At 39.9% G+C, this 288,358-nt stretch overlaps 1 protein-coding gene across 1 annotated transcript; it reads left to right on the forward strand.

Annotated features, from left to right (window-relative positions):
* Positions 1 to 106,907: 106,907 nt before the first annotated feature.
* On the forward strand, positions 106,908 to 237,809 carry TACR1 (tachykinin receptor 1). The gene is made up of 5 exons (XM_081069733.1): positions 106,908 to 107,432; positions 172,836 to 173,030; positions 234,254 to 234,404; positions 236,124 to 236,320; positions 237,389 to 237,809. Exons 1-5 carry the CDS (start codon positions 107,044 to 107,046, stop codon positions 237,678 to 237,680), a joined length of 1,224 nt encoding a protein of 407 aa, XP_080925859.1. The 5' UTR covers positions 106,908 to 107,043; the 3' UTR covers positions 237,681 to 237,809.
* The last annotated feature ends 50,549 nt before the right edge of the window (positions 237,810 to 288,358 follow it).

The raw sequence follows: 288,358 nt of genomic DNA on the forward strand, positions 1-288,358 counted from the left end.
CATATCTGGTTCTCTTTCTGAGCACTGCATTTGATGATTCTTCTCAGTTCTCATTGTTCTTTAATGCCTTCAGTCTATCTGAACCATCTTAGAGTGCCATTTTATTCTAATCGATTTTGTCTCTCCTCTACAGTTTCATTAGCATTTTCCCCTCAGTTTCTAAAAGTTCTTAGATGAGTCATTTCATTTTTAGGCCTATTAAATTTTAAGCCTTGGTTTGATAAATCAATGCTTATAAACATATTTAATTCTGAAAAATCACCACACCCTGTTCTTCACTGTGTCACCCTTTCCAATGCTGAGTTTCAGGAGGCTGCATCATTATTGGCCGCAGGGATTCGATGAAACTATACTCAATTAAATGTTGAGGCAGTATACCAAGGCACTTTCTATATACAGATATTTATTCACATGTTTTAATGAAGATGAGAATAGATTACTTTACTACTAATAAAGATAGTATACCCCATTTTTATTTTTAAAATTAGGAATTTATTACATGTCATTTTTCAAACCAGACAACTCCTGGGTAAAACATATTAAGCCAGGTAAAATTTAAGCTAATATAGCTTATCACCTCTGTCCGGCACTCAGCCTTTTGTTATTATCACTTCATTTTAGAATTGTGGCTCACCTGACTGCAGGCTTCAGTGGTCTTGGAGCTAGTGGTCCATCCATGCATGGAACCATGCAGCTTATATACCTGCATTACAGAAATATATGGAAAAAAAATGAGAAGGTGCTGGTGAGGAACATTTTTCCCAACATTTCCATGAAGGTTGGTGGAGAGAGATTCCAATTTATATTTCACTACTTGGGAATTAATTGCAACTATTATTCAGATTTACATCAGTGATTTTTAAAAAACAGATATTACCTGTCAAAGTGTTGCTTAAGTGAATCAAGTGTTTTACTCAAAATATCAATTTTAATCAAGCACTCCACCAAAAACTATTAGTCTCATTAAGCCACCCACCTCTACCTCTACAAGCCCACTTTTGCTTGACTCCGATTAATTCTGAAGAGACCAGAAATCTTCAGCAATTAATTCCAACATCTTTTTCTTGTAGAAAGATCTCATGACAATATTTTAAAATTTCTCCACCTTTCCTTTCTGACTCCCCAAATCAACAACCCCCCAGTCATGACCCAAACATGCATCCATTGATTCCAAATAAAGCTGAAAGCTCTTGGAACGGTAAATACTTTTTTTCTTTAACCCAGAGAAGAATTAGAAGCTGCTGATTCTCCATCCATGTTAAATTGAAGACATAAACAATATAACTACCTTAGTGAGAGATAAACAACTTAGCAACCAGGCACTTCCCATTCCTGTACTTTTCCTGTATAAGCTACCCAGCCACTGGGTTTTATAAGTTAAAGAGAACAAAAGGAAAAGGAAAAAGAGATGGAGCTCATCATTGAAAAGGAGGCTATGAGTAGATGTTGTGAAGATGGTTGACATCTTTACTTTCTGATGACAGGTTGAACCAGGTTGAGTTCCCCTATGAAAATGATAACTGTAGATGGAGATGGAGGTTGACGTGGTCCTGCTCTTGGTGTGTGTTTCTTTGGGGAACATTTTGGTGCCTTTAGCAAGAACTACGTCCTGTGCTAACCTCTTGTTTACAAGTGATGCTGTAATGCCAAGGTTGCGAACTTGGTGGCTTGGGGTCTGTGTCTGACGCATCAGACTTGTTTGTTTAACATTTATAGTCTTAAAAAATAATTGAGCCAACATTGAAAGATCAGGTGATTTCATATTAAAGACTCTTATTGTTAGCTTTCTAGAGAAATTGGAATAAGATGAAATCAGATAAGACAATGGTCTGTACTTCCCACAAACTCTAATTGTCTAGAACTGAGTAGCAGTTGTCGACTCCCCACCCCCCGAGTCTGTCCATCATTCACAGCTCTTATCTTGACATTGAGTTTCACTTGTTACTTATCATCACGCTCAAGGGGTTCTTAGTAATAGCCAAATATCAGATCTTGAAAGTGGGAAAATAAAAGGCAGGCTAAGAACTGTTTCTTTTCCCCCAAGATAAAGGACAGACCATGTTTATTTGTGCAAGTCAAAAGAATATCCATATGTTTAATAAGCAAACAAGTTGGGTTTGTGTCAAAAGAAGACAACTTAAGGTATTCAGCCATGCTACTAACTTATGTTACCCTCGTGGCCCATGTAGGCTTTGGAGTTTCTAACCCCCGAATTATTACATTCTCTACATCAGTGGTTCTCAACAAAGGGCTGGAGAGGAATACCTGAATCTTCAGTTAGCATTTTCAAAGTACACAACTTCCACATGGACCATTCTGGGATGCCTGCCCTCTAGAGTCTTCATCTGATTGTAGAAGTTGTCTAGGAGATTCTAATATCATTATCTGGTGGAGAACCCCATATCTAGTCTTTAGATGAGATTCATTGAAAGGCATCCTGATGTCTTTATTCCAATATATCTCTCCCCTGTCCCACCCAAAATAAAATGTGCAACAACCCTACAATTCAGTCACCATCATGTCCACCACCCACAATATAGCTAAAGATGTGGTATAAATGGCGAGAAGCTGCTGAGAAGTTCCTTCTGACTGTGAAGTTCTTGTTTCAAGTGGTGTGTGGGGATCAGAGTTGGAATAAAAACTACCTGACTCCTTTGAAAATGTGTTAAGACAGTTAGCAAAAAGTCACAATATCTCTAGATGGGTGGTTTACAAATTTGAGAACCTGGGGAGCTTATTAAAACATTGATGTCCAGTCCTCATGCCATTGTTTCTATTTAGTAATTCTATGTAGTGGGTGTTGAGAGACTCAAACCAAGGAACTAACAATGGCTAGGGCCATGTATAAAAATAGAACTAGGACCCATGACCTCTACAGCAACCAATCCATGAAGCCAAACCACAACCTCTGTAGCAATCAGCCCAAAACAGCCAGGATTTGATCAATTAACTGCCAGCTTCCCTAATATTTCTCCATTTACAACTTAGCACTAACAAGAGAAAGCCAAATATGCTCACCTAACTAATCTCATAGCATGCCCCACTTCTGTTTAGATGGTCATCAGCTTCCCCATGCCAACAGGGCACACCAGAACCCTTTCCTTTTTCACTGCTTATAACATTTTACACGGCCCTGCCTGCCGTGTTTTTGGCAAAATGCAAGTGATGGTGTTTGACTCCCTTGCTATGCAAGTTCTGAATAAATAGCCTTTGCTTGTTCTCACTTGGGTGGTCTTTATTTTCACAGGTTCCGGGAATCAACAACAGGTTCTCAAGATAATTCTGATGCATACCAACATTTAAGAGCCACTGCTATAAACCACGTGTATGTTTCCCAAATTTTGCCTGAATGACTCATGTGTGTGTGTGTCAGGGGAGGGGACACAGATCCTCATGTCCCCCCCACCCCAAGCCCCAGTTGAACCTCTAGGAATTAATTAGGATCTCTAGGAAGTGACCTGGGAATTTTTAATTTTTTATTTTTAATAAGCCTCTTCCTCCAGGTGATTCTTATCATGAAGGGCATTTGGGAGCTATTGGAGTATTCTGCTGTCCATAAACTTGTGCCCCTTTGGTAGAATATAAAGCACCTAGACAGCTTATTATAAATAGGGATTTCCAGGCTCCACCCTTGGAGATTCTGATGTTATAAGTCTAGGCTCCCTCAGTGATTTGATGGTTAGCATGTTTTAGGAAGCAGTACTCTACCTATCTGAGTCTCAAACAGTAACATGAAAACAAGTCCTCAGGAGGTCTTGTAAAAATGAAGATTCTGAGTCCGTAGGTCTGCCTGCCCAGCAAGCTCCTGTATGACCTGCTGTTGCTGGTCTGCTAACTACACTTGTGTAGTCAAGGTTGTTGTACGATAAATCAAATGGGGGAAAAGACTCGGGTGAGACTCAGGCATCGGGAGATCTCAATGCACAGCTAAGACCGAAAATAATGGTTTATCTGCATAGTGCTTAGGCCCATGATTGGAGCAGTGTTTTCACAGGAATGGGGGGTGGCAAAGGCAATCTGATCAGAACTCTGATGAAATCGGCACTGACACGTCACTCACTCTTCCTCATGGCTTTGTGATTCTTGAAATTTCCAGTGGGCATGCGGATGCCTGGAAGTCCACTGCACATTGAGGAGGGGTTGTTCTGTGGAATTCCTGTTGAACACTTTTGTCTTCAGTGTTGAAGAGTTTCCTGCAGAGAGTGAGGTATAACTGTCGCCCGGAGTATTCCATGTGCCCAGCAGCTAGAAAACGAGGAGCTGAGACATACTGGTCTTTAATGACCGAGGAATTTTCCATAAGGTAAGCTTGTTTTTATCTCAGAGGTGAGGGTGACTGGGTGCTACCAACTTAAAAATAACAACAAAATACACACATCAAAAACCCCCACCCCTGGCAGTCAGATCTGTTTATTTTTCATCTTTCTTCTCTAGAGTTTCATGACTGATTATAAGGGTATGGGAGATGATAGCTTTGTTGTTGATGAGAAGGCAAATTTATATGGGTTATAATCACAATACACCCTTCACCAGATGGCTTCATCCTATTGCCAGGCATTTGATGAGCTATTTCACGCAGACTATTGTGAGGATGGGTTAATGTCTGAGAGCCTGTGGATTTGAATGGAGCAATGTGAAGGTGCTTAGCAGATTCTTGGATGCTTAGCTCATTTTTGCTTAGAAAATAAATAAACTGGTGCAGAATAGACTCTAAGAGAACTTTTCCAGAAGAAAACTACCTTATACCCAAAGATTATATGGGTTTCAAGCAAGCACATACAATAGCAGAATTGAGCAAATTTCTTATAACAGGCCTGGCATCATTTTATCATGAGTTCATAGACACAAGTTTTTAAAAATCATCTATCCAAAATGTATCATAATTGATCAATCGTAAAGGTCTCATGGCTGATAAACATCCCAATCTGTCTGTGCGCTGTAATTATCCAGAGCAAAACATCCTCTGTATAATGAATGGCCTTTGTTTTCAACCAGGTCTTAGTGTATAAACAAAAGGTATCATGAGGCTCTGAAGCCTGGGTCATGTTAGAGGAGACTATGGTGAGCCAGAGCCCTTTGTAATTACTGAGATGTGGTGCCTCATTCTCAGGCAGAAACTGGGAGATTAGCAGAGATAAACTCCAGACCAACCAAAGGAAACAAATTTTAAATTAAAGTCTTACATTATGACATGGTAGAAACTACTACTGCTTTCTTTGTCTTCTCTCATCATTATATCTTAATACCCAAGGAGATATATAACAAGGGGAAGAAACTAGCAAAGGCACTGAGTACGGAGATAAGAGAAACGTATATGACAGACTCTGGCAAATTTCTAATGACTCCCTACCTTATCAATGGATATTAGATTGAGAAGCACAATACTGAGACGTACATACCCTGCCTGACCTTATCCCCACCATCTGCCGCTTTGGATAGACACCCAGGGAGCCCACCATTGAGCACACACACGTAACGGGAACTTTCCTCAGAGTGTTGGGTACCTGTCATTCCCCTGCACCCACCACACAGCCCCATGTCTATTTCCATTCAGACCCAACTTTGAGAAAAGGGCACAGGTGAGAGAACTGGCTGTGCCACACTGTGTCCTGGGACATTTAGTCATCTCAGGAAAAGCCTGGGAATTGTGAAGCATCATGTACCACATAGACAAAAAGACAAGCCACACATTAGGCCTCACTTCCACTTCAGAGAATTGTGAGGCGGAAGGGGAAAAGGCCCATCTCAGTCCAGCAGGGCTCCTTTTGGAGATTTCTGACTAAGTCCAAGAACTTGGGCCACCAGCACTACTTGTCAAAGTTGCCTCTGAGTCCATGCTGAAAGAGGGGAGCTGCCAGCACCCAGGGCTCAGTACCTCTTAAACAACACCCCCTGAAATTCTGTGGATACTGGTAGGTATCAGGCCTGGATAGCACCTTCCTAAAGCAGTGGTTAACTAAAAAGTAACAACGTAATAAAGTTAGCAAACAAAGGCCATAAAGAAAAATTCAGATAAAGAGAATTATTTGAAGACTCAGAAACAGTAGATATTTGCAAATTAGTTGCTATAGGAAACAGAATAAAAAATAAAAGACATCTGTTTGGAGTGTTCACTGACAAACAGGAAGCTCCAGGAGTCACAAGTTGAACATGGTGTGCAGTCTCTTAACACCATATCGTTTAACACTCTGTGGGAACCCAGAGGCCCCCCGCTGGGCTCCTGTGAGTCCTATGGGTCTACCTGGAGGCTGGCAGAGAGCAGGCAACAGTCATTAGGGAAATCAGAGGCAGTGGCAGGAAGCTAGGGCGGCTAAACACAGAGGAAAGGAGGCAGAGGTATTTACCCAGGAAGCAATTTCTTTTCTTATCTCCTCACACTTATCATACTTTTGACACATTTTTATTGACCTTAAACTGCATAGAATATTAAACTTCCTGATTTTACTTTTGTATGGTTTCTTATCTGGAGATTCTTTATGCTACTACATGGGACTGTAGGGTAATATTTCCTCAATCCTTCTCGTCTTTTGCTTGAGCATAGATTTAAGAGTAAATTAGCACACAATCTTTCTGGCATTGAGGGTGAGACAACAGTATTGCTATTTCTTTATGATATATTAAGCATTGTACTAGGCTTTTAAAATAAGAATTCACATGGAATTCTCACAACAACTTGTAAGGTAGGTGTGGAAATCCCTCCCCGCTTTGTGGATTGGCTACTGGCTCCCAGGAAGGATATGTAACTTGCTCAAGGTCACATGGAGAAGGCAGGATTTGAACTCAGGTCTACTTTACTCCAAAGCTCCTTCGGCCTGAACCATATTCTCTTAGTACAACACACTCCCGGGAGATGGTTTTCTTTACAACTTTCCTATCTTCTGGGTAAATTGGTCTCTTAGGCAGAATTACAATCTTTAGTTATTGCCTTAATCCCTTAATCACTCCCTTCCCCAATTCCATGCCTATTTGAGCCGGACTCAGAAATTTACTTTTTCCTTGGCACACATTCTCTTTTTGGGCCAGTTACAATTATATGGTGATTGTTAGCCAATTATTAATCAATTATTATCAACTTGTTAGCAATTCACTAGGCAAAAAGAGGAAGAACCTTAGGCAATATTAAGGAGAGAATAATTTGTCCGACTTTCCAGTCTCTGTCACAAAAGAAACTTAAAAAAAAAGAAAATCATTACCTACACCGGTATTACTCACCTTGATAAGTTACCTCATTGACTAGATGTGATTTCAAATGATTTTCTAAGAGAATCAAATCTTCTTTCAAAGGGCAAAAATTTGGTATAATTCAGATATTCAAAAGAACGCAATATAGATTCTGAAACCAATTCAAATTTAGTCCAAAAATAAAGTCTGAGCGATGATGGTGTGGTTGAAATAAACAAAAAGTCTTTCAAAGTGACCACGTTAAAATGCAACATTCTTTTGAATACAAATTTTCTGGCATGTTATTAAAAACTTAGAGTCATTTTCTTGGTTTTCTACTCCCTGAGAACTAGTGTCTCCAATAAATAGTATTTCACGCCTGAATTGGACAGACTTGGCTTGTTACTCTTACAATTAAAAACACGAATTCATACAAAATTTTAAACTTAACGTGAGGTGTTCAAATCACAAACCTTAAAATATGACCTTAAATATAAAACTTGGCTTACTCGAGGTGAGGTGTGGAAAGAAGTATGTATGCACTGTAGTTCATTCTATTCTGACTGAGATCCATTTAATGTTCTACAAAAAAAAAAAAAAAAAAAAAAAAGACTAAACTGTTAACCATTGGCAGGAAATGTCAGATTATTAAAAATTATTGGCTACTTCTTGTGGTTTTCAGCAAAGGTGATATCCAAAATGGTTAACAACTGGTACATCCCTGGGTCCACCAATTAGAATGGATGCCGGTGTGGAGCTGGACCCTGCGGCTCTGCTGGGCCCCACACCAACACTTTTGCTATTGGTTGTGGTATCCTCTAGGAGGTCCTGGGGAGGGGCCAGGGCACCGGGAAAGGGTGGAGGGTACTGAAGGGACTGGAAAGAGGCTTAAGGCTATAGCTCTTTCAATGTTTTAACAGTTTGGGTCCTACAAATGAACTGGCTAAATATCACTTCTGGCCTCCAGGAAGATCCTGCAAGAAATAAGCTTTTTGTCCAAGTTGATCCATGTGATAGAAGCAGAAAGAGAGGAGAATACAGCTGACCTTTCTCCTGTGACTAGTAATCCAGGACCTGTGAGGGCGAGCGTTAAATTCTCTGTGCGAGTAAAAGCAGGCAACAATGGAAGCAGAGTGTCCCTGAGGTAGAGCACAGGATTGTCCTGGGAAGTGGAAGAGCCTGGTCCCTGGCCCCTCCCCCACCACTGTGGCACCTGCTGTGCCTTTTCTTTCTGATACTTGATGTAAGACAAGAATCTGGCTGCTGCAGAAATGACTGGACCTTGACCCCAACCTGCCAAACATTTCCTGCTGTGTATGGTAGGCCTATGAGAGGTGATAACTTCCCCACTGTTTAATACTCCCCATTGGGTTACATGCTAGGATGGGGAGGAGACTGGCTCTGCCTCCCTGCCAGCCTATTGTTTTAGGCCATGCCATGGCAGTAGCAGGTTGAAGTTTGGTCCAAGGGGCAGAATCCCAAGGCCTGTTGCTAAGAGCTGGAAACTGCAAGGGAATGGGTTACAGTCCCGAGTTAAGGATCATGATTTTTAAATTTATTGCTTTGGTTACTAGCTATATATTTTCCCAGGAATGGTATAGACTGGCAGCTTAGTAGGGTTTTAAGAATGTTACACTGACAAAGAAAATCCAGCTTAGAAAAAAGCCCATGATACTTGCCTCCTAAAAACAATTCCCAGCTTCCAAAATCAGCAGGAAGGCGACCGCTAAAGCAGCTCCCTGAAGAGGAATGATCTCTGCATGCTTCTTAGCCATAGTCCTGGAGGTCACCGGATACAGGAAATCTCACCAGGACCCGACTCAGAGAAGCCAGACTGGCCCAAAGCCAGACAGGCACAGACGAAGAGGGTACGCTATAGACCTGTCATCATGTCCCATGCATTTTCAGTTTCCTCCTTTATAGATTATTGTGGTTTTCCTGTTTTCCCTCCATTATTGAGTAATTAGTGTATTGGGGTTAGTTAATTGTATCAATTAGCTATAACTTGACAGACTAAAAGAAGCCGTAACAAACATATACAGCACCCAGGGGTCTTAGAGCTAGATGAGGTAATTGGATGTGATTTGGGTGATCTCCCTTTCAGGAGGTGGTTCTAAATGCATATGTGATTTCACCTGAGACCATTGTGTTACGCTGAGGATTCTGGAATTGTGAGTATGGGAATAAAGGTTAGTGTAAGCCCTGGGAAACCATGAAGTGAAATGTAACAGACTATGGTAGCTGCATGTATCTGCCTACCAAACTTTCTTTTCCCCTTCTTCCATTAAGAGCTTTTGCTCCCCTGGACATCAAAGTGGCCAGTGAAACCAGGCCTGGCCAATCGTGAGCCCACATCGCCCTGTGAAGTGATTTGTCCTGGCATGATCACATGATCCACGCAGACATGGGGAGAAATACTTTTTACCACTGATGGTGGCTTGGCAGCCATGGCCAGTAACGACAGCATGGAGAAGAGATAAGAACTGGACAATGACAAGGTTAATGGTGCTGCGACCCTAGTTCCTTGTTCCCATAGCTCTTCTAAAGTTTTGTGAGCTACCTCTGTATCTTTCATGTACATACATATATGTATGTATGTATATATCCACATATATATGTATATGAGTATACATATATATTTATATATTTATAAAAATAGTGTATGTATGTGTATATATCCACATATATATGTATACACATATATATATACTATTTTTATAAATATATAATTATAGATGTATTGCACATAGAATTCTACATATAATTATATGTAATTTTAATTATATACATAGACTCATATATGTAATATATATGTACATATATTTATTTTCCTTCACTTACAACCAAAAAAAGTACAATGTAATATAGCCCAAAGACTTCTGTAATTAGCAATAGAATGATCAAAATGACCCCCCAAAATGTACAGCCCTGCTATAACATGCATTAATTAAATAAATCTGCTATTATATTTAGGGGTTATACACAGAATGCCATGAGAGATTAAAAGCTGCTGTGATGCATGTGACATTACTATATGTAAAAAGCAGGACAATATTTTAGAACTTATTTAGCAATTTATTCAAATCACTTTCATACCTTACTTAATTTTCACCAAAAAAGAAACAATACACATCAGCTGGTGATGATAATACCAATCACTTATTAAGCACCTATAATAGTCCCCCCTAATTCATGGTTTTTCATTTACCCGCGGTCAACCATGATCTGAAAATATTAAATGGAAAATTCCAGAAATAAGTAATTCCTAACTTTTAAATTGTTTGCCATTCTGAGTAGTGTGATGAACTCCCACTCTGTCCCGTTTGGGATGTGAATCATCCCTTTGCCCACCGTCTCCACACTATATATACTCCCTACCTGTTAGTCACTTGGTAGCAGCTCATTTATCAGATTGGCCTCAGTGCTTGTGTTCAAGTAATCCTTATTTTACTTAATAATGGCCCCAAAGCCATTCACATAACTTTTATTACAGTATATTGTTATAATTGTTCTATTTTTTGGTTAATTACTGTTGGTAATCTCTTACTGTGCCAAATTTATAAATTAGACTTTATCATAGGTGTTTATGTACAGGAAGAAATATAGTACACATGGGGTTCAGCACCATCTAGAGCTTCAGACATCCACTGGGATCTTGGGACGTATTCCCCAGGTATAAAGGGGAAACTACTTTTACTAAGTGCCGCGTGTTAGTAAGCACTGTGCATGCTTTATCTCTAATTCAATGACCCTTCCTTGTAAGGATTTGTGTCCCAGTTTACAAATAGGGAACTGAAGTTCACAGAGGTTCAATAACTACCAAATTCCCAGGCAATGGCTGATAGGGCCTGGTCTGAAGTCCAAGATCGATACTTCCAAAATTTGCGTGGTTTAGCCCATACCACACATTTCCTCTCTACATAGTGGGCTCCTATCTTTCAAATAAGAAGCAAGGATGACCAGCTAATCCTGGTCTACTAGACCTGGCAATGTAGAAACAGAGAGCTCTGGAAAGAGAAGGGGGCTGAGATGGAGCGCAGGACAGTAGCCAGGATTGCATATTGTTAAGGAAAACGTTGTCGATCCCTACAGTGGTGCAGTTTTTCAATTTCCAAAGACCCTCTGTGCTGTCTCGGAACAAGGTCATCTGACAACTGATGGTAAAGAGCAGAGGGTTTTCTCTAGAAATCAAGAAAAAGTAAAACTAAAGAGTGCTGAGGGTCAGGGAGTAGGCAGTAGATAACACACACAACGAGCTATGAGCAGTGGGGTTCTTGGGGCCTAAGTGGCAGGAGAGCACGGCACAACCATCCTGGACAGGGGCCATCAAAAGCAAATGCCCCTCATTTTTAGCAAGGGCGCTGCACTGGTTAGTCTGCCAAGCTCACAGGGCCTGGAGGACCACCCGTGTGGCTTGCCCCAGGATGCTACTGATTATCTATCTGCTGAGTGGTCTTCCCAGCTGGATGCTGAGAAAAGAGGGCTGCAGAGACACTGAAGGAGGCAGGCAGCTCTCTCCTTCCATGCAGAGCAGGCACAGCAGCCCCTATCAACTAGAAATGCAAATGCCTTAGGCTTGGGCAAGCTGCAAATTCTCCTTTGCTGATTTCTTTACTCTGCTCTCTGTTCCTGCTCAAAGCTAATCTTAGAAGTAACATATCTGTGTATTTACCAGCCTGGTCACATGCCAAAGGCCAGGGAAATCAGGGTCTTTCCCCAAAACAGGCCTCCCTTTTCTTCTGGATTACATCCAGAGTATTATTAAGGCACTTGTTATCTCTTGCTTTTAGAAACAAGATGCACTTCAGATAATTATTTTTACCTAATGAAAAACGTCTGCTTGAACTAGGCTCATTTCCCCCAGGGGTTCTGGTCTTTCTAGGAAATAAAGGAAAAGCTTGACATTTTTCTCTTTACACAGGCTGAAGGCATATTTATTTTGCAGTTAGCATGACCCTTTATGACATTGTTGCTTGAGGACACATTTCCAGATTTAACCTTGCCATACCTTTTGGAGAATTAGTAACATGTAACTAGGAAAGGAATGAAAACACTGATTCAATTAGCTGAGCTCAGAAAATATGACTGCATCAGAAATAGGAGAAAATGTGTTGTTAGGCTCCTGACAAGATTAGGGAGAGAGACTGGTGAACCAGAGGGCAATCACCCTTTGTCAGATCCGACCAGGTAGCTATCTCATGTCTCCTTGGCAGCTTTTGATGTCAGGCCTGAGCCCCAAGAAATGAGTGGCTTTGATGAGTATTGGTGACTCAGTTCAGTTAAAAAAAATCCAGTGGCCTCAACCTCCAGTCCAAAATGGCAGTGCACAGCGGTCCCTCTATGGCTCTTGAATTTTGCATTAAAAGACTCAAGAAGGAATTTTGAAAAAATACACAACAGCAGAAAATCCAAAGCCACCGGCACGTCTTTCATACAGATCTATCCTAACCCATGTATTCACAGTGACATCCCACTGAAGGGAACCTTACTGTGCAACCTCTACCCCTGGAGCTTGACTTGATGATTGTGGAGGAAAACAACAGCACTCATGGAGTTGGATGAATGTTTGTAAGTCACTGATTCCAGAATTCCAACGCATACTTTTCTTTTTTTCCCTGTCACGGAACTAAGTTGAGCTGTCAAGATTGTATTTCCACTAATGGTTGAAAACATAATCTTGCCAATTCAAGGTTGCTCAGATACTTTTAGTTTCAAGCCAATTCAAGATTTTATCCTTCTTTTTATTTTTGTCCTCCTGAGCACAGACCCCTTTGGGACACAATCCTCTCAGAACTTCTGTAGCCTCTTTGGGTGCCTCAGCAACTCTAGGTAGGAAATTACAGATACATCCTGATTTTATGGGGCCTACAATTTATATATTTTGAGGAGTATCTTTTAAGGAAAAATACACAAAATTAGGAATAAAAATGAATTATCACTGAAAATGAGAAAAATCACAACAAATTGCATATTTGTGAAAGCTGATGTACCACAAACATCACAAAACCTAGAAAAATACTTTTAGTTAATTGTTTTTGCTCATAATACTTTTATCCTTTTCTTGGCATATTCTTTGATTGTCTTTTATATGACAACACTTTTAGAATATTATCTTTGAAATAGAATAGAAAAATAATTGAGTCTTTCCTTTAGTATGATCAATAAAACACATCGCTTCAACCACACACATTCTGTCTTCGTAGTGTTAATACAAGTTTTTGCCTTACCAACAAAGAAATTCTGCTAAATTCTATTTTGTATAATTTCCATTAAAACAAACAAACAAACACACAGAAAATTGAGTATGTTTCCAAGAGGAGGGAACTTCCATTTTGAAAAGATGGCAATGAGAACCCAATTCTCAGTTTACAATTTGACACATCTGTTGCTTAGAAGAATTTCCTACAAATTAGCTTCTGGTGGCATTCATTTCATTTATGGTTTTTTCTCTACTCCCTGCATTTTTCTAGTAGTTCTGGGCACCACATTACAATATGTCCTTTGACTCTACATCTTCTTATCATGATGCCAGAGGAGTTGGCACAGTTTAAGGTAATAAGATTATTCCTGGAAGCTATCCCTAAGGCAGGATGGCTATACGAGGAAGTGTCAGCAAGCCACATGAATATATCCAAACACCTGTGACTGGAAAGTCTCCTTAATGTAGCCTTCTTTTACACAGATTCCCAAATAGTCTACGACCACTCCACGTAAGGGAATTGAGACTGAGGGGCAGGAGGAGAAGAAAGAGACAGTGGTCTTAACTGATGGCAGCTAAGATACCTTACTTGTGAACACGTTGTTGGATTCCTCCCAGACTTTGGCACTGGGAGGCCCAGAACTTAACTTCTTAGATTCACAGGAACGCCTCTGCTGGGAAATGCTGATTGTGTGAGGCTGCCCTCAAACAGGTGTACCCCAACCCCTCCCTGGGACATCACTTCTCTGCCATTCATGAGCCATGTTGGGTGAGGCTTGCATCTCTGAGCTCTGCTCTGACAGGTGAGTCCCAAGGACACATCCTTTGCTCTCATATTGGCCCTAAAACTATGGCTTGGGTTCCCATCACATGTGTCGCACCTGAAACTTGAGGCAAAGGCCAGAGTCCATTCTTGGGGATCCTGACTGCATTCATTACACCCCTCCAGTTTTCCCTTCCTGCTGACTGAACTCTCACCTCATTTAGAGAAGAAAAACTTTATGACATTATACTTTTTTACAAACTCTGTTTTATGGCATAAACTCTATACTTTTAGTCATCCAGGCTTTGTCGTTGTTCCTTTTAAGCCAACCTGTTTTTTTTTTCTTTTTAGATTTCAAAATGAAAAGTATTTCCTTCTCGTGCACCCAGTTCTTATAAATCAATAGTACATTGGTTTTCAATACTATACTCTTAAACAAAGATTTGCAAGTCTATTTAAGAATCCAAAAGTCAAGAAAGTGGCTCTTCATTGTCTATGTGTTTGTTTCCTTTAGTGCTGTTTAAAAAGAAAGCTACCTCTGAAGCATGAAGTGGGGGAGGGTGGAATATGGGACAGAGAAAAGCAACCTGTTAATATCTCAGCATATGTTTCTGCTCTAGGAAGAACTGGTTTGAGTTTCCAGGCACTAGAAAGATTAGCTGGAATTATTGGTCAAATGGGAGAGCTGTGATATCAGTCAGGGTCTCATTGTACATAAATAGAAAAAAATATAGGATATTAGGTACTTCCGAATTTTTGGTAAGGTTAGAGAAGCGGGTTCTAGGTTGAGTCCCCAGGAATAAGTTTTGAAATAAAATTGAGTAAAAGAACTGCTACTTGTGTCATAATTAGAAAGTTGGCGGGTCAGGAAGCCACTGTACCCCTGCTGGCTTCAGGATCTCACCCCACTCTGGCTCTACCTGGGGATCAAGAAGCTGCCACCTCTCAGCCATAAAAAAAATATGAAATCTTACCATTTGTGACAACATGGATGGACCTAGTGGATATTATGCTAAGTAAAATAAGTCAGACAGAGAAAGACAGATACCATATGATCTCACTTACCTGTGGAATCTAAAGAGCAAAATAAAACAAAACAATTGTGTTTCTAATATAAGCTCTTTGAGGGCTGGGGTCACCTCTGACTTGGTTGTTGGTATGTAATCAAGGTTCAAAGCAGTGCTTGGTCCAGTAGATAATACAGAGTACTGATTCCGAGCATGAATTGTGAAGTAGAATTCTGGTTCTACTGCTTTTTGACAGTGTGGTCTTAAGTCATTTATCATCTCCGTGCCTTAGTTTCCTCCCTCTCTGTAAATGATAACATTTGTAATACCAGCTTCACAGGTTACTAATGGGAAGACGGCATGAATTAAAATGTATAAAACACTTAGAAGAGGGCTTCTCATGTTGTAGTTATGTGTTCATTATGAATGTTGTTTAAATAAATGTTTGTTGAATAAATATTATTTCTGCTAAATCTAAGTAAGGTCTTAAATTAGTATCCTTACATATATGTTTGATTAATCGTTTTTCATGGTCTTTAGTTCTTATTATTTTGGTTTTGTTCCTTTTCATTTCTATTTACTGCTGATGTGGGAATGCTAGTAATATTTGTGTATATATTTTATATGACTTTATTAAATTCACTAATGAGTTCCAAAAAAAAAGAAGAAGAAGAAGAAAAAGAAGCTGCCACCAGAGGAGTTGACAGCCAGTCACATGCTAGTTAGAACTACACCAGCAATTTGGGTGCCCTGCGTGCTGCCACCTCCCTGCCTGCAGAACTCGGTTCTAAATTCGGGTCTCACATGAGTGCAGGGAAGTCAGGGACATATAATTTTCAGCTTCCCAGCCTTTGTAGCAGAGGAAGGCACATCAGGAGGAAGTTGGAAAAGATGTTAGTACCCCAATCTGCCATCTCTCTGCTGGAGCTGTGTACAATAACCCACATTACCCACATCTGCCTCTGGAAACTTAAGTTCCTTCTCAGATCAGCTTTTGTTCCAGCAAGATGGCATGAAAAGAGCATCCATCACAGGCTTGAAGTTTAGTTCCTGAGCTGCCTACCTTAGCCATCAAATCTCATTGCTTCTGCCATCGACATTTTTGCTTCATCCCTGCCAATAGGCATATAATCCATTCCACCTGGGCCCTCCTCCCAGGTAAACGTATATCTTCTCACTCCTGCTGGAATTTCTGCAGATGCCCACACAGCTATGACTGTCCATCCTCATGAGATGTCCCTGAATGTAGGTGGCTTCTTCACTTCCATCCAATGTGTCTTAGCTGCTGGGATGTGATTTATTTACAACCAAATCTTGATGCTGGAAACAATCTAGTTTACTTTTTCAACAACAAGCTTGAAAGAAATCTCATTTTGGTACAACTTCATAAAACAGTGCTCTCCTAGAAGGGTCCTAACATCAATGATTGAAAGTCCAATTTCTTCAAGACACAACAGGAGAAATTCAGTCCTATTGGTGGTTCATACTGTGTGAATCTTACTTTTCTCAACAAACAGGCATCTTGGCTACAAAATATTGTGTGGGGTCATGACCCCATTAATTTATGTAAATGAAATTTCAGTTGGGTTTATTATATTATACTAAATGATGTCAGACCAAGATTAAATAAGCCTGTGGAAACAATCATCCTTTAATCACAGAGAAGTTGATAGCTACATTCTATTCATGACTGAGCATAAATAACGTGTTCAGACTTCGTTGTTTAGTAAAATTTGGTACGTAAATTAGCTCTTCCCCTAATTTTAGATTCATTCAAGCATGCCATTTTAATTCCTCTTAATTCACTCACTCATAGAATTAGTAAAGTATGAAAGACATCAATCTTAATTTCATAGCAATTTTAGCAAAGTTCCCTTTGAATTTACATGTCTAGGTAGTATTTTCCTTCCTTCCACTATGATACTAAATTAAACTCAGTGTGTTGGTTGGACATGTGGTGGGAGAAATAGACAAATATTATACTAATGAATGAGTCCCTGGGATCCTTCAACAGTGCCGTTAGATGTCCTTTCTGGGACATGATCCTATTTCTGTCACCCTCCACCACCTGGCCCCAACACTCAATGAGAGGGCTGTGCTCATACAAACACATTTCACATCTCCCTTCTGACTTCCCCACATTGGCCACACATCAGGAACTCTCATGGTTCTGCCTAGATACAGCATGCCACTACCTCCTGCACTCTTGCTATTGCCCAGATCACTCTAGCATTCTACCCCTGCTCCCTGATCCTTGAGAGTGCTTGGGTGGAGTGCACCTGAGAAACTGTAGCAGGGCTACAGGCACGAGGGAGCCCCACCTCAGTCTGGAGGATGACTCTTACCCAATTTCATCCCCTCTGGCTAGAACATGACAGAGTGCCCAATTTCCCATGGGGTTTCCCTCCTTTGCCTGCCCATGTCTACTTGTCACTTGCACATCCACAAGGACATAAAGCCAAGGTGTTACAGGGCAAGGGAATGCTAAAAGGATCTGTTTCCCATACCAGGAGTGAGGGGTGTCAATCAAATATTTATCCACTTCTGTACTTTGGAGGCTCTGTGCCCCTCTAAACCTCCAGCGTCCCCTGAACACACACACACACACACAGCCTGTGGAATGGTGGAGAATTCACAGAAGGACACACATAAACTATGAGAATAGATAATTTTGAGACCTCATACACCACCAACCCCAGAGCAGAGTTCCTGGGTGACAATGGGAGTTGCTGCCTCTGCAGGCAGGGTACAGATAACTTCAAATCTGCTATTTAAAAACAGTTTCCTGCTTCTAGCCAACCCATGCTGTTTATGGATGGCCTGACATTACTCTCTTGCTACATTACTGTTGTTTGGTTTTGTTTTAAAGCTTTGTTTTCATTTTACATGAAAAATAATTTTACAACACCAAAAAGGAACCTCTCCACACTTCTTAAATCTATCTCTTGAGCCCAAGATGACATAGTCCTATACATCTTATCTCTTCAGCCCAGCAGAAGAATACATATCTTTTTAAAAAAATATTATGGAATATTCCACACAGAGAGGTATAAAGAATGATATGGCAAACAGACAAGTACTTAACCATCTATCTGACTTAAGATGTAAAATATTATCAATACATTTGAAGAACCCTGTATCCTTCCTAACTAAATTTTTCTCTCCTCCGAAAGTAATTATTATTCTGATTTTAGTGACACATGTTTCTTAACTTTTCTTATGCTCCTTGATCTACTTCTATATAACTCAAAGTTAGGATTCTTCCCTTGGCCCTCTTTTGCCTCAGTGTTATCTGGTTTCAGTAGAGACCTGTACAATATCAGAGATTGAGGGAAGAAGTATGGTCTGGATTTACAACTAAGTACCTGGCTGCTAAGGTAGCTCACCTGATCCTCGCACCTGGTCACCTTCAATGATGGAGAATGCTGAGATGTCAATATCCCCAACCAGCCCCCGACAGTTTTCAGTGCGCCCTCTACTGGCCATGAGCCTCTTCAGACTCCCAGTCCAGCCTAGCTGAGCTAGAGAACGTCACTTGAGCATGCGCAAAACTCTGGGCGGCTGCTACACGGATTCAACGAAAGTTTTTCAAATTGTACTTTGCAGTTTCTTAACCTGGAGAAACATTTGCTTTGATAAAATTATATCAACGGCACTGATTTATTTAACTAGCCCCTGTTCTTGGCCATGTATATGCTTCAGTCTCCACTTTGTACATACAACTTGGTCCATAGTATACATTCCTAGGCACAAAATTTTAGGATTAAAGAAGATACACATTTCAAAGATTTTTGGTACATAATATCAAATTTCCCTGTGAAACAACTGTGACTATGCACCCCATCAATGTTTGAGAGCACCTAAGGATTATCTGTTTCAGGTTCTACACTTTTCTAGACATCTCTTGACTTCAACTTGTTGCATTATTAAAATTTTCTAACATTAAGTTTTGTCTACTCAGTTTACCAGATTGATTAGTGGTCTGTCAAAATATCTCACTATTATCTTTTGGCTTACATTTATATTACTAACATGTATGCTATTTGCATGGGGATATCTAATTGTTATATCTATGTGTGGCCTATACATATTATCAATATTAAATGACCCTATGTATTCCATTTAATGTGGTTTTTTTTAAGTTTATTGGGGTGACAATTGTTAGTAAAATTACATAGATTTCAGGTGTACAATTCTGTGTAACATTATCTATAAATCCCACTTTGTGTTCACCACCCAGAGTCAGTTCTTCCATCACCATATATTGGATCCCCCTTATCCTTATCTACCACCCTCTCCCCACTTACCCTCTGGTAACCACTAAACTATTGTCTGTGTCTATGAGTTTTTGTTTCTCATTTGTTTGTCTTGTTCTTTTGTTGTTTTTGGTTTATATGCCACATATCAGTGAAATCATGATTCTCTCCATTTAATGTGTTTTGTGCTTGAATTCCTGTTTGAGATAGATACCTATATACCTATATCTCTATATCTCTATCTCTATCTCTGTATTTATCTCTATAGTAGCTGTTGTAGGAAAGAGAGATAGTGCCTAACTGAGTCCTTGGCCTGAGATACATTTGAAATAAATCCTGCCTGCTTTTCAAGAACTGTTTCCATCATAAGACTGGGCTGTCTCCTTTCATAATTGACTCTTTGAAGATGGCCCTTATTTCAAATCTGATTTCTTAATCTTCATATAAATGGTTCCTCCTCCTTCATATTCTTTTCTTCCTATTCATAAGGCTTTTTCATATGATTCAAAGGAAGATATGAAGCTAACCTCCTCCTGGGTTTCCCAGCCTGAAATTTGAGGCCTTGGTGGCTGCTTAGAAAGCAGGAAGAAAAGCTCTGTAATGGTGGGTCTTATAATTTACTGTGTGAGAGAACAACCTGGGAAGCTTATTAACGTTCAGAGTCCTGGGCCTTTCCATTATAGAATCTAACTTGGTAGTTTGAGAGTTGGGCCCAAAAATCTGTATTTTAAAGCATCTTCAGGTGATTTCGATACAGGTGATCTTCAGATGACACTGCAAGGATCACTGTCCATTAGGGCCCAACTTTTCTCATTATTTGGGGATTTCAAGGCTACCAAAGCTTGGCAGTTCAGTGAAGGGTGACCTTTTCCTTTCACTGCTATCTCAGAAGGCTTATATTTATTAATTTACAAGGGAAACCTCAATCTGCAAAAATAAAATTAATTTCTGAACTGCTAATTAAAGCTGGACAAGGAATAAATGGTTGGGAGTGGCCAACCATCGAACTTGGCCTGGGATTGTCTGTACCTGCCTTCTGCCTAGCTGGACACTTTCTGTGTACTTGCCCTGGACCCAAGTTGGGTGGCTTCTCCTGCAATTGTGAGGATAGTAAATCAAGATTTTAAAATACTTTAAATTCTCTAGGATCAAGACTCTCTTTGTAACACTTATATCTTTATTTTGACTCATAAACATGTGCTTTTCAAATGTTTTCAGGGGCTACCATTTATGAAAGTGGGGATCAGCCTGTATCAAGTTATATGATCTGGTCACACACTTAGGCATAGTATAAACCCATGATCGTACCCATCTATGGGTTTTATTTTGTTCATGTTCTTAGATTTTTTTTATCAGTCTTAAAATTAACATGTGCTTGTTATGGAAAATATAAAAAATCCATCTAAGTATAAAGAGAAAAATAATCCATTATTCACCATATAGATAAACCCACTTTTACTGACTTTATAGACATATAATTTGTATCTTCTTTGATGTCATTCATAAAGGATGACATTAAAAATATTTAACAACTGAGAGAACACAGGCCCAGACCCAATAGGGATGACGGCAATGCTCGGCTGGCTGTGGGGGGAGAGCAGGGCCCGGGAGCCCCCTGCTCAGCCAGGCTTTTAGATGCTGCATTGTAGGGATGTTTGGGGGAGGAGTGGGAGGGCCTGGGGCAGGCAGGTGAGCAGAGGTGCACTGGGCTCTGGAGGGCAACTATTAACAAATATGTGAGAATTTCTGATGTGCACAGACTACGGACCGTGACCAATGTCTTTACAAATCTTTGTAAGCATTTAAATATACATAGAGATATGTTACAGTTATAGATGTATGTGTGTGATACAGGCATATAATTTTAAATGAAAAATTAAGTGCTACTAAATAGCTACAAGAAGCTACCATGCTTAATTTTTCTTTTCTTCTGATATTTGTCTCTATATTTCAAACACACACACCTCACCTGCAATAACAAAAAGTCAATAAATATCTAAATATGTATACAGAGGGTGCCAAAAAAATGTACGCACATTTTAAGAAAGGAAAAAATTGTATTAAAATTACGCTGATGGTAACCACTTTGAGCACCTCTTGTGATTGCAAAAGTTAAACGTGACTTGTATTCATCTTTTGTTATCGGTATATATTGAGTTCTACAATTTTAATAGTTTCTTCCATTCTTAAAATGTGTATATATTTTTTAGCACCGTGTGTGTGTGTGTGTGTGTGTGTGTGTGTGTGTGTGTGTGTGTGGAGAGAGAGAGAGAGAGAGAGAGAGACAGTCATATTTTGGTATCTTCAATTCCCTTATATAAAATGGTATAGTATTTACATATAGCCCATGTACACCCTCTCGTATATTTTGTCATCTCTATGACTTATAATACCTAATACAATGTAAATATTAAATAGTTCTTATACTGTATTGTTTAGAAAATAATGACAATAAAAATGTCTGTACATGTTTAGTATAGATACAACCATCATAGGCCCAACTACATAATACACAACATACCAACAATGCACTTTTTTTTCTGAATATTTTGTATCCAGGTTGGTTGAATTCACAGATACAGAACCCAGAGATATAAAGAGTTGGCTGTATACATATGTGTGTTTAGATATTATTTACTGATTTTCAATTATTGCAAGTGAAGTTGTTTATGTTTATTTGTTTTTACATTCCTATTTATTCCCACTCTCTCATCCTCTCAATATGGTTATATGACAGTTTGAGGGTCAATCTATATTCTGTGGGTTTATCATTTTGACTGCTGATATTGTTCACTGCTGAGTCAAACTGATTGCTATGATTACATCTCCTTTCTTAAAGAGGAGGTTTAGAGCTGGAAGGCCGAATTTGAATCCCACTCTTACACCTTAGGCAAATCATCCCTCTATTCTTCCCTCACTGTAGAGTGGAACTATCAAGAGTATCAACCTGCTAGGGTGGTTGTAAAGATTAAATTAGTTAATATGTGTGAAAAGGCTTAGAACATTATATGAACTATCAGGAATACTCACTAAAATTTAGCTATAATTATCACTCAACTTTTTCTTTATTTGGGAGTTATTACTGCCTCGTTTAAAATTTTGCTTAACTTTCTATGAATATCTAAGTCTTTCCACACCCTTCAATAGTTCTATAAAACACACATTCAAATCTATCAGGTAGCCTCTCTGGGTTAGGGGATTTATGAGAGTGGCAAGGATTTTGTAAACTGGAGGAGATACTCATCCAGAGGTCCTCTGTGCAACCGGTTTTATTAAGACAGGTTTCCTTTTTGACCTGCTACGCAGCTGTTCCCCGCAGCTTCCCTGACCTCATTTTTGGATTTCTCTGGCCTCTCACCTGTTTGAGACCCTCGTTTACTAAGCCCTATGCTTTTCTTTTTCTTGCTGTTAACTCCTTGCTTTGGAAGAAAACATTACCCTGTCGTTTCTTGAGAGGATTTGAGCAAGGATAAATGTAGGCATATTTTTTGAGATTTTTCTTGCCAAATATACTTTTATTCTATTCCTCTCCTGGATTCGTAGTTTGGCTGGATATAGCACTCTAGGTTGAAAATCATTTTCCTCCATATTTTTGAAGACATTTTTGTGTTCTACCCTTCGGTGCTGCTGTTGAGAAAGTCTGATGTCATTCTTATTCCAGTCTTTTGTCTGAGACCTCTCTAGAAGCATTCAGAATCTTCTCATTAGCTCTGAAGTGTTCTGAAATTTCATGATTATGTTGGAGTGGTTTTGGTTTTGGTTTTGTTTTTTTTTTCTTTCTATCCATTGTGTTGGGCACTCATTGGACGGCATAATCTAGAAACCAATATCTTTTAGTTCTGTAAAATGTCCTTGCATTTCTTTTCTTTTATCATTTTCTTTCTCCCTGTTTTACTTATTCTCCCTTTTGGAAACTCCTATTAATGTGATGTTGACCCTCCCAAATGGATTCCCTGATTTCCTTATCTTTCTCATCTTTCTTCTGTTTCCCCGGAAATAGTCTCATTTTTGTCTTCCAAACCTTTTACTGGATGTTTCTTAGCTATCAGGCTTTTAACTTCCAAGATGATAGCACTGGTAATTAGTAACACAATATTTCACGTTATGAGTAGAACCTAATTTATTTAAATCTTCTCCTAATATGGGAAACTTAAATTGCATACAATTTTTTAAATAAATTATATAAATATATATACCTGTGCATATATCTGAAACCACATATTTAACGAAGTCAATCCAGTTTTCCAAAGGTGGACTTACTAGGACAAATAATGTGAGTATTTTAAAGTTCTTAATATATAACATGTTACCAAATTGCTTTTCAGCAATTTTTATGGATCTGTATCACCACCACACAATAACATCATTTATTTTAATAGTTTCTAGTATGATGATGAAATTTAAACATTGATATTTTATTTCAATACATGTTACGATTAGTGAGATTAAACTGTTTCTTGACTTTATGTTTTTGTCCTTTTCACATCTGTTTATTGCATTTTTTAGATGTTTAATGTATTTAAGGTATTAAATGTTAAACATTAACATTTTGTTGGAAATAGTCAATGCAAATATTTTCTAGATTAATGTATTTTATTTTTATGCTATTTTATAATATGGAGAAAATTTAACTTTGTGTAATCAAATTTATCAATATTTTCATCTGCTATATAAAAATGGCTGACAAAACCAAAGAACATGATGAGGAAAGATGATGAGGAATAATTAGTTACCATAAAGACATACTCAATATCAATAAGTTATATTCTTAATGTCTAGAGAGTATGTTCAAATCGATAAGGGAAACTCAATTGGACATTGAGTAGCTTGAAAAATTCCCAACTTACAGAAAAGACAAGTAGTTAATAAGCATCTGAAATACATGTTCAATCTCATTAGTCATCTAAGAAAAGCAAATTAAAATACAACATCAATTTTTGCCCATGAAATTAGAAAACATTAAAAAAATAATAATAGTGGCTAAAAGTGAGTCGAGATTGGGATTTTGTGTTAATGAGCATGTAAATGAGTTTAATCTTCCTAAATTAATTTTAAAATGTGCGTCCAAAATCTTAAAAATTCCCACAGCTTTCTGCACAGTAATAACATTTTTATGATTCTATTCCAAGTAAATGATCAGAGGAGAGCACAGATAGGGCAAAGATACCATAAAATCATGTATGACAAACAGATCACCCATAAATTTCCAATATCTGAGAAATGGCTTAAAAAGTTATGGTATATCCATATAATAAAATATTGTTTCACCATTAAAATGATATTTACCAGTAAAAAGGGATGCAAAGCTATATTACAATAACATCTTAACCATCTACTATACAGATAGGATTGGTGGTGGTGGTGGTGGTGGTAGTGGTCTGTAGTGAAACAGAGATACCTAAAGAAAGACGCTATACCAAGTTATTGGATTATGGGTAATTTTTCTTTCTTTTTTTTTTCTTTTACCCTTTACATTTCAAATTTTCTGGAATGTGCATGTAAAATGTCTTAAAGGATTTAATGCATACCTTCCTATTTGTCTTATAATGATTCGAGTCACAGAGAATTTACAAGGCAAAGACAAATTATTCTCAGAAAGCTGACTCTTAGGGAGTTTCATGGGTTTTTTTTTTTTTTTTTTAATATTGAAGAAAAGCAGGTTTCCCTAAAGTTCCAAACCACAATTTCTGCTTCTTTGGGCCTTCAGAGTACACATTATATCTCTTCCAACAGACATTGTTAGCTATTATTACTCCTTTCTGGAATCTTATCCTCTTACAGTTAAGGATTTGTTTCCTACTGTAGTTCCAGAGCACATGACAGTGCCTGATGCAAACTAATTACACAGCAAATCTTCGTTGAATGAATTAAACATAACCCAGGTCTTGCATATTTTAGATGTGGTTTTCAGTATCTCTTTTGGCTAAACTCTTTCATTTCCATTTGTCAATATCCTTTAGTTGTGGCTTTTAAGAGACCAAGTATGGTCTGACTAATCTCCCTCTTTGGATAGTATATCATGAATACTATTTGAGATAGCATTAATTTCTTTGGAAGTCACATCACATCTCGGACAAATATTGATCTCTCTGAATTCTAAAACCTCAATGTCTTTCTATAGATACGTCTGCCCACTCCTGACTCTCCACATTTGCCTTTGTTCTTTTGGGACACAGGTGTAAGACCTTACATGAGCCTTCATTAAATTAATCTTGTTAGATACAAATGCAAATGGTTTGGGATCCTGATTTTATGTGTTTGTCTCTTTGCAGTTTTATGTAATACACAAATCCAATCACTTAAGCCCTTTATCTCAGCTATGGGAAGGTTTCTATAGTTATAAGAAACATCCCTCCAACCTAAGTTGAGCCATTTGCCATTTGGGGCAAATTCTCTCAATGAATTACAAATTCCTTTGTTATTACCCAATATGTTCTATTTTTATCCACTAGGTTATCACAAGAGATTATTGATGAGACAAGTAAAGAGTTAACAGGCGTGGGCTTGTGAACTGTCAGGGTGGGATGGGCAAGGAGTTAACAGGAGCAAGCTTGTGGGCTAAGAAGAATGAGCTAAACATTAGCTGCTTGGCTGTAAATCCCCTAGCTAGTACTACACCTGCAAGCTGACAAGCACCTTACATCCATCATAGGTAGGGACAGAACAGTTCCCAATCACAACAGCAACACCCTGCAAACTGACACCCATCATAGATGGGAACAGGACAGCTCCAAAGAGAAGACAATTGTTAACAGCAGCTCCCCTGCAAGCTGACAAGCACCCTACATCTTGCATGGAAAAATATAAAACCCTAGCACTCCTTCTCATTGGTTCAGCTATCTCCGTCAGACTGCCCTGGCAAAACTTCTGCCAGTTCCAAACAGAACTCTCTCTCTTTCTTTTTGACTTTCAATAAATCTTTTCTTACTCTTGTAGAGTCTCATAATTTTTTTTACATTCTGCGAACGACCAGCAGTTAATTCTACGCCAAGACAATTATGTCATATGTCTTACTGGGCCTTAAATGAACAATTGCTGTATAGCTATGGAGAATGTGATTCAATTTATCTCAGTATTCAGTCTCCCTCTCTTCAAGAATAAAATATAATGGGAAAAATCACATTCTAATTCCATTTTGAGGAAGAGAACTATTTTCCTAATTGTTCCACGATCTGCTCAGTGATCATGGTCTTTAGCCCTCTCTTTAGTGGAGGTGGCGCTGCATTATTGTTTCCTTTGGGCATCTGCTGCCCAATCAGCTCTCAAAGTGTTGGGGTTCTCTAGGCTCTTTGCAGAAGCTTGATTTCTTTTTCTTCTTCGTTCCTCAAATCTCACACAGCAGTAAGTCCCATTGGGACCTCCAAAATACATCACAAATATACCTCTTGAATACTGATACAGGTTAGCTAACATGTCCCTAGGTAGACAGGGAGGTCCCTAGTGGAATAAACAAAAGACAGCCATATCCTAAAACTTCAGGTTTTGAAATCACTCCTTCACTTCAGGACATAATGTAACAAGGCCCTGAGATTAGTCATAAAATTCCTTTGGGCCTGACAAAAGGAGCAGATCTGATAGATAAGAACAGGTTATTTTGCTAATTCCTTCAGGATGGGCAAGCAGAACAAACCCGGTAGACCAATTTCATTAGAAGGCACCAGTTCCCTTCTCCAAACAGCTCCCCTTCCCCAAACAGGCAAAGGGAAGGTATAAAAGTAGGAGCTTTTGCCTCAGTCATGGGCACCCCCATTTGGGACCCCCTCCTGCTCAGGAGCTGCAACGTCTTCTCCTGCCTCGAATAAACTATCCTCTTTTTAAAACGGTTTGCCTCTCCCTGGTCTGTGTTTCCATTCTTCAGCTTCACGAGACACAAGCCCGGCCTGCACTCAGACATTGCCGGCAGATCTAACATCACCAACATCACCTACATACCACTGCACTGCTGTGAGTCTGGCCCAAACCACCTCTTCTCCTACTGAACAAATGCACTAGCCTCCTAGCCAATCTTCTTGTTTCTGCTCTTAGTCTCCCATTTGCTCCTACCACGATGTTATCTGATATATACTGTAAGCACAGATGCAGTGTCTGGGGCTATTGTCTTATCTGGCATATTCTGATACCTGGCTAAAAGTTCTGGTCACCAATTCCAATGTGTGTTTGTGAGGGGCCAGGGGTCCCCACATCAACAAGGAATCCTCCAACACCAGGTGGGTGTCCTACAATTCAACTCAATTCTGACACTGTCTACATGGAGAGAGCATCAGATCCAACAGGTTAAGGGCTCAGTCCCACAAAACTGCTGCCCCCCCCCCCAACTTCAGATACCAGTCACAAGTCCCTAATCACCTGTCCTTCTGACCTATGGGCTATAGATTAAAGAGTCCCACAATCTCCTATCTGGGTTTGATTAATTTGCTAGAGTGGCTCACAGAACTCAGGAAATTCATTTACTTATGTTGATGCCAAAAAACCATCGAAACCTATAGAGAATTTTTATAAGAGTTTATTTGAGCCAAACTGATGACATATGCCAGGGAGCAAGATCGCAAATGCTTCAAAGAATAACAGTTTTGCAGCTTCTTATATGCATTTGTCATTAAGGAGAGAGCATAATGAAGCTTACATGAAGGTGGGAGAAAGCAAGGCAGTGATTGTGATATGAGATAGCTCCCTCACCACTAAAGTTTTAAGCCTCCCTCACTATAGATATTTTAAGTATCATTTTCTCTAGTTTCTTAGCTCCTTGGCCTCCGGCTTTGATTACTCTTCTAATCAGTTTCTGAATCCTAGACTAAAGATTGCTCCTAGCCTGAATCACAGAATGTCTCTCAGATAACTACTTAAAAGCCCGTGACTTCCCAACATCCCCCAAGTCATTCCGGACTCCCCCCACCCCCCCAGCCCTGTATACGTGCTGATTGTAATCATTGAAACCTAATGTTCTTTCCAACCCATTCTGGGCCCAGCTCCTGGACAGTTGATGCCACCTGAATGACTGATTGAATGGCAGGCTCTATAGAGCTAACGGATTTATTAATTAAAATCTTTTTTCCTCATTTAGGGACCTTGAGATTCAGAGCATGCCCCAGCAGGATTGCCAGGTGCGACCAAAGAAGCCAATGTGGTCTTCCAAATGGATCTTGAGACCCTTTCCTCTCATCTAAGATCAGATAGGGTAAGAGTTCCGTGAATCCCCCAATACATAGGGACAGCTCTACGCCCCTGCCCAGCAGGAAGTGCATACAAAAGAAAAGACCTCCTATCCCTCAACTTCCCATAGAGATTTTATGGGGATCCTGTCTCTCAAGGGGAAAACAAGGCAAGCAGTTAGAGATAGACATCAGATCTCTGCGTTACTGCCCAAAAGACCTCCCCTTTCTGTCCAAAACTTCCCCTTTTCATTGTAAACAAGTGGGTACCAGATACCCAACTAGATTAAACCGGTCACTCACACCTGTGCAGTTTAAAAAGATGGGGTAATAGCCTCTTGTCAATCACAGGTGTCAATCAAGTGGTCCCACACCCCAAAAGGAACAGCCCATTCTAGAGAAAAAGAGGATAAAAACTCCAGGTCCTTGCCAATCACGACCATTCTGGGCTGGGCCCTTGGCCCTTTGGGCCTTTGAGCTTCTTGAGCTTTACCTTTGCGTAGGGCCTGCTCCAAACCTTTGGGGTATCCTTTTTCTCCTAATAATGCCACCTTGGGGCCTTGAGCCATTCTCTACTGCCTATTTCTTTGGGCGTACTGTTTATTCTAATAAACCACTCTTTCACTACTTTATTTCTGTGTCTCATTCAATTCTTTGCTCCAGATGCTAAGAACCTGGACGCCATGCCAAGGAGTACCCACTCTCTGGTAACAATTGGTTACAAAATATTAATAGTTAAGGGGGCCTTTCAAAGGTCTGTTAACTACATGCACAGAATCAATGGACAAGGCTTGCTTAAGGCAAAGATAAGCCTTTTAGTAAATGAGTTATATGCCTGGGGTGTGACTACCCACCATGACCTGCCCAGTTAGGAACTTATGATCAGATCACCCTGTGAAGTTATTTTCCATGGAACCCCCATGTTTTATCCACACCTATGAAATTGAGGGTCCTTATGATTTTGATTAAATTTAGTTTTAAATCCTAGCTCTAGAAATAATATTCTCTCTCTCTCTCCCTCCCTATCTCTCTGAAGGAGAATATTATTTCTAGAACTAGGATATATATATATGATATATATATAGGACACATATATATATGTATGCCCTTCAAAGAGCTAGCCTTTTCCCCAGATAATCAGCAATGCCGGAGGCAGCAGAAGACAGTAGCCCAGATATGACTAATGGTCACATAGTCTGGACCTCTGTCAGGCTAAAGATAATATCTTAACATCTTGACCTAAGTTATGTTTCAGTTCCTGAGCCCTAAGGTGGACCAACTTCCTGGCTACTTTCCCATGAGACCTCAGAGCTGTCCTCAAGACCTGAAGAAATGATTTATTACCCTTACCTCATCTCCAACCAATCAGCTCCCAGGATGACCCCAAACCCCTAACCCAAAAAGCCAGGATTTTGCCCTATATAATCTTTAACCTACACACCATTTTTGGGGGCTTTTGAGCATTAGCTTCCCATTCACTTGAATGACACCGTTCATAACAAAATAGCCAATATTTCTCCACTGCAATTCTCTGCTAGCTCCAGGTGGACAAACTTTGCCTGTTCTATTACACTTACTTGATTACCTGTTTTTTATAAAAGAACATAACTCAGGATCAGCCAGATGAAAGAGATACACAGGACAAAGTATGTGGAAAAGGGCAAGGAGCTTCCAAGTCCTCTCAAGTGTGCCACATTCCCCACGCCTCCACCAGCCCAGAGCCCTCTGAACACTGTCTTTTTGGGTTTTATGGAGGCTTCATTACATAAGCAAGAGTGATTAAATCATTGGTCATTTGCAATTGATTTAACCTCCAGGCCCTCTCACCAACCCAGAGATTGAGCGATGGGACTGAAAGTTCCAACCTTCCAATCACAGTGCTGTTTCCCCTGGCAACAGGCAGTCCTTAGGTGACTTAAGGGCTTTCTAAAAGTCACCTCATGAATGCCTTATCTTTCTCACTATTCAGAAAATTCCAAGGGTTTTGGAAGCTCTGTGCTTCTAAATGGAACCAAGACCAAACATATATTTCTTATTATAAATCATAGTGTTACATTGGTCAATATCTTTCTTTTTATTTTAGAATTCTTAGGGTCCAAACTTGTGCACACACTTCGATTAAACAAGCATTATGAGAATGATTCATGGTAAAAAGATATATTTACGAATTTTAATTGTATATGTACTCACAGGAAAAAAAACACCAAAATAATACTTATTCCTAAATTTCTCTGTGATATTTTTTACCATTTTCCTAGAGCCCCCAGCAAGTTGTAGACAGAAGGTTCCACACATCAAGCGGCTAGCTATTGAAGAACAACTTCCTGATAGAGTTGGAAGAAAGATAGAAATGAACAGGAGGAGGAGAAACTGGGTCCCCTACCGTTACCCCAACTTTCGGTCACAAACATCCTGCTTATCAGGATATATATACATCCTGCTTACCTGGATCCTCAGGACCATGGGGATTTCCAGACCTCAGAGCATGCGCACAGACCTAGAACTAAATACTCTAATAACCCTAAACCATTATAATATCATCTGCATTGTAATTTTGCCCCCCGCCCCAGGTGGGCTTTTCAAGTAAATTATGGGAAAATGGTGGGCTCACACTTGTGCCCTAAACAACAGGACTGGAGGACGGGACAAATCAGCAGATAAAGGGGCAGGGACTAGAGAGGGAGGAGGTAATCCTACCCATAAGGATAAGAATCCTCACACGATGCAGGAAAGGCAGTTACCCACCCTCTGGTCAACCCATTCCATGCATGGAACGTACTTGCTTTGCAAATAAACTTTGCATTCTGCGGCTTGACTTACTGTCTCTTAACTTACTTGTTTCCTTCAAGAAGACAAGAACTGAGGAAAAAGGAAAAACGTCATTCCCAGCAACATTCCTAAAGTCCAATGTCTAGGGATGCTTCTGCTTGTGGGACTATCCTGCTTGCAAACCTGTGGTGTCTCTTCATCAGCTGCCTCCCTCTATTTTTCTTGTCTGGCTTCTTCTTCTTTTTCCCTCTTCTTCTACTCCCAGGCTGACCAAGTGTGATAGGCTAAATAATGATCCCCCCAAAGATGTTCCTGTCCTAATCTTCAGAGCCTGTAAATGTGTTACCATACAGAACAAGAGGGGCTTTGCAGACATTATTAAATTACAGATTTTGAGTTGAGATGAGATTATCCTGGATTGTCTGAGTGGGCCAAAGTAATCCTAAGGGTCTTTGTAAGAGGGAGGCAGTAGGCTCAAAGATAGAAGACATGTGATAATGGAGAGAGAGAGAGAGTGAGAAAGAGAGAGAGAGAGGCTACTGGCTCTGAAGATAGAGGAAGGGGCCACAAACTCCAGAAGGAATATAGCCTTGACAACACATTTTAAACTTCTGACATCAAGAACTGTAAGATAAGAAATCTATGTTATTTTCAGCCACTGAGCTTGTGATGATTTGTCAGAGCAGCAAGAGGAAACTAACACGCTGGATCTTGGGAGGCAGGATAGAGTGTCTTCATTCATGAGCTTTCCACCCTGCAGTTTGTGAAACACACATGCACACAAATAAACTTTCAATTTTTATGAGTTTCACTGCTAGTAATTAGAGAGAAACCAACCATATATAAAATTTTAGTATTCTTGTAGGTCTGAGGAGAAGAAGACGGACTCTGTTGGTGTTTCTCTGGACAATGCTCTCCATGTACGTATTACACTAGAGTAAAAATTACTGGGAATTACAGGATGTGCAAAAAGCAATGCCACTAGTGCTCTGTGTGTTAACTAAACACATAGTTAATAATCTACTAATTTTCTATTCTATTCATTTTTAGAGTACCTAATGACATAAATAAAGAAATAAAGACTTTTGGAAACTGCCAAATGTCAGACTTAAAATCTACACCAAAGGCAAACCCTGGAATACGTTATTCCCATCTAGTAAAAAGACTTACTGTAGGAAAAGGACGGGTTAGCCATCTATACGGAGGGTAAAGAAACAACCCTTACCCACTGATTTCTCCTTCAATAGAATATGTTATCCTTCAATAGAATATTCTCCTTCTAGAATATTTAGTTTCGATATTTAAATTCCAGAACTAGGGTTCAAGTATACTATTGAGAAGTCCAGGTAGTCTGAGAGAAAGAGTTGGTTTAGGAAAGGAAGAAGTGACAGCGACGTATGTAAAATAGCCAATCTGAAATTATCTAGTAATTCAAATAAGGTGCATTAATTTTTTCCAGAGGCTAACGGGATGCTTTGTCTAGATGGAGTGAGCTAAATGAAGCTGTGCTATAATTCATCACGGAAATCACTGCCTATCACTTCCATTTCTCGTGAGCCTAGCCATAAGTGAGCAGATTATGCTACTTGATACCCAGAGGATTGGTTTGTGCTTGTTTTATTTCTATATAGATGCAGAGCTGAATCCAAGTCTTGTGGTGATGTGGTTGCCAGGGTCCTCAGTGGAGATTTAATTCCTTGATACAGTGGAAAACATCTAGGTTGTCTTGGTGGTGCCGAGCACAGATGGATGTGAAAGGCGTGACCAATTAAGGAATGCATCAATCAGTTAATCAATTAATAACCACTAATTGAATAATTATAGAACACTGGATTAAGCATCATGGGGGATATAAATATGCATAAGAACTGGTCCCTGTCCTTAAATTATGTAGGAAATACTGAAAGGTCATTTTTCAGTCCTACTGATCCCATCTCCGTCTACCAATATGAAGCACTTACAGCTCTTTCAAGTTCGTGACAGGCATATTAGGCACTGCTATCCGTGAGAGGGATCTGGGAATCATTTGCTGTGGCCTTGCTAACCTGAGTGACAGCTACATGACTATATTAGCATGGAGACACAACTTCCCCTTCTACCACTGCTTGTGGACTTCATCCAATTGTCCTAAATTTTTATTTTGTTTGTTTATTCCTATGTTTATAATTAATGGATCCTAGCCCTGAACCCCAGCCCAGTCAGTGAGAGGGCTGATGCCCTTTCAGCCTCTTTTCCCTAGCACTAAAGCTAGGGTTTCTCCACCTTCACACTATCAACAATTAGGGCAGCGCAATTCTTTTTTTTTTTTTCTTCTTTTTTTTTAACTGTAATAAATTTTTTTAGTCTTTTTTTTTTTTTAAGATTGTTTTATTGGGGAAGGGGAACAGGACTTTACTGGGAACAGTGTGTACTTCCAGGCCTTTTTTCAAGTCATTTGTCCTTTCAGTCTTAGTTGTGGAGGGCACAGCTCAGCTCCAGGTCCAGTTGCCATTGCTAGTTGCAGGAGGCACAGCCCACCATCCCTTGCGGGAGCCGAACCAGCAACCTTGTGGTTGAGAGGACGCGTTCCAACCAACTGAGCCATCCGGGAGCTCAGTGGCAGTTCAACTCAAGGTACCGTGTTCAATCTTAGTTGCTGGGGGCAGAGCCCACCATCCTTTGCGGGAGTCAAGGAATCGAACTGGCAACCTTGTGGTTGAGAGCCCACTGGCCCATGTGGGAATCGAACCGGCAGCCTTGGGAGTTAGGAACACGGAGTTCCAACCATCTGAGCTACGAGGCCAGCCCCTGTAATAATTTTTTTTATTAGTTTCTGGTGCACAAAACAATGTAATAGTTAGACATTTATCATTTATATCCCTCACATTGTGTCAACCCCCCTCCTCCCATCCACTATCTCTCTGACATCGCACAGAGCCATTACATTTCCACTGTCTCTATTCCTAATGCTGTACTCCACTTCTTGTAACTATATACATAATATATATATATATACATATATACACACATAAATATACATATATACATACATATATATATATATATATATATATATATACATAAAATTGTAGTTGGCATTCATTATTGTTCAGCTTCAGGTGTACAGTGCAGTGATCGGGCATCTACATCATCTCTGAGGTGGTCTCCCTAACAAGACAAGTGCCCATCAGATACCTTACAAAATCTTTTCAACATTATTGATTACATTCCCCAAATTGACTTTCGTAACACCATGGCGATCTTGTGGTTACCAATTGTGCTTTCTAATCCCCTCACTTTCTCCCTTATCCCCACCCAGCCTCCCATCTAGCAACCCTCAATTTTTCCTCTATGTCTCTGAAACTGTTTCTGATTAGTTCATTCATTTATTCTTTTCTTTAGATTCCACATACAAGTGAGATCGTATGGTATTTGTCTTTCTCTGAGGGCAGGACAATTTTTTGTTGTGGGTGGCTGTCCTGTACATTGCTGGATGATCTAGCAGCATGCTGACCTTGACTCACTAGATGCCATTAGAACTCATCTCCTTCCCTCCCAGTTATAACAATAAAAAGTGCCTTTTTCAGGGGCAGCCAGATGGCTCAGTTGGTTAGAGCGTGAGCTCTTAACAGCAAGGTTGCCAGTTCAATTCCCACATGGGATGGTGGACTGCGCCCCCTGCAACTAAGATTGAAAATGGATGACTGGACTTGGAGCTGAGCTGCGCCCTCCACAACTAGACTGAAGGACAACGACTGATGGGTCCTGGAAAAACACACTCTTCTCCAGTATTCCCCAACAAAAATAAAAAAAATAAATAAATAAAAAAGAAAGTGCCTCTTTCAGACATTGGCAAATGTCCATGGAGGGGCAAAATCCTCAACCCTAAGTTGAGAACCCTTGCTCTAGGTGAGTCTATAACTCACATTGACTCAGAAAGACGTCCTCAAGCTGAGTCCATGACTGTAATCATGAACTTCTGACCCTTTACTTTTCTTTCTCTCACCACTAGAATAAACATTTGATATTTATTTTTGGAATTCCCAAGAGCCCAAATACCTTCATCCTTTAGTCAAGGACCCTAGAGATAGATGCTGGCTGGAATCAGACTCAGGTGGGCAGCACCCTTTAGAGGTGATCATTTGAGCAGCTAAGTGGCAGGTCACACCTTTTACGCAAGTTGGCCTATCCTTCCCAACTCTTCCACTCACACCCCATAGAATGGACTTGCACTCCCTTTGACAACTAAGAACTCTCAGTAAACTTTGAGATAGGGCCATGCTTTAAATGGCAAGCATAAAATCACAGGAAGGTCCCTAACATTATAAATTACAATAAATTCAAACTCAAAGATGGCTGCCATCAACTGGGATAATTATGGAGCATCTGTAACTGGAATTAGGCTTTAAAGAAAGGGATGATTTGAAGAAGAAAAAGTAGAGAGAGGGAAAGTTTAGTGCCAAATGTTTAATGTGGGAAATGTAATATGAGCAGTGCAGAAAGTTGGGGAAAGATACAGTACACTTTGGAAGGCCAATGTTATGAGGAAATGATCCAGAGAAGAAGGAATCAATGAAGATATTCAGGTATAAAAAAAAATACATAAGGCATGTTTCAGCAACAGTGTAAATATCTGCCTATCTGGAGTGACTATTATGTAAATAATAATGACAATAGTAATAATAGTAATAATAAATGTTGCTTAGAAGGTGCATCTCCTCTGGCAGAGAGATCCTGGGGAAAGTGTGCACTTGATCAAGAGTACACTATTCATTCAACAAAAAATGCCCTGGCAAAATTATCTTAAGTTCATAAGGAGAAATGAACAGGCAAGAATACCTATGAAGTTTTTGACAAAATGATGAATGCATGGCTTAACAGAGAAGGTTTGAAATCTGAAAGCCACATAATGGTTTTGTGATCTTCAGCAAATTCCTCAAATTTTGGCCTTAAAATAGGGAAAATGGTAATCTTGTGTGCTTGCTGTTAGGGTTTTTAAAGATAATACTTGATGCATAGTAAACCTTCATCAAATGGAAGCTACTTTTTGATATAGCAAACATTAAAACATTGCTTAAAGTTACATGCATATCACACAGTCTACTCCTGGCACATGAATATAGAGATAGATAATAGGACATAAATGAAAATCCATGAATAAGCCATTATGCTAATATATGTATCTGAGCTAGACTTAAGTAGGGTGTAAGCAGAAAGCTACTGTATTTTTTTCTCATTGTCCCTTGATAAAATGGCTCTCTCTGATCTTCCTTCTATGGCACTGGATGAAATCTCAGGCAAATTCCAGAATTTTTCATATATTCAAAAGTCCAAAACTTCAACGTTTCATCCATTTTTAGATGTCTCTTCTGTCTAAGCTGTGGTCTGACTCAGATTCTGAGATCGACGATAGGGAAAGGGACTCTGGAGCCTCCTTCATGACTTGTCTCCAATTGATCATCTATGCATCTTCCTTACTGACAGCGTTTGGCTCCTCCAGGGTTGCAGACCCCCCAAGTGGAGACCTCCAACTGCAGTTCCCTGTTATTCACAATGTCTCCTCTATTGGCAACTTATGACTCCCCCTCAGCCTCTGGCTTCCAGGATAACTTGGAGTCCTCATCTATGCCCCAGCAAACCCATGCTCTTCTCCAGAGGAAATCAGGAAGGCTCTCTCTCTTCTCTGTGCTATCAGGGCAGTTAGAGAATCTCTTGTCGTTAGAATTTTTGAAGAGCTCTCATCTTCTTCTTTGTGGGTGGTGGATACCTTAGCACACTGAACTCCTTTCCACCTCTTGTCAAATCCTTTGTTTGACAAGAGGGGATAAGACCTAATGGTGGCAGAATTCATTGTACTGCAAGTCCTGTAGAGATAGTCAAGTAACTTGCTTTGAGTGAGGAGGTAATTCATAGCTATTTTTCTCAGGTTTAAGATGTAAGTTAAGGCTCCAAACAAAGGAAAAGTCCAATTTTAACGTCCTATTACATGTATGCTTAATGATAGGTGAGGCACAAATAAAAACATAATCATGTGGTAACATTATTGATAGATTGTTTTCAATCACTGTACAAATGGTGACACAATATTAACTCACTAAATCCCACAACCTTGTGAGGCAAGAATTGTTACGAGGAAATTCTGACTCAGAGAAGTTATATGATTTAGTTAAGATCACACAGGTGGTAGTTGAAAAAGAAACAAGAATTCATAAATAATGCCAGGATCGTTATCTCATTGGAAAATTAATTCCAGGTCCTTATCATCCACTGAATGTCAAAACAAATCTCAGACCTTTAAACAGTCATATGTAAGTAAATAAAAAAGAAAACCCAAGATAAATAAATAAATAAGTATTTATTAATTTATTACATCTCAAGAGAGATATCTGATATGGAAGAAAGCACAAAAGAAAAAACAGATGTAAATACATCAAATGAAAAATGTCCATATGTCATTATACACAAAAAAGTTAAACCATTACCCACAAACTGAAGAAAATATTTTCAAAACATATAGGCAAGAGACTTCAGGTTAAGTGCAATAGATTGGCCACCCATATTTATCCCCTTTCCTTTTGGAAACCCTTTATAGTAGTATGTAAGATGGACATGTATGCCTTTTATAAACCCACAAAGAAAAGAGAACATGAGAGAAAATGATGACAGATGAGAAACTTCAACAAAATTTTGAAAAACAAAGGTATTAATAGATGGATGCATGACAATGTGAATGGGCTTAATGCCACAGAACTATACCCTTAAAAACAGTTAAAATGGTAAATTTTATGTTACATATATTTTGTCAAATGAAAAAAAAGTAAAATAATTTTGAAAAAGAAATGCAAAACAATATTGAGATACAATTTTTCACCCAAAATTGGGAGAAAAGTAAAAGACTCCAGCAATTATATTTATATAAGTATATACCCAAAACAACTGAAAGCAGAGACACAAACAGATATTTGCTTTTCATGTTCATTGTAGCATTGTTCACAATAGCCAAAAGGTGGAAACAACACAAATGTCCATTGATGGATGAAAGGATAAAGAATATGGGGGATATACATACAATAGAATATTATATTGCCATGAAATAGAAGGAAATTTGACATGTTACAATGTGAATGAAACTTAGACATTATGCTAAGTGAAATAAGCTGGTCACAGAAAGAAAATGTTCCTTTCAAAACTAAATTTGTTCCATCTTTGGCTCTAAGAGCCTTTTTTTAAAAAAAAAATTAAAGTTTATTGGGGTGACAATGGTTAATAAAGTTACATAGGTTTCAGGTGTACAATTCTGTAATATATCATCTATATATCACATTGTGTGTTCACCACCCAGAGTCAGTTCTCCTTCCATCACCATATATTTCATCTCCTTTACCCTCATCTACCACTCCTGCTAAGGGCCTTTTAAAATGACCTCCTGAGCCCTTTTGACATAATACCATTAGTCATTCACAGTTTTCCTCGCTGTCTGGATGACAATTGTTCCAGGTCAGGAATCAGCCATTTCTCTAAGTAACCCTGGTTGCTTTTAATGGAAAATGGTTTTACGAGACTATAATATAGCTGCTAGTAGGGATACTTATTGCTACTGGATTGGCCATTATTTCTGGACCTTTTCAGTAGGCAGAGCTAGGATTTTTTTAAAAAAGATAAAACACATGATTAATTTTAAATGAGCCTTTCAGTTCTAACTCAGGACAGGCTTTTATTTAATCTCTTTTATCTTGTCATTTCTCCCATGCTGAGAATCCTGATTTCAACAGCACTGAGGATGATAGAAGCAGAATTTCACATAATTATTTGTTTGTTTTATCCCACAACACATACACTACTGTCTTAGAACAATAATATCAATCTCTACAAACAATCTGATTACTGAAGACAGTTTAAACATGTTTTGGAGTAGTTTTTGTCTTTATACTATATCACTAGAATTGTATAGTGAAATCATTGCATTTAAGAGTCATTTGGAATAGTTTCTCTCCTAATTAGGTTTTTTTAAAATGCTTTATTCTTAAATAAGAAAAGACAGTGCAGAATCACCAGTTATTTTTTTAAAGCCTTCAAGATTTTAAAAATCCTATTAAAACAGACATTAATTAATTAATTAATTAATTAAAAAGACAGCCATACTTTTAAAAAGCAGTTGAAGTGTTTGAAGATAAAATTGAGAAAATATTTCAGAAAGTGATTTTTAAAAACCCTAAAAGATACAAAAGAGGAGAGAAAAGAAAGTTAGACGATCAATCCAGGAGACTCAGTTAGGTAGTAGGCATTCTAGAAATATCAGAGAAAATAAAGAAGGGAAAAATTATTAGAAAACTTTCCAGAACCAAAGGACGTATGTTTTTGGGTTGAAAGACTCATCAAAATGCCCAGAAAAATAAAAATTTTTAAAAAATTCATATCAAGATATGTCAACTGTAATTGAAAAATAAAAAATTATTTAAAAAAATATATATCATGGTAAATTTTTGTTACTTCAGGTATAAAGAGAAGACTCTAAAATCTTGAAGAGAAGAAAAGTAGGTCTATATAAAGAATCTGCAATCAGAATAATATCAGACTATTTAATAGTCACACAGGAAACTAGAAGACTATGGAATAATGCCTTCCAAATCCTGAAGAAAAAATTTTTTTCAACTATTATCCTATACCATTTAAATTATAAACAAATATAAGAGTAGAACAAAGATATGGTTAGACATGACTCAAATATTTATCCCTCCTGTACTCTTTTCTAGATACTGAAAAATATGTTTTAGAAAAATGAAGAAGTTAGTTAAGAATAAGTAAAACAGGAATCCAAAAAATAGGAAATTCAACACAGGAAAGAGGAAAAGAAAAGTCCTATATCAATCAAAACAAATTAGAGGAGTAGAATCAAGGACTGAAGGAGGAAGACACCCAGGAAAAACATATTTCACTGTTAGATTATCATATGTATTTAAGCATTTGGATAATAATATTGATAGGCATTTGTCATATTTATCAAACAGATTTACTGGATGATTTGGAAAACAGGGGATTTGAACCATTATTACATAAATCAACTTAAAATGAGGAAAGTATTGACTCCAGAAAAACATTTAAATGTTCTACTCCAAAGAAAATATAATATGGCATACTATTTGGCTAAACAGCAAATATATGTATATGATAATGTAAACACTGACTTTCTTTTTCATAAACTTTATTTTAAAGATTTCATTTTTGGTCTGGTGTCTCTGTCCCCCTTCTGTTCCCTTCCTAGCACACTCCGTCTCCAGCCTCTGGGACCTTGATTTCAGACAGTTCATTTTACTTTTTCATTCACCAAACAGTTATTTAATACCTGCTTGGTCCAATCCTTACATGGTGCCATATACTAGACAACTTGATGTAAAGCAGAAGAAAATCTCCTCAATCGCTGAGCTTTGAGCCTCCTGAGGAAACACAAGTATGAGGTCTGACAATTAAGTTCTCAAACTTGTTGCAATGATGTTGCTAACCTTTTTTGATATCAGAGGGATTATTCATTAAGAATTTGTACCAACTGGATAAACAGTTAACCAAGTTTACTATTTGGAAGTGCTGAAAAGGCTCCCTCAAAAAGTTAGATGACCTGAACTTTTCACCAACAATTTATGGCTTTTGCATCACAGCAATGCACCAGCTCACATGGCACTCACTGTCTGTGAGGGAGTCTTTAGCCTGTAAACAAATAATTGTATTGGAACACCCTCCCTACTCACCTGATCTGTTCCCCAAACGCTTCTTTCTTTACCCGAAGATAAAGGAAATACTGAAAGGAAGAAATTTTGATGACAGTCAGGACATCAAGGGCAATAAAATGACAGCTCTGATGGCTATTCCAGAAAAAGAGTTCTAAAATTGCTTTGAAGGGTGGACAAGGCACTGGTGTCGATACATAGCTTCCCAAGGGGAGTACTTTGAAGTTGACTGTAGTGATATTCAGCAATGAGGTATGTAGCACTTTTTCTAGGATGAGTTTGCAAACTTAATTGTCAGACCTCGTACATGCATAATCACAGCACAAGGTAATACTACTACAATGAACCACACGAAAACGCCAGTTTTGTAGGTCAAAAACAATGAACTAGAGAGAGATAGGGCAAGAGGCTTAGATATGGCAATAGTATTATTTTCGTAACAGGAAGCATCTTATGATGGAATTTGAAGTACTGGAACAGTGGCTAGGTGACACGAAATGATAAGATGCTGGTGAGAGGACCCTCTGATTCTCCCGGGATGTTTATTATTTGTGAGGGACCAACCACTGAGTTAGGTTGCTGGAGATTATAGTGAGCTTTCTTTGAGCCAGAGATGTGAGTCAGATATGAGTCATCTGGAGAAGTGTTAATGAAAACTATGAGAGTGGGTGTGTTTGGAAAGGGAGATGCCAAGAAGGAGAAGTGAATGTATTAGGTGATGGGTAGACAGAGCCAGGCAGAGGAAAGGGAGAAAAACACCAGAACGCTACAGGCCCTGCAGAATCAAAGGAGGAAAGAGCTTCAAAGACGCAGCACACTGTGTCACAGAGTGGATGGAGATGCTGACACTTAATGAAGACTATCGGATCTGTCCATAGGAGAGCCTCAATTGGGAAGAGCATGTTTTCTAGGGTGATCAGAGCATTGAAAAGAGCCAAAGTAGGAGTAGAGTAGTATGCACAGTGATTGACAGCCATGAGCCCTTGAGTCAGACAGCCAGATTTATTTCCTGGTTCTACTGCTAACTAGCTAGGTGACGCTAGGCATGTTACCTACATCTCTATGTTTCAGTATCCTCATTCACAAAACGAGTAAAATGACAGTAGTCCCTATTGTGACAGATTGCTCTGATGAACCCAATTCTTCCCCCCTTCCCGTTTGCCCTATAACCTTGCAGTACCCTCCCACTCTTACTCTGGGCTCAACCTTTTGACTTTCTTTGCCCAATAGAATGAAGTGGAAGGGACAGTGAGTCAGTTTTGACCTCAAGAAGCTTTGAGTGTTTACTTCTGCTTGCTTTCTGCTCCTCTGCTATCACCTGGAAAATATACTCAGACCAGTCTGCAGGAAGAAGAGAGAGAGATTGGAGTAAAGCTGAGTCTCCTTGGGAGACTTGATCAGCTGACCCATAAGCATGTGAGTGAGCCAGTTGTCATAAGCAGAGCCATCTAGCCTCCACTAAGCAGCTCCCCCATGACCCAGCTAACCTCCAGACAGTCTAGCAATACATGCTTATTGTTGGATGCACTGAGAGTTTTGGGTGCTTGTCAGGCAGCATCGTTGCGAAAACAGATAACTGATATATTCACCTTCAAGGGTTGTTGCAGGATTAAATGAAATTATTTCTGTAGACCACTTGGAACGTATCTAACATATAAGAACTATTTAAACAAGTGTTAGTGGTTATCATTATTAGAGACTGATTATTTTCCTGAGGCCACATAGAGAAAAGCTGAGACACAAGGGTAGGCTGGGCAGGCTAATAATTTGGGGCCTCTCCAGACTGATATTTTTTCTATATTTCTCATTGTTTATTTAGTGAGGGAGGAAAAAAACCCTGAATTTATTTTAATCATTATTATATATAAAACTGATTTATGTATTTGGCCATTTCTACTAACTGAAACAGAGCTGATGTTTTAAAGGGATAAAAATGCCAAAATATCTACCACATGTCTGTTCATTTTCTCTCTAGTGTTTTCTGTGGTTTCCAAACAACGAAACTTGTGAGGAAGTATATTGAAGGGTATAAAACTCAAACAAACAAACAAAACACAAAAGCCCTCTCTTGTTTCCAGTAAATGACACCATGCAATGCATTATTTGGTTTGAGAATTTCAGTTGAACCAGGCTTCTGACTGTTAGCTGACTGATTACATGCTGAGTCATAAAAATACTTGACATAAATAGGAAGCACTCACCAGGAGGGTTTTTTTTCCTTTTTGTTATTTCCACAAGAAATCAAGGCCTGCCTCTGCAGAAGCGATGGTAAGTAACGTGCCTCTTCTTCAGCTTATTGCAGTGGAGGTTTAATATCCCTTAGGTTAAACAAGTGTCCTGGACACCTTTACAGTGAACCGACTCCTTGCTTGGATTTTGGGGCATCTTACTGTTAGGACATGGCATAATTCAATGGACCTTTTGTAACAACATCTGCAGATGCTGGCATAGAATTCAGGTGGAGCCATATGGCATCTCCTGTCAGTGTCTTGCTTTACAGTTGTAAAATATTACCTGACCTGGAATGGTAGGTATAAAAACATTCTCTGTCAAACCAAAGGGTCAGAACCCTCTCAAATCCAGCCTCCACTCTCTGTCCCCATCTTTCCTTCTATTATTAATTGAAACAAAGCATAATGAGGTTATTAGCTATTCTTTGAGCAATGAATGTTAAATGCAAGCAGCAAATCACAGTTCAGGAATCTAAATCCCAACAGGTTCAAGCTAATTATCCAATAAGCTTCCTTCTCTTTCAACTGTCCTCACAAGTTTCAGGGCCCTACTGGCAAGGTCTCAGAAGTTGAAGTCCTTTGCCATTGTCCCAGTGTGGGGAGCAGACTGTCTCTCTTCAGTAAGTCTGTCATTCTGTTTCACTGAGTTCAAATCCCAGCTCTGCCACATTTTAGCTGTGTGACCTTAGGCAAGTTGCTTAACCTCTCTGTTTTTGTTTTCTCATCAATAAAATGAGAATGATAACACTTCATAATGATTTTATGAAAATTCAATTCAATATCCCTGTAAAGTGACCAGTGGTTAGGGTGACAGTACCTGCCACATAGTCAATACTCATTTATTTATTGAAAAAATATTTATTGAACCAAATATTCAACAAAACAGACCAAGAATGACACGAATCTTCACATTCTAGTGAGGGAGATAGCTAATAAACCATGAATAGACTAAGTGGGGAAATGTTAGAGTATGTTAGACAATGATAGGTGATGTAAAACAAGAAGAAAAGTAATGCAGAATGGGAGGACTGAGATGGAAATAGGGAATATTGCACTATTGAACAGGAATAGAGATGCCTCATCAAGATAGAATTGGAGCAAAGACTCAAAGGAGGTGATGGAGTGAGCTGAATGGATAGCTAGGGGGAGAATATTCCAAGCTCAAGCCAAAGCCCAAAGGCAAGGGGCCAGTGTAATCAGGAGTCAGGGGAGAGTGGTAGGAGGTGAAGTCAAAGCAGTAAGAGGGTCTGATCACTTGGGGCCTTGTAGGCCACTCTCAGAGCTTCAGCTTTTACTCTGAGCGACATGGAGAAGTACTGCAGGATTTGGGGTGAAGCAGTGACATGATGTCATTTACATTTTAAAGGAACCACTCTAGCTCTCTTCTGAGACTAGGTTATCAGTGAGAAAAGTAAAGTCAGAGAGACCTGTTGCTACTGCGATGTCTCAGGTGAGAGATGATGGAAGCTCAAGCTAGGGTTTGGGGTTTAGAGCAGGGGAGGGAAAGTAATGGGGGACTAGCCAGAGAGGTGGTGAAAAATGGTCAGATGTGGGATGTACTTTAAGGCCAAAGTTAATTGCATTCCCTAAAATATTAGATATGGAATATGAGAGCAATTCAGGTCATCCAGCCTGAGTAACTGGAAAGATGGAGTTGCCATTGACTGGAATGGTGAAGGTTCAAAAGAGAAGTTTTGTCTTTTTACTCAACGAAACTTAGCTATGTGCTGCCTCCTCATACTGCTGTAAATGCATGTATCTGTCTTATCTCTTTCCCCAGATGGCAATCTACTTGAGGCCAAGGACCGTACCATGTTCTTCTTTTAAATTGACTACAGTGCCACCTGGTTTAGCCGATATGGCTGTATTCCAAATTTGCAACACACACCAGCTATATTCCTGGTACTTATCAAATAAACAAAACAACTACTACCTATCCTTTAAGTCTGATCAGGACAAAAAGAAAAATCAATGGAGAATGACCTGAATGTATAGAGAACATTGCTTTACAGATTCATAAATACCACCACTAGGTTAAACTACGGTACTGGGAAGCTGGATCCCTAAATTGCAGCTCGCTGGAGCCACTAAATAACATTGATTAACAATATTTTGAAGTGTTGCCTTAGGCCAATATGGAAAAATGTTGTAAGAAAGCACCTTTGCTTTCTGTCAAGCCCCCGTTTCATTCAGAGTAAATGCCAAAGTCTGTACAATGCCTGACAAAGACCTGAATTATCTCATGTCCTGCCTGGTCTTATATCTTTTTATTTATTTATTTATTTATTTATTTATTTATTAATTATTTTGAGGGCGCAGCTCACAATGGCCCATGAGGGGATCAAACCAGCAACCTTGGTGTTCTTAGCACCATGCTCTAACCAACTGAGACAGGCAGTCCCCAGATATTCACAAGACCCTCTCTTTCACCCTTCAAGACTTTTCTCAAATGTCATCTTTTCATTGAGATCTACCCTTACCACCCTATTTAAGAAGTGTGGCCCCCTCACTTCCCAGAAGTTCCCGCCATCCTTAACCTGCTTTCTTCTTCCTGTAACATCTGTCTCCTTCAAATAATATGACCCTAGCATGTCAGGTCCAAAGGTCAGAGGTTTCATTTGTTTTGTCCACTGCTGTATCCCCAGTACCTAGAACTATGCCTGTTCATAATAAGCACTCTAAATATTTACTGAGCGAATGAGTGGTCTTAGGACTAGGGATAACTGTGCTCTTGAAAATGATTGATTTTGTGAACAATGTGAATTTTGTAACTGATCGTATTTTCTTCTTCACTTTGACTACTAGGAAACTTGGAACCAAATTTATAGCACTTGTGTGGGACTTCACGTGCATTTTGCGGCTTGTGGTAAATAAACTTAGTTCTGGAGCTGGGAGTCCTGGTTTTGAATCCCAGCCTCACCACTCAATAGATCTATAAATGTAGACAGGTTTACTTGACCTTTTTGTGCTTCAGTTTTCTCTTGTAAAAGGGGCGTGAAAATAGTAACTTATCTCCAAAAAAAAAAATAAAAATATTTCACTGGGATTTCCCTGGATGTAAGGTTTTCAATACAACAATCAGGACCGTACCAGGCACACCATTTCACCTTTTTTACACTGATATTGTCCTTTGTCTCTTTTTATTTCTTATTTTTATTTATTTTACCTTGCTGTACAGACTCTTGAAAGGTGCCTTGCATTCTTTATGAAACAAAGTATGAATAAATCACACATGTGTTCACATACAATGCTGTGCACATTATATGCCCCTAACAAACATTAACAAGACATATGCTTTTTAAAGGAAAAATGAACAACTTAATGAAGGCATAGTCATTTCTTCTCTAACCGGGTTTAAATTCACTCTTCTCAATACTGTCGTCAAAGCAAAGGCAGAAAAAGATGAGGCAGAGATGATAAAGCCTGCAAGACCTCATCATGAGCAAGTTTAGTATCATACAACAGTCATAAGATTATGTAAATGAAAAGACTAACACCCTTAAGTGCCACACAAATTGTTGGTTGATGTTATTACAACAATCTGGTCTTATGATACCCCAAGGCTTCTTGAATAAAAGAGAAGTGCTAATGAAATGAGACCACACATTGTAGAAATACAAGATAAAGTGTGTATCTGTAATCCTCCACAAATTCCCCATGTAATTAGCTTCTCTATGATTGCCTTTGTTGGCATTTTCCCCCTCCTATAACATTGGTGAAGATCTTAAATTTGTCACATATCAACATCTTATCAACATCTTTCTGAACACAAAGTTCCTAGAACACAAAGGATTCCTAGAATGGCAATGTGAGGAGATCTGCAGACTCTCTCCTCAGCAAAACAACTGGTGAAAACTATTTTAAAAATCTCTTTTAAGTCTCTGATAATTGTCCTAAAGGCATATGGCAGGTGGAGAAACATTTATTCAAGAAAATCTAGTATCTTGATAAGAAGATTGGGAGTCTTTGCTATTTGAGCCATGACTGCTCCCTCCTCTGTCCCCCAGCTTGACATGTTGGAAGGTCTACTATGGGCAGGTAAAACCATGAGCAGAAGGGTGCCTCTTTCCTAGCTCCCATTCTAGGGCTACGTATCAGCCTGGAAGGAGCAGGCCACCAGCACTTCTCATCCTTATCCCAAGCCCAGCCTTCCTCTTCCAGAAGTTCTATTCCAGGCAAGACCAGCTGGGAGAGCTGGGGCTCCCCATTCATAGAAAACTTCACTGTACAGCAGGAAGAGAATACTGGGCCCAATTACCCCCACCACAGCTTGATCATAGGGTGCAAGATTTATGCCAGGAGAGGCAAGCCAAGAAGACCAGAGACTACTACCCCCACCCAGCACCCCATACATAAAGCATGGGTGTCACTCCAAAAGTAGTGGACCCCTGTTCCCACCTCCAACTCTGTAGACAAAAACCATATGATCATCTCAATAGAATCAGAAAAAGTTTGCTAAAATCTAACAGTCTTTTATGATAAAAAAATCAACAAACAGGGAATAATGGGGAACTTGATCAATCTGAAAAGAGCATCTATGAAAAATACCTAGTAAATACACTAGTGATGAAAGACTGAATCCTTTTCCTCGAAATATCAGGAATAAGACAAGGATGTTCACTCTCACCACTTTTATTCAACTTTTTACTGGAGGTTCTAGCCAGGCCAATTAGGCACAAAAAAATCAATCAATCAATCAATAAAAGTCATCCAGGTTAGAAAGCAGGAAGTAAAACTATCTCTATTCACAGATAACATGTTCACATATATAGAAAATTTTAATAAATCCCCCATAAAATCATTAGAATTAGTTCACCAAGGTTGCAGGATGTAAGATATGTATAAATTAATTTTAGTTCTGTTCTATACACTAAGAATAAATAATCTAAAATGAAAGTAAGAAAGCAATTCCATTTAAAATAGTACCAAAAATAATGAAATACTTAGGAATAAATTTAATAAAAGGTGTAAAACTTGGACTATGAAAAGTACAAAATGTTACTGAAAGGAATTAAAGAACTCCTCAATAAATTAAAAGACATTCTATGTTCATTTATTGGGAGATGTAATTTTATTAAGATGGCAGTTTTCTCCAAAATGACCCACAGATTCAACACAATCTATCCTGGAGATTACATTTATATATATATATATATATATCTCCAAAGTAAATGAAACCTGGATCTTGAAATCAATTATAAATATATATGAACTCAACACTGGAGCACCAAAATATATTAAGCAAATACTAACAGATCTGAATAGAGTAATTGATAACAATACAATAACAGTAGGGGACTTCAATACTGCACTTTGAAAAAAGGAGACATTACAGTGACAGCATGGAAATAGAAAGGATCATAAGAGATTACTGTAAACAATTATATGCCAAAAAATTGGACAACCTAGAAGAAGTGGATAAATTCCTAGAAATAACCTAGTCTGAATTATGAATACAAAATCTGAACAGACCAATTATGAGTAAGGAACGACACAATAATCAAAAACTTCCTAACAAAGCAAAGCCCCAGGACAAGATGTCTTCACAGTTGAATGGTACCAAACATTTAAAGAAAAATTAATAGCAATCCTTCTCAAACTCTTACAAAAATTTGAAGAGAAGGAAACACTCTCAAATTCATTTTATGAGGCCAGCATTACTGTAACATCAAAGCCAGATAAGGATACTATAAGAAAAGTGCATGCCAATATCCCTGATAAATATAAATATTTAAAAATTCTCAACAAAATACTAGCAAACTGAATTCAACTGGCCCATTGAAAGGATAATACACCTTGATCAAGTGGGATTCATTCCTGGGATACAAGGATGGTTCAACTACACAAATCAATAAATGTGATACACAGATTAGTAGAACAAAAAATAAAATCATACGATCATCTCGATAGAGGCACAAAAAGCATTTGATAAAATTCAAAATCCTTTCATGGTAAAATAAAAAACTCTCAACAAATTGGTGTAGAAGTAACATACCTCAACATAATAAGAACCATACTCATATATGACAAACCCACAACTAACATCACATTCAACAGTAAAAGACTAAAAACTTTCCGCTAAGACCAGGAACAAGATAAGAGTGCTCACTCTCACCATTCTTATTCAATATAGTACTAGAAGTCCTAGCCAGATCAAGTAGGCAAGAGAAAAAAATAAAATTTATCCAAGTCAGGGAGAAGTAAAATTGTCTCTGAACTTACATATAGAAAATTCTAAAGATTACACACACACACACACACACACAGGGAGAGAGAGAGAGAGAGAGAAACTATTAGACCTAATAAATGAATTCAGTAAAATTTCAGGATACTAAATCAACATGCAAAAATCACTTGCATTTCTATACACTAACAACAAAATATCTGAAAAAGAAAGAAAACAATCTCATCTACAATAGTATCAAAAGAAATAAAATACTTGGAAATAAATTTAACCAAGGAAGTGAAAGAACTATACACCCAAAACTATAAAACAGAAATTGAAGACAAAAATAAGTGGAAAGATATCCCATGTTCATGTATCAGAAGAGTTAGTGTTGTTAAAATATCCATAGTACCCAAAGCCACCTATAGATTCAATGTAATCCCTATCAAAATTCCAATAGCTGTTTTCAGAGAAATAGAAAAAAAATACTAAAATTCATATGAAACCACAAAGAATCTGAATAACCAAAGTGATCTTCAGAAAACAAAACAAAGCTGGAGGCAACAAATTTCCTAATTTTAAACTATATTACAAAGCTATAGTGATCAAAACAATATGGTACTATCATAAAAATAGATACATAGACCAATGGGACAGAGACAAGAGCCCAGAAATAATCTCTTGCATATATGGTAAAGTAATATTTGACAAGAACAATCATTGAGGAAAGAATAGTCTCTTCAATAAATGACTTTAGGAAAACTGAATATCCACGTGTAAAAGAAAGAAACTGAACCCCTATCTTATGCCACTCACAAAAATTAACTTGAAATGGGGTAAGGACTTAAACATGAGACCTAATACTGTAGAACTCCTAAGAGAAAATATAGGGAAAAAGCTCCTTGACATTGGTTTTGGCAATGATTTTTTTAGATATGATGCCAAATGTACAATCAACAACAACAAAAAAAAATGAATAAGTAGGACTACATCAAACTAAAAAGCTTCTTCACAGCAAAAGATACAATCAACAAAATGAAAAAGTAACCTACAGAATATGACAAAATATTTGCAGACCATCTATCTGATAAGGGGTTAACATACAAAATATATAAGGAATTCATACAGCTCAATAGCAAAATAAATAATCCAATTTAAAAATGGGCAGAGGACTGAAATATATTTTTTTTCCCAGAGAAGACATACAAATGGCCAACATGAATACATGATCAACATCACTAATCATCAAGGAAATGCAAATCAAAACCACAATGACATATATCATCTCACAACTGTTAGAATGGCATTGTCAAAAAGACAAGAGATAACAAATGCTGGCCAGGATGCGGAGAAAAGGGAACGCTTGTGTACTATTGATGGGACTATAAATTGGTGCATCCACTATGGAGAACACTATGGAAGTTTCCCTCAAAATTAAAAATAGAACTACCATTTGATCCAGAAATCCCCCTTCTGGGTATATAACCGAAGGAGATGAAATCACTATCTTGAATCAATATCTAGACTCCCATGTTTATGGCAACATTATTCACAATAACCAAGACATTGAAACAACCTAAATGTCCATTGATGGATGAGTGGCTAAAAAAGACATTTACACACACACACACACACACACACACACACACACACACACACACAACACACATACACACATACACAGAGAATATTGTTGAGCCATAAAAAAGAAAGAAATCCTGCCATTTGCAATAACACAGATGGACCTTGAGGGCATTTTGCTAGGAGAAATAAGTCAGATAAAGACAAATACTATATGATCTCACTTATAAGTGGAATCTGAAAACATAAAACTCATAGAAGCAGAGAGTGGAATGGTTGCCGGGGGTGAGGGGTAGGGGAAATGAGGAGATGTCGGTCAAAGGTACCAACTTTTATAGTAGGAATAAGTTCTGGGAATCCAATGTACAGCATGGTGACTCTAGTTAACAATACTGTATTGTATACTTGGAAAGTTGCCATGAGGGTAGAGCTTCGATGTTCTCACCATAATGACAAGAACAACATGGTAATTATAGGAGGTGAAGGATGTTTTAACTAACCTTATTGTGGTAAGCATTTCACATTATATGTGTGTATCAAACCATCACACTGTATATCTTAAACTTACACAAAATGGTATGTAAATTATACTTCAATAAAGCTAGAAAAAAAATAGAAACAACGCAACTGTCCGTCAAATGTAAAATAGATAAACAAAATGAGGTACATCCATACAATGGGATATTATTTAGCTGTAATATGAATGAAGTACAGACATGCTACAACATGGGTGAACCTTGAAAACTTTATGGTAAGTTAAAGAAGCCGGTCACAAAAGAAATATCATCAAATTATATGATTCTATTTATATGAAATTCCAAGAATAGGCAAATCAATAGAAACAGAAGGCAAATAGTGGTTTCCAGGGGCTAAAGAAAAGAGGAAAATGGGAGTGACTGCTAATGAGCAAGGGGCTTCTTTTGGGGCTGGTGAAAATATTCTAAAATTGATTGTAGTGATAGTTGCTCAAGTCTGTGACTATATTAAAAGCCATTCAATTGCACACTTTGAGTGAATTTTATGGTATGTGAATTATATATCAATAAATCCATTTTAAAAGTTACTGGAAAATTATTTTAATTGATTAAGAATGTATAACAAAGTGTCATTTATTCAACAAATATTTATTAAGAGTTGTGCCTGAACTGTTTGAGGCACAGTGAATATAGTAGTTAACAAAATAGCCATAGATCTCTGTCCTCATAAAGCTGATATCCTAGTAATGGAGACAGACACTAAACATACAAGGAGAATGCATTTTTAAAATAAATTGCTGCAGATTTTGCAGTGAATAAGGTCCCTGCCCTCGTGGATTTTGTCATTATGCATTTTCATCTTTGTATCTCTGGTGCCTAGAGGTCCTTAGGAAAACAGGCTGAACGGAAAAGGACTTACAGATATTACAAGTTCCCATGCTACCCAAATCATTCATTTTGGAAGTCCTTCATCTCACATGCATGGTGACTAGAGGGAAAAAGAGATTTCCTCGTCTAGCGGTAGCCTCTCCTGTGTCTCTCACCTGTTCTTGGTTTTCAGGACTGAGTAAGCATTTTCAACCCCAGAACAACCTTAACCACGTGCTCAGCACCTTGGATGCCACTGAAATTTGCTACACCTTCATTTTTCTGGGTGAAAGGGAAAACATGCTCATCCTTTCTCTCTGGATTTTTGTAATTTATCTAATGCTGAAAACTTGTCATAATTTTGTGACTTCTGCTATTTTATCACTGGATGTACTATAATGTATTGGTAACTAATTTCCTACCGTGGAACATTTAATCCCTCTCCCCCCTCCCAGTTTTGGTCTATTTTAAATAATGTGAGGACACCTCTCACACACAGTTTTCATTTTTACCTTTGCGTATCAACAAGAGGCCTTTCAAGTGGTTTTCCCAGAGCTAAGGAATGATTTGCCCAAAGGTCTTCAGACTACATTCTTGTAAATCAGAGAATTACTGGAAGGTTTGAAAAAAAAATTTTTTTTCTGAGTTATAGACTCCCTGTGTCAGACAGAGTCCTGACAGAAAACAGAGGTCTAACTCAAACTGGGTAAATTGAGGAATGTTAAAAAAGTGGGGGAGACTCTTTACTAAGAACGAGCAGAGTTTAAGGAAACACATCAGAAGAATAGGACCATAACCTAAGGACAAAAACATAGAAGAGCTATTATTGGCCTTCCATTTTAAGGAGCAAGGAGAGGAAGAAGTTATTAGATTTAATTCATTCAAAAAATATTTACTGAACACATGCTATGTGCCAGGAGGAGTGTAGATACTAAAAGTGAGATGTTTAGCTGGGCACTGTTACATTGCTGTTACCACCATTTTTGTGATCAATGCAACACTAAAGATACACACATTATCTCCTTTAATCTTTCAAACTGCCCTTGAGGAAGATAATAGTAATATCATTCCCATTTTATGGATGAGTAAATCGAGGCTCAGAGTAGTTGAGTAACTTGCCTGAGTTTATAGAGCTTGTATTGCAAAGCTAAAATGTAAATCCAGGTGTGCCAGGCTCTAAAACTTTTAGCCTCTATGTATTAATATATTTCTTCTTTCACATGAACCACTGCTAAGAAATCAAGAGTGTGGTGATCTCTATCTTTGAACTAAATGTGGCCTTCGAAAGAGAAGGCCTGTTTGAAATGTTTATACTGTAATCAGATTAGTTGTACCTTATTTAACAGGTTGTGAAATTGGTTTTTAATCCTCTGATGGCAAGCCCACATGTACTCTTATTTAGTTGTAGCTGAATTTTTTTGATCTTCTCAACTGTTTATTTACTTAAAGATTGACCTGCCACAGGTAAATGTAGTCATCCCTGAACTCTTTTTCAAGTGTTGGAAATGCACAGGTAAAGGGCCCCCACTAAGTCCCTGTATGATTCAGCCACCCATCAAATTCCAGCATCCCTGAAACCAAACCCACTCATTAAGTAGCAATCCCCAAGATACCAGAGATTCCATGAAAACCACACAATTCCACAATTCTAAAATACGAATGAAAGGGGACTGGACTGGACACAGCCCGTTTAGCCATTAGCTTTCAATTTAATGCCAAATATTACAAATAGAACATTGTCTCTAGACAGTGATTCTCCTCAAATCCCAGCAAATTTTAAATAACTGTTCTTGAAACTATTTGCATAATCCCTTTCGGAAGTCAGCTAGGAATATTTCTGTGGCAAGATAGTATCTGTGTAAATCGAACATTTTCAATAGTATGCTGTTTTTACAGGGCTTTATGCTTTTTAAAATAACATGCAATCTAACTGACAAATTATAAAAGTCTGTTATGATCATTTTAACTGTATTTAATACAAGGAAAAAGATACGAATAGAAAATAAACAAATTACCCAAAGTAACACAGCTTAATATTAGGAAAGCTGGTAGAGTCTACCCCTTCTGAGCCTTAGAACAATCATCTTTCCAGTTCATTAACCTAAAAAGCAGACTGGGACCCATCCTGTGTTTTGCCTGAGGTTAATGAATCTCTTCCCAGAAAAGCCCTCAAAGATATATAAACTGATCAGGTGCATGATAGATGATAGAGATACAATCATAGAGAGAGGGCAAAGAAAAACCAAGCAATGGATTGATGAATTTGCCAATAAAAAAGCAAAAGGACTGAGCAAAAGGGTGTGAGCTCTATGTTGCGTTAACAATTGTCTTAAAATTTTTCTAAAGATTATTGTTTTAAGACAGTTTTGGTTCACAGTAAAATTGAAAGGAAAGTACAGAGATTTCCCATATGCCTCCTGTCCCCATAGATTACAGCCTCCACCTTCACCAATGTCCTCCACCAGAAGACAATTGATGAACCTACATTGACACATCATTATCACCCAAAGTCCAAAGATCATATTTTTTCTCCTCCTTTCCAATATTCAACTTTATTTCAGGTACATCATGGTTTATTAACCAGGGTTTCCAAAACAAAACTAAATAAAAATAACATTGGCTGCATTTTCAGTTTTTCTTGCTATGAATAAGTTTTTCTTTGGAAGTTATTTTCTGCACTTAATGCTTTAATCCATTTGGGATTCATTTTGCTTCAAAATATTAGGTAAAGATATAATTTGATTTTTCCCTAATTGTTAATCCATTATCCCAGATCCATTTATTAAATTATCGATCCCTTCCTCACTAATCTGTGATTCAATTTGTATTATTCTCACCTCTCATAGACAACAGAAATGATCAAGAAGCTGTCATCTTTACTGAACCCTCCCTACATTACCTCTTACCCACTGTGATAAAACTTTTTTCACAATGAACTAGAAAAAGAAGAACAAACTAAACCCAAAACTAGCAGGAGGAAGAAAATAACTATTAGGGCAGAAATAAATGTGGAGTTTCCTCAAAAAATTAAAAGTAGAATTAACATATGATCCAGTAATCCCACTTCTGGATATTTATCAAAAATAGTTGAAAAGAGAATCTTGAATAGATATCGGTACAATCACATTCACTGCAGCATTATTTGCAATAGCTAAGACATGGAAACAACCTAAACAGAGCTGTTCGTCAACTCTGGACAAAGAAATTGATAGAGAAAATGGGGAATATACATAAAATAGAATATTATTCCGCCTTAAAAAAGAAGAAAATCCTGTCACATAGTATAACATAGATAAACCGTCAGTATAGTATGCAAAGTGAAATAAGCTAGTCAGAAAAGGACAAAGACTGCATGATTCCTCTTATGAGATATCTAAAATAGTCAAACTCCTAGAAGCAGAAAGTAGAATAGTGGATGCCAGGGACTTGGGGGAGGATAGAAAGGAGAGTTATTCAATGGATATAAAATTTCCGGTTTGAAAGATGAAAAAGTTCTAGAGGTCTGTTGTGCACCAATGTACATATAGTTAGCACTGCTGTACTGTACACTTAAATAGCTAAGAATGGTGAATTTTACATTGTGTGTTTTTGACAGTAAAAAGATGTTATATCAATGCACATATATATAAAATGTTGTATATATATGTATATACATATCTATCTATGACAAGTTAACATAAAGGAGCAAGAAAAACATGAAACCTCTAGTAGAATACAAAGAAGTGACTTGAACTAGCACTTTATCCCACAGAATGGTCAAAAAACATATGGGAAATAATCTGTCCTGTAATCAATAATGAAAATTAAGATTATTTTAAAAATCAGAAATCCTGGAGTAATCTTAGACTATGTCTTCTCTTTTTACCATTCTACCCTGTGTGCAGTCATGGTGGATGAATATATATATGAGATGCCAAAAAATGTATGTAAATGACTTGTGTTCATTTTTTGTTATCGGTATAAATACATACCGACAACAATAAATATTATAATTTTAATAGTTTTTTCCTTTCTTAAAATACATATACATTTTTTTGGCACTTCGGTATGTATATATACAAGGTCCGACAATTAAGTTCATGAATTGATCCTAGAAAAAGTACTACATACTTCATTGTTGAATATCACTACAGTCACCTTCGAAGTGCTCCCCTTGGGAAACTATGCACCGCCACCAGCGTGTGGTCACCCTTCAAAGCAATTTTGGAACTCTTTTTCTGGAATGGCCATCAGAGCTGTCATTGTATTACCCTTGATGTCCTGAATATCATCAAAATGTCTTCCTTTCAGTATTTCCTTTATCTTCAAGTAAAGAAAGAAGTCATTGGGGGCCAGATCAGGTGAGTAGGGAGGGTGTTCCAATACAGTTATTTGTTTACTGTTTAAAAACTCTCTCACATAAAGTGCTGTGTGAGCTGGTGCATTGTTGTGAAGCAAGAGCCATGAATTGTTGGCGAGAAGTTCAGGTCGTCTTATTTTTTCATGCAGCCTTTTCAGTACTTCCAAATAGTAAACTTGGTTAACTGTTTGTCTAGTTGGTATAAATTCATGTGAATAATCCCTCTGATATCAAAAAAGGTTAGCAACATTGTTACCAGTTTGCAAACTTACTTGTCAGACCTTGTGTATATGTTAAAATTTGAAAATATCTCCTTCCAGAATTTCTTCAATTCACTTGATGTTTTTTACTACTGATACTATATATAATATCCATTTCTTCTTTTACTTTATCAAATAGGTAATCTGACCACCCATGAAATAATGAGAAGTTAGATAAAATTGTCTATAGATGATGTTAAGGTTGGTACCGTGTTTCCCCGAAAATAAGACCGGGTCATATATAACTTTTTGCTCCATTGGGGCTTATTTTCAGGGGATGTCTTATTTTTTCATGTACAGCAATCTACATTTATTCAAATACAGTCATGTCATCTTCTTCTGGAACATCGTCACAATGTACTAAATGCATCCGTCTGGCTGACAATTTTGACTGGGACTTATTTTCCAGGTAGGTCTAATTTTCGGGGAAACATGGTATGTAAAACAGTCTTACCACCGTGTGTGTGTGTGTGTGTGTGTGTGTGTGTGTGTGAAACATAAGGCAATTGTTTACATAAGCTTTTACTCCCTAGTGTTTACACATATAATACTTAAGTATATATAATGCAGATGTAATATGTGTGATGTATAAAACACAAAGCAAGAAGACTATTTTACATAATACACATATAAAATAAAAATTGTGAAAACATAAGCATATATCAAATTTTTAGTAAATACTTCTTAATTGACATTAAATAAGACTGCCTGGGTACTAGTAAATACAATGACTAGAAAATCAAGTTGGTAGTTCCAACAGGAAATGGATCAATTTCAGATAACCCTCTTGTTTGCAAGTATGGTGTTCATTTTCCCTTTGTATTATGTAAGTAAAAATAAACATAAATTTAAAAAAGAAAGTCTACAATATGTTGTTGTTAGTTTCCATATAAATGATAATTCATGGTAATTTTACCACATAGAAATTTTGATCTCCAGCTCATTACAAAAGAACTCTTTCTGTACCAGCATTTATTGGGAATAGTGGTTTTATAGTTGATATAGGTGATATAGTTCAGTTAAGCCACGGCAACATATCAACAAAACTTTCAGGACTGAACATCTGGGAAACAAACGACAGAACACTGCACTTAAAATAACCTAACTCTGTTCTAGTGCTGTATTCACTACTAATCTGTTTGCTTCCTACGGTCTCAGTTTTTCACAACATAAAAAGGTTATAGGCCACAATTCCTCCCAGCAATAAAAAAGCAAAGGCTGTAGGAATCACTGGGTCAAGGAATATCACCTTCACTTGAGTTTATTTTAGTTTAATGAAGAAATGATGCTTTGTCAGTCATTCACTACTGAGTTTCAATTCTCCAGGAAATTAGTTCAGACGCCACCTGTGCTCCCACCTTTATCCCTTACCGCTCTCCTACCCCAACCACAACATCTTGTAAACATATTTAAAAATACTCATGCTTATTCAGTGGAGGAAATATTTTATATGTGATAAGCAGTTTTTTTTCACTTTTGCTCTGTTCAGTAATTTAGGATTACATAGCTTCAGCCTGGAATCACTTTAGGGTGAAAAGCCAGATGTTTTTGAAAGGTTTAGCCTTATGTGGCTTACCACTAGCTGTAAATATTAATGTCAGTATGTCATGTCCTCAATGAACACGGTCAGGGCAGAGGACACTTCCATGAGGATACTGCCACTGAAAGAAATTCAAAAATATTCTCAGAGAGGAATTACAGTGGCAAGGTTGTGTGATTTAAGCACTACTAATTTCATGATAGTGTGTGTGACTAAGTGAGCTCCCCATTGTGCTGTCTCGTACCACCCCAGACTCTTCCTTCAAAGCAGTTACCAAGATTCATAATCATGAATCTATTTATGGGATCATTTGTTTAATGTCTGTCTTTCCCACTAGCTTCCTTGAAGGAGGGAATCATGCCTGTTGTGCTCAGCACCATGTTTCCATTTCCTAGCTGAGTCCCTGGAACATAGTAGGTTCTCAGTAAATATTTATTGAATAAATAAATGAAAATTCCACAAATAGAGAGATCTGACTATAATTGCCTTTCCCTCCCAATTTCCAACTCTAAGCTATTTGCCTCGCTTGAGCCAAAGGGCTTCTCAGACTGATGGGCTCTAAGACCCTTTTGGGCTCTCAGCAAAGAGAAATGCTGTGGGTCTTTTCTCTCATGAAAAGGACATGTGTCAAGAGAAGAGCATCACAGCCTAGCTATGAAAACCAGAAATCAGGGGATCTTGGGAAGAACTTGATGTTCAGAGATCTGGAGTAGAGAGAGAGATTTAACATTATCCTCAAGTGAGCATACAAGTTGCCTGACTCGGAAAAGGACAAGGGGGATCTGAATGGACTGAGTGTTTTTTTGCCTCAGAAACTTCAAGAGTTCATGGAGACCAGGGAGCAGGTAAGTTTCCTCAGTTTCCTCCATAGAGGATGGACAGTCAGTTTGACTCTACAGAATAGGCTTCCCACTAGCTTCAGGATACTTGCTCTGTATGTTATTCTGACAACCAGCTCTGAGCCCTTGTGAGCCAACAAAAAAAGTAATAATCAACTTAATGGGATAGAGGAACCAACAAGAAGGAAACAGAAGAAAAGAAAAAAGATATGTCCAGTGGAGTTTTCACATTCAACTACGGCAAAGTAAGAATACCACAAAGCAGGGATTGGCAAACTTTTCCCATAAAGGGTCTGATAGCAAATATTTTAGGTTTTGAGGGTCATGCATCTGTCTTGGGCAACTACTCAGTTCTGTAGTTGTAGCATAAAAGCAGCTAAATAAAATATGAGGGAAAAAACGAACAAACAATGGGCTGTTTCAATAAATTTTATTTATAAAACTATGTGGACCAGATTCATCCAGTTGGCCATATTTTGCTGATCCTTGCCCTAGAGTAAGAGACCAACTCTAAACCTGCCCTAATGACTTATAAAATCAAGAGAGTTTGGAGGTTGAGTCTCATCCAGTAATATGGGCTTGGAACCTTAGTTGTTCCGTCAGTCTGCCCTAACAAAGCATAAAACTAGGCCAGCACAAGTTAAAGATAATCAATCAATTGAATGGCCAGCTAGAACAAAAATAAACATTCTTCACAGGAAAATAACAGAACTCAGAGTCTCTACAACATATTTACCCATAACATCCAATATATAACAACAAATTACCAGACATGTAAAGAAACAAGAAAATGCCACCCAGAGTCAAGAAAGAAAAAAACGAAGAATAGAAACAGTCTCAAAGTGCCCCTGGTGTTGGATTTAAGAGACAAGGCTATTTTAAATATTTTGAAGGACTTACAGGAAAATATTGTCTTAATAAGTGAACAGACAGGGGATCTCAACAGAGATATGAAACCTATAAACGAAAGAACCAAATTAAAACTTTGAAACTGAAAAGCATAATAAATAAAGTGTAAAATTCAATAGCTGGGCTTAACAGCAGATTGAAAAGATCATAAGAAATGGTTCAGTGAACTTGAGGATTAATAGAAATTATCAAATCTGTGAGAGAAAAAGACAAAGGACTAGAGTCTGAAGAAACTATAAAACAATATCAAAATCTCACATAATTAAAATAGGAGTCTCAGAAACAGACAAACAAAATAAACAACAACAAACCAAACCCAGCATTGTAATGTGGGGTCTAAAATGAATGTCAAAGTAAAAGATATGACAACAAAAGCACAAAGGATGGGTGAACATAGATAAATATAATTATACTGTTATAATGCTATTACATTTGTGAAACGGAAGTGTCATTTAAAGTGTGAAGTAAGGTTCTGCAATATTAACTCCAAGTATACGCTGGTAAGTTGAAAATGTATGTTGTTAAGTCTTGGAGCAACCATTAAAAATAATTTTAAAAAAGAGTTATAGGAAGAAGTCGATAGATGAAATACAAATATTATAGCTTTTCAATTAACCCAAAAGAAGGCAGAAATGAGAAATAAAGATAAAAGAAGACATTCAAAAGAAATAAGAATATCTGGACGACACAGATTTAAAAAAAAAAAAAACTTGAATAAGCAAATTATAGTAAGTTACCCAAAGGAGTATGTATGTCCACATAAAAATTTGCACATAAATGTTTATAGCAACTTTATTCATAATTACCAAAATTTGGAAGTAACCAAGATGTTCTTCAGTAGGTGAGTGGATAAACTGTGGTACATTCAGACAGTGGAATATTTTTCAGTGTTCCAAAGAAGGGAGCTATCAAGCAATGAAAAGACATGGAGGAAACTTAAATGCATATTCCTAAGTGAAAGAGGCCAATCTGAAAAGACTATATAATGTATGATACCAACTATATGACATTCTGGAAAAGGCAAAACTATGGAGACAGTAAAAAGATCTGTAGTTGTCAGGGGTATATGAGAAAGGAAAGGATTAACAGGCAGAGCAGAGAGGCTTTTAAGGACACTAAACTGTATAACACTATAGCAGTAGACAAATGTCGTTATACATTTGTCCAAACCTGTAGAATGTGCAACACTGAGTGGACGCTAATGTAAACTATGGACTTTGGGTGATAATGATGTGTCAATGAAGGTTCATCTATTGTAGCAAATGTACCTTTCTGATGGGGATGTTGATAATGGGAAGCGTCTACACATGTCTCGCCACAGGAGGTATATGGGAAATCTTTTTATCTCTCAATTTTCCTGTAAACCCCAAACTGCTCTAGAAAAAGACACAGCCTTAAAATTCAAAAAGGGGGTATGAAAAGTATTCATAGAAAGAATACTTAAGGAAGTTCAAATGAAGCACAAAAAGAATTTCTGGAGGTAGAAACATAATTTTGAAATAAATAGTTCAGTGGATGAATTAAAAGAGAGGATGTTCTGTTGAGATCTAAATCAGTGAACTGCAAGAGCAAATGCAGGAGACAGCTTCAAACAAAATATAAAATAAAGGAGCAACAGTATAAAGACATGACAACCCTGAAAAAAAATAGATAATAAATCAAGGAGTTTTGATACGCAACGATAATGGTTCAGGAAATGAAAAAGAAACATTGGAAAGGAGGCAATAATTAAAGAAAAGCTAGTAAACTTCCCTGTGATCAGAACTCCTGAGTCTGCACACTGAAAGGGCTCACTAAGTTCCAGGCAGGTTTGAGGGGGGGAAATCCCATGCCTAGGCATGTGTTGGGAAATTTCTCAAACATTACGCTTTAGGAGAAAAATCTTACTAAGTTTTAGGCAGAAAGAATAAGTCATCCCTTCGACGAAAAACAAATGTTATTGGCACTGAACTTCTCATCTGTCACATGAGAAGCTGAAATATAGTGAACTAATATTGAGAGAAAATAAGTTTAATCTGAGAATCTTGTACCAGCCAAGGTATCATGGATCTTTTGGGGACAAGAAAGATATCCAAGACCTGCCATCGGAAAGGAAGGTATGCAAGAATTGAAAGAGTATATCATTACCATGTACCCCACATATGGACATTTTTGAGAAAAGACTCCAAACATGTAGAAAGTGAACAAGTGTGAAGACCCCAAGATGTAGTAAGAAAAACAAGAAAAGAAAGAATGATAGCCCATTAGTCACTCTCCATCCCTCTCCTTCTTTCCCTTCTTCACTCTCTCCTTCCATCTATTTCATCTCAACTCATCTGATCTATCAAAGGTAAGGGTGGACTTGTGTAATGTGAGTGCTAAATCAGGATTCTTAAATCAACAGGAAAATCTAAAAAATAAATATTAAAAGATATCTGCAAAATCTAAAAGTTGGGGTTGGTTGTAGAAAGAGTAGGAATAGCAAACGCATTCTAAATGATTCATCTAAGGAAAGGTCAAAAGTAAGACATGAGGGGAAGAAGTAAAATTATTTAAAATATTTCATGTTGTTTGAGTTATGTAGGAGATAGTGAACATCTTGATAGGAGAAACGGGCATTTGGGTGGGGGGATAATTGGTGTGCAGAGGAGTTAATTAACATAATAAGTCTGACTGCTATCTTTTGAAAGATACGCTTACAAAAATTGGCCCCTGGGTACATCTGGTAACTTGAATTGCAGAAGGGTTCACACTACCTTAACTAATAAGAGTGTCTCACTGTTCGTAAATTGTACAAATAATACAGTTTACGTTGACCACCTGCCTTTGTTCTGGGAATTTAGAATTTTGGTGTGTGCTAGGCAGAGTGTGCCCACATGACCAGTCCCCAGTAAAAACCTTGGGTGCAGAGTCTCTGAGCCTCTCTGGTAAACAATATTTCATATGTGTTGTCACAATTTTGGAGGGAATTAGGTACATCCTGTGTAACTCCACTGAAGGAAGACTCTAGAAGCTCGTGTGTGATTTCCTCCCCACTTCACTCCATGCAGCTTTTCCCTGTTCTGATTTTACTTTGTATCCTTTTGCTGTCATAAATTATAGCCATGAACACGACCACATGCTGAATCCTGTGAGTCCTCCTAGCAAATCATCAAATCTGGGAGTGGTCTTGGGAACCCCAACCCAGTTGATATCTCCTTTTCAGCTCTTCTAGGATGTATAAAGGATGGAAGACACTGACTTTCATGCTATGAGGACACCATACTTCTTTTTAAAATCTAATTTTAAAAACAGTGTCCCAAAGGGAAAACTTGACATTAAATGTAATTAATTAAATAAAATAATTAAAGAGCTCATTTCAAGGGTGACGAAGCCACCTGTAAACAGGAATTCACTTCTTTGTCATGAGAAAAACCAGGACCAAAGAACTATAAGCAGACTAGTTGACATTTTTATATTATGGAATAATATCTGCTCATGAGAGACAAAGTTTAAAGTACCAGGAAAAGATGAAGCATAAAAATGACCACCTGTATTCCGCCCCATAGAAGCAAGCAATGCTACCACTTTACATATATCTAGTTTCTTCCTGTTTTTCCTATCCATTTATTAAATAATTGAGAGTATACTTAGCACTTTTTAGTCTGATTTTTTAGCTCAATATTCTACAGATATTTTCCCAAATTGTTAAAAATGTTCCATAACACAATTTCATTGGCTATAGAGTGTGCTATAGTATTGGTATACCATAATTGATTTAGTAATTATCCTTCTATTTTAAATCTACTAATGGTTCCTTCTGATACTCATAAGCATACATTTCCCTAATTATCCACATAAAAATTTAACCAGTGTCTCTGTAAGTTGGAATTTAATAACAGAATTACTTTCTCTTCTCAAGACAAAAGAAGAAAACTTGGGCTAGCAAGTCTTATCCTTTGCCACACAAAAGGGAAAAAGAGTTTTGAACAAAAAATTTGTGACCCAATAACTTTTCACTCAGTCAAACTCTTAATAATGGATGAGAAAAAAAGTTTTAATTATCAGATATGAAATAAATCTGAGGTTATAAGTCTTCGCCATCTTTCTGTAAGACATTACTTTGATATATATTGGAATTACTTTCATTACATTGAGATGGAGCAAAATGAACAATGCAATAATGGTGTAGTATTATTAAGGAGCTAATGGTGACTGAAAACCAGTTAAGTAAATATATATAATAATTTTATACTTTGATAAAATGTAAATGTAAAATAAATTATTGAAATAATTAAATTTATTAGCATAAAATTAATAATAATTTGGGTTAATAATACAGACAACATAAATGAAAACTTTGTGAGATAAGGGAAAATGGAAAAAAAAGTATATTAAATTTTCCATATTTCATGAGAGAAAGATAATATATTTAATCTTTTTTATGTTGAAAATAAGATTAAATAAAGCTCATGATATTTTTAACTTCAAGGTATTCATTAATAAAATAACAATAGAAGGTGAATATTCCAAACTATTGAAAAAAAGACATAAATAGAAATAAATAAAATAGAGTCAATGTAAAAGAAAAGTCAGGGAAAAATATCATGAAATAAGATGACAGAGATAGTAGTATTGATAATAGCTAGCTTTATTGAAAATTTATTATATTCTAGAAACTAAAGTCTGTACATGTTAATTCATTTAATCCTCACAATAATTCTGTGAGTAACATACCATGTTGAGTGACTTAATATTAACTAAAAGCAAAAGAAATTATTAAAACATAAAAAGATAACAAATTATATTTTCCTATTTAAAATAAATCAATAACTCTTAAATATGTTTCAAAAAATAAATACTGTATAGGCCATATTCTCTGATCACAGGGCAACAAAACGAAGTTAATGTAACCAGATCCTACACACTGAAAAATATAAAGAGAAGGTCTGAAATAGCTGTTATAGGCCATCTAGGAAATTACAATGAGAACACTTTGTCATAAGCTGCAATGTGCAGCAAGAACTTCAATAAGTCAAAACTTTGAATGGTTTAATTAACATGAAAAATAAAATGATGTGAAATAAGCCTTCAAATCAACAAGTTGGAAAATAAACTCAAAATTAAAGAAAGATGAAAAATGGATTAATAAAAACAAAACCCAGAAATTAATTTATTAAAAAATAGTAAAACAGTTAAATTGACTAATTAATTAATTAATTAGTCAATTAAACTGGCTTCAGAATGTCACTTAAAAAAATTTTTGCAGGTCTAATCAATAAAAATAAAAGAGAGCAAAAAAGTCAATAAACAATAGTAATAATGGCCAGGGATAAAGTCTATAGAAAATATAAACGCTGCTCTGTAATATACCTTAAATCATTAATGTGCTTCTAGAACAAACATAGTTATCATAATTAGTTAATTAAGGGAGAAAACACCTAAATTGACTAATAAACATGGATTTGTTACATAAATATGTTTAAGCTGACAGAGAATTATCTCCAAAAAAGCTGCTGGATGAGAGTACTTTTTAAAAGGTGAGTTCAAAAGTCCAAGGATCAGAAAATTGCCTTTTTCCAAAAACTATTCCAAGAACATGGAAATATAATGGATAATTTCTTAATTATATTTATATAACCTTGGCACAAGTGTGACTAAAATAAAACAAAAAATAATTCCAAATATAGATAATAAAATCCAAAATAAATCAAAGCAAAGATTCTGAGTATTTATTCTAGTAGTCCATGAATAGCTTCAAATTTTAAAATATATTAAAATAACATTGTCATATAAACAGACCAATAAAAGATAATATTCCACACAATCTTGATAATAAAAGTTTAGTAAGCTAGGAATGATTTCCTTAGTATGTTAAAAAAAATTCCATATACTACATGAATTAATATACAATTATTTGAATATTCATAATATGTTATATATACATTCATATATATTTATATATGTGAAATATATTATTCACATTTGAATAATATTTTAATTAATATATGAAAAATTCATCTAATAATATGTAAAAATTCTGATACATTTTTCTTCCAATCTCCATTGTGATTAAAAGAAAAACACACCAATTTTTTTCCATTGAAAACAGGAATAATATCTAAAGTTATTTAACAGAATTGTGGAAGTTCAGATGAATGCACTAAGATATGACAGAAGTAAGTACAATAATTGGGAAGGAGACAAAAATATCATTATTAGATACTATGTAAATATATACCCAGAAAACACAAGAATAGCAACTTGAAAACCTCTTTGAATTGATGAGCATTCGGTAGGCCTATTATATTCTCTATAGCAGAGATCCACAAGCTTGTTCTGTAAAGGGCCAGATAGCAAATATCCCAAATTTGCTACCCAGACCATCTCTGCCACAACTTCTCAGCGCTGCTTTTGCAGTACAAACTTGGTCATAGACAATATGTAAACAAATGGGCATGGCTGTGTTTTATTTCTCTGTAAAAAATTTATCAAAAGTCATTTTAACATTGTTTGTCACCTTCTCATGGTTTATTTCATGATATGGAGCAAGCATCTTTTCTATACCTTTTGCTAACCTTTCATACTCTTTTCTAAGTTTGAATCAGTTTCCATTATCTTATCCTTTGCCCTTTTGATGTTGCAAAATATCTGAGAGCTCATTTAATGTAGTTTTGTTGCTGGCATCACTTCCTCTGGGACATCTTTATCTTTTTGTCGCAACCACTTTCCTCCTTTATGCCAGTAAATTGACATTCACTAAGTTCCTCTGGCTGCTTACCTGGAGTTTCTCCAATGATAGCAGTATCAACGTTCCCATGATATTTATTTCTTTTACAACTTTGTTATATTCAATTCAAATTCCACTTCCAGTGTTATCGTTTTTTATTTCTTTGTTGCACTTTGATCTTTGTTGGCTAATTTCCTCTTTGTCCAGTTTTATGAAATGTTACATTTGTTTATCATTCGAAAACCAAGAGGCAATATGACTACAGAATTTACTGTCTGTGCATGAGCTGAATAACAGATGCACAATGACCAGCCATAGATAGGCTTTAAGGAATGTGGTTGGTCAGTGATCATGATGCATCTCTGTTTTTACCCAGTAATTTACAGACTGAAGAACTAGCTTCAACTTTATGTAATAAGCCAGACATCATATACCGGTACCATGGTAGCTGGAATCTGAATCCTGTTGTTAGGGGATTGGTGTCATTTAACCAAACCAGAGTAACTAAAATCCATCAGAACTGTGCAAAGCAAGGACTTCAAGTGTGTGTGTCTGTGTGATCATCATAATTCAGGGTTGAAAGAAAAAGGAGAAAAATTATATAAGAGGTGCTGGGACAACTGATAACTTATTTGGAATAAAGCCATATTTATATCTGTCTCACTATACACCAAAATAAATTCCATGATGTTTGAAAAGTTAAAAATAAAATAATCAAGCTATAAGAAAATTATAAGTGAGGTTTAATATAGTTTGGAGATGATATGAACTGAGGTATAAAAAGCTCAGAATAATGTATTTGTGGTAGCTGAGCTCCAAATCAGTAAATTTTATTTATTTTAAAAAAGCTTATTCATATATCACCTCATTTTATCCTATCAATAATTTTGAAATATAGCAAGCAGAGGTAGCATGTGCGTGAGAATGTCTTTGTTCTTATGAGATACAAGTTGAAGTAATTAGGTGTGAAGTATCTTATGTCTGCACCCAACTTTCAGTCTAGCCAAAAAAGCTATATATCTATAGATAGATGATATATGGACAGACAGACAGACAGCAAATGGTGAAATAGTAATAGCTGATAAATCTAGGTTAAAAGTATATGGATGCTCCATTGTATACATAAATGTACCACAGTTTCTTAATCCAGTCGTCTGTCGATGGGCATTTCGGTTGTTTCCATGTCTTGGCTATTGTGTACATTTATACAGTGGAGTATTAGGCAGTCATAAAGAAGAAGGAAATCTTACCATTTGCAACAACATGGATGGACCTAGAGAACATTATGTTAAGTGAAATAAGTCAGAGAAAGACAAATACCATATGATCTCACTTATATGTGGACTCTAAAGAAAAGAATAAGTGAATGAACTAATCAGAAACAGTTTCGGAGACATAGAGGAAAAACTGAGGGTTGCTAGATGGGGGGGTGGGGATAAGGGGGAAGGTGAGGGGATTAGAAAGCAGTCAGTAACCGCAAGATGGCCACGGGGTTACGAAAGTTAATTTGGGGAATGTATCAATAATGTAAGGTTTTGTAGGGTATCCGATGGACACTTGTCTCATTAGGGAGACCACCTCAGGGATGATGTAGATGCCTGATCACTGCACTGTACACCTGAAGCTGAAACTGAACAATAATGAATGTCAACTACAAGTTTTATATATATATATATATATATATATATATATATATATATATATATATACATATGTATACATATATACGTATATATATATATATGTATGTATATACTTACAAGAAGCGGAGTACAGCATTAGGAATAGAGACAGTGGAAATGTAATGGCTCTGTGCGATGTCAGAGGGATAGTGGATGGGGGGAGGGGGGTTCACACAGTGTGAGGGATATAAATGATAAACGTCTAACTATTACTTCGTCTTGTGCACAAAAATGTATATGGATGTTTATTACACGATTTTCCCCCATTTTTCTATAAGTTTAAAACTTTTTGAAATGCAAAATTTGGGAAAACAAAGTAAAGCATCTACAGTGCACTTTTTAAATGGATACTTAACCAAAATTTTGTTTGTAAATTCTGGATTTTATTCATTGCTTTCTTTAATGAGATCCAAGGAAAAAATACATCAATGTGTACATTCATCTATTTTGTACTATTAGCATTAAATATTTATTTACTACAGTTCAGCCATCTTTTAGAGGGACAAATGCTTTTAAAGGTTTATGCTGACAACTCTTTTTCTTGGTTAAGAGCTGATGAAAATTGCTCTGGTCTTGAGAATGAGGATGCTCGGGAGTTTCAAGTAGCAGGGTGAGAGGTAAAACATCATTCTCCAGTTTATAGTCTCATACCAAAGAGAAAGTCTAATAATACCCCTATTAATTCACCTAACTTTCCCCAAATAGATCCTCAGCTAGTTTGTACTCTACCATCACTGGTTTCCTTCTTCACCATCTTGGACACAAGACGTAGATGTGACAGTTGACTCCTCAGTCCCCTTCAGGATTAGGAAGTGTGGTCTAGTGGGAAGCACACATTTTCCAACAGGATAAGGTTGGAGGCATGGGGGTGGGAGGGGGAGGAGGAGGGGAATCAACCCTAGTGCTTAAATAGTAACCAGGTTTCCGCAGCAACTCCTAGAGAGTCCCCATTTCTCCTACTCACCACGAAATAAATACAGCTTTTGTTTTTTTCTTTTAAAGCATGACCAATTCTACAGGCTATTGCTACCCTCTCAAGAAAGGCTTGACTCCTCTCATCTCTCTGATGGTCATTGCTACTTCTACTGAAAGCTGAGAGCTCTGAACAAGACCTATGTATTTGGGTAAGGCCTTCTTTAAAGAACCATAAGCATGGCAAAGAGCCAGCGGTATGCTGATACCATTCAGGACCTCAGTCTGTTCTGGCATTGAAACAATTTTAATGAAAATTCTGTTTTCAATCTCAAGATCTAATAATTCCATCAACTCACCCTCCTGTCTGACTAGTCCTGGTTACCCCCTTTTTGAAAATTAATTCTCTGCTCTTATCTGCCCTGCTCTGATTGCAAGGGAGGCTGAATCTATGGGTTGCATCAACTAGTGTCCCTTGCCCGGTCATTTCCAGTTGGGTTTGGACAGTGGAGACAGGGGACTGAAGAAGGGGAAAGAGATCAGGGTATTTCTTTCCCACGAGCTCTTCACTTGGAGTCCCATTTCCTGCAGTAGCCACATCCTTCTACAATTACAGCTGTCGACACCCCCTCTCCTATCTCCATGGCACCACCCACCTCATGGTCCTTTAAGCCCACAAGTGCAATGGCTGTATCTGTTGCTGGTTTCTGGGTGCCTTAACATTCTTTATTGGCCCCCATAATCCTGTCCACACCTCAGTAAGTGGTCCCTTCACTTAAGTCTTTCCAATTGAATGACAGGAGTCAGATTCTTTTGCCTGGCAGGACCCTGACTGATACACTGGTCACCTTTCATTTTCTTTACCATCAAACCATACCATGCTCAATTTCGTATACCTGATATTTTGCACTATTTACCTCACCCGGACATTTCCACTGTTCACTTTAGAGAACCATTGCAACGGTTAACAAACTTCTCTCCATCTTCACATTCATCACAGAATGCACCTTCCTCACCCACGCCCCCAACCGTAATTGAAAACAACACCTCCCCTGATGGTCCATCTTTCCCTATAGCCTCCTTGTGGGGAACAGCTCATTGCCTCACACCCAACATACTGTAGGTAAAAGGACAGGATCCCAATTATCTCTGTTTGCCACAGCTATTTGTAAACCAATATCCTACCATCCTCACATAAAAATCATTTTTACTTTGAGACTCATGGCACAGTCTTATAGTAATCTATTCTCCTTTTCCTCTTCATGTACCTACCCCTTCATTCTTTGAGAATATTACCATTTAGGTCAAAGTCACTGTCTCCTGTTATTATTCTAGATGATTTCAAAGTTTCTTTATCCAATCTTTATCATTCAAGTTCACCTCCATTTCACTCCAGCTAAACACACCGGTGGTAATTAGTTAAGATACAGGTTTGGAACAAATGTTCTAAAATGACAGTGACTTAAACAACTTCAAGCTGGTATGTTGGCTATGCCTTATGAAATCTTTAGAGGCCGAGACTCCTTCCACCTTGTTGCTCTGCCATCTATGTTATTGCTCTTGTCTTCAGGGGCATGTTAGCTCACCACCATGTCAACATTTCAGTCAGCACTAAGGGTGAAAAAGACAGTAGAGAACATGCCACTTCTTCCAGGGGCATGACCAGGATTGCACATATCACTTCTCATTTACTATTAATAGGTGTAAGTTTATCACATGGCCATGTGAAGCCATAAGGGAGATGAGAAACACACTCTTTATTTAAGGCATTCATGAATCTAGCGAAAAATTCTAATACTAAGGAAGAAAGGGTAGAATGTATACTGGGCTACTACTAGCAGTTTCTGCCACATATCGTATCCTAGAAGTTGACATCACCCAAAACTATCCACTATGAAATCTTTAATTCCAGTCCTCTAACAAACACTTCTTATCCACATGTCCCTCTCACTCACTAAGTCCAACTAAATTTACTTGTGGACAAAAATAAGATCCTTTATCCATTGTCCCCTTCCATAGTATTCTGAGTTTTCAGACAAATCCTGTAGCCAACTACGACTGCATTATGCATTTCTCTGCTTATTAATTCCTCTGCCACACTTAACATGGAAAAACACCAATTCTGGATGAGCCTAGTTTTCTACCTCTTCTTTTCCTGCACACAGGTGGCTAACCTCCCATAAAAACATGGGTTGGTCTCATGACACATTCAAGGTTGCCAAAGTTTGGTGGGCTTTGGTGTTGCCTGGAAATCCTTCTGAGTGTTCCTCACCAGCTCCCTCTTCAATTCTCCATGGTGAGTATTTCCCTTCCCTCAAGCCCCTTGCTGCACAGCTTTCTTATATCCAGGAGCTGACCGTATTAGTTGTTTACTGCTGCTGTAACAAGTTACCACAAATTTAGTGACTTACAACAATATGAATTTATTCCCTTCCAGTGGTGGAAGTCAGAAGTCTAAAGTCAAGGTATCAGCATGGCTGCGTTCCTTCTGGAAACTTCAGGAGAGAATCTGTTTCCTTGCTTTTTATGGCTTCTGGAAGCCTCCTGCATTCCTGTGCTCTTTCTCACAGCACTATAATCTTTGTTTCTGTTGTCACATCTCTAACTCTGACTTTGCTCCCCCTGCCTTCCTCTTACATAAGGCCCTTTGTGATTACACTAGGCCCACCTGCATAATCCAGGATTATCTCCCGATCTGAAGATGCTTAACTTAATCATATTTGCAAAGTCCTGTCAGCCACATAAGGTAACATATTCCCAGGTTCCCGGGACTTGGACATGGACACTTTGGGTGGCCATTACTATATTTAGCCTACCACAGTGATCTTTCCTCCTACTTCACAGGCAGAAGCTTCCAAACTGTCATTCCCACTTCCCTGGGGACACATATATTTATATTCAGACTCATCCTGACCTCTCTCCTTCTGGTTTCAGTGGATAAGGTGTTCTTCCCATCAGAGGCTGATCTCCCAATCTTTCTTTGAAGCACAAACTTCTTTATTAATGTTTTTCACCTTAAATTTTTCTTTGTCTGATATTACTATTGCTACCTCAGCTTCCTTTTGGTTTATGTTTTGCTAATATAGCTCTTTCTTTTAATATTAAGCTTTTTATACTGTTGTCTTACAGTGTTTAATTCTGTAAATACCTGGATATTTTAGAATAGAGTAAGTTCTGATATCAAATGACATACACATTCCTAAGAATCACCACACTGTGCAAAATTGGGCAGTAAAAATCACAGGGCTCATGAGAACAATGGACTTTAGAGGCACAATAGTCAAATACGCCATCAGTAGCAAATCTTTTAGAAATATAGAAAAACACAGTAGAGCAGTATTGTACAGAAAGACTGAAATGGGTTTGGCATTTTACCTTGAAAAAGACACCTGAAGTTTGCTTATGGAAGTATCTGTCAGAAGGGTTGCAGTTTTTGAGTTATTGTGAAGTGGAGGAAGAGGGTTGCCTGAAGTCAGAAGGAAAGTTGTAACCTCAGGTGTGGATAAGTGTGGCTCAGGAAACGTATGGTGAACAGAGAACAGAAGCTGATTGATGTTGGAAGCCTGTGTATTCTGTGTGCTTCTATGCAGCTTGGTCCAGCTGGGTGAAGTTTTCAGTATTCATCTAATGTTCCTCATAGACAAAATCACACAAAAACAAATGTGAAATATGTGTTATGCTCCAAATGCCCCCAATAGATCAATCACGTTGGAATAAATTCCCATTTCTAAAACAAGTATTATAGCAAAATTAACTATGCATACCTCTATATTCTAATAGGCAAAATTAAATTTACATTTCATGTGATTACTGGTATATTTAAGCTGATTTCCACGATTTTATTTTATGTTTTCTATAATGTAATTTTTCTTTCCCCCACTTGTCATCTGTTAAATTTGTTGAATTTCTTTCTTTCCCTTTTCCTTTTTTCTTTACTGTTTTGAAAAATTGTTTTGTTTATATTCTTCTTGATGCTATCCTTAAATTATAAAGTGCATACTCTACTCCAAAGTTAGTCAATATACCTATTCTCTTGCATGGGTAACTTAGAACATTTCAACAACCCAAGAAAACTTCCCCCATCTTCCATATTATTGTTTAAAATGTAATTTCACTTTGTTTTTAAATACTCAACATATTTTATGTTTTCTAATCAATCATTATCAGACTTACCACTGTATTTTACAAATATTTTTGTTCAACTATTACTTCTTGCCCCTCACTTCCTTTTTCTGAGTTGAATTTACTTCTTTCTAAAGTGCGTCCTACAGCAATTATTTCAGGGTGGGCCTGTGGGCAATCAACTTCATTATGAAAATATTTCAATTTAGCCCTTCCTCTTGAGTGATCATTTAACTTGACCTAGAGTTCTGGATTTTCTTTGTACTTGGAAGATGTTATTTCTTTGTCCCTGGCATCTGTCATTGATAAGAAATCTGCTGTCAGTCTGACTTCATTTTTTAATAGTCTGTTTTTTCTTCAGTATTTTTTAAGGTTTTCTCAATATTCATGATATCTTCAGTTTTATTACAAATTGTCTAAGTATAGATTTCTTTGACTTATTCTGATGAGGATTTGGTGTACTATTTCTCTCTATAGATTCAAAACCACATTTTAATATTGGATAATTCTTCACCATTTTTCCTTTCAACACTATCTCTCCCCCATCCTTTTTAGTCCTTCTTTAAATTCCGTTTAGATATATATTGAAGCTTCTCATTAGGTTCTTCATACCTCTTAATTTCTCTTTCATAGTTTCTATTTCTTTATCTCTCTGTGTTGCATTCTGGGTCATTTCTTCAGATGTTTCAGTTTACTAATTCTGTACATAGCTATCTAGTCTTACTCGTATGTTTAACCTATTTATTCAGGCTTTTTATTTCAATGAACTTTTTTCTATTCTTAATGTTTATTTTATTTACTTGTTCCTTATTCATAATGTTCTACACTAGCCTTAGGTAATTTATTTCTCTGTTTATTTCTTTAAAATTCTAAACAAATTGATTTTAAATTCTCCTTCAGAATGCTCTATTATCAGTGAATTCTGTTGTTTCTTGTCCCTTCTGACTCCATCATGATAGAAATTGCCAACCCTCACATGGTAGCCTTGCGTGCTTTGCTTTTCAGCAGGAATGTTTCCCACAGGACATCAGTCACAAGGAACCCTATGCAGCATTAGCATGAGGTTCTGATTTCCCAGGAATTGCTCTTTTCCAAGCATGGTTCAGAGCAGCAGTCCTGCTTCGTGCTCATTCAGAAATGTGGTACCCCTTCCTGATGTCCAACTTTATGTATGCAGGACTCTGTTTCAGCTTAGGAACTTGATTTTAGATATGACATAAAAATAGCCTCTAGAGGATTCTCTACTTCTCTCTTGGTCCTTTGGTATCCTTAGCTCAGCACAGTGGTTTAGAATTTTCTCTTCATTTCTGATCCCTGAAACTTTACCTTTCTTGTTTTAAAGCTTGACTATGTGTTTAAAATAAACTTATTTTAAATTATCTAGTATATATACAGATAGATAGATGATTGATAGATAGATGATAGATAGATAGATAGATAGACAGATTGATAGACAGACAGATAGATAGATAGAGGTCTTCCTGTGTCTGGTTTGTTTGTCATATTGACCAGAACTCTTTTCAAATACTATTTATCTCTATTTCCAACCCAGGTCTGATAACTGAGCTCCAGAACCATATCCCACCATCTACAAATCTCTACCTGCATATAGTATAATCACCTATTACTTTTTTATATTCCTCAGACCCCAACCCTGCAACTCTCCTCTCCATTTACCTGTCTTAATAAGTCGCTCCACCATTGGCCAAGGCACCCAACCTAAAACCTTAGAAGTCATCTTTGGCTTTTCCTTCTACCTGTCACTCTTCTTGCAGGGTTAATTTCACCAAGGATGACCAACCTCCCAGTTTTTCCAGGACCAAGGGGTTCCTAGTATTTTGGACTCTCAGGGCTAAAATCAGCAAGGTCCCAGGCAAACCTGGAAAAGCTGTTCACCTTCATTTCATCCCTTAGTATTTCTCAAAACCCTCCAATTCCCTCTGTTCCCACTGTTTTAACTCAGACAACAACAAACACCAGGGTTTATTCAATGGCTTCTCTTCTAGTCTCTCTGCCTCTAACCTGACCCTTTCCCATACATTCTTCATATTTTTGATAAAAATGTTTGATGAAACATTTTTACGTACATAAATCTGGTTAGTCTCAAATTAAGTCATCTCATAGACACAGACAAGAGTTTAGTGGTTACCAGAGCGTGAGGGGAAGAAGAGGGGTGGTAGAAGCAGGTAAAGGAGATAAAACATATAGTGATGGAAGGAGAATTGCCTTTGGGTGGTGAACACACAATACAATATATAGATGGTGTATTATAGAATTGTACACTTACAACCTATATAATTTTACTAACCAATGTCACCCCAATAAATTTAATTTAAAAAAATAAATAAAATAAAAAATTAAGTCATCCACTGACTCCCACTGTCTCAAGGATAATTTCTAACTTTTTAACATTACCCACGGCAAATCTCTCCAGAATGTGTCTCCTGCCTGCCTTTCCAGTCCCATTTCTTGATCTCCTTCCCTTTCTCACATACATACTCCAGTCATATTGAATCGCTCAGAATTCTTCAAATATGACACGGGATTGGATGTTTCCAAACAGGCTGCCCCCTCCAACATAGATCACTCTCCTTAGACTGTTTATCTGGTAACCACCTCATTTTCATTCAAAATTCAACCCCAAAGGCACCTCATCAGGAAAGCTATTTCTGACTCCCTTATCTACTCAAGCCTGAGTAAAATGTCACCTTTGCATGCCTCATAAATTCCTGGTGCTTGCAGTTACCAAAGCACTTATTTCATCATGTTGTAATTATTTATGTACTTCTCTATTAAACCACGGAATTACTGAAGAAAAGGGATGTGATTTCTTCTTTGTAATTCTACTGCTTAGTATATATCCAGTATGCGTTCTATGAATGAGCAAGGAACTGGGACTTCAAAGGTGTGAGAAACAGTCCTGGCTTTCCCTTAACAAGCCACTTAATTTCTCTGGCCTCAGTTTCCTACCCTCACTTTGCTTGGCTGCTCCTTCTCATCCTTTAGGTCTTAGCTCACACGGCATTGGCTCTAAGAAAGCTTCCCTGATCCACAAGGCAAAGTTAGGGGCTGCCCCTGTCTGTTTGTCTGTAAATCCCATTAGTGGAGGAATCACTCTTATTTATCTCTGTATCCCAGAATCTAGTATAGTGCCTGGTGCATAGCGGATGGTTAATAAATAACTGTTGGATTAATAAACTATAAACTACAGAGCATCAAACAGAAGAAGATGATCTTTAAGATACTTTCAGGCTCTAAGATACCTTCTGTCAAGCAGAGATAAAAGCTCTATATTTCTACAGTGACCAAGAGCATTAAATGATGTGTGCTGCTTTTGAAAACTGCTCTAAATGTCATGGTGTCAGCCACTTTGAGGCAAACACAGATTCTGTCATGTTTGGGCCAAAAGTGGGGGCATCATGAGGCAGAAACTTGAACAAACAGAAACTGGGTTGTGTAACAGTGAAGTTGGAGAGAAAAGGAACCCTAAGGCAAGTGAGGTGTTCCTCATGAGTGTAGGAGATGATATATCTAGAACTGCTGACAGTCCACAGCAGGCTACATGGAACCTTCTAGTACCTAAGTATGGGGAAGGCCAAGGATACTCTAGTCTGACCTTATCCCCTCTACCTACCCTGATACAAGTGACAGGGCAAGCCGACAAGTCAGCCCCCACAGGCAGAACAAGTTCTCTGTATGCTAAGCCCCTGCTTCTGCCATGGCTGACCTGGAAAATCGTACTCTCTCACTCCGTCCCCACCCCCACCCCAGCCTGAACCAAACCTCCCTGATGGTCTAGACTTCAATCTCTTCACTCACTTCTCACTTCCAGAAAGCACTATAGCTTGAGCGTCTTTAGCCTATTTTCCCTTTAACAGCATACTTTTCAATGTTGGCAAATAGAGAGAATTCAGTTATAATCACTGGTTGTGCCATCTTGGTTTTTCCTTTCTTATATTAATTTTATCCTTCCTCAGAGAATCACTTTCTGTCCTCACCAATTACCCTTTATCCTCCAGAAAACAGCACTGTGTTATAATAATTTTATATTGAAAGAGAATATGGGTGATTAAGACTTTGTCAAATCTTTTTCTCAAATTATTCACCAAGAACAATTCTCAAGCCAGAACTTAAACTTTCAAATAGGCAGATAAGATTAACACATTTCTTTTGGGAGGATTCCTTGCATCCTAGAGATTTTTCTGTTTTTTTTCTTCCTATTATGGCCATAGTCTTTCAATTGCCTCCATTTGTGAAAAAGCATCTCACTGTAGAACAAGTTTCACAGTAAAACATAAGTCTTGTATCAAAGGGCTGATTTTAGAATTTCTCGGTGTAGGTGAATGATGGAAATGAAGAAGGCATTGAGGAAAAAGAAAATCACTTCTGTGGAGGAGCATGTGTGAGTCCTAAAGAAAGAATTGCTACAAACAGAAATGGAAGAAGCTATTTCCATTGAAACACTGAGACATTGGGGTACAAAGAGGGTCACATAAAGGGAGGAACGGACAATGCCCCAATTTTGCTTAGACTGTCAGTCAATGTGGTATGTTAGAGTTAGGGACCTTTGAGGGTGGCTGGTCACTGGTGGCAGCAGAGATAGAAGACTATGGCAAGCCTCAATAAGGAGGGCTGGAGCAGCAGTAAAGAAACAGCAATCACTATGTGGTAGCTGACAGGACTTGTTAATAAGCACTCATGGAAGAGTCTCTGGAAATTTCTAGAAGTAATTAGAGGAGAGTTTGCAGGGACCAAAGGTGCCTTAAATAATGGATGGAGCCAAGAACCATTATAATAAGTTTTATTGTAGTTAATACGACCATGCATTCAAGTGTGGTCTCTGTAAACAGAGGTTATGTTTTGGAGGATCTTGTTCATGGTTGTTGATGAATTCTGATGTAATGCCCATCTGCACAACAAAATCATCATTATCCAGACAATAGAGCCAGGAAATCATCTGTATCATGACTGCCCAACCACAGGCAGAGTCATACCTCAAAATGTGTCAATTCTCAAGGGTTGGGCTCGTCCTACTCAAGGAAGAAAAATAATGTTGAAGCTAGTTAATGTCCTGAGAACAAACTCTGTTTATGGCTTGATATGGCCTACCTAGAATGGGACATTCACAAATTTGTGTGAATAGCTTTAGGTGAGAGAAGTGTCAAAGAGAGGTCCTAGAAGTTATGTGTAAGCCCGCACCAACAGAAACCAAATTTGTTAAATTACTTATCTTAATGGAGTCTTTCCTGGAGCTGAAAGAGGTACTACCCATGGTAGCAAATAAGTTTGGATTAATCCAAATCCCTTACTCCATCTCTCTGGGTAGAATCCCCTGGATGAGCCTCTGTGATAGGCAAGAGGGAAAGCAGTAAAGCCCAGAGGATAAGCTAATGGAATGCCAAATGTGTGCTTGGGGATTCTGTGGTGCCCAATTCATGCAGAAGAAGGTTTTCTAATTGAGTCTAAAACACACTACTGAGATGGTGCCCCAGTGGCAGATCCCTGAGGCAGAGAAGAAAAGAAAAACTATAGGAAATCAAGGTTTTCTGCACTAAAGGTCATACATAGTCTCAAGGCTACCAGAGCCTTTGTTGTGACTGTTAAAAGTCCTGTGAAGATTTAACATTGCACCAAAATGCAGGCAAAACCATCCACCAATTAGACCTATACCAAACGTACTAATCACAAAATCAGTGAAGAAAGGCCAGTAATTGGAGATTGGCCAAAGCAGGCCTGTTTGGAACCTGTGACAACAGAAGCTATAAATGGTGACTTGTTATTGCGGACATTCAGATTTGATTAAAATCTCAAGGCCTCTGAAGATCTTCACAGTCAATGTTAATTGGGAAGAGCAAATGAACGGACAGAAAAGTATAAGAACACAGAAGCCCTGCTTCAGGCTGTAGTGGTAGAAACTAAAGTGAATATGGCCCAGCAGTTTGAAGTCATGTTGGGATTTTTAGTCTTTTAGAGAATAGAACTGACCAAACCCCGTCCTTATTAATAGGAAAATCCCACCAAACACACACACACACACACACACACACACACACACACACACACACACAGTAGCAGGTTAGAGATCAAGAAAAGAAATGATTTTGCAGTTCAAAGTCCAAAGGCCGTCAGCTGCAGAATTCTCTATTGCTTTGGAGAAATTAGACTTTTATTTCATTCAAGCTTTCAGATGATTGGATGAGACTGACCCACATTATGGAGGACAATCTGCTTTACTCAAAGTGCACTGATTTAAATAAATCTTATCCCAAAACACCCTGACAGAAACATCCAATGTTTAACCACATATCTGGGCACCATGGCCCATTGAAGTTGACACACAAAACTAACCATCACAGTATATATTTAATTTTTGCAGGTAATACTAAGCTATTTTCCAAAGTGGTTATACTAACACAGGGTCATTATCAGTGGAGGCCTTTAGCTTCTCTTTAAGATAGAGCTGATATTGACAAGCAGCCTATTTTTTTCTCTATAGTGAAGAGCTCCTCACAACCCCCAGAGAAGTTAAATTAGACTGAAAGAAGGCCTTGTCTCCTGATGCTGTGACTAATGTAATTTTCAAGTCTTTCTTACAACATCAGGTCAGGTTTCTACTATAAAACATGAGAGGATGAGTCCCTGTGGCTGAGTGCTGGGGTTTCCACCTGTGTTTCCCATCAGTGAATGAGGCCACAGTCCACAGAGTTGCCTGATCAGAAACTTGGGTTTTATCCTTGACTCCTTCACCTGTTTACAGCTAATTGACCATCAATTCCTATTGACTCTGCCTCCTATGACTCTCTCAAACATATCCATGCCACTCTATCCTCTGAAACTACTCAAGTTCAGGCAATCCCTCGCCTGGACTATTGCAAGAATGTCCTAAGTAAACCCATGCCTCAGGTCTTACCCACTCCAATCCATTCTGGACTCTATGAAGCCAGAATAATGTTCTAATAAATATCTATGAAATTATCACCTCTCTGCTTAAAATCTCCACTTTGACATAGGATAAAGTCCTCCCTCCTGAATATAGTTAACAAGGTTAGCATGTTGACATCCCCTACCTGGTTTTTCTTTACTCTCTTCTACTACCTCCTTCTTCCCATATTGCCTTCATAAATGATCAACCACAGAACATTTCTGTCAATTCCTCAAATGATTTGAATTCTTTCTAGCCCCCAGTCTTTCAAACAGGTAATCCCCTCTGCCTGGAATACTCCTCCTTTTCCATCTCCTTCATCTAAGTGACTCCTTTTAGTCTTTCTAGTCCTTAGCTAAGCAGAGACAATACTTTATGTTCATCAAGTCAGTTTCATATTCCTTCTTGGGTACATGGAAAAGTACACTTTTCAGCCCTGGTGATATTAGGTGAAACAAAATTACTAGCTTTTACCAATCAAATGTGATCAGAATTGATAGGTGTCATTTCCAGTCTGAAACAGTGAAAATCCCTGCCCAATTCTCATGTCTCTTGGCTTTTCCTTTCCTGGCAAACTAAGAGACCTCATGTTGAGAAGGCAGACATATATATGAAGAAAAAGGATCTCTGGATGGCTACAAAGAAGAGAGTCACCCCAGCCTACAGCAGGCTTTGTGAGCAAAAAACAAGAGGCATTTTGTTAACCCACTAAGTTTTGGGGATGTTTGTTATTACATACCCCAATTGATATCCTCTGACTAGTATAGAAAATGGTATCAGAAGTTGGGTACTGATACCATTTTCTATATTAGGTTTTTGCCTAATATTACAAAAAAAAACTAATATATGTGGCATTGGCTTAGCAGATGAGTGGCAAAGGTAAGAAATTTAACATTCAAGGCTGGAAAATGTTAATCTATGTTATAAAGTGGAAAAATATTTAGTAAAATTACAGCCTGTGCTTCTTGGTAATAACTTCTCTAATGACGTTTTGGCTGTCATGGAAAATGTTGAAGAGGAGAAACTTAGTGATGTGTTTTATTTATTATTTGGCTTCATTTGGCAAAGAATTATAAGAGGAAATGAAATCAGGAAGGAATTAAGCAGAAATGAAAGAGAATAGATAAAAATTCATGGCCTTGAAGAACTGGAAAAGCATAATTCTTTTATACTCCCAACAGGAATAAATAATGTTAAGAAAATATTTGAGTGGCAAAAGCCCATTAAAATTCTTGTCAGAGATCAGATTAAGTATGTAGCCTTTTACAGAAGCTCAAGACAGTCTCCATTAAGAGATTACAGGAGACGATAAAGAAAAAGAACAGATATGAGAACTCTGTCTTGAAAATAACTGTGAGTATAGTTACAGACACAAGGAAATGATTAGAATCAAATAAATATGTTTTTGAAAGAGTTGAACTGTCAAATAAACCAATAATTGAGAAAAAAAGAAAATCATGAATGTTCATGACTTAAAATGACACGTGAGTGCCCATATTACAGGAGTGACAACTGTACAGTAATCAGAGAGCGCATGCTCTTCAATGCTCAGTTCAGATGTAGCCACAAAAGAAAATGGAAAAATAAATGAGAGCAAGAGAGAGACTCTAAGAATGTAGGAACTAGGAACCACAGACCGCAATGAAGCAGGGAGAGAGATCAGGGCTTAATCGAAGAATCCTCTATCCCCAGGTCAGGGTTTCTCAGCCTCGACACTATTGACCTCTTGGACTCTTAAGTTTTTTGTTATGAGGAGCTACCCTGTGTATTGTAGGATATTTAGCAGCATCCCTGACCTCTACTCATTCGATGCCAGTAGCATCTCTTCCCCAGTTGTAACAACCAAAAATGTCTCCAGATATTGGCAAATGGCCCCTGGGGGAAAATTGTCCCTGGTTGAGAATTACTACCCTAGGTTAAAGGAACTCCATGAGGTATACCCAGCAGTATCTCAAAATCACCATGAACTAGTGACTGCTGTGTGTTTCCTATTTTTGTCCTTTCCAAAAGAGAATTTTGTGATTGTGGCTCCTCCATCTTATGTTATGATTACAGATGTGTGTAGGGTGGAAGCATAGATAGCATAGATGTCTGCTTTTAGTTCATTTGTCTCCAGACCAAGGAAATCCACATTCACACTTGATTTATCCAGAGATCATGGACTCTTGAGTTTAATGCTGTAACTGGATGGGCTACTTAACTTACTACCTGGGGAGTGTATTCTGCATGTGGAAGGGAGAATAAAATGAATATCTGGTAACCAGAAGGATCAATTGTGGCAGAGAAAATGCTATGCATTCAAAAAGTCTGTTTCAGGATTTCTGGGCAAGATGGTGGACTAGGTAAATGCTGTGCTTGCCTCCTCTCATGACCACATCAAAAAAAACCTAAAATACAGAACAACCATTGAGAATCACCTGAGGTCTAGCTGAACAGAAGTCCTACAACTATAGGACATACAGAAGAAGCCATCTCAAGCTTGGTAGGAGAGACAAAGATGTAGAACAAGCTGGTCCCACACCTGTATGTGGTGGTTAAAATCAGAAGGGATTTCTCAGCTGTTGAGGTCCCCCCAGAGGAGCAAGAGGTCCCAGCCCCACACTAGACTCCCCAGCCCAGGGTTCCAATGCTGAGAAGAGAAGTCCCCACAATTTCTGACTGAAAACCAGCAGAGATTGTGGCTGAGTGAGATGGAGAGTGGCTGGAATCAAGGTACTCCTCTTAAAAAGCCCACACATGGACTTAGTTGCTGACAGACTCATTTGCTCTGAGCTCCAGTACCAAAAGACACCATGTGAAGAGGAACTGATTTGTCTGTATTCAGGGTGAGGGATGGAGGGTCAGCTTTCTCCCAGACAGAAGAATCCATTATTTCTTTGTTGAGCCCTCCCCTTTTCCAACATACAGACGTAGGCAGGCACAATATCTGAGTCTCCATCAACCTAGCTAACACTGTTCGCCTCGCCCTGGTGATTCCTTGAGACCTCACCCCTCCCAATTTGAGGACTCACCCAAGTCACTTCCAGTGATTTTTTCCAGATAAACAGCCTATCTTGGCTCATGCTGTGGACATTCCTAAATCTCTCAAAGGTTCACAAAACTTAAACAAGCAGCATCTACCTCAGCATGCCCTGTATCTTTTGTTGAGCAGCCCAGCCCTAATGGCAGCTAACCTCAGTTTGTAGCTTGGCCTCTTAAGGTACCTTCAAGCCCAGCACATATGGTGGCAATCTGCAGATTGCTTTGTGGATCATGTCAGGTGGCACCAGGAGGGTACAGGCTGCGATTGAAATTGGCCTCCAGCAGGGCCCATCCCAGGAGGTCCAGGGACTGGTACACTGGTGGCCAGCTTTAGACAAAGCTAGAGCATCACCCAGCCACCTCCAAGGATGACACACCCAAAGGGCAGACTGGGCAGACACCAGAGCCCTGCTAAAGTGAATCCTGCTCCATAGGGTAAGCCTCTGCACAGCAGCTCCTCCACTATAGTCATGGCCACTACTCATAACCAATCAGCCTGAGGATCAATCCCTCCCACTGATGTCCCAAGAGCAACCAAGTCTCAACTACAACAGGAGGGCACACACAACCCACACAAGGGACACGCCTGGAGCACCCAGCTCAGGTGACCATGGAGACTGCACCACTGAGCCCCACAATACACCTACTAAAATGGCGACTCTACTAAGACCGGGATGCATAGCAACCCTACCTAATACATAGAAACAAACACAGGGAAGCAGCCAAAATGGGGGGGAAAAAAAACGTGTCCTAAATAAAAGAACAGAACAAAGCTCCAGAAAAAGAACTAAACAAAATGGAGACAAGCAATCAACCAGATGCAGCGTTCAGAACACTGGTTATAAGGATGCTCAATGATCTCAGGGAGAACTTCAACAAAGAGATAGGAAACATAAAAAAAGTGGAGATAGAAAACATAAAAAAGAACCAGTCAGTAATAAAAAAAATATAACTGAAATGAAGAATACTTTAGAGGAAATCAACAGTAGATTAGCTGAAACAGAGGATGAAATCAGTGATTAAGAAGACAAGATAGCAAAAAACACGGAATCAGAACATCAAAAAGAAAAAAATAATTCAAAAATATGAATATAGTTTAAGAGACCTCTGGGACAACATCAAGCATAACAACATTCACATTGTAGGGGTATCAGAAAGAGAAGAGAGATAGCAAGGAATTGAAAACATATTTGAAGAAATAATGACAAAAAACTTCCCTAACCTGGTGAAGGAAACAGACCCAAGGAAACAAGCCCAAGAACTGCAGAGTCCCAAACAAGATGAACCCAAACAAGCCCACACACCAAGACACATTATAATTAAAATACCAAAGGTTAAAGACAAAGGAAGAGTTTTAAAAACAGCAATAGAAAAATAGATAGTTACCTACAAGGGAGCTCCCATAAAATTGTCAGCTGATTTCTCAACAGAAACTTTGCAGGCCAGAAGGGGTTGGCAGGAAATATTCAAAGTGATGAAAAGTAAGGACCTACAGCCAAGTTTACTCTACCCAGCAAAGCTGTCATTTAGAATTGAAGGACAGATAAAGAGCTTCCCAGACAAGAAAAAGCTAAAGGAGTTCATTACCGCCAAACCAATATTACAAAAAATGTTAGAGGGGCTTCTTGAAGAAGAAAGAGGAGGAGGAAAAGGAGAAGGAGAAATGGAAGGAAGAAAAGGAGGAGAAGGAGAAGATAAAAAAATATGAATAATGGCAATAACTACCTATCTATCAGTAATTACTTTAAATGTAAATGGTTAAATGCGCCAATCAAAAGATAAGGTTGCTGAATGGATAAGATAGCAAGACCCTTAACATACGTTGCCTACAAGAGATGCACTTCAGGTCAAGACACACAAAGACTGAAAGTAAAGGGATGGAAAAAGATATTTCATGAAATTGGAAATGAAACAATACTTATACCACAAACGTAGACTTTAAAACAAAGGCTATAACAGGAGACAAAGAAGGACCCAGTAAGCTCACTTCTGAATATTTATCTGAAGAAACCCAAAATGCTACTTCGAAGGGACACTTGCATCCATACATTCATTGCAGCATTATTTAGAATAGCCAAGATATGGTTGGCAGCCTGATACCCATCAATGGATGAATGGATAAAGAGGAGGTAGTACATATGTACAATGAAATATTACTCAGCCATAAAAAGCAAGGAAATCTTGCCACCTGCAGCAACATGGGTGGACCTAGAGGTTAGTGTGCTGAGTGGAACAAGTCAGACCGAGAAAGACAAAAGTCATATGATTTCACTTACACGTGGAATCTAAAGAACAAAATAAATGAACAAACAAAACAGAAACAAACTCATAGATACAGAGAATATTTTTGATGGTTGTGAGCTAGGAGGTGGGTTGGGGGCAGTGAAAAAGGAAAGGGATTAAGAAATACAAATTGGTAGTTACCAAATAGTCCTGGAGATGTAAAGTACAGCATAGGGAATATTGTCAATAATATTGTAATAACAATGTATGGTGTCAGATGGGTACTAAATTTATCTGGGCAATCACCTCATATGCATGCAATCACTATGCTGTATACCTGAAACTAATATAATATTGTATGTCAACTGTAATTGAAATATTTTTAATTTTTTTTTTTAAATTCTGTTTCATATTCCTCTTTCCTGGGCACATGGTAACTACCCTTCCCAGCTTCCTTGCAGCTCACTTGGGCCATATGATTAGCTTTAACCAACAAAATGTGTTAGAAATGCTTCTTGCAAAAGCTAGAAATAAATTTTCATTGGGTTAAGACACTGGGATATGAGGGCTGTTTTGTTATTGCAGCATGGCCTAGCTAGCTCAGATGTCATTCCCTTTGTGAAGTCTGCACTGACTCCCCAGCTCTAGGCCATGCCCCCTTTTTCTGTGTTCCATGTTTCCTCTCACATGACACTTATCATGCTGCATAGTACTTGCTTATTTATTTGTCTCTTTTATGGAGAACAAGAACCACACTTATCTTATTTATTATATGCATATTAGTATGGTTATAATCTTTAATTGGTGGGGTTGAAATTCACTGAACAGAATATAGAGAGGTAGATCCAGTTGTTTTAAATGTTCATATTCATGGAAATAGTCGGAATGAAAAAGCCTCAATTGGGGCAAACGCTTAACCCCTTTAAAGGTTGTGGCAAATGACAGATGTTTCATTATGTTCTCCATTAATCATAATAGTCTTCCTACCAGAACATGGAGACAAATAGGAAATAAAACAACACCTAAATTTCTTTCATCCCAAGCATGTTCTAAAAAATTCCACGAGCTATTCCCATAGATTTAACTTTCATAAACTTTCATTTTCTTAGACGTGAAGGAGAGATCAAAAGAAAGTACTTAAGGTTGGAGCAAAACAATTTTCTCCACAAGAATGTAATATGGGGTGTATTCCAGTCAACATGTACACCATAAAGCTAAATGACTCAAGAGCATTAAATGAAAGTGACAATTAATGACCTGAGAAAGCATATTAAAGAATTTAACTGAATCATTACCAAAACCCATAAACCACATGCTTTCCCAATTGTGGTTGTGAGAAAGAAGTCTAGAAACATTTTAATATGTGTGGAATACCATACTCTTAATTATCTGTTTAAATTGATGATTACACATCACCCATATACTAGATGTATTAGATTACTTGATAGGAAGCCAGCAGTTCTCTGTGTTAATATTTCAAAGTAGATATACCAGATGCACATACCTCTTGAAGATAAGAAAAAGATCATCTTTATTTACCTGGAAAGCTTTTATTCATTTAGCATGGTGTCTCAAAATTTCCATAGCCCTTCTTAATTTTAATGCTTAAGGGAGAAGGCGGAAGGTAAAAAGACTACTTGAAGACACTCATACACAGAAAGATACTAAATGAGCAAAAGTCCTAATTCACCTGGTTGAAATTTTCTTGAAATTATCCTTGACCAATACCAGTTTTATCTAGACTTTATAAAATCTGTTAGGTATATAGTAGTCCAGGTGAGAGTGGGAACTGGTCCAGAAAACATTTCTGCTCTTATCTTCTGACCATGGCATAGCTACTATTGAGAATTAAAGGTCTCTGAAAAGGTCTATGGGAGAATTAAAGGACTTGCTGGAATTTTAACTTTGTAAGGCAATATTTCAACATCACAAAATTCTTTTTAAATATTAAAAAAAACTGAATAAATAAATAAATTGACAGAGGTATCAGGTGTAGGCTGGGTCAATAGTTAGTTAGGAAATGCAGTCAGAAATATTCTGCCTCTATGAAGGTCGGTATGTAGAGGAACCTGAGGGCTTTCAATGCTTTGCTGGCCTGCAAGCTCGAAGCCACTGTTTTTGTGTGTCTTTTTTTCCTTACTACCAGTAAAACTGTACTAGGAATATAGAAGGAGTTAAAAGCTCATAGTTTTACCAGCAGGTGTCTGTCAAATAGTATGATTTCACATTTTGTCTATAGAAAAAATCTTGACTTTGAAGTGATCAATTCCCTTCATAGATATTCGCTGACAAAATATTCCATACCTATGTGCTTACTAGTGCCAGCTGATCACCTCAGAGAGCCAGGTAGAAGCCAAAGGTCATCAGGGTTGGAGCAGATCAAGACCATTAAACTTTAAGCTTCTCTGGGCTCATCTTCCATGCGATGTGGGGACTGGCAGTAAATTGGAGCAGTTATTTAGCCATTATGCACGGTTACGGCTAATAAAACTGGTACTAGTGGGAGGAAGTATATAAGTGCTTTTTGTACTTTATGCTTATTTTTAAAAATAAATCTAAAACATCTATGAAAAATAAAGTCTATCAATTTTAAAAAATTGAAACACGGCCATACTTATAAATAAATAGGCACTGGCCACTGCCCAATAGCTTTCTCCCAATCCAGCCAATGACCTTGATTGTTATCCCCTCAACGCCTTTGCCTTTTTTAAAGCAGTGGCTAAGAGACTGAGAAACTGAGCACAGGTTTCTATAGTTTCATGGGACTGAAAAGACAAAAAATGGAGTTCAGTGCCCACAAAGAAGAAAGGGTCCTTAGAAATGTCAAGGATTGAATTTGGACTCCTAAAGAACATTACTCTAGGAGTAATGCTGAACTGAAAATCGAGCAGCCCTCACAGAGACTAAACTGTCATTTCCCATTAGCTCAGGCACTGATTGGATTAATCCTAACCGCATGCCAAGAGCAGAAGGAACTCCTCCCTGGGGGAATATAACATCATCCAAGGCCTCAAATTAGCTCTGTAATTTTTCAAACACCTTTTTCTGTCATGCAATGAAGATAATTAAGCATGCAAAAAGATAAGAATTAACCAAACATCAAGGGAAAAACAGACAGTATTAACAAACCCACAAGATATTCAGATATTGAAATTATCAAGCATGAACATTAAAGAAACCATGATAATGTGTTTAAGAAATTAAGTAACAAGATGGAAAATTTCAGCAAAAAACTGAAAACTATGAAAGAAACAAATGAGGATTTTGGAACTAAAAAAAATGAAACATGCCCTGCAAACACTAACCAAAATAAAGCTGTAGTAGCAATATCAATAGCAGATAATGTAGACTTGAAGGCGACAATGTTACTGAAGATGAAGAGATGTATTTCACAAAGATAAAAGGGTAAAATAGTCATAAATATATACATATCTGTCATAAATCTATACATATCTAATAATATAGCCATGTCAAAATATATAAAGTAAAAACCTCACAGAATTCATTTTGTTTTTATTAATTCCAATAATTGTATACATAAAAATTCCAAAGGAATCTAAAATTAAACCATGAAAATTAATAACTGAATTTACCAAATTCACAAATACAAGGTAAAAATGCAAAGATGCTGTATATATTATATATCTATATATGGCAACATTTAGAAAGTAAAAATTGAATAATTACTAATTAATAATAGCATTAAAATGATCAAACACCTAGCAATATATTTAATGAAAGATGTAAAAATCATCCATACTGAAAATTATAAAACTTAATTAAGAAACCTTAAAAAGATCAAATTAAGTAGTGATATACCACACTCTTGGATTGGAACGTTCAATATTGTAAAGATGTAAATCCTTTCCAAATTAATCTATAGATTCAAAACAATTCCAATTTAAATTTCAGCAGAGCTGAGTTTTTGGTAAAAATTGATAAATTCTAAAATTTCTGTGGAAATACAAAGGGCCAAGAATAGCCAAGGCAACTTTGAAGAAAACTTTGAAGAAAAAAAAACTTTGAAAGAAAAACTTTGAAGAAAAAAGTTGGAGAAACTATACTGTCAGACTACAAGGCAGTTTACTATAGTGGCACTGGGTCAAGGATACCTAAAATGCCAATGAAACAGAATAGAGAATCCAAAAACAGACCTTCACATACAGAGATATTTGATTGATGGCAGAGGTGTCACTAAAGATAGTAGAGAAAGAACATTCTTTTAAGTAAACTGTCCTAAGGTAATTGAATATCAATAAAGACAAAAATGAATCTTATCTCCCTAGTTCATACCATTTATTTCTAAGTAGATTATAGATGTGTATGTAAAAGTTAAAACAATCAAGTTAATGGAAGATAACAGGAGAACATCTTCATGATCTTGGAGCAAGCAAAAATTTCTTAAAGCACAACAAGCATTGACTAAAAAAGGAAAAAAGCTAAAAATTGAGATGCATTAAAATTAGAAATGTCTGATCATCAAAAGACAAAGGCAAACCACAGATTATGAAAAAATAGTAATACATATAACTAACAAAGGACCTATTTCCATAACATATAAGGAACTCTTACAAATCAATAAGAAAAACAAGCCATTTTTTAAAAATTGAGCAAACAACTAGAACACTTTTCAAAAATTATATGAAAAAGTACTCCACCATATTATTTCATTCATCAGTGAAGCATGAAGTAAAATCACATGTGATACCCATTATGAATATCTCACTTGTCGGAATGGTAGACATTAACAAGACTAAAAATACCACTGTTAGCAAGGATGTGGAGCAGCTGGAAAATGCACGCATTGTGTGTTGCCATGGGAAGTAATTGTCAAAACAATTACATGTTTGTAAATATCTGCTAAAGCTGAGCATATGAAAGCCATGTTATATTCCTAGGCGTATATCCAACAAAAAAACATTAACAGTGTGATAAAAAGTAACACTTTTCTTATTGTCAAAAAAGGAAAACTAATCAAATATCCATCAACAGTAAATGAATAAACTAGTATTTTCAAACAGTGGAATATTATATGGCAATGAAAATGAACAAACTCCTGTTACAAAAACACAAATTTTTATCACAATTGTAATATGGGATGAAAGAAGCTAGAAGGTATAACCCATTACTTTAAAGTTCAAAAACATCCAAATGGAATCTATGGTTTTAGAAGCTAAGATAGTTACCTTTGGAGATGATTGAAAGACGGTTCAAGGGGGTCTCTGGCATTCTGGTAATACACTATTTTCCTAGGTTGTGTTTACACAGATATGTTTACTCTCCATGATTTATTCAGTTTTACACTTATGATGTGTGCCCTTTTCTGTCCAGATATTATACTTCAATGAAATTTTATTTAAAAAATACACATTTAACTTCAAATGTATCAGAGATGATCTTCTAATACATTCTCCAGTAATGGAACAAAAAATACTTAAATAGTTAAAACAACTTAAAAAGAATGAAAATATTTTCCAGTAACATAATATAATTGTTTTCTTTAATAAATGAGAGATAAACAAAAATCCTATGAAAATTTTGTGTCTGTAAAATCATAGAAGTCTATAAAAGATGGCAAATAGCATATGCAGTTTCTAGCATTTATTTTTAAAATAAAAGAACATACATATATGCCAAAGCTAAACTTCAAGTGTGAAGCCTATAGAAAACAGTCTTAAAAATGCAAAACTCTGCATGAGCACTTCCTGAAGAATCTACTACAGAGTCAGTTTCTTTCAACCAAAAGATCAATACAGAAAGTTCAGCAAAAGACCATTAAATATATTTTATCATAGATCTAAGACAAAAACAAATACATATGAAAGAATAATGATTAAATATTGAATATTTTGTCAAAATAGAAATAACACAACTTTAAAAATGGGAAAAGGCAAGGAAAGGGAAAAGCATTATCAGATTAAACCATATGAAATTGTTGATAATCAGCCATTTTGGACCTATAAAGACAACATCTTAGGATGGTTCGATTTAGTAGGAAAAGCTTATAGATTGATTGGTATCTGGGTAATAGGTGGGAGACTCAGGATATCATTTAAAGCCAGTAAACTAAATACAGTAAGTCCTCACTTAACATTATTGATAGGTTCTTGGAAACTGTGACTTTAAGCAAAACAACATAAAGGAAACCAATTTTACCATGGACTAATTGATAGAAACAAGAGTTAAGTTTCTATGGCATATTTCTGGTCATAAAAACATCACCAAACTTCTAAATAAAGACCCAAAACTTCTAATATTAAACATTGAAACAAATGTGAGCTATACATACATTTAAGAAAGATTAATAAAAACAAGTAAGATAATTCTTTTCCAACCACATATTCCAGTTCAGGGTTGAGAGGGGCTGGAGCTGATCTGAGAGCTCAGGGAATAAGGTGAGACCCACCCTGGACAGGACATGTTTCCATTGCAGGGCTACTCATACAAATACCCACACTCACTCCACTCACTCAGACTAGGACAACGTAGACACCCCAATTCACTTCACATGGGATACGGGAGAAAAATCCATGCAGACATGTGAAGAACATGCAGACTCCACACGGAGAGTGGTCTCAGCCAGACATTTATTTTTTTTTCCTCTCAGCAACATTGTAACAAAATGACATTAAACAAAATAACATTATTTGAGGACCTGCTAAAATAAAAGCCTATAGAATAAAAACAGATTAAGAGCACTATAAAAGGTACTAGTATAAAGGTAGCTACTACTAGAAAAAAATGCACAAATGTTTCTAAACAACCATATAATTTTTAAACAAACAGACTATAAAAATAACTCATTATGCATTTGCTCATATATGTAAAAAAAATACACTTGGTAACATAACATAAAATAATATGACAGACTTAAGACCAAACATATTAGTCATATCATTAAATATGAATAGGTTTAACTCACTTAAGAAATGATTAAATGAAAATGATTTTCATACTGACTCATAAAGAGAAACCCAATTCTATGCTATACACTAGAGGCACACAAAAAACAAAGTGATTCAGAAAGTTAACTTGAAAGGCATAGGCAAAGCTATTTCAGGTGAATACAAACAAGAAGAAAATAGGAACTGAGATCTTAATAGCAGGCAAGGCAGAATTCACATGAAAAAAAGCATTAAATGAGACAAAAAAGGATGTTTTACAATGTTAAAGGCAACAATTGACTATTGAAGACATAAGAGTTATAAATATCTGTGTACCAAAATAACGCAGCAACCATCCTCATAAACAGAAGAGAGGAGATACAAGGAGAAATAGAAGAACCACTTTGAGTTCAAGGCTGGAAAGTGGGCACAGAATAAGAAAGTATGTGGAAGACCTGAACAATACACTCAATTATGTAAAGCTTATGTATTTATACCAAAATACATACCTTAGTAGTGGAAAATATACCTTCTTCTCAAATGCACATAGAACATTCATTGAAAGGGCCATATATTAGATTATGTAGAATCCTCAATAAATTAGAAATAATTTTAAAATTTTTGATTAACTGCATAAATTATATAAATGCCTAACCATTATGCTGTACATCTGAAACTAATATAAAATAATATTGAATGTTAACTGTAACTGGAAAAAATAAATTTTTCAAAAATTATCTGATCATAGTGAAACATATTAGCAATTAATAATAAAATTTAAGAATTTCTTCCACCTGAAAACTATTCTTAAAACCTCTTTTTAAACAATTGCTGAGTGAAAGGGTACATGTAAATCAAATCACAGAATTTCTAAAATATAATGATAAATAAAACACTACCAGAAACTATTGGATATAATTAAAACAATGAACAGAGGAAAATCATAGAATTAAATACTTTAAAACAATTCTCTAAAAGTGAAAGGATGAAATAAATGGATTAAAATGCAAGAAGGGGAATAACAAAGTAAATCAAAATGAAGCAGAAAGAAATAACAATTAAACAACACATTCCTGAATAATAAATGGATCAAAGGGAACATCAAAAAATATCTTGAAACAAATGAAAATGAGAACAATATACTTCAAAATTTATGGGATGCTACAAAAGTAGTTCTAAGAAGAAAGTTCATAGCAATAAACAACTGCATTAAGAAAAAAGAGAATACCCATCAGAAGGAGATCCAACATGGCAGAGAAGATAAACACTGCGCCTGCTTCCTTCCATGAACAGGTTAAAATTACAGCTAAATTATAGAACAATCAACCTGGAGAAGTATCTGAATCTGGCTAAACAGAAGTTTTATAACTAAGGATGTAAAGAAGAAGCATGTCAAGATTGATAGGAGGGACAGAGACACAAACCGGTTAGCCCCAAACCTCCGTGTGGTGGTTGAAAATAAGGAGAGATACCTTGCCCTCAGAAGTTCTCCCTGGGGGAGTGAAAGACCCTAGGCCCACTTCAGGCACCCCAGCTAGAGTACTGGTGCCGGCAAAAGAAGCCCCCACAATATCTGGCTATGAAAAACCATGGGGATTCCAACCACCTGGGTGAGATGGAAGGCTGCGGGAAACCCAAATATCTTCTTAAACAGCCCGCACACAGACTCACTCACTTGCAGGCACACACCTTGGGCTCCAGCAGAGGGACGCAGGGGCTGTCAGAGGCATGGGGTAGGAGGAATGAAGTGTGCGGTATTGAGGCCAGGGCTGGAGGACAGTCGCCATTTTCCCTGTGCGGCATCTGCCTCCAGAGCAGCAGGGCAGGCAGCCACCATGTTTCCTGTGTTGAGCCCGACCCCTACGCTAGTGGCCAAATCTGAATCTGATTGGTCTGGTGAGCTCTGGAGCTCTTCCCTGCTGACTCACTGGGACCCCGCCCCACAGAACTTCTCCAACACCTGGGGCAGTTTTTCAATGAACAGCCAGCCTCTCCCACATTGCTCTTTCTAGGAAAACTATCAGAGTCCACAGGCCCCAGGTGGGTGACAGCTGGCCTCAGGGTGCTCTGAGACTTTTCCTGAGTAACTCCGGGCTCAGCACTGACACCAAACCAGAATCTACATTAACATGCTGAACAAAACTCTTCCCATTCTAGTGACTCCCTGAGACCATGCCTCACCCAACTCAAAAATAACACAAGGCTTTATCAGTAGATAAACTTTAAGGGAGCTAGCAGGTGGCAGCAGGCCTTAGGGTGCCCTGGTTTTTTGCAGAGCTACCCCAGGCCTGGTACTGGTGGCAGCCATCCTGGGTTTGCAGCATGGCCTTTCCTACATGCCTCCAGGTTTAGCAAAAGCAGTGAAAAACCGCAGATCACTTTGTAGCTTCCACCAAGTAGTCCCTGGCTGGTCGCAGGCAGTGGGTGACATGGGCCTACACTGGAGCCCCACCCAAGACGCCCCAGAACCAACATACCTGGAGGTTGGCTTCAGACCACAGCAGACCACCACCCAATTAGCACCACAATTGGAATACACAAAGGGTGGTATAAACAGACATCAGAGCCCACTGGGGCAAATCTCTAATAAATGACCTAACTTTACTCCTCAGGAATAGAAAAAGAACAAACTAATCCCTAAGTTAGCATAAAAAAAGGTAATAACAACGATCAGAGCAGAAATAAATGAAAAAAAGCAGAGAAATAGTAGAAAATATGAACAAAACCAAAAAATCTGGTTTTTGAACACATAAACAAAATTAACAAACCTTTCGCTAGACTAAAGAAAGAAAGACAGAAGACTCAAATAAATAAAAGTGAGATGAGACATTACAACTGACTCCACATAAATACGAAGGATCATAAGAGACTACTATAAACAATTATATACCAAGTAACTGGATAACGTAGAAGAAATGGATAGTTCCAAAAAATATACAACCTACCAAGACTAAATAATAAATAAAAAATCTGAACAGACCAATAACAAGGAAGAAGATTGGAAAGTAATCAAAAACCTCCCCAAGAAAGAAAAGCCCAGAACCAGATGGTTTCACTGATAAATTCTACCAAATATTTAAAGAATGAAAGACATACTTCCAAAATCTTCCAAAAAATTGAAGACGAGGGAACACTCCCAAAATCATTTTATGAGGCCAGCATTACCCTGATACCAAAGCCAGATAAAAATACTACAACAAAAGAAACCCCCGGTTTCTAATTCAATAGATGTCATGGGCTGAATTGTGCCTCGCACCCAATGCATATGTTGAAGTCTTAACCCTCTGTATGTCAGAATGTGACTGTATTTGGAGATAGGACCTTTACAGAGGTGATTAAGTTAAACTGAGGTTGGTAGGGTAGATTCTAATTTAATCTGACAGGTGATTTTATAAAAAGAGAAGATTAAGACAAAGACACACCAAGGATGTATGCACAGAGGAAAGACCACGAGAGGACACAGTAAGAAGGTGGCCATCTGCAAGCCAAGGAGAAAGGCCTTAGAAGAAACAAAACCTGCTGACACCTTGACCTTGGACTTCTAATCTCCAGAACAGTGAGAAATAAATTTCTATTTTTTAAGTCACCCGGTCTGTGGTATTTAGTTATGACAGCTCTAGCAAATTAACATGGTCTGGGGTGTGGCTCTAGAATTTGTATGAACTGCATCAAATATACTTTCATTAGGCTAGAGGAGCATATTTGGAGGAAAAAAGGGCAAACCCTAAGCAGCAACCAGCTGGAGAGCCACCCATAAGCAGTGCTGTTGGCAGGGTGATTTTTTTCCCCCTTCCATTCTCCTTTGCCGTATTTCTAATTTTTTTTAATTAACCTAAATTACTTAGAAATGGATAACATTTTTAAACTAAATATCCCTCCAGGTCATGTTATGGAGCCACAGGTGAACCTAATCACCATTCTTCCTAATCAAGAACTGTGCCCAGAATGAGTAGGTAGGTAAGTAGAGTCTTTTCACAATTGTTCCTGAGTGGGAGCTAATGCTTTCTGATGCATTTCAGTGTCTCTCCAGATCCCTGTGTGATGCCAGTACTGAGAGATGAGTGAGTTTCCCAGCAATGCCCTATAAATAGCTGCATACATAGAATTCGAGGAGATGGCAAAAACCCCAAAGAAGCAGCCATCCAGAAGAGTCTAGGTGACCTTCAGGACTGAGAAATCACTCTGCTGGGGAAGGCTGAGGAGATGACTCCATGTGTCAAAGTAAACCACTTCCCTGAGGCACCAGTTGGATAAAACAAGGAAAATAGCCATGATCTTCAGGTGGGCATGCCTGTAAGCACATTTGGAAGAGCCAAAAACACCAAATGAACAATTATCACAAATTTAAACCAATTTTGTACTGAAGGCTTGTTGGTTTGCCATCTTGGGAGTCCCCCAGGTAGACACGGAGACTGGCACCAATTGATGGAGGGCAAAAAGAGACCATGGAAAAAGGCAGATCACTCCAGACTGGTAGGGGGGCAGATTCAGTAAGCAAGGGAACTTACACATGAGGCTTGTCATGAGTGGGCCCAAGATAAGAGGATCTCCATACACCCACCCTCCGAAACCTTAAGTTTACACAGAAGCCTTCACTCGGTTCAGGCCCATATTTGGTTCAGATGGTCTTAACCAAACATTACTTTCTTAAGGCTACATCCTTGAAAAAGCTCCTACAGTCAGAATGCTGGGCAGAATGTATGTTCCAAGGACAGAGGTGAGGATAAGGATCTTCTGATTGCCTGGGGCCCGCATTTGAAGGTCGACCAGCTCTCATACCCTCTCAGAAACCTCCTCCGCCAAGGGTCTTGCAAAATGATAGTTTTGTCATTTTCCAGGAAAAGCTGGTTTTCAGAAGTTAAGGAAATCACTTCAGCCACATTGATTCTATAGTACAGGTCTCCAGAAAGTATCCCTGATTTTCCACTTTTAGAGAATTTCACTTCTCAATATGTGTTTTTAATTAGTATCAAAGGAAAATATATTTATCAAGGATATTTGGAAAATACTAAATAATAGAGAAAGAAAAAGTTAATCGTCTCTATGCTACTATTTTTGTAGCCTATTTTGATGGTTCACTTTCCAGTCTTTTTATATATAATGTATGCAATATTTTTTTATAGAATTAGCATCAAATTATAGATATTGGTATCTTGTTGTTTTCAAAAATCTATTATAAGCTCTTTCCCACATCATTAAAGGAAGGCTGAGAATTTGATTTTAATGGCTGGATCACATACGGATGTATCATGAATTATTTAACCAAACTTGAAGTATTGAACATTTAATTTGCTTTCATTATTGGCTGTTACATATAAAGTTGCAGTGAACCTTCCTAAACAAAAGTCCCCATGCACATCTCTGATGTTTCCTTTAGAATAAAAACTTAGAAGTAGTATCACTGGATCAAAAAGATAAATATTGTTTTAAGTCTTTCAAACCCTAATTCAAATTGTCCTCCAGAGAGATATCAATTTACACCTTTACCCAAAAGGATTTGCTGCCAAAGCCCTGGTAATAAAGAATGTTCAGTCCTGTGGGATGAAATAGAAGACTGATTCAGGATTTGAAGATCTTGGAAACCAGCCATCAATTTCTTTGTATCAGGAGACCAGATACAAGGAGACAAGATCAACAACAAAGGGTTTAAAATCTACCAGCATAAGATATACTTGGTATTACACAGTTTTATTATTTCAAAAATCTCTGAATGTACTATTGTTTATTGCAATTTTCATTTATTTCAAAGTTTTAATCAGAAGTTTTATTTTCGAAGTTTTCATTCTTTGTATAATTATATTTTTCAAAAGAACCATATTTGGTTCTACTGTCTGGGGAAGAAAGAATAATTTTTGAGTTAATAAAATATGATTTAATAACTTTTCTAATTGTGCCTATTTAATACCCTATGCTTTAGAAAGAGGGGGCAGCATACGAAAATGTTGATCAAGCCTGAGTTCTTTCTGTTAAATGTAATGTGTGTGAAACACAGATGACACATTTTTATATTTTCATAGCTCTCATCGAGAGAGGACAGAGCATAGAAGCCACAAATTCTGGGAAATAGAAGTTAAAAAAAAAGAACCATAATTTATATCCAGATGGTCTTCAACTTAGACAGTGGTTCACCTTAAGAATTTTTGACCTTATGGTGGTGCAAAAGTGAGCTACCTTCAATAGAAACTAGACTTGGAATTTTGCATTTTGGTCCTTTCCCAAGACAGCAATATGCAGTATTATACTGTCTGATGCTGGGCGTCAGAGGCGAGCGCCAGCCCCAGTCAGCCACAGGATCCTGAGGTTAAACAACCGGTACTCTACAGTGTAGTAGTAAATGCATTTTCAACCTGCATTTTCAGTTTACAATGGATTTATTGGGATGTAGTCGAGGAGCACCTGTATTTATTACTAATTGTTCTTCTACCCTGTATACGTTAGCTATACATTTAGTCTTTAAAGAGCAATGTCCATTTTTTATTTTATTCCTCCTTTCTTTTCTGTTTTGCAAACATTTAGACTCTCATAGTCAACCTGCATCTTCTTCAGCTGTTCATATATACTCTCCTTTAAAAGTTTTCCAGATAAATACACAAAAATACCATCAGTTCCTGCCCATGCTGATATTGGTTTCCATCTCAGGATCTCACAATAATCATATTGTTTCCATGGATTGCAGTGCACCAGGAGTGTCCTCCTTCTCTCTCTCTCTCTCTCTCTCTCTCTCTCTCTCTCTCTCTCTCTCTCTCTCTCTCTCCCTCCCTCCCTCTCTTCTTCCCTCCCTTTTTCTCCCTCCCTTCTCTCTTCCTCTCTGTCTCTCTTTCTTTGCCTCTCTCTGCCCCAATAAATGCAACCTTTTCCTTGCAAGTCTCATCTAAATCATCTAAATGACAACTCTCAACCATTTCAGCTAAAACAAAATAATTCGTTTCAAGGTTTTTCGTGATCCACTTCTTTCTCTAAAACAACCCCGAGGTCATTACCTCCCTAAAGGTGTGCTGATGTCGGTCTCCGTTGATGAAACAGTCTTTGCAGTGGAGCGACTTAGACCACAGCCTCTGTCCCTACTCTGGCTGAGGGACCACACTGTCCTTTCCCGTTCCCACTTCCCTCAGTTCAGTTCACACCAGTGTCACAGCTCAGTGAATGAAACCATAAGGAGCAAGGGCTGTGAAGAAACTGGCTGGATTGAGAGAAATATTTCACATTCACATGCAGTTATAATTGTAGTACCCACTTTGTTAGATGTGCTGACAAAAGGTCAAAGAGAATAACAGCACATAAAACACGTAGAACAATGCCCAACACATAGGAAGCACAGTTTAAGTGCCAGCTACCCTCCCTTTCCTCCCCCTGCTTCCTGTTATTATTAATGTTTATTGTCGTTTTGTGTTGGGAAGATTTACAGTTTGATGATTTCTGATCTGTTGCTGCCTCCTTAGCTCACACCACCTTTCTAAATTCGATCATTTTCAGGAAATTTAACCCAATTTAACACAGATGTATTAAATATCCACTCTGGGCAAAAACACTGTGTGGAAGGGAGGGCAGCCAATGATGAGTTGAATAACATGGTTCCTGCCCTCAGAGAACTAACAATCTCATTTGGAAAAGGTCTAATGTACACCAGACAGTTTGTCTTGTGAAAGGACTTGTGAGAAAGGGAGCCAGTGACCAAGAGTAACTCATCAACACTGGAGGGGAGAAAGGGATGCTTCCACACCAGTAGCTTCAGGGGACCCCAGTTTAGGGGGGTCTGAACGGAGCTGCCCTCCCTTTTTCAGCCAACTCCAATGTCCTCTCTCATCAGACAAGTGGCTTCAAGCCAGAACAGCAGGGGTACACAAGTGAGCCTGGGGCTCTGGTGGGGGTTGAGCTAAGAGAACCATAGGACTGGGCAGCTTCCACTGGCAGGATGGGCTTTGCTGGGAGACCAGGTGGGAACCCAGAGGGAGGACTAAAGCAGAAGAGGCTGGGTACTCAGAGATCAGAGAATGGGGACTGACGCCTGCCCCCCCCTTGGTGTGTGTGAGGTGGGGGGAGGGGCGGCGGGTCTCCCTACTGCACAAAAGGCCTAGAGGGAACAAAAAGGATGAACTAGGTATTCCTGCCCCTGAGGTGGGAAGAGGGCAGGGAGAATGGAAGGCAGGGAGGCTTCCTGGAAGTATCACAGCAGAACTCTGATGGCCTGTGTCAGTATGTGGGGGGAGGGGTGGCTAACCCTGCTACTCACTTCTTTCCTATCCTGGGGAATCCCTAAATGTCCACTGTTTGGGATACCCCAACTGCCATGCCCTAGCCCTGATAACCCAATAAAGAAACCAGCAACCTATGCAAGGGTACCTAGTAGCCAGAAAATATGAAGCTGGACAATCAGAAAATGAGCTCAGGTAAGAGCACAGCTGAAAAAGATAGATGAACACCTGAATAAAATAGTACAATAATAGTAAGTGTCCTTAAGGGGATTCAAGTACAGAAAAAGAAGATGATCTTCAGAAACTAAACAAAAATATTTTGGCTAAAATATTCAGTATCTGTATGAAAAGACTCAAAGGAATGCCTTAGAAGGTCAAATGCAAGAAATATCTCTGAGTACAAAGCAGAAATATAAAACAGATAACAACATGAGGAAATTTTTAAGAAGTTTATAGAATTGCTTTCGAACATTTTTTTTTTTTACTGCAATCCATGATAAAAAGGAAAAAAAAGATTTTACATCCTATTCATGCAGAGTTGTAATGGAAACAAATTTTCACAAAACAATACTTACCCTTGCTCTGTGTGTTATGCACCTTGACATTTTTCTATATTTTGTTATTTCATTTTTTAAAATACTAGTTACTACCAAGTGGTCAATAGTTTTTAAAACATTCAGAGGATGGATACAGGTGACCTAGCGTGTCAATAGTAAAAGTCCCAAAAGGAGAAAAAAGGACTGATAGAAAAGAAGTAATAATTTCAAAAAAAATACTAGAAGAAAATTTCTTTGAGGTGAAAAAAGGACTCATCTGGTTTCATGCCTGAATTAAAAATTTTAAGCCCACACATTTCCAAAACTTGCTTGAAGAGAAGACCATGGGTACATGGTAAAAACACAGATTACTGAGCCCCATCTCCAGCCTACAAAATCAGAATTTTCAGAGAAACATGACAGTAACTGATGTTTACATAACAAGTAACACAAGAGATTCTTGTCTTCTGAGAAACTGGAAAACACTAGACCAATTTTAAGCTCCTCCAATTTTAATGTGCATACAAATCACCTAGGGTCTTCTTTAAATGCAGATTATTATCGTTTAGTAGTTCTGTATTGGCCCAAGAATTTGCATTTTCAACTATCTGGTTCAGGGATCAGGACTCATATTTCTGGCCATAGTTAAGGATGAGATCCTTCCCAATTCATTTTTGATGCATAGCACTAATATTAAAACCTGATAAAGATAGAAAAGGGAAAAAAATCTATACATCAATCTCACTTAGAAAAACAGGGGCAAATATGTTAAAGAAAACATTAACAAGTAGAATCCAGCAATATATCAAAGGAATGATACAGCCTCTGGCCCAGCAGAATTTATCCCAGGAATGCTAGGATGGTCAATGTTTAGGCCAGTGTGAGGAAGTCTATCCACTTAATCCAGTAGAAGCAACAAATTAGTGAAAAAAATCACACACTCACATCAGCAAATCCTGTAAAAGGCATTTAAAAATAAAAGAAATTACAAGACATTCCTATTAAAACTTCAAGGCAAAATAAAGTAGAAGGGAACTATTTAAACATAAAAGACTCATTAGCAAATTTAACAACAATTATCCTAAATGGTAAAAACTAAAGCCATCTTAATTAAATTCAGAAACTATAAGAAAATACCTGCTGTCATCATTTTTAATTTAATATTGTCTTGGAAGTTAATGAAAATTCAGTGAGACAAGAAAATGCTAGTAAATGTGATTGAAAACTAAGGAAACTCAAATAAAAGGGATCAAATATATGGAGGTGGAAACAGAACTGACTCTAGGTGGTTACACAAAATGTGATATATAGATGATGTATTACAGAATTGTACACCTATGTAACTTTACTAACAATTGTCACTCCAATAAACTTTAGTTAAAAAAACAAAACAGAACAATAGAATGAATGAAAAGTGTAGTGAAATGGCTAGAACACACACATACTCACACAAATACATATACACAGAAGTAAATAGATTTTCTTTGATCTAGGATAAAAAAGGAAAAAATATTTCATTTACAATAGGAAAAAAAAACTACAAAATATGTAGAAATGAATTTAACCAAAAGACTGGATCTATTTTAACCAAAATTATAAAATCTTTGTGAAAGGCATAAAACAAGACTTGGAACAATAGAAAGGCATACCACGTTCTTGGATGAAAAAACCTAATATAAAAATGTCAATTTTGTGAAAATTAAATTAATTTCAGGCAGTTCCTTTTAGAGTGCTAATGCAGTTTGTTCAGGTTTTTAAAAACTGAGTTAAAGTTTAAATGTGATGCCCCAAAATAGATAAGAAAAGCATGAAATGAGCACTCAGGTGAACTTGCCTTACCAGATACCAGATTATTTTACTCTGTATTAGTCAGAATAAGCTGTATCACAGTAGGTAGCAAATGAAGCCCAAGCCCTAGTGCCTTAACACAACCAGAAATTTGTTTCTTGCTCGCACTACATGTATGCCCATAATGACTTAGCAGGGGCCTATATATCGTCATTTGGGAAATCACAGTGACCAAGACCTGTCATCCTGTAGCTGCATCATTTGGGACTAGGCAGGAGAGGATACATGAAGACTCTCTCTCTCTCTGTTGACTCTGAAGCATCCAGACAATATTTTAAGTGAGAAAAACAAAATTCAGACAATAATGAAAGTCCTATATTTGTATACACTTACATGTGTGGGTACTGTGTGTTTGTATTTCTTTTTTGTAGTATTAAAGAACCTAGACAAATAAGGAAGGATTTATCCTAGGCTGTCAACAGATTTGCTGTGAGACTGGTGTGTCTGTGTTGTGTGCCAAGGAGGGAGTTCAGTAGAAAGAGGAGTTAAAGAAAAAAGGATAAGAGAAAAAATAGCAACTCTTGGAGGAGAAAAGCATATCTATAATATGTTATCTATCTATACATTTGTGCAAAGTTTTCCTTATGTGGGGAAGAGTCCCTTTAGAAGGGACAATACTAGAGAAAGTCCCTCCACACAGCATGTGAACCAAGGATACTTTCTGCTACTGTATGGCTAAGGCCTTTTAAAAAATGTGAACCCATCATAAATATGCTTTGGGGGGTGTGTGTGTGTGTGTGTGTGTGTGTGTGTGTGTGTGTGAAAGAAATTAACTCCAGCAAGTCACATATATTTCTAGGACATGGCTACCTGCCAGGGAGAACCAGGAGCAGGAAAGAGTCACCAGGCTATCCTCATTCACAAGTCAGGGCAGGAAATGAAGACCCCTGAAGGTCAGAGTAAGGAATGTAGGTGTTCTTCTAAGTGAGCTGGGCTGTCCTTGGGGGCAGTTAAGCAAAGTGACATGGTTTAACATAAACTGTCTCTCTGGAATATTCTCTTCTATTTCACCCTCTGCTTCTCATCCTTAACATATTCTCCAGGCTTCTCCACTGATACGATTTTCTACCTTCCTCCCTGATTCCGCTCATTGTCAAGGTTAGGTACTCTCCCCCCCCACCCCATCTTCTCTTCTGCAGAGCCTAGTACCTCTGCTCATCATAATACTGCCAGTTTGTGTAATTGTCTTTTTCTCCCTCATTAGACTGTGTTTGCCCGGCTGTCTCTCCAGCACAGTACCTGGCTCAAGGCATGGAATTGCTCTACTAATGGAGGATAAATGGATAAATCCTTATTTTTTAGCTTAGTGTATTTTCCCCCTTAAGCATTGAGTCAAGTTCCTTTAGAGAATGTCAGCCTGTTGCCCCTGAACCGGAAGAAAGAGAGAAAGACAGTTTTATACAGCTAGAGAGGAAACATTAAAGGTGGACACGCATACGCACACACTCTCCCTCAGCTCTGCGAGATGGTGGAAGGAGCAATGAGAGGTCCAGGGTAGTAGAGAAGGCGATCCCTTCGCTGCTCCGCCCCCCTCTCCCAATAAGGGGGCGCTGTTCTCTTCAAGGCGTCGCTGGAGTTTTCTCGTCAGGGTTTAGGGGTGCCGGGAGGAACCGGCAGTGCAAAGTGCGGTTCATACAAACGCTGAAATTCCAGGCTTCAACAAAGACAGAGTGAGCTAGCAGATATCCCAGCTCCGAGAGAGGATCCGATTTTAGCCCGGCATAAATCGGTGCAATAAATTTCTAAGCCTTAAGGAGCTTCCCACGACATACTTTGCGCGCTCGTGGTCGAAGCGCGCAAGCAAGCAGGACTAGTGCGCAAACGCCGCCCCGGGGAGAGTGAGTGCTTGCGCCGACCCGAGTCCCCCGTGCCACGCATCCCGGTCGGCGTCCCACAGTTGCGAGTCCTCTCAGTGAAGCAGGGGAGGGTCGCGGGCAGAGGGGTAGGTGGCCCCCAGAAACAGCCTGCAGGTTCGAGTGCCCACGGAACCGCATCTCCTTGGCAGCCTGGCTGGAACGCGCTCCGAACCTCAGTCCATCTGGGCTTCTCCAAACACGGTTTGCAACGACTGGCGAGCCCTTCCCACCTCCTGCCAGTGCCCGGCACCAGCTCGGCCGTTTGATCTGGCCTTGGGCTGGGAGATCAGGCTTCGAAGCCCGCCAGGGAGGGGTGATAAGGATGGAGGGGAGAGAAAAGAGGGGCAGAACTGCCTTTTTCAGTCCCTATGCAAACCTGGGCGGAAGAGGCCCCAACGCCATCCAGGTCCCCGCTCAGGCCCGCAGGCCGGGAGGCGCGGAGGCAGAGGCTGCCAGGTTCCCGGGCGGCGAAGGCAGTGAATGCTGGCAGAGAGAGCCCAGAGCCGCGCATCTGGGCGACACACTGCTTAGGGGTGACTCCTGAGTTTACCAAGCTTCGAAGGGAACCCAGCCAGCCCTCACTGCCTGACGGGGGTCTCATCTGGAGAGATCAGCTGGAGCTTTTCATGGAGCCAAGGGCCAAGCCACCAGAGTGGCGGGGGATGTGTCCCCAAAGCTTAGAACCTATCCCAGCTTCCCAGGGAAATCGGCACGCCAGGAAAAGAAACTAGGTATTTTAGGGGTGTTAGCCTGAACACGACCTCGGCAAAGTTCCTTTCCGGACACCTGGAACCGGGCGCCGTCGCCTCTCGCTTCTCTGTAGCGGCCAGCACAAGCCCGAGGTGCACTCGAGCTGGCGCGCGGGCTAGAGTGCTGCCCGGAGAGCTGCGCTGGCATGCCGCCCCCTACACGTGCCCAACTCCCGCAACCGCAGGCTGGCGCCTCTGCAGAACTGTCGCAGCGCTCAGAGCTGCCCTCCCAGGGAGTTGAGTGCCCATCACCACAGCGATTTCGCAACCCCCTCCTTTCCCTTTGGTGCATCTGTGGTTCCAGCTGCAGACCCCAGCTGGCTCAATTACTCCGAGGCCACCGAGCGTCCCCTGGCGGAGTGCGTGGGACGCCCGGTTTGCGGACTCCCACAGCAGGTAGCTGCAAAAGGCGTGGTGGCTGCGACGCTGGAGTGAGACAGTTGCCCACAGCTGGGGCAGCTGCCGCGCTGCGCACCCGGACTGGCGAGTACGCAGCCCAGGTACTGCCCCTTCCCGGTGACGTCTCTGCAGCGGGTTATAAAAAACCTCGCTCTCAGCCTGCCGAGGTTCGGCTAACTCACCAGCCGTAGAGGACCCAAGCCAAGGGGCGGCTGAGAAGCTGCAAGCAGTGGCGGCGGCGGCGGTGGCAGCAGCCGCGGCGGCGGCGGCGGCGAAAGCAAAGGAAACATTTCCAGTTGGACACGGGGCCCCAGAATCTCGGCCTTAGACTCTGAACTTTTGCAGGTCGCGTTGTGACGAGCACCCCCTTGGCTCCCAAGTCCTCACGCAGCACAGAGCTCTGCCTTCCCAGCTGCGGGCAGGTGGGATTGGAGTTACAAGCAGCAGCAGGTGTAGAAAGGCGGGGGTCTCCTGCTTCCTGGAACCGTGACCCACGCGATTTCTTTCCCTTTTTCAGTCCAACGCAGGAGAGACGCTCTCTCCAGATTTCTGGACTCAAATGCTTCCTGAAGCTTGAAAGTGGGGGAATTCAGAGCCAAGAGGGGCAGACAGAGCATCAGAAGCATTAATCGTCCGAGCGCCAAGTCTCCTACTTGCAAGCAAAGAGTTCTGCCAAAACAAGCCTGCAGCCCTCCTGTCTTGGTTAAGCAAGACCCTGATCCCAGGCACTGGCCTGGGACCCTGCTGAAACGTAGGTGCCTGTACAGAGGGGACAGCTTAACCGCTTAGCTGAGGAATGGATAACGTCCTCCCAGTTGACTCAGACCTCTTCCCAAACATCTCCACCAATACCTCGGAGCCAAACCAGTTTGTGCAGCCAGCCTGGCAAATTGTCCTTTGGGCAGCTGCCTACACAGTCATCGTGGTGACCTCTGTGGTGGGCAACGTGGTGGTAATGTGGATCATCTTGGCCCACAAGAGAATGAGGACAGTCACCAACTATTTCCTGGTGAACTTGGCCTTCGCGGAGGCCTCCATGGCTGCATTCAACACAGTGGTAAACTTCACCTATGCTGTCCACAATGAGTGGTACTATGGCCTGTTCTACTGCAAGTTCCACAACTTCTTCCCCATCGCTGCGGTCTTTGCCAGTATCTACTCCATGACGGCTGTCGCCTTGGATAGGTGAGCTTGCCCTTCGTGGAAACTGAAGAAAGTGTCCACAGAGGACAATTGCTTTGCTATGGGGAAGCGGGGTTGGGTTCTGCCTGGTTCAAGTTGGAGGGTGGTTACCTGTACCCTGGGGTTTTTGCTGACAGCCAGTTGTTGATGGGGGACTTAGTCTTAATTACCATTTTCTATTCTATTTCTTCTTTCCTTTTCTCCCCTTTTTCACCCATCATCAGTCATCCTTCCTTTTTTCACATGCTCCCTTTTTTATTTCCATTAACCCTCTTTTCTTCATCCCTTCTCCACTCATCTCTCAGACACTTTCCTTTCAACTCCTACTTTGCTTCTTTCTGTATATTCCTTCTCTCCTTTGCCCTGAAAGCCTGAAGGGATACCCAAGGCTTGGCCAAGGGGCCGGCCCCTGTCTTGGGCTCTGTAAACCCCTGTATGCCTGCTTTTCTTCGGCAGCCTCTTGGTGCCTTCCAGTTTTAAGTATACCTGGCAACAATTTCTCATTTTTCATTTTTTCCTGAAGATGCAGGGACTTTCTGCTCCCACCTCAACTTTCCAATATTATTTGGATGTGAAGGGCATTTCATTAAAATCATAACTACTCAGAACTCTAATTCAGCTCCCTCTTCACTGCTAGGAATTCTCATTCAGGAATGAGAGGCAGCTATGCTATCCTTAAGGAACTCCACAGTTAGGGAGCTTATCCAGGAGTTTTTCTAAATGTCTCTTGTAATGTGAGGTCAATGTTTTTAGCCTGTATGTATCCACAGAAAAACATGCTTGGCAGAGGCAATTGAGAGCTGTTTCTTTCCTGCAACCAACAGGTTAGGGTTTCCAAGCCTGATTGAAAGTAAAAAGGTTGGCATTTTCAAATACTGAGGCTAGCGCTTTGGAATGAATGCACCCTTAGGTGGCGTGGTGGAAAATTGATTATTAGAGCACAGCTATATTTGTATTGATATTTTTGTGGATGGCCTAGGTCTGTCATGTGTATGTCTACATGGACATAAGTGTTAACTGTTTACCAGGGATGTGGAGATATGTTTGAAACACCTGCCACTGTGATTTAAAAGAGGGTTCTTTGATGGCCTTGCTGAGATAAATGCATGTGAGAAACCAAAGAAGGAGCTAGGCGAAAAACTTCAAAACAATTTTTCCCAAACTGCTAAATGCTTTTGCAGAAAGATTGTTTACGATTTGCAATTGATTTGAGGTCTTTTTCAGCTTCTTTAGTGAATGAACACTTGTAAGATCAGAGAAAGTTATGTTTCCCTTGCAGTGGTATCCACATGCTGAATTTTAAGTCCCATGTATGACTTCCCTTTATGCAGCTCTTATGTGCTTGATATGTTGTGTGTAAGACAAGTTCTGGTGAATCAATTATCTTTTAAGTGTAGAAGGCAAGCCAATTACTCAAATGGTAGTGAAATGACTTCTTTGTAAATGTATCATTTATGCTACTCTAGTTTGCAGATATTCAGTTTGCTGAGAGTGAGGTACAGTTGGAAATCTTTCTGCACTGACTTGCTTCTTTAACCTCACTGCAAACCCCTTAAACTCAGAAACCCCGTACTGTGATATATAACTGAATATAGGCACGATGAAAACGGGTGCCTTACATATGCTCTCTCGATGATCCCTAAATTACAGGGAAAATTGTTATTTGTACTTTGTTGGGGCCTTGTTGGAGCTCAGGAGTCCTGTCAATCAGCATGAGCCCCAGCGGATGGCCCTTTCACTTTGGCTTATACAGAAATGACATGTTCCACAGCCCTGCTCTTTCCCTTGAACTTAGAAGGTTAAGGACAAGAGTCAGGGTCAAAGTCTTCACATGGATTGGGCAGAAAACCAGATTTCAACTGCCTGGACTCTGGCATCTCAGGCTCCACTGTTTTTCTCTAGGCAAACCACAGACAGGACCCTGACCCAGTATGTCCTGCTCAGTGAGGTCAGAGGATCTCTGGTGCCAAAGCTGAGGGAAATGACAGCAGCGAGAAATGTCCCCATGTCTCTTATGTACAGAACAGCCCAGGGAGATTATCAACGACATGCTCAAGGTTAAAGTTCAGGTAGAGTTAGGAATCCAGTGTCGGTGATGGGGCTGTGTTTCCAAGGTCTCTCAGGGCTCCTTCTATTTTCCCTCGCTCACCTCATTGAGGACTCCATGAATTAACCCCCTCAGCCCCTCTGAGGAATGTAGCTCCCCCTGTATTTGTGGTCATCTGTTCTCTCCCAAGAATGTTTTCGTAAAGAAGCAGCCGCTCTCCCTATGAATGATCTCTCCTTTCTCCCCCATGACAATGCGGGCTTTGAAAAAAATGTTAAGCTTTCTTTTTGTATGTTCTTTGAATTTTTAACAGGTAGTCTTTGAATCAAGTCTTTAAAATGAAAGCAAGATGGTTTTCCAGATGATAACATTAAACCTTGTTCATTGTAGAAAATTTGGGAAGTATGGAGAGCGTAGACACAAAATTACAAATTCACCATTACTTCCCTATGCAAAAATAACACTTGTTAACATTTGAATTTCTCCCTTATGACTATTACACTACATAATGGAAGTCAGACTTTATATAATTTTGTAGCTTACTTTTTCCCATTGATATGAATGGAAAACATTAATAACATTTTCCTATGTTATTAAAAAGTCTTCAGTGACATAATGTTAATGTCTTCCTATTATTCCATTATATGAATGTGCTATTATTGCTTTAAGCATCCTTCTACTGGTGGGTATTTAGGTGGTTTCTAGACTTTTTTTGCTATTATGACTAATAAACTAATAAACATTTCTGTATGATAATTTTGTTTTGTGTTCTTGATTATTTTCTTAGGGTAGATTCCCAGAAGTGGAATTACTGGGTCAAATGAAATGAATTTTTAAAAAACATTTCCTCCTAATTTTTTTTTCATTTCCTCCTAAATTTAAAGGATTATAAACTCTGAGCAGAGCAAGGAACATGTCTGTTCTGTCTTGTTTACTTTATTTCCTCAGCACAAAGCTGAGTGCTTGGCATCTAACAATCACTACATGTTTATTGAATAAGTGAGTGAATGAATAAAATAATACATGTTCCTAGAAAAACATTTGGAAAATACATAAAATTGTAGAGAAAATGTAAAAATCATCTACAATCCCACTTTGGACAGTTAACCAGTTAAAATCCTGGAATGCTAGCTTGTACTTACATTTTTCTGTGTTATTTATGCCACATGCAGTCACTCATACTTTTAAGGACAAATTTTGGATCACGCTAAAAACAATGTCAATGGCTGCTTTTTTGGTTTTTATATTTTGTTTTGTTCCTTAATATCATGTCATGAGTATTTTCCATGTCATGAAGTATTGTCAAAATAGCACTTTTAATGGATGCATTATATTGCATGGCTATCATTACTTATTTAACCATTTATCTGTTTTTAGAGGTAAATTGTTTCCATTTATAATGATTAAAAGTAATTTTGAAATGAATATCTTGGACATAAATCTTTTAGAACATCCCTTGTTCCTTCTGTAGAAGAATCTCATTGAAGTGGAATTGCTGGGTCAAATCGTCTTGGTAAACTTTGCTCAATTTTCTTCTAGAACAAAAATGTATGCAGAGGAAAAAACTTGAGCAGCAGATTTTAGTACTAATTTAAATCTTTTCCATAGAATTGGGGTGGGGGAGAGAGAGAGAGAGAGATATCACCTTCAAAAGAATACTTATTAACTGTAGGCAATGATTACCTAGAATAAAAAATTGCTGAGACAAATACACCTAAATAAGACCAGGTCTACCTCTAATTAAACTCCAATGAACACCAGAGATTTTACTTTTTGAAACTCTATAATTTTCCCACTTAAAATAAAAGTTTTAATGATTTTCCTATTGTAAAACCCAAAAGGTATATGTGATGTTTCATGTGTGTGAAATTAGAAGTTGGAGAACACAGAGAGCCAACACCTCCATTTTCAGGGGCTGGTGATAATAGCCAGTTCTAGTGTTGTGGGGCAGCATCAAAGAAGGGAGGCGGTGAGGTAGGGGTGCAGTCCCTAAGCCCCATAAGAGATGCTATAGGGGCAAAAGGTAACCTGACCTGGAACCAAGCACACGGCAACAGGAGCAGTGGCCTGGTTACACTGTTTCTCTACCTGGTAGGGACACGTATAATTTTAGCAAGATGAAAGGGGAAGGTTGTTCATGACTCACTGGTTCTGGATGTGTTGTGTTTGAGTGAAAGGAAACATCCAAATAAGGACGGTCTCTGGACAATATGAAATATGGTCAGAACTGGACATATTGTTGCTCAGATAGGGGTAATGGTGAAGGCAAAAGATGGAATGAACTCTCTGAGAGAGTAAAAGAGGAACCAAGAGCAAAGAAATTTATAAATAACAAAACCTCTGCCAACGGATCACTTGTGTCCATCCCACTCTGTCCCAGGCATACGCAGCTACAAGTTTAAATAGCCTGCTTCCCCGGTCTCTGCTAGACTTGCAGTCTGTCCTTGAACATTACCTTGCTGGCTGGACGTGGATCTCATTGTATAACTCAAGGCAGTCCTTCCCCACCCAGAGGCTGGACTTAGATTCCAGGATCCTTTGCACGAATTTCAATGGACCTTACAACCCATGACCAAGTACCCCTGTAATGCTGAGAATGATCATTCACTAGAAGCTTGTCCACTACAACTGGCTCTGTCTTTTCAAATCAGGAACCTCGAATATCTGGGTGGACGTGGATCACACTTGAGTTTGTTACATCTCGGATGGGTCATGTAGACTGCTGGGCTTTTCCTGGAGAGCTTCAATGCCCATCTACTCCCTGGAGCTTGCCACACCCTCCTTGTACTCATGGGAGCCCTCAGTCTCCTGAATGGTCGAGGCCCTTCATTTTTACAAAAACTGGTAGAAACATAGGTTCAGTTGGGGGAAAATAAAGAGTAATTCTCAATGTAAAAGTACATAGGAGAAGCACAAGGCTTTGTTACTGTTATTGTTGTTGAATTAGCAAATGGTAGAATGAGGATCATGAGGGAGAAACATTCATTGTTAAACTGGGACAAAAGTCTTCAGTCCATCAAGGGATGATTCCACCATGTAAGATGAGGTTTTCTAATTCAGGGTCTCAAGTCTTTCTTCAAAGGGCTTATGCTACATACTGGGGGAAATAAGATCGATTGAGAGATAACCACTACATAATGTGTTAAGCAATATGTTTCATCTGGTTTGTACAGACAAATTCTACAAGAAAGAAGAGAAGGAGGTCATGTCCAGCAGTGATGATCAAGAAGTCCTCAAAAGGTGGCAATTGAGTTAGTTGGTCCTTGAAGATTAGATAAGATTTTTAGAGATTATGATAAAAAGAAATAAAAAAGGTGACATTCCAGGTAGAAGAAACTATATGACACAAGTATGGAGATAAGAAGTTGCAAAGTATTTGGGGAAAATGAAGGGGTGACTCAATTGAAGTGACTTCACAAGTGAATTAGGGAATGAATGGAAGAGTTGGTGGGAAGAAATTGAGTACAGTTGGATTTGATGTGAAAATATAATGATTGGTTGGAAATGCCCAACAAGCTACTTGAGAGGTGGGGCTAGAGAATGAAAAGCCAGGGATCAAAATGTAGATTTAGGAGAAGAGCTATTGGAGTTTGGAAAGTAGAGAACCTCACTTCCATCTATATACATGTTTCTAGAGAAGACGCTAAAGATTCACAGGAATGTCCTAGCAGTCACTAGGGGGGCAAAGAAGAAGAAACAGATAAAGATGTAGTGGAGAAATCAGGATATGTGGAGTGACAAAGGTTAAGAGAGGCAACTTGTGGTTGGTTATATTTATTTGTATCCTTAGAATCCAAGAATAATGAGGACATTGGATTTGGCAGTACGACCATTGGTGACCTGTGAGCGAGAGGGTTAGCAAAGTACAGAAAGGTGGAATAAAATTAGATGACAATGAAAGATAGGGCCTCTTCCTTACCCGTTCATCCATCAAACCATTACTGAGCACTTACTATGTGCTGGAGGCTAAGGCAGTAAAACACTGCCTTTGCCTTTGTACTTTGTCTCGGGAGATTGACAAACTCATGAATACCAGTGTAACCCAATGCAATTAATGCCACACTGAGGGAGTTTGAAGACAGAGCAAAGAACTACCCTTGGGAACATAGGAAAGATTTACTGGTAAAATAAAGAAAAGGAAGGAGAGGAGAAGGAGGAGGAGCAGAGGCGAGAAAAGAAATAGCCAAGTACAGAGGAAACCATATGGAATTTTGTGCGTGTGTGTTTTTTAAATTAACTTCAAGAATACTGGATTGGGAATGCTTGTGATGATTTATTAATGTTTGTCACTTGGAAACTAGAAAGGAGATTTCATGTTATTAGAATTGATAATGATACCTTATACTTGCATGCTCTCCAATCCATTGTCTCATCCAATCCTCAATACCAATGGAGATTCTGTTTCTACTTTGGAAAGACTATTAGACACAATTTCTTTCAGCATTGTCCTCCCACACTCCACTCTCTCATAACATGGAGCCCTGTGCAATTTGCTTTCATATACCTTAGACATCTGCCTACATGTCCTGCTTAAAGTGGCTTTTGGATGCCGTATCATCTAAGGAAAGCTGTCATTGAAGGCAGAAAAGTGATGTAAGTGTCCTACTGTGCAGAGTGGACATTAGAGACCCTTTTGACAATTTCTCACCCAAACCAAAATTCAACCCCACAATCATAACCTAGATAAGGCCATTGTAAGAAAGTCAAGTTTTGCTTAAATATTTTACTCAATTTGTTTCATTTGTTAAATTCACTCAATTTTGAGTCATCACAAAAGTGTTGTTTTTGTCGAACTAAAATCTCTGATTTTGGGTTGTTTCCACAGTATAAAGACCTCCATGTGGCAGTCTTTCTGATACATCCCTCCTGAAGTTTCTCCATCCCTGGTTAACTGTCCCTGGTTCCTTCATTTTTCCATCCTTGTTTGTCTCTACTGGCCATTTTCAATTGTTAATGGTCCTCTTAACTGAGAGATTAACTAATGGCCAGAACTGAGCATTACCCTAATACCTTTACCTTGTCCAGCTCCACCTACTGTAGGGCTGCCATCCTAGCTGGTGACTTTTTTGTCCTCCTAGACTTAGCTCAAGTGCCACCTCCACTAAGAAGCTGACCTTAACCTGCAAGTCTACATGAGGTATCCGTCTTATCTATTCCCACATCATTTACCCAATGAGGTTGTAACTACCTGTGACTTGCCAGTCTCTCCCACACCTCCGTGACCACTAGGTTGCAAGCACCGTGAAAACAGGGATGCTTTATTTGGTTTCCCGTTCCCAGAAGCTATCCAGTTGCCTGACACAGAATATGTACTCATTAAAATGGGTGTACAGTGGTTGAAATAATGTACCTCTCTCCTGTACACATGAACCAAAATCTTAAAACCAGAACCAATGCACCAAGTAGACTGTAAAGCACACCTATGATGCTATGCCTTGAAGCAAAAGAAAATTGGGCCAAATTTATGCCTACCATGGAGTTTTGCTACTATACAGAAAACTTTTCGTTAAGTAACCCCTGTTTGAGAAAAACTACATGTTCTAATTCACACTTGCCTCTTCACACTCACCTTGATAGGGCCCCACTAGATTCCTGACCCACATCCTTCCCCAACAGGTTTTGTACCCCAGGGAACACCTCTAATGGGGAAGTATTTATCATTCCCACCTTAGCTGCAGTCTACCCAGGCATATTAAAAACAGACCCTTCTGTGGCCCAACTCTTTTCAACCTCCTGGCTTTTTCTCCAACATCAAAAATGATGTCTACAAAGAGTTCAACTTAAAGTGCGTACAACAACAATATTAAGTGAGAGGCACTTTCTGTTTTACTCGTCCTTCCTGAGGCAGGACCAGCAGAAGCCTACCCTCTACCCAGCCCTCTAAATCCTGTATCCACAGTACTTGTCTGAGCACCTTGTCCATACCATATTAAAATATTGCAGACGCAAGAGAATCCTAGCAGAGTGGCCTGCGAAAGTCAGACCTGGAGAACAGCCTGGGGAACTGGCTGACATTGCCTAAACCTCACCTCTTGCCACATTGAGAGGCTGGGATTCCACCTCATTGGAAGGGGAAATATGAGGCTTTAAGGATGAGGAACTCTGGGGATGAACAGATGCTTTAATGATGTCCTTGAGACACAAATCTCGGCGTGAGAATTTACATAGCACAGGAACTACTCTAGGAAATTTGTCTAAGCAGCCTTGAGCCTGATTCCTTGCCCTTCTCTTTTATAATTCTCTGCTTGCTCTACTTTTCAATTCAGCTTTGCACTATGTTTAATATTTGGGACTCTCATTGGAGTGCCTTTCATGTCCTTTGTGTAAGAGTGTCCTTTAATAACCTTAAATCTAGTCCTTGACTATGGAGTTTAGTGTAGGAAAGAGCACAGGCAGTGGGTTCCAGCACTGGTTCTGTCACTTGCTAGCTGTGTGAACAAAGGCAAGGCACTTAACCTCTCTGGGCCTCAGTTTTCCCATGTGGCAAGAGGGATATAATAAAACTTACCTCGTAGGGCATTGTTTCAAGGAGAGAGGGACAGGACAGAGATGGAAAGGGATGGAAACTTTCTGATTCATTGCCTGACATCCAGTAAGAGCTCAATTAAAAGTAATATCATGATCTCTAATAAGCCCCGACACACCATTATCTCCATTACTCACACCCATTCCTGTGTCAGCATCCTCTTAGATTCTGGTATAACAGCAAAAAGGTGAAACATTTCTATCTTTCCACCTAACATTATAGTTTCAAATCCCCCTAATGGGGTCAGCCACCTTTGTGCTAAATGCTACCCAGCATCCGTCCCACCTTTGCAGATGTACGCATTCTACCAGAAGCCCATCATTTACATATATCACGGTCCAGAAAAATCAAATCATTTTCTTTACACCATCTCGAAAACCGCACATTCACTTCCCACATCCTATATGTCCCAAAGTCACCATCCTCACATGGAGCGTCATTTGCATAGTTAATGTCTGAGAGAGAACTTGGTCAAAGCAAAAAAGCTCTTAACAGCTGCATGTATTGTAGTTCATATTCAATTTGTTAAAGTTGTTTCTTTCACCTTTGAACACAAAAATCGTGGAAGATTTTTTATAAATATAGTTTATGAATGTTAAAATGTTACGCATTCACTTTCCTTTATCCTTTGACTAATGCTCAGATAGCTCTTAAACATGAGATAGAGTCCTTCTCCCTAAATATTTTAAGAACATTTCCAAACTTCATCAAACAATCTTACGTAAATAAATCTTAAAAATGTAAACAGTGCTTATAAACTTGATTAATTAAATTCCCCTAAACATTTCAAACTATAATCATAAAGTTAATACATCTGGTTTTCTTAACTTTCAAATTCCTAATAGGATGACTAATAAATAGGAAAAGAAAATCTTCCTCAGGACTTACATAGTTCTGATAAATCTAATAAATCAAAACCTCTAAATTTGACATATCAAATTCTCTTATTGCATTTCAACCTCCTAAGAATTAAACTTACAAATTCAATAAATAAGGTTCTTGTGAGCATTTAACCATTGACTACAAAATTAATTAGTTAAATCCTCCTAAGTATTTTAATTAAAATTACAAATCTGGTTAAGTCAAATTCTCTACTTTATCAGATTCTCATTTCCAACATGTTAAAAAGAAATCATATACAAAGTAACATATACTGATTATAAAACTCACTGCTGTACACATACTTCCTACATAGAAATACTACTGCATCATCGTCTATTTACTTTGAAAGGTTACAAGCAGAGGTGGCAGAATCATCGTCTCCATAAGGAGCCAATGAGATTCTATAATCAAAGTTAAATGTAAGCTCTGAATCCAGGTGTGCCTGTCAGGGGTCTTGCCCAGAGCTGCAGCCTGATGCCCTGAGCCCTTCTCTGCCTACTCAGTGCCCACAGGACCCACCCACACCTTACCAATGGAATTCAGTCATCCCAATGTACCCTGTATCTCTTTGGCTTCCTTCAAGTTTTACCCTTTTCCAATTTTCATCTTAGCATATCATCATTTGCATTACATAGATAGAATCATGCAGAGCCTTACCCCATCCCTAGTTTGCCTCCAACTGCTTTGCTGCCCAAGTACAATTAGCTCTTGTATTTTTACCTTCTTATCAACCTCCATCTCAGACTTGCTCATAGACATGGACAAAGTGACCCCCAAAATCATCATCTCTCCTAGGTCCTTCAGATTCTTTTCTGAGACTTTGAGGTCATGAAAAATATGTACCAGACTGTTTCTGGGTGTATTCTATTTCTTCACATGAATCACTAAAAATGGAGGGGTTTTTTCTTTCGCCTTTGAACACATCATATAAATCTTGGAAGTTTTCTTATAAATGTTATAGTGTTAAACATTGCTTATAAATAGTGCCTTTTGGTTTCGACAAACCCAGACTCTCAGCATGTTTCAGATGTTTGCCCAGAGATGCTGTGTGCCTCCTAGGTAAGAGGTCTGCACAGCAGCTTCCATCCCTCTTGGTGGGAAGTCTTCAGTGGCAGGGTGTTTCTTCTTGGAGCCTGGAAGCCACCTTGAATGTTCCAACTGGATCATGAGATGTTCTTTTTCAGATCAGCTGGGTTTCCTTTATGAGGACAGTCTCGTGGTCTTTTCCTAGCTCTAGGTGTGCTGAGTTACTTTACCTTCCCTCCCCTTCTCAGTGTCATAGATTTCAGATAAGAAAAAAAATAAGCGATGTTCTGTTCTCACATCTCAAACCAGTGCCCTAAGCCTTGTATGGACCGATGAGCCAGCGCCTTCCCAAATCACACAGCTGCCGGAGCTTGTGCAGGGAGATTGCTCAGCAGTCACGCTAACTTCCCCTCCACTCTGTATCAGAGAACATAATTGACATTAATTTTTCAATGTCTCATGTGCACATTTAGTGGCATTTGAGGAGATTAGGAACAGAGGCTTAAATACCCACCTTGTATGATTTATTAATTAATTTTATTTTCTGTGGAGAAAGGTCTTCTTGAATAATTAATATGTTTTTCTAAGAGGATTTGTCTGCCTCTGAAAGTGTTTAAACAAAAGAAAACCCCACAAACAGCTGAAATACTCTCCTAAATAGTCCCAGGGAACCAGAGGGGGCTTAAAAAATGCCCTAATTCGTGACAGGAATTAAAATGGAAGCAGTCATGAGGGTGAAATACAACTAGTTAGCTCAACAATTTAACTGGGCTCTTCAAAGAGGAGTTAGATAATAACCTAGAAAAACTTGTGGCTGAATCCTCACTGGGGGTATCATTTAATTTTGTTCCCAAAGTCTGACCGGTTCCTTTCTCTTCCCAGCTGGAATGATGGGGGGAGAGGGTCTGGAAATTATTATGTTAAAGACTCAGCTAGAATGAGCCAAACTGCAGCCATCGTAGGTTTTTAGTGGCCTAGTTAAGGCACGGCCAGCCTAAAACTAGGCAAAATGCAAAGAAGGCAGAGATATTATCCTCTTCCCTTTCTGGCAATTTCCCTCCAGCAATGCTCTCACCAGCTCCAGCCTGCATGCAGGTACACCCCAGTTTTGCCTCACAAATGTGTGATTTCAAATTACTGCTCCGTTCTCCTCGCAGCCCAATCCAATTTAGTAAATTGAGTTAAACCAAAAGAAGAGCCGCTGATTAAAATCACACTAAGGTGGGAATGCTATGGGCTTTTACCTCCTAAATACCATTTGTATCTTAAAATGGAAATGTGTCCATTCTAGATACCTATTCCTTGAGCAGGAAAGAGTGCAGAGAATCAAGACAAACTTAGCTAGGGACCTGGGATTTAGGTTCTATAGAAGTGTCCAGAGTTTAGCTTTTTTTTTTTTTTTTTTTTTTTTTTTTTGGAATTTTAAAAAGTTAATAGCCCATATTTATTAGAAAGGTCAATTTTGTTATCAAATATTTTCTCATAAAGAAAACTCCTAGCTTAGATGGTTTTACTGTGACTTTCAAAAGCACACAATGCCAATCTTACCAGAGCTCTTTAAAGAATTAGAAGAGGAGAGAACACTTCTAACTTCTGATTGCACCTCAGCCAATGAAAACTACATGTACAAAATCAAGAAGGAAATCACATACAACACAGCTGGTATGTGAGTTTTCAAGATTTGAAGAAATGGGTCATGTTGTATATGGATCACTGTTTGTAACACTTTGTATTTGGTTGGTATTTAATTTGGATACCATTTCCATCTGTAATTATATCTTTCAGATGATTGTTTTTAAAATTTGTTTTTTCTGATGAACTGATCACTCACTGCTATGAGACCCCAGTTACGTATGAAGGAAAGGGAAATAAAAGACCATCACATAATTCCTATAATAACTATACAGTTCCACATATTAGTTCTGCAGAGTTTAGCTTTTGCAACATAGCCCATGTATATACCAGGAAAACTGCTGGGAAGCATGAGGGGCTATCGTCACAAGTTGCCGCTAGAAGACCTACTCCTGCCATACACAGAATTATCTTAGTCCTGAGGTGCCAGTGAAATCTGCATTTGCATATGAGTAATGAAATAAAGTTGAATTTACTTCTGTTCTTCATACTTCTTTTTAAGTCACTAATTCTCTTTGATAAGTATGTAACACTTGTATAGCTTGGAAGGATATTGTCACCAATATCCTTTGGGGCACAGTCCCAGCCAGGCCTAAGGGTTGGGTAGGTTGGGGTTAAGGGTAGCACTGCAGTGCAGTCCCCTGTTTAGATGGCCAAGGCTGATTCTTCACATCTTTAGCATCTTCGTCAATGGATTTGTGCTGTTTACAAATCCTGGGGCCAGGTTTCCAAGAGCTGGGCTTTCTGCCAGGGTCTGTCTGGACCCATACTTCAACTAGAAGCTTGAATCCCTTTTTCTTCGTCTGTGTCTTTCCTTTCTCCCTTTCTCTCTACACCTGGATCAAAAATTTCTTGCTCCATTTTCTCCCAACTCCTCCTCAGCATTTTGAAAATAGCATGGCTTCAGTAATTGTCACTGACCGAAAAATGAAGTTGAAGCAGACAAAAACCAAAAGCTGTTGTGTATAAAACAATCCAAGAGTAGATTTACACAGCAATATTAAAAATGTAAACTACTATGATTCTGATTAAGCAGATGAGTTCAGAAGGATCCTGAAAAGTTTCATTAAGGCTCTTTATTTAAGTGTACGTGTAAATTTAAGCTACTTTAAAAGAAATGAATATATTTGACATACAGCATTGTGTAAATTGAAGGTGTAATACCACCTAAGCTACTTTTTAAAGAAAAATAACTTACTATTGAATATTATCTGCAAGCACAACTGCAAGTACTCTACTGATATCTTTTAATGTACATACTTTTAAAACTTTAAAATACTACATTTTCATTAAGGAGAATTAGGACCTTATCAAAAAAAAATAGTATGATGAAGAACAAAAGCAAAATCAACCCTCATCTCACTGCCCAAATTGTCACTATTGTCAATTGTTAGGAATCTTTTCGGTACAGGACTTTCCCCCTATGCATAGGATATTTTACGTAATTATAGTCCTATGGAATATATAAATTTTTTTCTTTTTTTTAAATTAATTGGGGTTACAATTGTTAGTAAAATTACATAGATTTCAGGTCTACAATTCTGTATTACATCATCTATAAATCCCATTGTGTGTTCACCACCCAGAGTCAGTTCTCCTTTCATCACCATATATTTGATCCCCCTTACCCTCATCTTCCACGCCCCCACCCAGAATATATAAATTTTTAATTTACCATAATAAAGTAAGAAACATTTCCTGTAATTAAATACTCTATACGATTATGCTTAACGGTTACAAATGATCATAATTTAATTAATCCCTCATCCTGAGACCTTGCAGGTGTTTCTAGCTTTTTTACAATGCATAATTGGTGATCAGTATGTTTTAGCTAAACTTGCACACATGCGTGATTATTAGGATAAATTCTTAGAAGAAAAGTCTATTTTAGAATTTAGAGTGATGGACTTTTTAAGGCTTTGGCTTTATTCTGCTAAATTGTTCTTCAGAAAGCTTTAGCGATTTAGCAGCATGAGTCAGAATGTATAGACCCATTGTATAGGACTGCTCGCCCCCCCATGTGCCCAATAATTGCAGAAACACCTTTTCCAATTTAAAAGATTTATGTTTTACTTAGTTATTTATGTTTGCATTTCTTACTAGTGAGATTGAATATTTTGTATATTTATTATTCCTTTATATTTCACTTTTTTGTGAATTACTTATTCATAACCTTAGGAGATTTTTTAATTAAACCTTCATTTTTAAGTGACATATTGAATTGCAGAAATTGTATACCAAGGATAAACCTTTCAACTGTCACATGCTGCAAATACTTTTCCATGTTTCTGGTTAAATTTTTAATTTCCTTTTCAGTGATTATCTTAAGTTTATTTTTTTTTTTTAGAGTTACATCCATTCACCTTTTCTTTTATGGTTTCTTCTTGGGTTTTATGCTTCACCTTTTTTTCTGCCACAATATGCAGTATCTCAGGAGATGCACATCCTCATGGGCAGGCACAGATTGTGACAAAATCCAGGAAAATGTAACCAGCAAGCAAAATACAGCAGCGCACTCTTTCAGCTTGGGTGTGCATGTTGTAAGAGTTTTAACAAGCTTCGGATTAATAAAGCTGTTTATTTAAAGATCTCAGTAATTAAGATTTTAGAGGGGGAAAAATAAGCATGGCAATTTTTAAAAACAAACATTGCAATTGTAAAAGATTAAAAATTTTACCTTTAAAACATTAAGTTTTAATTTTTCCAGACTCTCCTTTCCCATAAATGATATGAATAAGGTGAGCAAATAGGTACTATTAAAGAAGAAATATAAATAAATCTTACTTTGTGTTTTTAAAAAAAATCATTGTACATACAGGGTACTGGTTTCTAGCATGTTATTGTTAATACAAATTCAGGTTGGCACGTTTAATTTTCACCACCACTTTGCTTTTCAAGGGGGAATTGTTATGTTCTACTAACACTGAACCCCCTCGTGCTATGTAGATGTCGATATAAATTATTCATAGAGAGCGAATACCATACATACCTTGGTTCCAGAGATGCAGTAGCAAAAATCCAGCCTGATTTCTGCCCTCAAACAGATATTAATAAGATATTATTCCAATCAGCATATAATTATAAACGGTCTTAAAAGCTATTAAAGAATATTAATGTTATTAGAGTATATAGAAATTCAGTTTTTCTGAATGGTTTTGGGCAGAGATCTAAAGGATGAGTAAGAGTTAGGGTGAGCAGTGTGGCAGACACTGTGGACTGGCTACCCAAAAGCCATTTAGAGCCCCCCTTCTCCTGTGCCATCCTCCGCTAGAGACGCTATCAATGTCCCAGTCTTCCTTGATGGCAGCATTGGCCATGTGACAAAGTGTAAGGTGCAAGGGGAAGTAGGCACCTAGAAGTCTTCCTAGAGGAAGTCAAGCTTCTCTTCCTGAATAAAAAGGCAATGGCCACAAGAAAAATAGCTTTTTACTCTTTCCCTGCGTCCACTCTGGAACAAGGACAAGAGGCGTGGAAAGTAGCAGTACATTTTATCTATGAGAACAACCTCTACCCACTGAGGATTGTGGATCAGAAAGTTAGAAAGAGCCTGGGACCCTGAGTGTATCATTGACCCACATACCAGCCCTAAACTACCTTGCTTTGGCCTTCTTGTTATGAAAAACAATGAAACCTCTATTTCTTTAAGTCCCTGATAAACATTTTTGTTGTTGTTGTTGTTATTTGCAGACAAACATGATCCCAACTAAATAAGAGTGAGGTTGGGTGAAGTGGGAAGAGTTCTAGGCAAGTTAACTGCATGTATGATAACCCTGGGCAAAAGACAGTATGCTCCATTAGAGGAACCAACACTTACCATTTATACTTACCATTTATCACATTAAAAACTTATCCATTGATACAATGAAAAGAAAATGGCAAAAAGATAAAAATCATAATTCATAAGCACTATGGTAATTTGTTACCCTCTTATGACTGGAGCTTATTACCCTCTTATCACTGCATGCTGTGGGGTAGTCAAGATAGGCTGAGAGGTAGAAATCCTCACTCTGAGTCCACCCTTTATTTCAAACTCAGGAGAGCAAGTGAGTCAGTGACATGACCATAGGGATCATGTTAAATCCACTTTCATTTATTTTTAATAAACTTAATTTTTGATATTATATGTGGAATAATAATTATTCAGACAGGTAAGAACCAATTATGTTTCTTTTGGATTATGTTTGCTTTTGTTCTCGTTTTTTTTTTTTTTTTTTTTAATTTGCTCAGGTTGTATTTCTTTAAAAATATATTATTTCCTAGGTGTTTTAAAGGAATTTGCAAAAGAAGTTTTTCAAAGTGACCCCTCAATGTTTTATCTAACTGTAAATCCATATTTGTTTTTGAAGTTAATAAAATTAACAGAAGTGAGGAGGAGCTCTAGAGTAGGGAAGAAACCATTGGTAAGGATTTCAAATAAGAAGTTATTATAATATTGAGGTAAAACATCAGGGACACTAAAGGACTGGAAAAACCAGATTCCAGAAATCTTGAGGTAGAATTGTAGGATTTATCAGACCATTTGCTGTTTGGAAGAGAATAAGAGTTGGAGAAGACTGAAAGGAAGTTGTTGAAGCTTCTCCCAGTTTACTAACTTGGAAGAACGGGTGGATGGATGGTGAAATCAGGAACACTGCAGGGTAAAGAACATCTACCTACTCTAGAAATGGACATATCCACTCTAGACATTCCATAGCTATTTATCGAGCCCTGATTTCTCAGTTATCCACTGTCACAACAATGCTGTATGACAAGCTACCAGAAGATCTCAGTGGTATACAACAATAAACAACTGTTTAGTTCATTAGTCTGCAGTGGTCAGCTAATTTGGTCTGAATCATGGCTGGACTCATTCACACATCTGGGGCTACACAGCCACCATCTGAGATGACTGCAATGGTGAAAGGGAACAGCCAAGTTTCAGGCAGCAAAAAGGTAAAAGCTAAGCCTTTAAAGAAGAGGGTGAGGATTTTGTGGATGACATGCTATGTGCTCCATGGGGTTGGGAGGATGGGAAGGTGCATCAGCCTTGGGAAATGTTTGGAGCCATATTGGAGATAAGAGCCAGGGTGACTATTAATTGGAGAAGCTCAGACTTCTGGTGGTGGTTGGATGCACAGGGAAGTAAGGAGAGATGGGACTGATCCTGGCAGTCATTTAGAGGAAGGCCCATAATGTTCCTAAGTAGAGTTTCCATTTGGTACTGGACACTAAGATATCTTGTATTGATAAGGGTAGAGGTCTTTTCAGGAGCACTCAGACTCCATGGGAGTGCCTGAAGTCCTGCTGTGAGAACAAGTTTTGTCAAAGTCCTCCCCCAGAGATCTTCCTTGAAAGTTCATGATCTTAGAAGTGGAGTGTTTACCAGAACTGTAGACTATGTCATGCGGGCATTGTTTGATGCCCTTGGCAAGAACAGGTTCAGTGGGGTTTTGAAGGAGACTGAATGGAGTGAAATCCAATGCCTAGCTGGCCAGGAGAAAAGAGACTTCTTCAACTGAGAGTCATCTCAGATGAATTTGAGAAGTGTACATCAAACTCAATGCCTCACTTTTTATAATAAATATTTATTATACAGAAATAAAATTCATAGATATTTTAATCTACCTATATGCATGTTTTCAATAAAAGATATCAATATAATATCCTAACTGTATTATAAAAAAGAAATAAGAGAAAAGCAATTTATAATGAAATAAAAATGTATTTCCACATGCTTGGGCATAGAACATTAGGATACAGGATGAATGCTCTAGGCTTACACTTTTGTTTAGAGAATCTGACAGCAACAGATAGGAGGGACACAGTTACAGTAAGTAGTGGGCTTTCTTTTTTTTCTTTTGGCAACTCAAATACCATGAACCTTGCAGCAACCACTGGCATGATGTTAATGGAGATCAATTGTTGGTAATGAATAAAATACAGTCTTCCCTTATTTACATGGTAATTAGGTTCTTAGAGAATTCAGGACTTTTTTTAAAGTTCAAAAATACTCTTTATGTCATAGGCAGAATAATGGTCTCCCAAAGAACCCTTGGAACCTGTAATCCATAATTTTAATTTCGCAGGGAGGCATCTAATTGAAATCCCCAACCATTATAAAAATTCACAAGTGGGGAGAATTAATGCAATTAAAATGGAAAAAGAGGTGACTCTTATTTCAGTCTCCATTACTTTGAATTATGAGGAAAAGAAAAGAATCTTCTTTTATATAATACATCATCTTCCCTCACTCAGCAGCGATTGGCTACTGTCTGCAAAGGCGACATATTTCGCAACTGCTTTCAGAAGAGGAATATTGGAACACAATACATGATAGACCTCTGTGTTATTTACATCAATGCAAATAATGGAGAGTCCAGTAGGGGATTCTCAGTATAACATGGAGAGGAAAGGGCCACAGAATTCAGAGAGAGTAATATACAGATTGGGAACCAAGACATGGAAATCCTTGCGTTGGGAGTGCAGCACTGGAGTGGGTGAGGAGTTAGGCAGGAGAATGATTGCTTCGTTCCTGACTCCTGAGTTCCTGATGCACAGTGAGTAATTAGCCCTCACCAGGGAGACTAGCACCAGCATATTGTTTACCACATCAGGCATCTGTCCTCTGGGAAGGCCACGTGGCTCAGAAGAATGCAGCAGGATAAGACAGCTCATTACAGAACTGCTATCTGCATAAGAACTAGAAGGTCTAATTTCTGCCTTTCTCTCTGCTTAAGAATGTAGTCTGATCATTACCAAGTCAGAGGATGTTCTTTTCAGTGAGAGAAAGGTATGATAAATATTCTTGCAAGTTAAAAGAGTAGATAATTATTGTATAATTAGACAAAACTTCACCTTATGATTTGCTTGCTGCTCACCTCTATGGGAAGGTTAGGAAAGGAGTTGCCTTACTCCGTTTTTCTGTCTGGTTCATTATGGAGAAGTCAGCTGCTCCTTCTTTAGTTGTCCAGATTTATTTTGTCAAGAATATCAAGAGCCAACTTCCCGAGTAGAAAATGACGCCTAGTTATTATTCAGGATTCAATAAGTAACCCAAAAACAGTGTTAAAACAATTTGAACAATAAAGTATGGTAGAGGTACAACGGAACAGACTCGGGAAGCACTCATTTATCAATGAATACTCATGACTGGCACTTTGCAGTTAATCTGGCAATCATTAAATAACCCCTGACAGAGCCTCTTCAGGATTTTTTGCTTGCAATAGAACACTCAAAAAAGTAGATAGAATTATGGAAACCGGCAACAGCATTGGGTACTAAGGTTAACGGCTGGATGTATGCCAGTGTGTGGTGGGCAATTTTCACTGGCTTGCCAGTTTACCAAGAACTGTGTAACAGTAAGTGGTTATCTGTTGTTTAAGCCATCCAGCTTGTGGTCCTTTGTTCTGGCAGCCCTAGCAAACTAATGCAAGCATCTTTGGCTGCTAACATGAGGAAACGGGAGATGCAGCCTCCAGGACAAGTCATTATTTTCTGAAGTGACCAGAAGAGCATATTCACCCCAATTTTTACCCCCTTGAGAGCCTCTTGTCCTGGGAGGCTGCAACTCCCAGAATGCAGGGACAGGTAGAAGACAGGGAAGGGACAGGTATGGGCACCTGAGATGTGTGTTCAGGCACCTTAGGGAAAACATGGCAGGGAGTGAGCTCTGAAAGAAGTGTTCAAGAAGCTGTTGTGTCTCGTATTCCATTTTAGATCAAAGAACTGTGTGTTCATAGAGAAATGGGCATTTAGGACAAGAGGAAGTTCCACCTCAGTTCAACAAAACTACACAAGATTAATATTTGCTAGATTCAAAACTGGGGCAGGCCCTGTTCAACCTGCCTTCTAGATTTAGATTCTAAAGGAATTTCTACCTGCTCCCAAATGCTCAATGGGCGCTGTTTGTGTCAAATCCAGATTTGGTTGGCGCTCTCTAAGAAACCAATATGGGGTTTAGAAAAAGATTCTACAACGCAAGATGAGGAGAGTATTCTTTTGAAGAATTAAAGAAAATGATTATTTTAATAATTTTGCACAAAAAGGAGAAAAAATATCCACATCAGTTTCTCTGAATATACAAAAAAAAAAAAAAAATTCTCGAAATGGGGAACTCAGCTGAGAAAAAAAATCAAAAGTGTCAAGATAAAAAAGGATCTGGTTGAGAGAAGAGAAAGCCACAAGGAGACTAAAAATGCAATTTCAGAATTAAATTGCATTGGAAGTCATAAATAGCTGAACTGATACAGAAAAGTCAAATCAGTCACATAGAAGAAAAACACAAGGTCTTCTAGAACAAACGAAAAAAGAAGAGGAGGAAAAAAATTTGAGAGATAAGTTATTAGTTATGAAAAATACAAGCTAGAAATCCAACTTCATATACCAGGTGTCCTTGTAAAAGAAGCTAGCTTAGAATAACACTTTCCTGAGCAGAATCTATTTAAAATGGGCTCACATATTGAAAGTAACATAAACAGAAAAAAAAAATCTATGCTCATTAATATGACTTTCACTTTCTGGTAAGTTATTGAATTCTAAGTTACATGTTTGAAATCCCTTTATATACCCCAGCCAGAAAAATAAAAGATATCTAAAATGAAACAAAAGTTACTCTGACCTCAGTCTTCTGGTAGACAGCAATAAATATCACCACCTGAACAATGCCTACATAGAATTCTTAGGAGAAAATATTACAACACAATTATTATATATGTAGTTACACTGTAATTCATCTGTGAAAGACATTTTCAGATATGCAAAGACTTTGAAAAGAGGACAGTTGCAACCTTTTCCTGGATGAAAAATTAAATCAATGCACAAACCTATTACAACCAATGAAGAAATTAATCAAAGTTAAAAACTCAAAGGAGAAAGAACTGGTACAAAAAGAGTGATAATGAGAATTATCTGTCAAATATGACTTCTACTCAGTTGCTATGTAGTAATGAAATTGGAAGCTAAAGTTAAAATTGACAAAGATATGTCTTAAAAGAGATTTATATTTTATTAAAAACAGTAATACAATAATAATTTTTAGTAGCATAAGGCTAGGATTTAGGTAGGGTTGGGAAAGTAGAAGTAGATGTTTGCCATAAGACGGAAAGCCTTTGGAAATTAAGATTATTATTGTTGTTCTAATAATTAAAGAAATATAGCTTAAGTGTATTTTACCTAACACTTGTTTGTATTTTTTTCTAAGTACAAAGAAAATATATTTTAGAAAATCTAGAAAATAGAAAATCATGTAAGAAAAAAAAGTCTCTTATAATTTCAGCACCCAGAAATAACCATTGCTACTCTGTTTACATTTCATCATTGAAACTAGGCTGCCATACTTAGTTTTATAATCTGCTTTCTACTTTAACTAAATAAATTCTTAACCAGTATGATTTTTAATATCTTATACCAAAGTATTCCACTTGTATTAGTTTCCTATAGTTGCTAGAACAAATTATCACAAACTTAATGGCTTGAAAAAACACATATTTATTATTTTACAGTTCTATATGTTAGAAGTTTGACATGGACTTAAATCAAGCTGTTGGGAGGGTTGCATTCTTTTCCAGCATTCTGGAGGAGAATCTGTTTCCTGGCGTTTTCCAGCTTCTAGAAGCCAACTGCATTCCTTGGTTCATTGCCCCCTTCCTCCATCTTCAAAGCCAGTAACATTGAATCTCTCCATCTATTCTCCTGTTGTCATGCCTCCCTAAGACTAAAGCTGAGAAAGATTCTTCACTTGCAAGGACACATGTGATTAATTGGCCCCATCTGATAATCCAGGATAATCTCCCCATTGTAAGGCCCAAAAAGGGATCCAGAAGATCCCTTTGCCATGTAAGGAGACATATTCACAGGCTCCTGGGATTAGGACTTGGACATCTTGGGGGTAGAGGGGAGCACTATTCTGCCTACCACACTATTTATGGCCATAACTCATTTAACCAATTCCCTTTGGTTGGACATCTGTTCCAAGGTTTTTGAAATAATAAACAACAAATATTTTTCAGCGTTAAATCTGTGCAAACTAAGTATTTCCATAGGGCAAATTTCTAACATTGGAATTCCAAGTCAAGTATTATTTTTTTTAATGCCAAAGCTCTTGACATGTTGTTGAATTTACCTCCTGAAAGATCTAAACTCATCTCTCTCCAGTGGTGTATGCTCCTTGGCAACTGGGGACTATGTATCTATTTTTTTTACAGCTGACAAATTAGTGAGTGAAAAATGGTATCTCATGATTATAACAACTGCATTTCTTAGCTTACTAATGAACTGAAATTTTTTTTATTTCCATTGACCATTTATATTTCTTATGTTTGGAAGCTGGTTTAACTCCTTTGCCTATTTTCATATTATGGTTTATTTGCTTATTTCTTAAATTGGTTTGTAAGAGTTGCCTTTATATTAATGACATTAACTCTTTAATGTAACGTCCAAATATACTTCAAGTCTATTATTTACTTCTTAAATTTTTCTAAGATACCTTTGACATTTAGAAGTTTTACACAGTTCATCGCTTCTCGGCCTTTTGGCTAAGATCAAGTGTAGAAGTTTTACACAGTTCATATATTAAGCATATTTTTTTTTTTGCTATTGGTTTTAAGTTGAGAAAGTTCTCTGTTACCCCAAATCAGATATTTATCTATATTTTCTCTTAGTTTTTATATGTGGTGAAGTAATAAAATATTTTTTCCAGATGGTTTACCAATTGTGCCAGGAAGATTTCTTGGCAAAGCTTTCCTTTTTCCATAAATTTATAATGTCATAGGTATTTTATACTAAATTCTTATATGTAGTAGAGTATGTTTCTAGGCACTTTATTACAGTTATTTGATCTATTGTTCTATTCTCGTGTTACTACAATACTGTTTTAATAATTAAGACTTTAATAATTAGGACTAATATCTGGTTAGGTTAAAAGATGCCTCCCACCACCAAACATCCTGTATACCTAGCATGCTAATCTCTCCGTTTTTGACTTATTAGACTCTTTTGCCAGTTTATTCTCCCAGATGAACTTTAGAATCACTAAGTCATAGTGCAAGAAAAATATCCCTATAATTTTTGTTGGAATTGCATTAAAATATAAAATTACTAAGAAATAATTAAAATTCCCTTAACATGATTAACCTTCCATTTTTAAGTTTTGCATTTCACCTCTGAGCACCAAATGATTTCATCAAGCAAAACAAGCAACAAATGATTTCATCATACAAATATCCTACACATTTTAGATTGTTCCTGTAGTTTATTTTGTTGTTGTTGTTGCTATTGTGGAAAAAAAATTTTATCATATTTATTATTATTGTGAGTACACAAAAAATCCATTACTTGGTATCTACATTGTAAACAGCCACCTCCCTGCATTAGCTCAACTGAAACTAACACAAGCAAAAAACATGTGTTTTTGTAAGAATACAAAGGCATATCACATAACCCAAAGGCAGGACTGCAGCTCCATCTCAGTCAGAATGAACTAGAATTGGGCTTTCCTGTATCTTGGCTCTGGGCCTCTGTGTACTACATCTGTTCCATCCTTCATTCTCTTCCAGCAAATAGCCTACCTCAGATAACTTGAACCAAATAAAAAAGGATGTAACCTCTAATAACATCCAAATTTTACATTTTGAAACTCCAGCCACCCACAGTCTCTAGCCCACTCACTTGCTGTGCTCTCATTCTCTCACTCTTGCTCTCTCTTCTAACCTTGGCAAGAGACTACTAGCCAGACTGATTGCAGTTTCTACTTCTGGAAGAGTCCATGATGGCCCCAGAGGCCAAAGGCCAATAATAGCATATGAGGGGAGAGGGGAGATGAGGCTGCCAATTGCTTGGCCAATAGCCAAGTAAGTGTCCATTACAATCCTCTTGAATTTTCAAGTTGGATAATTATGTCATTGTATTGAATTGCTTAAAGCAATTATAATATTAAATATAGTAGTAGGTGTAGACATCCTAACTATAATAGGAATGCTTTTATAACTTTATCATTTCTACATGTTGTTTGTTGATTTTTGATGCTTTCTATCATGTAAAGGAAGGATCTGCCCTAGTTTCTAAAATTATATCAAGAATAGATATTGAATTTTATTGGATCTATTATTTCTGGTCTCTATCCAGATGGCCACATGTTTTTCTCTTATAACCTAATGATGTGGCATTTAATTATTAATGAATGTCCTAATATTAAATCATTCTTGTTTTAATAGAGCAGTGTGCCTATCTGTGTGTTTTCTATTGTCCCAGAGTCTCATTCTTCTGTAGTCCCTGTGGAGGGGAAAAGTGTCGCTTTAAGGAAGATTCATTTAGATGAGTCTTTAATTAAGGGATAAGGATGAAAGGGAGATTTGTGTGCTCCTTCATAGATGTTAATTGTTTTAATTGACTCATTAAAATATGAAGTTTTTTTCTTCTTAGAAAGTCAGTCTGAAAAGTGTGAGCTTGACGGGAGAGTTCACTGTGTAACAGAGGCACAGGGCGGCATGAGTTGGGCAGTAGTTCCCGACAGAACGTGGCTGTCTTCCTGCCTCCACTGCTGGTCTCTTGTAATATCAGAAGTGAAAGACTAAAGGACAGGGACCTAGAGCTAAAGGAGTTGCATGGTGAGCAGCAGAGTTAACCAGGACCTGCCCTGTGTCATAATTCACTCCCTAAGGGCAGAGAAGTCAAAGGCCCCTCCCGGGCTACTTGAGCTGCTGGTGTTCTGACCCAGAGAATGGGAGGTGGGACACCAGCCTCAAGTGAGCACCATCTCGTGACTATTTATAAAGAGATTATAGTGAGCGGATAGATCCTTCTTCCTCCTACTCTTTCATGATCTTTTACTCCAAAAGGGCCAGAAGTGGGAGTTGTGGCTCATTTATGCTGACATTTTAGCTTAGTTGTTTTTCCTTATGGAAATCCAATCTGAACCCTAGCCTAGCTTCTGACAAGTCAAGTACCTTTGGGAGGATAGTAAAACTAACATTGATGCTCATGCGATTCATCCAGTGTTCCTTCCATGCTGGGTTCAGGGCATCTACGCCTCCAAGTCAACACACCTACCCCAACAGAAAGAGCCATTACATTCCTTAGCAGGATTGGTGTTAGTTCAGTATCAGATTCTCATGGACCCAATCTCATGCCTTGGCTTTCCCCCATAGCATCCTATAACTAATTAGTTTTTAAATAAAGTGTTGATGGAGTTTGGGACTAAGAATTTTCAAGAGCCTCTGCAGAAGCCAAATCAAGGCTTGAGCTGGACCAATTGGGAATGAGTGTGGTGAACCAGGAGCTCAACAGAGAGGGTCCTCTTGCAAAGCTAGGAGCAAGATTAACTACCATCATGGATAATTCTACTTAGACTGTGATACGTTTTCTGCCATGATACTCATGAATTTGTATTGCACATATTTTATTTAGCTTTTTTGAATTGAAGGAAGGCTCCTGAGGGCAGATTAAGATTATGCTTCCTGAAATGAATTTGGAGGCTTTACCTCTTTCTCTGTGGGTTTATATATCATAGGAATCATATGATCTCTTTTTAAAAAGAAAAAAAGTTTACCTATTAAACTGCGTGGACCCAAAATCTTTCCACAGATATTTGTTTCATTTTCTTCTGAGATTATTGTCCTTTTTAGATTGCCAGTTTATGCTCCAACTGGTTTGGGTAATTTGTATTTTCCCAGAAAATTATCTATTTCATGTGCTGCATTCAATTTTTGTGATTGTTATATCTTTTTTAAAATAATCCTCACAAAATAATTCATTTAGTTATAATTGTTTTTTCTACTATTTTTATTTTATATAATGTTTATATGGTCACTCCTGCTTTTGTAGTTTGTGTTTTCCTGATTGGTTTTTGTACATTTATTTTTTTTATTTTTTTAAGGGCATTGTTTTTATTTTAAGACTAGGGTGACAATATTTATACCACTTCATGAGACACTCCAAGGAAATAAAACAATTATTTTGTACAAAATATAAACTGGTTAACCTATATGGAGAAGCTTAAGTGATTCATTTAAAATTCCACTGAATAGAATGAATAAAATCATGAAGAAGAAGAATGAAGTATTGGGATAAGAATCAATATTGCTCTCCCTCTCATCCCCTCCTGTTAAGACATTTACATTTGCTTTGTACTGAACAGACTACCTTCTTCAAAATAAATTATAAAATGCTTCAAATAAAAACAAAATTGAATGTTATATTTTTAATGTACCTGTGCACCAACTTTCTGAGCATAAGTCAGTAGGAAGTTCAGAGTTCAATGTTCTTATTTCAACTTGTTTCCTGTTTATCTGCTAAAGATTTAAGTTAAATAATAATAAACCTGGCAGCATTTGCTTTTGACCTACTAAGCAATCAATGTAGAATTACATTTAATAAAACACATGTATATGAAACACAAAATTAGTTATTAAGGCTTATATAACTGCCTGTATTATAGAGTTTGTACATTTTAGCTGCTATGAATTGATTCACATTTTTATTCAAGGCAAATATTTGTAGGTTCTAAGAAACTTGGCCTAAAAGAAAGCACAAAAGCCTGTGTTAGGGTAAGTAACCAACATCATGTGCAACCGACAAACCCTGAGTTCTCAGTAGTTTATTCAGCACAACAGTTTATTGCTTTTTCTCCCAAAGTCTGATGTGCATCTGAGAGGGGCTGCCCTCCATCTGGTGACTCAAGAATCAAATCCCCCTCCATCTTGTAATACTATTATTTCAACACATGATTTCTAAGGTTTCCATGACAGAATAAGGGGGAAAGTGGAGGTGATGTATCAGCTCGTAAGTATCTTAGCCTGGAAGTGATACCCATCACTTTCACTCACTCTTTGTTGAATAGACTTAGTCACACAACCTTGCCTAGTTGCAAAGAGACTAGGAATTGTAATCTTTCACAAGACCAGAACAAAGCAAATAACTGAACACGGGAGAGCACCAGTAGTCTTCCACAATTGATAAACACAGAGTAATTCACACTCAGTAGAGCAGACTGTAAATGGAATCTAGCATGGAATTTTAACAACCTTGAAGCATCAACAAAATTTCTCCTGAGTCATCTATCTTTAAAGAAAATGGTAACATAAAATTAATGTACAAAAAGAACTTAAGTAAAAAAAAGTCGGTGTCTTGAGTGTCACCCAGACATAAATAGTGCCCCCCAAATGCTAAAAATATAATCATATTGACCTTCAAAATTACAGGAAACTGGATCCCTAACCAAGAAGTCATGAAATATAATTAAGTATGTCTGAGATAAGACAGAGCTCAAATAAACCTATCAGTTTGATATATTTTTCACTTCTAGCTGAAGCTTCTCAATTTCCAAGGACATGTTTTATTGTCCTAGTGCTAAGATTTTCTTTCCTAAAATAAAATAACTAAATATTGCAGATTTTCCTATGCAGGCAACTGGCTTTCTTCTTGTATTATTTGGAGATCCAGAACCATTGACCATTGACTTAAATTAGGTATGGTATGCTACACTATGTGCCTCTATCACATTTTTAAAAAGAAATTTTGTCATTTTTCTTAAAGAAATATTAAGGTGGGGTCATGAAAACATGCAATATTTTGGGATGTCTTTGACCTTCATAACATTTTAGTGCTTGGCTGTCTTCTGAATTTATTGGCGTCACGAAGGAATAACATTTTATTCTAAAGTGCACTTTCAGAACATTCTTTGGCTCATATGCTGCAAATAGATTTCCAATATGCTCCTGAGTGATATTAATGGGATATTTTCCAACTTTATTATTTTTTTTTAGGGACAGTCTATACTTCAGTTTTGATATATTCATCTAATAATCACTCTGGATTAGTGATTACCTGATGCATTCACTTGCTCTTGACTCAACACTGCCCATGTTTTTCTCTACAGCTGCTGAGGAGATATGGTTCAATTCCATAAGCTGAATTTGTACACAGTGTGTCCATCTTTTTATGCAACTTTTCCTAGGTAATAGTCTTGTCTATTTAGTTGTTTATATGCACCTGATCTTTCAGGGTTATTTTCTTTTAGTAAAAGTCTTTTACCCATTAACATTTCTTGTCCTAATGAATATGCCTGGTCTGCGTCTGCTTCTGTTTTACATGATTTTTTGTTCCTATCTCTTTACTGTTTTCTATTTAAATCCCACTTACTACCTGGACTATGTGTTTTGTTTTTTACTTTATTTCCTCTGGTGATTTGAAAGTTATGTGCTCTGTTGTTATTTTTCTAGTGATTAATTTTACATTAAAAAATTACTTGAAACTATTCTCGTCACTGCCAATGCCAAGAATAAAACTATTTATTGGCTATCTCTATGAAAGATTAACATTTTAGCATGCATTTTTAATTCCCCTTTTCTTTCTCCCACTCTCCCAGGTTTTTTGTTTGTTTGTTTGTTTGTTTGTTTTTATTATTATTACATATGGAATTTTTTTCTGAGGTGAGACCATTTTATTAAGGAGCTTATTTGGGGGGTTGAAGGGCTGGGAGGACAATGAAATTCAAAGTTAGGATCTTCCTAGCCTTGCAGTAGCTGAAAGCGATGTATGGAATTTTAATTCATATTTTTATGCTGTATTTTATGCTGTCTATTTTCTTTTTCAAAAAATATTTTTAACATTTGTATCAAGCTTTTTAATAATATTACAACTATTATTAAACCTTAATTTTGTATCTCAGTGGTTGCAACGTGAGCCATAATCCTTTTAGTTAACAACTTTCCCTTTTTTGTACTATTTTGAGCTGATCCTCTCCAATGAATATATTTGAGTATTGTTTTGGGGTTTTTGTTGTTCTTCAGGGATGGTATTGCTGGTATACTTAATGAGCTCTTTTCCTGAGAAGTTCTTTCCGTAGCCTCAACACATGAATAACAACTAAGGCAGACAATTCTCAGACTATAAGATTTCTTCTTCCATAATTTTATAAATGTAGCTCCTTTATTTTCTAGTATTATAATAAAAGAGAGAATTGTGAAGCCAGCTTGATATTTTCTCCCTATAGGCAAAATGTTTATCATCTTGAATGGCGGATAGAATTCTTTTACTCTTGAAATAAGGAAAGATATATCAGAATATCTCTAGGTGCGTATCCCTTCCTACATGCATTGATTTTGTTTAGTATAAGCAGCCCCTGATCTTTATTCAATTCAGGAACATTTTTCTTCTATTATGTCTTAAATTATCATTTCTGTGCAAATTATTTAGTTCTACTGTTCAAGAATCCCAATTTCTTCACTATTTTTATCTTGTCATTCTTTTCCTTTTTATTCTGGAACAGATTTTACAGCTGGTTCTTTCGTTGTTAATTTGCTTTTCTGCAATTTACTTATTCTAATGCTGAATTTCATTCTGTAGCTGCATTTTTAACTCCTTCAAAATTATTTCTCATCTCAGTCAATTCCTTTTTCATTCCTGCCATTTTTTTTAGCTAGATCCTTTTTTTTTTTACTTCAGCTTTTATTCCTTTGATCTCATATTTGATCTGTTTCATAGAGTTCATGTTATTCTGAATAGTTTTTGAAGCCCAAAGCAACTGTGTTAGAAAATGTATTTCTGGAACCTGTAGTAAATTGTTTTTTCAAAACTATGTTCTTTGTCTGCCTTTTGACTGTTTTGTTCTCTTCCTTTTATAATATACACTTGTAATTCACTGGCTCATAGTTAATTTTTTCTTTCTGTTTACTCATCCTTTAATGTAGAGAGGTCTTCTCAGTCTAAGTTTTACTGTAAACATCATTTTTTCAAACTTGGTTCCCCTCACTGTCCACACAATTGCTGATAGAATTCTCATTTCAGATTTTATGATCAAGTGTTGTTTGATATTCATAGTTCCTAGCCATTTTTTTGCTGTTTTGAAGTCTTCTATTTAGTATGAATGTACTGCCAGGAGGTGACACCTAGTCTCACTGTCTATTTATCTTTACACAAGTGGCAATAATTCCTGCAGAGTCAGACATTCTTTATAGTTTTTTACTTACCTAACCGAGTGAATGGTAGATTTGCTTGGCACATAGTAAATGCTCCTCCAGTATTCGATAGAATTCTCAGAATGTACCACAACTCTGTCAGGCTTAGCTCCTTCCAGTTGCCAGCCTGACCTTCCTAGATATAAAGCACTCCCACTCACAAAGCATTGTGGGTAATTGTAGTCCCAAAATTGATCCAAGGAAACAGTAGATAATGACATGAAAGATGTAGTAAAAATGGCTCTAATTATTCTAGAAGTCAGTTCTAGGCTGGCTTCCCTTTCTCTGGTGTATGGACTCCATGTTTCTAAGGAAAGTATCTGTAGTAGACATAGCTTGATCAAATTCACTATTACTCCTTTCCTTTGCTCTTTCTTAAGCTTCCTTAAGACTCTGGCTAATAGAAACTCTGTTTCCTGGTATATCATTGAGGTATACTTAGAGGAGTTTCCAGTGTTATACAATTTTCTTTTTGTTGTTGTTGTTTCCTTCTACATTATTTCACAGTAAGTTTGGTGGAGAGGAAAATCACCATTTATTAGATGTTTTTAATAAAAAGAAAACACAATGAACAATTACTTAGGTTTAATTGAGTTCAGTATTTACCAGTTTACCTTTTATAACATACCTTTCCCATTTGAATTTTTTGCTTTGATTTGTGTCTCAGGTGGCCCAAGTACTTAATACTTTAAATGATGGGGCTTTAAAGCCTTGTGTTTGGGATACGCTTTTCAAATTCTTACAGATCTAGAATTAGTTGATAGCCATGGATTAGAAATCATGTCTTCTATTCCTTGGCCTTTCCTACCAAAATAGCTATTTTACTTATCCCTCTTAAAAAAAAAAAAAGGGAACCTATAAAAAGTTGTTTTATCAGCTCATGATTGTTGTAAGAATTACATGAGATCAGATATCTAAAGCATTTAGTACAACATCCTTAGAAGTTGGTGTAATTATTATCTCTGTTTTACAAAGGAGGAAACACATATCCAGAGACTGAGATAACTTGCTAGAAGCCACACAGCTGGTGGAGGCGGAGCCAGGGCTGGGACATCGGACCATCTGAGTTCAGAGGAGAAGTTTAGCAGTCACTAAATAGCCATAGAGCAAGACTCTCACTGTCCACAGATTCCTCTTTTCAATTCTACTTCCTCTGCTATCCTGGCTGAGTTAATTTGAGGAGTACTCAGCGTTTAGGGCCCAGCTGCCAAATTAGATTAAGCTACAAACAGTCAGCTGTCTCCCTGTGCTACACCACACACTCAGCAGGCATTTCAACAAAAATTAATTGATGAAAATAGATGGCATGCACCCAAAGCTGACAAAAACAACTTTTAACCCTGCTGTTAAAAACTAACAGAATCTAAGGTTAGAACTTTGCTTAAGGCCTGGACTAGAGACTCCCTCTTAGGATTATTTCCATTTTTGCTATTTACCTCTTAACTATGTATTTTATCTTGGAAAATTGTTGTCCTGTTGTCACTTCTTATAATAATGCCTTTTCTTAAGTCAGACCCTGGGAATACACAATATGCTTGTTCTGCCCAGGAAAAAAGCAGAGAGGAAAGGGGAGTTAGGAAGTCTTAAAAATCTCTTAATGTCTATTTTTGCCTGATTGAAATTATGCTGATTAGTATACAGGAATAATGCCTTTCCCATAAATACCCAGACTTTCGTCCACCTGAAGATCTCAGAGATATTATCTTGAAGTGAATTGGACCCCAAAGTAGTGAGAGGTGTTGGAAAACCATCTTGGGGCATAGTTAGAGCCTCGAATTCTCTCCTTCCTGAACTATCCCTGTGGTCTTAGATCAATTCTCAACATAGCTAGGCTCCATTTTCTCATATATAACCTAGGTCTAAACCTAATCCATGAGGTTATAGTGAGAATCGCACAAATTCATGTGTGTATACTCAAGTTCTTTCAGAAACAAGCTCTAAACTAAAGCTCATTTCCATGGGAACTTGGACTCAGAATGCTCTTATCTCCCTGTCTCTAGGTAGAAATGCTGTAAATTGTTTCAGTGTTGTGAATTCTCTCTCAGTAATGAGAAGGTATTCATTCAGGCTTCTTCCCACATCTTCCTGACAATGGCTAGTAGCCAGAACTGAAAGAACAACATGAAATGTTTAAATTGCTTAAGACCCACCTCTTCCTGAATATAATTTTTAAATTTATATTTATGTAAATATAATATACATTTATAATTTTTTTTGAGGGACAGTTTCACATGGGTGTAAGGGCAGTACATCCCTGTGCATGGCCTGTGCCCTTGGGTGGGGGTGGGGTTCCCACTGATGCCACTTGTCATGGTCCGGGCCCTGGGCTATTTGAGGGCTGCCCTTCTTTGGCGCATTGTACATGAACGAGTCGGGAACCAAGTGGATGCAATTCTCCATTTCCAACTCTTTCCAGTACCTTCTCTGATTCCACTAAGTCAAATCCTTGTCTTTGTAGGTTTTTACCTTGCGCGTGGTACGCGCAAGGTAAACGAGATGAATGGAGCATCCAACCCCCACTTTCACACACCCCCATGGGAGGGGGTGGGGTGTCAGCTTCACTGTGTCGACACATGCACACTTTCTCATTTTCTTATTCATCTTAATTTAATAGAAATGCAATGTATCTTTACATTGTACTACCTGTTTACCTCCTTTGGGAAAGAACTAAATTTGAATGAGCATAACAAAATACAATGTAGAAATACAAATTGGAACAGGGGTTGGAAAACTTTCTTGAAAAGGTAAGTTTATTAGTTTCTTAGGGATTTTGTAGCAAATTACCACAAACTGGGTGGCTTAAAACAATAGAACGTTCATTTTTCTAACAGTTCTGGAGGTCAGAATTCAAAAAATCAAAGTGTAAACAAGACCCTGTTCTCTCCAAAGGCTCTAGGAGAGAAGCCGTACTTACCTCTTCTAGCTTCTGAGGTTCCAGGTGTTCTTTGGCTTGTGGCAGCATAATTTCAATCCCTGCCTTTGTTGTCATTTGGACTTTCCATCTGTGTCTGTGTCTTCTTCTATTCTGTCTCTTTCATGAACACTTGTCATTGGATTTGGGGCCCGCCCCAATAATCCAGGATGATCTCATCTCAAGATCCTTAATTTCATCTGCAAAGACTCTTTCCAGATAAGGTAACGTGCACAGGGGCCAGGTATCAGACCAGGGACATATCTTCTCTAGGGGCCACCAATCAACCTGTTACAGCCAAGTTGTAAATATTTCAGGTTTTATGAGCCACAAATGTCACAACTACTTTATGTCCCAATTACTCGACTCTGCCATTGTAGCTAACATATGTAGCTAAAAGCTGCCATAGACAATACATAAATAAATAAGTGTGGCTATGTTTCAGGAAAATTTAATTTATGGACACTGAAACTTGAGTTTCATAGAATTTTCACACATTATGAAATATTACCCATCTTTTTATTTTTAATCAGCCATTTAGAAATGTGAAAACTGCTTTGCCTATAGGCCATATGAAAACCAAGCAGCATATGGTATTTGTCTTTCTCTGTCTGACTTATTTCACTTAGCACAAATACCATATGATCTCACTTACATGTGGAATCTAAAGAAAAGAATAAATGAATGAACTAATCAGAAGCAGTCTCAGAGACATAGAGGAAAAACTGAGGGTTACTAGATGGGAGGTGGGTGGGGATAAGGGAAAAGGTGAAGGGATTAGAAAGCACAGTCGGTAACCACGAGATTCCCACGAGGATAAAGATTTTGTAGGGTATCCGATGAACACTTGTCTCATTAGGGAGACCACCTCAGGGAAGATGTAGATGCCTGATCACTGCACTGTACACCTGAAGCTGAAGCTGAACAATAATGAATGTCAACTACAATGTTTTATATATATATATATATATATATATATATATATATATATATATATATGTATATATATATACACACACACATATATATATACATATACATATACACATACATATATACATATACATATATATACATATACACATATACATATATATATATATATTTACAAGAAGCGGAGTACAGCATTAGGAATAAAGACAGTGGTATGTAACGGCTGTGTGCGATGTCAAAGGGGTAGTAGATGGGGGAGGGGGATTATCACTGTGTGAGGGAACTGTTATATTATTTTGTACACCTGAAACTAATGAAAATAAATAATTTTTTTTAGAAAAGCAGCAGGCCACATTTGGCCCACGGGCTGTAATTTCCAGATCCTGGATTAGATTTACAGAATATATTTTAAGGTATCTTGATTTCTTTTTGACTGTCCCCAATAACCTTATGATGAGACCAACTATTTTTTCTCTGTCTTCATTATTCTAAAGGTTTCTGTGTCTTTTGACACACATTGTGACTGCTCTCCTTTTCAAAACTCTTCCTCCAGCCATGTGGATATAATAAAGTGTAAATGTGGCTTCACAGGAAATATAGTAAAGGAGGGTAATATGGTGTCCTCCACAGCAGGAAGGTTATGGTCTTGACCTTGTTTATGTGTCTCTGAGCTGTGTGACTTATAAGAACAAGATATAGTGACCTCTGTGGAAGGAAGAGAACCTTCCACAGATGAGCTGGGCCAGATGATGTGGGGGTGGGAGATGAATGGGGTGCTTGTGAGGAACTAATGATATTAGAGAAAGAGAGAGACTGAGAGAGGAGAGAAAGGGGGGAGAGGGAATGTAAGCAAAGAGAAGGGGAGACAGGAGAAAGAAGGGAGAGAAGAGACAGAAAGATAAAAAGAGGTTGCTTATGGCAAGAGAGGAAATTCAATCCAGATGCTGCTGAGTGAGCGTGAGGCTTATTAGGCCATACCAGGAGAGAGGGCAATTAGAGACATTTTAGAGCCCAGGAGAAGTAACGCAGGTTAGGAGCTGAAATCTCAAGAATGGAGAGAACATCCCTGAGGGCCAAAGGTGAGATGGGCAAGGATACTGGGACTTGGGAAGAGCTCCTAAATGTTTCAGGGTTTGTTTTTATTATTTTTTAAATGGGAGACCAGGTCAGCCCTATCTTTGTTATGGAGAGTTGGGGTTACAGAGGACCGTGCTCGGTGTGATTTGGGGCCAGCAAAGGCATGGGGAGAGCAGAGACTGCCAGGAAGAAGGAAAGCTTCCACATCCGGTGACTGAGGTGGGAAGTGGGCCAGACATGGCCTCTGAAGCCCGCAACACAGGGCGGGCCAGAAGAAGTGATGGGGACCTAATAGGAGCTGGGCAGTGCTTTGGAGAGTGCTTTAAGGGACTCCACTGACAGCAATGGGGATGCAGGGTGGGTGGACAGGGAGAGCTCAGGGCAAGAAGACCAAAGAACACAGGACAATTAGGAGCCTCTGGCCACCGTCCAGGCAGGATGCATGAGGGCCTGCCCCTGAGGTGATGAAAGGGAGGGGAGAGATGGGAAAACCTGTCAGAGAGTCACCATGGCTGGGCGGCTGACAGGCTGGCATTTCTCACTCAGCTCTGCTGGGTTTGGTCCTGAATCCCCAGTGCTTTTTGCTTGGCTGATTATCTCCCTGGGGCCAAACTTCCAATTAGAAATCTCCCAGAGCAAGCTCCCAGAGCAAGCAGCTTCAGCAGTGCAGTCCTCCCTTGTGACAGCTCTGTCTGGAGGGTCTAACTCCGTGGGCCCCTCAGGGTGTTGTTGTGTGGGGGTTTTCAGGAACAGGACGTTCATGCCTCAGCACCAATAGTGTGACCCTGATCATTTGGATCCGAGGGGAAGCCTGGGAGGGAGGCAGCATGGGACTCAGCCTTCCTGTGGGCCCAGAACTTTTTTGGACACTAGGAGGGGCATCCGAGGGAGCTTGTGTTCTGCACAGCAAGCCCCCCACCCCCGCCCTTCAATTAATCCCTTCACCAGCAGGCTCAGCTTTTACTGAAATCCTGTCACTGGGCCAGGGCCCTACCAAGGACGCTCTTATACAGCAGTCGTTTTCTTTCTACAACACCCTGGATAGAGCTGAATAATTCTGTCCAAAGTAAGCGACTTCAGGAAGAAAGTTTAATGAGTATGAGTATTTACATGATGCTGATGATCTGGAATTAGGACAAGCGTGAGAAGGAAGAGAGTACGTGCCGGGTATCAAATCTCACTTACAGGAGTTAAAACTGTCTCCTCCATTTTGCTTCTTGGGTTGTTCTGCCTGGATCTTGCACCCTGACAAGGGTTAGCAGGTCCATGGAAGGAAATGGAGAATGGGTTGGGTGAATTTCAGGAATCATCCTGTTGCTTCGCTCTCAGCGGCCCACAGCTACTCTATGAATTAAGAGATTTGTATTAATAGTTTTTGTTCTGACTCTGAAAATGAATCCTAGATCCTTAGATGTGGGACAGACCGCAGAGCCTAGCCAGCTACCATTGGTATTTGAGAAACGGGGTCAGGGACCCTCAAAAGGGAATGACTTGTCCTCAGTGAGTTGCCCCATTTCAGTGCCAGGACTATCTTCCTAGCAGCAGTCTTTCATACTGTCCCACTGAAGTATGGATGACTTCAGGAGATTCCTGTTGACTTCTGTTTCCATGCCGTACCACCGTGTCTTAGATGCAATCCAGGTGCTTGTGACCATGGTGCCATTCCTGGCCTGCTCGCCTGTTGAGCTTTAGCATAGAACAACTCTTACAAGATGAGGTCTTGGCCTCATCTTTTTTGGGATTAATAGTCATTGGTTCACCTGCTGAGGACGACAGCGTGTGGTGTGCAGTCCACTCCCCTCGGGAGTATCTGCCACTATCCCCTTCGAAATGAACTACCCTAATAGGAATAGAGTTCGGGTGATTAAGAGAGCTGTGATCCATGCCTATGTTTAGTGGAATTTATCGATGATTTATTAAGCATTAATTGAATACCAACTGCTAAGGTTGCAGTTTTCAGAGTTAGGAGTCAGACCTCTGACACTTCAACTCTTGGTCTTTTGACTGAACTGGCTGGATGCCCCTTTATAGGCTTCCCATAGCACGTTGAAAATACATTCATTAAAGTTATTACCTCACTGTATTGTGATTAAGTGCTACCATGCTTCTCTTTTCCATGAAACATCCAGCTCTTCAAGGGCAACTCAGTGTCATTAATCTCCATGAACCTTTTCCCGGCAAAGTGTCTGGCATTCCATAGATGCTTAACAAGTATACTTTGTAGGGATGGATAAAGGAAAGGATGAATGTCTGGCTAAGCCCATTGTGTTATGACCACTTGATAGTTGTCACTGAAATGTTCCCACTGAGGGGCTGGAGAAATGGCAGTCTTGTGGCCATTTGAGATCCCAACAACAAGGAGGGAAGGACAATTGAAATGTCAGCTAGTTTGGGCCATGTGCCAAGCATCTCAGGGTTATGTTTGGTGGGGTGCTTTCCAGCTAAGTGCTGGGAAGGAACATGGTGTTTATTTAAGTGCTGGCATCTACTTAGACAAACAGGAAAACATTCTGCCACCTAACTTGATTGGAACTGGAATTCTGCTCTCCATCTGATGACTGAAACAATGCAGGACATTGCAAAACATTTCAGATCAGTTGGCTTCTCTGGCAGCTGAGTTTGCGTCTGTGCAGAAACACACAGCAGATCATGTTTCTGTGTTAACAAGTCTGCAACACCTGCCTTGGGATGAAACACTGGGGCTACAGAGGAGTTGATGGGGAAATTTTTCAAGGCCATTATCTCAGTGTCATCCTCTTTCACACGTTGCATCTTAAAATAGTGCCTAGAAGATCTCCAGAGCTAAAAATAGCACCATCTGTTTATATGATGGTTTATAGTATATAAAACAGTTCACAGTCCTTATCACACTTTGTTTTAGCAACTGCAACTCCACTTTATAGATAAGAAAATTGAGACTCATTAGGGTTTGGTGACTTCACATAGTAACTAGTAGATTCTACGTGTACTGTCCCCTCCGTGGTTATTAGCATCATAAGAAATTCAACAATGCTCACCTCAAGTTTGCCCCCCCCCCCACACACACACACCCAATTCCACAAAAACTATTCTTGGTATTGTGACCAGCAATCTCCTAAAGCCAAATATCGTGGACTCTCTTCCATTTTTATTTTGCCTGACCCTTCTGTAACAAATGACCATATGGACTACTCCCTGCTCCTTAAGGCTGTCTTCTTTGGTTTCTAGGATCCTGTTCCTTCCTGGTTTTCCTCCTTTGTCTTAAACCACATCTTCTCAATCTCATTTACTGACACCTCTGTCCCCATGCCCTTGATGAATATTGGTGTTCTCCAGAATTGATCCCTAGCCCTTTTCTCTTTGCACGCCCCACTGTACTAGGGAATCCCATCCACATTCATGGCTACGACCCTTCACTCTACAGTGGGAACTCCCAAATCTGTTTCCAACCCACATCTCTCATCTGCATTCAAAATACATATCCTATCTGCATTCGGCATCTCTCCATGGATGTGCAATAAGAGCTTCAAACGCCCACATTAGATTGTTCTAACATTGCAGTCAGTATTGAATACGCCCATCCAGCAGGATATAATGTTTCTTCACTTATTCAAATTTCCCTATTTCTTTCAGTAAAGGAATATTTAGTCGTTTTCTTTATATAGCTCTTACATAATTCAGTAAGTGTTTATTTCTAAGTATTATGTACTTTCATAACCATTGAGCTAGGAATTGTTTCTACTATATTGTGCACATGGCTATGTTGTTATATCGAAGAGCTATTAATTTTCACACATTTGTTTTGAAACCATCTTCTGAAATCTCTAATTACTTTTACCTATTTTTCAGTTGATTCTCTTTGGTTTGGTAGGTAGGCTGTCATCTGCATATAATGATAGTTTCCTCTTACGTTAGACTATTTATGCTTTTTATTCCTTTTTTTTTTTTATCTTAACTGCATTGGCTAACATGCCTAGAACGATATTACCACTAGTAATAATGGTCATTAGACCACTTTTATTTTTCATCATTAAGTTTAAAATCCCTTCACCATTAAATTAAATATACTTTATTTTATTAATGGCATATCATTCTATTTTACGTTAGTAAAAGATGTTAAATTTTTATTAAGTATCTTTTAGGTATCCAAAGAAATGATTACAAGTTTTTTCTCCTTTGATCTAGTCATACAATAAAGGATATTTATAGAGTTCCTAATATTGAATTATCTTTACAGTAATTTTTTTTTCTAGAAAGGGCCTGTTTAATTGAAGACCTTAAAATTCTACTCAACTCAGAGGACTACATTCTAAATGTATTAATTTTTGCTTCTTCTAGAATTCCAGTTGTACTATATTTTATCTCCTAAATCTACCCCCCTCACATCTGTCAGATTTTTGTTTATTGTATCCATTTTTTCTTTTCCTCCGGGTTTTTGGAAAATTTCTCAAACTGAATTTTTGAGTCATTGTTATGATTTTCTATCCTATCTAATCTGTTATTTACTACTACCACTTGCAAATACAAATTTGAAATTTAAAATTTGAATTTACAAATTTATAAGATACAGTTATATTTAAGTTGTTTTAATGTTAAAGAACAATATTTCCTGATGTCAGGTTGTTGTTTGTAAATGGGGTAGTTGCCCAAATTTCAAGTTTTATTGAGACTATGAATCACTTTTGTTTTGTTTCTGGTTTTAGTCTTACTTTTTGGAGTAAATTTCCTCCAGAGGAGAACGTTTGCTGTCATTCTTCATGTGTTTCCTTCTTTCAAACTGTTGAATCATTTCATATATCTGGTGTATTTGCCCATCTTTCCTAAGAAAGTATGGTTTAGGGTTATGAGTCACAATGGTTTGCGTCAGAGAGCATGGGAATGCTTATTCAAATCTTAGTTCCAAGCAAAGAGAAAGGGAGAAGTCTGCAGCTTTAGTGTGTAGCAGTACAGTTGGCTGTGAGGATTGGGACAAGGCTACAACCAGAGACATCTACTCAAAAGAGAACCTCGTGCTGTGCTGCAGGATTCCCTCCAGGCCAAGTGAAGTCCACGGTTGTCTCAGAGCCCCACAGGCTGTGCCCACACTTTAATGATCACACCTCTCAAAGCCGGGTGGGCTCTCTCTCAGCTCCCACTGTGTTTCCTGAACACTTATGAAAGACCATGTCTTCTGTTCCATTAATGGTGCCATGGAGTCCTGGTGCTGGTCCTCAAAATTAAGAATATTGGTGCCAACTTGGAATTCTCCTTGACTGTGGAAACTAGGAAAGTAATTATGACCAAAGGCAGACCCGTGGCAGGGAGCGTCACTGCTAAGCAGACGGGGAATTATTCCTTGTCTCTCATTGCCATAGTAACAGCATTAGAACACTCCCTCTACTCCTGCTCATGGCCTCCCGTTTGAAGACCTTCCAAGCTTGCAAGTTAGGGGGATTGCACTATGTACCCCATCCATTCATCGCCTGGAATAACTTCTTCACATGCACAGAATTCAGGGCATTGGTCCATCAGTCAGTGTGGACCACTGACACCACATTTTTACAATATACTAGGCAGTACGATGATGCTGTGAGTAAGTGCTCGGTCTCTATAGCCAGACTCCTTGGATTCAAATACTAGCTCTACAACTAGCTGTGGGACAGGTGGGTTTAGTTAGTTTCTGGTTTTAGTCTTCCTTTTTGGAGTAAATTTCCTCCAGAGGAGAACATTTGCTATCATTCTTCATGTGTTTCCTTCTTTCAAACTGTTGAATCATTTCATATATCTGGTGTATGGTTTCTCTGTGCCATGGTTTCCCCATCTGTAATAGGGGATAATAATAGCCCATCAGTGTGGATAATGACAGGCACTTTCCCTGTGGAATACATGACACTCAGCATTCCAGACGATGCCTACAGACAGCTAGTCAGGGTTAACTGCTGCAAAAATTGTCAACATTTTTGGTTCAAGGAAGGCACCGTCCCCTGATTGTTCTCTTTTTCATATTTCTTTGCATATTTCCATGGAACTTTTAGAAAGAGAAGAGTTCAATGCGTAGGCTTAAATTTCCATCAGGTTCCAGAAATTCTAAGATAATCTTTCTGAAACAAAAGCCGATCATTTCACTTCCTGATTTAAACTTTTGAATGGTTGTTCATATCGAAGAGGGTAAAATTCACACTCGTTGGTGACATCAGCAAGGCCACCTGGGATTTAGCCCACCTTCTGGCTTTTTCACTAACTTGGTCCTCCCTGACACCCCAGGCACTGGCTCATTGTGATAGCCCACACCGCAAGACCTCTGCTTGTTGAGAGCTTTCTACCTGGAAGCCCTCCTCCCTTCCCATTCTCAGCACCCCTGTGCACCTTATTTGCTGTATTGCAATTTATTTCAGATATGACTTCCTCTAAGAAAGCCCAGACTTGTACCAGCAAACCCTTCCTTGGCATCCACACTGCACCCAGTAGGTTTTTCTATAATGTGCCTATGTTTCTTTAATCCCAATGCCATGATTGTTGGACTCAACTAGGGAGCTTATTAAAAAAATACAAATGATGGTTCTGGAAGATTCGAATGCATTAAGTTAGGAGTGGAATCCAGGAATCCATACATTTGTAAAACAACTGAAGTGATTCTGAGGACCAGCCAGGTTTGGGTTAATAATACATCTCTCTGGTTAACACGGGTCCTCTCTGGTTAGATCCTCCTTTCTGATTAACCTGCCCTCCCAGTGGTTACTGGTTAACCTGCCCTCCACTCTGGTTAGCATGTTCTCCTCTCTGGTTAATTCACCTTCTTCTCTGGTTAACTTGCCTTCTTCTCTTGTTAGCATGCCCTCCTCTTTCTAATACGAAGTCAGATAATTAAGTTCGCGAACTTGTTGTAATGATGTTGCTAACCTTTTTTGGATATCAGAGGGATTATTCATTATGAATTTGTACCAACCGGACAAACAGTTAACCAAGTTTACTATTTGGAAGTGCTGAAAAGGCTGCGTGAAAAAGTTAGATGACCTGAACTTTTCACCACCAATTCATGGCTCTTGCATCACGACAATGCACCAGCTCACATGGCACTGTCTGTAAGGGAGATTTAGCCAGTAAACAAGTAACTGTATTGGAACACCCTCCCTACTCACCTGATCTGGCCCCCAATGACTTATTTCTTTACCAGAAGATAAAGGAAATATTGAAAGGAAGACATTTTGATGACATTCAGGACATCAAGGGCAATACGATGATAGCTCTGATGGACATTCCAGAAAAAGAGTTCCAAAATTGCTTTGAAGGGTGGATTAGGCGCTGGCCCAATTGGCATAGCTGCCCAGGGGGACTACTTCAAAGGTAACCATAGCAATGAGGTATGTAGCACTTTTTCTAGGATGAGTTCATGAACTTAATTGTCAGACCTCATATAACATAAATTCCTTTCAAGCAGGTACCACATCTTATCTGTCTTATGTCCCCAGAAACTTACACAGTTCCAGGCACTCAAAAATGTGTTGCATGAATGAACTAATAATGATATCACCTCTTCTCTAAGTGCTTCAGCCTCCAGTGTTTTTGGTGTTTCTAGCCTTCATTTTTTTGTTGCTTTTGCCCACCCCCATTTGACTTTCGGAGACTTAATTGAGGAGCTTATAAGTGAGGCAGGAACCATTGTTTCTAGTTTGGCAACATACACCAGACTTGTTTACCAAACTTACTGTGACCCTTCTGTCTTCTTGAGAAAGGAAACCCAGAGGAGAAGAAGGCCTACTGGATAACAGCCTTCTCCTGAGACTTAACTAGTTGGCAACTTCAAGCTTGGCATGAAGATTGGCATGAGGAACAAAAAAACTGAACACCCAGAAAGCATGAGCCAGCACCTTAAATGGACTTAGTGGTATGCTAGACAGGATGTGGGAGCAAGGCTGGGGACTCTGGGATTGAGCCCATCTCCCTTCCACTAGCCTCCACTGGCTGAGTTACTTTAGGCAAGTTATTAACCACTCTGAACCTCAGTGTCCTCATTCATAGAAGACGGATAAAAACAGATTATCACAGGGTTATCACAGTATATGTGAGGATAATGCAAGAAATGTTTCCTCTCTCCTTTCTGTCATATCTTGGGCTGTGGCTTGGAAATGTGCAGCAGAACAGTAAAGAGCAGCCAGAGGCCTTGGGATGGACTTAAGTGGTGGGTTGGGGCAGACAGTAGGTTATGCAGCTGCAAGAAACCAGAGTCCAGCCTAACAAGCACACCACAGTTCCAGGAGGCATGAAAAATAGATCACTGAGATAGACGAAGGAAGCCGCCTTGTCAGGATATCCAAGAATCCTCATGGGGTTGCTGTAATGGGAGAAAGTATGACACATTTCCAGCACATATCAGTGCTCTTTGAGGACAGGCTCAGACCTCATTCATCTGTGTCCTCATGTCTAATAGAATGCCTGATAGAGGACCAATGATTATTTATAAATTGAACCGTGGGAGGACAAAAGCATAGCTTGACACTGTCTCTTCCTTGTTCTTTCCTAGTTCCTATGTCCTCCAGACTATGTGGGATGGGAACAAGTTGGTGAGAGGCCATTTGGTCCATGCCTCTGCCTCCACACCAGGAAGTGGCTAAGCCATCCCAGACAGAGCTCTGTCTCCTGTACTGTTCTTCAAGCTGTCCAGTCCACACAGCTTACCCCCTGCGTGATGACTATAAGCTCCCTGCTCTCAGATCAAGTCATCAGTGATGCAAAACATTTTTATTAAGGCAAGTTTCTTGTTGAAGAGGCAACAATTGAAGCAAGTTCTGTTTAATGAAGCAAGGAAAAGTTATCATTTACAGCTCAGACTATTTTCTAAGGAGGAATGGGTCCCCTGACGAATTGGCTCTGTTGTACTGAGACACTATAGGTATTGGATTTGCAAACTGGGAGAGCTGGAGAGTTCCACATTCTAAAGGAAGCATGATTTGGGGCTTCTGAGGCAGTCCAAGGAGAGAAGAGAGAGGAAGAGAGAGCCAACAAGATGATGTGAGTTGCCCAATGAGACCCTCTTGTAATCTCTAATTCCCCATCTACTATTAGATGCACCAATTTACATGAAAAGCAATAAAGAGTGACTTTTGCATCGAGGTGAATGAGGGGGAAAAACAGATAGTCTCTGCATTCAGGAACTAGTCACAATAGGAACCATGAAAAGAAAGACCATGAGAATTCCACATATCACGTATAGGACTTTGTACTTTACCAAGATTACAAAACTGACAACTTAAACCAAAGTAATCTGGAGCACTGAAGGGCAAAGCAGTCTCCCATGACACCTGCAGCCTCTGAAACTGACATCATTCTAGACACCACAAAGAATGAATAATTCACATGCAATCTGGTCCTTGTCCTCAAGGAGCTTACAGTCTCATTGTGCAGACAAGATATGGAGCCATTGGACAACGTGCTTTGAGGCTGCATTTTAGTATCAATAGAGTGGCAGAGGTGATTAGAGAAAGGCCTTGAGGAGGGCTTCTTGTGGGGTCATCCTGAGTTGAATCTCAGAAGGGAGATGACAGGATTTGGTTTGACAGATACCGGAACAGCCTTTTCAAGAGTCCCCTGTGAGAACCTCCTAAAACAGAGCAGCTGCGAAGTACCCAAGAAGACTAAAGTAGCTCTGCCCACTACTCATGTAAAGCACATGCCTCACATAATCTGCCTGTGTGAACTTCACAGCCAAATCTGGCTTCCTATTTCCTTAGAATGACTTTTAAAGTCATTTCTACAGATGGACATTTGCCTGTTTTCATTATTTTTCCAAAACAAACAAATAAACAAACAAACAAATAAAAACCCTTCCTGCCACTTCTAGCATCCCACCACCATTTTCATTTGCCTGTGGCCTTTCTGAGTTAACTTGAGTAGGAGGAAGCAGGTACATACCACCCACCCAGCCCCCTACTCCTAATAAATAGAGTGTCTACACACAGTTAAGAAAGTAGGCCACTCGTAGAAATCCAAAGTTGTAACTTTCAAAGGCTAATGGATGAAACCGATATTTCCATTTCCGTTGTGTCCAGGAAAGGTAGAGATAATCATACAGTATACATGAAATGACTGTTCCATATGATGAGACTTCCACTTCCATTTTAATGGAAACATGTTGATAAAAGGAATAAAAGCAGATTTCTGAGTGATATGTCTTCCCTCCCCATTAACAGCCTGGATGTGCACCTAGAATTAATGGGCTCCATTTTTATTCCCATTTTGCTGGTGGACATTGAGCGGGGCTGTTGCATTACTTGATGTCTAATGCTAGTGCTGCACTCTTCACCTCAGTGTTACCCTCTCCTGAAGGAGATGTTAGAATCTTGGCTGCTGTGTCTCAAAGAAATTTACACTTTAGGTTTTTATTTCTCCCCCAGTGGAGCCTCTCAAATCCCTTATCTTCATCTCAACAGGAAGGAGATTACTTTGTCACCAGACTATTGAACGCTGATGATTTACTTGTTTATATACAGGGGAAAGAAAGCTCTGAAATATTTGATTTCATATACAATTGTTTCTGTTCTCTATAGGAGGGACCCAGTGGCTGAAGTACGTAAAAAGATACTGCTTTACACACCTCACAGAGCCAGGGAAGGATACCAAAGCTCACGGGTCAGACAGAGCTCACCAGACCCATAGTTACACTTTGTCATCACAGCAAGGAAGCATGGAGACTGCTCTCATTTTAGTAGAAAAATTACAGACACGACACTGAAGTCAGATACCCAGATTAGAATCCTGGCAGACACCTAACTCCAGCCTAACAGACACCTAACTCCAGCCTAACAGACACCTCTTCTGCCCCAATTCCTCACTAGCAATGTAACCTTGGGCAGATAACTTCGTTACTTTTTGCCTCAGTTTCTTTATGGTAATATATGGATGATAATGCCTGTTTACAGGAAATAAAAGCCATGAAGAATACAGCATGATGCCTGGACAGCTCCATTTGCTAAATATCAGTACTAACTGCTTAAACAAATGTTAATTTCCTTTCCCTTCTCTTTAGAAGGCTAAATTAACACTTTATACAGTGCAGAGATGGGCAAACTATGACCGATGGCCCAAATCCATCCAGCCACTTGTTCCTATAAATGAAGTTTCACGGGGACACAGCCACCGACGTGCATTACATGTTGCTGTGGCTGCTTTTCCCTCTGCCACAGCAGAGTTGAGTAGTTGCAATAAAAATCATATGGCAACAAAATCAAAAACATATATTGTTTGGCCCTTTAAGGAGAAGTTTGACCACCCTTGGGTTAGCAGAAGGAGCTGAGTTTTAGAAACAGAGTCCAATCCTGGCTCCAGTGTTTATTAAGTGTGAAGCATTGAACGGGAAGTAAACTTTCTGAGCCTAAGTCTCCTCGTCTGTCAGATGACAATTATATTACCAGCTTCAAAGGGCTGGGCTGAGCATTAGGCAATCGGAAATGTATATAAAGAGTCTTAGTACTGTGTCTAGTTCTTCCTATTCCCATTGTAATTAATAAATGGAAGGAAAGATAAAAATCATTATTTTGGAGCAAAAAGAGGCTTTAAAAGTGATCTGCTTCAGTCTGGGAATTCTTCAAAAATACTGATTTCTGGGCCTCCTCCCAGAAATTCTGATTTGGTAGGTCTAGAGAGGGGAGATGGCACCTAACTTTTTTTCAACGGTTCCTTACATAACTGATGACCAGCCTGGTACAGGAAGCAGTGCTCTAGACCACTCCTAACATTTTAGAGGTAAGGAAGCCGGTCAGTGAGTACAGAGACATCGCAGCCTCCAAGGCCCCTGGTCCCTGGTCAAAGGCAGTCATCGTGGCCTGGAAAGTACAGACAGCCTTTCTTATGCTCGTCTCTCCCGTGGAGCAAGGAGACATAGTGAATGGACTTTTTAATGCCTACAGAGGCTTCATCCAGGCCCTTAGCCACCAGTCCCTTCTATAGTAGTTCTTGAGGCCCTGAGGACATTGGGTGCTGAGACTTCAGTTTTCTAAATGATCATCATTCTTACCTGCCCATAGCCACATGAGTACATGTCCCAGGACGTCATAAAGACTTAAGGCAGAGGGTCTAAGATGACCCCAACTCTGTCGTGCACAGAGCAGCATTCAAAGAGCCGGAGTGGACTCTTTAGGGTACAAAGCAGGCCACCCAGCGCCTTGCCTCAAGAACATGCAATGGCCTCCTCACCCTGCTCACTGCTGTGGAGCTAAGCTATCTGGAGATTCAAACTGTTTACTAGCCATATGACTTTTTATACATTATTTATTCTTTCTGTGGCTCAGTTTCCTCATATGTGAGATGTGAATCATCATCACATTTACCTCATTGAGTTGTTATGGAGACAAAATGAGTTCACGTATGCAAAGCCCTTAAACAGCACCTGGCACAGAATAAGCGCCCAATGGTATCAGCTATGACCATCATCTCACACTTTCTCCGTCTCGCTCCCTGTGCTCCAGTACCTTGAACGTGCTGCTCTCTCTCCCCCACAGGACTTTGAACATGTGGTTCCCTTTCCATCTCTAGAATTATTCCACCCCCAGGTCCAACTCATAGATCTCAGCTAAAATGTCACTTCCTTAAAGACTCTTTCCCTGACCACTACGGCTGTCCAGATCCCCTTGTTACATGCCCTTATGGCCCTTCTTCATAGCACTTACCACAACTATACTTGGTGTTTATTTGTAGGTTTAGTTGATTACCATCCATCACCCTCATAGGACCAGAATTCCCTGAGATTTACTATCTCTGCTTCTGCACCCCAGTACCTGCCATAGTGCCTGGCTCTGGTAGGCACTCAGTTAAGTATTAAAATGAAAGAATAAGTGGGTGAGTTTCCAAGCTGCCATCAGTGATAGGTCAGGACCACAGAAGTGGCCAATGGAGACACAGTTTAGGAGAGGCAGATTGCCCACCCTTTGACATGACTACAGCCCAGTGGAAGTTTGTTTGCCATGGTGTATAGTCGTGTGGTACAATCCAAGGCTTCATCAGAGCACAACCACATCAACTGGGTAACACTCCCCAACTGGCTGGGGTGAGCCTATTTACACACACCCTCAATTTTGAGTCAACAAAATGGAACACACCTTCACGGGCAAGGGACTATTCTAGCCCTGTAGCCTATCTCCACTCAAGTAACGACATACTTTCTTGGGAAGAAGGCAAAAATTCAAGCTAGGTAGCTTCAGCCATGGGTAGGAAGCAAAGACTTCAGTGAACTTATTCACTCATTGCCCTGCCCAGGGTGGAATTGTCTCACACACACAGCACCTGGCACATAAGAGGTGGTTCAAATAAATAAATGTCTGTGACTAGATCATTCTCAGTCCTGCCTTTCCAGAGGATCTCTGAACTGGGGAGGACTCCGCATACCCCTTCCAAACCATGGGTTTCAGACTCAGACATAACTGATGTGCAGGGTGCCATTTTTACCATTTAACTGCTGCATGTTCATGAGCCCCAGTTTTCTCACATGTTGTTGAGGGATTATGTGATGGTAAATATTAAAATGTTCATCTCCCAGTACACCTCTCTGCTGGGATTTGAAGTCAAAGCAATTTTATTTGAAGCTATTAAGTTGTCTTAGATGTGTGTATGTCCTGAGCAGCACTGGTGAAACCTACCATTGCATAGTTAATGCTCTGCAGGTGCCCTATCTCAAAGATCCTATCATGAGCCAACATATTAAAGATCTAGGCGTGTGGGACAAGAGGATACATCTAGAAAGGACAAAAACATCCTAACATCTCAAGCAGTAGAAGATCCTTTGAGCCAAAGTTCTCCATGTGCAGCTGGATCTCTGAGGAATACTTTTTTCTCTTAGACCTAGAGGAGGAAGGGAGCTGAAGGTAGTACCATGTGTGACCACTCTACCTACATAGCTAAGATTCTGTTTATAGAAACTCTATTTTATAAATACTAATGTTAAATAACTTGTAGGGGTGGACTAAAATCAGCTGTTGTCCCTATTGGAAAATTTGGCCTTGCTATTAAGCTCTGTAAAGCTCTGGGATGTGTTGTTTGACATCCTAAGGATGTCAGCGATATGCAAATGATGGGAAAGTCAGTGGCCACAGGGAGACCCAGTGTCCCCCAAAATACCAGTGTGGTTCATGGGATGGGTATCCAGGCTAAGACTTGAGCTCACCACTTTACCTCCTTCTTAGAGTGCACTGAACAAACACTACTTATAATTATTTCACTCAGACCTGAGACCAGTTGACGCTTTTCAACCCAGCAATGCTCCAAATAATAAGCCTCTCATAGCAAAGCTGTGTTTCCTCCCATTTCTGTGTGCAGCCTCTCTGGCTCTAGCCTGAGTTCGTTGCTCTTACAGGACTTTACAAAAACATCAAGAAAGGAACCTACACACCATTGGCCCTCATGCTTCAGGCTCTAGCAGCTTGAGATCTGGCTTCCAAGGTGCAGGCGGCCATGTATTGACCAAATTTGTGGCCACTGCATAATAAGAATCACCAAGTTTCCAACCTGCAATCACTGAGTCCTTAATACCTTCTTTCCCTTTCTCCAATAATCTAATGCCATATTTTAGATTCTATTACTTACAGTATCCACTTACAAGTGCTAAATTCTGTTGTCTAGGATTTATATCAGATGAGAGTACCTGAGACCTAACTGCTCTGTCTTAAACACATAAGAGTTTATTCTATTACATAAAACAATTCCAGAGAGAGGCAGATCAACATTTTAAGAATGCCAGAGTCATACAAATGTTAGGCTTATTGGAAAGCCAGTGGCCACAGAAGCACAGGTATTGTGGCCCTATGAAGCCATCAGACACCTGGGCTCCTTCTATCTTTCTCTTCCCCCACACGTGGCTTTCATTCTCAGACCACCTCATAGTCCCAAGTGATGGCTGAGGTTCCAGTCATTGCATCCAAATTCTAGGTAGCAAAAAGGATAAATGGAGAAGGGAGAAAGGAGCGCTCCCTCTTGGAATTCTTACACAATCTTCCACTTACATTTTTTTTGGTGAGAAATTACCTGACTGAAATAGGGCTTTGTAACAAAGAAAGAGGGGAAGAACAGAGGCTGTGGTGAGCCACAGCTCGCTCTGCTCCAGACAGTGATTGGGTGTCAGATCCCAGTGCGTGGTGAATTGGATAACTGATACAAAAGGCGCCATTCTCAGAGAATCTGAGGGGAACACTGCTTTTCCAGAGGAGTGGATGGTTCCTGACCCAATGGATACCCAGGAGTAAGCAATAGTAAATGGATGATGATGCTACTAAAAATCAAACCATTACTGTTCCAGGTGTTTTAATAGGTTCCTCCATTCCCTTTCCTGGACTCCAACCCATATCTTATCCCTCCATCATCGCCAACCCTTCCTTAAAGCTGAGCTTGAGAGTGGTAAGGATAATGAAGGGGCAAAGGCTTGGGGATGGACAAGTAATTTTCTGCATGTTACTTGATATCAGAAAACATTTCTACATGGAGAATCCACCATATTAAAAAAAAATAGCCATATCAAATCTGTTGGACCAAACTGTCCTGCTTCATTTCAGGTGGGGTGTCCAGCTTGGTGACAAGGCAGCAGTGAGATTCCAACAGCCACTTGGAATATAAACTATACAGATCCTTATAAGACAATAGCTCTGGAAGTGACCTGTGGCCGTCTTTGTCAGTTGGCCAGTCACCCCGGGGACTTGCAACCACTCAGAGTAAATAGTCAAAAAAATAAAGAAAGGAAAGACAGAGAACTATGAGAGGAGAGGCCTCAAAGCCAGCTGGGTAGCCATGAAACAAAAAAACAAAGACGTTGAAGCTGTTCAAACAAATGTCTTTAATCTGTTTGTGACACCTGTCGCCTAGGCACAGAAAAGTCCTTGGAAGGTCAGAGCCCTTCAACATACAGTGGGAGGGAGTCCTTTCCTGCCCTCAGGCCAGGCACTGCACAGCTGGGTGAAAATTGTCATCTTTTCTGTTTGCAGTTATTATTATCAGTAAAATCCCATTATAATGAATTCTGTCAGCCCTCCAAATTGCTTTTTAATAACAGTGGTTGGTACTAGTGAGTTTATTGCTAGAAATCACTTTTCTGATCTTCTAAATCTTGGCATGAGATGGAAGTGCAGGTGAACATCCATTGCCGACGCTGGACCTAACTCAGCTACTCACTATTGCTTCCCTGTGCCCCTGGTAAGGGTGGGGCTGGGGCTGCCCAATCCAGAGGGTGGGCTCAGTGCCGTGTGAACACCGAAGGACCTTCCCTCTTCCCCCTTCACCTAAAAATGTTCACATGACCACATCTAGTGGAGAAGAGGAGGAGACAGAGTGGGCAAAAGCTGTGTTGATACCAGAGGGTGACTTTAGTTGCCTCCCATCTGCATCAAGCTCTTCCCTCCTATTTTCTGATACAGGTAGTTGACACTTTCAATCTTACGTAAAGTCTTACACAAGAGCAGCTTCAAGACAGACTGCCAATATCCCCTCAACCTGAATTCTTCCCTTAGCCCTTCCAATATAGAAATTCCAGAGCCACCTCTGGCTTTAAGTGCAACTTGGCTTGAAACTTGACCTTGATTGTTCCTGTCACCTCTCTGGGCCACGGTGTCCTCGTGTGTTTAGGGAAGGGACTGGACTGAACAACCTCTAACCCCTCTCCCAACCTCGCAGCCTGCGTAGTCACTGAGGTCCCGTGTGCCATCAGCATGCAAGGAACACGGACACACTCACAGCCCAAGTTGCTTCGAGTATAGAGTTACAGTTGACCTAACAATTTCTCCTCAGGGATCATATAAATAGGTAGTTGGGACATCCTTATCCTTATCTGTTGAGGTCCCTGCCTAACTCAGATGTGGGCACCACAGGTTCCCCAGATAGCTGGCCAGCCATTCTGCTCTGCCAGCATCCACTCCATTTGTCTACAATCTTTCTAAAACTCTCAATGTGGCACAACACACCTTGATGAGTTGTCTTTCTTCCTGTCTTTCCTGGGCCTGAACGTCCATTTGGTGAGTCTTCCTATAACAATGCCTCATATAACAATTACAAGTCCTTAATTTTTGTCTTATTTGATCTTCACAATAATCACATGAGATGGAAAAATTCAAGTGCCTGTTATGAATTTGACCAATTTATGATGGGACGAAGGGGACTTTGAGAGACGCTGGCTGAGAGGTCCTGTAAGATGGGACTGGGATCAGAGAAGAGACAGGACTCCCTGGAGCTGGGAGAAGCAGCCCCGCTCCATCTTCAGGGCTGAAATGCACAGGAAAAGTTGTATTCAGGCCTTACAGAACGTCTGCAGAAACTATTCACCAATGAGGAAACCAAGACTCGGAGAGAGGATAATTTGCCAAAAGCTCATGCCAGTTGGTGGCAGAGAAAACTAAACACTAGAACTCAGTTCCTTCTGCCTCGTTGTCAGAGGAGTTTTCATCTTTTGTGGCTGCACTACTTCAGTAAGCACAAATGCGGTATGTCCTCTGCTCTGGGCTATTATACGAATGAAGAAGAGAGGACCTAGCCGTCAGGCCCACGTCTCTGGAGGGAGCAACCACCGTGCAGGGCAAGAAGGAAGGCCAGAGAGAAGGCTGCACAGAAAACCCTGGCAGCTTGAGGAGGCTGAGCTGTGCCCTGTCAGATAACATGCCTGACCCCTTCTCCACAAGGCCCAGGGCCCACCAACTGCAGCCCTCCCCACGCGCTTCCTTCCTTGTTGGGGAGATGTTCTTCTCCTGTACCGTCCCCACCTTCACAATCTGAGTGTTGGTCCTCTGACAACACCGCACCAGTTCCGGGTGTCACCACAGTTCTCTGGTGAACTTCTAACAACCATTCTCAGAAATGAGATTTATAAAAAAAAAGGCAGTGAAACAGGATACTGAATGGAGGGGGAGTCCTGGGGGAGGCAAAAGAGGGCAAATCAGGTTCCTCCTTCAGAGAAGCCTGGTCCTGGGGTCCCCTTGCAAGGAAGCAATTCACTCTAGCCAACCCTAGAGGAAGTTTGAGGTACAGTTGGCTGAATTTCAGTACCCCTTTCCCAGTCTGTGACACCAGGCTTTAGCCATTGTCATGCTTAAATGTCTCAGTGGAATTCACACATGGAGATGGTGGGGAGGCAAACTACTGCTCCAATTTATTTTTTCCCATGAAATAGTATTTAAGTTGTAAATTGAGTACTTCCACTCTTGACAGCAGCTATTAAGTTGACGCCACTGCCTTGTTGGCCTTTTGCTGTTTGAGTATCTTCGGGCGCCTGGCCTGGATCCAGCCGGTCAGGCTGACAATGTAAGCAGTATAGACGTCTGGTGCCCCGGGTTTAACCTGGGCACTGTGCCTCTGTGAAGACACTGTGGGGGCTCTGGGCATGAGGCATTCCAGAGATGCGAGCGGAGACTGACTATGTGTCCTGTGCCTACTGTGAATCAGAGGCTGTGTGTTGCACTCTCACGTGTTATCTCAGTTAGCCTTCACTACCCAGTAAACAGTACCTGCCATTATTTACAAGGAGAAAGCTGAGACTCTGAGAAATCACTTCAAAAGAGATTAAGTCGTCGCAAAGGCAATAAGAATGACGGGGAGAGAGAAAGAGGTATGTGCTGTGCTGGGAGCTTCACGGAAGGCGGACAGTCATAATTCAGACAGGAGGGGCTGCAGCCCTACGTCACCAGCAGGACAGGCCACAGCGTGGTCTGTAAACACAGGCATGTGTTTACTTTCTGGAAAGTGTGTTTCCCTCTCCTGGGCTCTTGTTCTGTTTGGCAGCCCTGATCCTAGCGTCCTTCATATGTTGCCCTGGAGACTAACATTTTCTCTGGTCACTTTTACGAGCAAATACCACAAAACTATGTCCTTCCTCACTCAACCCTCTATCCTTTTTTCCCATCAACATCTGGAGGGAGCAAACTCAGAGGCCATCTGCTTGCTTAATAGAGGGAGCCATTGCATCAATTATCGTGCCATCACTAAGGGCCGTTGTGCTTGCTCAGGTACCACGGGGATGCAAAAGGATGGAATATGCAGTATTTGCTCCATCCTGATAAGCATCTAATAAAATGTTAGATGTGATCATAAACAAGCCATTTCTTTTCAGGTCCCCAGAACTTTGTATATGCTGTTGCCTTCTCTTAGAAAGCATGTGGGATACCGCTCTCCATAGATGTACATACCAATTCATCCTTCAAGGTTAAATTCAAATAACACCTCCACTGAGAAACTTCCTTGCCCTCCCTGCCCAGGCTGAAATTGACTCCTGTCTGCTCCATGCTTCCCACACACCGTAACTCTCCTGAAGCACACAGCACGTTGTATCTTCATTATCAAGGAAGTATGTGCAGCGCCCTCTAGACAGACTGCTTCTTCAAAACATGAATGTACTGAGCTCTGACCTACATACATAGAAGAGGATCAAATAATGCATATTGAATCAATGAATAATAAAAAAGCAATGCAGGAAAAGTATAAATATAGAGGTTTGTATGTACAGAAAAAGGAAGGTTGTATCCATTGTCGACAGTAGTTGTGACAATCCTGGATAGTACCATGATTAGAAGTAAAGCAAAGATGGGGGAAAAAAAAACACAAGGTAAAGACTCTGAAGCCAGATTGTCAAGTTCAAACCCAGCCACACCACTTGGTGGATGAGTTACTTAATTACTCTGAGCCTCAATTTCCTCATCTGGAAAATGGGGGTTATAATAGTAGCTGGACTGAAAGTGTTGATGAAAATCAAATGAGTTAATACACAGAAAGCACACAGAATGGAGCCTGGCACTTCCCAAGTGCTCAACATGTTAGCTATGTTTTTCTCATAGGGACTAGAGGTGAGAGAGAAGCTTTCCCTTTATCTCCTCCTATATTGTTTGAATTTTTATTCCAAATAAGTAGACAATAAAATGAAAAATGAAAAATAAGACAGCAGAACAGCAAAATAACAGACTAGATATCCTAATCGATGGTCTTGAAATTAACGACAAATTTCTGGATAACACACACACAACTTGTTAAATGAATTACCTTGCAAGAAAGGGAGGACTACTCTTGTCAAAATTTAAATGAAAACTGGATTTCTAAGTACTGGACAGAGCAGTGAAGCTAGGTTTTGTCTTGAGGACAGTTGCCTTGACTTTGACTGAGAGGGTATAGGGACAGACACAAAGCCTAGGACCTGCGCAATGTGGTTGTTTAATGGGATACCTTCTCTTACACTTGAGAAGCAAAGGGCTACAGTTTCAATGTGAAAAAGAACTAGAAATAAATGTCTACCTTACCAGGGACTGCAAGGAAAATTGCCCAACTCCAACCTTGGTGCTGAGTCAACAGGAAAAAGGAAAAAACAACTCTCCTGAAAGTTTGCAGCAGAAAAGGAGTCCTCACGTGGGTATGCAGGCCAGAATCATATCAGTTAGTTGGTCTGAAAAAACCTCACTCTAAAATCTAGTTCACCGTTGTCCCATCCCGGGAGCCCTCCCACATTATTAGCAGAACCTATTACATATCTTCTCTGAAGGAGAAAATATGCTACCCAGTCATCAATGAATTCTCACAGATAAAGTTCCAAAGAAAATAAGGAGGATGAAGTCAAAATGAAACAGATAATGAAACAAATCATAGTGAGAATATGCAGAAACCAACCCACAGAGACTCAGCTATTAGAGTTAACAGAGACACAGAATATAAACTATGTTCATTATGTATAAAGAAATTAAAAAGAAGTTTGAAAACATGAGGAGCCAGTGAAAAACATTTAAAAATGGCCAATCACGTTAGAAAATAAAATTAAAAAATAATAAGAGTTGAAATGTAAGTCAAAATGCTGAAGCAAGAATCACTGAACCAGAAGACTGATCAAAAAATGTATCCAGAATGCAGCACAAAGCCACACAAAAAATACATTTAAGAGACAAAATTAAGTTGTCTAAGTTGATAAATAACTTGTCTCAATGTTTCTTTTTAATGTTTTACTAAATTTATTTTCTGTAAAATTATAGTTCTACCCAATTTCACACCAGTCCATTTTGATACAGAATATAAATTATTTACTAAAAGAAACTGGAGATCTATCAAACAGTTCTTCCCACAAGTTACAATATTCCTAAAAGCAGTTTAAAAATTTCAAAATTAATTTGTGTACACCATAAAGCTTTCATTGTTTACCTTGTACAGCTCCTCTCTTGCTTTTATAAGGTTAAAAATCAATATCTTTTTGTTTGCCAGATTTGTATTCGAAAATTACGATTTTCTAAAAGCTTCCAAAGCTAAAATTTTGGGAAACTTTATTGAAAACATTTTCATTAAAGATTTTTCAACTAATTTAAAACAAGATGCTTCTAAAACTTAGAGTACTCAGTTATCAACATTTAGCATCATTACTTAGGGGAATTTACAACACAGTTTGTGAAAGGCGCAAACACTTGTAAAATCTTATTGAAGTATACTTTTGTATTTATCATCAGCTGTATCACCTAAAAAGAAAATTTAGGTCAATTACTCTGCACATACAAAATAATTGTACATTTCAACAACTATACCTTCTATTCCAGTTGGTAAAATATCACAACGTGTTTGGATACAGTGGCAAATTGTAGGTATCACAACCTATTCTAAGAACATTTCTATTCCATCGTTTTCTTAACTTAGTGAGAATATTATTTTTACCATATTGTATTCATATTAGTACCAAAAAAATGTATCTTTACTATCGGAGTTTAAAATGAGTTTCTGATAACATTCTCAGCAATGTGGGTTGTTCCACCGTCCCAAACTTTGAGTCATGAATTGGAATAAAAAAGAATTGAGCCATTATTGGAATTAACTGCTTTCCTGTTTGAAAAATCTGATGACACTGATATAAAATTAGAATCGTTTAGCTATTTGCCAAATTCTTCTACCAACTGAGCCAACATATTAATAGCTATCACTTGAACTTTTGTCCGTGCATAAGAAAAATTGGAACTGAAAAAGAGTGAAATTAATTTAGAACAGTCATTTAATCTAAATGAAAAGTCATGCTTCACAGAATGATGGGCAAGACACCATTTGCACTGCATATGTTAAATCGACCTCTTCGGGCCCAGTCATAAAATAACTACTAACTTTTTGGCACAGGTGTTGCTACTTCTTCAGCAGAGTTGTGTCTTCTGGCTTACACGGGTTCAGTGATAACACTTGAACCCCAGAGAAGGTAAATGTCTAAAATCTCTTTGTGCAGGTTTCACATTCATCATTAACTTTCATAAGAAGTAGAAATCTAGCCTTTACTTTTTTATTAAATAATGCACTCTTGTTTATTTATAACTTATTGCTTTCAAAAGATTTTTTAACTAAGAAAGCACTACCAATCAATCAATCAATCAATCAATCAATCAATCAAGGATATCGTTGTGGATTTGCACTATACATGAAAAGGCAAAATCACTGTAGCAAGGGTGCCCAGATTACTCTCCAGAGCAGGATTGCTCTGCCTCCATCCTGCGCATGTGAGCGATCATTTGCCAGGCTTCCCACCAACCCCGCCCGCCATGGTCTGGTGATCCGGGGCATTATAAAACTGCAGGCAGAGGATACAGAATCACTAACTTGTCATCAGATGATTGACAAGGCCAGCATCATCCAACAATAGTTCCACCATTACCTGAGTCCAAGTACACCTCATTTTATAAGTGACTGTCCCCCTGGTGTACTTGAATGGGAGATGTGACCAAGGCCAGGACTAAGGTGAAGCGAGTGAGGCACTTGCCTGAAGTGCAAAATTGAAGAGGGTACAAAAAAAAAAAATTCAGCAATCAAAACAAATAATATTTTTAATACAATATTTTAAAATATCACAATTAGTTCAAAAAAATCTATGGTGAAGAAAATATCAAAATTTTCAACAAAAACAGAATCCAATGCTGCACTTGTACAACCCTGACAGTGAATGCCTCACTCCCCGCACCCCAATCCCAGCCCACGGATAGACCCTGCGTTTGTGGGGTGAATGAATGAGATCTGTGGGAGAAGATCGGCTGCCTTGAGGAGGAGAAGGTGGGAACACACCACTGTCTGAAATCCCCACCCTTTTGTCTCAGGTGCCCTGCTTTACATTTTCTGCTATGGAGATTAAAAGTCAAGGCTATGGTCATCCGAAAACATACGTGTCACTCTGGGGAAGGGGACGGCAGAGAATAAAGAAAACCCTAAACACACCTCTTTGTGATCGTGGCGATCTCTGGAGAGCCCACTAAAATGGGTGTGTCAGCCATACAAGAAATGCATCTTTGATGTCGCTCACAAAAACTTCAAAACTGGTCAGAAGAAAACATTAAATATGAAATAACTAATATTGAATGCCAACTATAATTGAAAAATAATAAGAATAATAAAATAAAACATTAATTAACTTAGTATCAAGGCCACGCTGCAGGATAAGATGAAAATTCAACCCCATCTCAGATTATGGCCGACTACATTTTCCTACCTAGGTGACCAGAGAGGGTTATTTAATACTCCAGAGACAGGGAGACAAAAAACACAGTGTCGACAAAGCCCAAAATGTAATTTCCTCTCATTATTAAGTTGCCACTAAAACCATAAAGTTCAATCAATACAATTCTTTTTTTTTCCTGGTTAGTAATTAAAATCTCGAAGTTACATTCCAAACTTCTCTCTTTGCTTTTGACTCTGCCACTGGAGCTAATGTGGCCCCATTAGCACTTCCCAAATCAAATTTTTGTAAACTTGAGTTTCTCATGTGTCACTTTGGGTTTAGTCCCAAATGCCAAAAGTGGGAGTGTCACCAATGACTCAAGTCTGACAGTGGCATTATCCTGTGGCCCAGAGGATGAGTGGGATAAAGGCTCAGGACTGATGACTCCAACGCAAGTCTGAAGGCCCTTTACAGGAAGAAAGCCATGGTTAGAGGTCTGCCAAGCCAGGAATTGACTTAGTGACTTCAGTCAATCCTTGGTGAGAGCCTTCAAGTAGGGCAGGGAGGAGAACGTGTATTACTTCTCTTATCCTCCATCTTTCTGTGGACTTGTTGTCATTTCTCTCTCAGTTGGAAAAGACGCAGCCCTGTCCTGCTCCACCCCAGCTGCCTCCACGCCCCATCCAACCACGGAGGGGCTGGATGTCTGTTATGATTTGTAGACTCCCCATGATCAGCTGATTGAACTCCTGGTGTTGCTCCTTCCCAATGGTAACCATCTGCTCACAAAAATCTGGCCCACCTCTCCTGGCAGAAACACTCAGGTTGAACAGGACTTGGTTTGGCCTCCCACATCTAAGATTCGTTGGATGGCAGATCTGTCACATCAACCATCTTTAACCATGTCTAGATGATGTTCAGAATGGCTGCAAGCTTTTCCTTGATAATGGTCATAGGGACTGAATCATAGACTTTTCTTACACCTCAGCTGACAGACAAGGCAGGGATACACTTTTCTGTTTTAAAGGCTGAGACATCGGGGTTCAGGTGTTTTTATGTATAATTTACACACAGTGAAATGCACGGTACCTCCACATAAGTTCAATGAGATTTCATGGAGGCAGACCACCCAAGTTATGCCCCTACAGTACAGAACATTTCTATCATCCCAAGAATTGCCCTCATGCCCTCTCCTAGTCAATCTCTGCCCCACCCTAGGCAACAGGTTTCTGATTTCTATCACCATAAATTAGGTTTGCCTGTTCTAAAACTTCATGGAAGAGGAATCATGAATATATACTATTTTCTTGTCTGGCTTTTTCCCTCAGCATAACTTTCTTTGATATTTATTCGTGGTGTGTGTGTGTGTGTCCATAGTTCATTCTTTTTGAGAATGAATGAACTATGGTTGAGCTCTATGCCATAATATGAATGTGCCACATTTTTGTTTATCCATTCACCTGTTGGTGGGCATTTGGATTGTTTGCAGATCTTAGAAATTATAAACAAAGCAGCCATGAACATTCCTGACTGGAGACTCTGTATCTGAATCATCTTTAAACCACACGAATCTTCCTTTGATCATGTCGGGCAGGACAGCTTAGACAATTGTCAGCTACATCCCCTCCTTCAGTTCATTCTAAATTGTCACATTTGGTTCCATCTGTCTTTCATCCATTTCTTATGATCTTATTGACTATGCCCATGCTGTGAGCTGGCACTTTTTTAAATGAGGCGACTGACAGGGCTGTGAATCTGCATTGGGCTTAGAGACCAAAAACTCGTGCTTTATAGAATTGTGGATAACATAGCAGTGAAGAAGTGAGGGGCTCTGCCATTACTAAAAATGCTTTGGTAGTGTGTGAACATTAGGTCATCTCTGTTGGATGCTCAAAGGCCCCTTTGGTTATAGTTTTGTGAGCTTGAGCTTAGTTGAATAGACAAAGTTGCTGGTCAAGTGATCTGGCCAAATGAGGTCCTTGGATTTTGAAAATTAGAGAAATGTCCTAGAAGAAAACCCCAACTGATGGATGTTAGTGATCTCAGGTATAAAGACTGTGTGCTCCCTGACAATGAAGGGAGTGGGGAGTAAGAAGGGAAAGGATGGAGCAATTCAGTCTTTCTGGTATCACCCTGTAGTTCAGAGGAAGAGCTACAAGGTGATACCAGAAAGACTGAATTCTGCACAGTTTCCAACGTACTGGTCAATGCAGAAGTTAGTCGATTGATGCTCACTGAGAATTTATTTAAGGATTTAATGTCAAGAAACAGGAAATTCTGAGAACCCAGGTCCAGTGAGGTCCCTTCAGGAGGATCCTGGATGTCTGTACAACAGAAAACACTGAGCAATAATTACTCTCACACAATAATCTCACATATGTTCAGACTGAAAGGAATAAAGTTATAATACATATGTATTTCTCCCGCTGCATTTATTTTCAAACAATAACCATTTATGGAGCCCCTGCGATGTGCCAAAAATTTGCATATTCATTTACTCAATTAAGCTTGCATAGAGTGTTTACTACATTCCAGGCTGAGGGAGACCAAGGATACCAACGTGAGTAAGTCACAGCAACCTCCTTCCCCAATGTATGGAGAGGGTGAAGAGAGAAGAGATAGATATACATGCAAATAGACAAAGTGTGGTCCCCACAAGATTAGAGATCGTCACAGCAGTAAGGCAGGGCACCTAACCCAGCCATGGGACATGATGACTAAGCCAAGCCATGAAAATAAGTAGGAGCCAGCCAGGAGGAGATGGAAAAAACCATCCCAGGTTGAGTGACCACTGTATTCAGACAGGAGGCGGGATTTTGGGTTATGACTGTGACTGATCACCTTACAGACCGCCTGTGGGCTATAAGATTTATCCACCCCGTGAGTTTCAGTCTTAGAGTCCTCAGTGTGTCAAAGGTAATGAGTATTGCTGAAGAGTACACCATGTTCTCCTATGGTTCTCATTCCTCCAGCTCTTACTTCCCATAAAGTAGACCCAGGGTCAGCAAACTATGACCCAGTCTGGCCCAGCCCCTGTTCTTGAAAATAAAACTTTATCGGCATGTAGTCATGCCCAATAGTTGCCTTGTTCTATGGCTGCTTTCACACCACAGAGGCAGAGTTGAGTTGTTACGACAGAAACTGTATGGGCCACAAAGCTTAAAAGATTCACTTTCTGGCTCTTTACAGAAAAATTTTGTCAATCCTTGAACTAAACTGTAGCAGCCATGCTCTCAGCTGTCACCACTCCTGTCATTTGAACCCAGGAAGATATGGTCCCTTAAAGGAAACTTGTACCAACCCAAAAAGAACTGAGTGGGAATAAGGGAGGGTGGGGACTAGAATTGGAGGGGAAAGTCTATAGAGGGGAGTAGTAGGACCGATAGGAAAAATGTCCTCTCTACCAGAAGGGCTGGTATAGGAGGAAGTTATGAGGATATGGAACTTGTCAGAAATATGGGATTCTTTTTCACAGTAAGCTTGTTTCAATCTTCCTTTTTTAAAACTGTACAGACTTACATGTTGCCAGATTTAAGGCACTACATGGAGAGTTCTTTTTACAAAGCAAACTCATGCAAGAGGAAGACAGCACCTTAGGTTTTTCTGCTGGGAGGCCACATACAATTTAAATCAGAGCCAATGGCCCTCTAGGGGACTGGAACAACCTGAAATGGAAAATATAATCCACATCTCATGCAGCCTCTGGAACCCTGTCTCTGGCAGCCTGATTAATGTGTAAACTAGAAAGACGTTTCATTGACTGCCTTCTAGTCTCGTGAGCACAATGCAGTTGATAAATATTTATGGAATCTATTTTCCCAGGGCTTGCAGCACTTGCTCAGTGATAACTTATAATCTAATAAGCAAGAATTGTTCAGGGTGGTTACAAATAAATATAAAAATCTATGTTCATGGAACCCAAGCCAGGAATGGGCAGAAAATATGCTTCCATTTGCAGACAAGATATCCAAATGGTACTAGCTTTGGGGTAAATAAGAAAGAAGCATGTCACACAAGGCCCAGCAGTGAGGATTACAAGAGATAGAAAGAAGAAAGGAAAAGATAAAGAAAGGAGGAAGATTTATACGTGGCTGTATTTTGAACAAATAAAAATATATACATTTTTAAAGCAAATCTTTTTTATTCTCTCTGACTTTATGTGGGTAATACTTTCATCTGTCACTGAAACGGCTCCTACACGCAAGTAACGGCAGAGAGTTAACTGAAATGGACTCCCAAATTGCAGTTTTTGCAATAGAGATAAAATACGGCTTTCTGCCACCTATTTGGAGCTGCAGCTACCAACATACTGATGCAATCCCCCTTAAGCCCCAGTCATATTAGATTCCAAATGGTGTATCACCAACTTGGGCATGGGGATGGGTGTTAGGGTACGTTTATTTAAGATTGATCATTCATCCTGAGTTCAAAGCAAATTAAAAATATTGCATTTGAGATATTTTAAAAGGGGCAATGTAGTTACAACATTCTCCCCCATGTGTCCTCTTTAATTTCCCAAGAATGCACAGCTGCAGTGAGAGCAAGAGCCTGGGCGGTGCTAGAAAGGAAAGGCATCTTCATAGCTGCATGTCCAGCTTTGTACGGGAAAGATCTTGCCTCTGGGAAATGATCCAATAAGGAATCCTACAAATTTAATGCAAACACTCAGAGGCTCTGGCCATGACCATCCACTCCCAGCCCTTTGCCGAACTGGAAAGAAGACAAAGATTGCACAAGTCCACCTCTGCTGGCTCTAATTTTGAGGTTCCCCCATCCACCATAACCCCATGACTGACGAGTAAATCAATGCTCTATTGCTGTTAGACAGCAAGAAAGAGGCAGATCCAGGAGGGAAATCAAGACCTCCCAGGGTTCTTTTCAGGAGACCACCCCAGGGATGGAAGGTCATCAAGATGATAGTATACCGGACCTCACTTGGAAGTACCTGTGGCCCCTTGGGGGTAACCTGAAAAAGACAGACAATGCTTGATTCACAGCATCTTAAGAGTTGTTTTTGCCCTTTTGATGTTCTGTGGGTGGCAGTTGAGTCATAGGCAAATAGCCACCAACTCAACCAGGGAAACTTGCCCAGAGAGTTATAAATTACTACTTACCCCCACCACAATCTTTTTCAAGTCTCTTCCTAATTCCACTCTCTCTTGACTTCAAGACCACCTACCCACTTTCCAAAAGAGGCAGAAGGAAAAGATCCTGGGGTTTCCTTCTTGGAGGTTGTCATCACATCTCATACTATATGTAAAGGCTGACCGGAAGTATCCTACTATCTGGCCTCCATATTGAACACTTCAGTGGCATCGCTCTTACAGACCAGAGAAGGGAAGCCTGAGTCCCTAGCAAGAAAATGTGGGAAAGGTATTCTCAAGTTTAGGATTCTAAAAGGACACTCAGGAAAGCCTTCCTGAAACCTGAGCCATCGAGCTTCCCAGATAGGAAGTCAGAGCTAATCATAACACAGAGAAGGGAGGGAGGCTCTGAACACTTCCTGCCCTCCAAGCCAGATACTCAGCAGGCTCAGCCCAAGTCCAACTAAGTGTACCTCCTTACTCTCCTGCAATAACCCACCTGCCCTTCCAAGGCTTGATTACCTCTGCAGCTTCCCTAAGGCTCTAAGGTGCTTTATCAGATTACCACTGGAGGTCACACATCTTACGGTCATGTTGTGGCTGCCTATTTATGCACCTTTTCTCCCTGGAGAAATTAGAAGCTCAGAGCCCAGAGGGAAATGCTGTGTTCTACATGCAGCAGGTGCCCAGTGTGAATTGGTTGAATGCATACTGAGTGAAATGGCTTTACTTGTAACCTGGACCCCAGTTCTGGCCTAGAGATTCTAGGAGTCCAAAGAGTATAGAGAAAGAATTATGTGGAGTTATGTGGAGGCAGCTGACGGCTGTGCTGCTATCTGCTCATTTTTGAAGTCCCCACTGACCATTCTGTTCCATGGAAGCCAGAAACATCTGCGTGTCAGAGAATGAAATGTGTGATTCTGAAGTTTTTTCCAGATAATATCTAAATCCCAAAAGTGGTTTAAGACATACTTGCTACTCTGAAAAAAAATGCATATTTAAGGGATGGATCTATAACTTTGTAAGAAAAATACACAGAGGGATATGCCTTTTTTAAGGGAGGAGGCAGGATTGCTGTGATTATAACTGACAGGAAATGCTGATTTAAATATTTATTATTCCTTAACATTCTGCTGCACCTCAGAGGCTGTACACATTCCTTCAGAGGACACCATTAAGTGCCTGGTCCCAGGTGGGAGGAGATGGAGGCAGGGCTCCAGGCCCTAAGACCTCATTCACTTTGCTTCCCCTCCCCCTTCCTGCAAGGAGGTTTCATGTACTTTGGCCTTTGATACACTTCAGTGAGTCTGTCTGAGCAGGTAGAGACTCTTTCTCCTCAGGAAGCATGTGTTGTTAGCTACACACTGACTGCTAGACTTTCAAAGAATTGATGAGGATTTCTCCAAGAGCTGTTGTTTTTTTCTGTTGGCTTTAGGCCACTGCTTTCTCACACATACACATTCACCTCCCTTCAAATGTTATGGGCCTATGTAGGACTGCTAGCATTTTAAATTATCACATGAGGACTTTAAAAACTGTGATTTCTATTACCATTCTTCCTTAATCAGTAAGGATAAAGATAATCTTCATATTGAATAAACTTACAACATTTTTTTTTCTAATTTCACTCTACACCACTGGCTTATACCTGGATATCGCGTCTCTAACATAAGCATTCCTATGATTAAAAACTTCTCCTGGAATGTTGCTAGATGGGTTCTGAAATATTTAAAAATCTGGCTGATTATTTCTTATGAATTTTAGCATTTTATGTCAAGCTTAAGGATAGCCTATGAAAAAGGTATCAAATATTTAAAAATCTGGCTGATTATTTCTTATGGATTTTCGCATTTTATGTCAAGCTTAAGGATAGCATATGAAAAAGGTATCAGAAAATAGTTGTAAAAATCACCAGGAGTCAAGAGCTTCTGGGAATTTTTCCTTGGCAGGAACAATGCATAATCATTAGTGTAGATTATGGTGAATAAATCAGAACTTGTTTTTTTCTCCTCTGTTCCAGGTACATGGCCATCATCCATCCCCTCCAGCCCCGGCTATCAGCCACAGCCACCAAGGTCGTCATATGTGTCATCTGGGTCCTGGCTCTCCTGCTCTCCTTCCCCCAGGGCTACTACTCAACCACGGAGACCATGCCCAACAGAGTGGTATGCATGATCAAATGGCCGGAACATCCCAACAAAATTTATGAGAAAGTGTGAGTAGAGATAACTCCTTGGTACCTTCCTTGCTCTTTCTTATTCCTTCTTTCTTTCCACATTCTTATGTGGGTTAGGATTTAGTGTATATCCATCAGCATTTTCAATACCACTCTGATATCAGGTTGATCTGTCCATAGTTACCAGGGGACTGTTATGTCCCAAATGCTATTCTGGGCTTTGACAGAAAATTATGTATATAAAACCTGGATCTTGTTAGAGCAGACCCTTTGGATGCCTTTCTGTGTCCCTCCTTCCTTTTACCCGTGACTTTGCCTTGCGGTATCTGCATGCCTTTGCCTCTTCCTAATCTACAGAATACCACTCCTCCCTCTTGCACAGTGTGCTGGAGAGTGGAGGAATTACCCCCATTCCTAGCAGCTCTCAAAAAAAGACTAATGAGAGTTGAGTTGGTCTCTGAGGTGTGTGTTTTACACCATGTCCAGGGTTTCCTCTGGGGATTAAGCTCCAGGTGCCTGGTAACAACTGGCTCAATGATGTACTCTTCGTTGGCCACTTTCCATTCCCTGTACCACCACCCCACTCCCCACTAGTGTTTCTCTCTCCTCCCAAATAAGTCATGTGCACTTGAATCTTTTTGTCAGGATCTGCCTCAGGGGAAAACCAAATCAAAATGTTTACCTTCCAGGATGTTACAGTTGGAGAAATAAGACATACACGTGTAAAATGCATGGGAAGGCAAGGCCATGCATTGAGACCTTATGAGTTACAGGTCCCCTACAGGGCAGGCCTGCTTATCTACCAGGGGCCTGACTGATGACATTTAGGGTTTGTAAAAGCTCTCCTGGCAATTTGCTCTAAGAGGCAACATTGAAATGGCTTATTCTTTGTTTTGTTCTGCTCAAGTGAGCAGCAACATGACATTTATGTTACCATCAATTTTCTGGACTCAGAGCACTTTGATAATGTGAGTCCTTTTGAAAGTCCTCTAGAATTCTGCAATCTTGGGTCTATTATGTGAGTTGTAAAAGAACACTTGTGTTAGAATCAGAAGATCTGTTTTAATGACAAGATTGCCCGTTACTAGCCACGGCTGGGCAAAGATCACAGTCTCTCCTGATTGTTAAAATGGCAGCCAATAAAGCACTGCTTCCCATAAATAATTGCTGTGAATAGCAAACAAAATAATGTATCCTCACCTTGTAAACTACTAAATGCCATACAAAAGGTAAGATACTGTTATTGAACCAAATTCATCAGATAACGATATAATCATTATAGGCCTTTAAACTGATTAGAAGGTCAAACGAGACACTGTACCTGTCTGCCCCCAAGAATTGAGGGTCCGAAAGCCTGTTGTAAACAGTTATATTGCTGCATCTGTTCCATGGAGCAAGGAATGTGGCTTGCCAGAAGGCAATACATAAAGATCAGACTTTGCCTTCCAGACAAAAACAGTGGGATTTAATCGATCAAGCAGCAGGGGGATTAATGCTCAGCCTAGAAAGAGTCATTGAAAATTATTCTTTTAAATGAAACTGCAAACCTGAACAGGGTCTCAGCGGGACAAAGAACATAGCTTTACAACCCATACAGGACCCATGAACATGTTCAAGCCAGAAGGCTCCCTCAAAAAGGTGGGGGGGAGGGGCGAGGAACCCAATCCTATGAATTAAAGTTTATCATACGAACTACTTCAGAAACTGCCATCGACTTCATGGACTGTAGCTCACTCTTAGTTGTCATGATCCTTTCAAAGTCTGATCTCCTTTCCAGAAATTTTGTTTCAAATACACATAGTTCTTTTATCTTCCAACAAACTCGAAGTTTAACTTGGAAATAAACATTTATTTTCCCACAGATTTCTAGGGTCTTGTCCAAGAAATTAGTGTTTTACTCTTAAACATTTTTCTGTCTTATGCTTATTAATGACCAGAAAACCCCTTTGAAATTCAACACAGCATGTTGGATTGCTTTGAGAATTTAGGGTAGCTGCTCTTTGCTTTGAGAGTTTAGGGTAGCTGCTGCTGGATGCATGGTTAGGTGTGCCATCATTGTTTATTTCATGATTTTATCCTAAAAAATTGAGTCTGGATTAAGAGTACCTGATTCTATCTATTCAAAATGCATAAAATGCTTATGGATGAATTAATAAGTTGAAAGAGTCCATATTTGCCATTCACATATTGGCTGTGATGCAAACGTAAGCCAAGTGTATAGAAAGCTTCAGGTAAACCTATTTTCCATTTGTCAGTATCCTTCGTAATCATTATGACGTGTTTTTAGGGGGTGCAAATTTTACCAGTTCTAAACTAAGCACCTAATTATATTCTCTTCTGCTAGAACTGGTTGCCATTTCCACAGTACACGTCAATCCCAAATTTGAAACCAGAGGAAAGTTTGTTTGGAGGCAGGATAATAATTAGCATAAGAGCATGGGCTCTGTAGTTAGCTGAGGGATCAACTTCCAGCCACATCACTCTCTAGTTGAGTCAAAATGGTTGTTTAAGCCTCACACCTAATACTACATTCCACATAGAAGTATTGAGAGAAGTAAATGAGATAAATCCATGCTTAGCCGAGCACCATGCACAGAGTCTGGCAAACGTTAACTATTGTTGTCAGTATCATTCATTGATCTGTGTGCATGGGTAGACGACTAGCAGCAGACAGTGTGGTAAGGCAATGCTTAGGCCCAATATGCCTGAGGAATAATTTGTGCCAGCTAATTATGTGAAGATGTTTTCTGAAAACTCTCAAATTGCTGCATTTGCCCTCTGGCTGCATGGTGAACCTCCAACCCTGATTATTCATCATTTAGACTCTTTATTAATACATGGATTAAATTAAGTGTTATTAAAGAAAGGCAATCCAATAAAGAATAGGCAAAAGTTTTGAACATGCGCTTCACAAAAGGAAATAGCCAAATGACCAATTAATATATGAGGAGGCCCACAACTTCATTTGTCACCAGTGAAATGCAAATTAAAACCATAATGAATCTTACGACAGACCCATTAGATAAGCCAATGTTAAGAGTCTGACTACACTAATCATTTAGAAATTTTGGTGACAATGAGGAACAATGAGAACCTTTGTAGACTGCTAGAAGAAGTGTACATCGATAAAACCACATTGGAAAACATTTTGTAGTATCTAGAAAAAAAATGCTATTTATAACCTATAGCCTCCCAGTTTCACTCAGGGGTAAGTACCCTAGAAAACTTCATGCATGTATGCACCCAAATACATCTAGGACGTTGTTCATATTATCAGCATTGTCTTAATGCCCCACATTGGAAATATTCCAGATGTTCATAACCAGCAGGATGGATAAAATATTGTGGCATAGTTAATAGAATGAACAAAATGTAGCTCTGTGCAAGGAGGATGGCATTAGAAACAAAGTGTTAAAACAAGCAAAATGAAAGTAGATCTTTAAGAGTGTATAAGAAGGTGGTAAAACTGTAAATGCAAGCAAAGGAGTCACCATGAAAATCAGGACCACGATTATCTCTCATGGGAGGGAAAGTGATGTGACCAAGAAGGGACCTTCGTGGTGCTTCTGAGGGGATGGCATTATATTTCTTGAGCCAGTGGTAGTAGCATGAGTGCTTGCCTGAAAATGACTCATTATACCAGATAATTTCATTTATTCACTTTTTCTGGAATGTATGTTTCATATTTTTTAACTTAAAATTAAATGCTATTTAAAGAATTTTGTTTTCACAAGCTCTCAAGAAACTGTTTTCATTGGGATAAGCCCCAAGGTTTCCCCATGAGAAATTATTTTCCGAGGTATGGGGCTTTGTCTGGAAATATGTTCTTCATAAGTACTTACCTCTGAATAAGACCAAGTGTGGATGGGCCCCACCCATTCTCATGTTTACTTGACCTCTTGCATTTTGCCTTGCTGATTCCTATCTTTAACCCCACCTGGAATTTTCCTGACTATTCTAAGGGGGTATAAGACAAATGTTTGTCCCTGAAGGGATGTGACAAATGTTAACCAGAGAATACAGTCCAGCCAGACAATCTCCATGGAATCTCCAATTCCTCCCTTGTTGCTATATTCATAAGCATGTATCTCTGGGCTACAAAATGCTACAGATAAACTTAGTTCATCTTCCTGCAAAACCATTTAAAACATTATTTTACATTTAAAACCATGAAGTAATTATGAAGTATAGTGAAAATTCCTATAATTTCTTTAATCACCCATAAATTAAACCCATAGATTCCCATTATTCACGAAAGTTTCTAACATTTTGATGAATATCCTTCCAGTTTTTGATTCCATCTCTGGGGAAATATTGTTTTTAGTTTCTTTTGAAGTGGCTTATATATATATAAATATATAAGTCAACACTAACATAGATTGTTTCCCTCCTTGGAACACAAAAGATAGCGTATTATGCACACTGTTCCATACCCTGCCTTTTTTTTAAACATAATACAGCTTGGAGATCGTTCTCTATCAGTTCATGAAGAGCTTCTCTATTCTGTTTTTTAGCTTCACAATACTCCATGTTATAAACATATAGTATTATTTAACCAGTCAGTTTGGGTGAACTTTGGATTGTCTCCAGCCTTTTGCTGTTACAGAGTACTGCCATGAATAAGCTCTACATATATCATGCAAGGCTATCTGTAGCATAAAACTTCCAAAAACGGAACTGCTGAGTCAAAGATATATACCACTTTAATTTTGATATTTGCCCATTGTATGGGGTTGTACTAGTTTACATTCCCACCAGTAATGCGGGAATGTGTGAGAGTCCCTATTTCTCCACAGCCTCATCAACAGAGTATATTGTCAAACTTTTAGATTTTGTCCCTCTATAGTTAAAATTTGCATTTCTCTTATTAGGAGTGGGGTTGAACATCCTTTCATAACTTGAGTCATTTGTATATACCTTTTATAAACTGCTTATTTCACTTACCATACTATAAACAATTTCCTATGTCATAAAATATGTTTCTACAACTTGATGTGAATATATACACATATGTATATATGTGTGTGTGTGTTTATAGATAATAATTTTATTAACTAATTCCCTCCTTTGAAAAATGATTACTCTCATGGTTTGTCTTAGCTGACTAGTAAGATAAAACACCAAACTTCAAAGTGGGCTCCTTGTAGCTATATCCCTAGATTCCTGAGGGGACTGGTTCAGTGTCCTCTGCCATCCCCTGTTTATGTTTACAATCCGCAGTTATAGAAAATTATACTAACATTACACAATTTGTGAAAGTGGAAACTAAGGCCCATAATTAATACAATGTTATCGTATTTTGTAATTGAGTCCTGCAACAATTAGCAACCTGGCAGCTTAGCCAAGGCTGCTATTACAAAACTGTGGCACTACCCAAGAAGTCCTATAATGGTGGAGTTGATTGACTAGTGAGGAAGAAAGAGTTCATGGGTACCCAAGAGTGACTCTTGCTGTAAACAAAAAAGCACAGTGAAAGAAAACTGAAAGTATAAAGAAGAAACAGCCTTGCACAATGCATCAACCTCACTGTTCTATTAAAACTAGAAGCGGGGAGTAGCTTTCAAAGTTATTCATAGTCAAGCCGACTCTTGGGATGCTGTACAGGCTATGAGGTCACAGTGGTCCCAGAAAGTTCCAGGGCAACGCCCCTGAGGACAAGAAAGATGAACAAGTCAACATTTATTTATCAGAGGGCTCACCACCAAGGCCAAGAAAAAAGTCTGTAATGAGGATGAAAAATGAGAAAGATATCCAAAAGAATGAGATTTAAACAGCCTAGGGAAATTCAGCTTTCTGAATCATTTATTAGTATTGGTCATCTGTCATTTTCTGGTAATTAAACTATGTACATAACTTTGTGGTAGATTTTAGCATGAAGTAAGACATGCGTATGCTGAATTCCAAATATTACCAACACACGGGGAAAGGGGGCTATGTCAGAAAATAGCATCACTCATGACTAATTACCTGGAGATTTTGTGGAAGCGTACGTGAATGTAGCTATATTAACCCTAATATCATTCTCCATAGTGCCAGTTGTAGCAGAAGACTATAAAAATATGCCATTGTCATTATTTACAGCATTTTTGCCTTTTGTATATTATGACCCACTATCAGAAATTCGCTGAACTTTTTATTTATACATATTCTTTACTCTCATTAATAATAATGAAAATTAGAAATCAACTAACTGACAGAGAGTAAGGGGGGGAAGGAAATATTAGAAAACGTATCTGTAGTGTTACTTCTCAGATTTTCCGTGTTCTTGATGAAATGAAAAAGGAAAAGAAGTGTGGATCCTTTGCCAAGCTGCTCTAGGCCTTGGCCAAAGGGGTGTCGGTATGTTTGTGTTATCAGGATTGATTGTTTATGCTAGCTGTTGTAATTAATCTTCTCCTGACATTCACTGCATTTATAGATACAGCCCAGGGCCCCTAGTATTGTCATCACTGTTGATGAAAAACAGTTAAACCAAGAATGTAAAGTGCTGTTGACACTTCTGGGAAAGATGGTAGCATAAAACAAGCCCTTAACCCTTGCTCCCAGAAAGAAATTAAAGAGAACATAGTAAAAAAAAAAAGAATGAGGAGGAGGAGGAGAAAAAGAAAGAGGAGGAGGAGGAGGAGGAAGGAAGGAAGGAAGGAAGGAAGGAAGGAAGGAAGGAAGGAAGGAAGGAAGGAAGGAAGGAAGGAAGGGAGGGAGAAGCCTATGCAGAAGGCTTCCTAGTTTTAATGCAGAAACTAGGAAGATTGCCATACAAATGCCTAAAATTCACTCTGTTTCTGGTAGCTATTGTGTAGACAGAGCCGAAGAGGAGGCAGTAGCATGAGGCAGCACCAATGGCTTCAAGAGCAATACTTACCAATGGCCCCTAATTAGGAGGTGAAAGCATAAGCCTGAGAAAGATGAGGACACCCAATTTCGGATTCCTCTGAGCTGCCATGATCAATTTCCAGAGGCGGCTACTCTTGGACTTAGAGAAAGAAAAAACACAACCAGGCCGAGAGTGTAATTGACAGTAAAATGAAATGGATGATTTTCCAACAAAGCTGTAAACAACCAATTGATGCAGTTTGAGGAAGGAGGAATGAAAATACTGTTCAAGAACTACATTTATAAAAGGCACTGGGATCAAAATTTGTGCAGAGAAATTCTCTCAAATACCCTATAATCTCTTCAAGAGTTTAGAAACATGTGGAGAACTTGGTAATCTATTACACACGTTAAGCAAGACCTAAGTGGAAAGCTGACAAAGAGAGCTCCCAACACAAACCTCAGTCCAATTCTGTTTACAAATATAGATGCAAACATCCTAAGTAACAGATTCATCAAAAATAATTCAAAATTACATTAAAATAGCATTACTTTGTTTTTGAGCATGACTTCTTCTGGCAAATAAGTTTAGTAAGTTATCAGGAAATCTGTTATTATATTTCATCAAATTAATGGGTCAAAGGGAAGCATAATATACTCATCTCAATAAATGCCAAAAATACATTTGTTAAAATGTAATATCTATTAAAGAAAAGAGTAGATAATATCAGCAGTAATCCTTAAGAAAATCAAATGAATAACAGATCTCCTTTACAACAGAAACAAACAAAAAGTAAACCACTTAAAATAATTAAGAAATAGTCAGGAATTATATGAAAAAAATGAAAAATATTTTGCTATTTTAGACTTCACTGAATAGCAAAGGAGAATATTTGTGAAATATATTTCAGATGATTTAAAACCTGGAAAGTATCTAGGGGTATAAACAGTCTCCTTTCTCTCTTTATAGAATTCCATAAAGCTCTCAGTTCTTCTCAAACTGTTCCCATAAATATGTTTAGGTGGTTGATAAAGAAAATCATTTGAAAGAATAAGTAGATTAAAATAGCTCAATAAAAGATTGAGCAAGAAGAATTAATTTTGGTATCAGCCAAATAATGAAAAAGAATGGTGAAGAAGTGACTTGCTCTTCCAGATATTAAAATACTCAGTCCTGGTGGTAGACTTGGTCAATAAAAAACAGAATAAAAATCACAGAGAGAGAAAGAGAAGCCCAAGACTATAAATTTCTATATTTAGTATATGCTACAGATAACATGTTAAATCTATAAGGATTATTCCATAATTTTTTTAGAAATCTGATAACCCACAATTCTGTAGGATTCTGTACTCAAATAAGTTTATAGGTTATTGCATAACCAACCACTACCCCAACTTAGAGAGTCACAACATACATTAGTATATTGAAGCCTCTAAGACACTTTCCACTTAAAGAAAAATACTTTTATTTGCTTTTGTAGGTAATATATTTAATGGTTTACAAACCAGAAAATGTGAAAGGGTAATCAGGAAAATGTTTCTCCCTCTAACCACTGTTCTTAGTTTCTTGTGAGCCTTCTAAAGTTCCATTATGCTTATTTTTAAAAGTTTGAATATATAAACTTATTGTCTCCTTTTTTAACACAAAATATATAATACACACTATTCTTGTTTCTGTCATTAACAATTTATCTCAGATAGCCTTTCCTATCAATATAGAACAAGCATTCTCCTTTCTTTTTTTACAGCTGCATAGTATTCCTTTGTATGGGAAAAAAGTAATTTATTTCTCTGGCATGATATTGGTGTATATTTGGACTGCTCCTAGTGTTTAGCTATTTCGAATTATGTTGTAATGAATAGGTTCCACTCTGACATATTTTGCAGTAAAGAAACTGGACAATTTTTCTTAAACCTTGTGTTTCCCAAACTTATTTGATTATAGAATCCTTCTTTTGATTAATCCCTGGTAAGATCCCACAGAAATATTGTCCATAAAACATATTCTGGGGAAACTCTGGCTTAATCATTAAAACCAATATAAATCCAAATAAATTGAGGTGGAGTAGAGGCTTTCTGTGCATAACACCTAAGGCAAAACCAAAATAAAAGAGATAGCTGGTTTTGAATACAGACACAAATATAGACATTTTTGTTACATTCTGTGTGTCAGGAAACTTGGCAAATGACAAACAGAGAAAAAAAAGGCAATGGATGAGACATATCATTAAATAATTAACATAGAGGGGCTGTAACTCATCAATGAAAATAAGGCAAGAATCAAAAAGCTAACAACTCATAAAAGAATATGAATATTCCAACAATGGATACAATTTTTTCTGTTTGACCAGTGCAGGTAAAAATATATATGCTAAGTACCAACAAGGTTATGGGGAAGGTGGGCGCTGTTTCAGGAGGATAGTTTGACTATATCTATCACGGTTTTTAACCATACACTTGATTTGGATCAGCAATTATACTCTTAGAAAGTCTTAAGGGAAAAAATGTATATGTAAGACACTAATGTCAGCATTGCTTATAAGGTTATAGAATTAGAAACAAATGTCCAATCATAGAAAACCGAAGAAATCAATGGGGTTCATCCACACAAAGAAAAACTATGCAGTCGTTAGAAATAACATTTGCACAAGCATGTTAATTACCATGAAAACATATTCATGATATTCTGCTCATTAAGTAAAATAAGCTTAAAAGTAATATGTATAGAATAGTACGATTTGTGTGTTTCATGAACTGTATATATGTAGTTATAGGATATAGGGGGAAAGTCTGGAAAGATGTGTAACAAACTTTAGTGCTCAGTATTCTTATTGTCTTGGAAGTTGGAATATAGGTCATTTGAATTTTTTATTTTTGCTTATCTATAATTTAAGTTTCTTCTAACTGAATGTAAATTATTACCTGCACTGCATTCTTAAATTCAGTAATGTGAAACTTTTAAGGCATTCAATTCTAGATAATAAAAATATTATCACTTGAAAAAATTCATTAGAAAAAAAAGATGAAATAAAAATGAATATTTTAGCACCTGAAAAATAGTTTGGCTAATTGTATAGTTATTAGACCAGAATCATTTTCTCTCTAAATTATTTAGACAATGTTCTATGTTCTTCTGGCGTTTAGTTTTGTGGAGAAATCTGATGTCATCTGACGTTTTTCCATTTAGATAATTTGTGATTTCTGCCTACCTGCATAAAAGATTTTTCTTTATCTTTATATTTTTTTTAAAAACACCATAATATGTGGATATTCAGAGGTTTGTTTTCTGTTTTTATATCATTGCTGAAACCTTCCAATCTAAAGTCAGACCTCTAGTTCAGGGAAATTTTCTTTAAAACCATTTTTTTTTAATTGCCTTCCTTCTGTTCTGCTTTCCTTTCAAAGTTAATGCTAAGTAAAAATTACTTTCCTCAAGTCTGCTCTCCATGTTCCTTATTGTTTTTACTAATCTCGGTCATTTCTTTCATCTTTTTTTCTGGTTTCTGGGTGAGTTCTCAAGCACTTCTGATGAAATTGTGAGATCAGGACATGACCTGCTCTTCATTGTTTCCGTTGCATTTTTATTTCTGTAATCATGTTTTCTGTTGAAAGCAGTGTTTCCTGCCCTTTTCATAGGCACAGCAGCCTCTCAAATCTTGTTTTAGCAACAAATAAAGAATTACTTCCAGTTTCCACCTGTTTCTTGAAGCAAGATCTTTCACAAAGAGACATTTTTATTTCTTCCCAAGATTGGTTCCCATTGTCGGTTCTGCCAAATACTGAGTTATTTTCTCTTTTTTGCTCATCCTTCTAAAGTGCAGTGTAGTGTGAGGAGTTAGGATGCATTTGGAGCTAGCTATAGGTGTCTTTCCTCCATGCTTTCAATGGCAGATGAAAGAAGGAAGGATGGATTTGCTGTGGTTTTCCTCTTCCCTGCTGCCTCTCCATTGTGGGGGTGCAACACAGAGATATTCAGAGCCCTGGCCCCTTCTATACCCAGCTGTTCAAACCAATGAAAATCTGGCCACTGGTCCCTGAGCTGGTAGTTTCTTCCCCTCATGCCTACTCCACACTCCAAAACTGAAGCAGGTTGGAGGTCTAGCTTCACCCGTTCCCTCATTCCCTTGCTCAGCGTCACCCCGAAGCCTTGTGCAATGGGGCCGCTTCCCTACCCTTGTTTTTCCCAAGTGGGTTGTTCTTTCTCCAGCTGGCTGGGCCCTCCCTCTGACAGGTCTTATCTAAGTTGCTCAGTAATCTGAAGAAATTTGCTCTGGCCAGTGGGTGATACCCTGCACTCGTTTCCAGAGCTGAAATGGATTTTTACATTTCTTTGACAATTTCAGGAACTATTCCAGAGGGAGAAGAAATTAATGACATTGGGCTTAAAATGGAGTATTACACCCAAAGTTTGAAATGATTCCTTTTATATTTTTCAACTAGTAACATAGCAAAGTAATTTATTTTTATGAGTTTATCTTTTATCTAGCCAGTTTATTGATTCTTATAGTGTTCAAGGCTGAATTTTTTTTCTGGGAACACAATCATATCATATATGAATAATAATTTTTGTCTTCATCTTTCTAGTGGTTTTACCTCTTGTTCTGCTTCATTTTGTATTGCAATGACCAGAGCTTTCACAACATTAAATAATAATAATTTTGTTAAGTGTCTTACTTTTTTGAGAATGCCTCCAGAACTTTACCATTAAGTAGGTTTCTGGTCATTGATTTCACAATTCAGTTTAATTTTAGGAACTCTATATTAAGACAGTTTTTCAGTATTCATACATTTTATTACTTGAAGAAATATTCTCTTTCTAGTTTGGTAAAGAATTTTATCAAACTATATCAGCATCTGTTGAGAAGAGCATCTTTTAATGTACCCTACTGATGCAAATCATTATAATTCTATCTCTGTATCTCTTATGTAAATCTTAGTTGGTCATGCTATATCGTGCTTTTAATATACTGACTAATTATGTTAAAAGAAGACTTTTATATCAATATTTAAAAGTAATATTTGTCATTTTTATGCTGTTTTTTCAGGTTTGGGTATTAAAGTTAGGGATGTTGTTGAAAACTGTGCTTGTTTTCTGCAATAGCATTGGAATTAGCAAAGAAACTTGCCCGGAAAACCAGCTAGCCCTGGAGTCCGTTATTGGAGAATTCTATGATACGGATTTTAATTCCATTAATGCTACTTTTAGTATTTCTGCTTTTTCAATTTTTTAATGTAATTTTTAAGAAAAAATATCTGTTTCATAGTGAGTTTCAATTTAATAATATACAATTATACATCATCTTTACGTTTGTTTTTACTTCCTCTATTTTTATTCCAAAGTGCTTGCCAAATGCGTTATCTATTCTGTTTTTCATTCATTAACTTTGCTCCTATTTTTATTTTCTTCCTCTACTTTTTTCAAGTTTATTTAAAATAAGATAAATACCTTTTTTATTTTATTCTATAAATAGTAATCAAACTTTTTTAAAACTTTTTACTATTTTTAGCTATTGACATTTCATCATGTCATTTGATGTTATATTGACATGATGTTAATAACAATCCATTTTTTACTTCCATATATAGGAATAAGAAACTTGTCAATTTCTATCTTCATCTGCCCTTCCCATCTTTTTTCTTAATAATCTGGGGCTTATAACCTGTGCTTTTTGTAATATAGATCAGTCATTTTCAAAAGTGTGATCAAGAAACTCCTGGAGTTCCATGAGGTCAAAATTATTTATATGGAAATATGTAGGTGTTATTTGCCTTCTCACTCACATCCTCTCATGAGTATCCAGTGGAGTTTTCCAGAGGCTCCGTAACATGTGATATCATAGCATATTGAATGCAGAAGCAGATATGAGAACTCAACTGTCTTCTATTAACCCAGACATTAAAGGGATTTGTAAAAATGCAAAACAATGCCACTCCCTTTACTAACTTTTTTCAAATACAGATATTTTCATAAATACATCATTTATGTTAACTTTTAATGAGTTTATTATGCCTATTTTAAATAAAGTTTTTATTTTAGAACAGTTTTAGATTTACAAAAAAGTTGCAAAGATAGTACAAGAGTTCCCAAATATCCTACCCTGTCCTTTATTATTAACAGCTTATTAGTATGGTACATTTAGCACAATTAATGAGTTTACTGTTGACATATTATTAACTGAAATTCATACCTCATTCAGATTGCCTCACCTTTTCCCTAATGCCCTTTTCCTGTTCTCAGAATCCCACCCAGGATGCCACATTACATTTAGTCATTGACTCTCCTCAGGCCCCTCTTAGATATGACAGTTTCTTAGACTTTTGGAAACAAGGAAAACAAGTTTCCTTGTTTTTGATGACCTTGACAGTTTAGAGGCATACTGGTCAGGTATTTCCTAGAGTATCCCTCGATTGGGATGTGTCTTGTGTTTTTCTCATGATTAGACTGGGAATGTAGATTTGGGGGAGTAAGACTACAGAAGTAAAGTGTCATTCTCATCGCCTTATATCAAAGGTACATGCTATTAACATGGCTTATCACTGGTAACAATCACCTGACTGGAGGTAGTGTTTGTCAAGTTTCTCCACTGTAAAGTTACTCTTTTACCCCCTATCGCATGCTGTAATCTTGGGAAGGAACTCACTATGTGCATACCACACTCAAGGAGTGGGGAGTTATGCTTCCCCTCCTTGAGAGCAGAGGATCTGCACAAATTATTTAGAACTCTTCTGCGCTAGAGAGTTGTCTCTTCTCCCTCATTTGTTTGTTTATTTAATCATTTATCCATATCAGTATGGATCCATGGATATTTATTTTGTACTTAGGTTTTTGTACTTGGGGTATTTTATTTTGTCACTCAGATTATTCCAGCTTTGGCCATTGGGAGCTCTTTCAATTGCCTTCTATGTCCCTTGGAGATATCCCATTGTGACGCTTCCAGTATATTATTGTGACTTGGGATTTTCTTCATTTTGTTTTGTTTTTTTGTTTTTGTTTTTGTTGTATTGTGTCTTGTTTTGAACACCTTCATACTTTCTGGTACTATAAGATGTTCTGGGCTCACCTTATTTATCTCCTGTCCCATTCCTACAATCAGTTATTTCTCTAAGGAGCATTCGTTTCTTTTATTAGAGAATAGCATTAGAAACCAAGATCTGAGCTCTAGATGTATTATTGTTATTTGTAAATGACTTAACAAACACTAAAATTTTCTCAGTTCTTGTTTCTAATGTTGTAACTATTGACAGGTAGAACTCACATGAACAAAAGCTCTTTGGGGCCCTCAGTAATTCTGATGAGTGTTAATAGGTCCCAAGACCAGAGAGGTTGAGAACAACTGATACCGATCTGCCCTCTTAAAAGTGTTTTCTATTTAATTGTATAATTATGGTTTGTAAACAATGATCTACTTTCATCTCTATATACTTTTGTTTTACTAATCATCACCAGTTTATTAGCTCTATGGCTTCCTGATTTTGAATTCTCATTTTGATTCATCTTTCACTGTCCTGGTGCATGTTTTTTAGTAGTTTTTTGTTTGTTTGTTTGTTTTTTCAGAAAAGAGTACTTTCTTTTATATATGAGAATCTTTTTCTCTTGCATACATATACAATGGAGCTTCATTGGGTGCAGCTTGTCGGATATCATGTTTTCTTTCTTTTTTTTTTTAAGGAGGGCGCACAGCTCACTGTAGCCCATGTGGGGATCGAACCAGCAACCTTGGTGTTATCAGCACCGTGCTCTAACCAACGGAGCTAACTGGCCACCCCTCATGTTTTCTTTTAAGCTCTGCAAAAGCTCTATTGTTGTTTGAAGTCAAATGATTTCTTCTTTTGTGGATAGCCTGAAATGTACTGTAAGATACTTACAGGGTTATACATAAATCTAGGAAATCCAAACAGGATTGAAATATTACATCTTCCCATAGTCGAATCGTCACTGTCCATTTTTAGGCTAAGACATATTTCAGATATGAAAAAATTTTTATTCTATTATAGTTAGTATTCTTTTGATTGCAAGTAATAGCAACTGACATTAGAGAATGTATCAGTTAGCTCCTGCTGAGTAACAAACCACTCCAAAATTTAGTGATTTAAAGTAACAACTATTCATTTAGGCCATGATTTTATAAGTCATTTGGCTCATCTGGTTTGTGTCAATCCTGTGGACTCTCTCTTATGTCTTCAGTCAGCTGTGGGTCATCTAGCTGCTAGATAACCATATCTGGCACTTGGAAGATTGCCAACCAGGGTGACAGAGGTGACTGAACCATATGTGTCTCATCATCTTGTAGGAGTGCTCAGGCTTCTTCACATGGTGGCTAGATTCCAAAAGCAGCAAGAGAGGACAAGCCTCATTGCTCTAGTTCTTTTCACGTCTCTGCCTGCCCCACATATGCTAATATGCCATTAGCCAAACAAACCATATACCAGAAAATATATATATGGCTTTACCTTCATTTGCTGAAGTGAAACTGACATTTATTTCTCAGGTATAATTCCAGAATTATGATGATGATTTGCCCAACATAGATCATTCTCAAAGTTACCCACTGTAGGGCCACCATTCACCAGCAATGTGACTTTGGGAAAGGCACATTTTTCTGGGCCTCATTTTTCACATCTGAGAATTGGGGATAATAATAGTATCTACATCATGAGTTATTGTGAAGATTAGATGAAACAGTGCATGTAAAGCCCTTAGCAGTGTCTGGTACACAGTAATCATTCAATAAATGCTGATGGCCACTAATTATTAAGTTGTTTTATTTAATTAGTATAAGAAATATGGTAGATCCCAGCACCACCACTGGGAAAACTTATTTAAAAAAAATTTTTTTAAAAGATACAGCATCTTCATTTATCACTATCATTCTGATCTCTTTCAAAAAAATTGTTTTGTTAGTAGCTAGGATCTCTGAGACTCTCATTTCTATTTCCTAATACTTCTTATCTTTATTTTCAACTTGTTTTCCTTTGTCTAAATTATTCTCAGAGAATAATCAAGTTGTCCTCTGCCTGACTACAGTAGTCCTCCCTTATTCATAGGGACAATGTTCCAAGACTCCCACTACATGCCTGAAACCACAGAGAGAACCAAACCCTATAAATATTATGTTTTTTCCAACACACACACACACTTTCCGGCTTCTCTTTGACATATCCAAATGGCCAACTCTTGTGCTTTGGGGCCATTATGAAGTAAAATAAGGGTTACTTGAACACAAACACTGTGATTCTGCGACAGTGGATCTGACGACGGAGACGACGACTCAGTGACTGACAGGCAGGTAGGGTACACAGCATGGATACATTGTAAAAGGGATGATTCTTGTCCAAGGCGGGTTGGAGTGGGATAGTCAGAGATTCCATCACCATACTCAGAGCAGGGTGGAATTTAAAGCTTATGAATTGTTTATTTCTGGAATTTTCCATTTAATATTTTCAAACTACAGTTGACTGCAGGTAACTGAAAGCCGGAAAGTGCAACCATGAATAAGGAGGGACTACTGTAATCGGTGTTCTGTGTTGCCCACTATGTTATTTACTGTTTTTGTTTTTCTCGTTTTGTTTTAGTTCAGCAACCATGACTTTCATCATGGTTGGCAGGATTTAGATGTTGGAACTCATTTAATGGAAGCTTCCTTTTGTTTCTTAAGGACAGCATCTTACTGAGTATTTCTAAGAACATAAATTAGCTATTTCAACAGTATTCGTTTTTTTTTTTTTCTTGTAGTAATCTATTTTAGGGAACGCTTACTCATATCACCAATGATGTTTAGTGGATTGGGGGTTGCATTCCTCTGAATCACAAAATTACTTCACAGTTCCCATGAACTTTTTTTTTTTTTTTACTTATTCTTCTTAAGAGGGGAGAGCTATGGTTGTGTGGTGTCATTTATCATTTCATTCATTCACTTAGCTAACATTTATGGACACTTACTTTACGGCAGGTACTATGCTGGAGATACAATAATGGCCAAGATGCATTCCCCACCCTCAATGCTTTTAGAGTTACTGGGCAATCATAGAGTAAAGAGGCATGGAAGTACAGTGGTGTGTGCTACAAGGATAAAACGTCCACAGTGCTAGGGGAGCGCCAAGAAGAGGTGTCCTTAACCTGGGGTCATGAAATGTTCGGCAGACCAAGTTTGTAATCAGCTGAGTCCTGGAGGTTAAGTCTGAGTTAGTCAGACAGCATGTGGGTGGGGGAAGCAAAGTGATATGCAGTGGAAGAAAGAATTCTAGATCAAGGCAACAGCACGCTCTGAAAGAGATTATATGTTATGCTTAAGAAACTGAATTTTAAAAAGATAATCACCAACATTCATTAAGTACCTACATTGTTCCAGGCACTGTGCCAAGAACTTTCTATGCCTCGTTTTGTTTCATCTTCACAGTAGCTCAGTAAGGTAGGTAAGTTGTCCAAGATTCTTTAGCCAATAAGTGGCATCAGCAGAAATGGAATCAAGGAAGTCTGACTTTGGATGTCCCTCATCAGCCACGACCTCACCCTGCCTCTCTGAAGAAATTCAGTGTGGTTGAGTAGAGTATGTGTACGTGTGTATGTGTGTGTGGGGGGGGGGAAGGTGTGTATGAGGCATGGTCTGGTGGTATGTGTGTGTGTGGAGTCCCAGAAGCATGGAAGCAAATGGCCCAGGAATCGAAAGTCAAATCCACCTGGCTCTGTGAACGTCTCCCAGTGCTCGGACCTGGGGAAGCAGCAGACAAGGACGTGGGTGGTGGGTTCATCTTGGGCTGAGATGCTATCAGGTGACTGTCATAGAGGGTGCAAAGGGTAAGGGAATGGAGGCTGGATAGGAGTGATTATATCTATGGACGAGGAGGGAAGTAAAACCTGGAGAGGCTGGAGGATAGGAAGACAGTGGCAGGCTCAGTCACTTTGAGTTCTCATTGAGACAGAGAACTGTGACAGCGGAGCTTTTGGGCAAGTGAGCAAGGAGGATAGAAATGGTATTTATAGAGAGGAGGCTTGAAATCAGCATCTCAAAAGTGGAGCACAGTCTAGGTGTGACCAGGGAGGCAGAGGAGAGAGGAAGGTCACTAGAGATGGGGCGTCTAAGAGCTGAGATGCCAGAATGTGTGGCAGTCTTTCCTAGGAAGATGAAGTCACTACCATGAGATGGAGACTGGATGGAGAGGAAAGCTTCCAGCCAGAGATAAAGTCCTTAGTCATTAGGGAAGAGTTACCTGAAGGGTGAAGGGTGACAGTAATGAGGGAGAGAGGTGATGTGTCCGGATACATGCTCCTAAAGGGAAGGCATTTGACAGGACAAAAGAGGAAAGTGGTCTGGAAGTGGCAATGAGCAGAGAACCCCCACCTACCTCTTGGTTCTCAGGGGAGTAAATGTGAGAACAAGAAGGAAGACAATGGCCTTAACTTGCAAAGTGTACAGGAAACAGATGTTCTTAGAGGCCAGCCAGGGTGCTAGTAAGGCTAGAAGCAGAAGGAACATTCCTAAAACTTCGAGGATAGATGGAGTACTTGACACAAAGGACGAGTTTAAAGACAGAGTTTGAAAGGAAAATGGGAAAGCCTAGATCAGCTAATGGGATAAACCCAAGAATAAGGAGATGAGAATCAGCTCCTAGACTGACGTGGAAGTGGTTGGTGAGCAAGGCTGATGGGTCCACGGGGTTCAGGGACGGAGGCCTGGAAGCCTCTTAGCGGATAAGAGTCACTCAGTTCAGGCTCAGGGATCCCCGAGACTTCGCCAATATTGAGATATTGAGGCAACTGTTCCCAGAGGTTTCCCTTCATCTTTCTCATGGGATAGCTGCTCCCTCGGTTTTCTCAAAAGTATTTCTGGGAGGCCTGAGGGTGTTTACTAAGGTAAACAAAATCATTTTTGATCAAAAATCAGAAACAATCTCAATGTACCATGAAATAGACTGGTTTGCTCCTGCATTAGAATATTATGCAGCTGTAAAAATGTTTAGGATAAATTTGTAATAACCTGGGGAAAGGCTTATGTTATGTTGGGGTACAAAAAGGAAACATAACCAAAGTATGATGGTGACAACTGGAAAAACTAAACACTAAAAGCAATCTATGCATAGAATTTCTATTTTTTATTTTTTTGAAAATGGAATATATCCCCTTTACCTTCATCTAGGGAATCAAATATATGGTGATGGAAGGAGAACTCACTCTGGGTGGTGAACACACAATGTGATATATAGGTGATGTAATACAGAATTGTACACCTGACATCTATGTAACTTTGCTAACAATAATCACCCCAATAAACTTTAAAAAAAAAAGAAAATGGAATATATCAATTTATTGAGTCTTTTTTTTTCTTTTTTTTGGATGATGAAGCTCCTAGTGTGTTTCTTCTCCGTATTCTGGCCTGCATTTCTATGATTTTCCTGTTTCCTGTGTATTTGTCCTACTTTGTTAACAGAACGTGTGGTGTGTACGCCTGTGTGCTGGAGCCAGCTTGTAAAAGCCAGTTGCAAGTGTTTCTTCCTAATTCCATGTTAAGTGACATCATATTGCAGTTTGAAATTGGCTGTGACAAAAGTATTTACACTGCAGACTAGTCAGGGATTTTTCTTTTTGGAGAGCCAGGTGTTATTAACATACCACCTGCTTTGCACCACCACCAGGTCCCCTGATGAATATTTGGGTACACCCAGGAGCAGGCAAAGATTTTGAGAGACTGAATGCCCCATTTGTCATTATCTTGATGCAGATCCCTAGAGAGGAGAGAAACAACTTGTTCATGTCTCAGCTGAGCAATAATAGGAAGAAAGGAAACCTCCCTTTCAGATTTAAAGAGGAAATAATAGCTGCCTCCATTTTGGGTGGCCCTCCAGGCATAGACAGTGGGCAGCTGCTCATCCCAGACTGGGGGTGAGAAGGGTACTTGAGATGAGCATAGCCTCCTCCCCGCCACAGTCTTCACTCTTGCCCCCAGTGTGATGATCTGTCACTGTCATTGCTTTTCACATGTTGAGTTCCGTGGTTTTTGTCATTTATTTTAAAAGATCCAGGTTGGCTCAAATCCTGAATGTGCTGTTTATTAAGTGAGAGGATGTTTAGCTCAAGTCTCCAAACACACTTCACAAAACAGAAATACTTTCATCACCTATATTAAAAGAATTTTTTTTAATCACTGAAGCAGTGGCATTGCTTACCCAGGGTAAGAAAAGATTAAAGAAAAGTTACTGAATTATTTCATCTAGCTCCCTTGTTGTAAAACTTTTTGGTTTGGTTTTGCTTTCTGTTTTTTTTATTATTATTATTTGTTACTGTGTACCAAAGAAGAAAGACGCTGAAAAACCACCTTCCTTCCTTGCCCACATTCATCACACCCATGAAAAGTTAACTGGCTGTAGAGTCACCCTCAGAAAGTACCACCTTCCATTCTTTCCACTCCAAATGAACATGGAAGTAGAAGTAGAAAACGTGGGCTATTCCTTCAGAAATATATGTGGTAAAGAGGAGAGAAAGCTAAGATTTAACCTGCTGAGACAGTATGCTAGGAGAATTTGTTTTCAGGATGCAAGAGACTTGAATCCATTATCTGACTGAGAGGATAGAGATGCTGGAAGGTATGAGATAGGGGTGGACCGATGGAGCAAAGTTTTGAAGCAAGTGTGATAGAATGGGATTATCCAAGAGGAGAGTTTGGCCCTGGAGCAGAACGCCATCTTCCCCTGAAACAGGGGGGATGGGTGAGAGGGTGTAAAATGTATAAAGAACAGATGAGCTATCCATATTAGAAGTTCTTGATATTCTCAGTGAGGTGGGAGGCAAGGTCATCTACAGAAAGAAGTGAGAAGGTTCTGGGCTGTACACCAATCCAGGCCATGTGACAGGAAGCAAGGGGGCCCCCACTGAGACAGCTCTGCAGCTGGGCACCCATGATAATGAATAAACCACACACGTGTGCAGAGTCCTGTGTGGTTCGCAAAGCATCATTCACACATTTTATCTCCCTTTATTTGCACAATAGTCTTGTACAGTAGGAAGTGCAACTATTATATCCAATTTTGCATAGAGAATACAGCCCAGAGAGATTAAGAAATTACCCACCTTCACACAATTAGTAACTGGTGGAGCCAGGAGTCAAATCCAAATCTTCCAAATCCAAATCCTGTGCCCTTTCCTGCTACCAAGGTATTTTCAAACTGGATAGAGTTGCACAGGGAATTCTGAAGAGCCTCCATTGGCTGGCTGATGTTTAAGGAAGAACTAAAGGGTCTTGCCTCTTAATCTGCTTCCACTAGAGTTTCACCCTTTATTTCAAGTATCTCACTCTTCATGTCAACCCAGCTGTTCCAAGATATTGAAAGAGCAGCACAGGCCAAAGGATGGTGCCCCGTGAAAAGGAGAGGCATTCATGGATTTCATAATCAGCCGTTCTCAAGACCCAGTGTCCAGAACACCGTGCCATCGGATTGCACATGAGAGGCAGAAGAATATTCAGCCTTGTACATATCCTCCCACCACCACCCTCCAACTCCCACCGTTCCTCTCCTCGACCCCAGCCTTACAAACTGTAAACATAGTTGTGCTAAAAAATTAACCCCAAATCTTAGACCCTTATCACAATGAAATGTTACTTCTCACACAGTATAAGTTGTAGGTCCTACTTTTCCCCATCAGGAACTTGGGTATGAAGGTTCTGCCATCTTGTAGCTGCACTTGCTGGAGCATTTCCAAGGGCACCACAGAAGGGGCAGAGGGAGATGCCCGGGGCTCCGTGACCAGGAATGATGTGTCACTTCTGCTCACATTCCTGTTTGCCAGATCTCACTCACAGGGCCCCAACTGACTGCAAGGGAGACCAAGATATGACGGAAAACACAGGGGTACAAAATGAGTAGCAATTGTCCTGACTTAGAAACCTCTGCCCCAAGAGTAAAACCAGCATTTTTACATAAGGATTCAAGGCCTCCCCTAGTCTGGCTGGAGTGAGTCTATCCAACAGCCCCCACATGCCTTCACTTCGCAAAATTGATCCACTCATTCCAATGCCTAAACTTCAGCCCCTCCGTTCTTCTCTCCTGAAACACCTTCCCTCTCTGCTTATCTAACCCTTATCCTTCCTCAAGACTCAGGTCAAATATCACTTCTTCCAGAAGATTATCTCAGACTTCCCACCCTTTGGTCAGTTCCCTCCTCTAAGGGGGTTGGAGAAGGAGTAATATGTAATGCTATCATCCTCAATCAATGACTTGAAGCCTGACCAAACTATGGGCTGGGTTACAGCCATGGAAATTAGGTCTGTGTGTGGATGTGCCATTGCTTAAATGTGCACTCTTTGGGAGAATGAAAAATAGGAAAAAAAAAAAAAATCCAGCCACTTGGTCACCTCTTTAGCCAGGGTGACTCAAAGCAATTAAACAGATCCCAAACATTTTCGGGCACCTACCACATACTAGGCACAGTGCCAGACACTATGGAAAAGCCAAGTGACATAATACACTGCCATGCCCTCAAAGAGCTGGTCACTGCACAGAGCATGAGCCTCCCTGGAACCCCACACCCAGTCAGTTTTCCAGTTCTGTTGATCCACAAGTGACTCTCGTATCTCCTTTCAAATCTCTATCCTAAGGACTACTGCCCTGAGTGAGTTCCTCATCATTTTTTGTTCGAATGATTCTGATCATCTAGCTGTTCTCCTTGCTGTTGTAGGCAAATAACTGTTCAAAATTCCTGTCCTAGTATACAAGGCTTCACCAGATGACCCCAAATGTACCTTTCTGAGGTTATCTTTTACACTGTACCACACACCGGTCACCCCACATTCCAGCCAATCAGAGAAGTTGACTGACCTCAGCTAAGCTGCTTCCTCAGCTTGGAATTTCCACATCTGCACATATCTGCCTGTTGGAAATCCTAACTGTCCTTGAAAGCTGAGTGCAAATGCCAATCGTTCTTCACTACCACTACCACCACCTCTCCCTCTTACTCCATCACCGCCATCACTATGACCACAAATACCGCCATCATCACTGCCACCATCATTTCCATCACCACCACTACTATCATCATTGCCACTACCACCAACACAACCACTACCATAATCACCACCAGCACCACCAGTGCCATCACGGACACCCTTACCACAGAAATCTTTAGACGTCACCAGCTATGTAGACCTGACATACTACAAATGTTTACGTGAAGAAACCAGCCATCACTAGTGGAGACATCAGAGATCACTGTGGTTTCTGATCATTAGTGAATAACCTTCCGGGTGATGGGCAATTTCACATGGAACAGAAAAATTAAGGAAATGGAAGCTTTGGCTCAGTTTTCTTAATATTTTACCCAAATAAATTTCATAGCTTACTTCTTCTTATTTTAATTCAAAGAGTATATATGGAATACTTAGTTTGGACCCAGAACAATGTTTTAACTCTCTTCCTTTTCAATTTTATTTCTTCCATTTAGAACACTGGCGTTTTTGTTTTCCCCATAGCACCCTATAATCAAATCAACAATAACAGCATTGTCATTATCATTCACAAATATGCTTTAAGGAACTATTTGCTATATGGTGATGGAAGGAGAACTGACTCTGAGTGGTGAACACACAATGGGATTTATAGATGATGTAATACAGAATGTACACCTGAAATCTATGTAACTTCACTAACCATTGTCACCCCAATAAATTTTTTTTAAAAAAGGAACTATTTGCATGCAGTGCTATCTGCACATGGGGCGTATCTTAGACATAGCCATAAAAATAGTGTCAGGAGAAAGAGCACTGCTCCTATGAGTTGGAAGACCTGGGTTCTAACCCTCGCTTTGCCTCTAAAATACTGTATAACCTGAGTAAGTCTCTGACTTCCTGTGGATTTATTCGTCATCTGCAGAAAGAGAGAGCTTTGAACTGGATCATTGCTAATGTCTCAGCATTCTAAGGCAAACACCTCTTAGCCCTCGTTTTGTTATTCCACAGGTAAATTCAGTTATTAAAGGGGAGAGTCATGAAAATTTTCCAATTAAAATGCCAAACAACATTGATTTTAAACTCTGATTCATAAATTACTTTCTGCCAAATAGCCCATATGCTAGGTTGCTGAGGTGTTACAAAGCAAAGAGAAAGCATCAGTCATAACTCCATAAAGACTTAGAATTATTTTCCCACCAAATACAAGGCACAGACAGATTTAGCAGATGCTACAGATGGACAGACTAAGTGGCCTCAGACTCCTGTCTGTATTTCACAGATGTTAAGGCCTTTGCTCTCTGATGCCAACCCCATCACCCTTTTTTCGATGCTGCTAACCGGCACAGTCTTGAATTTGCTGCGAATTCCACAGGGGGATTAACAGTAGATCAGATGCATTCTGCTCCAAATTTCCTAATGGAGAAAATCTAGCTTAGAGCAAAACTGACAGCTGTCATTGAAAGCCTTCCAGTCCTTTCCGTTGCCCAACCTCTAACTCTTCCTGAGATCTGTGAGATCTTGTCTACATAGATACTATGCAAAGATGGTAAATTAACATTTTTAATATTCAGGGAAATCCTTTATCTGCTCTGTAGAAAGTCATGCAGGGGGAAATGGAGGATTAAATGTGAAGAAGAGAATCAGGATTAAACATCCCTTGGTTGTTGTAAACTGTAAATATGAAACTCATCTTTTCTTCCATCCCTTCCTCCTTTGCCTCTTGAAAGGCCCCGCATCCAGATACACGGTCTAGGCCTTCTCTTGCATGACTCCTATCGGTGCTGTGATTTATTGCTCACTAAGGTATTAAAAATGAATTCAGCTTACCACATACAAAACAACTTTGCCTATAGGTGACAAGGAGTTATTGAAGACTCTTGATCAGAAATTTTGATAGTTTAAGTTCCACTTGTGCACTCCTCAACAATTCCAGGTGGCTTCCCTGCTTCTCACTTCCAGATAAATTTGATTTCCACTTAATTCTCAGAAAGAAGCCTTCAGACAAAGGTAATCACACTGACAAGGTAGGTTCAAGCAAACAGTCTGTGATAGGGAGGTTTGACCAGTGAGCTGGTCTCATGTACTGGATTATGGAGGACCCCACACATCAGCCCAGGGAGTGGGGTTCTGAAACTCTAGATCAGGCAGCTCTGAGTGGTCGTTGGAGACCCCTTCACCCCCACCCAGGAGCTGTCACAGATGGGGTAGGTATTGGAATTGTGTGGGGCTCTGGATCTCCAGTCTGCACTCAACCAGCTTGGGGTGACAGATGAGTTTCGGTTGCTGGAGATAGTTGGTTCAATTGTTCTGAGCACAGGAGGCTGAGTTCCAGAGCCACTTTACCCAGCACTGGATTCTCTTGATCCACTATCACTTTTTAGAAAATTAGATTAAAAAGTCTCCATGTCCCAATTTCTAGCACCTCTCCCTTTCTTCATCATTCTTTTAAGTGACCAACAGAAGTTTTTGATGATGAAGATGACGATAATGATCAAGGATAATGAACAAGGAAAATACTCTTTATTATTTATAGCTGCAATAACTGCCCAAAGAGAGTGAGTTCTGCTAACGAGCACGGACTTTGTTTTCTGCGCCCCATGGAATCATGAGTTTAGAGATCAAAGCTGGTGGTCTCACCCTGCAAGATCATCAGGGAGGTCTTGCTATTCACTAGTGCGTGTGTGTGTGTGTGTGTGTGTGTGTGTGTGTGTTTTCTTTTGAGAGAACTGAAATGTATACTGAGTTCTGCATGCAGGTTGAGTTGGAACAAAAATAAACACCATGTATACAGTTTCAGTTTTGCAAGATGAAAAGAGTTCTTGAGTTGGACGGTGGTGCTAATTGCATAACAAAATGAATGTATTTAATATTATTGAACTGTACACTTAAAATAGTTAAGAGGGTAAATAGTATGTTATGTGTATTTTACAATTAAATTTTAAAAAACCACACACTGATGCTATACTTATTTCCTCATTTAAATTTCTCCTAACAAATCTAGGAGGTAGGTGTTATTGCCCTTATTTAATGGAAGAAAATAATTGTAAACTGGTATGTAAACTGGTAGAATGTATGTAACCTGTCCACAGTTATAATTAGTGAGTAGAAGAATGACTTCTTCCCCATGTGGTTGCCTTCTGCCCAAATGCCAGTATCAAGGAGCCCCCCAAGAGGGTACAGCCCAGACCACAAAGTATTCAGGTGTCAGAGCCAAGCAAGAAAATGCAATTGGACTCCTCTTCTTGAGTTTTGGAATATAATTCAATGATCACCTCAGATCTGTCAATCATGGCCAAGAGTAATATAAAAGAAATGTAAGACAAGAGACAGTTGAGAAGGCTGACCTGGACACAGGCTTTGAAGTTCGACAGACTCGGGAGAGTCCCAGCCCTGTCTCACTGGAGCCCCAGCCCTGAGTCACTTAAGCAAGTGTTTTTTGTACAGTTTGAGTATTAGTTTCCTCAACTGTAAAATGAGTATAATAGAATATATGAGTATATATAGAATAATAGAATTCTATAATATTTATAGAATTATAAGAGGCTGGAAATGACGTAGTTGAAGGGGCTAGCAGACAGTTGTGAATGGGAACTCTCATTGTTCTTATTAGATGTGGACCCAGCCTATCAAGCTGCTTATGATCTCGTAGAAGGCAAAATCTGAGGAGGACTTAAATATCATCTAATTCAGCACCTTATTGTAAAATTTAAAAGAAAAAGAGGAACAGGGTGGTTGAGTTATTTCTTCTGGCAGAGTGAGGAGTGGAAACCCAGTGGGAAATTACTTTTCCACCTCTGAGCACAGAAGAAATGGAAGATTACAGAAAGAATTCTATCAAGAACCGTAATGTGTGGGATGAAACAATGTACTCCGTGGGCTATCAGGAGGAGGCAGAATCAATGCAAACCCGAGCCAAGAAAGAAGGTTGGGACTTGACTGGGACTTGAAAGAAGAGTAGAATGCTAATGGGCAGAGGGGATGCTACATTCTAGCAGAGGGGGACAAACAATAAACAACAGATAAACAATAAATAAGTAAATTATATAGCATGTTAGAAGGTGAAAAGTACTCTGGGGGGAAATAGGACAAGCTGAGTAGAGTGAGGGAGGGGTCGGGGCAGGGAGAGGAGTGGGTTGCACTCTGAAGTAGGATGGTAATGTCATTGACAAATGAACTTTGAGCAGACCTGAAGGAGGTGGGGAATACGTTTCTTGCAGCAAATACCTATGATAAGTTCTCACACTCTCCTTATTGGATGAAACAATGCAATATAAATACTTAGATTAATGGAGGTGATGATTTTGATGAAGGTGAGGATGGTGATGAGCAGCCATATTTGGTGCATTCTCCACCAGGAAGTACGCTGTGCTTTGCAGAAATTTCTTTCTTTTAGTATTCGTAAAACCCTTGGAATGTTCTATGGGGGGAAGGGGAACATGGAGTGGTGGTGGTGACAAAGCCAAGGCCTCTTCCACATTAAGAATTTAGCCTCTCTTGGCTTCGCTTTCCTAATCTGTCAGCTAAAGCAGTGACAGCCTCTATCCCCAGCAATGGGTTCATGTGGTCAACATTTCATTTCTCTAAAATGGCCGAAGTAAAGATTTTCTACATAGGGTTTCATTTGACGAAAAGGCTGCGCTTCTATTTTTAAAGTTTGAAACCACTGCCCTAGCGTCTGTGGTCTCTTCTAAGTCATCAGATGCTCTCAGGCAGGAGCAATGATTCTTTAAAGAGGGTTGGACCTGGCCAGTGTTTTGCTGTAATCTCAGTGGTGCACCTGTCTGTTTTCAGAGAGGAAAGCCAGGGAGAGCCAAGGGGAAGGTTAGGGCAAACACACAGAGTCCACACGTGGATAAGACCACGTGAGGAGCTTCAGGAGGAGATGAGGGCAAGCTGTGTGCACGCAGCAGGGATGGCATCCCAGGTAGAGGGAAGAGCAAATGCCAAGTACAGAAGCAAGAACATCCTTGGCACATTCAAGGAACCATGAGGAAGTCAGCGTTGCCTGAGTGGAATGAGCAAAAGGAGAGTAATAAGAAACAAGGTTGGGAGATGGGAGGAGGGTTGGAAGGATGGGTAAAAAAGGGGAAGGGATTAAGAAGCACAAATTGCCAGTTATACAAACAGTCACAGAGATGTAAAGTACAGCATAGGGAACGTAGCCAATAATGTTGCCAAAATGATGTATGGTGTCACTAGACTTATCAGGGGATCACTTCATAAGGTATATAAATGTCTAATAACCATTACGTTGTATACCCGAAGCTAATATAATATTGTATGTCAACTGTAATTGAAAAATAAAATTTTTAAAAGAAGGTATTAGAACCAAATTGACAATTTGCTGTGTAAGAATTAGTAGAGAAGAGGAAATCTACTTCTAACTTACTTGAATGCTTGTATTTTTCCTCTTAATTAATAAGATATCCAAACTCTTTAATTAAACTCCTTAATTAACAACAAAAAAGAAACAAGGTTGGGGAGAGCAACTGCAAGGACTTCACCTTCACTCTTTTTTTTTCTTCCAATTATATTGAGATATAATTGACATATAACATTGTATTAGTTTTAGGTATACAATGTAATGATCAGATATATGTATATATTGCAAGATGATTACCATATAAATTTAGTCAACATCTATCACCTCACATAGTTACAAATTTTTTCTTGTGATGAGAACTTTTAAGATTGACTCTCTTAGCAACTTTCACATTTGCTGGCAACATTCAAATACACAATACAGAATGTAAACTATAGTTACCACGTTGTACATTACATCTCCATGACTTATTTATTTTATAACTGGAAGTTGTACCTTTTGACCATCTTCACCCACTTCCCTGACCCTCCCACCCCACCACCCTCCCACCTCTGGCAACCAGCAGTCTGTACTCTGTTTCTATGAGTTCAGTTTTTTAAAGATTTCACATATAAGTAAGACCATACAGCATTTGTCTTTCTGTGTCTGACTTATTTCACTGAGCACAATGTCCTCAAGGTCCATTCATGTTGTCCCACATGGCAAGATTTCCTTCCATTGGAGGATCTTAAGCAGAGAAATGGCATGCCTGAGCTACGTTTCAGTAAGATCACTAAGGACACAGTGTTGAAATAAGGAAGCAAAGGCACAGCAGGGTGACCGTGGCAGTAATTCTGGGGAAAGATGGCGGTGGCTTGGGCCAAGGTGTTGCCAGTGGAGGTGGTGAGAAGTGGTCTGATTCTTGACATGTCTTTGAAAGGAGAGGTAACAGATTTTACTGATGAAAATTCTTGCATTTACATAAAAGGCACGTCGTGGCGTACCTGCTGCATAAAATCGTGGCAAACATGATCTCTGAGACACAAAGACCTCTCTAACCAGTGGCCTCACTTGAAATTCTGTCCCTGGCCCCCAGCCCTGCATGCTAGGCCAGAGTGGAGCAGGTAGTGAGCCTCCCTGCTAGCTAATTGAGCCTGCGCTGGCTTACGTGGCTGTGTTAAAACTAGAAACCGCTATAATCAGATAGGAAAATGTCTCCCCATGCCTCAAGAGCTTGAAGTTCTCCATAGGAAACTGCCAGACTAGCAGGAGGATGAGGGCAGCACATGGAAAGGTAGGGAAGGATCCACAAGAGACTGAAACAGAAGAGCTTTGGGAAAGAGGGAGGAGGTTTGAAATCCATAGAGAAGGAAATCTCAGGAGCGAGAAGTATCTCAAGCCAAGGGAATGAAGAAGGGAGGAGTGAGCAGAGGTTTGGGGGTCAGGGGGATGCAATAAGTCATATCTTTTCTGTGTGCCTGACTTATCACTGGCCCACCTAACTCACCATCACCTAACATGTGGACAGCAGTCCCAAGCAGTCTGCAGGAGGAGCAGAAGAAACACATTTATGAATTCGTTCAGCAAATATTTACTTACTGAGTCTCTAGTCCTGGAGATATAACAGTAAACAAAACAAAGATTATCCCCACCCTCCACGTGCTTAAAATCAAGTGACAAAGGCAGACACCAAACAGTCACACAGCACCATAAACCATATATCAGCAGCTGTAATGAGCACTTTGAAAGACAAGGCCAGGCTACCATGAGAGCAAATTAAAAAGTTGGAGGTTTCAAGCAAAATTCCCAGAGGAGCTAAGCTTTGAGGATGAGTGTGAAGAGGGAGAAAAGGGATATTTATTCCAAGCTGCTGCAAGGAAAGTCCCCAAAACTGGAGGCAGTAGGACCTGATCAACGACAAGAACCCAGGCCAGCCAGCGTGGCTGGAGCAGGGTGCAGGGGAGAGCGGCCTAGGAAGTGGCTGCAGAAAGGGGCAGGAGCAAGTCAGACAAAGCATTGCTGGCCACATTGCCTGTTGGGTCTTTGTCCAGCTGTCATCAAAGGGTAAGGGTGAGCTTCAGGCTGCAGGACCAAACCATGAGGCAGAGATCAGCTAGAAAAGCAAGGACCCAGGTGGGACCAGACTGCAGGCAAAGAAAGTTCATTCCACCCCAAAGGACAGCTTCCCTTGGCAGGATTCCAAAATCAATCCCTGGGGGCCAAGTTCTTTATCAGTGAGGAGCAATCTTTGTAACTCCATGTACCATTTTGCTATGTGAAAATACTACAAATAACAACTAAGCAATTAGAATCCTGAACCTGTTGGAACTGCAGCAAATGTTTAAGTAATGGTATCAAAAATGTTTCATTTCCTTCCAGTGCACAGACTAAGTTACTTCAAGGACCCTGCCCCAGTGGGGAAGAGCGATTAAAAATGACAAGGAGCTGAGAAGTCCAGTTATTCACTGTTTAAAATGACAAAACATGGGGGAGTTGGGGACAACCGGGAGACATAGCTGGGGAAGTGTTGACCAGCACAAAAAGGAGTTTAATCACAAATCTCTGCTTGTGGGCACAGAGCCAGGAGTACATTTTCCAGGCTCTCGCCCTCACGTGGAAAGGTGCTCACTCAGGTAGTAAATGGCCATCAACTGTGATTGGATGGCCATCAGCTGTGGCTAGTTGGCTGTCAGCTGTAACCAGTGACCCATTGGCCACTGATATAACTGCCGTGGCTACGCTAGCAGAAAATGGGGGCTAGCAAGAAGATGGTGGCTGAGCTAGCAAGCGCGGATTGCAGTTAGCAAGTGAGGTTGGTTGGCAGAGAAGCGGACAACGGGTTGCAGATCATGTGACTCCTGCTTCCTTTGTCTCCAACCCAGCCTCCAGTGAGACTATAGTGATATGACTCCCCTATCTATGGCTCTGTAGGTGTTCCTTTTTGGCCTCACCATGTCCTGCGTTCTTATATGGGGAGCGGGACCAGAGACCCCGCATGACACCCTGCATGACACTGCTTCAAATTGTTTGGGACTGATAGAAATTTTTTTAGGCAAGGGTTTTAATTAGTTTCAATTAAGAATTTATCCTTCTACAGCTTTTCTCAACAGCAAACCTGTCAAATATGTGTGGTGAATAATTGTACTTCTCAACTATCTATTAACAAAGTCTTCCAAATACACCAGAGAGATAAACATTGTTTTGCAAAGGGAGTTTGCAAAGCTTTGTCCTTGTTAGTCCTTAGGGAAAAGCTACCAGGATCTCTTTTTCCTGGATCTTTAACCAAGTCATCTTACTTCATGAGTCAGACCAGCACTGCCTGATAGAAATAGAACATGAATTACAAGTACAAAACACATACGTCATTTAGAATTTTTTAGTAGCCACATTTTTTAAACAGAAATTAATTTTAATAATACATGGTATTAAACCTAATAGATCCATAATATTATCATTTCAACATGAAATCAATATAAAAATTATTAGTGAGATAGTTTATATTTTCAGGGTGTGGGTGTGGGTGTGCGTGTGTGCTGTCTTCAGAAGACAGTGTGTATTTTATACTTACAAGACAACTCAATTCTCATTAGCCACATTTCAAGGCTCATCAACCACATGTGGCCAGTGGTTACCGTATTGGACGGGCTGGGTCTAGACAGTGATGGTTTCTTCTGTCAGACTAAGCTTTGTCATATTTTGCAGTAGGTTACACTGACAATGACTCTGCCTATTGCATATCGCATGTTGAATTGACAATTTTCTGGGAAAGATGACCCAAGAGCCTCAATCTGCCACTGTCATCATAAACGCCCATGCCAGCTGAATTAAACATTCTCTCCCTTCTGAAACTTCCCCATTTCTGATTATCTTCCTTCCCTTTGGCCCCCAATTGCAATCAGTGTCTTAGTCTCATTCATTCTTCCTTTGAAACATCTCTCATATCTGTCCCTTCCCTATACTGCCAACACTCTGACCAGGCCCTCTCCCTCACACATGGGCCATGGAAATAGAGATCTCATCCCCAGGTGCAGTGAGGCAGGCATGCTTTCTCCTGGGAAGATAGTGCAATTGACTGGGTATATGGGATTCCCTAACATGGTTCATTCATTCATTCATTCATTCATTCATTCATTCATTCATTCAACAAATATTCATTGAATGTCCACGATGAGCCAAGTGCTGTGCTTGGCCCTGCAGAGAATCCACACCTTATAAAATTGGCCTGATAAATCTTCCAAGAGAGTCAGTTTCACTCAGTGATAAATAATTTAAAACTTTACTTTAATAGATATAAAAAATGTATCATGGAGTCAAATTTAAAATCTAAATATGTTTTAAGATAAAACAAGAAGCTTCACATAAATATCTGGGCCTGACATCCCCAGCTTAGGGCTATGCTCTCAGATTCCCTGGAGGGTGCATGTCCCCAGTTCCTCTGCTGCAGGAGGTGACTTTCATCAAAAAATCTGCAAAGAAGGGGCGGTTGGATGGCTCAGTTGGTTAGAGCGCAAGCTCTGAACAACAGGGTTGCTGGTTCAATTCCCACATGGGCCAGTGAGCTGTGCCCTCCACAACTGTGAATGTCTTAGTTAGAGCAGGAGCTCTCAACAACAAGTTTGTGGGTTCAATTCCCACATGGGATGGTGGGCTGCGCCCCCTGCAACTAAGATTGAAAATGGCAACTGGACTTGGAGCTGAGCCGCACCCTCAACAACCAGATTGAAGGACAACAACTTGGAACTGACGGGGCCTGGAGAAACACATTGTTCCCCAATATTCCCCAATAAAAATTTTTTTAAAAATCTGAAAAGACCAATAATTGCTCCCCCTTCTCTGTTTTCTCTCCCCAACCCAAACAACACAGAACTGTCAGACCTTGTCACAGCCCAATTTCATAGTCACTCTGTGTTTAACTGAAGGGCTCTTGATCTCCAGGAAGTTCTAGTTTTAGGGAGACAAAACTAACCCTCCAAAACTTAGTTCGTGATTAAATTCTAGACTGCGTAATGCCAACTAGTAGGTTCTCTTTTTAAAAAATATGCTGTGTCTGCTGATGGTGTAGATAAAGAATTACAGAGGTGATCAGGAAAGGGAGGTGATTTTAGGGAATGAGGAAACCCGAGAAGGCTCCGTGGAGGAAGCAGGGCTTCAAGAAGATGTGAAGAAAAGGTCAGGAATTTAGCCACACGGGGGAGTAGAGAGAGAGGGGTTGGGGCTGGAAGGAATCAGCAATGACTGACTCCAGCCAGGTCACCCTCTGATCTCCAGAACTTCACTCCGTCATTGATGTGCCTTGGAATTCTTTCCCAACCTGGACAGATACTTCAAGGCAAAATTCATATCCCACCTCCTAGCAGAAGTACTCCCTGATGCTTGCAGTTAATTTCAGTAAGAATTAGCTTCCTCCCAATCTTAATATCCTGAAGCATAAGTAATAGACATAGAGCAATCTTCTGCAAGATTGGAGAATAACGACTTCCTCCAGTGCTGTGATCTGGGGGCACATCAGCTGAATTACTTCCAAACCAGCTTCCGACAACCTTCTCTGCATCGTGGTTGCAGCAACGCGTCTATGATGCAGCTGCTTTGGAACTGTTGTCTCTCCCTTATGCAAATTACTGTCTCACTCAGGCCTTCTAACATACACAGGCAAGAGTACAACCTGTATATCATATCTAAATACTCAAAAGTTGTAAATCAAGCTCACAAACCATTAATTAAAATATTTATCCTCTTGTTGTGAAAAAAATATACCTAATATTGACCTGAAGGCCAGGTTTGAACCTCTTTTTCCTGGGAATTCTTTGTGGAAATATGGCCTTGCAGGACAACCCAGCCCCTAGCTCTCCCTGGCTCACTTTCCTTCCCATTCCTGCCCCCTCCCCAAAGAGGGGTCTCTACATCCCAGTTCTTTCTACATCTGGTCCCCATCAGCAGCTGCCCCTAGGTCATCCCACAGGCAAACAGGCAGCATTGTCCACCCTGGGGCAGACTAGCACAAAGGAAGAGGCCCTAGAAGTGGCTCTAGAAAATTCCAGGGTCCCGAATACAGCAACATGACGAGGGTGAAGCAGTCACCTGTGGGTATGTCTTCTCAGCCCCAAAGAGTGAGGCCATGGACTCCTCACTCTATGGGGGTGCTCCTAGCCATGGAAGGGTCTAAGTGGGTTCCCTAAAGCACAGAACACAGTATTGGCCACCTCATCATGGGTGCAAGGGTGGGGCTGGCACCACTAACGTGCTTGCTTTCTCTTTACACAATTGCATATCATTTATTACACAGTCTTATTCTGTTTCCTCAGTTTACACCTCCGAGGACTGACTTCACTCTTTTGTATTCCTCCTAGTACCTGTGGTGTGATGGATTGAGGGACCAATGCATTGGTTAACATACCTTTGTTCTCTCAAGCGATATGCCACGTGGTCTAGAATGATGACAACCTCCCACCTGGCTTTGTGAAGATAATCCTTCCCCGATTCCCCACTGATTCATCCATCCTCATGCCATCTCCCTGTTTTCATATTTGGTCCCTGCCCATGGCTTCCCTCCTCCCAACTTTCTCCATGCAGGTATTATGGCTAATCCATCAGCTGATAATGGTTACATCAACAAAATAAGAACCTAGGTGTGTCATTCTTTTTCCCTTTCCTACATACTTTCACATCAGTTATTTCTACATATCCTCACAACAATCCTAAGGGCTAGAGAAGGCTCCTGTTAGCCCTGTCTGGAAGTATGAGAGGATAACACAGGATTGGTGACTAGAAGAGCCAGAATTGAAGCTCTGGTCTTTTATCCTCTAGACTTAAGTGTTGTCTTCCCTAAACTAAGTGATGGTTCAAGACACCACATTAGCTTCCTGAGCCAGCTAATAATGCTCTTGTATGGTGGGTAATTCAATATATTTCCAAAGGTCTGAGGTAAAAAGACTATAAAATGTAGCTATAACTGGCTCAATGGACCAGTGTTGTGTGACTATTAAAAGTCCAGATAAATAGCTATATCTGAACAGGCCAATGGTGATAGGTGCTCAAGGGAAGGGATGATGGTTGCATATGTATGCATATGTTTTTATGTATGCATTGTGTGTGCAGCCTTTTGGAGATTTAACCTATCTCCCCGGTGGAGTACCTGTGCACTGCATTTTTTTTCCCTGAGCACATTCAAAGAGACATTCGGTGTTCCAGCCATTTGAAATGTGTATCATACACTCATAAATATTTATACCAACTTAATTGGAAAGTTCTAATTGCATTTTGATTTCTAATTTCAGTAAGAATTACCTTTGTCCCAATCTTAATATCCTGAAGTATAAGTAATAGACATGTAACAATCTTTTGCAAGATTAGAGAGTAACGACTTCCTCCCGTGCTGTGATCGGTAGGCAGATCGGCTTAATTACTTCAAAATCAGCTTCCGACAACCGTCTCTACACTTCATGAGGCACTAACTTGCCCAAAGTGACACAGCTGCTTGGGAAATGCAGCAGTTTCTCCACTTTCTTTTTTCCTCTAGAGAACTCCAAAGACTACCATGGGATCAATCTTCCAGAAGTTGAGCCATCTTCCTAAAGAATAATCTCTCAGAAGATGGATGGGAATGACATACTCCAGAGTGAGACCAAAAAAAAAAAAAAATGTGTTAGTTCTAGAAGCACAGTATGGACTTTTCCCAAGATGTAAATGAATCTCAGAGGATGAGGTGGAGGAACCTTCCAGAGAAAGAATAGCATGGAACAAGTAAAAACAAAGAGGCAGAAAATCACAAGGTATTCTTGGAAACAACTTGTCCAGTGACTAGAGATATTTCCCGTACCACTGAGAAAATGCAGTGAGAGCTGAGGAAGGAAACATAGGTTGGGCAGTTCAGGACAAGCAGTGGAGAGCAGGGAGGACAGGGCAGGTGGCAGTTCTAGTTCAAGTATCACATTTAACATCTGTACTTCAGCCAGTAGAAAGCAACCCGGTTTGAGGAGGAGAAATCTGGCAAGCATGATGAGGATCGGTTGGAAGGGAGAGAATAGACACAGAGACTTACAATAGCCCTTTCAGCCATGATGGACAACAGCTGCGGTCACATGGTGAGACAGAAAGGAATGTATATGACAGAGGGCATAGAAAGCTGTCACATGAAAGAGGTGTGGGATTTACTTTGGGTGGCTCCAGAGAACAAAATTGGGACTAATGAATGGAAGTGACATGAAGACATATCATGTGGCTTCCATGTAAAAACTTCAGAAATAATGACTACTGAGCAGTAATGGTGGTGAGCCCTCTGCCGTTGGTGGGGCCTCAGGCACAGACAGGATTTTGATTCTTTTATACGTTTGTCAGAGAGCTTGTGGGTGCATGATTCAACATCTATATTCACTGTACATGAACTTTAGAATATTTTGTCACATTTTCCTGTTTATAATTCTGAGAATCTCCAGGATTTGATACTAAATAGATAAACAGATGGTGGGTAGAGGCAGGAAACTAGGCATGATGAGCTCTCGTTTACCCAGAACCGCCATGGTGCTGAGCTCTGCACACAGCATGTTACCAGAAAAGGAACAAATGGAACCAGGAACATTCATGGTTTGAAAACCACTTAGAATTACTGTTTGCTTTTCTGATGCCCAAGGAAGATCCTTAGTCCCCCTAACTATACCCCTACCAGGGCCCTTGTTGCAACATGTTCCATGACGTTGGAAGTGGCATGGATGATGAGTGGAATAGCCTGGGGTGGAACAAGGGAAAGCAAACCAAGATGCCATTGGACATTTTGTCTATAAGAGGATTTTCATAGAAAGGAGAAATAATAAAATGGAGGTAAGGAAAAAAAAACAGAAATGAAACGCTCACTGTTTTGAATAATATTAAGTTTTTATCAAGCTCTTACATGAGCCAGGTACTGTGCTATCCTGTTTCTCTGAAAATAAGACCTAGCCAGACAATCAGCTCTAATGCATCTTTTGGAGCAAAAATTAATATAAGATCCAGTATTATATTATATTAAATTATATTATATTATATTATATTATATCTGGTCTTATAGTAAAATAAGACCCGCTGTTATGTTATGTTATGTTATGTTATGTTATGTTATGTTATGTTATGTTATGTTATGTTATGTTATGTTATGTTATGTTATATTATACCTGGCTTTATATTATAGTAAAATAAAACTTGGTCTTATATTCATTTTTGCTCCAAAAGATGCATTAGAGCTGATTGTCTGGCTAGGTCTTATTTTCGGGGAAACATGGTAGGCACGTTAAATGAATAATTCCACTTGCTCCTCACAACCTGCTGTAAGGAGGACTATCACATAATCTCCACATTACAGATACACAAACTGAGAGTCAGAGAGTTTAGAAAATCACCAAAGGTCATGCAACTTGCAATATCCATTACTCCCAATTCAACTAAGAAAACCAAAGAGAACCAAAATGGAATCAGGGATACTGAATTTAGCCCTGACTCCTACTTCAGTGATGGAGGACTGTATTCATGATCATCACAGTTTGACAGCTCTGGGCCACTCTTCTTCCCTCCGTGATGGTGGTCAGATGCCTTACCTGGGTAACCTAGGGAACTCTCCTTTTTTCTAACCTGAGCATTGCCCTGCTCCAATAATAGCAGTCATACTAGTAGAAAAGTGGTTCATTTGATATCAGGGTTCAGGTTAAAATGTGTAGGGGGCGGATGCCTGTAAGGCACCATCACATAACTGAGAAGCATGAGATAGAGGAAGATACTTTAGGTAACACCCACATTTCTGTAGGGGTGTCCCAATGGCTTAGCCTGCAGCAACCCTTCTTATGTTAATGCCCCTCCACCCAGCAAAAGAATGTATATAACCCCTGATTGAGCTGCAATAAAGAGAGACTTGATCAGAACTCCTGTCTTGTCTCCCGTCTTTGTGTCTCCCATTTTCCTCCCTTCTAGGTGCTTCGGGGTCCCTCGTGTAGTGTCCCGCGGGTCGGGACAAAAATGCAGATTCTCCAGTAAAGGTAAAGCAATTGATAGGAATGAACTTTCCAACCTGAGTTAGTGAATTCCGGTTTGATTATCCAAAGAGAGAGATGAGCACAGAGCTGGGACTGAGTAAATGGGGAGAATGAAGGAGAAGAAGAGAAGATCATTAATGGGTTATGTTCCTGGGAGGCTTCCCTGAACCCTTTTTTCTGGGGAGGGACCCACCCCCTGCTCCCAGGATGACACGTACTTCCCCATCTCAGCACCTTCACACCATATTGCAATGCATTATCCACTGACTGAATTCTCAGTAGATGAGTTACTGAGACTTCAGCAGGAGAAATAAAGGGAGGAGAGACTGGGTCTGTGTTGCTCCTTGCCGTACCCTCAGCATCTCAGGCCTGTCCCACAATAAACGCTCAGAAATTATTTGATGAATGGTGCAGGAATGAATGAATTCAGATGCTGACCTGTTGATTGCAGGGCTCTGCCTCAGGATGTCCTGTTAAGCATCTCTTGCCAGGATGTTTGTGTATTGGTGCTGGTCCCAAGTCAGTTGTCAGATTTTTGTAGTGCCTGCATCAGCCATTAACCAGCAACCTCTTCTTTCTTCTAACCCCTCTGGAGAAGTTCCACCTTACAGGAAGAAAAATTCCCAGTAGAACCATTGTAGTAGGGATGTCCTAGCCACTGTAGGCTGGTTATAGTAGAAAAAGCACAGTCTCTGGTATCCAAAGACCTGAATTTGAATCCTGTTAATAGTATTGTCTGAACTATTCCCTCTCTGAGCCTCAGTTTTCATCAGTAAATTAAGATAATAGAGTGTGGTGAGGATTATATGTGATTACTTGTCTAAAGCATCTGGAACCTGGTAGGCACCTGGTAATTCCCTCCCGTCTTCCTACTGAGTAAAAACGTTAATCAACAAAAGAATTATTTCACCAAAACTTGGAGCTCTCAATCTCCACCAGAGCTGGGAAGGTCTCGGAGGTTAGAAACCAGTCCCATCACATTGTAGATGAGGAAGAGATGCAGCCACAAGCAGCAGTTAGCCCTACGTTGCCCCCGTGATTGCCAAGGCCAGCAAACCCAGCTCCTCTTACCACACCCGTGCTGCCTAGTTTGTCACTTTATGCTACAATTGGAATTGCCACTTAGGGAAGCTGCACTCCCAGCTTTCACAGATGGCCCCTTCCGTGTTTCCAGGGACATTTGCCCTGTGTTAATGCCAGCCTCCCAACAGAGTCAGCTTGGACCGCCTTCCTCACTCTGTCACCTCCTAATTAATTTAGAGAGGCAAACGAGGCATGCAGTTCCTAGAAGCTACACTTTGCTCTGTTAGTCCTTCAGCTAACAAAGAGGTTTATAGGCCTCTGTGTAAAGCTGCCTGGGATGGGAAGGGGTGGTTTGTGAAGTTACATTGTCAGGGAAATCAGCAGGTGATAGATTCTCCTAGGCACGTGCTGAGTAAAGAGAACCAGCTGCCCCTGGGCTCAGAAGCATCCATCATGTGACAAAGTCTTTTCTCAGACACTGCCTGGCATGGAGGGTATTTCATGGACTCCTTACCTATCTGAAAGACCCTTCTTTTCAGATATGAGAAACTGAGATCTAACAAGAGGAAGAGACTTGCTCAAGGTCGCATAGGAAGTTGAGGAACAGAATAGCAGAGGCAGAATTAAGCCCAAACCTGCATCTACCACTCACTTGCTATGTTAAAATCTCCCACCCACCATGGTTGTGAATTTATCCATTTGTCCTAGTAATTCTGTTGGATTTTGCTTTATACCTAGTGAAGCCATATTAAGCAGATTCAAATAAGTTATAACTCTATGGTGATTTTATAAAGATTCTCTTAATTCCTAATGTTGGACATAGGATATTAGACATTCTTAATTTTGCCTTAATGTCTATTTATTTGACATTAACATAGTTACTTCTTGCTTGAAATATCTCCTCTCTTTTTACTTTCAATTTTTCTGTGCCTTTATGTTTTATGGGTGTCTTTTATAATAAGCATTTAGCTGGATTTGTTGTTTTTAAAATATAATCTATCATCCCTGCCTTTTAATCAATGAACTTAGTCTGTCTTCATTTATTGTGCTCATTAACATATTTTGATTTATTTCTACCTTATTTTCCTAAAACATTTATTATATATTTTTTTGGTTTTACAAATGAATATATGTAACATATATGGAAGTAATAGGGCATAGGAATAATTTGAAACGTGTGAATCTAACACTCATCTTTTGGACTAGAGCATTATTAAGCCATAGAAAACATCTCTGCTGGATTAAGAAACTTGGTACATTTATACAATGGAGTATTACGCAGCCATAAAGAAGAAAGAAATCTTACCATTTGCAACAACATAGATGAATCTAGAGAACATTTTGTTAAGTGAAATAAGTCAGACAGAGAAAGACAAATACCATATGATCTCACTTATATGTGGAATCTAAAGAAAAGAATAAGTGAAAGAACTAATCAAAAACAGTTTCAGAGACACAGAGGAAAAACTGAGGGTTGCTAGATGGGAGGGGGGGAGGGGGGGATAGGGGAGAAGGTGAGGGGATTAAGAAGCAGTCAGTAACCACAAGATTGCCACGGGGTTACGAAAGTTAATTTGGGGAATGTAATCAATAATGTTGTAAAGATTTTGTAGGGTATCCGATGGACACTTGTCTCATTAGGGAGACCCCCTCAGGGATGATGTAGATGCCTGATCACTGCACTGTACACCTGAAGCTGAAGTTGAACAATAATGAATGTCAACTACAAGTTTATATATACACACTTACAAGAAGCGGAGTACAGCATTAGGAATAGAGACAGTGGAAATGTAACGGCTCTGTGCGATGTCAGAGGGATAGTGGATGGGGGGAGGGGGGTTCACACAGTGTGAGGGATATAAATGATAAACGTCTAAGTATTACTTTGTTTTGTGCACATGAAACTAATAAAAAATTTAAAAATTTAAAAAATAAAGTACAAAAAAAAAAAAAAGAACCACTCAGGGCATCTAGAGACTTCCCACATTTCTTACCACATGGCTGGCCCTCTCCATCTTCGAATTAGCAATGGTGTATCCTTCTCATCTTTAAAATCTTGGACTTCTTCTATCTCTGACATCTAGATCAGAATTAAAGGGCTCTTATGGTCAGGTCTGGTCATGGGAGTAAAACCCACCCTAGTCACAGTCCTAGAGGTTATGTAGAGTATGTACACCAGAGGGTGGGGATGTTGGGCGCCATCTTAGAATTCTACTTACCACACATAAGACATGCCTGGGTGCTGTATGCAGTTCCTATGCTGTTGAAAGGTAAAATGAAGAGGGAGATCTCCATTTCCACACAAATTTGCAGTGGATACATATTTGGAACTCAAACCATACAAACAGTAATGTTTTTTAGACTTCTATGTAATTATTGGGTTGGTGCACAAATAATTGCAGTTTTTGCAATTGTTTTTAACCTTTTAAACTGCAATTACTTCTGCACCAACCTAATACAAAGGAAATTTTTATAATTAAAAGTCCACTTAACTGTGCAATTGAGAAGCTTCCACAGAACTTTCAAGTGGAAGTGATTAATCTGCAATGTAATAACGTGCTAAAAGGAACATAGCAAAAGAAGAATGTAATAGAATTCTATAGATAGCTTCCAAGCAATGAATATGCTCAATTAAAAACAAAACAAAAAAAGAAAAAAAAAAGAAAAGATCTCTGCTTCCTTTCCAGAGGTGGTCTGCATGTATTCCTAAACAATAGATGGTTTAGTTTTACTTTATTTTGACCTTTATACAAATTGTGTCATACTGCATGTAGTTTTTATACTTAACATTTCAGTTCAACATTTTGTGGCTGGGATTCATCCATGTTATTGTAGGTAGCTATGGTTCATTAGTTTTTACTGCTGCATTTTATTTCTTGTGTGTGTACTCCATAATTTATTTATCCATTCTCTACCTTGTCATCACTTGGGTGGTTTCCAATTTTTGCTGTTATGAACTTCCTTGTGTATGGTTCCTAAGACTCAAGTAGAAGTGTTTCTCTGGGGCATATATCTTAAAGTGCAATTAACTTGAGTTTGCATATATTCAACTTTCTAAGATAATGTGTATCAGATAATTGTTTTCCAAAGTAGGTATACCAATTCACACACCCACCAGCAATAAATAAGAGTTTTTATTGTTCTATGTTCTTGTCAACTCTTGGTGCTGTCAGACTTCTTTTTTGCCTATCTAATAAATGTAAGATGTTATCTTGTATGGTCTTAATTTGCATTTCCCTGATAAAGGAGACAGTTATTTTGAGCAAAAAGTGATCAGCTGCGTAGAAAAACTGCTTCCAGCTGTAATGACTTAATGGGTCACTCTTCTCCAATGTATCTGCATTTTAATATGGGACAATGTCTTGACTCAAAGGAATGAACCTTGAATAGTGTATAATCAGCCCTTTCACAAGCCAGTCAAAGAGGGATGGCTGGGAGGAGGAGCAGACTCACAGCAACCCACAATCAAAGTGACCGACCAACCTAGTTTGCCCGGAACTGAGGAGTTCCCCTGGATGCAGGACTTCTCATTTGCAAACTAGGAAAATCCCAGGCAAACCCAGACAAGTTGGTCACCTCTCCACACTGCACACATAGATCCTCCCCTACCCTGTCAGTCCTAAAACATTTTATTACATGCAAGGAGTCTAATCCTCATGCAGGCCTGGCATGTATAGGGCAGATGGCATTTTATAGGCTGCCATCTGAAGCCACATTATCACCTGAAAATACTGCCCCAAGAGACCATCCCTGCTCTTAGTCAATAAGGTAAGGAAAAGAATTTCATTTCTCACTTTTAAAGAAAAATCTGGATGACGTTGTATTTTATTTTATGTCAGTGCATTCTTCAGTAGCTGCTTTTCCAAAAGTTCCTGTCCCCAGGCTGAGGAAATGTGATGTCTCAAAAAGACATCTCAAAGAACTCAGGCTCCAGGGTCAGTCTGCTGGGAGAATCAGCCACATGCTATAGTGCCACATTCTGTGGACCTGAAGTCTGAGCTCTGCCTCCCCCTCAAGACCCCAGTACGCCTAGGAGCTCCCAAGGGAATGCCTGCGTCTAAAAGCGGACTTCACAGAGCTCTTGCTAGAGGTGGAGTTTCAGGGAATGAAAACAACAGGAACCTCCATTGTCAATTTTTCTCCTTTGCAACTAGTTCCAGAAGCACCAGCCAACACTTCTGTTAGCGGTTTCCCACCTTGCAAATAAGTTTGGTGCTACTGGTGAGCTGGGCTGGCATCAGCAGGACCACATGGGTACAGCGGCACTGGTTGTGAACATATTTTGATGCTTCCCTCCATTTGGTAAATAGTATAACACAATAAGTGGTATACAAAATCTAATAATAATAATAACATATTAGTAATATAAATTCTAGTATGTGTCATTTATCTCAGACACTGTACATGCCCTATAATTCCAAGATGCATTTGGGGTTTGAGCAGAGCACAGGATAGGAGAGCTTGTGATGCTGCCTTCAGGTAAAAAGCTCTCGGATAGGAAAGGGCCTGGAAGCTGAGCTGAGGGGAACCTATTCTGTAAATGCCTCCCTGTGCCCAGCAGAAACACTCCTTCGGGTGGGTCTGGGAGCTTTGCTTCATTTGGCCACACATCTCTTGGGGAGACTGTAGAAAAGGAATCTGCCCAGAATCCCATTAAATGGCCAGAGTGAGTGTCTCAGAAAGTGGCAGGAGGATGCTTGTCTCTTTCCCTCTACGTCCACAACTGGTCCCCAGAGAGAGGAGCCTTGTGTCAGCCCAACTTCTCCAGGTCAACTGCTCCCTCTTGCCCAACCAGCCTGAATGGGTGCCCACCCACCTCTAGGCAGGGAAAGCCCTCACCTGTGAGCCACCACCATGCCCTCATCTTTTATTCCCTCCTGCCTCTTTCTCTCGTTGGCTTTTGTCCCAATTAGAAACTGGGCTCAAACCAGTTGCTGCGTTACCTGCCAATGCCCCCTTGTCACACACACTCCCTCAGAGGGGAGGTCAGATGGCTGAGGCAGACCCCAAACCCTGGAGACCAGCATCAGCCAGTCATCAACCTCTCACCCCTCATTCTCCTCCTCTTTTTGGAATGAAGTTGCCCTCTGAGGCTTGCACTGGGAGCTTCCACATAGAGGATGCAGGAGCTGCCTTACCTCAGGAGCTGGTCTGTGGAAGTGAGACTGCCGAGTTAGGGAGCACCTGATCACCCCAATCAGAGCAATCAGGGAGGGCGGGCTACACTGTGATTGTAAGTGAGTAGGTGGAAAGGAAATCAATGAAATTGAAGCTCTTCTGGAGGGCAGCTCCAGGGAAGCCACAGAATGATTGCTCTTGAACAATGGCCCCGATCCTCCCGAGTTTCCAAACAGTCTGTGTGCCTGTGGCTAGTGAGGTTTTCTCTTTTACTGTAGCTGGGTTTTTTTCATTGAAAGGTCTGCCTTTTACGGTGAAATTATGCCCTTGTTTTTTTTCTGTTGTTAAAATATACTTGACTGAATGGAGTGGTGAGGACAGTAGTCAGTAGCTTAGCTTAGTTGAGGTTAGCTTTGCTTAGATTCGTTTTTAGTGTTTTTACTTGGCACAATGAGAGACTGGGGGGAGGAAGGGATCCTACATCAGTCTCCAAATTTTGTTTAAAAATTTTCATGACATGCAAAAGTCTGGCAACCATAGATCATGCGGATTTAGGCGAAAGAGTCCTGGCCTCACCCCACTAAAGCCGTGTTCAGGACACCAATGTATGCCAGGCACTGTGCAAAGACGGGGGTGTCCCCCTGAGGGCAGGCGTGGCCATCCCCCTGACAGGTAGGTCCTCACTGTAAAGCAGGGTGCACCAGCCTTTCAGGCTCTCAGCGTCTGGTGTCTGGAGGCCCTGGATTCAGCCAGACAGCCTCTTGGTGCCAAATCTGATTACGTGATTTGCATGCAGCCTATTGATTCCGCCAACATCAGCATCCAATCTGCTCAGCAGTCGTAATTCTCCCTTACAATGGTTTACAAATCTCATTCCTGAAAACATGGTTAGTATGCTCATGCCTCGGAGGTGGTGCCTGTTAACAAATAGGGTTCTGAAGCTCAGAGACTGGGGCAGCCCCTGCACTGGAGAAAACTTATCAAAGTAAATGCCCTTTGGGGGGGTGTCTCCTTGGGGTCCCAACCAGCCCTTTGGAGTCCTACTCATCCAGCTGTCTCTGGAGACACCTTTGTGTACTACAGACACCCATGTTCTTTCAAACTACAGCAAGGTGCACTGGTGACTCTGTCCCTGAGGAGGCATTTGGATGACAGCCCTGAACTGAGGCCATTAGAACTTACACTGTTTGAAGCTGGTGAATTTGGGTTCCCTCTCAGAGTACTGTTTTCTTCACACATAGGAAGGGTCACCTGCCTCAGAATCACTGCTGCACTTGTTAAAATTCATGTTCTCAGGCTCTCCATCCGAATATCTGGGGTAGGGCCCAGGAATTAGTATTTTAAAAGGGGAGGGGGCAGGACATGGGTAGAAAAGGTGAAGGGAAATAAGAGACACAAATTTATAGTTATAAAGTAAATAAGTCACAGGGATGTAATGCACAGCACAGGGAATATAATCAATATTACTGTAATAACTTTGTATGGTGGCAGATGGTTACTAGACTTATCGTGATGATTACATTGCAAGGTAGATGTTGAATCACTATGTTATACACCTGAAACTAATACAATATTGTATATCAATTATACTTTAATTTTAAAAATCATCATGCCGATAGTGATTTTTTTTTTTTTGACACATTCTATTTGAGAGCAACTGCCACGGAGATAGAAGACTGCAAGTAGGTTTTCATCTGGTGGGAGAAAATCTCTTGTTTTTCTCCTTCTAGATTCAGGAAGCTGCCTTCTTTCTTATCTTTAAAAACATTTTTTGTTGTTATTGTCAAGTTGACACTAAAACAGGTTTTCACCAGAGGATTGTACTCAGAGTCTGGAATCAACCTGGGTTGTCTTAGTTAATTTGGACTGCTGTAACGAAATACCACAGACTGGGTGGCTTGAAGAAAAACATTAATTTCTCACAGTTTTGGAGGCTGGAAAGTCCAAGATTAAGGTGCCAACCGATTCAGTTCCTGGTGAGAACCCTTTTCCTGACTTGCAGATGGCTACCTTCTTGCTGTGCCCTCACAAGACAGAGAGAAGAGAGAGAGAGAGACAGAGACAGAGACAGAGACAGAGACAGAGACAGAGACAGAGAGAAATCATCAAATCATCAAATCTCTGTCTCTGTCTCTTCTTATAAGGGCACTAATCTCTCATGTGGACCCCACCCTCATGACCTAACTATCCCTCCTTGTACCATCCCATTGAGGGCTGGAGTTTTAACATACAAATTTGGGGGGACACAAACATTCAATCTGTAGCAGGGGTCTTTCTGGAGGTCATAGTGAAGAGCAAAGCGTTCTTGAGATTGGACCCTCACTGGTCCCCTTCCCACTCCTGATATTCTGGGACTGGAAAGAGGGGAAAGCAAATAGTGGCCCGCTCCATCCATCTACCAAGTGGACATGGTATCTTCAGGCCTCTACTTTACACAAATTCGGCAGAGCACACGCACCACCCATGTGACTGTGTATCACTAATTGTGACAAATGTACCATACTAATAAGATGTTAATCATAGGGGAAACTGGCTGTGTTATTTGTGTAACTTTTCCTTAAATAAAACTGTTCTAAAATAAAATGGTTATTTTTAAAGCTCTATATTAATAAATATGTATATATTTACAATTAAAAACATACATATACCATACATCTGGCATCACTTCCCATATAGATTTACAATCTCTTCCACCTAAGACAATGCTAATCTCTACAGCATGGAGTTCTTGGGTCAATTACTTAGTGTTCTGTCAGGGTGAACTGCAATGTACAACTCCAGAGGATTTTATTGAGTCAATAGTTTCTGTGAATGGTGTCCTGGAGTCGCACTGCGTGCCATGGTGCACGATTGCTTTGCAATCTTTGTGCCTGAGTTTTATCACCTACAAAACAAAGAGTGCTGTTGGGAGACATAAATGAGTCAATACATGTAAATAAAGCATTTGGAATGGTGCCTGGCATATATCAAACACTATATTAGTGTTAGCTATTTATAAGGTCGTGGTGGTGGTGGTGATAATGATGATGATTTAGAGGCCCATCATTGTAGGCATTCATCTAGCCCAGTTAAGTACCATAACAGGGGCTATTTAGTTACATAGGCACACATTCACTCCTTACACTATATTTAGCCTGCTCCCCCTTTAACCACGATTATCACCACTCTGGATTACCATTTTAACCAAGATGCCATCTCCTCTAAGCCGCTTCCTAACTACAGTGATTGTGTTGGGGGCAGAAGAGCTTACAAAGGGAAGGGCAGTGGGACTGGGTCTGAGGCTGTGGCCGGGGACATCCCTCACCTTCAAAACCACTTCCATCTGCACCTTCTGCCTATTCTGTCTCCAAATCATACCCTGAATTTTCCCAGGTGTCTCCAACCAAGCTGTGCCTGGTGATGGTTAACTTTCTGTGTCAGCTTGGCTGGGCTACTAGTCAAACACTAGTTCAGATGTGGCTATGAGGGTATTTTGTAGATGTGGTTAGCATTTATGAGTTGACTTTAAGTAAAGCAGATAACCCTCCAAAGTGTGGGTGAACCTCACCCAATCAGTTAAAAGCCTTCAGAGCAAATGCTGAGGTTTTCTGAAGAAGAAGGGATTTTGCCTCAAGACTATAACATCAACACTTACTTGAGTTTCCAGTCTGCCCCCTGCCCTAGACTCACCAGTCGCCACAATTGTGGAAGCCAACTCCTTACAATAAATCTGTCTGTCTTCCTATCTGTCTACACACACACACACACACACACACACACACACACACACACACACTGTCTCTGTGGAGAGCCCCGACCAAGGCAGCCATCTAGTCCCAGCCTATCTTGCCCAGATGAAAGTGCAGCCTCTCACCTGGGACCAGGCTTGCATGTCCACAACCAGCCCCCTCTCAAAGCTGGATTATGTCCCATCCTGCTTATCCCCTGCGATGAGTTACCTAGGTACTTCAAGTGAAGGCCCAGGTCCAAGAGCATGGCCCAAAGGACCCTATACACCGTGGCCCTTGCCCATACCTCACAGCCCTCAATTCCTACACTCCAACTCCAAAAGCCTTCTCTTGGCTCCTCCAATGTGCCCAGCTCATTCAGACCTCAGGACCTTGTGTCTGCTCTTGCCTCTGCACAGGCCGCCCACCCCACACTCTTCACATGGCTGCCTTGCCCTGCAGGTCACCTCATCAGATAGTCCTAGAGTGTGATCCCCAGTATTCCCTACCACCACCTCCATTTGGTTCTTTTATGTACATAATACATTTATGATTTTATATTTATTTGCTGGTCCTCTCCACTACACTTTAAGCTTCTCAAAGGCAAAGATCTTGTCTTGTTTATTCACCACTATATCCCCAGAATCTAGCCCAAAGTTAGGAGTTCATGAACAATTCGGTGGCTGAATGAATGCGGCCCAGTGGCAACTGTACGGCTCCTTCTTTCCTCAGTTCCTCACCCATAGCTGAAGGTGCTACCTCAACATAGAGTTGGCTTCCAACTTGAAGGAGTGACTTTGATAACAAGATACATGCAACCGTATAAAGCTGAAATCTATGTGATTCAGGAGCTAAGCAAAGTCAAGTTCAGGAAGCCTAGTTTAACAGGCAAAAGCAACAAAATGCAAACTTCATTAATAAGGGTAAGGGGAGAGGGAGGTTGGTAGAAGAGGGCAAAACGGGGTCAAATATATGGTGATAGAAGAAGTACTAACTCTGGGTGGTGAACACACAATGCAATATATAGATAATGTATCATAGAAATGTACACTTGAAACCTATTTCATTTTACTAACCAATGTCACCTCCATAAATTTAATAAAAATTTTGAAAAGAAAAAAATACCCAAAACAATTGTCTACAGCATAACTACAAAAAATCCTCTGCCTCTGCTGATCTCCTACTCTTATAACCAACGCACTGCTTCTCCCCCTTGTACCCCACCCCCAACCAAAACTTCCTTTTCACATCCAGTCTACACAGACTGTCTGTCTCTATTGTATACATCAGCTTAGCTTTTTTGCCAGCAATAAAGACCCCTTTTTTTGTAAAAGGAGAAGATTGTATAAAAGACGAGCCAGAAATTACTAGATTCTCTTTGGCCAGCTTGGGAAGGTACAAAAATCTGTCAACATTCCCACATTAAAAACGCTTGTCCTCTTGCATACAACTCACAGCAAACTTCAAATTGATTAATGGAGTCTCTGTGAGACATAAATTGCATTGCTCAATTTGTTAATGGAAACTGTAGACTGAGCACCTGTGTGGCTCATGGAGTTAAGCTCTATTATCCATGCTGAGAAATTTGGGGCTGAGGAAGAGAAAGTGGCGTGTTTGACTTTCCCACATATTTCAGTCAACTGCGGGTCTCTTTGGGCTCAGGGTTCAAGGCAGGAAAAGACAGGGGAAAAACAAGGATGAATACAAACGTAAACTGGAATCCAAGACTGGGCCACATTCCAAATTACCCATGTAGACAGAATTGAATACTGGGTCTGATGTTTTAAGCTACGCTGTTTTTCAAGAAATTATCTGCTATTATTAAATATTGTGGACAATTTTTGTGCTTGATGTATGTGTTCATTTTCAAGAAACTGTGGTTTTCCCTGCTCCAAGTGACATTTATGCATTATTCTTCTGAGCTCATCTGAGCAGAAAGAGAAAGAAATGCAAAGGGTTGAAATGAGAACAGCACAGATCTGTTTTCTATTCCCATTTCAACCCTGAGTGACTTCAACAAGGCAATTACCTTCCCTGTACCTTAATTTTTCAATTTAAAATGGGGTTAGCAATACATGCCTCTTACCCCAAGTCCCAGAGGTGATGGGAGGAAGTTGAATCCTCTTTCCAGAAACACTTTTACAATGAAACTGCTGCACATAGAAAGGTGAAATTTCTCCATCTTCTACAAGCTAGTGGCGGTTTACATTATACTGCACTTGGTAGTAGATTTCATCAGAAGATTTCATCAAAAAAAAAAAGGTGACTAGCTAGCCATTTGTTAGTGGGCGTTGTGCTAAGATATGCCTTGTACGGTTCAGAGCACAGCAAGGAATTGGGCACTCAGCACGAGAGCCTTAATCCTGAGTACTTGGTCCAGACTGGGGGACCTGGATGGTTATTAGTCACAGGCTCTTGTGACTACGATTCATTTGGTTATTTTATGTTTTTCAAACCCCAGGAGTGTAAAACCAACCCACACTCACATTTATGGTACAACTTATTTCAGGAAATGCTTCCTGATACTAGTTGGCACCAATCGAAGCAGTTTTTAAACAATGCCCCACCAAAAATAACCTTATTTTAAATGCTCATCAGAATGACAAAGTACGAGCCTCAGTTCTGCTGTGTGTGTCCGAGCTCTCATTGGCTCAGCGTTCATCACAGGCTGCAGCAACCAGGACAGAAGCTCATCCCACATCTGTCCCTGGCTGCTCATCCAGCAAGAAGAATTCCACTGCAGTGATAGTCAGCTCCCCTCACCCCAGGCAAAGCCTAACACAATAGAGTTAAGAACTCTTTGGAGGGGTTGAGGGTGGGTGCGTTATATCAGCAAAACGTTTACCAGTGCCCACTGAGACTCAGGAAAACATGTCACAGAGAAAATTCAGTCTTGTTCTCAGTGAGGTTTGCAAAGCTCATGCTATGATGGTAAGGACTGGGCCAAAGTACGCATCGGAAAACTGCATCATGACACTGTAAGGGATTGGAGGTAGGGTGTGCAGTGTACGATGACTACAAGCACATAAAATGAATGCTGTTTTATTGCTGGGGTACTGGTGTGTCAGTAACCTAAATGAAGTACATCCTGCTGGGGCCCTGTGCCAGCTGCAGCTTGGCGCCACCTGGTGGTGGTTGTCTGTTCACACTTCAGTGTCGGCGCGCTGCAGCTGGTGGGGGATTTATCATAGGGGATCACAGGATTTCAAGTCATCTGCCAGATCGGAAAGATAGACCAGGGAGCAGGGTACAGATTCAGGGATTCTCTCACTGTCTCCCTGCTTCTTGAAACAGGGTCCTCCTCTTCACCACACCCCCTACCTTACCCAAGGTAAGAACCGTAACTCACGGTGGAACATCCTGGCCACCACTATCTCTGGCCAGCCCACTTGGCTCCACTCAGGAAACCAGTCCTTCACCTTTATTTTCTCAAAGTCCCACTGACATGGAGTTGTTGGGTGAGGTATACCTTACAGAAGATTTGGGAAGTTATTAGAGAAATCAGAATTACAGCATAGGACAGGATTGTACTGTCTTTGAACTTACTCTCAGGTACCACTGTTTCTTACAGTATATTGAGCAGTCCTCACCACCGGAAATTTCTTTTTGGCTGTGTCCTTTCGTAAGTCCCTGCTGTAAACCTGCTGGGCTCAGGGCTCTCTTTCAATCTCTCTCTCTCTCTCTCTCTCTCTCTCTCTCTCTCTCTCTCTCTCTCTCATCTTTCTCTCTCTTTATTGTTACCTGTACTCTTAATATTTTTTCCCTTCACAGAGACCAATTTGACATTTTTTTCACTCCATCCCAAATTAAGCTTCTAGCTTATCTTCTCTTATCCGAAAACACAAAAAAGTCCTCAGCCACACCAACGCTCTAATTTGTTCTCCTTTCTCAACAATACAAAGCCTTCTATAGGCAAAATTCAGAGTTTGTTTGCTCTTTAACATATCCACCAAATAAAAATTTCAGGCAGGAGTATTAGCCCCCTGCCTCTCCTACCATCCCCACCCTGCCCCTGAGTAGACCAGAGGGAGGAAGGGTGTGGGGGAGGGATCTGAGTATTTTTCTGCTGGAGTCCAGGGTTTAAATACCTCTTGTTAGAGCATTACCAAACTCTGCAGCTATTGCTGGCAACACATATTCTTCAGAACCTTTTTCTTTGCCTGAGAAAGCTGATCAAGAAAGAATATGAAACAAGGACATAAGGAGCTGGGCAGATCAATAGCACCCACTACTGAACTTCAGCCTGAGAGGCGATGGGCCAGTGAATTTACCATCTGATTAATATCTTCCGGGAAGCTGTAAGCCTGGCTGCAAATAACTGAAACCATCCCCTGATCCTGTTATTAAGAAATATGCAGCTCTGGAGATATTTTTTTTTGAACTGAGTAAAATAATAAAAGATTTGTACTGCCAATGATAAAAGATGTACTACAAAGCCACAAAAACTGAGATGGGCAGAGATGGCACTAGAAAGAAGGGATAGATCAAGGAAACAGAACAAAGGCCCAGAAACAGAGCCAAGTATACGTGTGAGTGTACACCATACAAGTGCAACTTCAAAACAGCAAGAAAAGGATGATGTATCCAACAGCAGTGCTGAGAAAATTGTGAACAATTATCGGAGCAAAAACTGTGCAGCCTTTTCTCATAAGAGTCACTAAAATAAATCCTTGGTAGACTGAATAGTTAAGCGCAAATAATCAAATAAATAAACCGGGAGGAAGTCTAGGCAAATGTTTTCATGACGTTGGTATGGAAGAGGCCGTTCTAAGTATAATATGATCAAAGCCACGAAGAGTTCTTACAAATTGGTAAGGACAATATGAACACCCCCAATGTAAATTGAGTAAATTATACCAGCAGGCAATTCACAAAAGAAGAAATGACAATGACTAAAGAGCATAATTATAAAATTTCAATTTACAATGAATCAAGAATATTAAATGTAAAGTAGTGAACCATGTATAAACTATGATGTTACCAAAGACTAAAAGACATATTAATGCCCAGAGCAGCCAGGTGGAGGAAAGGAAAATGTCACCGAGTGCAGCTGGTTATATAAATGGGCACGTTTTCTGAAAAGTGACAATTTATATGACAATGTATATCAACCCTTAAAAACACTTTAACTTAGATCCTTTTGTAGTTCATAAGTGTGATGATTGGGGGTTCACGCTCTTTTGTGAGACGTGCCTCTCTCAAACCTTGTTACAACATCAGCATATTACCTGTCTAATGTGAAAAAAATGAAAAACACTTTAACTTAATTCTGACGGATTTATCCTGGGCAAATAAGAATGAGAGCAAAGACACATATTTCAATATTATAGTTAAAACAATTAAATATCAAAGCATTGTAAATAACTCAAATGTCCAAATTGAAAGACTGGCTAAATAACCACAGACTTCCGTAAAATAGAATATCATTACAGTCATTCAAAATTTTGTTACGAAAATATATTTGTTGACATAAAAAAGATGTTGTGACATCGTGTTAAATTTTCAAAGTATTCTAAAGTATGCTTATTTATGTACAAATGGGAGTGTGTGTGCGTAAAGATATGGGAAGATATTAATCGATTTTATTATAATTTATTTCTAAGTAATGCAATTATAGGACATTTTGAAGGTTTTCTTTTAATGCCTGACTGTATTTGCAAATCCACAATAAATAGATAGTACTTGTGTTGAGAAACGATTGATTAAAAAATGAAGAGGTAAGAAATGCTCAGGCTTCCAGCCTCTCTGCCCACACAGACCTACACTCAAGCACACGCTGGCCCACTCCTGTGGGGGTGGCCATCAGGAGGGCTTCTTCCGGGTGGGGGATGAGCCAGCGAGCATTCTAATGTCCTTCAAAGCCTGAGATGATATCTTTCGATGAAGTATTTCCTTGGTGCCAGTTCTGTGAAGGGGATTAAAGAGGAGCAGCACAGTGCTCTGCCTCCAAATAAGCAAATAAGCGCAAATAATCAAATAAATAAATCGGGAGGAAGTCTAGGCAAATGTTTTCATGACGTTGGTATGGAAGAGGCCGTTCTAAGTATAATATGATCAAAGCCACGAAGAGTTCTTACAAATTGGTCCAATCAAGGAGATAACATCCAATCAAGGAGATAACATACAAAAAGGAGCCTGGAGAAAGACACAGCCAAATTCTGACTTGTGTGGTTTGGACAATGACTGCAGAAAGGATGTGCTTTATTTCCTGTCTTGTTCACCTGAAGGAGCTGAGTGACCACTGAGTGACCACTGCCAGGAGACAGTACCATGTGGGAGTGGGGATTTGGTGAACCCCGTTTTTCCATGAATTAAATAGATGTGTTTGAGCATTTGCCTTAATTGGTTGGTCACCCATGCTGAGAAAGGCCGACTCGGGGGCATTTCTGCCCAGAGTTTATGGCGGGGGGAAGGTGGCAGAGGTGTGATCCTGGCCCTTCTGCAAAGAATAGGGAGGACATGTACTCACATCACTGTAACCCAGGGTAGACTGGGGGACAAGCGGGAGAGAGCTCAGAGGGCTTCATTATCCCATTTTTTGGCTACTGCCCTCCCTCTTCCTTTCATAGCCCAGCATTTTAAGAATGGAGTTTGCATTCACTTCCTCACTCCCCTCCCGTCAGCCCACCTGCTTTAGTGTCTGATACCCACTAAAACTGAACCTACCAGTTCTAGTCCTCACCCTCCGTCCCTTCAGCCAGAGTGCACAGCCCTGGATTCCCCCTTCCTCCAGCCCCCACCATGGCCAGCCCTCCCCCCCACTCCCCCCCCCACTCTAGGCTTAGCCCCCATGTAGACTTCCCCTGTCAGTCCTCACCCTCCTCTCTCAGGACCATCCCCTTGCCTTCTCATGCTTTGGGGACACCCAAGGGCTCTAAATCTAATCTCCAGGCCAAGCCTTTTGTCCCAGCTCCAGCCAGACCCAGACATCCAACTTCCTGCTCCCAAGGTCAGCGTGTTTAAAAGTCAACTACCAACTTCCCCCAACAAGCCCGCTCCTCCTCCTGGGTCCACATACCAGCAGCAGTTAGCTTCACTCTCCGCCATGCCCATAGGCCAGAAATCCAGGTAAATTGTCCCAGCAGCTGCCAAGCCCACCAGCTCTTCCTCCCAGCCATAGCACCCCTTGAGGCCTTATCCTCCTCCCGGTCCCGGCCCGTGGCCCCAGCTCAGGTCATTGTCACTTCCTGCCTGGGTCCCTGCACAATATCCTAACGGCTGGCTGCCTCTAGCCTTGCCTGCCTCCATCTCTGCCTCACCATGGCCGGAGCGCAAGTATTTGATCAGGTGACTCCCCTGTTTAAAACCATGTCATGGTTTCCATCAGCCTTAGAATAAATTACAAACTCTCCAGCCTGTCATAAAATGCCCTTCATGTTTGGCTTCTGTCTACCTTTCCGGCCAAGTCTCCTGCAACTTCCTCGAACAGCCATGTTCCACTCAGTCTGCATCACAGCACAGCACCCTCAGGAGGCCAACATCCTCCTTCAGTGATGTTGCACTTGCTGTTTTCCCTGCCTGGATCACCAACGTCCTGCTTATGTAGCTGGGTCTAGCCAAGCAGCGCCTCCTCCAGGAAGCTTCCCTGATACGCTTGGCTGAGACGTTCCTTCTGCATTCCCCCTTACTCTCCATGCACTTAGTAACAAAACACCTATTGTATTCAGGGTAACTTAAAATTTTTATATATTTTTATACATTATATATACTTGTGTTTATAGAGGCCCCTGACATACCTCTTCAATGTCTCCACACCACTGTCTGTCAATCATGTCCCATGTCCCTTTGGCACTTCTCTGTCCCCACTAACTAAACTCCTGGAAAGAGACCACAGGCTGGGACTCTTCTTCATGCCCCCAGCTCCAAGCACAGGACCAAGTATATAACAGGTGCTGAATGAACACTTGCTGAATTTATTCATTAGTAGGTCTCAATTTTCACCTGCCTCCAAGAGGACTGCCAGGGCTTTGAAACTGGGCTCTAATGTCTGGAAATAAATGTAAACCAAGAAATATATATCTTTTGCTTTCCTTTACTACAAAGAAAGCACATTTACCTGCAAAGAAGACAATTTTCTGCAGGAAGTAAAAAGTCAGTACAGTGCTCTAAGCAACAGCCTGAGGGCTGCTGGGTCAGGGGGTTGAGTCTGCTCTGCACATGTCAAACGAGGGCTGGCCCGAGAGGTCCGAGCTGCAAAGAGGGCTGTGGGAAAGGCGCTCCCAGGACCTCCCAGTGCGCAGAATCAGCTTGTTGCGAGTCACCCAGAATTAAGTAGTGAAAGCTACAGGGCCACGGGTTTTCACTCAGTTTAAGGAGGAAATGTGTCAGTTGCAGCTGCCAGCAGGACACGCAATGACAAGGACTCTCAGCTCTGGATGCACAGGAGAATTACCTGGGGAGCTTCTAAAACGCTGAGGCCCAGGCTGTGCTGCAGACCACTTTTAAATCAGAAGCTCTATGGTGGGATCCGTGCATTGGAATATTCCAGTGCTCCCCAGGTGATCTCAATGTGAAGTCAAGATTGAGAGCGTGTGCTTCGCACTTGAACTGGCACATGAATCACCAGGTTGTTAGAATGCATACTCTGATTTGGTCCATCAGGGTGGGGCCTGAGAGTCCGCCTCTCTAACAAAATGCAGGGTATCTCTAATAGAGCTGGTTTTATAGCTACTGAGCAGCATGTCACAGGGGGTATTCAAGAAAAAGATGGACAATGATGAGATATGGGTATTGCAGAGATAGTTTATACACTGAATGGGGACTGGGATTACATCAGTGCTCTTCAGCCTCTCTGTAACAGCTGAAATCTTCCACCACCACCAAACAAAATCATCCACAGAAAGGAAATATATAAACCCAGCGAAACAGAGCTGTCTCACAGAGTGAAGGTGGGGAGCCCAGAGCCCTGCCTTCCGGGCCTCCTCCTTCCCCCACCCCACAGTACTAGAGCCTCTGTGCAGTTTATTAGAAGACCCCCTAAGTACTATTTACTAAACCTATCCATCTTCACTTCAAATGCTGAGGATTTTTTAAACTGGAACTGTTGATGCTTGGATGAGTTCACTCCTGCCAGTGAGCCCTAATTGAACCTGGATTAGAGAGCATTACAGTATTAAGGCATTAAGGACGGGGAATGGGCAGGATTTGGGGCTACACTGTATTCAGCAAGTTTATCCTATCAAATGTGTCAAGCCCCATTCACTGCTTAGAGGAGTGAAATGGAGGGAACAAAGACATGAAACTGTTCCTCGCACCTTCCTTCTGAAAGTATTGAGAAGTCCGTTGGCAGGATTTAATGAATAAATGCATGTCTCATCAAGTGGGAACCAGTGCTCCCTTCTGTCACCCTCTCTTGCAGTCACTGCTGACACTTTCTCTGGCTCACTTTTTGCATACCCCTGACCCCTGATCTCTTGTCCCAAGGCAGATATTAATTCTTAGAATTGATAAAATCCTACCTGGCAGGAACCTAGGGAATATCAGATTCAAAAGCCAAAAAAAGCACAGAGATGCACAAAATAACATTACACTAAGTTCATCGACCAGCTCTCTAAAATAATGATTTTGGCACAAAATGAAAGAACAGTGACCTCCAATTAACTACAAGAATATGGTAAAATTTCTCCCAAAAGATGTCAAGGTAGAAGAAATGCATTCATTTTCATATTTTTTAGTGATGGAATTTCACTCATTTGACCTGCAATTATTTGGAACAACTTGGACATTGTTTGGATAGAGTGTTGGCAACTTCTTTGTAAAAGGGGTTTATCTGAGCAACATTTAAGAGGATGTATTTAACCTTTGATCCTCTCCAAGAATCAAATCTGCGCGGCTGTTTTTGTTTGTTTGGTTTTGCTTATTTGTTTATTATTTTGGAGGAGGAGGTTGTTGAGCAGTGCCTGGAAGGAGCAGAAGACTACAAATCAGGAGACCCAGCTCAGCTAAAATGCTATTCTTTATTAAATTTTTTATTGTGATAAATATACATAATATAAAATTTACCATTTTACCTTTACAATATTGTGCAGCCATCACCACTATCCATTTCCAGAACTTTTTCATCATCCCAGATTCTGTACCTATTAAACAATAACTCCCACCCACTCCCTCCAGTCCCTGGTGACCTCTAATCTACTTTCTGTCTCTGTGAATTTGCTGTTCTAGGTACCTCATGTAAATGGAATCGTACAACATTTGTCCTTTGTGTTTGGCTTATTCACTTGGCATAACATTTGCAAGGTTCATCCATGTTGCAGTATGTATCAGAACTTCATTCTTTTTAAGGCTGAATAATATTCCTTTGCATGTATGTACCACATTTTGTTTATGCATTCATTTATTGAGGGACAGACATTGTTTCCACCTTTTGCTTATTGTGAATAGTGCTGCTATGGGTGTTGGATTGGTTCATTTGGGTATGAAAGACACACTTGCAGGAGTTATCTCTAGAAAAGAGCTAGCCTGGGGAGTTGTGAAAGCATCAGAAACAGAAACTAGAAAACAAAGGTAATACCCTTGTTAGTGAAGTAATAAAAATTTAGGCAGTAGAGTCCGAACAGGCTTATGGACCTTGGAGATGAAACAGCAGTTCTCAACGCTAGCTGTATATCAGAATAACTTGGGGAATTTTCTTTTTTAAAAATATTTTTATTAAAAATATAGCTGACATACAATATTATATTAGTTTCAGGGGTACACAATAGTTATTCAACATTTATATACCTAAAGAAGTGACCGTCATGACAAGTCCAGCCACCATCTGACATCGTACCACACTATCACATTAGTGACTATATTACCCATGCTGTGCATTACATCACCTTGACTTAATTTGTTTTATACCTAGAAATTTGAACCTCTTATTCCCCTTAACTTCCCCCCTTCTTTAAATTTTTTAACTGTAGGTGACCTTCAGTATTATTTTATATTATTTTCAGGAGTACAGCATAGTGATTAGACATCTATATAATTTAAGAAGCGATCCCCCTGACTAGTCTAACACCCACCTGGCATTATGCATAGTTATTACCATATTATTGACTACATTCTCTATGTTTTACTTTACATCCCTATGATTATATTGTTACTACAAATTTGTACTTCTTAATCCCTTCCCCTTTTTCACCCATCTTCCAACACCCTGCCCCATCACTTGGGGAATTTTCTAAAATATGGTTTCCTCTTCCCATTCTCAGGCCAATTGAATGAGTATCTCTGGGCACTGAATATTTTAAAAATTCCCCCTGTGACTCTCATGGGATTCTGGGGCTGAGTAGGACAGTGTTTCCCAAAGTCTGAACCTGGACCAGCAGCAGGGGCATCACCTGGGAACTGGCTATAAATGCAGATTCTCAGGCCCCACCCCAGACCTGCTAAGTCAGAAACTCTGGGCGTGGTCCAGCATTTTGTGTTTGTACAAGCCCACCAGGTGATTCTGAAGCTGTCAAGTTCTAGGCTCACTGGTCCAGGGGAAGGAGCACAGGTGGTTTCCCTACAGAATCCCCTCACCACATCCTGACACCAACATGGGCGCCCAGTGCTCTGAGGTAGTGATCCTGCTAAGCTTAGCTAATATGTTTTAGCACTAAACCAGTATCAGTCCGTATAAGGTGGGGCTCTTCTTATAGGTAGAAGAAGTAGGTGCAGCCTGGAGGTTTTCAGGAAGGGGGCTGAGATCACGTGGAAGAAAAAAAAACACCACCACCACCATTTGCAGTCACTGCTGTTCTGCTCCAGTTTCACTAGGCTTTCAGGGTTCCCTTGTATTGTCATCTCCCAGAGGCTCCCAGGAGAGATGGCAATCCAAGGGAACCTTGAAAGCCTAGTGAGACTGGAGCAGAACAGATGCGTTCAGTTCCCTGCTTTGCTGAATCTGTGGTTCGTTACCTAAACACTCTTGAAGTATGTTCAAGTTGCAAATCTAAATATTCAGAGGTTGCTTTGAATATTAAATGGTGAGGAATATTAAATTTGCAAAGAAGTGGTTGAAAACAAACGAAGTATCGAGAAAGGAGAAGTTGAGTGAATAAGTGGGTTTTCCTTATCGGAAAAAAAAATCACTGTGGGGAGTAAGCATAAACAGAGTGGAAGAATATATCATTGGGTGACGTGTCTCCAGTGACTAGAAGCTGGTCTCTATTCTCAGCCCAGCTCCCCTTTTAACCAGCTGTGAACTTAGGCAAGTTAATTAAATCCTAAACTTTGGTTTTCTCCTCTACAAAATGGAATCCTGATAGTACCTGCTCAATCATTTGTTTATAACATCAGGATTAAATGAGATCATGCTAGCAAAGTGCTCGGTGTGGTGCTGGTCACTCAGTGAGCTCTAACTCCCACTGCTGCTACGAATACCATCACTGACATTATTATCAGCACAGTGACCTAGCGTAAGCTCCCCAAAGTATTAGCTGTTCTCATTACTGTTCTGATTACTATTGAAACTGCTGAGCCTTTCCATTAAACTCACATCAGGGGAAAGGGCTATAACTAGCCAGACGTGCCAAGGATTTCCCTGAGGAAATGATTCTTTCTCAACATTCAAAACTTTTTTGGAATGTCCTACCCTGAAGGAGCCTTGGCTTAAACAGAACAGGATAAATAATGCTGTTGTAGCAAAGCTCAAAAATCTCAGTGGTTTAACACTGCAGAGGGTTGTTTCTTGCTCATGTCCCAGTCAAACTCGATTCAGTTGGTGTCTGAAACTCAGGCAGATTCCATCTGGAGGTATGTGTTTAAGAATCAGACCTGTAAGTGGCTTACATTTTCAGTAGCTTTCTCCTACTGATGGTAGACTAGGATAAGTCTTATCTTTCTCATCCAAGGTAATTATTCTTATATCTCTGAATTCGTTTGTCATATAGAATGGGTTAGGGCTCATCAACCATTGTGGCAGTTCTCATCTGAACGTAGTAGTTGGTCTATATCCCAGCACCAAAATCGAGCCTAGGTGGAATCCGAAAGGTATGAGCTGAGTGATACAATCACCTCCTTCATTCTAGAGACTATACTTCTATTAATGAAGCTTGATTGAATTCTTTTTTATTTTCGGAGGGAGAGTGCCAGCAATATTGAAGTTAACATCAAATAAAATTGCCATAGGTATACAATGGATTCAGTTCCCTCTCACCAATGTTTATTCTTCTCTTTTCAATCCAAACAGGAATCTCCATTATGGAAAAAGTCCACAAGAAAAACATAAATTGAAGAGATTTGCTTCTCTAGTTTACCCATTAATATACTCCCTGGCAGGCCTCCTCGGGACGTGTCTTATCATCCAAGCTAATTAATGGCAAATGCTGAGAAAGGTAGCTGCCAAACCTTGACCACCCTGTTATTTCTGAGACTGACCCCTCCCATCCACCCGTTGCAGGTACCACATTTGCGTGACTGTGCTGATCTACTTCCTCCCCCTGCTGGTGATTGGCTATGCGTACACCGTGGTGGGAATCACGCTGTGGGCCAGCGAGATCCCTGGGGACTCCTCTGATCGTTACCATGAGCAAGTCTCTGCCAAGCGCAAGGTGAGCAAAGGACAGGCAGCACCTAATCCACCCTGGCACAGGTGACAGGCTGGCAAGCATATGGGCCCCAGAGCCTCATGGTACTCAGAGGCAGTGGCCACAAAACACACCTAGGGGACCGCGGAGGGAGCGGGAGGGGACTTGTAACCTAGGCCTGCCGTTGTAGGTATAAGCCACCTTGGTCGCACCTTAAGAGTAATTGCAACCTGTCAAGCTATTAAGACACACACACACACACACACACACACACACACACACACAGTATTTAACTACGAAAGCACTGAAGAGTTATTCAGTCCTCTTTTTATTATTTATTTAAAGTGTGCCAAAATAATACATTCAAACATCAAAAAATATTAAAAGGAACCACATTATAGCGGTGGAGAAAAGATCACCACTGTTTGCTTTTTTGCGGGGGTGGGAGGAAGGGTCTGCCTAGAAAGGAACAGCATGAGTTTCTCTGTGGGGACGGAGCAGTTCTGTATCTTGATTGTGGTAGTGTTTTCACTCATCTGTACAGGTGATAAAATTTCATAGAACTATACACCCCCCAGAAGGAGCATGTGTAAAAACTGGCAAAATCAAAATAGAGCCCGAAGGTCAGTTACTAGCACTGCACTAATGCTGGGTCCTGCTTTTGATCACGTGGGTCAGTTATGTAAGATGAGACCATTGGAGGAATCTGCAAACCCTCCGTGCTATTTTTGCAACTTCCTGGGAGGCTTCAATTATTTCAAAGTGAAAAGTTAAAAAAAAGATATATAAAGAGTCTTACTAAGAAAAGGCTCCCTCCATCTACCCAGCTCCCAAAAGCATGTGCACATTTTCTGCGGTAACCACTGTTACTAATCCTTCCAAATATTGTAATGCATTTGTACGCTGATTAAACATAAATCTTCTTTCTTCTTTTTCACACAAATAGTAAATACACACTTTCTGCCCTTCACTTTTTCACTTACTATCTATAAGACCTTCAAACATCAATATATAAAGAGCTTTCTAATTCTTTTTTTTTCTTTTGATAACTCTTTGCATTGTATTTCATTATGTGGACATGAGGTAGTTCTTCACTGATTTATTAGGGATAAGAGGGAAGAGGTTACAAGGTTCGTAAAACCTTGTAAGTCCTCTTTAAACATCAGATACTCCCTTGCTGCAGCTGTCCAAATCCTGCCCCTTCTCCTTCCCTTCTCCTGAGACTCCAAGCACGAAGCCTGCTCTAGCTCCCTGCCTTTCCCCATCTGGTGCTTCCCCCCTGCCTGGGTCTTTCCCTTCTGAATGCCCGTTCCCCTTGTCTCATTAATCTGGTCTCCCTTGGCTTCTCCAGTCATTGTCCAGAAGGATGATATAACACAGTGGTTCTCAAACATGAGTGCACATGAAAATCATTGGAAGGGCTTGTCAAATGTAGCATTCTGGGTCCCATCCTCAGAGTTTCTGATTCAGTAAGTCTGGGAGGGGACCAAGAATTTGCATTTCTGACAAAGTCCCAAGTGATGGTGATAATGCTGGTCCTGGGGCCACACTCTGAGAACGAGCGACATAACCCAAGGCATTCGGTACCACATATCCAAGGTCCTTCTTCCTTCTCAAAAGGGCTTATTATAAATACTTCCCATCCCATAGTGCACTGGTGCAGTGAGGGGGCAGGAGAAGAGAGAAAGTAACCATGAGAAGAAGGACATGGTGGTGATCTCCCCTGTCACAACTTCTTGCCAGGTGGTCAAGATGATGATTGTCGTGGTGTGCACTTTTGCCATCTGCTGGCTGCCCTTCCACATCTTCTTCCTTCTGCCCTACATCAACCCGGATCTCTACCTGGAGAAGTTCATTCAGCAGGTCTACCTGGCCATCATGTGGCTGGCCATGAGCTCCACCATGTATAACCCTATCATCTACTGCTGCCTCAATGACAGGTGAGGACCCCATCCTTCATACTCTCCGGGAGCCCCAAGACCACCTGTCTATATCAGGGGTGTCCAAACTGCAGCCCGTGATCCATTTTTTATTGGCCCGCAGCAAATTCCAAAAATATATTTACTTTACTTAAATAAACCAGGTGAGGCAATACGTACTTCACCTCGAGTGAGTGGCCCAGCTGTTTGTGTATTTTACCGCATATGGCCCTTGGTGAAAAAAAAGTTTGGACACCCCTGGTCTATATAGTCACCGAGCAGCCAACCTAAATGAGCAAAGCTGGCTGTGAGACAGGAGAGAGTGGTGGGGACTGCAGCAAACTAATCACATTTCTCAACCCCTGCTGATTATCACCATGCAGGAATATAAGCCCAGGTTAGACATATGTTTTTTCTTTTCCAAGAGGAACCAGAAATCCACATTTTTGAGTGATATCTTCTGACTTTTAAACACTGCCTACTAAGTCAGTGGGGGTAAGGTGCAGATAACAATACCCCTGTGATTGATGTCTATGAAGCAAATTCACTAGCTGGAGCTGGTTTGCAGCCTGTGAGTTTGTTCCCTCTGCCCTGTGGATCCAGGGCTCAGGGGGCTGTGCGTGGAGACAGAGTCAGTGTGAGAGTCAGATCGAGAGAGGCACACTGAAGGAACATGACTGGCAGAAAGTCATCCTTCAGGCATTGAGCTACTGGAAGAACAGGACTCTTGGCCTATGTTTTTCTCACCCAGTGACTAGCACAATATCACGCACATGGTAAACCTTAGTGAACATTTTTGTTGATGTTGAATTGACCCAAAGTCAGCTGACCCTGCACCAGTGGAAGCAGCATAGTTCAGTGTCTGCCCTCAGTCTAGACGTGTTTCACCTGAATCTAGGTTCTAGTCTTGGATTTGTCCTTAGTATCTGATCTTTAAATCTTTTTGGTCCTAGTGTCTCCATTTCTCAATTTTAAAAATAATAACACAGAGTCACACTTGGGTGTGTGAAAGAGCTGGTGCCATGGTGGGAACACGCTCTGAAAGCAGGCTGTCCCCCAGGGTCACCTCTCCATCTGCTCTCTCTCCAGGTTCCGGCTGGGCTTCAAGCACGCCTTCCGGTGCTGCCCTTTCATCAGTGCCGGCGACTACGAGGGGCTCGAAATGAAATCCACCCGGTACCTCCAGACCCAGGGCAGTGTGTATAAGGTCAGCCGCCTGGAGACCACTGTCTCCACAGTGCTGGGGAACCAGGAGGAGGAGCTGGAGGATGGCCCCAAGGCCACTCCCTCGTCCCTGGACCTGACCTCCAATGGTTCCTCTCGCAGCAACTCCAAGACCATGACAGAGAGCTACAGCTTCTACTCCAACATGCTCTCCTAGACTCCGGGGCCTTCAGCAAGGGCAGCCACCATCATTTTTGTCTTGCTTCACTTCATGCATTCCTTGATCTGGAAACCATCAGAAACATCCTAACACCGAGGCTGGTGAAAAGGGACAGAATGGTTTAGGGAAAACATTCCATCCCAGAGTCAAAAAATCTGCATTCTTCCATGTTTCTGCCACCCCCCACACTGTGTGACCCAAGGCAAATCATCAAACTTCCCGATCCTATAAAATGGGAAAGTTGGACTCAATTTTCTCTCTTTACAATCCATGCCATGATTCTAGAATGAACTTTGGTTGCATTGAGCACTCATTTCAGGAAGAACCCTGCAAGCCAACAACAGATCCAGCTGATCTGTTTGCCTGGAGCCTCTGTCTTACTTCAGTGAAGTCATTCTCAGTCATGCCCAAATTCCCCTCCTTTCGCTGGTGGACACCTTCCCTTGATAGGGTGAACAAAAGAAGGAACCACATAAAATCTGAATGAAAGATTTAACCCCGTCTTCCAAGTGCCCATGAGAAGAGAAAGTCTGCCCCTTTTTGGCATCTCAATACTTTAGGGCATTTAAACATCATGGGATTGAGAGCCACCGATTCATGTGTCACATCCCCAGTGACCATCCTGAGCAACGGAGGCAGGCAGAATCAGTCCACTGATACCAGCTAACGTCGGCCATGGACCAAGAGTCAGGAGAGCTGCACCATACTTAATCTGTCTGAGCCTCTTTCCTTATTTGTAAAACTGTGGGGCTGAACTGGAGCACCTAAGTGTCCCTTCCAATTTTGACATTCAATGGCTTGATGATTGTAGGATTTTCGTTTGTTTGTTTCACCAACATATGGTGGTCTCACAAAGAACAGGAATAGAGAGTCTAGTGACTTGCTACCCAGTTCCTGGGGAAGTAGCAACTGCTGAGACCAAGCGTCAATACCCCTATCAGACATTCTCTGATTTATCCTAAAATGTGAGTAGTGTTTTTCTCCTGGAAGGTTTTGGCCTTTGACAGAGTTGAAGACTTGGTGTCAAAGCCTGCATCTGTCCATCCGGCCAAGCCTGCAGCTAGAAATGCCATGAGGAAAACAAACTTGCGGGCTCCCTGCTCTGGCCTTTTAGGTATCTTAGGACAGGGGCACCAACCCAGAGTCATAGTGTTGCACTAGCATCAGGCATGGGCTCAGATGCCCAGTGAGTGAAGGGGCTGCACACTGCAGCAGCAACTCTGGGAAGAGGCTACCTGGCAACTTTGCTTCCAACTCTCTGCATCTCCCCTTCCTGCCACCATGGCTTTGCTGGCCTCCTGTCTGTAACGGGTGGGACAACACACCAACCCTATAGAACAGTCTGTCTGCTGAGAGCCATGAACTTAATACTTCATGTCCCAGTACAGCTTTGGGGTTTCCAGCAGGTGAGCATGCAGTTCCTCTGCGTCTCCCAGATGTGCTTCAGCCAGATGTGGCTGAAAGCAGAAGCTTCTTGTAACATCCATGAATGTCCTCCTCGTGGTTTGAAGAATGGCTGTACATGCACTGCATCCATGTGTGGAGGGAGAGCATTGCTGCCCACGGGGTTCACAGCCCAGCTGGCTCTCACCCTATAAAGGCATGAGCTGGCCTAGGGGAGTTGTATAGCAACAGTATAAGCCAGGAGGACCCAAGAACCATACTCTGCAAAGCCTCATGGGAAGGATTAAATAAATTAAGTAAAGCCAGCTCAATGCAGATATATGCATAGAAGACATAATTTAGGGACAACAAAAGTCAGTGCCGAAAGCATTAGTCATACTTCCAATGAGAAATGCTGTGTATGGATGATTCACTTCAGAGGGATATTAAGAACTGGCATGATTATGACAAGTACCTAAAAAGAAAGTGTCAAGGACTTGGGGACATCCTCTCTATGGCAGAGGTTACAGTTGAATTCAACAAGGATTACTGACCACCTGCTCTGGACATGGCCCTGAGCTGCGGACACACAGTTCCTTCCTCCCTTGAGGAGCCTGCTGGACTGGCCCTTGCTAACTCACCAGTCCTACTGGGACAAGGCCAGCCAGCAGGCATGGGGCCAGCAGAAAAGCACATTCTCCCCAGGATTCTAAAGGCCCACACTCAACACGGGTAATCAAGCCAAGAGCTGAGACCTGCAGAGAGGCTTTTGCAGTGAGAGTTCTCTGAGGTCATCCCAACGGGAGCCACCAGTCAGTCCAGGGGACCTAGTGGGATGTGACTGGACGGCATTGTCACTGCGGATAGTTAGAGGGAGTGTGGGAAGGCACTGAGCAGTTTCAAATATGGCAAAACATCCCCTCTGAGCAAGCCCAGCAAGCCTTCCTCTGATCCACTCTCCAACACCCACTTAACTTACAAAAATGTCATCAGCTCCCATGTGTGAGAAACGCCATGATTTGCACTATGCATGGGTCTCATTCCTACAGAAATGTGTCACCTTGTGTTTATCTCCTAAGCAGTTTTCTGTGGTGTACTGTTCAGTAGTAATAGGATATAAGACATCTTGGGGCCAGTCTTTGTCATGTTACTTCCAAAACATGGGATCCAGCTGCTATCAGTGTGTTCTCTGTATTGTGCCAATCTCTCCTCCTTCTCACTGTTTCACAGAGAGGAGCGGATGTATATTGTGGACTCAGAGTGGTACCATAGTAAGTGAGGGGTGTGGAGGAACAAAAGGGCAGGAGTCCTGGCCCTCCGCCCCCCACACCAGAATGATAAGATGTGCTGGAATGTCCTTTCCTCTTGGAAGGACCCAGGAGACTCCTAGGAAAAGGGGAGCCGACGTCATTGACCTGGCTCTCAGGAAGAATCCTGTAAGTGGTACCAGGTCATTCCTGAGGTTTCTGTTTTCTAGCCTGGGATTCTGGAAAGAATGTCCATACAGGAATAAAGTATGTGTTTGACTATCTCACACCTCTTGTCTCATCTCCAGGGAACCTCAGCAACCTACAGGAGGCTAAATGGGAGGGGTACTATAAATCCTAATAACTCACATAGTCGGAAAGATGGAACCCAACACCCAGCAAACTCCCAACTCTAAGACAAAATGAGTTCGCAAGATGTGGGGACTATTTCCAGTTGGGGATCTGGGAAGGTATGGTGGGATTGTGTGAAGTGACAATGTCACGTGTGAGAAGAGCTGCGTCCGTTCAGGTTCTCCTAAAAGCAAACACCAAGGCAGAGTTAGAAGTGCAAGAGATTTAGTGGGGAAATATCTGGGAAAGACAAAGAGGGGAGGAAGCTGGAGCAGGCAGGGGAAGCCTGAGAGCACCGTACAGATCTGCCACCTGTGAAGTAAGGAAGAGGGAGGAGTGGGCAGGAGGAGACTCAGAGAAAGTCTTGGCTGGTCCAGCAGTGTGCAAAGATGCCCATAGAGAAGGCCTGCATTGGCAGAAATGGCCAGGCCTGCTACCCGCATGCTGGGTCACTGGCGGGGAGCTCTACAGAGAAAGTGGTGTCCACTGTGATGGGTCCTGAAGACATTGCAGCTGGTGGCCATCACCCGACTGCGCTCCCCCCATCAGCTCTCTCCTGAAGGGAAATCTGAGCCAGAATCCCCACAACTGCCACCAGAGCTTTAGTCAAGAACTTGCGTTTGGAAACCATGTCAGGAAACCCTTGGCAGGATTTGAAACTTTAATAATAATCTCTGTCAGCCTTGGTATCCTTCATCTGACTTCCTAGGGCCACCCTGTACCACCTGCCCTCTCAGGCATGCTCCCTAAAAGAGCAATAAGCAGCGGTTAGTGGACTTGTAACGACAACGACTGTAAAGGCATTGAAAGAGGGAATTCTGAGGAGAACAGACAGCTACCCAACATATTTTTTAATTCAAAACAAATAATAAAAACATTTCTATTTAAACTAAGGCAGCTTAAACTGGGGTGCCTGGATAAGCTTCGGTGAATTCACAAATCCCCTTTAAGATCCCCACAAATCATATGCGAAATGTGTGTGTTGGGTGTGTGAGTGTGTGTGTGTGTGTGTGAGAGAGAGAGAGAAGAGAGAGAGAGAGCGAGAAGTAAGGGGTGCAAAACCTAACTTTTCAGAACTCACTCACTCTTGGTTCTCCAGAGGAGAAAAAATAAGCTATTTATAGGAGAGGGATGAGGAGCCATGAGACCTTCAGAACACACTGAGAAGTAGATGAGCCCCGGGAGAAGTAGAGTGGCTGCCAGGAAACTGGGAACAGCTTTGGAACAAAATCATAATTCATTTCAGGTTCCTAGAGGAGTTAAAGCTGTAGAATGTCATTAGAGATGTTTGTGGCAATGAAAATACCAAATTCATGATTAAGGGGTATGCTCACTCTTTTCCATGGGAAGATTAGTATTTATCAGCTGAGGAAAGACTAACCTTAGTTATCGGTCCACAAATTATACCAGCTATGGAGGGGGACATTCCTGTGGAAACACAAGGACGATTTCACTTACTTCTGTGTAGGCACAAACTACACACCGTGGACACTGGGCCTTAGGGGCCATCCTGGCTTTGGTCATAACTCCCAAAATGTGGCTCCTGTGGCTCCTCAAATCCCTTTCATAGAGTGGACATGATCTCCTCAGCTCTGGAACCCGAGGGGCATATTTCAGTCAAAGCCCCAAGCGGAGGTGAGCCAGGCAGAACACACAAAGAATGATCCTCTCCTTCATCTTTTGAGGTGAAGGAAGCATCTGACTGTAGGAACTGCTTTCCTGGCCCCACAGGCAATGTTCTGAGATGCCCTCATGTATCTCTACCCAGTTCAGGAAAAGTGGGAGGAAGGAGGAGGCTGTGGAAGAAAACACCTTACTACAAATTCAACATCCAGCAGTTGCGACTTTTGGTCCTGGCTTCTCTCTCAAGCAGCACTGCTATTATATCAGAGAAAAGGCTGCTAATTAGAAACAAGTGACTAAAGGACATCAGCACTGACGTGAGCCTGATGGGCAGGCTGCCTGGCCCCATACTCTCAGATGGCATGTTACTAGTGTATATTCTGCCAGCTTTGGAGATATTCATACAGACAGATTCAAACTCAGGTTCTCTGTTTTGTGTGCACATGTGTTCCTTCTCTCCTCTCTCTTCTTTTTTAGGTCCAGTTTCCCTTTGTTCTCCCCTCTTTAGTCCAACATTGTTCCCACCCCTGAAAGCCTCTCCTCCCAACACTGTCCCTGCTGAAACCTCTAGGCTTTCACTCCACTACTCCGATGTCTTCCTGGTACACTCATTCATAAAGAGAGGATTTGGTATGATAGTGAGAATTCACCATCCCTAGCAAATCCCCTTTTTCCATCTCCCCATTGCCCACTCCAAGTACATGCCCACCCACACTTTCCGTTCATCCCTTAGTCCCCAACTCCCACTCAGCCACTTTCCCAAATTGAGATGGCTTTCAGAGTACGACTCCTGACTTAGTTCCACCACTTAAAAGAAGCAGCTGAAGCAACAGATCCAGCCTTTAGTCTGAGCCGGAAGAACAGCAAACTCCAGATTCGAGTGCTATTGTCTCCTTACCATTCCAGCATATGATTTGAAGAACATTAGTGCATGAAGGGGCCACGAGACCGAGTGGAGAAAGGAAGTGCACACTGCCCAGAAAGCTCTATCTGGGTTTCATTTCTCCTCTGTCCATCACTGACTCATTGACCCATGCCCATTCCCCTCTTGCCCCATAACCACCACCTGAATGAGTACCTGTTTTGGTGGAAGTGTCCTGTGAGGCAATAACTATTCCTCAAAGATGGCAGCCAGCCGCGCTCATCCAGATAGTCAAAAACAGATGCTGTGAGAGACGATTCTGAACATGGTTCTGTTTTGACCTCAGAAATTGGAGGACAGTCCAAACACGTTCTCAAGAAGAAAAGCAGACCTTTTTAGTTTACTTTATACCTATAAAGATTTGGCAGCTGATAATTCAACTGCATCCACTGGACACTTGCCTGGTACCCATGATGGAGCAAGCACTGTGCGGGGGATTTGTAAATATAAATTTCACTTGCCCTGAAAAAGTTCACAGTCTAGAGGGAAAGACAGATGTTCCACCACCCAGTGGGAGGAATGTCACAGCAGAGATGCCAGGAAGCGCTCTTGATGTCACACCCCACCAAATGTCATTAAAAGATAACGAGGTTTTGAGCCTAATGTTTTCCCCAGTGGCAATGCACACACACACTGACTCACAGACAATGTTTGCCCATTGCATTGACTTACTTCCAAAGCCTCCTAAGTTTTATCATATTTGATGGACACATTTGCCTTTTAAGGGTTGCAAAGTTCTTAATTGCTTAAGCCATGCATCCCCCTTTCTATTGATGATATTTTTTTAATTAAAGTTTATTGGGATGACAATTGTTAGTAAAGTTACATAGATTTCAGGTGTACAATTCTGTATTACATCATCTATATATCACATTGTGTGCTCACCACCCAGAGTCAGTTCTCCTTCCATCACCATATATTTGACCCCATTTACGCTCTTCTAGAACCTTCCTCCCCCCTTACTTTCTGGTTACTGCTAAACTATTGTCTATGTCTATGAGTTTTTGTTTCTTCATTTGTTTATCTTGCTTTTCCATTGTTTTCAGTTTTAGATCCCACATATGAGTGAAATCATATGGTTCTCTACTTTTTCTGTCTGACTATTTTGCTTAGCATTATAATCTCAAGATCCATCCATGTTGAACAAAAAGACAATAGAAAAAAATTCATGCAACAAAGAGCTGGTTCTTTGAAAAGATTAATAAAATTGACAAATCCTTGGCTAGATTCATTAAGATAAAAAGAGAAAAGACACAAATAAACAAAATCAGAAATGAAAGAGGGGAAGTTATCACGGATGTGACAGAAATACAAAGGATCATCCAAGAATACTATGAAGGACTATATGCCACCAAATTCAATAGCCTAGAAGAAATGGACAAGTTCTTAGAAACATATAGCCTTCCTAGGCTGACTCATGAAGAATTGGAAAATCTAAATAGACCAATCACCAGTAACGAACTTGAATCAGTCATCCGAAACCTTCCCAAAAGCAAGTCTGAGACCAGGTGATTTTTTAATTGAGCCTACTGTTGGTTTTAAATCCTCCCAAATCAAAATTCAGTCCCTCAGCAGTCCCAATAGAATAAGCACCACCACCTCTAGGGCCACCTCTCTCTGGGTTCCATGTTAGGGCCACAGGACTGCTCTCTGCTGCCCTCTGCAGGGTTCTCTATTAAAAAGCACAGATTAAGGATGCAAATGAAGTACCAAACACTGCAGTGATGTGCACTCAGCCAGCAGGTGGGGAATTCACTTGGCAATATCCCAGGAGTCAAGGCCGTGAGCATGATTGTCCTGTGCCTGCGCATTGTTTGGGTTATGAATTCAAAGAAAGGAAGACACACATTAGAATACGCAGGGCCTGGAAATCCCAGGGACTTGTCATCATGTACGTATATCACTCCCGAGTCTCTTCCTACCAGAACTCCTGGTCTGATCATGGGAGCTGATCACGGGGGTCCACGATAGAGCTCTCATGCCCTTCTCCCCTCACCCCACCCTTTGATAAGAAGATCCTGCATGCCTAACCATGATGAGGCTGGAGGCTTCTGCACTGATCCTACTGTTCCAGAAGGAGTAGCCATAACGGGAGTGAAGAGCAGTAGAGAGCTATCCCCACCATCTAGGGATTTGCAGAGCAGGGGACGCAGACTCCAACAGCTCACCCAGAGATACTACACAAGGCCCTCTCTTTAAGAAACAAGGCTCTCTGTGTCTTATGCTGCCTCTGATGCCAAGTTGTGGGACAGCCAGCTCAGTTGCCCACCTAGGGCAACACGGTGGGGCAGGAGGTATTTATTTTGTGTTGCATACTTTAGGTTTAGCAGGACCACTCTGGGCTCCAATCTACACTGGCTTTGGATTTGGAACTGTATGCCATGTCTCAGAAGCATCAAGCCTCATCAGTTTCTTACCATTACTAGATGATTGTCATGGACCTGTTGTAGATTTCTAGTGCAGAACTCAGTCCCTGTGTCTCCTAAGGGACTGGGAATAAATACTCAAAGGATGACTGGAGTAGGCGAAAGAAGATAACCCATACCCATTGTGTTCTGGGAGGCCTCTCCAACGGCATTGGTCTCAAAGTCCCAGGGCCTGTACAAGATACAACTCTGTCAGCTAATTTTCCACAAGAAGACAACATTGAGGTTGTACACGAGCAGGGACCCACTCCCCAGCCATCATCAAGGCCAGATGAGTGGACAGTCCTTGCCTTTTCCCACTTGTTCCCCAAGAACTTGAGACTTCTCTGGCCCTGGGTGGCCATGTTGCCTGAATTGCATCTGTATACAAAATGGGGTGGGAGAAGGGATACAGAATGAGATACCCCAAGGCCCTTGTCAGATAGAGGAATAGGGCATGTGTGTGAAAGTAGAAAGAATTTGTGTCCCAGAAAATTTTGAAGCCTTGAAAACTGGAAGAATTACTTCTTCCCTCTCCCTACTTCAAATGTTATAATAAAGACAATGATAATAATAAATATTACACTCTGGATCTCTTGGGCCAAGTACGTTATGTGCATTATCATGCCATGAAGTCAATATTATTATTGTTCTTAATTTAATATGAGAACAATTGGACATAGAAACACCTTAGAAAGACAAGAGTCAGGGATCCCATTGCTAGAACTGAATCTCAGAGCCACCCAATTCCAAAGCCCAAGGTCTTAAGCAGAACCCCTGCTATCTCCTTTATCCAGCGTATTCTTAGGCCTCTATCCTTTTCTCAAAGATGCCACAGCCCAAGCTGGAATGCCGCTCCAAACATGTTGCCAAAATGTTCATTCAAGAAGTGATGTTTCCAAGAGCAGCACTTTCACAGCCCCATTCAATCATCAGAAAAATATTTCCAAAGGTAAACTGTCCTCAGTCTCTCTGCAATCATCCCTACAATTAGCAGGACATGTCGCCAGGTTCTAAGATTTGAAGAGTAGCTATCAAGGATTTCCAGATGTAATTAATTTTGGCACATTTAGCCTTGGATTCATAGACTCCCCTAGATTTATATTTCTCTGGAGAATAAAGGCTTCCTTTAGAAAGATAAATGTCACTGGGAAGGATAATATCTTATGTTTACAACTCAGGTATCCATCTCCTCTCCATAAGGCCAGACTCATCTAGGTATTAGAGGCAGGTGTGGGGGTCGGGGGCTGCCCGGGAAAATGGTGTACAAGGGGAGGGTGTCCTGGAGCCAGGCTGAGCCAGAACACGACCCACAGGATTGCTGAGTCAGGAAAGAAAGATGAGTGCAGTACCAAGCAAAGGAACTAGGAAGTTGAAAATTAGAGGAATCAAGGCAATGGTTTTAAACCCTAATAGGCATAAAAATCACTTAGGGGGTTTGTTGAGGCCTAGATTCCTAGCCTCATCCCCAGAGATCCTGAATTGATGGATCTATATTTTAACAAGCCTATCAGTGATTATAACACAGATGGCCCATGGACTAGGCAAAACCTAAACAGAAAACAAGCTGGAAAGTCAATGAGGATAGGTTTTGAAAGAAAAGAATGAATTATAAGTAAGTGAGTAGAGAGGGTTCCTAGCACACTGGCTTGCTTCACTTGGTCAAGTGGACCCTCAAAGAACTGGGCTTGAGAAGTTGGTTGGGAGCAAGACCCCAGGGTCAGCGCCACAGAGGGGAGAGAAACAATGAGAGGAGATGGGGGGGGGGGGGCAGGTAAGGGTTTACGACTTTGCCCTGTCTGGGCCCTATTCCCAGTGTTTCCTTCCAACATTCCAATACTATCCCTCCAACATAAAGAAGCTTGCTATCTTCCACTCATCCCCCGCCCCGTTTGTAGTCTTCCTTCATCCAAGTTTGCAAAACCATAATTAAAGTACAAAATTTTCACTTACCAGATTTCTAGTCATATGGCACAGCTGCCAACTCCTGGGAGGCCCCAGTGTTGAACAGTGTCCAAATCAGGATGTAATTGTTTCTTTTCCCTGAATTCTAAAACAATTCCCAGAGAATTTTATGGGAAAGCACTTTATTTTATACAATCCTAACAATCTAATTTTTTGTTTTTTACTTTTTCAATTATTTACAACTTTCTTCTTATGTTCAACTCAGATTCACATCAAAGCAGAGGAAGAAGTTTATACGCCAGAGTGGTATTTTTTTATGTGCACAATGAGAGAGGGGAAAGAAGGTGGAAATGTAATGAAGACAAAAGCAGCAGAAGCTGGATATGTTTTCTTTTTACAACAAATAAAGGAAAGAGACTATAAACCACAACCATCTCTAATTTTATCCCACTTAAATAACAGACGTGGTGATATTCCATTAGACATTATGATGACAGAGACAGCACCTGGGATGTGGTTGATAGCTGGGGTTTACGATCTCTGGATGTTCTCCTTGGCTCCACAATCAGCAGGGCTAATTGTGAGGTTTCCTGAAACTCATTCTTTCAACAAATATTTACTCAATCTTTAGAAATGTTCCCTCAGAGATGATGAGTAATTTCCACAGAACTGACATTGGTGCTTTGGTATTCTAGAAATAATCTCCAACGATCTTAGTGACAAAAAATATGAAGCTTCCTTCAGTTCTGAGAGTACCTAGTTCTTCATTCATTCACTCTTTGATCTCCTACAAGACGTGAGCCTTGTGCCAGCAGGCATCAGGGATGGAACAAGAGTAAAAATAGACATGGTTTCCACTTACAAGCAACTTTCAGGCTAAGGGAAAGACTTGTGGATCAACTAATCCAATAAAGGGGGGTATAATTAAAAACTAAGGTAAGAACTATTAAAGGAAAACAAGGCTCTTTTGTGAGAGCCTGGTAGAAAGGCTAGCATTTGCGGCCAGGGAAATCTTCTCCGAAAAGGTAAGACCCTGAGGAGGAGTGAGAGATAACCAGACAAAAAGAGGAAGAGCATTCCAAGCATCAGGAATGACGTGGAAAAGGGCCTGTGACAAGAGGGAACTGGCATATTCATGGTACTGAGAAACAAAGCCAATGTGCCTGGAGGGAGGTGGAGAAGAAGTAGTGGAAGATGAGGATGGAAAAGAGGGAGGCGGAGGACTTTAGAGAAGCTAATGGGACTTGATAAGAATTTGGCCTTTAGTCTTAGAGCAAAGCAAGTCACCAAAAGATTTAGGAGGTGACAGGATCAACCTGCTTTTGGAAAAGATCACTGGCTGCAGGGAGGTCAATTAGGAAGCAATTGCTATGGTTCTAGTAAGAGGTGGGGCCTTGGACTAAATATTTGGGTGTGGATATGGGCACAAGTGGATGGATTTGAGAAGCCTTTGGAAACTATGAGAAATATTTCTTTGGTGATGAACTGCACAGCGGTGTGGAAAGGGAAGGTTTCAAGGGTAAATTTGATGTTTCTTATTTGTGTAACTAGTTGAATGATGACACCAACTTACCTAAAACCAAAACATCAGGATACCAAGCTTGGGGAAGGAGAGAGACAGAAATAGTATGAGTTTGATCTTAAACATGTTGAATGTGAGATAACTTTGAGACACGAAAGGAAATATCAAGTAAGCAGTTGGATGTGCATATTTGGAGCTCAGGGAGCAGTCTGGCTGAGGACATTAATTTGCAAGTCATTATAGATGGCAGTTGATGCAATGCACATAAATAAGCTTGCCAAGTGTGATAATATTGGGTAATCGACTGCAATATTTAATAGCTTGGTAGATAAGGAATCAGATTGTTCCTAGAGAGATAGAGAGAAAAAACAGGGAATGTGGTGTCTTGGAAGCCCATGAAAGAGAGTGTTTCAAGGGGAGGATTCTGTGATGTTGAATGCTGCAAACTAGTGGAGAAAGAGAGCATGTGAAAAATGCCCAGTAGACTTAGTGATGAAAAGATGAGCAGTGGCTTTAGCAAGAGCTATTTGAGTAGAGTCCTGAGATAGAAGCAGATCACAGAGAACTGAGGAAGGAATGTTTGATGAAGAAATAGAGACCCAAACACACAGAATTCCTTGCAAAAGGCTAGTTAGAAGGAAAGAGAAGCTAGAGGGAATGTGGAACTAAGGAGGTATTTTTAATTTGTATTTGTTGTTTAATAGAAGAGACTTGGACATACTTCAATGCCTCCAAGAATGATCCATTTGAAAAGGAGCAGTTGAAGATATAGGAGAGAGAAGAGACAAATGAGAGCAAACAATTTCTGAGAAAGCAGTAGGGTGGTGTGCAGAGCACATCTGGAAGATAGGAGACAAACAGTGAAGGTAGGTTAGGGGATTTGAAAGCAGAAGATCAGAGGAAATCCATTAGGTGATGGTTCCAATTTTCTCTGAGAAACAGAAAGCAGGGTCATGTACTGGTAATAGGACAGAAGGTTGTGGATCTAGGCTACAACTTAATGAATGGGGGAGCAAATAGAAGATTTCAAATCGCCATTGCAGATTCCCCAGAAATTCTGATTCAGTTGTTCTGGGGCAGTGCCTCCAAATCTACATTTTTAACAAACACAGCTGATTCTAACACAGGTGGTTCAGGAACCAGGCTTTGAGAAACACTGGCCAGGATTTCAGGACATGCCCTCTTTCATGTCCCCAGGTGAAACTCATCATAAAGAATGAAAGAAAGAAATGTTTCCAAGAAGATGGCACTGGTATACGTGACGATCTGTGTGATTCTATGGATCTACATGGCCCCACTCCCCCAGGAGGGCTGTTTGACCAATGCAGCTGTTGGAGAGGAAAATTTTCTCCTCTACCCTTCTAGGTTCTTGACTAGTTTAATCATTAAATTGACATGAGACAGATTAACAGGAGAATATAAAATTTAATTTTGTTCCTTCAGGAACTCCATAAGAATATGAGACCCACAGGCATCAGACAACCAAGGTTTATATGCTATTCTGAGGTAAGAAGAAGAAGGTAGGGGTCTGGGACATCAAAGGGGAGAATAACAATTTATAGAAAGATGGAAAAACAAATATTTGATAAATGTTTGTCGTGCCCTGAAGAGACAATGCGACACAGAGAGGACTTTGGGAAAACAGGCCTTGCTAACGGTCCCCCAATCTACCACACCTAGCTCATATTCTCCATAGTTATCTCTGGTGACAGTTCTCTTCCTGGACCAAGCCTTCTATATAAATTCTTTTAGGCGGTTAAAGGGGAAGTAAAGGCTCTTCCTGAGTCTTTGGGCCTCAGTTGTCTTCAGCTCAAAATGATCTGTATGCCAAAGTGGCACACTCTGGGGAAACCATTCTGAACTACAAAGCTCTAGAGCCATTCTTTATCTTCTGTGAAATGTAATACATTTTCATTCGGTTCTGAGGCAACTCAATATTAACTTGAATGAGTCTTTTATTCTGACCTTAGGCCCTAGAATTGTAGTTTGTCCATAGAACCATGCCCCACTGTACTTAACCCTTCCATTCCCAGAGTTAGCATGAATTACATTAATTATTATCTAAGTTATCTATGAGAATGTCAAGGTATAACTCTCATTAAAAGGTAACAATACATGAGTACACACACCATGAATCTAAAAGCTGAATATAATTCTGAACTACAAATTTCAAGCAAGATGGATCAGAACCAACTTCACCCAGTTTAATTTTGGAAGAACAATGGTTCAAGTTTTTAAAAAGCATTGTGACTAGGCCAATAACATACATCTTGACATATAAACCATTTCTGTCCACAAATTTGAAACTTGGAGACAGATCAGAGACCACTACAGAGGATCTTACTTGGGTTGTGGTCAATTCCTTCATCAATTTCCCTTCACTCTTCTTGGCTAACGCCCATTTATCCTTCAAATCTCTTCAAGTGCTACTTCCTCACAAATGTTTCCCTCCACCCCCAACAGTAATGGATCCCCAAAATAGACCTGCATTGTTATTCTCTTTTACATCACTCTGGTTTTTTTCCTTTAGAGCACTATCACAATTTGCAAGTATAAATTATTTGTATGATTTTTTCCAAGTTTGCAATTCCTATTAGACTGTAAATCCTATGAAGAGCCCATGTTAGTTTTGTCATAAAATGTGTGATTTTCCTAGCACAGTATCAGCACAAAGGGCTGGTTTTACATTAATTAGATAGGCTCAATAAGTATCTATTGAATAAATAAATGAGTGAATAAATAATTGACACAGAATGATGGTTAATAAGGGCTAATAATGTCACCAGGCTATCAGCCAAAAGATCCCAACGTTTATTAATACCTAAACTATGTCACAAGCTATGCTTGCTTACAGGAACTGAAAGAATTCTTGACCACAAAGACTAAGATGCCGAGCGCAAAATCCAAGATGGTGATGGGACATCAAGTGCAAAAAACGACCGTGTGCAAAAGGGCCGAGCACAACAGAAGAATAACTGCACGTGCTTAGAAGAATTTAATCACTCCATGCCACAGCCTCTACATACAGAAGGCTGCTTCCAGTAGGGGAGAAGTTGCCGATAGAGCAGGAGCTCACCCTTCTCCATTCCTTGATCAAAGAATGAAGTTTCTGCTCTGCTTACTGAACTCAGTCTCCTTCTGTTGGCACAAACATCACTGGACCTTGGTGTGGGTCCCTGACCCAGAAGGATTGGTATCAATAATAGGACAGATGTCTTTAAAATCTATTCATTCCTCATACTAAACATTCAATTAGGAGATCAAATCTGAAATGTGTCTCTAGAGTAAAGCTATCAGAGGGATGTAACATTACTAGCAAGGGAATGACTCTATAATTAGGAGGAAATGATTGGTTACCCTTTTTGAAGATAGGCAAAACCCATTTTGAGTTTTCAAGGGATTCAAGGAGACCATATCACTTAATATTAGATGGCCCACGGACACTGATGTGCTAGTAAAAGTCTAATAACGCTGTCTGGGGGGGAAATTTTATAGCATTTGCTGATTTCCCTGATATCCATACTACCACCATGGTCAGTTTCAAACTACCAATAGTTTAACAACCACCTCACTAAATTTCTCAAAAATTGACAATGGGCTCTCATAAGCTGGTACAGGATAGTTCAACATACCACAGTCACAGACATAGTACTAAAGAGCTGAAAATATTATAAGTCACCATCTTTTCTGCCATGTTTGATGATATAAAACTTTGCTGACTGAATTAAGGATTTTGTCCAGGAATTAGATTAGATCTTCCTAAGGGGGGAAAAAAATATCTGGCTTTCTTGAAAGTATCTTCATAGCTCATCTCTTTGAGGTGGGCTGACCTCCATCTGGGGAATGACACTGGAGAAAGGCTTTCAACTTTAATAAAATTATATCAACTACCTCCAGTCATTGAAAACATCCCAGAACCCACATACACATTAGGAAGTCAACTCTATCCCATCTTTGCTGGTTTCCACAGCAACATGCAATGATAGCCCTCTGCATTCTGGTCAGTCTAGCTGATAAAATGATGTCCAGGTAAGAGAATCTAAGGCAGAGGCTCTCAAACATTTGTGATTGTCACTTAGAGAAAACTATTCTAATAGACAAAGAACCGTAAGGACAACACACTGGGACAAGCACAGTTTGAGGGGATCAGACAGACATTAACTTTAGCAATACTGGTGATGCAAATATAAAGCATTGCCCTCTGTAGGGTTAACCAAACAATCCTCAAAAAAATAAATTAATACCTTAAAAATCAAGAATCGTTGCCATTGAAAAGCCCAATAAACTCAAGATCCTGCTAATTAGGAATCAATAACAAGCCATCCCACTCTCTGGTCTTTGTAGCATTATCAAGCTCTGTGGAGTAGCCAGACTTCTTAGTAGAATGCTGACTTAAGATCCTCAGGAAATTCAAGTGAGGTTTTTGAGTAGCAAATTGTAGTAACCCTCAATAATTCACATAATAGTTACTAGTAAGCAACTTACTAAAAGTCGATGGAATTACATGCCATTTGCCTATAAAAACTTCGATTTGGGGATTTGCTCCCTGCTCATCTAATAGACCTTCATGGCTTACTGGGTGACTAAGAACCATCTCTTGCCTAGGAGGGGTATGATCTGCCACTTCTCTATGTCCCCACTGTACTGTCCTTTGATCCTATGAGGACACCAGATAACCCCACACTTGGACCACATTAGCTGTGGCTCCTGTTGGTCACCTTCACTGAGTTGTGTTAATGTCATGCTCTTGGTTAGAGCTGTTTCAAGAAATAACTAAATGAAATTCACTTCTGTATTGCTACAGAAGTAACTGTGAATATTATTAATGTTAATTATTATGTAATCAGTATATAACTTTCATATAATCATGATGATGATGATGGTAATGATGATGGTGATGATGATGATAGTTCATGTTTGAGTTTACTGTGTACCACTCACAATTCTAAGGGCTTAGCATGTTTTGTTTCATTTAATCTTTGCATTTCCCTGTGGAGGAAGGTGCTAATATTAATCCATTATTCCACAATGTGACACCATACTCCTTAATTTCTGCATGAGAATTTCTTTTGGAGTTTCCTGCCAGGAAAATTTCAACTCTTTGGTAAACTTATACTTCCTCTTTCTTGATCATGAGTAGTATAATGTTTATTGCTTACCTTTCATCCCTGCAGTCCAGGAAATGGGCAGCTGAATTTGGGTCTCACACGCAGACCGGTGCCATTTTATTAATAAACTAGTTTCCAGGGATTTGTCTTTGTACTGACTTTCTAGTTCCATTTGATGTGCTTTGTCACATATGTCCTTGCTACTAATTGCCTCAGAACTTATTGAAAAGAGGGAAGTAGAAACAAATTTAATTAAACAAAAAAATACATAGTTTGAGTTTATCCTGAGAGCACTATGTCTGATAGGAATTGGTGAATGGCAATTGAGAACCGCCCCACCACTTGGAATAAATTTGAAACAATTCTGGAAGCCAAATATCTTTTCCTGGACCTTCCAGGATATGGTGGCTGGTCATATATTTTTGAGGAGAATGGAATTATTGGACCCCACCCAGGAAGAGCCTTGGGATGTATTTTTAAAAAGCTTTTGGCCAGAACATCAGAGCTCTTTAAAGAATGTGGGAACAGCTTCCTATGGCAGAAATATGCCAGAAGCAGATATCTTTGTGCATAAGCATCTATTATGTACCTCTTACTGTAATAAACACATTATTAAAAAGAAAATATTTTATTTATAAAATGACCTTAAACATGCATGACTTGCTAAGAGTCAGGGCAACTGTTGTACTCTGTTGCCTTTGGCAGATGACTACAGCTGTTCGTAAGAGTCAATACATGAGAAAAATCTTTTTAAAACAATAATGCATTCACAATAAACAAGGCATACTGCAACACTTTCTTTTTATCTAAAAGAAGTTCAGTATTGTCAGTTTTCCTCAACTGGTGGGTTGAGAAATGCCAGGTGTTTCATTCTGGCAGCTATGGTGACCACAGAAATATGTCCTTCTCCTCCTTAAGACTCTTAAAATCAACCCTCTTGAGGGATGGTTTAAAGTTTATTAAGAAATGGCATTTACTATCCAAATTTCACCAGAAAAAAAACGTTTTGAACCACGAACTGAGAGAGAAAGACATTGAAACCGGCTGCACTTCCCTTTGTGTCTCCTGTTAGGCGTTACTTAGCCAGTTCCTGCTGTGGTTCAGTGCAGACCTTCTAGGATTCAGGATGGCATCAACTCCGTGATCACTGTAATGGCTCTAACCATTCTCAGTCACAGTGCTCGCAATCTGGATTTTGATTGCTCAGAATCTCGAGCTGTTTTGGAGTTCCAAAGGAGTCCCCATTCTTCCCTTGAAAGGTCATGCTTCAACTGATCAGTCTGATTTATCATGAATTCGTGATATTTTTTTTAAAACCTCCTTTTTCAATTTATTTCTTCTAAAAACTCTGCTCAGAATACTTGATGAGCTTCTTGTACTATGCATCAGGCTTTTAGATAAGGAATTTCTTATCTAATGAGATATTCTAGCTTTTGCTTTTTTTGTTGTTTTGTTTTGTTTTTCCTCTCCCTTAAAGCAAAAAGCATACCTATAGCCTTTGAATAAAGAGATGTAACAAATGCCTGCACCCAGGAAGATATACCAAGGTTCTGTTCATTACACCTCTTGTTTCTAGACAGGCACTCTTCAGCTGTAATGTGCATACGAGTTGTCTGGGCTTCTTGCTCGAGTGTGGTTTCTGACCCAGCAGATCTGGGGCAGAGCTGAGCTTTGGGTCCTAACAGCTCCCAGCTGTGCTGACACACAGCACTTGGAGCAGTAAAGAGCTGCAGGGTGTACAGCAGCGCACCCACCACACATGTAAATGTGATGTGCTAATAGCCACATTAAAAAATGAAAGAGGAGCTAGGGAAAATAATTTAACAATATATTTTATTTAACCCAACATATCCAGAGATGATCATTTCAACAGGTAATCAATGTAAAAATTCTTGAGATATTTTACATTTCTTTTTATTTACTAAGACTTCAAACCCCAGGTGTGTATTTCATATTTCTAGTACATCTGAAATGACACTAGCCACACTTCAAGTGCTCAGTGGCCACGTGAGACCAGTGGATGCTGCATTGAACAATACAGGTCCACAGAGTCTCATTGTTTTCTCAGGAGAAATTCTGCCCAATAATTGTTGAGTGTTATAAAACTTTGTTGGTGTCAGGATGTGAGACCACGCTGGGTGACTGTCTTCAAGGTGAAGGTATCATCTAGGCTAAGAATAGCAGGTCTCATTTGGAAGTTGAGTTTGTTCAAAACCATTATGTCCTCGCTGAATAGTAACAGCCTCTTGCATTTAGGGAACAGATGACTCTGAGCATTGTCTCCTTTGCCTTAGCACTTCCTGGTTGCAGGTTGAAAGAAGCCCACCAGTGAAAGAAGTCGCAAAAGTTTTCAGAACCAAACTGAGTTTGGGAGGATGGGTTCAATTGTGTGAGATGGGAAATAGTAAGCCATGTGTGAGCAGGTGCCAGATGGTGCAGAAATCTTCACTTAGGAGAGATTAAATTTTTTCCTAGAGCATTGGGGAACCATTGAAAGATTTTAAACAGAGAAACATGGTATGATCAGATTTTCACTTTAGAAGGATCCTTTAGTAATGATGGAAATTTTTTTTTGGAGAAAGACAAGATTGGAGGCAAGGAAAGTAGTTAGTAATGTTTCTCAGAAATCCCGACGAAAGATGATATTAATGGTTTGAGTTAGGACAGTTCTGTGGATGGGGGGGAAAAAGTGGAAAGGGTTTTATTGATATACCTTGGGGATGATAGACTCTAGGTAGAGAGAAAGGATACAAAGAATCCAGGATGGTGCCTGCTTATATCAGGCAGGGCCCGGGGAGGGGGGGGGGCAGACAGAACTCAAATCAAGAGAAATCAAGGAGCTAATAAAGGCGTTGTTTACAAAAGTGCAGGCGGAGTGCAGTTCCCCAGTGGTGGGGCTGATACCACCCCTAGACCAGAAGGCACAAGAGAAGGGAGCAGTTTCTGGACCTAGATGAGAGGTTTGTATGAAAAGTGCTGCTAAGAGAAGAGCAGTGACCTTGAGTGAAACAACCCAACCAGACAGAGGCAAAACAGCAGGGCCAGGCTAGATGGAAAGTTACTCATATTTTAAATTTCTGTAGAAATTGCTGTTTCATTTGTTCCCAGAAGGCTGCTCTATATATTTGTCCACCAACAATGTAAAAGAGTATCTATTCCTCTCATTTCTTATGAACAGTGTATATTATCAATCTTAAAAAAAATTACCTATTGTGATGTTTAATTTTATGAATTAACTTGGTTAGGCCACAGTACTCAAATATTTGGCCAAACACCAGTCTCAATGTCACTATAAAGCTATTTTTTAGATGAAGTTGACATTTAAATCAGTAGAGTTTGAGTAAAGCAGATGTAAGCGGTCCTCATCCAATAAGCTGGAGACCTTAGGAGAAAAAGACTGAGGGAAAGAGAGAATTCTCCCTCTAGACAGCCTGCCTCAAGCTACATCACTTCTTCCCTGAATCTTCAGCCTGCTGGTCTGCCCTGAAGTTTTTGGACTCACCTCCAAACAATCACATGAGCCAATCCCTTAAAATAAATCAATTACACACACACACACACACACACACACACACACACATAATTGGTTCTGTTTCTCTGGAGAACACAAATACACCTATTTAGTGAGAAATTATACCTCATCTTAGTTTCAGTTTACAAGTTCCTGATTATTAGTGAAGCTAAATTTTGTTCATAGGGTTTTTTTTAAACCATTTTTTAAATTTTTTTTCTGTGATTTTTCTCTTAGTAAGCTTTGTCCATTTTTCTACTGGGCATTTTGACTGTTTCGTGTGGAAGTTCTTTATATATTTGAATGTTGATTTGTATCTTTCTTTTGTAAGTTGCAAATATTTCTCAAACCTGCCCTCCCTCTGTCTTTGACATGGTGAACTTTGTGCCCTCTGAGCTTAGAAGTGCTCCAGAATCCATGAAAAAGAATGGCCCTCATCTCTCTCCCCACCTGTACCTGAGCGTGTTCAAAGTTACAGTATTCTCTAGGCTGGTTTCTCCATCATTTGATTACATCTGCCTTCTATCTTTCAAGAACTTTCAAATTTTCCAATTTACAACACTTTCATAAATGCATTCTTTTCTTTTTCTGCTATTTCATCAGGATTTGGGGAGGGCAAGGAGGCAAATATGGGTGCTCAGCTAACCATATTGAACCAAAAACTGAGGGAATCACTTAACAATGAAAGCAGGGTGAGAGTTTTCAAAGTTTCTAGGACTCCGCTGGTTATATTTTTAAAACCCATTGAAATGTAATAATAGAACCCCAAACCATACAATTATCCCTAAGTTCCATGAAGAAAGATCAGAACAGTAGCACGCCTTTTTAAAAAGTGCCAATAAGTGAGACACTGTACACAGAGACCTACAGGAATACACTTTTGGAAATCTAATAGTTTACTATAGAGAAGCAGTGATACAGTCACTGGGGGAGTTAAAATAATATACAATTATACATACAATTAAGACTAATTTCTTTCTTTTTTATATAGAATTCAGTTGTGGTTTTCACAAAACAGAAAGAGATACATTTGATTGAGAAAATGCTACTTTTGCATTATATGTAATTTACAAATAAGAATTAGACATACATGAACTCAGAGAGACTCCCTCTCTGAATAACAGTTTAGCATAAAACAATTGGGGAAACCATTTACAGATGCTGAGGGACAAACCACAGGTTTCCAGACACTGCCTGTTATAGGGTAAACAATAGTTATGGATAAGAATGGAGATAGGCATGAGATTTGTCTCCTGAGTTAGAAACAGATAGCCAATTTGACCTCCCCCATCTCCTAAAGAACCCAGTATATAACAGAATTCTAGCATGGCTGCTACATATGCCAGTCTCCCATCCCAATCCAGCTAGCTTTTCTCCATTTTCCTTTGGGGAAATCTTGGGAAACTGCCAGGCATACTGTCCTTGGCCTCCTCTGACCAAGGGATAGGTACATGACCCAACTTGGCCTCAGGAATGGCCACACAATTTGCAGTACAAAACGAAAATGTACTGATGCAAGGTTAATATACAAAAGTCAATCATTCTTCTATATACCACCAATGAACAAATAGAATCTGAAATTAAAAACACAATATCATTTACATTAGCATCCAAAAAAAAATTAAATACTTAGGGACAAATCTAACAAAATATATGTAAGATCTTCTCATATATAAAGAAAACTTCAAACCTTAATGAACAAAATCAAAGAAGAATTAAATAAATGGAAAGATATTCCATGTTCATGGATAAGAAGACTCAATATTGTCAAGATGTCAGTTCTTCACAACTTGATGTACAGATTTGACGCAACCCCAATAAAAAGTCCAGCAAGTTATTTTTTGGATAACAACAAATTGATTTTAAAGTTTTATAGAGAGGCAAAAGACTCAGAATAGCCAACACAGTATTGAAGGAGAACAAAGTTGGAGGACTGACACTACCTGATTTGAAGGCTTACAATAAAGCTACAATAGTCAAGACAGTATGGTACTTGCACACAAATAGACAAATGGATCAATGGAACAGAATAGATAACCTAGATATAGACCCCAATAAATATAATTAACTGATCTTTGACAAAGGCAATATAATGGAACAAAGATAGTCTTTCCAACAAATGGTTCTGAAACAACTGGACATCCACATGCAAAAAAAAAAAATTGATCTAGACACAAATCATTACAGCCTTCACAAAAATTAACTCAAAATGGATCAAAGATCCATTTTTAGAGTGTTTAATTCAAATCTATAGTTGTAGTTTCTAAAATGTTGATCCAAATACCACTTTCTTATTATACATGTTTGAAAACAAAAGACAAAAGACAAAAGAAGCACTGTCATCCCTACAAAAGAAATGGCTTCTTTTCTAACATTCTTAAATGTAAAACACAAAACTATAAAACTCCTAGATGGTAATAGAGGAGAAAACCTAGACAACCTTGGGCATGGCAATGACTTTTTAGCTATAACACCAAAGGCAAAATCCATGAGAAAAATAATTGATAAGCTATACTTCATTAAAATCAAAAACTTCTGGAGTTTCAAGATGGCAGAGTAGATAAACACTTCCTTTCATGAACACCTGCTTTCTTCTGTGAACACATTAAAATTACAACTAAATTATAGAACAATCAACCTGAAGGACCATCTGAAGTCTAGCTGAACAGAAATTTTATAACTAAGGATAAAGAAGAAGCCACGTTGAAACTGGTAAAAGGGGCAAAGACGCGAACCTGGCTGGTCCCAAATCTGCAGGTGGCAGATGAAAATTGGAAGGGATACCTCAGCCATGGAGGTTTCCCACAGAGGAGTGAAGGACCCCAGTCCTACTCCAGGCTACTAGTGCAGGGAAGAGGAGCCCCACATCTGGCTATGAAAAACAGTGGGGATTCCAACCATCTGGGTGGGATGGAAGGCTGAGGGAAACCCAGACATCCTCTTAAACGACCGGCGCACAGACTCACTCACTCGCAGGCACTCACCTTGTGCTCCGGCAGATTGGCAGTGACTCAGGGGGCTTCGGAGACATATGGGGAGAGACTGAGTCATGTAATTTCAGGCAGAGGATTGGAAGGACACACCCCATTTCCCCTGTATGGGGCTCTGCTCCCAAGCAGCTGTCAGGCAGGCGCCATCTTTCCTCTGCTGAGCCTGCCCTCACAGGTCAAGTCTGAATCTGATTGGCCTGGTGAGCTTCACTGCTCCACTCTGCTGACTCACTGAGACCCTGCCTCAACCAACTTGCCTGCAGCTGGAAGCTTTATCAGCAGCTGAACCTTATGGGAGCTGGCAGGTGGTAGCAGGCCTCAGAGTATCCTAGCTTTTTGCGGAGCTACCCCAGACCTGGTACTGGTTGCAGCCATCCTTCGTTCAAAGTGTGGCCTCTCCCACATACCTTCAGGTACAGCACAGTCAGCAACCAACTGTGGATAGCTTTGTAGTTCCTACCAAGTACTCCCCAGCCAGTCACAGGCAGTGGGTGGCCTGGGCCAGCCCCGAAGACCCTCCCAAGAGGCCCCAGAACCAACATACTTGGGGGTTGGCTTCAGACCACAGCAGAGCACCACCCAATTGCCCCACAAGTGGCACACACAAAGAGTGGTCTCAACAGGCACTGGAGCCCACTGGAGTGAATCCCACTCCATGTGGTAAGCACCCCACACAGCAGCCCATTAGCTGGACATGGCCAAACACCACAGCCAGTCAGCCTAAAGTTCAATCCTACCCACTGATGTGCCAAGAGCAATCAAAGCTCAACTATAGCAAGAGCGCACATACAAGGAATTTTCCTAGAGCACCAAGAGCAGGTGACCAGGGAGACGGTGCCCAGAACCCCATAGGGCACCTACTACATAAGGCCACCAGGCCAAGACTGAGAGACATAGCAGATCTACCTAATACATAGAAACAGAGAGGCAGCCAAAATGAGGAAACAAAGAAATACATCCCAAATGAAAGAACAGGAATAAAACTACAGAAAAAAGAAAACTAAATGAAATGGAGGCAAACAATCTACCAGAGACAGAGTTCAAAACAATGGTTATAAGCATGTTCAAGGAACTTTGTGAGAACTTCAACAGAAAGGTAAAAAAAGAACCAGTCAGAAGTGAAGAGTACAATAACTAAAATAAAGAATGCACTAGAAGGAATCACCAGCAAACTAGATGACGCAGAGGATCTAATCAGCAATTTGGAAGACAACATAGCAGAAAACACGCAATTGGAACAGCAAAAACGAAAAAGAATCCCAAAAAATGAGGATAGTTTAAGAGACCTCTGGGACAACATCAAACATAACAACATTCACATCATAGGGATACCAGGAGAGAAAGCAAGGGCTTGAGAACCTATTTGAAGAAACAATAACTGAAAACTTTCCTAACCTGGTGAAGGAAATAGACATACAAGTCCAGGAAGCGTAGAGAGTCCCAAACAGGATGAACCCAAACAGCACACATCAAGACACATTATAATTAGAATGGCAAAGCTTAAAGACAAAGAGAAAACCCAAAAAGCAGCAAGAGAAAGGCAACTAGTTATAAGCAGCGCCTATAAGACTGTCAGTTGATTTCTCAACAGAAACTTTGCCAGAAGGGATTGGCACAAAATATTCAACATGCTAAAAAGCAAGGACCTACAACCACGACTATTCTACTCAGCAAAGCTATCATTTAGAATCAAAGAGAAGATAAAGAGCTTCACAGATAAGAAAAAGCTATAGAAGTTCATCACCCCCAAACCAGTATTACAAGGAATGTTAGAGGGACTTCTTTAAGATGAAAAAAAAAAGATCAAGATTATGAATAATAAAATGGCTGCATAATTATCAATAACTACTTTCAGTGTAAATGCTCAACTCAAAAGATATAGGAGGGCTGAATGGATAAGAGAACAAATCCCTTCCATATGCTGCCTACAAGAGACTCACTTAAGATTGAAAGACACACACAGATGGAAAATCAAGGGATGAAAAAAAGATATTTCATGAAAATGGAAATGGAAAAAAAACACTAAGGTAGCAATACTAACATCAGACAAAATAGAAAGGTTAGAGGATGCTGTCTGAGGGGGACAAGGGCAGGTTTTAGAAAGTGATGGATCAAAAAAAAAATCAGAGACAGAGAGACGCAAGGTAATGTCTATGGCTCTTGGTAGAATTTCTGAAATCTTGTCAGTTCTTTGTTGGGACAAATCAGGGTCTGTTTTAAGACAGAAACTGGCTAGTACATGACTGTACCATCAATGTGACTGGCCAGTACTAGGCACACATGCAGCCAATTTTCTCTTCCTCCATCATGACCATAACACTCTGCGGCTGCTGAGCCCAGAAACTGACCCCAAATCTCTCTCTACTCAATGCCCCAAGAAGCCACCACTAACTCAGTGAAATTGACATGTGGCATGTGTTTGCCAATCCTGACTTCACGTCCAGAAGTCAGCAGGACAAGGTTTAAAGTCCCTGGGTAAGAATTTAGGAAAAGTGGAATCCTTCTACCTATAGATCTAAACACCCAATGGATAATGTTTTACTCTTGTTTCGTGAAGTATAACAAACATACAGAAAAGTGCACAGGTTGTAAAGCTACAGCTTGATGAATTGTTACAAAGTGAACACACACATTCTACAACTATGCAGGTCAAGAAACAACATTGCCAGCACCTAGGAATTCCCCTCCTGCTCCTCTCAATAACTTCACCATCTGTCCTCCCAAAAGGACCATCACCCTAACTTCAAACTCCATAGATCAGTTTTTCCTGTTTCCAACTTTATATAAATAAAAGCTTCCAGTATGTATTCTCTTGCGTTTGCCTTCTTTCAGTCGTTATATTTGTGAGATTCATCCATGTTATTTGGAGGAAGGAATGGGTTGCTATTAGAACACATAGGGCCTTGGATAAAAGACCTCCTGAGAACTTAAGCTTTTATTCCAAACAAAATGGAAAGAAAGGGTGTTTTGAGCAGCTGTATGTTTCTAAATGATCATTCTGACTGCAGTGTTAAGAATAGCCAGTAGGGGCGCAATGGTGAACACAGGAGACCAATGAGGAGGCTTCCGCAATAAACCAGAGTGAAGGGGGCTTGGACCAGGGTGGGACCAGTGGCGGTGGAGAGAAGTGGTCTGCTTCTAGATATACGTTGAAGGCAGAGCCAAGCGAATTTAGTGGTGAATTGGAGGTCAGCGTGAGGGAGAGGGGAGACAATAACGCTAAAAACCTTTTGACCTAAGTAACTGGAGAATAGAGCAGCCATCATCTGAAACGAGGAAGGCAGAAAGGGCATATTTGGGTCAGAAAATCAAAAGTTCAGTTTGAGACACGTCAAATTTGTAATGCCTAATAGTCATCCAAGTGGAAACATCACATAGGCAATTATGTGAATACGGGATTCAAGGGAGAAGTCAGAGGGAAGTTATCCACTTGAAAATCATCGGACTTTAGATGATATTTAAAGCCATAAGACTATAGGACATCACCAGAGAAGTGAGAATAGAAAGAGAAGACAACCATGAGGCTGGCATTTGAGCTGAACCTAAAGGATGAGTGTGATCCTGTAAGCAGGGGGGAAAAAAGAAAAGAAAGAAAGGAGATATTAATAATAGTAGTGGTTGGCATTTAGTGAACATCTAGTATGCAACTCTCTCTGCGCTAAGCACCCACGTGATTGTTGCACTTAACCCCCAAAACAGCCTTATGCCATAAGAGCTATTTGCCATCCCCATATTACAGAGAAGAATATTGAGACTTGGAAGAATTGGATTTGTTCAAAGTCTGTAAGTAGTAGAAATGGGCTCTGGACCCAGACAATCTGGTTCCTAAGTACTATTCTACACCAGCTCTCCAAAGACAGTCCAGGCAGGGCTAGCTAAATGAGCTAGGGTATGGAATAGTACGTGTAACCCAGACGCCCCATCAAATATCAAAATAGAATGATCAACCCACTATCATACAAAAAGACAGAATTTTACTCACCTTCCCCAGAACCCTTAGGGGCTCACTTTTTCCTAGAAGTATGTCTTTGGGAGAAGTAGAGGTTTGTCTCATGTCCACTCCTGGACAACTCAAGCCAGGTCTAGCTCTGCTGTCCCTGACCCCGAATCTAGGCTTCCATCTCTGTTTCTGATCAGTACACTCTGTTCCTAATCAAAGCCCAGAAAATAGGGCCCACCACCCCACAACCCATGTACATCTTCCACATACATCCTCACCCCCAAAGCACTAACACAAGGCTGTAGTTTGCAATAGCCATTCACTAGAAGTTAAGAATAATGATGAGGTAACCTCAGCACAGAACTAGTAGCTACCCAAAGCTGAACATTAGGTATCCTTTGTTCTGCTGCTGGGAAAATTATGAATCACGTTGAACATTTATCTGCCCTCCTCCCACCTTCTATTCATCTTCAATCAGCTTCTCTCCACTTCAGTTTCCTCATATGAAAAACATAAAAAGACATACCTCTTAGGAGACAAAAGAAAATTCTATCAGATAATATATGTAAATAATATTTAGCCCAGTAGCTGAAACATAATAGCCCCTCAATGAATGCTATTTCTTTCCCCATTTCTTTACCAGTCTTAGAGTATTTGCATTTTGCGTACTTATTTTACATATTACAAAGAACATAGTAACATTACATTGGATGGAATATGAAAAAAATCATCAATAATTCTACCATCTTAACACAGCTATTTCCCATTTTATGTGTCCCCTTCCATTCTTTGATTACATGATTATGTATTTTTAGGGGACTGCAATCAAGAGTGTGCATAAAATTTCACATCATTATGTTCCTATGTTGCTATTATCGCCATAATTAAAATTTTCATTAGTGTATAATATTTCATCAAGGGAATATAGTATGTTTAATTAATAATCCTCCTATCATTGAATAGTTAAGTTAGTTCTAATGTTTCTGTATTGTAATAAGAATGGGTGCAATTAACATTTTTGTGTTTATTACTTTTTTCCTTATTTGAGGTTATTTCCTCCTGAATTAATTTTGCAAGTAGAATTTCTGTGTCAAAAAAATGTAAATAATTTTAGAGCTCCTCATGCATTTTGCTAAGTTGCCTCCCAAAGCATTTCTAGCAGTCTCCACTGCCACTGGTAGTGCCTCAGTGGGCGTAGTGGCATTTTTACAAGGACATTTGTTATTCTCCAGTTTCAAGTGCTTCGTTATCTAAAGAATCTAGACCAGGAGTGGCAAGATGGTCAGGCAAAGAGTTAACAGAAGTAGGCTTATAAGCTGAAAGGAGCAAGCTTAAACGTTAACTGCTTGGCTATGAATCCCCTGGCTAGCACTGTACCTGCAGGCTGACAAGCACCTTACATCCATCATAGGTGGGAACAGAAGAGTTCCCAATCTCAACAGCAACACCCTGCAAGCTGATATCCATCATAGATGGGAACAGAACAGTTCCCAGGAGAAGATAATTGAAACAGCAGCTCCCCTGTAAGCTGACAAGCACCTTGCCTCCAGCTTAGAAAAATATAAAACCCGAGCACTCCTTCTCATAGGGGCAGCTGTCTCCATTAGACTCAGCCCTGGCAAACTTCTGCCAGTATCTCTCTTACACCTCTGTCTCAGCAGCTGACCCTATTGGGTTCTACCCTGGCAAAAGGAGTTTTGAAAGTTCCAAACAGAACTCTCCCTCTCTCTCTCTCTTTGACTTTTCTCACTCTTCTCTTACTCTTGTAGAGTCTCGTAAATTCTTTTACATTCTGTAAATGACTAGGGGTTAATTCTATGCCAAGACACCCCAGTCTCATTTGGCCTCCAGTTTCAAGAGGAAGAGTCTCACATGCAGGGACCTGAGGGCAACACTTTTGTTGAGACCTAAGTTAAAAAAGGTAATTAATTATAGGTATGAATCTTGCTAGTCACCCATTTGAGCCACCCACCCGTGGCTTAAACAGGCTTACAGGCATTCTGTACTTTCTGAACACCCTGGGAGGTGCCAAACCTTGTTGGTTAGTTCTGTGGTGCTCAGGTGTCTTCCAAAGTCCTCAGTTCTATAGTTGTAGAAGGAAAGTTTGAGTTTGAGGAATTTCCCAGAGACAAGTTGCCTTGCTCTCTCTTTCTAGGATACAGCATCTGCCTGTTGGTTCAGTCTGCTGGAAACAGCAGATGGCACACAGGTCTCAGCTGGTGAACACTTCAGTGGGAATTGGGCAGAGAAAGTGAGAATCAACTAGGAAGAAGAGTTTGGCATTTAAATAGGATAATTTGCTTTAAAGGATCAAAGTCACCCATAATAGAATTATTCCCCTCCTTATGGTGAAATCAAAACAACAGACTTTTTCTCAGTTACTCCCAGTCCTCAGGACCTTCTTTCTGAAATGCAGATTAGCCTGGCTATTTGTAAGATAGAACCTCTATTTTTAGGGAATTCTGGGGCAGAGTAGGTAGGCACCAGAGCCCTGCTAAAGTAAATCCTGCTCCATAGGGTCAGTCCCTGCACAATAGTTCCTCCACTATAGTCACAACCAGTCCTCACAACCAGTCAGCCTGAGGGTCAATCCCTCCCATTGACACACAAACAGCAAATAAGGCTCAACTACAACAGGAGGAAACACACAACCCACACAAGGGACACACCTGGAGCACTCAGATCAGGTGACCAGGGACACACACCACTGAGCCCCACAGTACTACATAAGATCACTCTACTAAGACTGGAAGACATAGCAGCCCTACGTAATACATAGAAACAAACACAGACAGGCAGCCAAAATGGGGAGACAAAGAAACATGTCCCAAATAAAAGAACAGAACAAAGCTCCAGAAAAAGAACTAAACAAAATCAAGAGAAGCAATCTACCAGATACAGATTTCAAAACACTGGTTATAAGAATGCTCAGTAATCTCAGAGAGAACTTCAACAGAGAAATACCATGTTTCCCCAAATATAAAACCTAGCCGGACAGTCAGCTCTAATGCATCTTTGGGGCAAAAGTTAATATAAGACCTCGTCTTATTTTACTATAATATAGTAATGCTATAACATAACATAACATAAAATAACATAGCATAACATAATATAATACTGGGTCTTATATTAATGTCTGCTCCAAAAGACGCATTAGAGCTGATTGTCTGTCTAGGTCTTATTTTCAGGGAAACAGTAGGAAACATAAAAATGGAGATAGAAAAGATGAAAAAGAGCTAGTCAGAAATGAAGAATACAATAATTGAAATGAAGAATGCATTAGGGAATCAATAGTAAATTAGATGAAGCAGAGAATCAAATCAGTGATTTAGAAGATAAGGTAGCAGGAAATACCCAAACAGAACAGGCAAAAAAAAAAAAAAAAAAAGAATTAAAAAAAAAAGAAAGAAAATAATTTAAAAGGCTTCTGGGACAACATCAAGTGTACCAATATTTGGATTATTGGTGTAACAAAGAGGAGAGAGAGAGCAGGGAATTGAAAATCTATTTGAATAAATAATGACAGAGAACTTCCCTAACCAGGTGAAGGAAATAGACATACAAGCCCAGAAAGCACAGAGAGTCCCAAACAAGATGAACCCAAAGACATCCACACCAAGACACGTCACAATTAAAATGCCAAAAGTTAAAGACAAAAAGAGAATCTTAAAAGTAGCAAAAGAAAAACAGTTAGTTGCCTGCAAGAGAGCTCCCATAAGATTGTCAGCTGATTTCTTCTCAACAGAAACTTTGCAGACAAGAAGGGATTAGCAGGAAATATTCAAAGTGATGAAAAGCAAGGACCTACAACCAAGATTATGCTACCCAGCACAGCAATCATTTAGAATCAAAAGACAAATAAAGAGCTTCCCAGACAAGAAAAGGCTAAAGGAATTCATCCCCACCAAACAAGTATTACAAAAAATGTTAGAGGGACTTCTTTAAGAAGAAAAAGATAAAAAATATGAATAACAAAATGGCAATAACTATATATCTATCAACAATTACTTTAAAAGTAAATAGATTAAATGCTCCAATCAAAAGACATATGGTAGCTTAATGGATAAGAAAACAAGATCCTTACATATGCTCCTACAAGAGACTCACTTCAGATGGAAAGACACACACAGACTGAACGTAACGGATGGAAAAAAATATTTCATGTAAATGAAAACAAACAAACAAAAAGCTGGGGCAGCAATACTTATGCCAGGCAAAATAGACTTTAAAACAAAGGTTATAACAAGAGTCAAAAAAGGACCCAGTAATCCCATTTCTGGATATTAACCTGAAAAGACCCAAAACACTACTTTTAGGGGACGTGTGCACTCATATATGTTTATTGCAGCATTATTTACTAGCCAAGATATGGAGGCAGCCTGGTGTCCATCAATGGATAAATGGATAAGGAAGAAGTAATACACATATACAATGGAATATTACTCAGCCAGAAAAAAGAATGAAATCTTGCCATCTGCAACAACATGAATGGACCTAGAGGGTATTGTGCTGAGTGGTATAAGTCAGACAGAGAAAGACAAATGCCGTATGCTTTCACTTAAATGTGGAACATAAAGAACAAAATAAATGAACAAATAAAAAAGAAATAAACTCATAGATACAGAGAACAGTTTGATGGTTGTCAGCTAGAAGGGGGTTTGGGAGGGATGAAAAAGGGGAAGGGATTAAGAAGTACAAATTGGTAGTTACAAAATTGTCAAGGGGATGTAATGTATAGTATATGTAATTTATTTAGTCAATAATATTGTAACAACTATATATGGTGTCAAGTGGGTACTAGATTTATTGGGGTGATCACTTCGTAAGTTATATAAATGTCTAATCATTATGTAGTATACCTGAAACTAATGTAATATTGTGCAAGTTCAGACAATTAAATTCACGAACTTGTTGCAACGATGTTGCTAACATTTTCTGATATCAGAGGGATTATTATGAATTTGTACCAACTGTTAACCTAGTTAACCTAGTTTGCTATTTGGAAGAGCTGAAAAAGCTGCATGAAAAAGTTAAATCGCCTAAATTCTTTGCCAACAATTCATGGTTCTTGCATCACGACAATGCACCAGCTCACATGGTACTGTCTGTGAGGGAGTTTTGAGCCAGAAAACAAGTAACTGTATTGGAACACCCTCCCGACTCACCTGTTCTGGCCCCCAATGACTTCCTTCTTTACAGGAAGATAAAGGCAATATTGAAAAGAAGACATTTTGATGACATTCAGGACATGACGGGTAATACGACGACAGCTCTCACAGCCATTCCAGAAAAAGTTCCAAAATTGCTTTGAAGGGTGGACTAGGCGCTGGCATCAGTGCATAGCTTCCCAAGAGGAGTACTTCGAAGGTGACCATAGTGATATTCAGCAATGAGGTATGTAGCACTTTTTCTAGGATGAGTTTGTGAACTTAAGTGTCTGACCTTGTATGTCAACTGTAATTAAAAAATAAAACAATTATTTAAAAAAATAAAAATCATCAGTGAAACCATTTAGGCATGGAGTTTTCTTTGTGGAAATGTTTGTAATTATTTATTCAATTTATTAAGAAATGCAGCTTTAGTAATTTTCTTTCATTGGAACTAAAAATCTCAGCGTCTGTGAAGATACATCACAGTCCTGCCTTCACTCTTCCTTACAGGAAACACAGTGACACAGAACCTGTTGGATAAGGATTCCCCATGAAAGTAACACTGCTCACTGCAATGCTCACCAGGACCTCTGCTTAGATTCCAGCTGAGCTAAGGAGAAATCACCACCAGGTACGGACTTGAAAGCAGCTTTCCTACCAGCTTGGCTTATGTGGGGAAAAGATGAATCAGGAGGCTGAAGTTAGGTTCACTGGACCCAGTGGGGCCACAGGTACCACTGAGCACACTGGACATTGCACAACTCTAGGGGGCCCCATTTTCATTAGAGATATCATAAGTTGCATATTTGTTACAACAGTTTCCCAGCAGATGTCAGAGGAAGACCTCAAGGAAGGTGTGCCGGCCTCAACTAACCAGTGAGGCCTATGGCAGCCTTGAAGCAGCTCCTATGGCTGAGACAGCAGATAAGTCACCCAACTCATTTAGTCTCTCAGCAAATACTTACTGTGTGCCCCCTATGTGTCAGATACTGTTCTAGGAGTTGGTATTTTCCTAGCGCATATTCTTAGGGAAATCATTCCATCTCTGAGTAAACACAGATATATCGCCAAGTCAATAGCACAATTCACATAAGCTTTTAAGATAAAATGAAAGTCTTCAAATATGGTTATGCTCCCCTTGCCCAACCTTGGACCTCCAGACCCCTCATTCCCCAGGGCTATATAATCCTCTGTTTTGAGGGGTCAATGAAGGAACCCTTTATGGGATTATTCACAACACATCAAAAGTTTATGGAAGTCAGAAATCAACTGTAATATATATATTTTTTTCTAACACATACGAAACATTTAACAAAATTGAAAATGTGGTAGGCTATAAATTAAGTCTTAATCAATTTCAAACGTTTGAAATTATATAGACTATACCCTTTAACCAGAATGAAATTATTTTAGGAAGAAAATTAATAAAAAGATAATTAGAAAAATCCCAAAGTAAGCAGTATGTTTCACACACCAAAATCTCCTGGGTCAAAGAAGAAAAACATAATGGAAATGAGAAATTATTCTGAATGGAATGATAATGAGAATATGACATATCAAATTTTTTTGATGTAGCTAAAGTAATACTTAGAAAATGTAGAGCTTTAAATACATTAGGAAAAAAGGCTGAAAATCAATTATCTAAGCATATATTTTAAAATACTTCAAATTATTTGGAAAAAAACCAGCAAGTTAAAATATATTCAAAACACTTACTGCTTGGTGCATACTAAGTACAGCGAGTCCTCAACATCATTTCGTTTAGTGTTTCAGGATAAAGCTGATGAGAAAAAAAATCAATTTTCTGGCTGGGGCCATTGTCTGTGTGAAGTTTGCACATTTTGCCTATGTCTGAGTTGATTTTCTCCAGGGACTCTGGTTTCCTCCCACACCCCAGAGATATGCATGAGGTGAATTGGCATGTCTACATTGTCCCAGTGTGAATGAGTGTGGGTGTGTGTGATGAGCCCTGAGATGGAAGGGCGTCCTGTCCAGGTTGGGGTCCTGCCTGAGATGCTGAAAACAGCTCTAACGCTAAGCTGCCTGGGTTGGACTCCAGGCTCTAAGGTTGACAAATTATATGACTGTCTCAGTTATTTACTGCTGTATAACAAACTATCCCAACATTTCTGGCTTAAAACAACACTGCTATTGCATACAATTTTGTGGGTTAGGAATTCAGGCAGGGCTCAGCAAGCAAGTCTCTGTTCCAGGTGGCATTAGCAAGGCTCCCGCAGGTGGCTGCATTCAGTTGGTGACTAGGTTGGGCTGACAGATCTGAGGTGGCCTGACCCACAGGACCAGGCCTTATTATGGCTGTTGGCTGGCACACTGTGGTTCTCCTCTGCATGGCCTCTCTGCACATGGTCCTGTTATGATATGTCCTCTGTCTCTAACAGGAGAGCCTGGACTTCTTTACATAAGAGTCAGGGTACTAGGAGAATGAATACAGGCTGTGCAAGGCCTCCTAAGGTCTCCATCAGAAGTTGTCCTGCATCACTTTCATTGCGTTCTATTGGTCAAAGCAAGTCACAGACCACTCCTGTTCAAGGAGAAATAGACTTCACCTCTTGAGAGACATAACAAAGTCAAACTGAAAACTTGGAAGAATTGTTGCCACCATCTTTGGAAACAATATACCACAGGGACCCTGAGCAATTTACTCAGACTTTCTGTGCCTTGTTTCTCCCATCTATATGGAGGTGGGGTGGGGATGATACTAGTTCCTACGTTCAAGGTTGTTGCGAAAACTAAGTGAAAAAAATACATACGAAGCACTTCAATGTGTCTAGTACAGGGATTCTCAAACTGGGTGTGTATCAGAATCATCTGGGGGGCTTATGAAAAAGGGATTCCTGGACCCCACCCCCTAGAGTTTCTGACTGAGCAAGTCTGGGGTAGGGTCCCCCAAATTTGCGTTTTAACAAGGTCCCAGGTGATGCCCAAGCAGCTGGTCTCAGACCACACTTTAAATAGCACTGGATGGTATACACTAAGCACTCAATAGCTGTTAGCTATTTTTATTTTACAAGAAAAAGAAGGGAAAAAGATTATGGGCAGCTCTGCTATTTAGACTCTGAAGTTACGGAAATAGTATTTATTGTCTTTCTCCCCCTGACGGAGATAGCTTATGTGTATAAAAAACGCTGCGAAGCGGGACTGAATGTGTAGTGAAGCCTGTCGGTGCTGTGGTTCGCTGAGGGCCAGTGGGTGAGGAAGGCCTCCCTGAGGAAGCTCTTGGAGCTCTGCGCTGAAGGATGGATAGAAACTAGATACGGGAGGGGGTGTGCCGTCCAGCTAAGGGGAAACGCGTGGATAGATGTTCATCACTCACAGTCACTGCACATGCTGTTTACTTTAACGGGTTATTTTTTAAATCAGGCAGTGTGGCAGAACTGTAAGGGAATAAAAGAATGTTTACTTCTACCCAATCCCCAGACCTCCCCAACCCCATTTTTCTCATCCAGAATCAGGATGCCAAGCTTTGCCAGCTCCATAGTTTCCTCTGCCAGCCTGGGTCTCTCCAAGTTGTCATGGTAACAGAAAACCTTCATCCCTCTTGGGTTTTTTTTCTCACGAACTATTCGAAAGACTGAAGTGCCATGACACCAGGAACTCTCTCACTTCTCAGCTGAATTTCTTTCAAAACTACATGTTCTCAAGGGCAGAGTAACAAGTTCTCAGGATTGGACCCTCTCTTGTGTGAGTGACCCTTGTCAGAAATCCATCCCTTTGTGTTCTGAAGGAATGTGTGACCTTGTACTTCAGGTCTGGAAGACCTTGACTTCTGAAGACTGAGTGTTGTTCCCTGTGGCTTTGAACTATCTTTGATTTCTCAATGAGAAAGAAGTATACGCAGTTGTAATACCAAATTTATTCCATCGTTGTGCCACATCACCCTGCTCCCTCAGGTGAAATCCTCAGAAATCCTCAGACAAGGAAAATGGAAACATAATTTACCTTCATTTCTTATGCTGTGTGCATTAATTGGGGGGGGGGATATTTTAGAGTCAGTTCTCATGGTTTCATATCATCTATTTCGATTTAGCAGAATCCTTAAAGTTATCTTATTTACGTCATATGTGCCAGTGGTTCTTACACTTGACCCTGGATCAGAAACACCTGGAGGGCTTGTTGAAACACAGATTGCTGGTATTTCTGATTTAGCAGGTAAGGAATAGGGGCTGAGAATTGATATTTTTCTAACAAGTTCCTAGGTGATTTGATGCTACTGGTCTGGGGGTCATACTTTAAGAACCTTCGATGGTCACTGAGGCTACTTAGCAAGGCGATGAGTGACCAGCAGTTGGCAAACTCCTGGAATGCGCCTCTGGACGGCCTGTTAAAAGCCAGGGCAGGCTGGGGAGAGGCTCTCAGTACCTGCAGATAGAAGATATTGGTTCCACACCTACACTCCCCCCACCCCGACTAAATAATAGGTCACCTGAAGCAAGTCATAGAAATTCTCTAAGCCAAAATTTGACCTTAAAAATAATAATAGCCCTTTATTTAACCTTGCAAAGTTATTGGTCCGATGAAATATGATAAAGTGTGGGAGGCTACTCATTAAGCAGGGAACTGCCATACAAATGTAGGCTGTTAAGCGTGTTGCTGCCAAGTCTAATTATTTTCATAACTGCTGAAGTGAAATTCTATTCATTCCCCAAAGCTACCTTCTCAGAGGCATGATCCCTAATCCCACAGATGGAATGGATCCTTTTCTCATCCAGATTCTCACAACACTTGGTTTATACCTTTCTTCTGACACTTGATTTTTGTCAGGTGTAAAATGTGATAAGTTACCTGTCCCCCCCATAGACTCTGAGCTCCTGCTAGACAGAGCACTTTTTTTTTTTTACTTTTCTGTGCCCTACACCCCATCTTCATTCTTAACACAGTGTTGTGCACTTTTAAGCATTTCACAAATACTTGTTTGGACTAATAAATAAATGAATAAAAAACTTTACACATCTCTGACTTTGGATATGATAACATATACACAGTATCCACCTGCATTCTCTCCCTCCTCCCACACAATCTCACCATCCAAAAAATATACACACTATGTATATTGTATTTAATATATCAGATTATATATAAACACATTCACACACATACACACAAATACTAAAGAGTGAACTCAAGAAGCTAAACCCTGTGGTCATGGCTGGCCTCAGCTGGGCTTCTAGATCCAGCATGGCTCTCCCAGATGCCATGGTTCAGGCACCTTCACGGCACTCTTTGAAAAATGGAAGCAAGGTTTATAGTGAGCCTCTCCCGTCCCCAAGCCAGAGAGTTGACCTCTACCAGGCCCAGCTCTCAAGAGAAGCTGAAGGACACAGATTGCCAGACCTAGATCTCCCTTGGTAATAAGGCTCTCGATGATGCGCTGTGGGCATTGATTGGCCTTGAACATGCAAGTCTAAGTGGGGTCAGAAAAATACCAGAGTTAGTGGGGATCTATACGTTTTCAGCCGCCTTAGCCACTAGAATTTTACAACTGCATGACACCACCCCATGCCCCCTGTCTTTCTCGAGGATCTTGGTTATGAAAGAAGACTGGGTGGAAAGTGAGGAACAAATAGTGTAATGTTTATGAAGTGCATCCAGGAATCACTAGATACTTTTGACTAATCAAGAAGCTCCCACACCTTGTCAGCATCTTGGCTGGTAGAAAGAGAAAGCCTGATGAGCCCCTGCCACGAGCAAGTATAGACAACCTTGGCCTTGAGCTCAGATGGCAGCACCCGATCAACTGTACAGTCCTAAACACAGCACGGTTCACTTCTTTCTCTTCATATCTGGAAACCTCTTCCCCTAGGCAGCATATTTATCTGGAGTCCTTGGCGTGGGTACAAAGATTAGATTCTAATGGGAAACCTAGGCAACAGTGGCTACAGAAGTTTGAAATGAAGTAGAAGAGATGGGTTCTGCAAATCGCCCAGCTAGGGATCAGGCAGAGGTAGCCATGGACGAACCAGAAGATTCTAAGAAACATGGAGTTTACTGAAAAGGAAAATGGGTGATGCTACCCTAGCAAGCTCTCATTGCGGTCCCCAATCCAGATAGGAAAAACTCTTTTGGTGACAGACAGAAATTTTTCATCACTATAGAAAGTTGTACTGGACAGTGCTGGTCTAGACTATGTTTGAAATTATCTAGGCAGTAGATGACAACAGGGACCCCCGTCACCACCTGCGTCCTGAAGGCAGTAGTGTGACTCTGAGACAAGTCCTCACCGGGCTGGGCTACCAGGTCTGCTGCAGGACTCCCCAGGAAGTCCCTGAACTGGCCCATTGGACAGCATGTGTTCATAGGAAGGTAAGTGGCTAAAAAGAAACCTACAACGTCTATGAAGCTCAACAAAGGAAAGCACAATAAAACAAGATATGTCTGTACAGTCAGCAAAGCCAGAAGCTGCATTTGGGCTTTTCTTTGCTCTCCCGCCATCCCAACACAGCCATGTCCCTTTGTGAGTGTACAATCCAGTACTGTAATCCCCAAATTGCACTATCATATCTGACATCCTTACCTACTTGGAATATAGCTGAAAACCAAGTCTGAATAAATAGAAGCATAAAGGACTCCAAACAACAAAACAACGGTGTTAAAGTTAATGCACCGCTATCGGATTAGTCTTCAATCTCTCATTCAGAATTTATCGATCTTATTTTACACCCCACAGCAGCAAGCTTAACTGTCTGGTTTGCCAGTCCAAAGCAAATGAAAAGCAAAACTTAGGAGAAGGGACCCAAAATGATTTAAAGAAAAAAACAGACAAGATCAACTCACAGCACAAGTTTAAGTGATTTAACAGACCGTTAAACTGCTTCAGTTTATGACAGACAGTAGCTTCTGGTAATTCATGCACAAAATGATTAAGTTATGTCCAGTGTTCTCTGCTTATGTCACAGATTTGTCATACAGAGTAATTCAGAGATTATACAAATACTAGTTTATGTGCTAAGCAGTATCTCTTTTTTATTTGATTTTGGGGGTTTTTTTATGTTAAACTTGGAGAAAGGAGAAAGAAGATGCTTTCTTCTCTCAAGACCCAGAGGAGACAGAAGCCCTGACTCTGCATCTGGAGAACTCTTAGAGTGAATCCTGCAAAATAATGACTCCGTCACAGAAAGAGAGGTCACCAGGAGCTGTGGGGGTGGGGAGGTTGAGGAGTTATTGTTTAATCAGCATAGAATTCTGTTTAGGATGATTAAAAACAAGTTCTAAAAATCGATAGTGGTGGTTGTTGCATAACATTTTGAATTAATCCTAAACTAAATTGTATAGTTAAAATGGTCAGAATTATAAGTTTGATGTTATGTATATTTTATCATAACAAAAATAATTACTGAATTAAATCAAAGTAAAAAGTTGGCCCAGCCAAGAGGCTAAAGACAGAGGTGGGGGGAGAAGGACATCTCCGGGAAGAACCTCTGGGAAGCATGGTTTTGATTTGTATTTTTCTGCACTATAATTACCCCTTGTTCTCACCAAATCTTCATTTAAAGCATGCTCGACGCTGTTCTTTGGGGAGAAAAAGTAGGTCACTCTTGGACTGTGACATACAGAAAGCACAATGATCACCTGCAGAAAAAGTAACAGAAAGCACTGACTAGCTTTGCACAGGGGCCAGAAGGCTGGCTGAGGCTGCAGGTGGGAAGGAATCATATGGAGGACATGTGACCATGCCCTGAAACCTCTTAGGAACAGCAAGCGAGGGAATTCTCTCCAAAGCTGGACACACACACACACACACACCCCAGGCTCACAGGCTGTGGTACTGAGTGTGGTACTGAGGCTGGACCACTGGCGACCACCCTAACCTCTTCCCTGATTCCAGCATCTTCTCAGATTCCTACCAAGCCTGAGACTCATTGCCTCTTGGGGGAGCTTTGAACTTGGGTCCAAGGTTGCCCAGTCCTCCTGAAGCATCCTGGGCAACTTCCCTCCCCCAAATCATCCCACCTCCCTCATTCCTGCCCCTCCTAGAGTCCTCAGCTCCCTCACTCTTGGGATGCCAACTGCAGCCAGCTTTGCCCAAGCCCCAGGAAGGATTACAGTGTTCCCCAGTGGCTATCACCTCTTCTCAAGCCCAGAGCTCCATCCAATACAACCTTCTCAGCTCTGTTAGTGAGCAGGGGCTAAAGCACACCCAGGAGCATCTCACTGTCCAGTGCCTTGGCCTTCCTCCACCTGGTCCTGGGTGCCACCATTATCAACACACAGCCCTCGGAATCCCTGCTCTGTGGGACAGCGTGGGGCGGACTGGCCCTGGCACCACTCTGGGTGAGCCCTTCTGAGCATAGCTGAAGTCTCTAACACCAGATGTGGGCACTGCTTCACCACTTTGCTTCCTGTTTAGGACCCACTGGACACACCTGGGCACAAGGCACCTGTACCAGTCAAGGCCCCAGCTCACTAAGCTGAGATGGCACACGCAACTGTGGGTAACTTGCAGGCAGTTTACTAAAGGGACTATTTACAAAGATGAGGCAAGGAGCAGGGAACTCACAAGGAAAATTACCATATCCCAAAGTCAGAAAGAGTGTCCATCTCACCGCTAGGCAAGTAGTATGTAAGGGAGGGTGTGGTTAAGGAACCCAAAGATGGGGAGGCTACCTTGAGAGGGTTTCTGCTAAGAGCTGAGACCTTTGGTCAAAGGACAGAGTGGCTTGTGTCCATCCCACAGAGAGAGAGAGAGGAATAAGCGCATTGGCGTCACTGTCCCTCCCATCTCCTTGGGGATCCTTGTTGTCTGAAACCAACCAACAGCTGGATGGCAGGAAGCCCGCTGATGCAGAGCATGCAGGTCAGTTTCTCCAGGCACAGGGCAGCGTGGAAGGGTGAGGCCTGATGGAACCGGAACGGTGCCCCTGCCCGTGGGAGCTGGCCATCACTCACCTGCATGGTGCTGGCTAATGTGTACCCAGGGCAGGACTGGTAGAGAAGATTAATGTAACATATGTCCAAACCCAGACATCGAAACACAAACCCAAAGAAGAGAAGGAAGGAAGGAAAGAAAACAGATTCAAGAGCTGAGCAAGCCAGATTTTCCTGCCCACATTCTCATCATCCCAGCACTGGGTACAGCTCACTCTCTCCTTGTTCTCTCACTATTGGCTAACTTCCCACTCAAAAGCATAGCTAACAACACAAATTTTAAAAACCAATCTGTAGAAACATGAATAGGAAATTTAGAGAAAAAAACACACAAATGACTTACAAATATATGAAAAGATGCTCAATGTCAATATTATTTATGAATTGCCAAGGTACTATTTTTCTAACCTCTCATACTGGCAGATTAAAACATCTGATAATACACAATATCTGTATGGTTATCAGAAAAACATTGGTAGCCATATAAATTGGTGCGATTTTTTTTGGAGGTGTAATTTAATATTTACATATTGGTGAATTTAGCAATCTTACTTCCAGAAATGTATTCTTACAGATACCCTCCCACAGGCAACCAAAAAATTGAACACAGATATTCACTGCAACATTGTCCATAAAAGCAAGGGCTGAAAAAAATCTTAATTGTTTACTAACAGAGGAATAGCTAAATAAAATGGTTTGTACATACAATGGAATACTACATAAGAAACTTAAAAATAGGCCCATTTGTGTGCTGGTAAGGAAACATCTCTAAGACATATTATTAGGTAAAAAGCAAGCTACAGTAGTTCTAGTATGGCCTTACTTATGGAGGCTTTCTGGGTTTTTCTGGGGTTAGGGGTGTGAGGGTCGGGTGGCAGTGTATTTTAGATGGAGCCATAATCTGTTGGAATAGGGCAGGGGTGTCCAAACTTTTTTCAACATATTTCACCAAGGGCCATATGCGGTAAAATACACAAACAGCCGGGCCACTCACTCTAGGTGAAGTACGTATTGCCTCACCTGGTTTATTTAAGTAAACTAAATATATTTTTGGAATTTGCTGCGGGCCAGTTAACAATGGATCAAGGGCCACAGTTGGCTCGCGGGCCGCAGTTTGGACATCCCTGGAATAGAGTGTATGAAAACACTAAGTTCATTTTTTCCCACCATTTTGGTTTAAACTCACCCTGTGGATTTGTTCTTTCCCTGCTACAGGATGACATTGCTGGCAGGTCCTATAGCTTTTCAGCCACTCCTAGATAATTTAAAAGCCTCCCTTCACAGAAGTAGATAAGAATGGGGGAGGGGGGTGGCTACAGACTCCAGGAAAGCCTCAGACAGAGTACAGAAGAACATCTTCTAAAGAAGGCAGGGATGAGGGAATGGAGGCTGAAAGCATGGAGCTTGATTGAAAGTCTATTTACAGGGAGGTCAGAATCCCTTGAGTCACCTTTCCAGTCGTCCAAGAAAAATAATGTCCCCCACTTTCCCACCAAATACCATTGCTTTATTCTCTGGGAAAACAGAAATTGAAAAGTAAAATAACTTCCAGCCTAGCATCTGGCCTATACCCAGCCAAACTATCAACGCAACATGGGGCTAGAATAAAGAGCCTTTTCAGACATGCAAAGATACTGTCCTGAAGAAGTGCCTCTCAGACTCTCCTCAGCAAAGGAAGTACCTGAGGGTCTTATTAAACTACATATTCTGATTCAGAGGGTCTGAGAGTCTACGTTCCTAAAAAATCCTGGTGATAATGGTGCTGCTGGACCCTGGACCATATTTTGAACAGCAAGATACCACACACAGTAGCAGTTCTTAAAATGTGACTGACAGACCTCTGAGGACCCCTGAGATTTTCTCAGGGATCAGTAAGGTCTTTGCTTTTCTAACTACACATCTTTGTTGAGATCAGATTTTCAACTAAAACAATACATCACAACAGATATGAGCATCCAGCTGTCTTCTAGTAAACCAGACATTAAAGAGATTTGCAAAAATATAAAACAATGCGTCTCAGTATTTTTTGTTTTAATTTTTTTCATAAATAATATTACTTATAATATGTAATATGTTTTATTGTTATTTTGAAATGAATTACTGAATATTTTAAAGATTTTCATCTTTAATTTTTAACAGGGTAAATATCAATACATATAACCACAGCACCAAACATTTTTTGAGATCCTCAATTATTTTTAAGAGTGTAAAAGACTTCTGAGACCAAAATGTTTGAGAACAGTTGTAGGAAAAAATATGCTCCAGGAGGAAGACAAAGGATCTAGAAAATGGGGACTCCAAGGCAGGAAAGATGACTCCAAGCCCATCATAACAGCAGTACTAGTTTTCTCTTGTGGATGTAGCAAATTACTACACACTTAGTGGCTCGAAACAACACCACTATGGTATCTCAGTTTCTGCAGAAGTCCAGGCACAGAATGGCTTAGGGTCTTACAAGGCCAAAATCAAGATGTCACAAGATGCAGTCCATTCTGCAGGCTCCAGGGATGACTCTGCTTCCAAACTCATTGAGGTTGTTGGCAGAATATAGTTCCATACCGTTGTCTGACTGAGGTTCCTGATTCCTTAAGGTCAGTTTCAGCTTCAAGCAGCCAGACCCATTCCTTGGCTTACACCTCCCTTCTTTCATCTTCAAAGGCTGAAATAGCAGGTCAAGTTCTTTTCATGCTTCAAATCTCTGATCTTCCCTTTTGCCTCATCTTTCTTGCCACATCTCTCTGCCTGACTTTTCTGAACATTTACCTCCCTTTATGCCATAGATTGGATAATAGCATTGTAACAATATTAAATTTCCTGATTTTTACCCTTGTACTGCAGTTACGAGGGAAGTAAATGTCCTTGTTCATAGAAAATAGTTACTGAAGTAATAGGAATAAAGGAACATCATGTATGCAATTTACTTTTAAACGGTTCAGAATAAACATTATACAGTAATAACATATGTAATAAAGAGAGTGGTAAGTAAAGCAGATACAGATCTGTGTGAAGGAAATATGGGAGTTTCTCACACTAGTCTTGCAACTCAGGTTCGAAATTATTTTAAACTTTGAAATTTGAAAAAACATATACAGGTTATTTTGACAAAAGATTTAAATTAAGTAGTTTGGTACTAGTACACAGATAGGCAGATCAATGGACCAGTACAGAGAATTCATAAATACATATATCCAAGCATGGATGGGATTTAATGGAAAGGGTGGTACCTGAAACCATTGTGCGCTGAGGGTTGGGGTGGGGATGTATTATGTTTAAAATGATATAAGGAAACTAAGTGGCTATCCAGGAAAAATAAAGCATGTCACTCTATAAGCCAAACTAAATTCCAGATAGATCAAAAACATAAGCATTAAAAGAAAACAAAAAATACTAGAAGAAGAAAACCCATGAGAGGAGAGACTTAGTGAATGGCAGAGCCCACCTCTCTAGGAGTCAAAGTCACCGGACACCAGACATCAGTCCCTCAACTTAGAATGTTAACTACACACACACACACTCATTTTTAAATAAATGAGTGTGTGTGTGTGTATATATCTATATATCTATATCTATCTATATCACATATATACCATTATATGTTTTTTGCCTTAAAATTATGTATTATGATTATGAAAATGCATACAAAAAGGTTGGAAGGCTGACACAGCAAACTGGTAACAGCAGTTACCTATGGGGATGGGGAGTTTAATGGCATAGCTGGACTAAAGGGAACATCCACTTTTTAATCTATCTTCTGTGTTGTTCAAATTTTTACAGTACTCATTGATTTACATAGTACTTTTTAAAACTACAAATATTTTAACACATTTTTTTTCACATAAATCTTTTCCTTGTCTTACACCAGCCCCTGAGTGGGGGCGCCCTGAAGCAGGCAGACCCCGTCCCCACCCTGGTGGAGCTGGCAGTCTGATAGGAGACACGGACGGGAAACCAAGCGCTGATTTAACGGGGTGGTGAGCTCTGTGATGGGGAGAGATGGGGCATCGGGCAGCGCAGAGCAAGGACACCTACACTCACCTAGTCGCTGGCCAGGACAAGTTTCCTGGCCTTAGACTTGAAAAGGGAGTAGGAGACAGGAGGCAGATGGGGAAAGGAGAATCAGCAGCAAAGTGCAGACGCTGCATCTGCCAGGCCCCAGAGACTGTGGCTCCGTCAGGAAATGCAGTGGCTGGAGCACACAGAGAGGAAGGAGGGGAAACAAGAATAGAGGCAGGCAAGGTCCCATCCAAAGACCTTGTAAAGTTTTTTTGTTTTTTAGTTTTTGTTTTTCAGTTACAGTTGACATGAAGACCTTGTAAAGTCTTATCAAGCAAGTTGGACTTTACCTCAAGAGCCGACAAGTAGTCACTGAGGACTTTAACCAACAGGGCTGATCAGACTTGACCTTTTAGTATAATCGGTTATCAGCATTTTCTCCTCCAGATTATATTCTTCTCAGTGTCTCACAACTGCAAAATTTTCTTTCATCTTTTAAAACACTGAGAGGTGTTTTCCTAGCATCAGTGAAGGAGGACCATCCACCCATCTGTCCAAGCATGTGATTCCTGGCTCTCACTGCCAACTTTAGTAGACACTTTCCCCCAGGGCACACTATACCTTCATTCCTAAACCACTCACTATATAAAACCATGAGACTCAAACCCCAGGAAAAACCCAGGTCTTTCCAGAAATTTAGTAGAGAAGAATCCCCTTATGAAACCCTCCATGGGCAGGTTTGTTCAACCACTCTGGCTCCTGCAGGGCCCAGGCTACATTCATGAACATTGAGGCATAAACACCATCAAAGCATCAACTGTCCTTGTTAACACATACTGATTTGCTGGCACCTGCGGGCATATTCGCTCTCCTCTTCCTGTCCCCCAGTGCCATGTCACCTTAGGATATCCTCTGTCTGGTGCCCAAGTGTCTGCTTTTAGGCCACAGTCTATCTCTCAAGCTCTGAGCTTGAGGGTTTCCCATGGCTATGAGCTCATAGGGGGGAAAGAAAAAAGAAAAAACGGAATTTTCTCTCCGGTTCAGTATGTCTGACATTTTTCTCTATTAGGACACACAATCTGACTCACAGGCCTCTTCTCTTTTACAAATTGCTTTGTGAAATCACTATGATTTATGTCACTTGCAATTAGGAATGACTAACTATTAGGAGAAAAACCAATTTAGCTTCTTGCTTTTAGCATGTACCATATAGTAACAGTGAAAAAGGAGGAATCCTGAAATTATCCCCAACATTTTCATGCAGCATTCACTTGGGGAGTACTTTACTATTTTGAAGCACTGAAGGCACAAAGTTCTTTTTAGCAGGTAAGGCAAATAAGAAATATTATCGCCATTGTTTTGAAATACAGTTTCACGGTTGTTTATTGTGAATGATGTATTTCTTCAAAATGTGCTGAGTATCTTTAGTGAGTTCGTTGTCTTTACTCGCGTAATTTAAAAAGCCGAACGTTCATCTCTGCTTCATGTGACATCTCCAAGATGAGGACAAACGATTTCACAGGTATCCTGTGGTGCCGTGGTCAGTTTCTGTCTTCTCTAATGAGGCAGATATGTGCTCATTATCAGCTCATCAAGAAAACACCGTGAACTGATGGGCATAGCTATCTTTTTAAAATCATGTCTTTCTCCATTTGCTGTACTAGACTCTATTAGGGAGTGAGTGAAAGGGACATGCTATCTGCAAAAGTCCTTCACAGAGACGTTTATAATCTCAGGAAGTATATCTCAGATGAATAAACCTGGGATTATAAACACATCAAAATGAACCATTTTCTCAAAAGCAAACTGTTATGAACCAAGCTCAGTGTCTGATGTGTAGACACATCTCCATTTATGGTGTTTCCCTTATATATGTTTGAAAGAGCCCTGATGTCTTAGACTTTTTGTTACCATAGGTGAGCCCCGTGCAGCATAGGAAGGGTTGCAATGCTCAGCTAGCATTACTGACGGCTGACATTGGAGTTGACAAAAGCTACAATAACCATGCTCAATGCTGACACAAAGCTACATGGCCAGCATGGTGTTGAGGACCTGACTAGCATTATGGCATTGTGACCCTCACAATAATCGTATGGAGGAGTGACCAGTATCACTGAGGCTTAGAAATGTTCATGTGTGCACCATCCCTCGGATAAGCACTGCAAAGATGCGATGTTGTGGCTGAAACTTCTAGATGTCCACCAAAATCTCTCTGTCACTTCACCATAATAATAAAGTTGTAGCTGGGCACATGGTCCCCTAGCCAGAAACAGTATTTCCTCACTGACCTTGCAACTAGATCTGGCAAATTGACTAAGTATGAATCAGTGACACTTGAACCAAAGTAATGTGTACAACTTCCGGGTCTTCTCCAACTTAAAAGACAAGCCCCCCCACCCTACTAACACTCTCTTTCCCCTTCTGTGAACTGGAACTGAACTTGGAGACCATCTGGCTTTAGTCCAGAATTACTCTGTGAAATACAATAAACACTACTGTGTTACCCTGAAAATAAAACCTAGCTGAACCATCAGCTCTAATGCGTCTTTTGGAGCAAAAATTAACATAAGACCCAGTCTTATTTTACTATAATATAAGACTGGGTCTTATATAATACAATATAACATAAGACCCGGTCTTATTTTACTATATTTTACTATAAGACTGGGTGTTACGTAAGACCCAGTCTTATATTAATTTTTGCTCCAAAAGATGCATGAGAGCTGATGATCCAACTAGGTCTTATTTTCGGGGAAACACAGGAGTCACCTGTGGCTATTTAAATTTAAATTATATAAAATTAAAAATTTAGTTCCTCAGTCACACTAGCTATATTTCAACTGCTCAATAGCCGCACGTGGCTGGTAGCCACCATATTGTAGACCATGGATGTAGAACATTTCCATCAGCACAGAAAGTTCTATTGGACAATACAATAATAGGGAATAACAGAGTATTATAATAAGATGGAAGGAGCCTAGATCCCAGAATAGCCCCATGGAGCAGAGCTGCCCTGCTAGTCTAGACTAACTGAATTGTTACATCGAGGAGAAATAAATTTTTACTTTATTTAAGCCAGTGTTTTGGGGGGCATAATTGTTACAGAAAATTAGCCTTTACTCTAATACAGAAAACCAGTGTCAGGCAATACAGCACAACAACTGTGAGTGGCAGTGCTGTCTTTCTCATCTACCTCATGGTTTCCACCACCTTGAGACTGGACATTTGTGTGTTGATTATTTTAGACCGGTCCATGACTGTTGCACACCCTTTACCTATGCAGATCACCTTCTCCTGATTCAACAGCAGCTCCTTCCTCTCCTTTCCTCCACCAACACATCTGACACATTGAAATAGTCATAGAATTTTATAAATAGGGGCATAACACAGCCTACAGATTCTCCCAAATGGACCAAAATGGCTCAGTTCCCTCCTGGGTCATTACCTATGGAAATTTTTCTTGTAATACGTGTGTTTTCTGGCTGTACACAATTTTCCAAGAACATACCCTTTGCCCATGTCTCTTGCCCCTGTCCCTTGCTTGGCAAGTCAGTAATCTACAATGTGGAACAATTCTCATAAGGACTGAAATACTCCCAGTGCATATGGCCACCACATCCTCTCGTTTCCCGTTAGTGACATAACATGGACAGACAACTCATACCTAGAAATGGCCCTATTCATTCACATAGAGAAATCGCTGTCGTGATGAATGGAAATAGTCCACTTCCCCATGACCCCGACCTTCTCTTCTTGGGACAGAGCTACATGGGAAGTCAGCTTAGCATCACACCATTGCCTGGGGAAGGTGGGCTCAGAACAAAGGGAGGTGGATATATGATTCCAGTGTTTGAAGGCACCTGAATGGGACAGGCCGACTTGCCAAGGTCAAGCTACCTACCTAGTGGGCGTTGAGCCCTACCCAGGTGTCTGGGGACTGGTTCCTCACTCTCAGGACTCACCAGTGCCCCCTACTGGATGGCACGTTCTTCTACATAGATTTGATCAGATCTAGTTGAGTCTGGGAGCAATTCAACCTCTGAAGTACTTGACTTCGAGGTTCCACTCTCAAAGGGCAATCTTCCTACCTGTTATTTCCAACTTCTTTGGGAGAGCCCACCATAGCTCACAGACTGGAGCACATTATTATAAGAAAGTCTTTAAATTTCACACTTGTTTCCTTTTCACTGCATGAAATCTTCCATGCCGAGACAACACACTTCTGAGGTTCAAGCCAGCTCTAACTGAACCCACAAGCTCCCATTAGGAAAGTACATTTGACTGTACATGAGAATGGCTTCATCTAGGAAAAGCCTTAAACCCATGCTAACAAATTTATTTTAAAGTCCAGTATAACTGTTATTAGTAACAATTGACTTATGATTGATTTATCAACGCACCTATAATATATCATAACTGAGAGCAGCTAGTCCACAATGGGAACTGAAGACAGTTCTTCTGGAGGCAACAGGATCTTTCAGGGAAGGAATCCTCACGTGTGTACCATTTGCTGAAGTTTGATAAGCACAACCACCCACGTGCCCCACACCCCTGAAAAGATACAGAATACAGAACATTCCCTCGTATCCCTTCCCAGTTGGTTCCTACCTCCATCCCCCAGAGACAACCACTGTTCTGATTTTTTCCACTATAAATTAATTTTGCCTGTTCTAGAGTTTCATATAAATGGAATTATACAGTATTACTCTTTTGTGTAAAGCTTCCATTCAGCATAATACTTTGAAGTTCATCCACGTTGTTGAATATATCAGTATTTCATTTCTTTTTATCGCTGAGCAGGATTCCATCATGTGAATATAGCAGTATGTTTATCCATTCACATGTTGATGGGCACCCAGGCTACTTCTAGTTTGGGGCTATTATAAATAAGACTACCATAACATCCATGTGTAATTCTTCTTGTGGACATGTGTTTTCATGTCCCTTGAGTAAATGCCTAGAATTGCTGGGTCCTAGAATAGGTGATTGTTTCATTTTATTGAAGTAACATTTTTAAATACTGCCATCAATACATATAAAACATGCACGTCACATGCTAGGACAAGGTTAGGTGGAGACAAACAAAAGTATTTCTCTCTCTCTCTCTCTCTCTCTCTCTCTCTCTCGCTCTCTCTCTCTTTCTCTCTCTCTCTGTTCCTCTTTTCCTCCCTCCCTCTCTCCCTCTTTCTCTCTCCAAAGAGGATATTTTATTAGCTGAATTAAATATTGGCCACTAACTAGTTCTATATACCTGCAACTCGCCCTCAAGAAATAGAGATCTGGGGACATGGCTAGATTTTGTTTTTAGGAAAGTTGCCTTCGGAGGGGTAAGACTGCAGAACTCAAGCAATTTGCTAACTAGCGTTTATGGGGAGAGATATCATGGAAGTGAGTAAGATAGCCAGCTGGCGGCAAGCCACTTTGTTTGCTGCCACCAACGAAGGCTGAACAGGTTGTGTGATGCCTGTGGTAAGTCCTCACAGCAGCAACACCCTCACAGGCACCCCTGTCTGGAAATGTCATTTCGAGAGCTTTCCAGGATCTTAGAGATCATCGCAGTGTGACTAAGCAGCCAAGAATACAGGCCCTGGAATGACACACACTGTATTCAAAACCCCAGCTCTAACTCTAACTGCCTGTGTGACCTTGGGTCTAAGCCTCCATTTTCTCATTTGTAAAATGAAGGTAACAATAGTATCTACCACCCAGGGTTGCCAGGAAACGTAAATGACATCTGCAGGT

Source organism: Rhinolophus hipposideros (genome assembly GCF_964194185.1).
Source record: "Rhinolophus hipposideros genome assembly, chromosome: 12".
NCBI lineage: Eukaryota > Metazoa > Chordata > Mammalia > Chiroptera > Rhinolophidae > Rhinolophus > Rhinolophus hipposideros.

Excerpts from the sequence above, each read along its gene's own strand:
- TACR1 (XM_081069733.1), top strand. The coding sequence starts at position 107,044 with ATGGATAACGTCCTCCCAGTTGACTCAGACCTCTTCCCAAACATCTCC. Across the intron at positions 107,433-172,835 it reads ACGGCTGTCGCCTTGGATAG|GTACATGGCCATCATCCATC; the intron begins GTGAGCTTGCCC and ends CCTCTGTTCCAG. Across the intron at positions 234,405-236,123 it reads AAGTCTCTGCCAAGCGCAAG|GTGGTCAAGATGATGATTGT; the intron begins GTGAGCAAAGGA and ends ACTTCTTGCCAG.